The sequence below is a fragment of the Malaclemys terrapin genome, chromosome 6, assembly GCF_027887155.1.
Source record: "Malaclemys terrapin pileata isolate rMalTer1 chromosome 6, rMalTer1.hap1, whole genome shotgun sequence".
NCBI classification, from domain to species: Eukaryota; Metazoa; Chordata; order Testudines; family Emydidae; genus Malaclemys; species Malaclemys terrapin.
In genome coordinates this window covers 20,072,700-20,361,057 of record NC_071510.1, presented here as the reverse complement: position 1 = coordinate 20,361,057, position 288,358 = coordinate 20,072,700, and the positions used below count along the sequence as shown (strand labels likewise).

At 42.0% G+C, this 288,358-nt stretch overlaps 5 protein-coding genes across 10 annotated transcripts; 2 read left to right on the top strand and 3 right to left on the bottom strand.

Moving 5' to 3' along the window:
* Positions 1 to 82,341: 82,341 nt before the first annotated feature.
* CAAP1 (caspase activity and apoptosis inhibitor 1) lies at positions 82,342 to 112,129 on the bottom strand. The gene is made up of 6 exons (XM_054032667.1): positions 111,858 to 112,129; positions 110,163 to 110,363; positions 107,769 to 107,853; positions 105,276 to 105,354; positions 89,419 to 89,492; positions 82,342 to 83,196 (listed from the first exon to the last, which is right to left on the bottom strand). Exons 1-6 carry the CDS (start codon positions 111,987 to 111,989, stop codon positions 82,859 to 82,861), a joined length of 909 nt encoding a protein of 302 aa, XP_053888642.1. The 5' UTR covers positions 111,990 to 112,129; the 3' UTR covers positions 82,342 to 82,858.
* A 9,001-nt stretch (positions 112,130 to 121,130) lies between these two features.
* PLAA (phospholipase A2 activating protein) lies at positions 121,131 to 149,269 on the bottom strand. Its single transcript, XM_054032590.1, has 14 exons — positions 148,995 to 149,269; positions 143,470 to 143,663; positions 140,359 to 140,459; positions 140,139 to 140,259; positions 139,632 to 139,799; positions 138,254 to 138,389; positions 137,588 to 137,757; positions 136,682 to 136,839; positions 135,523 to 135,742; positions 133,842 to 133,910; positions 132,982 to 133,056; positions 131,835 to 131,936; positions 128,098 to 128,262; positions 121,131 to 121,864 (listed from the first exon to the last, which is right to left on the bottom strand). Exons 1-14 carry the CDS (start codon positions 149,267 to 149,269, stop codon positions 121,299 to 121,301), a joined length of 2,520 nt encoding a protein of 839 aa, XP_053888565.1. The 3' UTR covers positions 121,131 to 121,298.
* A 480-nt stretch (positions 149,270 to 149,749) lies between these two features.
* Positions 149,750 to 210,059, top strand: IFT74 (intraflagellar transport 74). Of its 2 annotated transcripts, XM_054032356.1 has the most exons (20): positions 149,750 to 149,822; positions 151,689 to 151,832; positions 154,025 to 154,160; positions 156,843 to 156,891; positions 157,633 to 157,731; positions 157,924 to 157,984; positions 162,434 to 162,493; positions 163,927 to 163,988; positions 175,669 to 175,807; positions 176,719 to 176,781; positions 178,573 to 178,716; positions 179,461 to 179,501; positions 185,254 to 185,333; positions 190,399 to 190,452; positions 194,115 to 194,212; positions 196,680 to 196,806; positions 200,644 to 200,807; positions 201,843 to 201,968; positions 206,015 to 206,075; positions 209,137 to 210,059. In XM_054032356.1, exons 2-20 carry the CDS (start codon positions 151,713 to 151,715, stop codon positions 209,250 to 209,252), a joined length of 1,800 nt encoding a protein of 599 aa, XP_053888331.1. In that variant the 5' UTR covers positions 149,750 to 149,822; positions 151,689 to 151,712; the 3' UTR covers positions 209,253 to 210,059. The 2 variants fall into 2 exon arrangements, with proteins under 2 accessions (XP_053888331.1, XP_053888333.1); XM_054032358.1 differs by lacking the exons at positions 196,680 to 196,806; positions 200,644 to 200,807; positions 201,843 to 201,968; positions 206,015 to 206,075; positions 209,137 to 210,059 and adding an exon at positions 196,205 to 196,663.
* LRRC19 (leucine rich repeat containing 19) lies at positions 163,192 to 174,856 on the bottom strand. Of its 4 annotated transcripts, none has more exons than XM_054032361.1 (6): positions 174,752 to 174,823; positions 173,828 to 173,989; positions 171,440 to 171,532; positions 169,133 to 169,637; positions 168,654 to 168,869; positions 163,192 to 163,832 (listed from the first exon to the last, which is right to left on the bottom strand). In XM_054032361.1, exons 2-6 carry the CDS (start codon positions 173,846 to 173,848, stop codon positions 163,816 to 163,818), a joined length of 852 nt encoding a protein of 283 aa, XP_053888336.1. In that variant the 5' UTR covers positions 173,849 to 173,989; positions 174,752 to 174,823; the 3' UTR covers positions 163,192 to 163,815. The 4 variants fall into 4 exon arrangements, with proteins under 4 accessions (XP_053888336.1, XP_053888334.1, XP_053888337.1 ...); XM_054032359.1 differs by lacking the exon at positions 163,192 to 163,832 and adding an exon at positions 164,172 to 167,214 and having other exon boundaries at positions 174,752 to 174,811; XM_054032362.1 differs by lacking the exon at positions 163,192 to 163,832 and adding an exon at positions 164,172 to 167,214 and having other exon boundaries at positions 169,586 to 169,637; positions 174,752 to 174,808.
* A 14,321-nt stretch (positions 210,060 to 224,380) lies between the features above and the next one.
* Positions 224,381 to 287,565, top strand: TEK (TEK receptor tyrosine kinase). Of its 2 annotated transcripts, XM_054032563.1 has the most exons (23): positions 224,382 to 224,698; positions 240,286 to 240,597; positions 247,231 to 247,341; positions 249,493 to 249,630; positions 251,071 to 251,202; positions 253,823 to 253,963; positions 255,109 to 255,237; positions 256,612 to 256,766; positions 258,826 to 258,964; positions 261,485 to 261,646; positions 263,492 to 263,626; positions 265,592 to 265,891; positions 268,385 to 268,684; positions 269,287 to 269,444; positions 270,486 to 270,696; positions 275,180 to 275,290; positions 276,310 to 276,500; positions 279,296 to 279,409; positions 282,112 to 282,182; positions 283,837 to 283,877; positions 285,196 to 285,292; positions 286,296 to 286,395; positions 286,576 to 287,565. In XM_054032563.1, the coding sequence occupies exons 1-23, from the start codon at positions 224,647 to 224,649 to the stop codon at positions 286,648 to 286,650; spliced, it is 3,375 nt and encodes a 1,124-aa protein (XP_053888538.1). In that variant the 5' UTR covers positions 224,382 to 224,646; the 3' UTR covers positions 286,651 to 287,565. The 2 variants fall into 2 exon arrangements, with proteins under 2 accessions (XP_053888539.1, XP_053888538.1); XM_054032564.1 differs by lacking the exon at positions 265,592 to 265,891 and having other exon boundaries at positions 224,381 to 224,698.
* The last annotated feature ends 793 nt before the right edge of the window (positions 287,566 to 288,358 follow it).

The following is a 288,358-nucleotide window of genomic DNA, read 5'->3' as shown; positions in this document are numbered from 1 at the left end:
CCAGTCCAGTGCCCTGCCCATTAGACAATCCTTCCTTCTAATATAACCTTCTATTTGCTCCAGGTGATGATGGACATGGACATTAACCTGTCCTATGAAATATTAACAGTATCAATCTGGAAAGAAAATATGTTCTATTTCACATGTCACACTGTCTAGACCAGGGGTCTCAAACTCCCAGCCCGCGGGCCATCTGCGGCCCACAAGCCTCCACAATGTGGAATTTTGGGGCCGGGTCTCTCCCTTGGCCCCACCTGCTGCCCCTGGGCGCTCCCCCATCAGGGGCCCCAGCAGCGCAGCAGAGCTGAGCAGCATCTGCCTCCTCGCTCCAGTGGCTGAGGGTCCCGCCCTGCAGCCCAGGGGCAGGGCGGGGCTATGCCTTCGCATGCTGCCTCCGCCCCGAGTACCCCTGCAGCCAATGGGAAGCTGCGGGGGTGGTGCCTGGGGGCAGAAGCGCACGGAGGCCCCCCAGCCCACCCTGCCTTGGAGCCCCAGGTAAGTGCCACACCCCCAACCCCCTCCCAGAGCCTGCACCCCTTCCCCACATACCCCCTCCTGCCCCAATCTCTCTCCCAGAGCCTGCACATCCTTCCCACACACCCCGTCCCACCCCCAAACTCCCTCCCAGAGCCTGCACCCCATCCCCACACCCCCAGCCCCCAAACTCCCTCCCAGAGCCTGCACCCCCTCCCCACACACCCCCTCCCACCCCCAAACTCCCTCCCAGAGCCTGCACCCCTTTCCCACACACCCCCTCCCATCCCCAAATTCCCTCCCAGAGCCTGCACCCCATCCCCACACACCCTCAGCCTCCAAACTCCCTCCCAGAGCCTGCACCCCCTCCCCACATGCCCCCAGCCCCCAAACTCCATCCCAGAGCCTGCACTCCAGACCCCCTCCCCCACCCAAACTCCCTCCCAGAGCCTGCACCGCAATCCCCTACCCCAGACCTCCTTCCCCACCCAAACACTGTCCCAGAGCCTTAGGCAGGTGAGGGTGGAGTTTTTTGGGGGACGGAGTTTTGGGGGGCGGGTTCTGGGCGGCATGAGTGACATTGGCCCGCTGGGAGGATTTGAGGACTGGCACTGGCCCTAAGGTAAATTAAGTTTGAGACCCCTGGTCTGGACTATGAAGATGGGGAATGTTTATTGTGCCCCCTAGTTCTGATGTTATGAGAAGGAGTAAATAACACTTCCTTGTTTACTTTCTCCACACCAGTCATGATTTTATAGATCTCAATCATATCCCCACCACCACCCCAAGTCATCTCTTTTCCAAGTTGAAAAGTCCCAGTCTTATTAATCTCTCCTCATACGGAAGCCATTCCATACCCCTAATCATTTTTGTTGCCATTTTCTGAACCTTATCGAATTCCAATATATCTTTTTTGAGATGGGGTGACCACATATGCACACAGTATTCAAGATGTGGACACACCATGGGTTTATATAGAGGCAATGATATTTTCTGTCTTCTTATCTATTCTTTTCTTAATGATTCCCAACATTCCATTCTCTTTTTTGATTGCCATGGCACCCTGAGTGGATGTTTTTAAAGAACTATCCACAATGACTCCAAGATCTTTTTCTTGAGTGGTAATAGCTAATTTAGACTACATCATTTTATATGTATAGTTGGGATTATATTTTCCAATGTGCATTACTTTGCATTTATCAACACTGAATTTCATCTGCCATTTTGTTGTCCGGTCACCCAGTTTTGAGAGATCCTTTTGTAGCTCTTCGCAGGCTGCCTGGGACTTAACTATCTTGAGTAGTTTTGTATCATCTGCAAATTTTGCCACCTCACTGTTTACCCTTTTTTCCAGATCATTTATGAATATGTTGAATAGGACTGGGCCCACTACAGATCCCTGGGAGACATCCCTATTTACCTCTCTCCATTCTGAAAACTGACCATTTATTCCTACCCTTTGTTTCCTCTCTTTTAACCAGTTACCAATCCATGAGGGGACCTTCCCTCTTATCCCATGATAGTTTACTTTGCTTAAGAGCCTTTGGTGAGGAAATTTGTCAAAGGCTTTCTGATAATCTAAATACACTATATCCACTGGATCCCCCTTGTCCGCATGCTTGTTGACCCCCTCAAAGAATTCTAGTAGATTGGTGAGGCATGATTTCCCTTTTCAAAAACCCATGTTGACTCTTCCAACAAATTATGTTCATCTGTGTGTCTGACAATTTTGTTCTTTACTATAGTTTCAACCAGTTTGCCCGGTACTGGACTTCAGCCGGTAATAACCGGGGTCACCTCTGGAACCCTTTTTAAAAATTGGCATCACATTAGCTATCCTCCAGTCATTTGGTACAGAAACTGATTTAAATGATAGGTTACAGACTACAATTAGTAGTTTTGCAATTTCACATTTGAGTTCCTTCAGAACTCTTGGGTGAATACCATCTGGTCCTGGTGACTTATTACTGTTTAGTTTATCAATTTGTTCAAAAACCGCCTCTAATGACACCTCAATCTGGGACAGTTCCTCAGATCTGTCACCTAAAAAAATGCCTCAGGTTTGGGAATCTCCCTCACATTCTCAGCTGTGAAGACTAATGCAAAGAATTCATTTAGTTTCTCCGCAATAGCCTTATTGTCTTTGAGTGCTCCAGTTAGGGCTAAATAAAGAATTGCCTCTCCTCTTGTGGGTTCTAGGACTAGCTGCTCCAAGAAGCTGGGTTTTTCTATTACAGGAACCTAACAAGTTTTGAGAAACAAATGAACAAAACCCAAAGTGATAAATTGTTCAGTGTACACTTAGACCACCATGTTTGTCCATGAGTGGAGTGCAAAGTGGTTGTGCAGAACAATAGCACAAAGAGCACCAAGACACTTGGCTTTGAATTTCTGCACCCAGGAGCTCATCAGTGTATGTCTCACCAAGTGAGTAAACCAGCTGGGATAAAATAAGATGCTCTTTCTTAGTGGGGAAATCATAAAATGAAGTAAATACAGATACAGGACTGCTGCCTGATTATTTTTCCCCCACAGGTGCACCCTTTTCAGAGCCAACAAATACACAAGTGTTTGGGTGTGTGAGAATGGGTGAGTGTATTTTTTATTAATTTAATCTAACTAAACTTTGAAGGGTGCTCAGCTCTGATGAGGTAGCAATCACTAAATCCAAGTGTAAGTCTTGCATCACAGCAAAACATCCTCCTGCAAGTGCCTAATGAGTAAATGAATTAGACAAAAATAATCTGCAGAACACTGTCTTAGACTCACCACTCTTCCCACCCATATGCCCCTGCAATGCACTTGAAGCTGGTGACACTGGTTCTGCTCCACACCCATTAAAGCCAATGTAAAGATTCCCATAGACTTCAATGGGTTTTTCAACCAGACCTTTTGTCCTTACTCTCTATTCCTTTCCCATCTAAACTGGATGAGGGAAGAGACGTCCTTTGTCATAGAACTCCCCTACTGAGGATGTCCCAGCACAAGTCTTCTGTGGCTATCTTTAAGCTTTGGTGCAAGGATTTTTGCTTCAAGTCCCCTTTCATCACATTCACCTTTTATTCCCCCCTTCTCCTTTTTGTCCCCCTACAGTAATTTTGTTTCTCTTCTAATTCCTCTAAGCATTGAGCTCATTTTTAAAAAAACATTGTTTTATCACAGTATGGATAGCATCCTGGATGTTGAGAGGAGTATTTTACAAATGAATAAATAAAAAATAAATCTATTATGTTTAAGTGAAAGATAAATTAATCTAAATATGGATGCTCAGCACTTACTGGTAATCAGCCCCCTTCAAGGTGTCCCAAGTTGGCACCCAAAACTTACTAGTCACTTTTGAAAATTTTGGCCAACTATTCCTCCACTGTATCTACTTATCTAGCCTAACAATTATAAAGGCAATTACTGTTTTAAATTTTTACATGTAATAAGGATCAAGACAGGAACATTCCTCGTGTGCCTAAAAAACTCTCATTGGCATCAATGAAGTTATTCTGGATTTCCCCTGGGTACCAGAGCTAAATGTGTCCCCTACACCTTGAATTTCTCTAATTATTCTTTTCTTACCTTTGTTTAGCACTCCTCACCATTTTTGTGCACACAGTACAATTACATCCCCTCTACATCCTTCCATAGTATGATTGGTCTTATTACAACCAATCAGCCAGCACTAAATCAGAGTCAGGACAGCTCCCTGCTTGGAAAGTAAGATGGGAACCTCTTCCCTTTCAACCATTGTTATTTAGGGTCAAAGATGAAGTTTAGCTGCCTTGTTTATTTACTTGGAATAAACAATTGAAGCCAACCCCAACCATCATCTGAAGTGGGACGCAGATTTGGAGAAAGAGCAGTCATGGGTAGGTATGTACTTTACTCTGCCTTTTGGACTTAAACCATTCACTGACAATCCTGTTAGCAATGGTGGAAAGAAAAGTGATCTGGGGTTCAGTTTGGCAGAGCTCCTTTTGAGATAGCACCTCAAGAGATGGTAAAAAAAATTTACTTTTCTACTGGAAAATATTAGCGAAAACAAAGTGTGAGAGAAATTGTTAAGGTTGTTGGTTTTAAAAAAAAATGAGACAGACTTCTGAACATATTTTGGTTCTTGGTTGTTGAAAACTGACAGATTTCGGATTTTCAATGCGTATGTGAAAATTTTTCAATTAAAACAGACACTTTCGTTTCGTCAGAAGTTTTGGACAGAAGCTTTTGAACTGCTCATCTATGGTTGTCAAGAGACACTGATTCTGGCCCAGTGGATTTTCTTCATCTGTTTTTTTTACATCTTGCTTTCCTCTCTTGTTTTTCCCCAACCTGTTCTCTGATATCTTTGACTTCCTCTTCTCTTCCCAATGTTTGTCTGCTCATTCTCCCCTTTTGTCTGCACCCTCTCTCTGCTTGTCCTCTCCTGTTGATGCACACATCTGGTTTGCTAAAGCAACTTGGTTAAGCCAATGTGTCTTGCATTGCAGGAGCAAGCACTGCATCTGAACCTAACGGTGCACTTCCTCTCCCCAGGTAGCAGAAGGTGCTGGATCCAGCAGTCACTTCAGAAAGTGGAACATTTGATAACTGAAGAGTGTTTCCAGGTAGCATTAGCCGCCTGAATGCTTGCATGTTCTAGTGCCTGTTTCTAGTCTCTAATCTACTCTGAACCTAGATCTCTCCATTTTAGCTACATCACTATTTACCCCAACCCTAGCAATCCCTTCTGATTTTTTCCCTGTCTTCTTTCCTTTCCTACAATATGGTCTCTATATAGCTCAGCAGCTAACTTTCTCCCATTTTAGTCCTTGTTCCTCATCCACAGGAGTTTCACCAGGTTGTTCCCATGCACCCTGATTTTTCCAAAATGCCAGTTATGGCCCAAAATCTGTTGTGTCAACTGCTGAACAATGCCATGGCACCCAGTATAAAAGACAAGAGGGTGTGTCTGGGAGCTGGAGGTATCTGACTGCAGGAATCCGGTAAGGTAGGAGGCCAGAGTATTGCTCTGTACATTAAGCAGAAGAGTAATCCATCTCAGCTTCAGCACAATCACACTTTTTGCAGTGCACCCAAGTTCAATCACAACAACTCTCTCCATTCCCAATGTCCCTATCCCTTTTTCACCCACCACATTGACATTCTAAACACAATACATCCCAGCTTTGGCCCCAGTCTAACTCTTCAGTTCTATTCCTTCCCTGCCTCTGATCTCCCCCTGGAGTCAATACTTCCATCATCCAGATTAACACACCCTTCAGACTGGCACCACACAGAATGTTTTGCACATAAGAAATGCTGTTATTGGGCATAGTACTCTTTCAAGCTCTCCAACTGCATTCCACGTGTACAAGCTATACTCTGGGCTTGTTTGTCCAAGTGAGTTTCTAGTGTGAAAATTCTAATCAGCTGTTCACAAATGTTACTGCATCACATTTATAAGCATGAACAAAAAAACACACACATCTCCAGAGGACAGGATCTGACAATCACTTCTTTGGGTTCTAAATTTATTCTCCATAAAAACATCTCATATTTCACCCACACAAGCACTCATCTAGGTCACTAGATCTGAAAAACAAGGCATTCATACACCTGCGTAAGACTGGCATCAGGTATGTTGGTGATGGATGCCAATACAGAAAACTGAATAATTAGACAGCTTTAACTGCCACTAGAAGTTGCTTATGATCAATGATCAAACACAAAATAAGGCCCTATTGTGCAACTCTTACTTTCACTGGTGAGCAGTTACTTATGCATGTAGTACTAATGACCTCCACAGGATAACTCACATGAGTAAGTACTTTCCAATACGATTACCAGGTGCCCAATCAGGCCTCATATGTATTATGGGAATTATTCCCAGAAGTTCCTGGGACTTTAGGAGTAACTATTACAGTATAAAAAAAAATCACTTTGGCATTCCTGAGCACCTTGCAATATAAAACTAAATTTGCCTTATCAATTTTTGCCCACTATACTTGATCCTTGGGATAATTTGTGAGTCACTATATCAGCCTCATTTATATTGTCCTCCTTTATCATATGGATGTGAGATATATTTCTTGCTGTCAAATTTAATCAAAGCATCTAAAAGAAAGCACAGCAACCTTATTTACTTCCAGAAAGATCAAAGAAAGACTTAAAAAAAACAAAGTGGGATATTTTTATGTTGTACAGCAAGACACTTAAATTAAGTCGAATACATCTTCATTTCAAATGTCTAACTCATCGGGCTGAAATGTTTGTTTAAAAATGAATTCATATCAAAAGCGGACGATAAATGGGTGCTATATTATTAACAATTTAAATCAAAATGTAATGCTTTCTGCTTTGAAACAACTGTGTAAAACCCCAATGTCATAGCCAGGCTTGGCAAATGGACTGTACATACATAATATATATTATACATATATAAATTCCATGACTACTAATGGAAAGAGGAGAGGGGAGGGGTAATACCAGCAAGGCTGGTAAATACAGTGACTATCGATACGAGTTTTTATTGAATCTTCAAGGGGAAGGGGGAAAAAAGAATGTTTAATTTTAATGTCCCCAACAGTTGACTTTGCCTGTAACATTTATAAAATATTGAAAGAAGAGGGAAAAAGTGGTATGGATGTGAATTCTGCAGCTGGTTTTAGTTGCCCTTGAAAGCAGATGCCATAAATCTTGGATGAAGCCAAATAAGGCTGATGATTTTGATCTTCAATTCATTCTTTTCTATCCTTCAAAAGGTAAATGATCCTGATGGAATTAGAACTAAGCAGAATGGCTTTCTTCTGTGATCTGCATATCCAATGATCCACACATCTATCATCAGCAAAGTTAAGCCATTTTTTCTCCTATGTTGGTATGTGTGTGTATTCATGCTTGAACAAAAAGTTTAGAGTTAGAAAGACAGTTGAAAATCAAGCTCAAATAAAAATATATATTAATAAGAATTCCTCTTTAGGTTTAATCCTCTCTTCTTTATAAGCTGTGCTGGAAACTGACTCAATGAGGGGACATAAAAGGGCATTACAGCTATTCCTAAATGGATACTTATCCATAATCTTCTTCATAAAAGTGACACGAAGATTTGAAGTTCCAGCTTGAACAAGTACCTGGGATGGGAGCAGGAAGGGAAATGACTGCCTCAGAGCACTGTGAAATTTCCCACCCAGCAAGACTATACTAAGGGCTAGTCTACACTACCCGCCCGGATCAGCGGGTAGAAATCGATCTCTCGGGGATCGATTTATCGCGTCTCATCTAGACGGATAAATCGATCCCCGAATCGACGTGCTTACTCCCACCTCGTCAGGAGGAGTAAGTGCCGTCAACGGGGGAGCTGCGGCGGTCAATTTGCCGCCGTCCGCACAGCGGGGTAAGTTGAATAGGATACGCCGAATTCAGCTACGCTATTCGCGTAGCTGAATTTGCGTATCTTAAATCGACACACCTCCCCTTAGTGTAGACCTAGCCTAAGGGCATGTCTTCACTACCCACTGGATCGGCGGGTAGCAATCGATCTATTGGGGATCGACTTATCGCGTCTAGTGAAAACGCGATAAAATTCATCCCTGATGGCTCTGCCGGCAACTCCAGAAATCCACCGCGGCAAGAGGCGGAAGCGGAGTCGACGGCGGCGCGGCAGCGGTTGACTCGCCACCATCCTCACAGCCAGGTAAGTCAACCTAAAATACGCAACTTCAGCTACGCTATTCACGTAGCTGAAGTTGCGTATCTTAGGTCGACCCCCTTCCCGCCCCCATAGTGTAGACCTAGCCTAAGAGTCTATGGCTTAAGCTGCCTGTACAGAAATACACAATGTCCCTTTTCTGAATCTCAGTGTAATCACCACTAAGTTATACATCAGACATATCCTGTCATTGGGGAACGGCAGTAAGTGTTGTCTTGTGAATGTGCAACATTGCCTCATATACACAAGTCAAACCCAGTGAAAACCACCACAAAGAGAATAATCAGTCTTCATAAAGTTAGTTGCAAAGAAGAATTCATCATGTTCACTGCCTTAAAAAATAGGAATCAACCTTATAATAAAAGGATCTTGATCTGACTCTTGTGTGTTTGGAGGGTGTTTACCTTATGCTCAGCATTATGCATTCCCCAAGCATAGTCTACTCATTAACAGAGCACAGTAAATAAAGCCAGTGGTTGGGGGACACCTTATCAGGTAAGTGACATCCCAAGAGCTTTTAAGATGCGGGAACTGCAAAGCTGAATGATTTTGGCACCTAAAACATGAACAAAATAGTCTTATCTGATAAGATGTCCTCCAAACCATATGTACATTAATGTATTATAAACTGTGGCAGAGGCCTGCCAGGAGAGGGAGGGGGAACAGGAAGGAGGGCAATGGCAAGAACAGAGTTATTTAAATGGATGGCACACTCATTTGTTTTATTTGGACGGAATTATTGCCCTTCTTCTGTGAAGAAGCTTCCAAATGAATTGTCTCAGAATGGGCGGTTGGGGCTATTCTCTGGGCCAGGAAAACAAATTGATAGCAAATGTTAGAAGCCAAGAAGACGGGTAGAGATTTTCAAAGCTGAACAACCCCGGCTTGCACTGCAGCAGTTTTGCAGTGTGTTTTTTATATAGTCCATTTATTAGATTCTTTGTGGGGTGGTTTTTTTAACCCCCGTTACCTCTTTGTCCTTTACTAGGTGCAATGTCATCATCAGCTGTTGATACTGGAAAATCTGGCATTTATATTACTTCAATTTTGTTGTGCGTCTTTAACTGTATTTGTTTTCTGGGGCAAGGCATTCTCTGGGTCCCTTTTTGAGTCCTGAGGATTTCCCTGCTGAATCCCCATTTTACTATCTTCCCCCTCCAGTTATAAAACACTAGCTGCAGGTCCCACATCAGAATTTTCCCTTGCATCAGCCCAGCACCTAGATAACTCAGCAATAGGCACTGAAAGTGAAGACCTAGGAAAAGTCACTGAACATGTGAGGTTCAGTTTTGTCAGAGATGCTGGATGGCCAGCTGAGGCAGGAGCAGATGCAGGCTGGAGCAGGGACTGGCTACACTGGAAACAGGCATGGGATGGAGCACGAACAGTCTTTGGAAACTACTAGCAAAGAGAGTGCACAGCCAAGCAGTGATGTTGAGCAGACTGGAGAGACTGCTTCCCTTAGGAACCTATAGATAGCTGCCTCTGGATACCCTGGGTGGGTCCTTGCCTATAGATTAGCTGAACCCTGGTTGAATGGTGTCGGGCCTGTCACAAGACCTACAGGTAATTGCCTCTGATGTCTGATCTGGCTTAGACAGGCTCAGAGATATCACAGGTTTAGCGTGAACAAGCACTCAAAGCTCAGTCATGTATCTCTGAAGCTTCTCCAAGCCAAATAGAGCCTTCTCTGGGGAACCTCCTTATTCACAAGCCTCTCTGCAGATACCTGGCGGTGTTGTATGAAGACTTCTCTCTGTCCCCTGGCACAGCAGCATTCTTCACCTTCTGCTCACCCTCACTCTCCCCTTCCCATGTAGCAGTGAGTGAGGGTATTGGGCCCTGTGGTGCCCATCTCATTCATGGGCCACCTTTCAGATAGGTGTGCCAGAGTACACAGTGCACCTGGACAATCTCAAACTACATGAGATTTAGGGATTGCCAGGAGCATTATGCTCAAGGGACGTCACTAACAAGGAAGCGCCAGAGTACAATAGTGGAGCAGATACCACCATCGTGAGGAGAGAGATGGATACTTAGCCTCAGAAGCAGTTTTGGTTCTGTGGTAAAGTCTTCAATTCAGTGGAGGTCTGGGATGATTCCTATTTTCACCAAAGCAGTTTGCCTAGCTCTCATCACTGAAGAACAAAGGAAGGTGTCCTTCCCCATCCCCGAGACTACTACTTCTGGAACACTTCTGCCAGTGCTGTCGTGAGACAAAGGGGTCTCCTGTGGGAGAAGTGTCTGTATTTTTGGAAGAGAAATCATGAACATAAAACTGGGCAAAAAGGAGGAATGGATTTATGAATAAAAATTCTGAAATGTTTTTCCATTTGACCACGTTTGGGACCCTCCCCCGCCCTTTCTTTTTAATTGTGTCACTGCATTCTTATTTGCACAGAAGTTGGAGAATTTCTGTTCTTCTTGCAAATACCCTTATGCAGGCATGAAGAAGGTTATTTACCATTCATGACAAAAGTGCTGGTTCCTTGTTTGTAAGGTTTCAATCATCCAATCAAGAAGCATATGACGTAGGTGACCAGTCACATACAAAACAACAACAAACAGTCTACTGTGTCTTGGAAGCGACTAGTACATAAATAATGCATATGCTGCAATATATTCACATGAACCGCTGAGCAATTATGAACAAGTAGGTGAAACACAAAAACTGTAGCTGGATAATTCACCAACAGGAAAAGGAGCTAAATTGACTGGAGAAATTGTTTTGCTGCAAATGGTTCACCCAGCTCTGGCCCTGTGTTCTAAATCTGCCAAGACTCTTGTGCAACCAGAGTATATGAAAGAGATGAACACTGAAGTGCTATGATGAAGTAGGGTCATTACACTACTGACAAGAAGATTGTGCTGCTATAGACATTTTTCTATTTAAGGGATGCAAAATTCTAAACTTTTTATTTTGAAAGACTAAATCCCTTGCCAAAATCTCTCCCATCTCTCAATACCATTAGGACACTATAATCTAGTGCAAATTGAAACTTGCTTTGGACACTCTAAATGTTAAAGTTAGCCCTTATCCTAACCTCCCAAAGGACACCCTAATTCATGTCTGACATGGGTAATGATATCAAATTGCATGGTTTCATTTTAACCCTGGATGATTTGAAAGCAAAATGTATAGGTTAAGATGAAACCTGAGTGTTTATGAGCAAACAGTTTATATTGACCCATTTATTTGAAGAACATAGCATGTTTCCTCGATTTAGGGTGACCAGATGTCCTGATTTTATAGGGACAGTCCCGATTTTGGGGGCTTTTTCTTATATAGGCACCGATTACTCCAACCCCCTGTCCTGATTTTTTACACTTGCTATCTGGTCACCCTACCTCGATTTCAAGTTATTTGTGAACAGCAGGGCTGGTCAAAAAAATGGAGGGAAACGGTTTTCCATTGGAAAATGGTGTTTTGTTGAAATCTAAATATTTCATGGGAATGTGTCGATTTTGACAATTTTCAATGGAAAAATACAAAATGATTTGAAATGAAGTATTTCATTTCTACATACTCATTTCATTTGGATCCAAATTTCTCATTTTGACTAATATATGTATGCATGTATATTATTTTTAATATTTTATATTACATTTTAATGTTTCAACATTATTAACATTAAACATTTCAATATTTTGGGATAATTTTCTGTTCCATCAAAAAAAATTGAAATTTGGACTTTCCATCCCAGATTTCAAAATGTCAGAATTTCCCACAGGATGGAAATTCCATTTTCTGACCAGCTCAAGTGAAAAATTGTTTTGTAAATGTGTTCATTATTCAAATGTATTCACTGAATATGTCTGGAAATCATTTGTGATCTATAGATTGCTCATGAGAAGTTTATTGCGTATATCTGACATCTGAAATTCAAAATTCAAGCTGTTCATTTTAATTGGATACTATAGTCAAATAGCATTTTTCTGCTTCCTGACTGGATTAATCTGACTTTTAAAATTGGGTTTCCAGTGCATATATTATATTACAAGTTCAAAATTCACTTTCCACAAATATTCCCTAATGTTTTCCTCACTGTCAGCATTCTGGCCATTAACTTCTTAGCTAAATTTTCATAGAAAGTGAATATTATATGCTTGAAAACATAGATCAAGTTTTTAAAATTTCAAGAAAATATTCATGAACTTTAAAAAAAAAAAGTCTCCCTCATATTATAGTTCATACTCTAGTGTTTTTAAATCTCAAACTCCTTTTATTTAACTTTGAGAAACATGCATTAGAACAGAATATTAGGAAATGGTGAGAAAGGTATTTTGTTGTTGAGGAGAGGGGTTGTTTTTAAAAAATTCCAACTTTCCCACAGTTACTGCTGGTCAGATATTGCCTCTAATGTTCTTTGTAAATGATCACTTTGGCAGAGAGAAAACGTAGGAAATAATTTCTCCCAAATCACCCAACACTTCTCCTGTCTTCAGTTACAGGTCTGAGCATCTTCGGATTGATCTCAATCTGTATATACTATCCTAGGTCAGTTGAAATCAATGGAGTGATGACAATTTAAACTAACTGAAGATCTGGCCCTGTGATTTTAATAAATGAGTCACTAATGATCCAATGCACTCTTGAATTTGAACCTCAAAGAATGCCAACACTCAGTTACCTTATCACAAGGAGTTAGTTACTATAGCTGAAAAATTAAAATCTTTCCGGACATTCAGTAATGCTAATGTAGTGCCCAAATTCTCCAAGCACACAGCATAAATACTGGCAGCAAAATATCTACCAAACAAAAGCCAGATTTCACAAGCCCATCCTCTTCACAGACTCTTGTAACACAACTAGTGTTAATGCTATGAATTTCAAAGATCAACCTTTCCCTCTTGCATTCACTCCCAGAAAAACAGTAGCCTAAGAACATGCCAGATCTCTGCATGCTCATATAATTGACAACATCAGCATTTCAGTTTAAAAGCTGAAGTATACAATACCTCCTGAGGCCTTAAAACTCCATCTGTCCAGCCAGAGATATCCTGCACTGCAGGATGCGTTCCACTGAACGACAATGAGTTCCTGTAAAGAATAGATTCCCTTCCGACAAGACAGGTGGAACTTTAAGGCTCCAGTGCAACAAATTGTCCCTAAATCCTTCTCTATTAGTCTCACAATTATAAACGCTAATACAATGGCATTTTTAAAAGCAGTTTAATTGAAGACCTCTTTTGTTCTTTTTCTTGGGTTCCTACATACCTCTACAGAATAAGATAATGTGCTTAACTCCCATGCCACCAAATCTAGCAGTTTATAGATCTCTATATATGTTGGCTGCAAGATCTATCTATCTTATATCTATTCCTTGGGTTTGTTTACCATTAAACATGTGTTAAAGTTTTCATAAGCTTCACTGAAAAGTGATTGATTTGATTCTAGGTGCTTAATTTCAGCCCAGCATAAGTCCTCTTTCTCCCACAACCTCCTTTTTTCAAGTCTTGCTGAGAAGAAAAAGGAAGTGCTTTAATCCCTCACTGATCTTTAAATAAAATGTTCAGAGATCTGGGGGAAACAATAAGTCATAAAGCAGGCACAGTAATTCAAACAGCAATCTACGGACATATAGATCATCTTGCAATGGTACATTAATCATTACACTTAAAGACAGCACAAGCGTGATGAAGTTTTTTCAATTGTGTCTATTGCAACTCAGCTACATTCGAGTGTTTTTAATCTGTACCTTTACATCAAAAGGTAATAACTGTATTTTAATCTAGACATCTTTTCTAAACCCACCCCCATCAGGATTGGAGAAGAGCTACAAGTAAAGAGGTGACTTTGGAATTAAGCACACACCTGCACACACACACACACACACACACACACACATTTAGATACAGAATGTGAAAGAAACGTCACGTTTAGAAGAGGAATTCATTCAATCCATTGAAGATAAAACCTTTTTAAAAAAGTAAAGAATCTATGTTTTCGGGTTACTTGCAGCTCTGAAATTTATTACATGTAGCTGGTGTCACTAGACTTCAAGTGGTTTCAATACACTTCAGTCAGAAAAGGTCAGAGGAAGAAGGAAATATCAGAAGGGAGAGAGCTCTAGTGTTAGTTAGGGGGAGAGATGTTGGAACAGAACAGGATAGGAGCTGGCTTGATAAAACACCTTTCATAGTCAAAGTATGCCGAAATAATTTCAAAAGCAACTAGATACTATTACTGCGAACAAATGTAAAAACAAACACACCAGCACTTGCCCGTGCACTGACATCTCACACACCGCCTTGGGTGGTAGGACCAGTATTAATGAGAAAGGGAAAGCTATCACTTTAAGAGTAAAGGGGTTTCCTGATCTACCCAGAATAAGGCATTATCCCCCAAATCTTTTCAAAAAGTCAAAACAGTAGTTACTGTACCAGAGACAGGGAGAGGGGAAGCTTGGTTTAACATTTCATCTGACAGATATCTGATGTCTCTCCCCACTACTGCAGTGCAGTGTTAGCTCTGGATATGAGCCCATGTGTGGGTGCTGAACATGAGTCATGACCTTCTGCTCAAAGGGAGACAGACAATACAGCATTGCGTCTGAAACACTGAAGTGAGGGGAGTTGTTTTTAAAATGTGTTTTGCAATGCCTTTCAGACACGGGGCACTGGGTGCGCAGAGCAATGATGTATCTGAACAAACATCAGGCCCATCTCAACTGCCCTCACTTGTGAAATTAAAATTTGGGTGCCCTGGACAAGGCAGAAAGGAACGTGGCATTTAACATGGTCAGGGATCTGCACAGCCATTGACTGATCAATCATTGCGACACTCATAAGAGATAATACTTTACCTATCCCCCATTTTACAGATGGGGAATGAGACACAGAAGTAACTTCTACACAAAGCACAAAAGTGGGCCAGAGAGAGAGATTATTTTTGTCCAGTCAGCCCTGAGGAAGCCAGTCTCCCATTGTGCAGATTCTCTTAAAAAGGCAGGGGATAGATAAGGTTTGTGATTAAAAAAGAACACAAAAACAAACAAACAAACATACAAAAAAACACATAAAAGCATTTGATGTGGCCATTTGTAATAAAGAGACAGAGCCATCTGGGTGTAGTAGTGAAAGGAAAGGGGGGTGTCACTTGAAACAAAACTCAAGCATTACAAGTCACAGGTATTCCCTACACCAGGAAATCACTCATTATTGGCCACAGGTATCAACAGATTATCCCTCCCCTCAGTTCTTTCTCCCCCTGGTTTGTTAGTACTGGACCAGATTTTTTTTTTTTTAAATAGGATTCTAAAGTTAATCTAAATCCCTATTTGGGCACCTAAATAAGTGGGCCTGGGTTTCAAAGTATGATTGAATAGGGGTGTTTAGCACATTTCCTGTACCTTTCACTATATTTGTACTATCAATAATGACAAATATTAACCTTTTGGAGATGGTAGACACATTTCTGCGTTCTCCTATACATTCTTTTCAGTAGCAGGCTAGAAAGTGCTAGCACTCTAAAGGTTTACATGATCCAATGTGACTAATAAAAAATAATATATGGAGATATACCTATCTCATAGAACTGGAAGGGGCCTTGAAAGATCATTGAGTCCAGTCCCCTGCCTTCACTAGCAGGACCAAGTACTGTCCCTGACAGTTTGTTGTTGTTACCCCAGATCCCTAACTGGCCCCCTCAAGGATTGAACTCACAACCCTGCGTTTTTCAGGCCAATGCTCAAACCACTGAGCTATCCCTTCCCCACATTTTCTGTACTGTACTGATGCAAACTCGGCAGTCCCTGAATAAATCGTGATATTTTAAAACCCACAGTACTAATTGCCAATGGATAAAAGGGCTGACCTATCTGAATTAAACGCATGCTACTGACACCAATTTACATCAGCTGGGTTTCTGGCCCACTGTTGGTCAAACATCAAGGAATTTAGCTAGCATCTTTCCCTCTCCAAATCAGTGGGTAGAGGTAGGTACTATTCTTTCCAGTTTACCACATCTTGCATCCAAGCTGGGTTGTTTTCCTGATCAGAAGAGCTGGAATGCAAAGCTGCAGATGATATACTGCTGTGGGGATGGCTCTTATCGATGGCATTTATAGTACACAGTAGATGTTTGTAGAGGGCAATAACAGCAATCTACTTTAATACCCACTCTCTTTGCAGGAGGGATTAAGCTATTTTGACTGGTCAAGACAAAATGTAGCTAGATAATTATCCACATCAATATTCCAGCTTTAGGACAGTTTTTTTTCTCCAATATATACATTATATTCCTATCTTGCCAATACCTTGCAATTTTCCATTTGGGTTACTGGAATAGCCTCACCAAAGCAGGGGAAGGAATCTGTGCAAGACAGATTTGCCTCCACGTAACCCATTCCTCCTTTTGTTGTTCAGTCAGCCTAGTGCTCCTGCAAACCGATGTTCTTTGCCTTTTGTATTATATATGTGTCTCCCATCAGAAAAGATGTTCCTTTGAAAGAAACTATGCTGCTGGTTGCTTCTATCATTGATTCAGCCATTTCTTCTTCAGGACAGCATGGAGCAGATCCTCAGGTGGTATTAGTCCTCCCAGCTCCATTAACTTTTATTGAGCTATGCTGATTTACACCATTTTAGGATGTATTCCAAATTCAGTCTGATATAAGTGGGTACAGCTCCAATGGAAGTCTCTGGACCAAATTCAGCTGTGACAAAAGACAGTGTAAGATCCCTGTCAGGTGTAAATCGGTGAGAAAATGCAAAAGAGTGTAATTTGCAATATAATGTAGTCTGTGGGTGTGCAAACTGAGTAGAACTGTTTGAACAACATGGGCAGATTGCAGGGCTGTAGTTGGAAAAGCAACTAACAAGACAGCCTAAGATAAAGTGACACACATACTACTTCAACACTTGCACCATCAGCAGCACTCCCGGGATCAATATCAGCTGTAGCATGAGCCAGGGCCAACAAAAGTTGCATCCATTTTACACCAGACTGAATTCTGTTCCCACAGAATACCTAATTTATGGAAGTTACCTTTGTTGTGTTCACGTACTGAATGTCAAATGGGTGCAAGTGACAGTAGTACAGTACCAGTTCACTGATCTTCTTACACCTAATCTGTAACTCACACCAGCATTACTTCAGAACTGAATGTGGCTCTCTGTGAGCATTTATTCTTGAAAATAAAATAAAAAAAAGATAAGATAAAGTGACCTGAGCTATCCAATCTCACACCAAGCCTCAGGACATCTTTTAAAATGTCAAAGCTAAAATATACCAATGTTTGAGCTTGTTTTCCCTTTTCATTTTTTTCTTTTCAGTTGCTCAACAGAATGATCAACACTTCTACTAAAAATAAAAATCTACTACGGTAGTTTAAATGATGTGATCTAGGGAGGACCAGACATGTACTGTAATTCTAATTGTACAGGTTACCAGGGTACACCAGGCAATTATACGCAGTGTCCATTTTATAGGCAAGAGCCATTGATCTTTAAACATATACTTTCTAGCAAATAATAAACCATGGGGAGAGAGTGGATTTTACTTGTCCTAAACAGAGCAGAACTAATTAGTTGCATTTGCAGATTAACAAGTTAAAACCAGCACGGCTGACTGGAGGGTAAGTGCTGACCACTCTCACTGAATGCAAATAATGGTACTTATGGGGGAGGGAAATCCTCTCTGAAATCAAGCGATTTCAGTTCATTTTCATTTCAATACCCCTGATACTATGACATATTGTAACAAGAGAGGCCATTCTGCAAGACAAGCAATATTATATGGAACTGAAATTTAGATAAATCCCAGATCTATAAAGAGGGAGAAAGATTTAAAAAAGCAAAAGAGAAAGTAAGCATGGCAGAAAAGGAGAAACATGCTACACAGGGAAAGCAACTGGGCCCCTCAAACCCATCTCCTTATATTTAATCTCAGTCCACCCCCTACTTTGTCACAGCATCCATCAGCTCCCAGGTATGTCTCAAACTCACATAAGCTATTTATTTATTATTTGTACAACCATTAACAAGAGTATTCATCCACTGATCTGGATGCCCTTGATGAACTTTATTTAAAAATGCACTACATGAATAAACAAACACCAATTCCTCCATAGTGAATTGAACATAACAACATAGATAGCATACAAATGAATCTATTCCCCTGCATACAATCCGCAGGGTCCCACAGAGCCACCAGCCCTACCCACCACCCATCTCCTCAAAGACAAGAGGAGAAGATATGTCTTGCAGCTTCCCGGAAGACTCAGGTACTCAGTCAGTAAAGGGCCTGGGAAGAAAGAAAGTTCCAAAAGTCAATGACCCTGACAGAGGACACTCTACCAGTTGCCCCCCCCCACTCCCTATCTTATATCAAAAGTAATTCCACTAACCACAAGTATGGCAGTGTGTCACAGAAAGAGAGGCAGTCTCTTAGACAGGTAGGTCCCAGGCCATTTGTAGAGCACAGGTGTATTATATTCATGAAAGAGCCTCCAATTAACAAGCCAGCCAAATTCTGCACCAGTTGTGATTTCTGAAGAGATTTAAACTGCAGCTCCATGTAGAGCCTAATGCTGTAGACTCATCTCCAAATGACAACAGAATGAATGGCAATTGTAAGGTCTGCATCTGTTTGGATGCCTTCACTTGCCACTCCAGTGAAGGAAACAATTACATTTGAATTCTGTGCTTACTATAACTTCCTACATTCTTGATTATGTCCCCAAGTGTTCGGAACCCCCTCTTGCTCAAGATGAATTAGTTGAATCTTGTTCCAATCTTTTCTAATCCCTCAGTTTCCAGGCACTTTTGAAGCTACCTCAAAAGTCTTCCCTTGTCCAGCGGAAATAAAATCATCCTTTTTAACCTCTCCTCTGAGCAAAGAATCTTAAAACCTGGAATTATCCTCATGCGTTTACTTCACATTCTCTTCAAGCTAAAACTATCTGTCCTAGGAAAAGGTAACCAGAATTCTATGTGGTGCATTGAATTAGGTCTAGCTGATCAGGAGATGTATGAATGGAACATTAATAGCTTGAAATATCTTGTTATCTGAAGACATTTGAAAACATTCACAACAAAACTAGAAACCTCAAAAAACTCACCAGGTTGTTACAAACTCTTAGCTCAGCCCCGATTCCTCAAAAGACTCGCTAAGGTTCAAAAACTTTCTGAGCAAACCCAAGCTTAATTTTGATTCAATGGAAAGCTGTAAATTGTTCAAACTGTGTGAAATTCATGGTATAATTTCTTTATAACAAAACCAGGTGAAATACTGCGGGTTTGACTGAACGTTACTTTGAGTTCCAAAATTCCATGTATCACTCAGGCAGCACGAGTCAAAGAGAAAATTCACAGACTCCCCCTGGGAAGCAAAATGCTGAGTCTGGCTTGGTTCCACTGGAATGCTCCAAGAGACACCCAGCTGTTTTGATTTCTCCTCATTTCTCCACCTAAATGTCTTTGCTGTGTCAGCACAGGAGCTGGTCAAAACATTTTTCATTAATAATAGTGAAGAATCAAGCCCTATGTCTAGTACACTACTCCATGCCTTGTGTGTGACCACTTGAAAGCATCTGCAATGTTTCCAAGTGTCCTGCAGGTGGTGATCAACCATTTCTTAAACCTGCTTCCGGCAACTGATTCCTGTTGGATCTCTGGGGTGGTTGTTGTATGTATACTCTTTAAATATCTCCTGCACAAAATAAACTTTGCTTTCTCAGCCCTTCTTTACTTTTCCCCCGTTGCTATTGAATACATTACACGGGGATCTCGGGACTTCCTCCTTATCTCTCTCTCTTTGTAACTAATCTAATATACAGGCAATTGCCACTTCTTTTTCCTGTTATGTTATCCCGCTTAACCACACAGCAAATTTTTAAAAGACCAGTGCAAATAGATATTTGACATTAATTTGCACGTACACCTTTTATATTCAGATACAGGACCCCAAATCCTTCTAAATTAGAATAGGGCAGATCCTTATCAGTTGTCATAGTTCCATTTGCTTCAATGGAGATAGAACAACTGTCACCAGCTGAGGACCTGCCTTGAAATGTATAAACCATGAAGAGATGCATGAAAAAATAAAATAATTCAGTATAAGAGCCACAGATCTTCAGCTGGTGGAAATAAAAGTGGCTTCAGTGAAGTCAACTGGAGCTACCCTAAATTTTTCCAACACACAGAACACCCACACAGCTCCCCCTGTTATTACTTACACAAATTACTTTGACACATTCTCCCTGAAAGGGGAATATGCGTAACTGCTTAACAGGGCCATCCAGATTAAGGTGGAGCCATTCATTCTACAGTTTGACTTCTGCCAATGAAATATAAGCAGGATATGTACCACAATGCAAAAATGTTTCATCTCATGTTTTCACATAAGGAAAATCAAGTCAGATAAAAAATAATTTGGATTTCCTGGCATAGCTGTTCCATTTACTGGGCCTGCGTGTTTTTTATTTCACAAATTACATCTCTGTGGTAAAACTCCTGTTAGAGGAAAGCTGTAGTGATCGATCATCCCCTGCAATAACATCCTTAATCCTGCTCTTATACTTTTATAATTTTCTACCTCCTGTGAATTATTGGCTGACAAGTTTTTAAGTATTATGCATTGTGAGGTTTAAATAAAGAAATTATTTACACAGGAATATACAAAGTATATTGCCAATTATATAGTCCCTTGAACACTTAATCATGCAGCCAAGTGGAAACTCTTCACAAAAATCTGCCCTCTACCATTTTACCATAATGAAGGGTTCCTCAGGAAATAAGCATTTAATCTCTACAACCTCATTTCGAGCACCTAATCTCACTTTGCAGTGCACTCTGCTACTTCCTGTCATCCAAACAAAATACAGGTAAATGATAGTGAAGCTTAGCCTATATCCTTTAAATATTTACTCACTGGTTTGCTCTTAGCAGTACATGCTGTAGTGCTAAACTCAATTTCATCCTCCAGTGGCTGGCAGACAATTTGGACAGGCTTACTGAGGACTGCTGGATCTTTCCGCACATTCCCTTTGAGCAGAAGCCATTCTCTTATCTTAAGTGCATTAAGCCAGAGAACTTTTCCACCTAGTCTGACATATCAGCAAGTCACGCCAGGCTTATATACTGACAGCTCACTTAATACAGCACAGTTTGCTAACAGAGGAAGGAAGCAACCGGGAAGAGGAAGAAGGATGTTGTTGTTATAGTCCAGTAGCATTTGCTTCCCCATTGGACTCTTCTAAAATACAGATTGAAGAGCTGTCTGGAACGTGGGGAAAAACGGCAAAATTTTCCCCACTTTCTTAAACCAAAATTTCATTTGGACAGAAAGTGTTCCAACCATCGTTCTGGATCATTCTAATCACTGCATTTTACCCTGTGGTGATGACTGAGATTTGCTGCAGAGGGCCACTCCAAACTCAAATAATGGGCCAAATTAATCACCGATGTAAGTGGGCACAGCTCCCTTGAGGGTGAACTCAGTGACTTGCATCAACAGAATGGAGCCTGTCTAGGCTAGCAATTAATCTAGAGAGAAAGGCTTCATATTTGCTTAAACCTGGAGAAGAGATGGAGTTGGAAAAGGACAGCAGGCTCCAGTGAAACATGAATGAGTGAATATGTAAGAACTCCCTTAATACAATGTTGCCAACTCTCAATTTTGTCACTACTATTAATCCCTCTCCCAAATGTGCAAAAGCCAGCCAGCCCTCTGGGGCCAGAGAAACTCTCAAGAGGACATGAGCAGTAGTTGCAGCAGGGACTGTTGGACACTAATGACATCATCAGACTATGCTAGTGAAGGGACAGGAGAGGGTTGGAGCTAGCAGCCACCTCACCTCAGGCTTGCTCCACCTATCCTCCATGCTCTCCTTCCTCTTTCCCTTTCCGGTTCCTACTGCCTTATCCCCATTACCTATGTCCCCCTTTTCCCTTCCTTTGTCACTTCCTAACAAAACCCCACTGAAAGAATTTAAATAAAAAAATGAGTCAGGAACTAACATGAAACTTACAAATCATCACCCTCCTCACTCTGATTGAATGTGAGACCCCATTTCTCACCCTTTGTCTGTCTTGTCAATTTAGATTGCAAGGTCTTTGGGGCAGAGACTGTCTATGACTCTAGGTACGGTGCCTAGCACAATGGGGCCCCATTCTCAGTTGGTCCTTGGGCACTAGCATGATACAAGTAAGTACAACTACTAATATTAAAACTTATTTGCACGCATGAACACAAGCAAAGTGGTGTTCTGTGTTTAGTGAAGGTCATGGTTAAGTATGGTGCCTGACTTGTCTTGTGGAATGAAGTTCTCTGTATATACAGAGCATGGGTTCCAGACAGGCAGTGGTACCAGAAGATCCCCTACACCACTTCATCCAGGAGCCTCACCCCAAACCAGGAGTGGCCACTGCTTGGAGTAAGAAGGTGCCCTCATGGCGGTTGCTCTTCTGAGGTCCACTAGGAAGTGGAGTGATTTCAAATAAGGTACCAAACAGCCAGTCACCTTTGGTAATTGCTACCAATCTGGGACAAATTCAAATTAGTGTCTTAAGGAGCAAAATCTTGGCCCCACTGAAGTCAAATGGGAGTACTGCCATTGACTTCAATGGGGCCAGGATTTCACCCAAGAAGTGCAAGGCTCAGTATCAGAATACCTATCTACTAAGCTACTCAGTCTCCTAGCGTACACCTTCTGCCATATAACAGAAACAAACAAACCTAATGAAGTTATTGCTTTGGCATAAAGTTGCCATTCTTAGAGTATAACCAAAGGAGTGGGGGGTACCTGTCACTACAATGCCCATGCCGAGCAGAAGTACACGTTCCATTTAGTGGGGAATGACATTATACCATGTTGCAATTTTAAGCAAGCATCAAGTCTAGTCAATGCAACAACAGCAAGAAGCAGAGCACAGAGAAGGGGGAAATAAGGAAGAAGAAAGCTTGGAGACAAATAGAATGAAGACGGCAGGAATAACTTCACAGTTAAACAGTTTACTTTTCAAAGGCAATGCAAGGGCAAAATGCTTTGTGCAAAGAGAAAATTAGTTTCCAAAGTGTATGCTTTCTACAAAGAGCCAAGTTAATTATTCAAAGCAGAGGCCCATGAATTCCCACAATTTAGTCATTCTATTCTGACACATTCGGGCCCAGTGAGCTGCTTCTTATCACTAAGACTTTGATAATTGGCTTAGACATATCAAATAAACTTTCTGGAGAATTCACTAGTAAGCAGGTATGACATCCTAATAGGGGTTTTATTAGGCATTTCTCTGCGCAGTAAGTATTAGCAATCACTGTGACATTTTCTGCTCTGAGGGGTTTTGGCCTTGCTCATTTTTTACACTTGCTGGGAAATAAATTTATTCACAGCAGAGATCTAATCCAATACACTACTCTGTTTACCCTGGTTTCTAAAGTAGCAGGCCTCTCAGAATTAATGAAAAGTGACATATACATCATAGAAGAAAATGCAGCGTCTTCAGCCAGGCATAACTGAGTAGCAACGATCCCTTCTGATTCTACGAATAGTGGGAATTCAGACCTAGCTGCCCGGCTCCCACATCAAGACTGACAGTAGTACAATAGAGTGAAAGAGAATCTGCTACCTCCTTCCCAAGCTTTAAAAAAAAATGGTGCTACTGAAAACAAGCCAATAGCATTCTTACATTAGGCTCCTCAACCTTAGAAGTAGTTTACAGTTAGTTCAATACATCCTAGAAAGTGTTCAACACCATCTAACAGGTGTTCCATCTTAGTGCTTCTTCTCCCTTCCAGATATGATCTCTTACAGTATATGCTTCCTCTTGATTAGAAATGGGCTCAGACTGCAAAATCTGCATCTAGTTTTAAGCTCCCGACAGTTTGGAGTTATTCCAGCCCAGGATTTTAGTTTAGACCCATATCTATATCGATATTTCTGCTAACAGGGACTGTAACGTGCTCTGAAAGAAGAGTGGACTAAATCACGGAGTATCTCTTTTCCATCTGTAGCTGTTATGATCCTGTTATTTTTGTAGGTAAATTTCTAATTTGGCTAGAGTTCTCAAGAAAACTATTAGATCTTTTCATTTATTATAGAATAGGTCTGCATCAGGAAGTAAAGCTGTGGCTGACTAAACAGAATAATAATGGACTGTGGAGTTTTTGGCTGATAGGTCGCTGGTTGGAACCAGGGGCGTAGCCACGGGTGGGCCATGTCCCACCCACTTAGCATACATGCCCATCCCCCAGCCCTGGCCCCAGCGCTTGCCCTGCTCTGCCCACCTGCCCGGCGCTCCAGCTGGGGCACAGGGTTGAGGTGTGGGGGCTTGCTCCATTCCGCCTGCCTGGCACTCCTGCCAGGGCCGGGCAGGTGGAGCGGGGCAAGTCCCATGCCCCAAGCCCACTCCCAGGCTGGAGCAATGGAGGGGTGGGGCTAGTCCCTGTGCTCCCACCCTGTTTCCCGGCAGGAGCACCAGGTGGAGTGGATGGGGTTCTAGGAGCACCCATTTTTCCGGGGCCCCGAGTTGATCCAGTGGCTAATCCGCCACTGGGAGGAGGGCAAGCGAGCGGGCAGCCGGAAGTGGTAGAGGAGATCTTCAAAAAACGTAGGCCTGCCGCCTGGGGGAGCCAGGCCTGGCCTGGGGCGGTGGGACTTGGAAGGCAGCTGGGTGCATGCCCGGCCCCCCTCCCCTCCCCCCGCCAGAGGATCCATCCATTGTCCTGAGCAAGGTCAGCTGCAGGGGTTGGGGGGAGGTGGGCCCCCCATCCCTCCTGCCCTCCCATCCTCCCCCCCATAATTGCCCACCCACCCGAAGTCGGGGCCCAACCAAATATCCCATGCTGACTATGCCACTGGTCGGAACACTGTCCCAGTCAGCAGGAGCTTAGTCTTTTTGCCATCCGATGGTTGTTCATTGTGGTCTGTGTGAAATGACTTCAGTTCCGTTCCTAGGCCCACATCCAGCTAAGCTCTGGAGCATGTGCTTATGGGACTCTGTATGCACTTCAAGTTACACATGCGCTTAACCACTTTAGTGAATTAGGTGCCGAGTGTCCATGTTAAAAAAGAAAAAAAGACAGACCACTGCGGTCAATTGTGCTGAGCTGGTCTCAGCAGGAGGTTAAAGACCAAATAGGCCCACACACCCCTACAAGCAATTCCAAGGTTAGGAATTTAGGCACAGGATAGGAGCAGTTTGATTTGCCTGTTCATTTTCCAGCGTGGTCAATCTGGCACCTTCCCCAGCACAAAATTCTCTTTAAAGCTGAAGAAAGACCCAAGAAACAAACACACTTGTCGTAATTCTTTCAGCTCTGCGAAATTAGTTCTTGACAATGAAGATGAAATTTCAAACCCTTATTCATGAAGAGGCCAGGTATAAGTACAGAGTAGTGTAACCTAGAATCTGAAATTCCTCCTACAGTCAATTATACGTTGATTTGGATTGATTCCACTATCACACATTTTGCAGGTGTGACACGCAATTCAGTTTCCACACGGACAATGAAGATGACAGTAATAAGGCTAAGTGCTGACACAGAGCTGGACTGAGAGGCTTTTGTAAGAGAGGACATTTTAGGACTTAGATCCGTTCACCTATTTTAATAATAAATCCTTCACTTAAGGCTTTAGATTAGTCTGCTGGGTTCCTACCAGGTTCAGGGATGATCAGACCCCTAAACACTGAAGTGCCTGTACATAGCCTACCAAAATATATTGTAATCATTTTGATATGCAGTGCAATAATATTTTTACTCTATTTACAACCCAAATGGGATCTCTCGTTCAACGGTTACATTAACCTTGCAAAACTCTCCAGCCTAGATACAAAGTCTGTCCACCTTTTACCACGAAGATGAAAAAATAAATCTGATTTTACTTCCCTGTCTAGAAATATTAATCACTCTGGATGAACAGAATTTTACACGGCTATTTTGCATCAAAGCTTGGGTGGTATCTGCCAGGTCATTCTGGGAGCTGACAGCTTCCTGTCCTCCAACTCATTGCTGAGTTCATGCCTAGCTTCTTCTCTGACTGCTACCACTAATGTGGAGTTTCCCCTTCTAGTTTAGAGAGCAAGTTGTGTGCTCTATCCAGAGATTGCTCCAAACGGTGTTCTGGCCATTGAGAGCGGGTGGGTGAGGTAATATCTTTTATGGGACCAACTTCTGTTGCTAAAGAGAGACAAGCTTTCAAGCTCCACAGAGCTATTCTTCAGCATTGACTAATAAGGGATGTTTGCAGAACATGCTGCATGTGAAACCTTCACCATGAGAAGACTTCACAATAGGCTTTCATCTCTACATTGGCTTGTGAAGGGGGAGAAACAAAACATGGCTGTCCCTCACATTGGCTTTGCACCACACAGAACCAGTTGAAAACATTTTTGCAACCACTTCAGTTCTGTGGCAAATATGAAACCAAAATAACACACTCACTACTTGCATTAACAAAGTCCTAGTAAAACACCCCTTATCTGTGTTAAAAGAGCCATTTATGTGTCAAGTAGGGTGACCAGGTGTCCAGTTTTCAACCAGAACACCTGGTCGAAAAGGGACCCTGGCAGCTCCGATCAGCACCGCCGACCGAGCCGTTAAAAGTCCAGTCGGGGTGCTGCAGGTCTAAGGCAGGCTAGTCCCTACCTGTCCTGGCTCCATGCTGTGCCCCGGAAATGGCCAGCAGGTCCGGATCCTAGGCAGAAGTGCCACACGGCTCCGCGTGCTGCCCCCGCCCCTAGCACCAGCTCTGCATTCCCATTGGCCATGAACCGCGGCCAATGGGAGCTGGGAGGGTGGAGCCTTCGGGCAAGAGCAGCATGTGGAGCCTCCTGGCCCCCCCACCTAGGAGCTGGACCTGCTGGCTGCTTCCAGGGCACACATGGAGCCAGGGCAGGGAGGGAGCCTGCCTTAGCCCCACTGCGCCACTGACCGGGAGCCATCCGAGGTAAGCCCATGCCCCAACCCTCTCCTGCAGCCCTGAGCCCCCCCAAACCCAGAGCACCTTCCCGCACCCCAAACCTCTCATCCCTGGCCCCACCCTAGAGCCAGGACCCCCAGCCCAGAGCCCTCACCCCCACCCACACCCCAACTCCCTGCCCCAGCCCAGAGCCCCCTCCCACACCCTAAACCCCACATTTCTGGACCCACCCTGGATCCTGCACCCCCAGTTAGAGCCCTCACCCCCTCCCGCACTCCACCCCCCTGCCCCAGCCTAATGAAAGTGAGTGAGGGTGGGAAAGAGCGAGCCACCGATGGAGGGGGGGTGTAGTGAGTGGGGGGTGGGGCCTCAGGGAAGGGTGTTCAGTTTTGTGCAACTAGAAAGTTGGCAACCCTAGTGTCAGAATGCACTGAAATTTCCTTAGATTTATTAAAACAGGTAAAACTTCGGAAGAGCAGGGCACCTATCAGAAACATTTATTGGTCAAGCCTAACCAATATGCTAAGAAACCATTGTGACTTGCTGTGACCTTACCCGCGAAATCCGTTTTGCAAGTTGGAGTATAGTGGAACATTTAAATTTTTACATTTTACTTGAAAATGGGCCCAAACCAAAATGCCAGCTCCAAGTACACTTGAACTATGGGGAACTTAGAATACCCATGTGGTTCTAGGTCCAAGGTTTGTAGCTCAGAACCATCGGTAAGCTTAATGTAATAAACATAGAGGCCTGAGAGACAGAGTGTATATTCACCCAGTGCCTTGTATGGCATACAGTTAAGGTAAGTACAACCCTACCTGTCAAAAAGCCAGTTGTTACCACATTGGGGTATCTAAGATAGGACCTTATCCAAAACCCATTAAAGTCAATGAAATGACTCCCATTGACTTCAGTAGGATATGGATCAGACCCATACTGCAATATTTCCCTACATGCAGAGCAGGAAATAACTAGTGTCTCATATGCTGTTGCATGGGAACTGCTGGTAAAAGCTAATTTTAATGGTGACCATTATAGCAGCAGCTGAATTGTATTCACTTATTGATAGCATGGGTCCTTCTACTTTTTGGATTCAAACACACATAACTCAGGGCCAGCTTATGTCACAATTACTCATGCTGAGTAATAGCCCTATAGGAATACTTTTGGAATAGGGTATCTGAGTACAAATGGTTCAGTCTGAACCTTAGGTGTCAGAGTCACCTGACTGCTTGGAGGAAACAAGTTGAACATTATGGGAAGCAGAAAGCTTGCACTGAAAATAAACAATCCTATATTGTATGTGTGCAGGAGGTGAAAGCAGAAGCTACAGTCTTGAGTCCACATCTGAAAAGTGACTAATAGTCTGTGTTGCATACTAATTTGTTTTAATGTCCATGCTGCTGATTACAGACATGGTTTTGTTTAGCACCGAAGCTTAGGAGGAGAAATAAACTTCAGTTGCTACATATCCAGCTGTTTTGCACACAGAGATAAAAGATAATCTCTGTCTAAATAATGCTGCTCAAGATAGAAATCAACTTTCAAGTGTGTGTGCTGAATGGGAGCATCTAGGTTTGTTCAGAAAGTTTAATTTCCAGTGATTAGGACTGAGTAATATTTATTAGTCGAACTTGTGCCCTGTGTTGAAATTGGCAGGAGTGGTGCTTTATGGCACAGTGTGATGCTAATATCTGTAATTAAGAAGAGCTTAAGGAGCATCTATTCAAAGTGAGTACTTAGTTTGACAAATCTCACCACAACTAAATGCACTGGGCTTGACTATTTCTTTCCATTCAAAGGCTTGTTAGAGAGGAAAAATTTGGAGTATTTTCCCGTTTGCAATTTAACGCATTACAACCCCTCAAATTCTAACGTCTCTATCACCCAGGCAGCATCAAAAAACCCTCCAACTTTTCCTCCACTTCAGGCATTTAGGAAGGTGGTGAGTTGAGGGTTGAGGCGACTGCGATCCATTCTGCTCCCATTGAAGCCAATTGAACTTTCAGCTCTCATTTCAATGGTGGCTGGATCAGGCCCATAAAAAGCACGGGTCCAAAGTTGTTAGGATCGTGGTTGCTTGCTTTACTGTGCAGGCAGCTTGGTAAATATGTTTGCAATCTTCAGTGTTGTGTAAATAGTATTGATGTTAGAAGCACCTGTGATTCTAGACAGATGCTTTACAAACTAAATAGCCCAAGCCTTGTCAAATGAAAAGGAACAAAACTTTGTCAGCCAGCCTGAGCTGAAGCAAATCTCCGTCTCTTCCCACCCTCTCCCAAAATTAGTGTTTTGTTAGCAAAATACACAGGGAACAAGAAAAGTGCATCTTACATTTAAAAGTAAACCTCAAAGCTATACTAATGCCCATTTATTTATTGTTTGTCCAAAGAGCAATCTACAGTGTTCATGGAATCTAGAGATGGAACATACCATTTATTACCATACGTCATCCAGCCCAGCTCCCTGCCAATCACCAATGTTCCCTATTATACATGAGTAATAATGTGTTGTTCAGTCTAATTTTTAAAATGTGCCAAATGACCAGGCTTTTACCATTTCCCTTGTGAGAATCTCACTGTAGAAGCTAACAGATCTTAATGTAAGCAAGTTTCCGCCCCCCTCCCCCCCCCCCCCCCCGATACTCAGTGTACATCAGGAGTTGAGGGAGAAGTTGACAATGTTTAATAGGGTTTTTTTTGGGGGGGGGGGTGCATTCTTTTTAATCTTTTCACATACATTTTTTGGCACTTGTGCTGCACTGGCAGCCCCACAGACCACAGAACAGGTCTGGCACAGGCAGCAGCTGCATTAGCATTCCCCTAGTTCCTCTCCAGTAGGCCTCAAGTCACTCCTGGAAAAACCATTCTGCTCTTGGCCTCTGGGCTGATACTTCTGACAACACTAAATGCCAAACATCTTTGTACATCACATTTATAAAACAATCTCCATTTCTAAATAGTACGGTGTCCAGTGAGAGTATGATTTTTGTTGTTGCAGACATCAGTCCATTAGGAATAGGACTGAAACTACCAAACTCATTTCACAAAGAGAAGATGGGTGAGGTAATATCTTTTACTGTAGGTAGGAGACACAAGCTTTCAAGCTACACATAGCTCACCCTGAGATCTGGGAAAGGTACTTAGAGTGTCACAGCTAAGTACGTTCCCCAGACCTGAGGAAGAGCTCTGTATAGTATGAAAGCTTGTAAAACTCACCAACAGAAGCTGATCCAATAAAAGATATTATCTCACCCACCTTGTGTGTCTAATATTTCAGGACCAACACGGCTACACCACCACTGCATTCAAACTCATTTCATGTAAGTCACTACACAGCAATCATTTAGGGCAGAGGTTCTCAAACTGTAGTCCGAGCTCCATTCAGGGGGTCCGTGGATAGTTCCCTCTAAGGTGCACGCCTGGGCAGCTGCACACGAGAGAATGAAGGGCCACTCACCTAATTAGTGGAGCCGTGCAGGTGTGGCTCCACTGATTAGGTGCCTGGACCCTGGAGAAGATGCACATGTAAGGTGAGGTGGTGGCCTTGGGGGGAATAGGGGTACGTGGGAGGTGGCAGTGGGGTGAGAAGAGGGGGTAGGGGGGCATTTGGGACATGCAGGGCTGCGGCGGCCAGAGAAAGAGGCGACTTTCCCCAGCTCCAGGGCGGCAGCTGCCGGGGAGAGACCCCCCTCCTTCCCAGCCCCAGCTCAGGGGCTGCCGTGGCAGCGGAGAGAAGGCACATCCATCACATTAGAAAGGTAAGACTGCTGATATTAAAATATGAGTTGTGCGCTTTTATTTGTAGAACAAAACAACATTAATTATTAAGGGTTTTTTTATATAGCGCTTTTATCCAAAGCGCTTTAACAATAATTAGCTAACGGTACAAACAACATTTGGAAAGATCGTTAAGTGGTCCACCGAGACCCTCAGCAATTTTCAAGTGGTCCGTGAAAAAAAAGTTTGAGAACCACTGATTTCGGGTACCTGTGTGGCCCCCATTAAAAAAAAAAAAAAAGAAGATATCTGAGCACTTCATAATATTCAATGTATTTTGAAGAGAACACACCTGTCTGAGGTAGAGAAGTATTATTCTCACTTTACAGATGGAAGAATTGAGGCCTAGAGACACTAACTGACTTGTCCAAGGTCATATTGGAAGTCTGTGGCAGAGCAGGAACTGAAACTAGGTTTCCCCACTACCTAACAAGTACCACAACCCCCGCACCATCTTTCCTCCACCACCAGATGTAAGACACTACTGACATGGACTAGGTTCAAACAAATCACCAAGAAGTGAAAGGTTCTTCATCTCATTACCTATTCAGTATCTGTAAAGTATTTAGGAAGAGTCCTTTAGCAGGGGATATTATCATACAACAAAAACCTTCTCATCTGCACCTTGCAAATCACTATGGCAAATCACAGATTTTACTATGGCCAGGAACTTGGTATGGAGATGTCTCTCTGAACCAATATATTTTCTGTTAGAGACTATACAAGGACACCCCTACTCATAGTGTTTCTTCTTCTGTCACTGTAGCTTTTGGCTTTCTCTCTAAAAACACCTCATATGTTTGGGAGATCCTAAACATGCAGCATAAGTCTCAAATTCTAACAGTTAAAAGAAAAATAATACAGAAAAGCAGGAAAATTCCTATTTGAGCATTTACAATTCAGAGCAAATTACATTGACTTATTCATAGCACAGCCAGATTGTAATATCACAGAAACACTTGACTCTAATCAAAGGCCAACAGGATTAGCAGTTGTTCCTGATAATTTTGTTTTACACTATAATAGTCATGACAAGCCTGAGATGTTTTTATTCAAAACATAATAGGTGATCTTATTACTTTCTGCTGCATATTGCAAACAGAGAATAAAAATGTATTATGGATCCTGAAAATTATAGATCAAAAAAGTTCTTTATATCACCCAGTCTCAGTCTAATGAAAAATATAGGGCCCGATCCTGCATAACTCACGCACATAAAATTCTGATTAAATCATAATTTGCTCTGAGCTAGCACTTTTCAGCAGTATTTCTCAAAGTCTGTTAAAAGGAGCACAAAGTCAGTATCATTAATCCCATTTTACAGATGGGGAAACTGAGGCACAGAGCAGTTTGAAGTGACTTGCCCAAGGTTGCCCAGCGGCAGAGCCAAGAACAGAACCTAGGTCTCCCAAGATACGCTCTAGTATTTTGTCCACTAGGACACACTAAAGCCAATCAGGTTTGGCCTGATAAGGATTGCAGGATTCAGCCCAAAGATTCTGTTTTTTAAACAGATGAGACCATCTTTTGACTGAGTAGGTATGTACTGGACACCTGGAATAGACCAGAGCACAATCTTTTCAGAGGTGCATTAACTCTCTGTGGGTGCGCGAATCTTCCCTCACATGTCCAAGCTAGCAAAATTGACATGGAACCAAAACATTCTAACAGCTACATGAAGGTTTTCTTGCAGGAGATCTATTTGCACTAGAGACTGAGAGACTTTTACTTCCATTTACACTCTTTGGAATAAAACATTACTAGTTCAAATGTTCATTGAAGATGAATGATAATGGTCATGACAATCAAATGAATTTGTGGTTTTTATTTGAACTAACGTTCATAATGCATTTTTTGCAGCATTTGTGCTGTTTTAGTTTAGATTAAGAACAGAAAATTATCCTTATGGGTTCAGCTTTTCCAACACTATTTAAGAACCAAGAAACTAAACTGGAGATCTGAAAGAGACCAATGTGTGGATAGAAAGATGGATGTGTGTTACAGAAATCACTCCAACAATGCATCAGTAACATTTTCAAAATCTTTCCGATGTTGATGCACTGAAAGCCAGGATGGTAAATACATGGTTATAAGTTAGGGGGCAGAATCTTGAAGAAAGCATTATCAGTCTAAAGGTTTGTAATAGTGTAGCAAAGCTCTGAGGAAAATAGACTAGTTTGATGGATGAAAGATTTGAAGACATTGCAGGGAGGAGGGTGGAATTAGTTAGGAAACCTGAACTTGCTTCCAAAAAGAAATAAATGGCTCTGTTTAGTTAATGACAACCAAAATTACAATATGAAGCAAATACCTTGTAGCTCACTGTGTCACAGACATTTGTCAGTGTTAAGGTCAGGGATAGAGGTTAAAACTTCCCTATATTTTGTGTTGCATTTTTGCTGCCAAATGCAAATTTTCAACTGTAAGTAAGTCATTACTCTCCTGCTGCTCTGGTCCGATTAATTCTCACAATATTAGCCAGCAATTCATTTTATCCCCCCACATCACAAGTCCAGCTGAAGGAGATAAGTGGCTGATAAAAGATCTTGGAGAACAGTTATAAATGATTCACTTTAAAAGAATAATAAAGCAGCTATGCAGAACCGAGTAAAGCATCCATACATTGCACATAACTCATCAAGTTAAAAAACTTCAGCAAATTACAGTCAATAATCTTCACTGTCACCCTGCTGTTCCCCAAACTTTTGAGCAGAAACTTAATGCTGAAATGCAAATATTTAATTAGTTTTTAATGATGAAGTTTATTTTTACTAAATCTGGTCATCTGTCTCAATTATTCTCTCCATTTTTTACAGTTAACCAGTAATTGTCATTCTCAGGAGCTTTCCTTTCCGCCCCCCCTCCCTTTCCTGATTTGCATTTCGCTTTTACAGAATGTAGCTTTGGTGGAAACTCTTACTCTCATGCAAAGGGCTTACGTTAGGAAGAGAGAACTATTCAACTCCCAAGTGAACTATAAGTGAAAGTCAAGGTTTCGATCTTCATCTTGGACTGCAACATTTCACCCTGTGCAATTGTGACTTCACACAACAGCTGCACTCAAACAGAAACAGTCAACCTCAAGCAGCCTATGAAACCACTGACCATGGGGTTTTGTGGTTTTGTCCACAGGGCATAGCTGGATTGGATAGCATGACACGAGTGCTTCCATTCTCTCCTTTCTCAGGAAGAGGAGATGTCTCAGCAATTGGTGCACAAGTCTTGATCTTGCTCCCACAATGATCAAGAACATCAGCGCCTCCAGGGCAAAATGCAAAACCCCTTTCTTCCAACTAGCCTCATTAAATACAGCCAAACAAAACATAGAATTCAAATCTCTGCTGACCGGAGGAGAGAGAGAGAGAAAGAGAGAGAGAAATAAATACAGCTTTTACATGTACATGTTATAATTTTGGGATACGCTGACAGCACAGTAATGGGCTCTGTAGATAATTATACATATATATATATTATATATAATTACATACTATTTTCATAGATCAGGCTGCCATCATTAGGCCATTGTTATCCGTCTGTTCGTTGTACATGGGTGCAACAGCCCATTTACACACAACAAATTGCCTACGATAGTCAGTTATTCTGAGAGAGGCTATCTTTTTATTTGTGTCTTGTACAGTGCTGAGCATAGCATCAACAGTTAATAATAAATGTCTGTTGTATGAAAAATCCTAATATTTGCTTTCATTGGACAAAGGACTGTGACAGATGCGAAAAGTTAACAAAACATTATTGAATGATATATATTTTTTCCCCTGCCATTTACTAGCTGAAAACATTTGAGGTAAAATAGTTTCTTTCCCATTAAATTCTGTCTAATCTCTAAAAATATTGCACCATTACCAGTGAATTGTTTTCTAACATACAGTAGTTCATCATCAGGCAGATACTGTCATGGCTTGATGTCTGAATCATTATACTTATGAGATTTAATTTTTAATGATGCAAAAATTACTCATGGAACATGGTACTTTCTCTCCGAAACCCAGAGTCTGAGATCTGATAACTATGAAGTTTTGTATAAGCTTTATCACCTTTCCTTATGCACTCAGAAGGAGTTATCACAGCTCGCCTGGTTTCTACTAGTGCTCTGCACTGCTATGAAGACAGTATTGTTGCTCCTCCAGCCAGCAGGAAGGAGGGCTCTGAATCGCTCATGGGCCTCTAGTATCAGGGGGTAGCCGTGTTAGTCTGTATCTACAAAAACAACAAAGGAGTCTGGTGGCATCTTAAAGACTAACAGATTTATTTGGGCATAAGCTTTCGTGGGTAAAAACCCTTTCTTCACATCCGAAGAAGTGAGGTTTTTACCCACGAAAGCTTATGCCCAAATAAATCTGTTAGTCTTTAAGGTGCCACCAGACTCCTTTGTTGTTTTCATGGGCCTCTGGTAACTAGTAACTTCCTTAAAGAGTCCCTTTGTGGGGGGCATCAGTTGCCAACAAAGGACCTCAAGGCCTTTATACCACACTCCCAATCTTCTAATCAATCAGGTACTTAGATACTATCAAAAAGAGCACATATAAATACGTACAAAACAGGCATTATTTGGGTGGTTTGGGAGGGGAAATTTGAGAGATCTTTAGGTCTTTATAAGTGAGACAGAGGACCCTCTTGGAAGTTTGGGTCTAGTACAATGCTCCTATATTCTCTCCAGATTTAAAATTTTTATTAGGATGATGTTTTTTAAAAAGTGAACGATACAGAGTTTAAGCATAGAAGTTTCTGGTTATCAGGGAATAACGTACAGATTATCAAGGGGTGCAAAGTTCGGTTTAAGAACGGATGGCGTAAGGAATACATAATTGGTAATATCCCCGATTCGGGGTAAGAGGTTAATGGGTCAAAGTACAGACATTGAGATATGAGGGTATGTTGTTCATATAATGGATGATATGTCCATGTGTGGAGTATAGTGAGTGGATACGATGATGAGGATGGATTGACCCTCATTTGGTGAGATTTAACGTTCAGTGAGTTTATGGTTCCAGTTCATATGGTCCAATGGAAAAAGTCTCTCGGTCCCTTTCTCGTAGTCAATGCACAATGTCACTCCGGCTCATGCCTCCTGGTACTGTCAGTGGCTAGTAATGTGTTCGGTGTAGATGTCCCTGGACCATCGGATGGTGTCTGAGATCATGAGGCACCGCATGAGCCGTGCATAGCGTCAACCAATCCCGTAGGTCCGCAGCACATGCTCGTTGCAGGGGTCCCAGGTGCCCAGGGCTCCGATGATCATCTGCACCTTGTAGCCCTTCGCTCTTAGGGTGTCGGCCGGGGGGGTGTACTTTTCCAGCTTACGAGCTCGGGCATCGCGAAACACCAGGGTCCTGTTCTCAAAGGAGACCGTGACATCAATGAGGATGATCTTTTTCTGGGCCTCGTTGGTGACGACATCAGGCCGCAGCTGGCTGTCGGTACCGAGGATGGCGCAGTTCACGGTGACCCCCCAGGCATGGTGCGATGGCTTTCACTAGGCAGTTCTGGATGGTGTTGTGGCGTAGCTGCCAGGCTCTGGAGCGGGGTTTGCAGCTGCACAGGACATGGGGCATAGTCTTGTTGGAGTAACCGCACTTCCTGCAATGCTTGTCTCGGTTCCCATGGTGTATGGCTCCATTGAGTGGGACGCAGTTGAGTCGGGCACGGTGGATGAACTGCCAATTGGCAAAATGGGTGAAGCCTCCCCCGGCGAGGAAGTGGTTGCTGGCATCGCACTTGCTGGTCAACTCGAAGGCTTTACCCTGGTCCGGTTTACACTTCGGGGTTTCCATGTACAGCGAGAGGACAGCAGCCTTCAGGGTCCTCTCCAGCAAGCCCCTGGCGCACAGGGTGACAATGGCGTTGCCGTTGGACCTGATCTGTAGCACCAGGACTCCCAGCTCCTGGCACTCCTCGCACCACTCCCATGGGCAGCCGATGTGCTTCCCCAGGTGACGCATGGCGTTGCAACCACAGGACCACAATGAGGTGATGTCGCACCCATACCATCCGAATTCACCATCCAGGGAGCCACTCAGGAAGGTGACGATGTCTTGGTTGGAGGGGGCTCTGCCAATCCGCTTCTTTGTCACGTAACACAGGGCGTTCGCCATGATGTTCCTTACCGTGGTGTCAGGACACATCAGCAGGCAGAAGACGTGGGTGATCATAGAGACGTCGCACAGGTCGCCCATGTGGGGGATGTTGGCACTGACATGTCTGTGGGCGATGTAGACCAGCTCATTGCTGGCTCTCTGGGGAAGGAACAGCCACTTCTTCACCAGCTGCCGGATTATCTTTTCTGCCTTGTTGAGGGGCACGATCCCCTTAGGACGAACGAGATGTGGGGAATCAGGAAGGTGTTCAGGGAGTTTATTTTCTGCCACGGTGCAAACAGGGAGGCGTCGATCTTGGCAGCATCCTGCAAGATCTCCTGGGTGGTGTCCTCAGGTGTCTGCTGGACACAGAAACCCATTTGTGTGCCGAGGTGCTGGTACACCTGCCTCTCTGCCAGGGGGATGATGGGTTCGCCCAGGATATGGAACCCCATCGCCTGCACCGAGTCCCTTTTGCTACCGTCAGTGTGGAGAGTTGTGCATGTCTTTGCATTGGAGTGGAGCCCCATGCAGTCGGCGGCTCGACTGGTGGTGTCTAGCATACCTTGGAGGCAATCTGGGTCGTCCACGGCCAGGACCAGGTCGTCCGCGTAAGCCAGGACGCTCACCCTCTCACCATGGAGGTTGAAGCCATCTGTGCCATTGGAGATCACTCACAGAAACGGCTCCATGGCGAGGTTAAAGATGATGGGGCTGAGGGGACAGCCCTGCTTTACTCTGCTCTGGATCGGGATCTCGGCTGTCTCCCAATCAACCAAGCAGATGGTGGTGCTGTATCCCTCGTACAGCTCTCGGATCACACGAAGGAAGTTCACTGGCATCTCAAACTCCTGGAACATGGCAAAGATGTGGTGGTGGGGCATGGACCCAAAGGCGTTAGCCAGGTCAAGCCACGCTACCACGCACTGCCTCTGCGCCCTTCTGGCTGTTTGGATGGTGGTTTGGAGGATGAAGTTGTGTTCATAGCAGCCTGCCAAGGACATGAAGCCTTTCTGGATGAGGCTGATGGTTCCCCTGCTCACCGACCGCTCTGTGATCCTCGATGCCAGGCAGCTGGCCTACAGCTTGTACATTGTGGAGCAGAGGGAGATGGGCCTCCAGTTGCTGGGGTTGTCCCGCTTGCCCTTCTTGTATACTAGCACTGTCATGGCCTTCTTCCAGGAGCTGGGAGTCCAGCAGAACTACTTGCACTGGTTGACGAGCATGGTGAGGACCAGGCAGCCGGGGTCTCGCTTTTTCAGGAGGCTGTAGGGGATGCCATCTTTCCCAGGAGCTGTGTTTTTTATTTTTGAGAGTCTGGCTATCACTTCCTTGGGCATAAAGTCAGTCTCCAGGACACCTGCGTCTTCGACATGGGGCAGAGGGCAGAGGCACTCGGGGCACTACACATTGTTCTGGGCTATGTGGTTGAATATGTAATTGAAGTAGCTGTAGAGACGGTCGGACGGGATTGTACAGTAGGATGAGGGCCCATCTAGGATCTTCCTCGTGGCCTTGGAGCAATTTTCCCGGTACAGTTTTTGGATCTTGGAAGCCGCTGCTGGATTGTAGCGGTGGCTGGCATTTCTACTTCTGGCTCCCCTGGTGGTGGTGTTGTGGTTCGGAGCAGGCGTTCTGTGGGCAGGCGCGGCGTTCTCCTGGTTCTAACTCCTCCTGGAAGCGATTTCCACAGACAGCTCTTGGGTGAGCCTGTCTACGAAGAGGGCAAAGATGTCAAAGGAAGCTGCCGCTTGTAGCTCCTCAGTCCAGGCAGTCTACCACGGCGTGGCAGCCCTCACCATCGGCCGTGGTCTTCAGGGTCCTCGACCTCATCTGGTGCAGGCTTTGAGCCTGCTGCGTGGTCAGCCTGCCGTCTCTCACGTGGGTTAGGATTCCCTTCAGTTGGGTGCTGAGGCAGGATGGTGGCGTTGCTGGTGGAGCATGAGGTCTCCCGTAAGCAGTGTCCCGCAGGATGGACTTGGGAGCCATGCTGGTCCGTCTGGCGATGAAGGCCTGGTGCTTTGGTTTGGCAGCGGGGCTGGTTCCTCCAGTGATGGCTGGAGTTTGTAGGGCGGTCTGGGGTGTGGCGCTGGCTCCTCCGGTGGCTGGAGTTGGCAGGGGAGTCTGAGGTGTGGCACTCGCTCCTTGGACAGCTGGAGCTGGCAGGGGAGTCTGAGGTGTGGCACTCGCTCCTCCAGCTGTTGGAGTTCGCAGGGTGGTCCAAGGGGTGGCGCTGGCCCTTCCAGCGACAGGATCTCAAGCAGCTATGCGCGGTGGGGCGCTGATCCTTTTGGAGACGGGGAGGTGCTGGACTGGTGGCGAGGCAGCACTGAGTCGTCTCAGCATGGAGATATGCGATATGCGAGGGTGAGACAGGCCTCCTGCTGGTGAGGCCCTGGGTGATGTTCCCCAAGGCAGCAGGTACTTTCTCGATCGCAGCATCCCATTCTGCTGGTCTGGCGACGGGGCTTCTTGATGGGCAGCTTGCAAGGTCAGCTTTCTTCATTGAGGCTCAGGAGCAGTGGGCCGGCACACAGCAGGAGGGCTGGAAGCCGGGGCAGGAGACTGTGGTGTTCCCTTGAGGTATTTCTTGCAGGCAACTTGGTGCATTTTGTAGTACATTCATATGTACTCTCTTCCCCAGAAAACATAACAAAGGGTCTGATCTTTCAGCTATTACTCATCCTTACTAATATAAGCATTACTAATGAAGTCAAGGGCAGGATCATGTCCCAACACTGGATTTTTATTATTATTAACAAAGTTCAAAATATCAAAACTATGCCCTGCACAGCAGGGCAATACATAAGGGATCCAAATCTCCAGTCAGTGAGTCCAATTTTATGCCATTGACTTCTATCACATTACCCCACCATAAAACTGATGCAAGAGTGGAGACTCATATCCAATACATACCAGGACAATTGCTACTGTCTCAATACTAACAAGTACAGCAAGTCTCCTAGCCTCAAGGCAGCAAGTGAGAAGTGTGCGTATGTACATAAGTAGGCAGCAGGTTCCTCTTTGCACTGGCTGCTCCCAAGGGGAATGACCCCCAGTGGGCAGGTTGTGTTAGAAGAAGTGTTGAACACCTGAAAACAGTCGCTAGCACTAATGACAGCAGAAGACATCTTGTCCTGTCCCCAGCAGCGACTGTTGCTATGGATGCAGCACTGGACTGACTCAGGAAAGCAAAAAAGAGTTTAGAGGAAATGAAAGGAAACCAAAAAAAAGTGTTAGGTTTGTTTTTTATTACTACAATTTGTCTCCCATTTTTGGGGAGGTTTAATAAAGTGTCAGGGTCTGATCTCTCTGTACACTACTAAAATGGATTTTAAAAGATAAACAAAGGAAACTATTAATAGGGTGACACTTCTTAATTAGTCACTAACTGTGCAGATTAGAATTGAGACACCCGCTGCTGCTGCCCATGCTGTACTTGTGCTGTGGATACATAAGGCACTTCACTCCCAAGGCTGCCACTCTTGCAATGTTAATGAGCACTACATTTGCTTTGGACAGTGTTTTTTTAAAAAAGGAACGGCTCCAGCTCAGCACTATAAGACATTTAAGACCAAATGGAGGGGGGAAGGGAATGGTGCACTACCACATTTCCATTTTTGAATGTTGCCTTTTATAAATATACAGAAGACTGTATTGTCTAGTGGCCACACTAGAGTTGCTAACTTTCTAATCACACAAAGCCGAACACTCTAGCTCTGTCCCTTCCCCAAGGCCCTGTCCCCAGCTCACTACATTCCCCCTCCCTTGGTGGCTCACTCTCCCCTACCCTGATGCACTTTCACTGGACTGGGGCGGGGGGTTGGGGTGCAGGAGGGGGTGAGGGCTCTGGCTGGGGGAGTGGGCTCTGGGGTGGGGCTGAGGGGTTAGGGGTGCAGGAGAGGGCTCCAGGCTAGGGCAGAAGGATTCAGAATGTGGGAGGGGGCTGCAGGTTGAGGCAGGGGGTTGGGGTGTGGGAGAGGGTACAGGCTCTGGACTGGGGGTGCAGGCTCTGGGGTGGGGCCAGGGATGAGGGGTTTGGGGTGCAGGAGGAAACTCCGTGTTGGGGGGGGGCAGGGCTGAGGCTTGAGGTCCAAGCTTACCTCAGGTGGCTCCCAGTCACCGGTGCTGCAGGTCTAAGGCTCCTATCTGTCCTGGCTCCATGCTGTGCCCCGGAAGTGGCCAGCAGGTCCGGCTCATAGGTGGGGGGCCAGGAGGCTCCACGCGCTGCTTTTGCCCTCTGACTCCACTCTACCCCTGCCCAGAGCTCCCATTGGCTGCAGTTCCCGGCCAATAGGAGTGCAGAGCCGCTGCTTGGGGTGGGGGCAGTGCACAGAGCCCTGTGGTCCTCCCCCCACACACCTAGGAACCACACCTGCAGGCCACTTCTAGGGTGCAGCATGGAGCCAGGACAGGCAGGGACTAGCGTGCCTTAGACCAGCAGCAATGCTGACTAGACTTTTTATGGCCTAGTCAGCAGTACTGACCGGAGCCGCCAGGGTCCCTTTTCAACCGGGTGTTCCGGACAAAAACCAGACTCCTGGCAACCCTAGGCCAGGGCGCTGAGCTGGAGATTAGGAGACCAGAGTTCTGCTCCGACCTCTGCTGCTGACATACTGTAGGCAAATCATTTCATCTCTTTGTGCTGCAGTTTCCCAACTGCACAATGGAAGTAATGATACTTACCTTCCTCTGTAAAGAAGGTTACAGTCTATTGAGGAACAGTGCTACATTAGGAGTTACTTTATTTTCTTACAGCACCTGAAGTCTTGCATACTTCGTTAGCTGAATGATGGAGTCTGATGAAGTAAAACCCAGTGGTTATTAAAGGAAGGCCATTCACTCAGGCAAAGAGTGAGCTGGTTCTGAAGTTGGACTTCGTGTTTTAAATAAAAAAAAGTGTGGGACCCTCAAGGGGAGGTGCAGGAGCTCAGTGCCTCTATGGCCAAGTTTTTCCGAAAGTGTCTAATGATTTTTGGCAACTTGTGACATCTTAAAGAGGCCTGATTTTCCTAAAATGAAGCCCCTTTAATGTGTCTCAAGTTGAGCATTCAAAATGACTGGTCTCTTTTGAAAATCTTAGTAAAAAAAGTTAACTCATTCAGTCCTAAGTGCCATGCAGTTTAGTTCAATTTTTTTCTCTCCTTTACAGATCAACTATATCATGCAGGAAAGCTGGACTTTCAAAATAATCTTCGACAACAAAGATCTGAAAGAAATGCATTGTCTGTTGTTCTCTATAGCACTATTTGGGATGCAGAATAGATATTAGTCCGTCTGCCCTTTCCATCACTTTTCTTTAAAAAAAAACAATAATAATAAACAAAGAATATTTTGTGAGGGATCCTGATATATAACATTTAATATCCCACAGACATATTATCTCAAAGCAGTTTATGGAGCAATATATTATGTTCTTGAAGTGCACTGACACGCAAGGAATCGTAGTGGCCTCATTGTGAAAACAGACAGGCTACCATGAATTTCTGTAACACTGGCATTTAAACTGCAGTAATTAACTGAGTGAAGGAATATTAGTCAGGGCACTGAGCCTACACTCCTTGCCTTTGTTGGTCTGTCTCATGGGGCCTTTTAAATCTTTTACATGAACATATCAATAGGAAAGGAGCAGAGAGATTTAATATCCTTCTCTTCCCGTCCTGCTCTCAGGTATTGTATTGTTTCTATAGAAGCAAATATCCCTTTAAAAGCAATGGGGGAAAATATGCACTTGAACCTGTGTGGTGCTACAGATCTTCAGCTCCCATTGACTACAGTAGCCAAGGAGGATACTTAGTACTAGACAGAATTGGGTTCTTAGTTTGGTTCTATAATTAGATGATACAATATAACAATAAGACACAAGCTTGTTTTAAAGCTGCTAATAGGGGGTCATGCATCAAATAGCGTGTGACCTATTATAAAGAACTGACCCTAAATGCAATCCCAGCCTGTGGTGCTCTTCAGAATTCTAAAGTAGATCTCGATCTGCATTTTTAATTTGCCCCTTTTCTTTGGCAATACACAAAATATTTTGTTGTGAAGAAGATAGGGCTCACACACATCCCACAAAAGCAAGAAAAGGGAAAAAAGTGAAGCCACTTAACCATACATTCCTTCTGTTTCTACTGCCATACAGGACAGCTCCTGTACACCACAGAGCGTGTACTGGAACTTTAACTCTGCTGTTTTCACCCTTCAGACTATTTTTTCCTCTCAACACTAGAAGTTGGTGTAGTGATTGATTTTGCAGGGTGTGAGAGAAGTTTGGTAAGGGAGTGACTGTAGAAGGGTGGTTAAAGAGGTGAGGGGATGGAAGTCTGGCACCCCTTGGGAAAGGTGTGCAAATTTAAGGTTTTAAGTTATTAACTAACCCTCTGAAGTTTCACGCTGTGGACACCTGTTGTTACAGAGAAACAGAAAATCATGCCCCATTTTAAGCCCATGTTAGGACACAACTAAGGAGTTACTACCAGACAGCACCAGAATAATGGACCAGCTCCAAATCCCAGATCCAAACAACCCTAAAACTGCATTGTGTTCAGAACTTCTGTTCCAGGCCCACTTTTGGGGCCCTGGGCCCATCTGTGTGGATGAACAGTCATCGTGGGAAGTAGAGGAGGGGGTTGTTTTTTTTCTGATGGTTTTTGGTGAGAAGCGGCCTACTGCTCTGATTATTTCCAAAGGCAATGAACAGGTTCAAAGTCTTAACTGAACTTTAATTAAGAGTCTAGTTTGCATCCTTTTTAAATGTTAATCACTGTTCAGTGAGCTGGTGAACTTTGATGGAGCACCACCTACCCACTACAGGAATAGTTAGTGGCTTTCACTAGATGTTGGCATTGTTGCTAAGAGGCAAATAGGATGGAATCTAGGCCCAGGCTGGCATACATCCTCTTTAGCATTGAAAAATCATTACAGAGGTAAAGCTATCAAAAGAGCAAATTCAGAATTTAAACCATCTTTCAGAACTGTGCCCAAGTTTCTATGCAAACTTTTTGGGTTGGGAGATATGCAGCTGTTGGTTATAATTGTGGACATTGTCTCTCCTATATACTAATAACCTATATTTTAAAAGCACACTGCGTAGATAATGTATCTACTAGTATAGGACCACATGATGATATCCTTACTCACGCTGAGCAGTCACTTATTTCATTGGTAGTCCCACTGAAGTCAAAGGGTGAATGCGTAAAATACACTCAACGTAAAGCTATCAGAATCTGGCCCACAGTCCCATTTATTAGGCGATTCCTTTAGTCCAACTTTCTCATTTTTAAAATCTAAGACAATGCTTCAAGGCAAATGTTTCCACATTTTACCACAGCCAGTTTGATGAGGAAGGACAAACACTTGAAAAGTGCAGTTCCACAAGGTGCTTGAAGACTGAAATTATTCCTTTAAAGTGTTTAATCATGCTTTTGAAACCCACTTCCTCTGGTGACCTAATCACATAAATCATAGTAAAAGGTTAAAGATGAAGTTCAATTGTGCCAAATTATGTGCAATGATTTCTCTGAAATGGATTACTTTCTATTAAAGAGTGAACTCATTCTACTAAATAACCACATTCTTCGTACAGCCACTGGACTCCTTAAAACCCTTTTTCTCCTTAAAACCCTCATTTCTTAGGAATGGGCTGCATGATCGGCTGTTGCATATGTTCTGGATGGAAGTCACTTTATAGCTTCCTCCCACTCCACACAATGATCATCAACAATCGTTCCTGTAGAAATTCCTCTTGCTCTGTAGTTGTCAACTACAAGGTAGGATACGGGCAATGTACTATAGCTTTAATAAAATAATAAATAATCATCATAATAATGCCTAGCATTAGAGCCCTCCATTTGAGAACTTCCCCAAGTGCCTCCTAAAACATTTCTCTCACAGTGCACCTGTGAGATAAGGAACTATTATTTACCCTATATTATATAAGGGGAAATGAAAAATCATGTCACCTGCCGCTGTCTAAGGTCAAGGCACAGATCTGAGACTTGGACCCACGTCTCCTTGTTCCTATTTCTGTGAACCATCTTCTAGGCCACAGTGTCTCTCAGAATGGAAGTAGATGCTGCAACCATTCCTTCCCTCTTAACTGATTTGGTGGAGTTGGAGTTTGGGTGGATAAAGTGCCAAGGCCCTAATCATTCCAAGGAATGTATAGAAGATGAACACAAAGCAACATTGGCAAGAGTGGATAGGTCCCAGTCTAACTACTCTTCCTGAAAGACAGACAATGAATTATATTCCCTGCAGCCTAATCACAGAAGAGAGTGGTGCAGTTTATCTAAGCAACAGGAAGTAAAGCCAATGGATGCAAATGAGCCACAGTGAGTGAAGGAGTCAATGACTAATTGCTCATTTGACCTTGCCTTTAAATTTCTATGTCACAAATTATTGTATCAACATCACATAGAACATCACAGCAGTTATCAAGGTGGAAGCCGAAGGTTTGGCAGTTACATAAGGTCAGGCTAGCACTTAAGAAGATGCGGAAGGTGGCTTGGAATTATGGGAGAAACATTACCTGGATGTTTCTTCTATAAAATGATTTGCAATGGATTATTTCACAATGTTGACATTTAAAAATTGTAATTACTAGCTATAGGGTTGATATTCAATTGAGAAAACTGGGCACAGTATACCTCTCTCTCAGGTTCTCTTCAGATTCAGGTAGACAATCACTGAATCAATCAATTGAAGCCAATAGTGATATGGCTCAAAGACTAATATAGTTTAACAAACAAAGTAGTTCATCACTCAGTGCTTCTTGTTGATTGTCACCAACAGAAAAACTCACAGGTTCAATTGTTTGGTTTTTTTTATGTCAGGTAACTCAGCTCAAATCAATCAATTTATTTAACATAGAAAAATCAATACAGAAACAAAGGCAAGGGTTAATATCTCACTGCTCCGGAGAACAGTTCACAGCATCTTCAAATTTGCTCCATTTAGCCGTGCAGTTGACATTGCCGAAGCCCCGGTGTGACTGGAGCCGTAGAGGATATGCTTTTGCAGATTGTCAATTACCTCCTGACAATACCTTCTTGTTGTATATATTTTAACACCTCAGATGATCTGTGTGGCTTTCCAAGATGGTTTCTACATAACGTATTTTGGCAGCCTGCAATTTCTATGTTGTCCTATCTTTGACTCTTGAGATATTGTAAGTGTCAACAGAGGTCCTCAAGTGTAAAGAAGCCTATAACTGATATGCTATGTCAGAGGAAAGGCTTCCTGAAAATGCAGCCCCTGAAGTATTATGCAAGCCACCCATCTAAACCATGTTTCCTTGGCACATATGCTTTATGGCATGGGCTTGACCTCCTTGTGAGTGGGTGACTGCCATTAAAACAGATGGTCATAAGTGCAGGTAGCCAAGAGACCATGTGCAGTATGTGCATTGTGGGATGATTCATAGATAGGAATTCTGCTCTTAATGTCCAAGCAGCTGTTTGTCCTGATCGTCAGTGCCTATAATTAATGCATGGCTCACAAATCCAGTCCTAGGAAGAATAAACTTTATGGTTTCCATGTCAGGAGTGCTTTTATCCAATTTCAGTCAGGGGAGAGTGAGTGGTATAAGCACACATGATCTAGAGAGGTATTATGACGGAATTTCCCTATTCCTTTCAGTATCTCTGCACAAACCAGCTAACACAAAACATCATGGCAGCTGGAGTTTTTGCTACATCGGTTGTCTGAATGCAGAACCATGCTCCATGGGCACAAAGGGTGAGCAGCATTTGGTCAGAAGCTCTCACTCGTTGTTTGCTATTGAAGTTAAATGTAGTCACAATATCGAGGATGATATAGGAGCTGACACTGGGAGAATTTCAAAGCCACGCAAAGCTCAGTGGTTGGTGGCAGATTCCTGACACAACTAGAGATGAGTTCCAACCAAACCCCCAAATCTGAATCTCTCAAGCTAAAACATTAGAGCCAATCAAGCCTGAGGTGAAATTCCAAACCTAACAAAGTCAATAGTAGTTTTGTAACTTACTTCAGTGGTGCCAGGATTTCACCCCTGTTCTTTGGGATTTGAAATCAGGATCTGAATCTGAACTGGGTATTCAGATCCAGTTCTTGGGTCTGTTTAGATTGCAAGTTCTTCAGGGCAGGGCCTGCCTCTCACTGTCTTTGTGCAGTGCCTTGTACAAGGGGGTGCTGGTCTCAGTTGGGGCCTGTGGGGAGACATCTACGTTGCAGCTAAGAGCGAGCCTCGCACTCTAGCTAGACAGACTTACACTAACAAGGCTAGAGCTGGTGCACTAAAAATAGCAGTGCTGATGTTATGGTTATAGCTCCGAAGCGTAGGCGGTTGGGGTGGACTCGACAGCCCAAACCGCAATAGTCACACTACTATTTTTAGCCCACTAGCTCAAGCAGCACTAATGAGAGTCCATCTTTCCGGGCTGGGAGGCTCACTCCCAGCTACAGTGTAGACATACCCTAGGTGATATTCCAATACAAATAATGATCTGGAAGGCTGTAATAATTTTTACATGGCAGAAAGCATAGGATGGTGCATGTAGCAAGAAATAGGTTTTATTCTGATGGAGCCCTTTGGAATTACAATCTTTTAAGTTTCAAAATGGAGGATGTTTCTCTGACAAAACCGTGAATTTCTCTGAGTTCTTCCATTTCTAATTCAAGAGGTGATTAGCTGATAGTTATGATACACATTTATTGTGCACTTGCTTTCAAGCAATTATGACTAAGAAAAGAGGACAAATGAATGAAACTTGAGAAAGAGGCTCCAAAGGAGAGATTAATAGTAGACTAGCAGGTATCAATAGCCTGTGCTAGATTATGCTAGGTCTTTGTTTCATAGTTACAGTATAGATTTTTGTTTGTTTGCTAGATGTAGCCCAAGCAGGAGCTGAATGAAGAGGAAAGTTATTCTTTTAGATCCTGATCCTGCAACCACTATACTCATGAGTCATCCTCTCTCATACAACTAGTCACATTAATGTGACTACTTGTGTGAATAATAATTCCTCACCTCTGGATATCTGAGCCACATCTCTTGGATTGCTACGGTCCAAATGTAGGACGCAAGGAAAAAAATTCCAAATGAGGAACATAGAAAAACAAAAATAATCACTCACACAGGATGAGCATATGCAGCTGTGGGATTGATCCCTGTGTGTAAATAACTCCTTCTATACAGGAGTCCGTGTTTATGATCTAAAACATTTTCAACAATTCTTTCACTTAGGAGACACCAAATTCATCTAGAACATAGGTAACCTTGTCACTAAAATGAATGATATCCCTCTCAAGAAGATACACATTGAGAGGTAGATCCTGAGTTCAAGCCTTTGAGAGTGAGCTAGAACATAATTCCTAGTTGGAGGAGACCCCCACATCAAAAAACCCATGACACATTCCTGAACAAAAGCTGGCAACAGCTTATCCCAGAACTGGGATAAGTTTCTGGCCCATCAGCAAAGAGGAGAGTTTTGTGGAAGTACCTTACAGAGCTCCTACCTGTACTCACTTTCATGAACATGTCTGCTGGCAGTCCAATTCATGCCAAGCCTCGAAACAAAACACTTCCGGCTCTTTGAAAACCTGGCTGTAAGTGTCACAATGGGAGCAGCTGCAAACTGAGCTCTTTTTAATAGACTCGGACTTTAAAGCCAGAAGGGACCATCATGATCATCTAGTCTGACCTCCTGCACATTGCAGGTCACAGAACCTCACCCACCCAGTCCTGTAACAGACCCATAACCTCTGGGTGAGTTACTGAAGTCCTCAAATCATGATTTAAAGACTTCAAGTTACAGAGACTCCACCATTTACACTAGATTAAACTTGCAAGTGATCTATAACATTTGTCCCTCGGTCTCCAGTACTAGAATGTCCAAGCACCACACAGGTATTAATTAATTTATCCTCATTAATGAATTCCTGTGAGGTAGGGAAGCAATAGACACCCTACCCCCCTTTTTTTTTAAACAAACAAACAACCCTGACATTAAGTCATGATCCTGCAATACTGAGCACCCTCAACTCTAGTTGGTTTTAATGGGGTTGAGAGTGTTCAGCACATTGCAGGACTGGGCCCTAAAGTTTTGATCCTGATATAGAGAAGCCAGTGGGAGTTCATGTCATTGACTTCAATGGGAGCTGGATCAGGCCCTCGGAGATTTGCTCAAGACACACACAAAATCTGTGGTAGAGCCGGGAATTGAACCCAGTTCTCCCAAGTCCCAGTCTAGTGCCTTAACCAAAATGAAAAAAAAAAATCAAGTAAAAAGCTTCATTGACTTAGAGGCCAATGAAAAGAATCCAAGATAACTGAAATGAACTGAAATTGCAAGGAAATAAACCAGATCAGAATTTAACCTACAGAGCTTAGCTCACCTCAGTATTATCCAAAAGAATCCAAGCTAAGCAATTGCATCCTGGAAATAAATGTTTGCCAATAGCTAAGGGTTTGTAACATTAAGTCGCAATCATTTTAAAAGTCTTGTTTGTGCTGCTTCCACAGTTACCCGCTATTCAATACCAGCTTTATATACAGGAAGGCTGTGCTTTTCTCATTCGAAAATGTTACATTCTATTGTATTTTTATATATATGGGTGGTAAAATAGAACCCTATAGGTATACCCCAGTCACAAAAGAACAGTGCCATGCCAATTCATTATTCCCAGTGTTATTAGGTTAGAAGATCATTATAGGTGCAAGACTTACACCTAGAAGCTATCACATTAAGGCAGAGCTCATTAATTATATACAAGATCTGATTATATTCACTTCTGGTGTTAGTTTAATAACCTGTGTCATTTCTGTAGCTAAAATAATAATAATAATTCCGGCCTTTTCTAGTAAAGGAAAATATATTATGGGTCAGATCCATAACAGGTGTAAAGCAGGTGATTCCATTGTTGTCCAACAATGCTACGCCTATCTACACCAGCTGAGGATCTGGCCCAAAATGACAAGGGGTCTAGTTAAATCACTAAGTGTTACACAAAGGAAATGTGTTTGTTAAATTTTAAAATTACAGCTGACGTTGCTAAAGAAAAATAATAAATTCCCAACTTGTAAATATTGGAAATACCTTTAAAACAAACAAACGAACGAACAAACACAGAAGGAATTTAGCTCCTCTAAACTTTACTGCCAAATTAAGCACCATTTGCAGACACCTTTTAAATTATATCAGTGGGCACTGTGTCCTACGTAGCTTCCAACTCTAAGAAGTTCCAACAGTTTGTACGACGCAATTGTATTCTGAGGTGACAAAGAGTCAATTTTATATTTAATTTAGCTTCATGAAAATGCATTAAACAAGGATCGGAAGGATTCCATTCTTATTTACACTGAAGTAAATTGAGAGTAACTTCAACTAAAATCAATGGCGATTTCTGGATTTACACCAGAATAAATGGGATCAGTATCTGGCCCAAAGAATTTTTATTGCTACTGTTATAAGTAAGGCTAAGTGCAAATAAGGCTAGTGTAAAAGTCGCATCAATTAACCAGTTTCAATCAATGCTTATTATTTGTATTAAGTAGTGATCATCTTGAACCAAATCCAACCCTCCTCCTGAATTTTAGAGATGGTTAGATTCAGATTTAGCACTTACCTCCTCTCTGGTTTTAAAGGCAGACTTTGACAGCCTCCAGTTCTATGAGATGGCACGTTCAGAATTAAATCTGCATCGCCCAGAGCTCATCACCTGCTTACTCAATATTACCACAGCACGCTGCTCCCTAGCTGCTCCTCCACTAATAGGCAAGCTAGGTAGGACAGATATTAGGCAGATATAATTGATATTGCAATGAGATGCATAAATTAAAAAGAATATTACCTTTCACTGATTTGGCTGGGAGATGATTCACAACCAAAACAGAGGCTGCTTTTCCCCCTCTTTCAGTCCCATGATGGGTCTACCCAAGTGTAGGTTTTCATTTCCTAGTATTTCACTCATGGTGTCATCATCATATCACCCTATTAAATCCTGTTTAAATGTATTTGTTTTGCCATTCCAAGAGGACCCTTTGAACATTTGCAGTACCCTACAAAATCCAATGGCATGGCTGATTAACACAATCCTATTATTTTGCATACCAATATCATCCATATCAGTGGGGTATATATATATTTCATTAAACATTTCTATTTTTGCATCTAACAACTGGGAATTGTCAGCATTTAACAGTTTAATGCATCTTGCAGTCACTCATGTAAAGAAATTAACGTAAATGAAAATAAATTGGGTATTATACCCAGTAGGAAATGCACCCCAAATTATCTCTCTCATCTAATTCACTACTCCAGTTAAAGCGCAGCATTCTAATGCAATTCAATTTGCTCTATGGTGCAAAATACATTTTCCATTAATGGTCAATTTGAAAGATGTTTTGCAGAGGGAATATCAGCATTTCCCACTGCTCACTAGTGACCTCTACATGTTTTTTGGGTAGGACATTCATAGCAAAGACGGTTTCAAAAGAAAATGTTTTAGGAACCTTAATATAACTTCACAATGATCAGGACAGTCAAGTGTTCCCCACCTGCTCCACAACACACTCTACAATGATCACTGGGCCTCCCATGGTGATACACAGCTTTGCTCTTTTTTCTTAAAATTGATATTTGTATTACAGGAATACCAACAACCTCAAACAAAGAGCAGTGCCCCGTTGTGCCAAGCACCGTGTAGACATGAAGAACCAAGCAGTTCCTGCCCCAAAAAGCTTACAAACTTTCACATTCCTGTTGCTGTCCTCCTTTAGTGCTTGGGAATTAGAATCACCCCCCTGTGACCTCCTGCATCTCACGAGGCAGCAGACCTAGGACATGGCAACGTCTTGACAAGGTCAGAAGTCCCCACTGAAGCCAGGATATCTGGTTATTTTGATAGCAGGGAAAGGACTAGGGCTCCTTACAGATGGAAGCTTCTAACACTGTGGTGCTTTTATTCATTTGGCTTACCTATGGACTGGAACACGTGCTTCAGATTCAGCATTGAGCCAAAGCGCTAGCATGGAGCGAGCACGCACTGGAATATGGGAGGAGCCGCCTTGGGGCACTACACCCTGGCCAGAATCACTCTGCCTGCATGTTCACCTAGGCTTGCCAGGCGTCGAGTTTTCAACCAGAACGTCCAGTCGAAAAGGGACCCTGGTGGCTCCAGTCAGCACCACTGGCCAGGCCGTTACAAGTCCAGTTGGCAGTGCAGTGGGGCTAAGGCAGGCTCCCTGTATGCCCTGGCTCCGCATGGCTCCTGGAAGCGGCTGGCATGTCCCTGCAGCTCGTAGGCGCAGGTGCGATCAGGGAAGCTCCACATGCTGACTCTGCCCTGAGCACTGGCTCCGCAGATCCCATTGGCCGGGAACCACGGCCAGTGGGAGCTGCCGGGATGGTGCCGGCAGGCGTAGGCAGCACACACAGCCGCCTGGCCGTGCCTCAGCCTCGGAGCCGCTTCTGAGAGCTGTGCATAGCCAGGGAGACTGCCTTAGCCCTGCTGTGCAGTCGACCAGGAGCCACCTGTGGTAAGCATTGCCTGGCTGGAGCCCGAACCCCCACTCGCACACCAACCCCCAGCCCCAGGTCAGAACCCCCTCCTGTATCTCAACCCCCTGCCCTGAGCCCACTCCCACACTCCAAACCCCTTGGCCCCAGCCTGGGCCACCACCCCTGCACCCTTCATCCCCAGTCCCAACCCAGAGCCCGCACTCCGAGCTGGAAACCTCACCCCCTCCCGCACCCCAACCCCAGCCCAGTGAAAGTAAGTGAGGATGGGCGAGCATGAGGGGGCGGGGCCTCAGAGAAGGGGCAGAGCCTTGGGAAGGGTCAGGGAAGGAGGTGGGGTAAGGGTTTTTGGTTTTGTGCAATTAGAAAGTTTGCAACCCTATGTTCACCCAACACATCAGCTGTAAGACTGGTGCTGAACAGTGGTGCTGCCATCACAGAGGCATCCAACAGAAGCACCTCAAGCCTTAAAGCTACTGTTGATTGCTGATGTGACTGTGCTCATGTGGTGCATCTCCTTCTCCTCCCCACCCCCACAACAAAACACTGGTGGTCTGGTGCTTAGACTAACCATAACCCCTCCCCTGAACATTCACTTTATCAGCCATTGCACTAACAATGAAGAATGTTTCTGTCCCTCCATATTTGATCCATTGCAGGGGCAGGATGAGCACTGGGGCCAGGATGCCAACTAACCATGCACCAGTAGTTCAGGCACATTTTCTGAAACCTATAGCACTTACTCTTCTCTGAGATTGGATCAGACCCAAAACTACTCAAAGTCCATTGAATTCACTGGAGTGTTTCCATGAATTTCAATAAGTTTTGAATCAGGTCCTTCACACATACACACCTACCTACACACTTCTGTTACGTGCAGGCTTTTAATAAATCGAAGTAACAGAGGGAAACAAACTGTAATGCAGGTTCAGGGCAATCACCTTGAAATATATATATAAAGGGGGAGGGGGGAGAGTGAAGGAAAAAAGGTTATGTCCATTTCAACTGCAGTTTATATATATGTAGAGCCAATGGAGCTCTCCTATCTGAAGGGGAATTGCGCTTGTCCTTTCAATTCAGCCCTGCTACCATGGCCCTGAGCAGAACCTATAAATCCACCTATAATTTATTAAGGTGGTTCACTGTTCTTCACACAACCAGCTCACATGGCATGTCATTTAAAAAATGATTCTGTCACCTAGAATGAAAAGATACAAATAATGGCCAAAACAGAATCAGAGCGACTGCATTTAACAACTAAACTCCCAAGGAAAGTTTTATAGCAGGCAGTATGAGTACCATCATGTTTCACCATGGTTTATATAAAAGACGGACTCAAGGGACTGCTGATCAACTTTATTTGATCCAAAGAGCTTCTAGAAACAACGGACCAGCACCTCAGCTAGTGTAAAAGGCATAACGTCATTTAAGTCAATACAGCTATGCCAATTTACACCAACTGAGGTGGTCCATCTATGTAAAAGCAAGGCAAAATCAAGTCATCCCAGACAACCATCTAATGCTATATCACATCTTTATTATTAATCGCCTTCATTCCCCACCCCCACACTAATATTTCACCTCACAAGTGGTCCCATTGATTGTAATGGGAGTAAAGTACTATTCTGTGTGAGTGAAGGCTAAAGAAACTGGCCTATGGTTTATATTCAGACTTCGTAAATATTGGGTAAAACTAAGACTTCAGTATTTAGCCCCTTGGGCAAGGAATAACAATTATATCAACTTGGGAAAATGCACAACACAACTATGGAAAAATAATCCAACACAGATATTCTTTCAGGGCCAAATTTCCCACTCCCCACCCCCTACTTATTAGTACTTCACTGTATGAACAACCCTATTTAAAGCAATAGGGCTACTCATGAAGTGTGGTATTGTTCACCTGCAGAATCTAGCTAATAATGAATGGAAGGGATAGATCTGGAACAAACATCAAAGTAGAAACCAATTAGTAGGGTGATTTGTTACAAAAAATGCTGGGCTGGAGATACAGGGATCAAGAAACAGGGAGATGATGGACACCTCCCTGGGCGAGTTTGTTAACTCCTACTTACAATGGTCAGCAGCTAGTAGGGTTGCCAGTTTTGGTTGGACATATTCCTGGAGGTTTCATCACATGACAATTTTAAATTAAAGATTAATCTTTAATTCCTGGAGACTCCAGAACAATCCTGGAGGGCTGGCAACCCTAGCAGCTAGTCACATGACTACTTCCAACTTCAGTGGGACCACTCGTGGAGTTCTTCTCCTCTCCTATGTGTCACAGGTTGCCATCTAGATGGATGCAGCAATTAGATGGCTGAACATCAAGGGGAGTAAGGTGTTGCAGTCCATCCTCCAGTCTAATTGTGCACTCCTCCCCTACAGTTTAGGTCTGTATTGCAGCTCCACAGTCACTCTGAAGATTGGGCTAAGCCAAATTTCTCTGTTGTAGAAGCCACATTGGCTGTTCCAATCAGCAGCCTGTTAAGCCTAGTCCAGGATCTGCGTCCCAGGTTGCAAACAGGTGTGTGTAAGTTAGGGCGTCTGAAGTTCATCGACAACGTGTCTCTATCCCAGAGTTGCTGCCACTCTGTGGGGGGACATAGCTGTTGACCCTGATATGCCATTGTTCATTCAAGACTGACACTTGAAATGAATGCATGAACAGCTGCCACACCAGATGTCATAGCAAGTCAGCAGGAACTGCGGGCATATGTGTTTTCTTCTGGAGGCAGGCAGTTCTTGTGGGAAGTGTGCTGACAGTGAGATGGTTTATTAATTGTATTATGGTAGTGCCTAGAAGCCCCTGTCATGGACCAGAACTCCATTGTACTAGGCACTGTACAAACAGAACAAAAAGACAACCCGTGCCCCAGAGAGATCTGTTAGACCAGCATTTTTGAAAATGGGGGGCATGGTAAACATATACATATGTATATATAAAGGCCAAACTGCCTTTTTAACACATGGTGGAGTTGAGGGAGAGGGCTCCAATGGTTTCATTTTTCTGAAAGGAGGCTCAACTTTCATAAGTTTGGGAAGTGCTGTGTTAGACAGTAGAACAATCACCCAAAGGCAGGGGTGGAAACCACACAATTTGTAGCACTTAAAACTGCACTGAACACCGCACTAGGAAATGTGTAGCACAGAACACTCCTGCACTGGCAGATGGTTGAACTAGGTGGCCTAATAAGTTGAATTTCCAGCCTGGTCTTAGCATAGCCTTCTTTTTTGTGGGTACAATTTTGCACCTGAAAACTGAACCATTTTGTTTTTGAACTCACAATTTGCAGGTGTAATTATTAGCCTAGAGAGCTAACTACCTTTTGATTGCAAATGGATAGATAACTAATATTTAGACATACCAATATTCGCTTCTGCTTTTAACTGCAAAAAACACAGGCCGCCTCTGGCAACTGGACCCAAAAGGTCTTTCCATTTTTAAATCTCTATGATTCTAAGTCCCAATAGAAATGTTTCTATTCTCAATCCCCAGAAGAGAACTGCAAATAAAGTTACCTCCTGCACTGTAACAAAAACACAGCACTTTTAATGACAAGCTCACAAAAACTAAGCACTTTTAGCACTGTGCAAAGTAGTGCATGTAAGTAAAAGTTTCCTTGACCCTCTTGTTGTTTGGATCACTCATTAAGATTCCAGTGCCACAGAGTTTAGTGACCTTCTCCACATGCTTCTTTTAAGTAATGAAGTTGATTTTCCTCATCTTGACCTAAGGCCAGATTCTGCTCTCAGTTATACTAGCATAAAATGAGAGTAACTCCACTGCGCCAATGGGATTACTCCCCGTTTACACTGGTAACAATAGACTTTGACCTTCACCATGTGCCAACAATAGTAGGTGGAACCCATTGAGTTTTTCCCCACAAAGCAATACCATTAATAAAATCAGAGTAAACTACTAAAAGAGGAGAGTGTCACCTTTTTATTTTCTTCATTCTTTACAAGATTCAGGTTTTCACACAGGCATCTCATCACCAGAAGCCAGGTAAAGAAGAGACTATGTTAAGCTTGCTGGTAGCATTTTATGCCAATAGTTGGAGGTAAAGCTATAAAGGATGGATTGCATTGGTACTGCACCACTATAGTTACAGTTGGAGACAATTTCATCCTCAGACATGGTTTTCAGGTTCTAATCACACACCAGATGGGAGTTTCTCAGGCTAGTTCTTAGCTCATATGTGAGCTATTCTAAAAAACTGGAAAAATGCCATCAGACGATAGTTGACTTCATAGGTTCCAAGGCCAGAAGAGACCACTGTGATCATCTAATCTGACCTTCTGTATAACACAAGCCATAGAACTTCCACAAGATAATTAAAAAAAAAATCCAATGGTGATCTAATTGTTACCAGGAATGGAGAATCTACCACAACCCTTGGTAAATTGTTCCAGTGGTAAGTCACCCTCACTGAAAAAAATGCATGGCTATTTCCAGTCTGAATTTGTCTAGCTTCAACTTCCAGCCATAAAGAGACATGTCAGCATGGGGCAGAACACCACAAAAATACTAACATCTGGGTATAAATAAGGTCATACATGAAGGCCTGAGAGAGAGCAGCAAATTAGAGCAGCGAATTAGAACTTAGCTCTCTCAAGTCTCATGCTAGTACCCTAACCCTGGACTGTCCTTCCATTAGCTGTCCTAGCCCCAAAACAAAGAGGTGTTCTCACACCTTAAGAACATTTTCAGAGGCTTTCATTGCACCCAGTTAATTTTTAAAAGGAGTCAAAGATCAAGTTTGCCATAGACTCAGTGAGGGCAATTACTACTTACATGTTGGAAGGGATTTGGCAAAAAGTAACCAAGGGCACAGCTGTGACTTGCAAGGATGGCAGTATATACCAACTGGTCAACCGGGGCTCCATAAGGCTCTGCAGTTACATTCAGAAGATAACCTTTGCACCAAATAAGAACTAACCTTTTAATCTTTTTTTTTTTTTAAAGCAGTGATTGGTCTACAAAAGGAAGTGTAGGCAGGGCATGTCATGTCACCAAATTCATGCTGCATCCCAGGCCAGGGCCTGTCTCCTGTTTAAGCTGGCTACAGTCAGGATTGTGCTTTGTGAGAAAGAAAGAAATCAGCCCTTCAAAGATGAAAGACAATCCAGTTGTTCATTCCAACCCACAAATGCACACAACTTGGCTAAGTACTTAGACAGCACTGAAGGAGTCAATGGGAGTACTCATATGTAGAGTAAGGGAAGTAGTTGTTGTGGAGGACCTGGTCAGGAAATGTATGTTGTTATGGATTAGGAGGACGATGGATAGAATGATTCCAGTGAAGCTGATTCCAAGTGAGGGAACCCAATTCTTAGGACTTGATTCAAAATATAGACTTCAGTGGACTCTGGACCAGGCCCTGGGTTGAACTTCATAGCTTGTATTCATTTTTTTAAATGACAGAACTCACCACATCAGCCAACTACACAATAAGAACAGGCTGCTAATGCTAAATAATGAACACACCTTTCCTTATGGAACAACAAACCACTAGTGACAAGCCAGGCTATTTTATGTTATTCAAACAACATAGAACAAGTAGAAGTCTCCTCTTTAACCTCAGTCTCCCCCTTCAAACTCCATCAGAAACAAAAAACATCTCCCTTGCATTTGATTAATAATAGACCTTATTTGGCAACCCATTCAGGACTGTGATTTATCTGTATGCTTGCTCTATCTCCATCTATCTTGAAATTTTAAGGACAAAAATGCACCTCTCTTGTTTTTTTCTTCAGTTAAGAGATTACATATTAGGTCCAAAATCAATTTTAATATTAAGATATTTAATTTTTTTTAGCTGTGTGGAATCTCTTAATACAAATCATTAAGATTTAGTCATGTTGTTCTTGTTATATGCAAGTAATAGATTCGTCTGTTGAATATATTTGATTCATTGTTCATATTATCCATTTTTTCCCCATTTTGCAAGAAAAACTTCTCTCCTCCCATCTATGTTTCAAACACTGCATCGGAGAGTTAAAATGGCTGGAGTTTTAAAAGGAAGAGCTTTAAAAAAAAATGTAAAAAGGGCTTGTAAAGCTGGGGCCAGATTTTTCTAGATCGCTCAGCATCCAGAAATCAGGGGCAGATTTTCAGGAGTTCTCAGCTCCCTGCAACTCCCATTAGGACACTTATGGCTAAAGTTTTGAAAGTGCCCAGTAGCCACCATCCTGAGTCCTTTAGAGAATCTGATCATTTATTTTGGTGTGTAACAGAGAGCTCTTAGGAGTGGTTGAAGGTGCCAGTTTGACACAATCGGGACCCCTTTCTTGCCTCCACTGAATTCACTGGCAAAAAACCTCTGGGCTTCATTTTCCTCTAAGGGCAAATTAGCAGTAACTCCACTGAAATCAAACTGCATTGAGAACAGGACTGGGCCTCTGCACACTAAGGGCCTGAATCTGTCTGGTTTTGGGCACCTTCATCATCTGTTAAAGTCAATGGGAGTGGAGGGTGTTCTAAACCTTTTGGCAGGAGTTTTGGGCACCCAGTTTGAAAGACCACATTTTAGGATGCCCATAACATTTTAGAATGCTCCAAAACTCTAATGATACCCCACAAGCAAAATATCTCCTTGCAACTAGGCTAACTGCTCCATTTGCATCTGCACATCTGAGTTTTGAGGCACCCAATATTAGAGATGTTAAGATTGCTTTAAAAGCGAGACCCCCAAAATACAACAGCCCAATGAAATACACTATATCTAATATCTCAGTTTTCTGAGATTCATTATATAATATATATTTTTTTCATCTGACATGTAAATGTCAATCCCAGGAAACCACTAACATAGAGGGGTTAGAAGATACACAGTATAGGTACAGCTATTGTTCATTCGTAAGGTCAATCATGACCCAGCCCATTCAAGTATGAGTGATAGCTTCTCAACAGAACTGAGTCATTCACAGTGAATAATGAATTGTGCCTCTTTTGTTCCTGAATTATCCTTCTGATTTTTTCAAATCCTTTATTATTCAAAGTTTCTGCAAAAATGTTTTGGCAAGTAAGTTTTCAACCTTTACATCCTTCACAAGCAACTAATCATGGACATTTTATATTGGAAATTCAAGCTGTGCATTAGACGTGTAGATCACATGGCATGTTTCTCTTCCCTTATTGACTACGCATAACACTCTGAATCAGGTTTTTGGCACCAATACTTGACTGATGATCTCAGAATTTGCCCTCTGCAAATATTCTCCAAAATTCACGTGAACATCTCAATTTCTATGAACATTTCTGGTTCTCTAGAGTCTTTTGCATAAGGTGAATGCAACAGTTAAAGTAAATATGTTCAAAATTAGAATGACGTTTTTGTAAATTTTTGTAGTATTTTCCATTTCAACACAGGTCTAGAATTTGGGCACAAAGATACGGAGGAGAAACTTTGAAATACACAAGGCTCCACAGATGCTGGAACTAGGGTTGCTGGCTTGAAGTTGTTTCCATCATATCCAGGGTTTACAGTTTAGTTCAATGGCTCTCAGCACCCCCACTATACAAATTGTTCCAGCACCCCTGCTGGTATCTCCCAAGGTCACAAATGTAGGAGAAGGGGAATACAGATGTATGGGAGAGATGGACCTACGCCACAAAATTGGGATCGGGATTTCAAACTCTTCCTATGCAACTGAGTTCAGGAATGTTTGGATCCAGGGCTTTGGTTCTGCGCATTTTATAGCCAGAAGCCAGACGTGAGATTTGGAAACGGATTCTTATACCTCTGAAGTTTTAGGGAGAGAATTAAGGACTAGGTCTTTGGCTTGGACCCGAACATTTTTTTTTTATATACACATCTCATTCTCCCCAGGATCACCCTCACTAAGGTTTATAAACCTGGCTACTGATTTATATTATTCTTTGCTGCATGCTTGGCTGTGCCTATCAGCCTATTAAAATATTAATAGGGTCTTAGTATCTGTCATTACTAATTTTGAACAGGAACAAGGACATGCTGAGCCATAATATTGATGTATTTGTAAAATATGTTAATGGAAGTCCTCATTATTCATCCTAGTTAGTTACTTTCCAAAGATATTTTCTATACACAAGTCATAAGAGATATTTTAAGGTTTTTTCCAACAAACTCTGAACTTCTCTGAAATGCCTGGGTTTTTCCACTACCTGAAAAATAGGTTTCATGTGGATTTTTTGCAGAGTTATTCAGCAATCCGAGATAGAGATTAATATATATTCTATAGCGCTCTCCGGGCTGTATCTCAGGGAGGTACTCCTAATGAAAACTAGTCTTCTGAGTTCAGCAGAGGTACAAACTACCCATTATCTAGCTAGCTCACTATACTGGCCCCCGTCACCATGGTATCAGATTTCTTGTAACTGATTCCGTCACATCACTGGTACAAAATATCTACAGTAACTCAGAACTAAATAGCAGAGGAGTATATTTTCCCCCACCCTCAACAAGCATGTGTAACTCCCATTAATGGTAATGGAAGGCATGCTTTTGCAGCAATAGGACTCTATACTCATTTTGCAATCCTATTGTGTCATACAGCATATGGGTGTATAGAAGGAAGCATAATATCTACTGTTATTTTATGCATTGCTTTCCTAGTTCTGTCTTTGAAAGCATAGCAGAATACTGAAAGGCCCGGCTCCATTTTAGCAATTTTTTTTTTTTTTGAGCGTGTGGAAAGATTGCTTTTGTGACATTCAGATGTCAGGTTTCCCATTCTGATATTTCATTCTTCGGCTGAAATATCTTTCAGGCTGCCTGAGATCTTATCTACCCAAATTAAAAAAAGTTCCCCTCCAAATGATGAAGAGATATGGCAGCCTTTCAAGCAATAAATCAGGAAATGTCTCCCTTATGGTGAATTGTGAGCAAGGGGGGATAACGGGGGGGACGGACTCTTGATCATTTCCACCACTTGCTCCCTCTTTAAGATGAGTGACAATCATCATATTGCCATTACTCCTTTGTCTTCTCCCCTCGAAGTGTCCCTTCCTCACCCTCCTCCCTCACTCTGGGAGCAACAATTTATCAAAGAGCTATAGATACATCTAATTTACTAGCTTCAGTCAGAAACACTTCAATTTCGCACACATGGGTGTGCATAATGTTCCAGATCTGAAACCAAAAGTGAAAAACAAAACAGTGGAAAGGACATGGGTGCAGAATCTCAAGAGAGGACAGTTTTGCTATTGAGAATCATTCCCAATAGGGAGCAAGCATCACTAATGCAGAGCGTGTGTTAAATGTAAGCACTGAGGCTGGGATTTTCAAAGAAGCCTAAGGGAAATAGGCACTCAAAGCCCATCAATTTCACCTTACTCCCTTAGTCACCTAAGAAAGTCCCAGACATATGGTGTGATTTTCAGAGGTGCCGAGCACCTACTGCTCCTATTAAATGTAGTGGGAGCTGTGGATGCTTAGCCAGTCTGAAAAAAATCAGGCCACTAACAACTGGCTGTTTTTTTGGTTCTTTTGGCTAAAGAACATAGATGGAAAATCCAAATAGACTAAATATTACAACTAATCTAGAGTTAGGCATCTTGAAAATGTTATGTGGTGTTGCTAATTTTCCTAATGCTGATACAAATATTAATAAAATAGATTGCATTTGAAATAAAAAAAAAAGATTAAAATTAACAGGTGACTCTCATACTGTTCGAGCATCTGGAAATTTAGCTGTTTTATCCATAGGTTATTGTTGTTACTTGAAGTTCCTTTCATCTGGGAAGCAGACTGGTGATCTTGTAAGACTTCCAGCGCTTCCTGGTTTCAGTTGGTGTGGGACCCTCACAAGAGCCATTTCTGTGTGTCCACTTCTGGTAAGAAAACCAGAAAATGCACAGACACATAGGGGATTTTTAAACAGGACTAAAGATCTTCTTCCCTGCTGGCATGCAAAATATTATCGCACAGGTTTTTCATGGTGTATTAAAAAAACCTTTTGTGCTGCTCTACCAGTGCATAAGGGAGACACAACTGCTTCAAACTAGCACCTGAGCAGTCCCCCCAGCATGGGGAAAGACTTGGCTGGTGTAAAACCCAGCTGCCTCCGTTCTTGGGTATAAGCAGTGCGTTGGAGGAGGAAGGGATGCAGATGCATCCCAGAGATGGGAAAGGGCAGGCCCAGAGTCGTGTATGGTCAGTGAGTCAGACTTCACCGGAGAGCTGTATGGCTTTAGGAATTGGTAATGGGATAGCAATTTTTTACCTCTAGTTCACTTATTCGAACAGCCTGACTGCCACTGACCAGAAAATCTCTGCCACCTTTCCAATGGTGGTTTGAATCCCATCACAACAAAACAGATGTCCACATTTAAAAGAAAAAAAAAAAACCCACCACACTACAGCTTGTTGGCACCTTCCTTGACCGTATCAGAAGACGCACACCACAGACTGAGCGGGCAGTGAATGTGAACGATCCCCATACACTTCCGAGTCAGGATGGAGACACAGGTATGGGGCAGAAGCTTGTGTTGCTGCTCCCTATGGTGTACCAGCTCTGTGGACCAATAAAGAGCATCAGTCTCCAACACTGTGAGGTTCATGAACCTAGGCAGACTTAAAAAAAAAAAAAATACTAAAGGCCAGACTGTATAAGGCACACAAGCACAGGTTGTGGATGCAAGGAGCCACTCCATCCCTTCATCCATCCCCACCTTCCTCCCCCCTGTCCCCAGTGTGGGCACACGTTTCTGAGTGACAATTCCTTCCTGAGGTGGTGGAGTTACCTGCCCTCTTCCCACCCTCCACTCACCGCAGTGTTTAAAGGCTTCATCTACTCTGGAGAGTTTACATTTATAAAGCATGCCAAGATCCTCAGATGTAGGCTCTCTATATATGCAAAGTATCCAAAATATTAATAATTAATGATCAGACACATACCAATTTGAACTGAAATGAGCCTTAGGGGCCTACTCTCCCCTTTGATTAGATAAGATAAGCCTTGACTTCATTCTCAGATAACCACCAATGCTGCGTCTGTTTTTAATGCTCTCTTTCCATTTCCTTTTCGGGCTGTTAGCCCTGCCCTGCTGGACAGGTGATTCTCTCTCGACTTTGTTACTTTGGAAACTCCCCCCCCCCCCCCCAAAAAAAAATAACTAGCAAGTTTCAATTTTCTGTAGCAAGATCTTTTGAAAAAAAATAAGGTCTGAAACAGATGTTGCCTTTAATCCACATTTAGAATTAAAGATGAGATCAAATGAGTTTAAAAAAAAAAAAAAAAAAAAAAAGCCACCCAGCATGGCTAATGTGCATTCTCTCCCCTCCCTGGATGCTGCATTGTTGCGTGTCTTTAGTTATATGAAGCACTTGCCTGATGCTCCACTACACACAGGGCAAATGCACACCGAGGTACTGTGATATTAAAGGAAAAAAGAACACTTGCATAACAGATTCAGTTCAAGAACGAGGATGTAGACCCTGATGTACTCAGGAGACACACTGTTTCAATTTTCAGCATGCAAAGTCGGATTGCTGGCACAGTAATTAGGAGTGAATGAACTCTCCCATCCTGAGATGTTAGGCAAGGGATATGCTTTCTGGGAGTGGTGTCACTTGGGAAGCCAAACCAAAAGGAAAGGAGATTAGAGCAACTACACATCACCGATGCTTGCATTACCCAACGTGTACATGAGGGAGCTTGCAGCAATAGTCCATTGTACATAATCAGCAGTCAAGGCTGCTTTAATTCCTAGTAGAAGTAGCATCTCGTTCAAATAAGAGGTGGAAAGACATTTTTCTAAACGAATTCTACAGTGTTCGTTCAGTGGGTGGATTAAAAACCTGAGGTTTGTTGTTGCTGCTAAAAACACAGAAATAACTAAGCTAGAGGCAATGTGCCAAATTCGCCTAGAGTGCATGCTCTTAAGTGTTGCTGTTTGATTAGTGTTATAGTAGTGCCTAGGAGACCCCAATTAAGATCAGGGCCCCATAGCGCTTAGTAGTACTTGGTATAAAAATGTCGCTGCCCCAGTGATCCAAAGCAATAAATGTGTAAGTTTCAAACACGGTGTCCATGACTAGCCCCCCATGGCAGTGAATGCAAAGAGAGAGCATGCAAAGTCTTCTACGACTGTCTACACATCAAGAGAGATTGCTAACAACTTGGCTCAGTTCACGGTAACAGTTGAGGGGAGCTGGGTTCATTTCTCCCTTACCCAGTTTGTTATTGCTTTCTGCTGCGGGAGGAAAAAAGGTAAAAAGCTGGTGTTTTTTCCACTAAAGAGAGCCAGTGCTAGAAGAGTTAAACTAAGAAACCCTGAATGTTTAATCTGCCAGAAACATATGAGAAGAGCAATCAAATCTGGGATAAGTAGCTCCGAATGAGGTATGCCTGATTGCTTTAGGCCATGCTGTTTGTCAGTCTTTTAAAATTCAAGTCATTACCAGATGCTGATCTGCTATAATATTGTGATATTTTATCTGATTACACTTATCTGATTGTGCCATATCTGCTATTTGCCTTCTCATTTTTCCATGTATATTAAATGCAGGTGGTTTTATTATTCTGAGAGCTAGAAAGTGTTGACTGCTCTGAATATAAATGGGGATATTATATCATTAACTTGCTCTGAAAGCAGAGCCATTCAGTGTGTAAATCACATGCAAGGTACCTAGTGGAGACACAATAAACCATAATGTCTTGAGAGAGAAAGCAATGAGGAAAGGATAAGGAGATAAAAATTTAAGGCATTGTTAAAGAAGGATAATCTTCATAATCCTATTTAGTTCTTTCAAACGACCGGTTGTTGATAATATAACCTTTATATTCAAAACTTTTTTTTTTAAGTTCATTAAGTATCTCTTGGAGGTACCACCCTATGGAATGTTATCAATAATGGGATTGCGTAAAAACTAGGATCTCCAGCCCACCATATACAAGTGTGAGTTAGCAGAAGGCTTCAAAAGGATGCAATGCAGAGACACACATTTAACACAGCAGCTCTAGATACCCTCCTGCCTCCCCACAAATAAGGCTCTACTTTAGATAAGAGGATTCAAGGTTTCCTGGTAAGATATGCCTTAGTGCAGGGGTGAAGCTGAAAGGCAGAGTGTGCTGTTAAGAAGTCGGGGAGATTCACCAAAAGGGGAAGCCATGACTTCGGCCAGAGCATGCCATTGGTTTGTGAGCAGAACTCCCTACCAATTTCAATGGGAAATTTTGATTCCAACCACTGAAAAGATCTGTCTCTCTGGGAGGATGCACTAAAGTCTAATTCCTCTGCTTTGCTAACCCTCTTGGGGTCATCTCCCCTACTCTGATCTGGCAGATTCAGATAAATGCCAATCCAGTTTGCAATGATGCACACCGCCCCCCCCCCCCCCTTTTAGTCTGGCTTCTGCCAGGTTACACCAGGTCATAGTGGTGATTGCAGAGAGACTGCAACACTCACCCTTATGTTTGTGAGGGAGGAGCTCCAAGAGGGTTAACAGAACCCCAAAAGCAGAGGGCAAGACCCTGTCAACCAGGAAATGCAATGTATCTGTGGTTCCTGTGGCGGCCCAGTTAGGAACTAAAGCTGCTTTCCCTAGATTAGACCCCAAAGGTGGACCACAGTGGAACCACCATCAGACTTCCTCCTCCATGGATGATTCTCTCCTGGAGCACAAGGGGCCAGACTAGCCCCAGGTTGGGCAAACTACACTTCCTAGCACCAGCTGGGGTGAATCCAGCCTGGCATTGGAAAAGTTCCGCTTCTCAGCAGCCTGGTTATCTGTATTACTGCCTGCTCGTGAATAGAACATGTGATCTCTCCACCTGGATATCTGCCCCCTCAACTAACCGAGCGAGCAGCTCTCCCTTCTAGTTCATCATTAGTTGTAGTCAAAGGTCACAAGTTCTTAGCTAAGTGCTTCAGCTACTGTGTGCTGTAAGCATATGACTGTGGTGACTGCGCATAGGCAGCCATGGACTAGTATGCCAAGAGGCTGATTATGTAAAGAACAGAAAGTACAGAGGGAGAGAAAGGCTGTGTGTGCAGAAGGCAGCTAGGGGAAATCCTAAGAGACTCTATAATTAAAGCATAGCAGACTAGAGCTTCTCTGGAAAAAAATAATGCAAAAAAATAAAAGGCAATTCAAAAACCACAAGGGGGATGCTCTGAGAGCTTGAGGTTAAAGAATATAAAGTACTGGAAATGGGGGAAGCAGCCAAATCTATTCAAGGTTAGTTTAAAGCTTGCAGGGACAGCAGAAGGGCAGCAAAACAAGCCAGGAGGAGTTAATGCTCAGTCTGTGTTTATGGTGCCAAAGGTCCCTTGTTCAAATCAGAGGGCAGCTTGCTGGTGACAGTGAAAATTATGGGATTGATTTTTTTTTTAAACTTAGATCATAAGCTCTTTGGGGCAGGGCCATCTTTTTATTGTGTTTGTACAGCACCTAGCACAATGTGGAAGCTGTTCCCTTTTGTATAATTAGTCAGTCATTGTAGCAGGGACTAGCACTCAGGTGTCCCCTCTCCTGGGTGAGTGTCTTGAGTCATTCCTCTCTCTCCACTCCCCGTGGCCCATGATTTGAGTTCTGATACAAAGTGGAACAGCTTCAACAGCAGAGATTGAGAAAGACCCACCCTGGAGTACCCTATAGCCTGGTGGTTAGGGCACTTGGCCTCCCACACTGCAGTTCAAATCCCTGCACTGAAGGGGGGGGGCTGGAATCTGAGTCTCCCAAATCTCAGATGAGTGCTTTAATCATGGGGCTATAGGAAAAGGGGCGCTGGGATACCGTCACCATTTTGTGATGGGCACCTAAGCCCTCTTGTGCATCTAGCCTAAGTAGTTTTTTGGGCTGAAGCTATTCAATTAATGTGTATCAAATTCGTAACTATAGTTTCAGACAGCCCCAAAAATCCATTTTTCGGTGAATAAACTATTTGTCCAAAAAAATTCTGCCCAGCTCTAGAGAACAGTCTCCAAGGAGAAGTGAAACTGATGCTGGGAAACCAGATACGAAGCCCACTGAAGTCAGTGGGAGTATCAGACCCTTAGTCCTGTCACTATATCGGCTTCTCCAAACATTGTGATGTGCTCTGAACAATTTATTATTTCCCCCATTGTGTAAGTACACAAGAGTCCCCCCCACCCCTTGAGTCACTGAAGTTCTACTACTGAGCACAGACAATGAGGGATCTCCCAGAACCACATGTTTTATAAACTGGCTGGAATTCACAGAAATAGGAAAATAAAACATTCCCCTGTACTCACCACAGTAACCCTTTTGGTCAGTAATTTGGGAGAATCTACCTATTTCATTTGAGGAAATTACATTAGCAACAAAATATCTTCACATTATTTTCTCTAGTGTCTGTTTATTTATATGCTAATTTTTGTAATATGTATACTATAAATACGGCCTATTTTGTTTTCATTGTTAATGTTTAAGTGGTATCTCCGTGAATAGAAATCAAAGTCACACGGTGCAGCAATGCAAGAATATATTTAAGCGATATAAGAAAGCCTACACTGTCATGGCCTTGAATCTTTTTACACAATCCCTGTTAATATTACTAAAAGTTTTCTATTGTGAATGAGTTGTACTGCAATTGATTAATGTGTGCACTACTGTCCTCTACAGGAGGGAAACAGAACTGCTTGACTGTGTCATAGGCTATATACTGCCAATTGCTTTCGCTCAAATGCATTTGGTGCAGGGTGGAAAATGGCCCCAGTCAGGGACATCCCTCTGGATCTAGAATTGTGCAGGGGAGACACAGAGACACTCTCCCCTACTCTGGGGCACTAGGACCCAGGCTGTGTCTCTCCTCCCTCCCACCATGTGGGCTGCAGACAGGAGCCAGACAGACTCCACCTAGTAGGACCAGAAGCAGCCAAAGCTGGGACAGTTAGATCTCTAGACAGTCCAGTCAAAGCTTTTCTTCACTTCAGCTTCACTCCATACCTACCCCTTCTCCACTCCTTCCATGTCTCTCTCACATCCTTCCCCTCTTTCCTCCTCCCCCACAAAATGGTGGCACTAACATGATGGTTACTGCCGTCACATTGTTTATTCCACTCATGTTCTACCTCTTCCCTCCCCCCCCATGTCTGCCTTGTCTACATAGACAATATGGTCTCATTGTTTACTTGTACTCTCCAGAAGTTGTAACCATCTGTTGGCTTATATTTAGATGGGAAGCTCTTTGGGGCAGACACAGTCTTTGTACAGCACCTAGCACAAGGTGGTCTTGTCCATGACTGGAGCTCCTAGGTGCTACCGCAATACATGTAAACAGCAATTGGTAGGGGCCTGGACTTTTGGATCTCAGTGCTAGCCCTGGGTACCCCCATGAAGTTCTGACTGTCGCATACAGCATAGTGACAATGGCGAAGCTCTTATATTTGTTAGGCAGAGGATCTGTAATAGTGCTTAATACTCTAAAACAACATAACCTGCGCTAGAATGTGCCAACCCCAGGGCATTTAGGCATTAACTCATATGACACCCCTAAGTCTGTTTGGAGGTGCTGACTCTGCCGCCACCAGTGATTTACCGGATTTTCTCCACATTTCTCTCTCCTAAATTTAGCTAAATTATACTTCTAATGAATCTAGTTCTGGTTCCTGTGAGGGACAGGCTTGAACCAAAACCCAATATCCAAATACTCCCAAACCTTGGCCAGGCTAGAACGTGTAGTTTTCAAAAGGCTTAAGTGACTTAGGAACCAGGCTCCCCGTGACTTTCAACAAGACTTAGTCACTTTTGGAAATTTTACCCTGTAACTTAGCAGCTTGATTCCTTCTCTGCCTGTTACAGTATGTACTAGGAACAGAGATAATCTCAAGAACGGCAAGAAAAATCTTCATTAAAGCCATCCCCAAATTAAGATTGTGTAAATTGCATTATTAATTTTTATTGCTGGCTTAACTCGTAAAAAAATAATAATCAGCCAATTAGGAAAAAAGCTGGTTAATAAAGCTGAAATCATCTCTGAATACCAAGGACAGAAGCCAGCATCCCCTTCAAACCCACTTATTTTGCAAAGCCTTTCTCTACCTGGACCTCCCCAACCCCTTGCACTTGGGTGCACTACATTTGTCCTGATTCAGTCCCCCTTCACACTTTCAACCTGTGCAACAATCCTATTGAAGTCCATGGGAATTTTGCAGAGAAAGCTGCCTCAGGCTTTTGGCTAAGTTATTTGGTCCTGGGCTCATGCATTTTTACATGCTCTTTAAAGAGCATGCATACACTTGCAGTTCTCTCTAGATATTACTAAGCAAATACCAATCACGTTCCCTGCTCAGAGAGTGAAATTCACCTCTATGTGGAAGGAGTCAGCAGGGCTTAGGGCCTCCCATTAGCTCTCTGCAGTGGGGTGAAATCCATCCCTAATGCACATTATAAGAATCCCATAAAGGACTTCATAAGTGGTAAGGTACCATCCTCCCTATCCCTTATTCTGTAGGGGTGGGAAGGGATGGTCACACTATTGATAGCTGCGGGGGTGGGGAAGGGGAGGCAGTACCAAAAGCAACATATTCAGTTGTATTCCTGCTGTTCCACACTGTTTCAGTTCCAGCATTAGGCCATTTTCTGCCCAATTTTAGAGTCCTCCTTTCCTTTTAAGCAAATGCAAACAGAATAAGTATCAGTATGTCCCTTGTTATATTTTTCTTCCCCCGTTAGCAACAGAACCGATATAGAGGTGTTCAGTTTGAAGCCTAAAACGAACTGTGTGCACAGATAAACAAAGTCACATTGGGAGTTCGGACAACTTGGCACCAGCCCCTTCCTTACTCTCTAAACCATGGGCTTTGTATGGGCAGAAAACAGTGATGTACAATAATAGAGAGAACTGCAAGATTAATTCCTGAAGATCCTCTCACTTAGGCAGCATAAACTGCTTAAAGCTATTGTCGTCTGAGTCACTTCAGTATGCACATTCAGGGGCAACGGGTTAGCGCAAAATGAAATCATTTAGCCAAGGAAAATTTTGACAGTCACTGATTTTATCAGAACTTGCTATGACTCATCTGGTGTTTTGTCTTTCAAAGGGTTTCCTCCCCACACCTATCCAGTCTCACATGCGGTTTCCTAATCCTAAGAAGGCTCTTCTTCATAACCACCAGCTGAAGAAATAGGCCGTGGCCTCTTCTCAGCACAGGACATAGCAGTGGGATATTTTCATTCCTCTTTGGGGGCATAAGTAGAATCAGGTTGATATCTTTATTCACCTTCAGGTACTAGGTTGGGAGTATGATGATGGGGGCCCTGCCTGGAGTACCCTCCTGCTGCAGGCCACAGCATAACAGACCCCACCTCAGTTTCCCCTTTCAGAGTCTCCAATAACTCTATATCAGGCTCTCTTGCCTCAAAAATACTCCTCCTTGGGGCTCGTTTATTATTTGGGCAAATAGTCCATTTATCAGTCACCCCAGTGCAAGTAGTCTTAAAATCCAAGGCATCTTATCTATTGCCGTAACACATACCACATTCTGGCATCTTCTGTCACACCCAGACTGTCAGTCCTCTTCTGTCCCTCTACCAGGACGAGCCAGTTTCAGGGGTGGGTGAGCGAGGTGGTCGCCCTGGGCACCATCTTCCAGGGGGTGCCAAATTGCTGTGCTGCTCAGCTTTTTTATAGGCGGTTGGGCATGGAAAGCATTTTCCACCTTAGCCAGCATGGGCCGCTCCTGGCCAGCACAGCCACCCCAGCCTTTCCAGAGGGAGTTCAAAGCTGTTCTTTTAACCAGGAACCCCCACAGCCACTCTTCTGGGAGATCTCTCTCACCAGGGAGCATCCCTCATTCCCCCTAGCCCTCTCACTGTTCCTCTGGGTCCAACCCTTCAGCACTGAGCTGTCGGTAGAGAAGCAAGGGAGGAGCTTACCTATTTTCAGCCCAGGGCTGCTTTTTGGCCCTGGCTTAGCAGCAGAGGTGGTCTCCTGCTGACATCTCTCTGGCCTTCAAGTGTCTCTAGCCCTGGCCCTCTGGCTTGGGGAGGACAGCCAGCAAACCTTTATTGCTGCTCTCCGACCTTCAGCCTTCCCCCAAGAAATACCTTCTGCTTCCTTCGGGTCCTTCCACAGTCCCCATGGTCTCCGGCAGCTCTCCCCTGCCCTTTTCCTGACTGACTCAATCTGAGCTAAGGCAAGCCGCATTCATCAGGTTTCTCTCTCTTTAAACCCAGTTGGGAGGCAGCTAATGAGGGGGCAGGTGCACTGGCCCTGCTTATCCTGTGATAGTAGAGCTGCCTCCAGGGACAAGTACAACCTTTCTAGCAAGCCAGCATCTTTGCTGCATTTCTGAGGTGGGGGCCAGATGTTATGAAAACCCCAAAACTTCACTTAACCCCCTCCCCACACGCACACCCCGCCTCAGCAGCGAGGTTTTGTTGCAGTCCAATGACCCAACTGTCCTGCTATGTTAGCGGCTGCTACATTTCTCTAAAGGGGCAGATGCACCTTCTGCTCTTTATGGGGAATGGTCTGAGTCTCTTCCCCTCCCCCTCCCCCCCAGGTGAGGCTCATTCTGTAGTCAGGTTGGTTTAGCCCCAGGCTCTCCGTCCCTCCGGGCAAGCCACCTTGTTACAATGCTCTTTACTGTCAGCTTTTAACTCAGCTTGGCCAATGAAAAGCAGGTTTTTTTGTTCATCGTTCACTTCACTTTTAGGTTCTGGGTGTTGCCCTATGTAGGTTTCGACCACAGCAAGGGAACATCTATTAGTTTAATTGCAAACGTTTTCACTGGAATTTAACCCCCCCTATAAATAGCACAATACAGAATTTGAATATTGTATATGGTTTTGGTAGACAGAGGTATAAGCTAGAATCAACCACTAACTTGTCTAATTTATAGTAGCTGCATTGCATAACATCATTCAAGTACTCCCACACTCATCTGAATTGGGTTTTATTATCTTTAGTAGAATAATTGTCTTTTTCTAGGACTATCCTTTGCCCAATCAGACTTGAAGAAGGGTACACTCTGTTTCTACTGCAGAGTAAATTTACATGTGACCAGTGCAGTCAAGTGATCATAAAATCATATGACAGAAAAGGAGCTTGAGAGGTCATCTAGTCCAGTCCCCTGCACTCATGGCAGGACTAAGTATTATCTAGACCATCTCTGACTGGTGTTTGTCTAGCCTGCTCTTAAAAATTTCCAATGATAGAGATTCCACACCCTTCCTAGGCAATTTATTCCAGTGCTTAACCACCCTGACAGTTAGGACATTTTCCCTAATATCCAACGTAAGCCGCCCTTGCTGCAATTTAAGTCCATTACTTTATGAGGTTAACTAGGTTAGGCAGGGTATCATGGGATGGAGACATGCTCTACTCCTCCCTTACTTCCTGTTTAATCAGTGGGAGTCTCTCTGTTCCCTCTCCCCTCAGGGACACAGTTATATAAATCAATAAGGCCCAGATCCACAACGATGTTTAGACATCTAACTTCCAGGGAAGATAAGAAAATAAGTACCTTCGTAGATCTGAGCTTAAGTTCCTAGCCTCCAATCCTGTGAACAGACTTATTTTTGCTGCATTGAGTAGTCCTGTTACAAAAGCCAGGGTAATTCTCAGGTGAACGAACCCTCTTTTATTTAAGTTTACAAAGGAGACAGGCTGTACTGAAAAGGATATGCAATCTTATAACCCTGTTAACATGACTTACCTTGTAACAAAGCTGCTGTTTGACTGGGTGTTCCCAAAACATCAGTGAACCTCAGATACATTCCCAAAACATTCCAGCACTCAGATACTACAGTGACTGACAGGAGCCATATAAGTATCTGGATAGACAGAACCTGCTGAGGCTTGGCACCAGTGACAAGTCACCTTCCCTTCACCTTTATAAACAGCAAGGTTTTGGTGTGCATCCAGTGGTTCCGCAATGGTGATCTGTGGACCAATGGTAGCCCAAAGAGAACTGGTTGGCTAATATTACATTCCCATATAAGACACTGCCACAGAGATGTTGGGATGGTGAATGGTTGAGGAGGAGTTCTGACAATGACAAATGGGAGAGGAAGGGATCCACCAAGTCAATCTTTAATACAATGTAGTCCCTGGTATGAAAAAGTTGGAGACAGCCTTCTAGCCCTTTTTAAATGTCCTTCATGATGGTTAATTGGGCACTAAATACATAACAAGTTGTAATAAGTTCAGCAGGGACTTTAAGTTCAGATTCCTTGAGTTCAGTTGCAGTTACTTACATAAATCAAAGTGATGTCAGTGAGAAGTGATATCAGGTCATCTCAGTATGGAGGGAAGGCTCGTGCAAAGAAATGTCTTGTATCAAGCTCTGCAACTGGTCAGGCTCGGGCTCCTTATGGTCCCTTCTGAAAATGAGTTCCACAACAGAAGGCAAGCAGCTGTCCCAGTTCGTTCTTGATGATGGGGTGGTCTTTCAACTAGCCAGGCTCTGACCCATTTAAAGTGCTTAAAAATTAGATCCAAACCCTTGAACTGGATCCAGAATCAAGTTTGAAACCAGTAGAATAGTAATGTGAAGATGAACAGATCTATCTAATATACATTCAGTGATGTGATCAGTTTTATGTTCAGCTGGAAGTCGCACTAGCATAGAAAAGTTCACCTTAGCTCTCTTCCTCCCAAGTGACGTAGTCATCCTGCTATTTGATTATATGGAAGAGGTAATTATTGATTTTTTTTTTTTTAATTAAAACCTTCCAACATTTGCCAAGCTCAGTAGCAATAATGCCCCATCTAGGATCACAGTATCTACATCTGACCATGTTCATTGCACTCAAAATGTTGCTCAGCTCTGATACTGACACTGCAAGATTTTTCTGCAGAGCCAGAAGTGGATATGGATCTACTACCAAAAAGCATTTGCAGGATCAGGACCTATCTGTATTGTTCTTAAATGTGTGCTTAGCAGGAACCTACAAAGATAAAAGACATTTTCCATTATTCAATACTATTTTGGCTTCTTCTGCAAAAGTCAGCATCCTGCATTTCACTCCTACAAACTAAGCTGAATCACTGCAGGATGCTTTCTTGGCAACTCTCTCTTTAGGGATTTCTCATCAGTCAACGAGCAACACAAGTTTTGTTTAACTGCTCTATTTTTATTTATTTATATTAATTCAATGCATTTAAGGGGCTGCCCAGGCTGGAATGGAAAGAGGATGGTTACACTATCAAATATTTCTCCTGCACGGTGACAAAAAGAAGCTGTCTCTTAACCTGATGGCAATGAAAGACAGAGAATGAATCATTGCTTGAGGAAACCAATTTATTTAGTCAGTCCATGCCACTGTTATTTATTACTTGTCAGCACATGCTGTTAGTTCAATTAAATATAAAAACCTGAAGTTCTCTCCAAGTCCTTCCCCCAACCCCATTTTTAAAAACACACAACAAACAAGAAAAATGACATGAATCTGCACCGCTAACGCAAAACCCTCTGGGTTTATTGTGCTTCTCTTGTTTTAATTAAGCATTGTTTATTAAACCTTTTGCAGCAAAGGTAAGGGGATTATTAATCTTTTTCACTAGCTGAAGATAAAAGTTTGCAGGGAAAGAGGACATTTATAAAAATACAGTTTAGAGTACCCCACTGAGATTCACTGACAGAAAAAAAATTAAAATGAGGAAGCGAGACAAAGTGTTGATTGCAACACTTTATCAATACAAATACAGAAAGCTGCAAAGACCAAACTGGTCTAGTAAAACATCTCCTCTCTTTTGTGTATAATGGCCTGGGGAATGAAAAACCCTCACTTTTATATGAGGGTGTGTGTTACATATAAAATGAGGGAGAGAGGTAAGCTTCTCTCTCTCTCTCTAGACCCAAATGAGTATGTGTTTCATTACTTCATTTATTCTTGCATATGCCACATTTGTTTAAACACAACAGCAGCAGACCTTGGAATTTATGTTCCCGATGAAGGGATTCACGGTTTGCCTTACTTGCGCAATTAACCTGAAAAATCCTTCTTCCTGCTAAATGCAAACCTTGGAGGCCTATAGAAAAGTTGGTATTTGGAGAATAGTGGTTCTCCTTCATCTCTCCCCCCCCAGTGCCATCCTTAACATAAAGGGCTTGCTATTCTAAATTGCATTTCTGATCAGGTTTACACCTCTACTGTGTCAAACACTGCCCACTGATTCTTGGGACTGATTACAGCTTTCAATGGTATGCATATATTATACCCCAAACAGCTTTATGAGGCCTGCAGTTTTTCATCCACCATAGATCTCACTTCACCAAGTTCATTCTCTTTGGCCTATTGCTATTTAATGAACAGTAGTGATATTATCTTCCTCTGCGGCAAATGGGAAGGGAGGTGGAGCTGGTGGTCAAGCAGCTCACCGCTCTCCTCCTTTATTGTTTCTGGGTTGGATTGCCATCAGAAAATAATGCTAACCTCTGGCTATAGCAAAGCGGAGGTGCATTTTCAGACTGGTGTACTGAAAAAGTATTCTAATTTATTTAATATTGAGGACTCTTATTTAATGAAATCTATATTGAACTAGCAAGGTGGTTTTCTCAAATGCACAGTGATTTTAATATTCTGGTGGTGTACACTCTGGCTAATCAGCACCAAGGACAGGATTCACCAATTTAGGGCACCAGCCCTGCAGTCTGATCCTTGCAAGTGGTCCCTGTTACCACTGCGCAGCTACAATGAATTCAGTGTCTTTCCATGTGGATCATATGGCATGAACAGCCCCAGGTTTACAAATTAGAAAGTAAGAGATGAAAAAGCGGTGGCCACGGCATCACATGTGCTTTGTTAATTTATTTTGACAATTTTATTATGGATAATATGACAGCACGTCAGTAAAATATTCTTAAAACAACAGTCTTAGAAATGAGACCTCTCTGTAATACTTATTCAACCTCTCCTAAGCAGTAGTGGGATGATGCTGTTTTTTTGAAAGAATTATCGAATTTGCAGATAAGCCGAAGTAGGAACTATTGAAGTTCTGCTGTACTTTGAAGGGAAGCAAAAAACCCACACATATTTAAGTTCCCAAGTATTAATGCTGAACATTCTAACTAGTCATTTCCAGTATTAAACAGTTCTACCATATTTCAGTTTGGTATGAAGATGAATTCCTTTAACAAATCAGCTCCTTTAGAAGGAACAATGGCTATGCTGTTATACAAGGTGGTAGGCTGAAAGTTGATCCTTGGATAGAGCTGGTTGGGTCCTTGGAACATTTAAAAAGGTTTTACAGAAATTGAAGCTGGAAAAGACTTATGCCTTAGCTGTGGCAGGATGTGTCCTCCAATTAATTTTTCCATTGCTATGTCCAGTCTAGGTTCCATGCATTTCTGCATAGATATTGCCTCAATGCATGGCAAATATATTAACAGATATTTTATCAAATGAACTTGCCTGCACTTTAGTGAAGCTGGCTGCTGTATCTCCTTAACAAAGAGGGAGATTTAGGAACTCCCATTTTAGTAACAACACAATCTAACTATACTGACACTACAAGGATCATCTTGGGGCTAAGAGCCATGGGGTCTCAAGAGACCTGGGCTCTCTTCCCAGGTCTGCCACACATTCCATGTGTGATCTTGGGCAAGTCACTTAAGCTCTCTGTGTCTCAGTTCTCTCTCTGTTAGGTGGGTATAATGCTATTTCCTGTCTCACTTTTTGTCTATCTAGATTAGAAGTTTTTTCAGGGCAGAGATAGTCTTAGGGCTTCTTTACAGTTTTTGTATTGCTTTAACTATAGTTGTTTGAAACTGGTATAGTTAAAGCAATACAGACCCCTAGTGTGGATGCAATTATACTGCTATAAAAATGCTCGTACCAGTGTACCTTATTCCTATAAATGTAAGGGAATAAGTTATGTCGATGCAAGGCATCTTTATAGTAATGTAGCTACCTCCACACTGGGAGTTGTGCCGATTTAACTATTTTGGTTTAAAAACATACCTGTAACCTAAATAGTTAAATTTGGTACAAAAACTGTAGGCCAGGTTTTACCATACCTGTATAGGGCATAGCACAATGGGCCTTGATCTCAATTGGGGCCTGCCGGTAATCTAACTGTAATACAAATAAATAAGGGACTCCGGACTCCAGTAGTTAAAGTGTTAAAACCCACAGGGGCAAATTTTGCTCTCAGCTAAAACCAGTTTAAATTCAGAGTAACTATATAAAGGTGGGTGATTTACATCACTTTAACAGAGCAGAATTTAGCCTTGTTTACTAGTCCTTTCTTCTGATAGCTCAAATTCACCCACACATCATGAATAAAATTAGGCTGCATGGAGCCACAAAACAGAGGGAACTGCAATTTTATAGAAATAGAAACTTTTACAATCTAAAATAGTTACCAAGAGCAACTCTGCAGGGTCACCAGATGCAAAAATTCAACTTTAAATTTTGACAATAGTCAAGGCAGATCCTATGGAAAGGGACAGACGCTTACCATGCATTTAAAAAAGGGATGGTCTACCATATGAACATGCATTTTTAAACAGAGATGATTACTTGTCCTCTACAGTTTAATAACCAGGCAATATTTACAGTTATGCTCTTTGGTTCTTTCCCCCTCTGACTAGAGTCAGTTTGATTAACTAGTATGCAACAAAAACCTTTTTACAGGCTTCAGATTTTTCTTCACCTTTTATGTATCCTGTTTACATATTTTAATATTAATGGCAAGAAAGGACCATAAAACATGAGACTTGACAAAAAAATTGCAGTATTTTAACATTTAAATTTGGCTGTAAATAAGGTAACCATAATAAACTTTTTTTCTCCACATATTGCAGATTGACTTAGCAATAAACATGAAGGTTTATATTACCGTGACTAAACTGCAGGGCTTCATAATCAGTTGTTAATTTGGTATCTGTGCTCCTAAACTCATGTTCATTTTCTTCACGTTTCTGCATCGATGACTTAACCAGTTCATCTCTCCTCCCCACCAAATAATCTGTTGCAAAACTCTCACCTACAATTATTTTACATTCATAAAATGGGCACAATGCTTACCTATGTCAGTGATCTTATAAAGCAAAAGCAATGCTTGTAAAGCTTAGTAGTGCTTATAAAATACTATGTTTGCTATTAGGTTCTGAGTGCAAAACCCACTATTTTTAAAAAAAGAAATGGTTTTATTTTTTAAAACCTTAAGATACTTACACCACAGGGGTAAGAATGATATATAGTTCAGCCTTTGTAGTTTGAGCTGTGCTTAGCAATAATGGGCATACATGATCTTTATAGCCTTGAATGATTTCAGACCCAATTAGCTGAGTGACGAGCTGCCCGATCACAGCAGCGAAGAACTGCAGGTTTCCCTTGCTGCTGCTGTTCATGGGAGTTGTAGTCTCTTGAACTGCAGGCAGGGCACCCACAGTCAAAGGGGCCTCCCCCTATAGAAATATTTTCCTGGTTCGCCAGTTTGGTATGATTTGGAGCACAGTGCTTAATATGGCCTTTAACAACCACCACATTATAATGGAAGCATTTTAACCAAGTTATCTATGTGGGTGACCTGCTTTGTGTGTGTGCGCTGCTTTTCTAAATCCTATGAAGTAAACTGATATTAGTCATCAAACCTTTAACACATTGTCATTAATAATAATTATTATTTTGAACAGTGAAAGAGAAAATACCTTAGCACAGATGTTTTAAAACAAATTATCCAAGACTATGGTTTCCCAGCATTTTAGGCAAAACATTTCCCTGCAAGAGCAAATACTATAATAAAAAGAAAGCTACAAACAAATCTGAATTGTTCAGTGGAAAGGCCTATAATTTTTCTCTTAAAAATGACATTCTGAAATCTAATTATTGTTCCCTCTATCAAGTCACCATAAAAAATACATTAAAGCCTCTCACCAGGAATAATTGGTACTTTTGACTCTCTGGGGAGTTGCACCTTTTTATTTATATAATACAAATACAGTCTTGCCAGCAGAGAGAAAAGAGGAACTCCTAGGGCGGCAAAGATTCATTTTAATAAACTATTTCTTTGGTCCTCAGAAAGTTGAGGCATGGTCTTTCCCTTAATACTGACCAATGTCCAAGCTTCCATCCTACTAGGCTATGATTTTTTTTTTTTTTTATCCTGAATCAGCTAAGGCCTCCAACTTGCTAATTGAAAAACAATGTAAAATTATTTTAAGAGTATTCCATAAATAATTCAGGACTGTATTTTCCAAACCAATTGCCATACCTTCTAATGTGAAATACTAAAATTATTTTTAAAGAGAAAAACACAAGGAGACATTTAAAAGTGAAATAAAATATGGTCTAGTATGCATTTAAAATACACTGAATAGTTTAATTGCACAGTGACTAAAGAGAGGATGAATCAATGCAGAAGCCTGTGTAATGCGGCTGATATATATCCCTAAACCATAGCAGCAACAGCTCAGTATCCAAAAAATGAATTAGCCCTTGAGTAATCAATCACATGTGGTCTCTTTTATAATACACAAACAATCAGACAATTATTTCTTTGTAAACATCTTTATTTAATTTTCCTGGAACCCTTCCTCCTCTTTTCCATTTCAAGTTCAATTATTTACCTTCTTTATCACATGCATAGTAAACCTTTTTCTCTGCTGTACCACATTAACAAAAGCTCAGAATATGGGATTTCTTGCTATAGACCTTGAAATAACCACCTTTGAAATTAAAATATCAATACACCATAAACTGAACCCTTAAAGGTGACCTGAAAAGCCAATATGAAAATGCAGTTGAACTCAGAAATTAGTGCTTTAATGCCTTCACTAACCAGACAATGGGAAAACTGAGTAAAGCAGTATTTTAATTTACCATTAAAAAAGGAATCATCCCTGGAACTACTCCTGGCAGTACTTCCTGGTTTGCCAATAACCCAGGATGCATCACTGATACTATGGATTGTGTGTGGAAAGTTGAACCTCATGGACTGAATGCTCTAACCAGTCAGATCATAACGGACTATCTTCAGCATGCATTTCCGAGCTTAAGTCAATTTACATTTTGGCTTTGCAGAGCTCCTCTGAGGTATGCCCTACTCAGCGAAGTTTGCTCTGTGAAATAAGCTCTCATGACTCGACGACCTGGCAGACGTATCCTGGGAGCCATGGGAGTTGCGGCCTGGAAGGAGCCACCCTTCCTGTGGTGAGGATGTTGTTGAAGAGTGCCAGCAGGTAAGGGAGGCTGTGAATCCATAAACATTTGTCAGCACACAAGCTGATGGGGTGCACCTATCAATCTCATCAACAGAATGAACGGTCATGTGATCAACACAGACCACAAGAGATTAACCACTGATATTACCATTCATTTTTCTCCAGTTTTAAGAATAAGATGTTTTATTGGTTATATTTTCTGGGCTTTGACAAGCATTGTCAATACTATGGAGAATAGCTGGAAGAGTTGGCAAATGCAAACTAGAAACGGAAGAGCAACAGGAGCAAACGCTAAGGATCAAGTTCTCCTGTCAGCTATACTGGTGTAATCTTGCAAGGTATATGCGGCTGCACTAGTATAACTTAAGAGGAGAATGTCCCTACAGGTGAGATGCTCAACTGCCATGCAAAGGGGCATACATGAGGTATTCAATGCCTTAATTATGGGAATTATACATTTACAGCAATAGGAAAACAGATTTTATAGCAAAACGACCTCACCCTCCTGTGACTTTACAGTCTAGGAATTTCCCAGGCACATCTGCTGTCCTTCTGCCATATTTCTTTTCTTCATCTGCAAAGAAATCCCAAATTGCCCCGAAAATAAGATAAAATTACAGCACTAGAGGCTGACTTGGTAAGCAGGATTCTGTGCAGTAATTAATTGGTTAGGTCCATTCTCCCTCACACATACATTCTGATGAACATCCTCCAACTGCTACATATAGTAGATAAAAGTTAGGGTCATCAATATGGTGACTAAACCAGATGCAATTCACTCAGGCCTCTTCTGCCCTTTGAAGAGTACTCACCATACGAATCCTCTCAGCTGCATTTAATAGTGTCCTTATTTTACAAGCAAATTTATGCTGCAATAGGTTGGTACTATTTTAAACAACAACAACAAAAATGCTTCATCTTTAAGACCACACAAAAAGAACCTGCTACCAAAGTCAATGCCCCCATATTTACCAACTAAAGGAAGCTCGTTCAAGTCTTGTAAGAACATCTTGGGCATTGTGCATCACTAAAACAAGGCCTGCAGATGTAAATAATGGAAAACATTTCAAATACAGCATATAGGAGTTACTAGTTTGTTTTCTTACTATTTAATAAACATCTCATTTGCTTATTTGCATAAGAAGCAAACAGAAAATCCAATATAGCAACATGTAATGAACCATTTATTTTATTTAACAATATTTAACAAGAATTAGACTCACACCTGGGATGTAACAAAAATCAAAAGTTTCTTTTAAATATACTTTCAATTATAAAAATAGCACCACTTCTAAACAATCAAAATTAATTTGTTGCAGTTACCAAATTATAGGAAAACAAGTTGTATAAAAGCAATTATTTATAAAGAAACATCCTTAAAATGAAGAATGAGTTTATGATTTTTGAATCCTTACAAAAATGCATAAAAATAAATTACACAGTCTTTCTAGAAAGCTATTTACAGGGGATCTGAAAAGATTAAATCAGTTAAATATCAAAAACTGGAGCTCAAAATCAGAAATCTTTAAACAGTTTCTGATCCGCTGCATTATCCAATCTCACAAGATGATGTGCTGAATTAACAAAATCTCACAATGAGAGAAACAAAGCATTCATTTTCCTGTTTTCAGCTGAGATGTACATGATAAAATAATTGTGGGAGGAGACGAGCCAAATAAAATGACCAGCAGTATAAAAACACCTACTAGCATAGTTTGTCACTGGAATTACTTTCTCTAACAATAATTAACTTAGATGGCTTACCGAAAAACATTCTTCTTAGCAATTTTAGCTCTCTAAAAATTAAGCATGCTGTTAATCTCCCAAAGTAAATTGTCATTCAATTTTAACTAGTTCATTTATATTCATAAAAGCTGGGGCCCAATGAGAAATAAACATCTCAAATCATATCAGAGTGTTGCAAGCAGATATGAGCACTGTCACGCCACAGAAGACCTCTTCAGAATAGTACCTTTTTAAGAAGCACATGGAAATCAAGTTACTTAAATTGCTAACGAGTTCAGGAGGAAAAAAAACCCAAATAAATTAGCAGTTTAATTGCTAACTACAGGAATTATGAAGAACCTACAGTGTTCGTTTAACCTTTATTAAAGGCACCCAGAATCCTGGCATAGATCTATGACTTCTGCACGATTCATGTCAAGTGATAACCCAGCAAAAAGAGACACTGATCTAGTGCAGTGTCAAACCAATCCATTTGTATAAGTCACAGAAGTAGCATGCCAAAGGCAATGAAAACCAACGATCAACAATTTAAGCCACAGGTCAGGATACACAAAAGGGTTTGAATGAGGAATGTCATGCCCAATCCAAATGCACTTTAGCACTGAAGAGAACAGACATCACACCCTTCAAAACAAATATAAAAAATATTAAAATGAAGCAAGCTTAGGGCTATTTTTTTACATCGCCAGCCTTCATCAGAGCCTTAATAGCCCTGGCCCTCATCTCAAGCTCCAGGAGCTCCAGCTGCTGTGCTGATGGCTGAACATCTTCTGATGGAGCAACAGCCAAGTTTGCTGCTTTAGACTCCTTTGGGCTGGATTCTGCCAACCCCAGTATCTCATTCACGCTTTTATCAATGTCCTTCTGAAGGTCATCTATCTGACCAGCTCCACTTCTGACAGCACTTTCTGGCACATCTGGACTCTCCTCTTCATTGCATGGGCCTTCTATGTCACTATCATATGCATCTGCATTTATGCTGAGGACATCACTATCTTCTCCCTTGCCTGTAACACAAATGTAACAAATAACCATGCAGTGCAGGGAGCCTAACAAAAAAATTCCCTTTCATCTTAGAAACTGCCTCTGCATAGAAATGTTTCTCTTCAGATTCAGAATATGACAAAAGCCATCTATAAATTACAGACAAGTATTTCCTCTTCTTTTCCCTCCCCCAACTTTTAAGACTGATTTAATTTAGACAAGTTTTAATGCATTTTTTATTCCAATTTAGAAAAACATGCAATATACCAAAGCAGCAGTGCCTGAAAAATTTATTCCATCATATGGAGTTACATGATCTATTTTCCTAATTAAAAATGTCATAAGGTTTTATATTACAATGAAGCTTCTGCATTACAAAATCAAAGCTGATGTGGGGAACAGTTTATTATTTTAGAAGTAAATTTAATTCTCAAAATGCAGTTTAAAAATACTTTGATTACTTTACAAATTACCATAAAGGAAAAACACCATAGCCAATGACGATGCAAAAGTCATACAATTATCTAAGCCTTTTAGTGAAGTATTTCAGATGGATTTGGGTCAGCTCAGTAAAATTATAAGAGAAATGCTGGTGATGGTTTTTATTTTTCATTAAAAGCAGAGGTTTATTAGGACGAGTTTAATTAGAAAAAGCAGTATATTAAGTAAAACTAGCAAAACCTCCATCACCAATACTCACAACTTCACCGTAAAGAGAGAGATACTATCATTCTTGACACCTTGGCTCCGCAACTACTTGGTGCTTGGGCATCATTTTTATCTTTGGATACGCTCTGATAATATTGCTTAAAATAAATATTGTTATTTATTACAACAAAATGGCAAAGTTACTGATTCCGAGGGTTTAATAGTGGCTCCAGGTAGGGTCATTATACAATAGTTAAGGCTGTTAATTCATAAATAGTCTTAAAAATGAAATTCTAGATTTAAATAAATGCATTTTAAAAATACAAATAACTTTTCACTGTGTGCTGAAGATATAAGGCAAAAGGTACATTCATACACAGTAAGGTCCTGTACTGCATAACGACAAAACAAAATGATAGTTTCAGAGCATATCAGCATTAGGATATAAACATCTAGATAGCATAACAATGCTTAGTAATTTTCCTTTTTTAAACTTCCCTTTTTAAAATTAGCCTTTTGCCAACTGCTTTAAAAATGTTTCCTTTCCGTGGATGACTTTTAAGAATTACTAGTTTTCTCCATCTGTTCTTTTAGCTCCTAAATCTCAAATCTCCAAGGCTGGGAAGCATTATTGATCTGCCAGTATTGCTCATCAACAACAAAGCCACTGATATACTAGAAACCAATGCAGTACTTCCTCTGTGAATTGCTGTTCTTGGACACCAGGCAATTTGAGTTTTACTAAAGCTCAGGTTATAAAGAATACATTGATAATGTAGTCTAATACAGCAGGGAGCCGGGGTTTGATGCCTTTAACTAATTGTCTTTGTATCTCTGGGATTTTCCTCAAGATGCTCACATTTAATATTTTATTGTTGCAAAACTCACAGAAAGGATTTTGCTAATCATTCTAAATACTAATGACAATTCCCCTGAGAGCATATGTTTTAGTCCCAACATGAACCATTCTCCCTCCCTCTTCAAATAACAGCACAGTATGCATCTCTGAAAGAAATTTTAGAAGTCTGCCTTTAGAGATGCTTGTTCATATTTTGGTGCCTTTGGTTGTATAGCATATAACCAGAATGCAGCTACATGGGTGAGAGGCATTTCTGGAAAACAGGAAGGAGAACTGAAAAACTCTCCATACCCATAATGGGCCATATTCCCCTTGAACTTTGCACAGAATTCCTTTCATTCGATGAAAATTCTGTGTGAAGATTAGCAGGTAGGATATGGACAACTGAAATTAAAATGTCTGGTTCCAAAATAAGTTTAAGCAACAAATTTTGCCAGAGATCAATTTTTACTTTTAAGTGAAGAAGAACGCATTAGAAAACTCTACCCCTTCTATTAAACTGTTAGAAGAAATGCTTTTTGGAGTGTGCGCATGTTTGCATATGAGCAGGGAAGGAAAATCTTTAGAAAAATATATTTTTCTTGGCTTTTATGACATAACTGTTGTCCTGAGGGGGTGAAAAATCAATATTGAACACCAAGAAAAATATATAATAAATGCACTTTCCTTGCTTAAAAAAAGAGGAGGAATGGCATTTCATCCAACTACCTAGTCAACAATAAGTTTCCTTAAGTTGTTTTATAAACACTAGAGGCATATTTAAGATAGTCAGTTGGGTTTTATTTACCCTAAATAAAAACTTAAACCTGCGTGCTGGTATAAAAAGAGTTCAAAAGAAACATACACATCCTCAATTCTGGAGTTTTGGTACAGATTTAAGAAAGCACACAAGTCCCTATTCAGGACTTAAGTGCTGTCCAAAATAGGGATGCTTTTCTGAATCGAGGCCTTAGCTACTCAACATGTGCAGTCCCAGATTTGTAACTTCAGTTACTGAACATGGATGTAAACGGCATACGATGTGTAAAGCATACACAGCCACACGTTTCCAAGAGCAAGATCATCATAAATTTAGTCAGGTATGGGAAAATGGTCAAATTCCTATAAACTCTTGCTTCCAGAGATTAGCATTGTTGATCACATTGATATATAGGATTTTTGGTTTGTGGCACTTATTAGGTGAATTATGACTTTTTTGGGAGCAAAAACTGGTTATATTGGTTAAAACAATTTAACTCGATGAAAAATGTGTCCTCTTCTAATCCTCAACATCACATGGAGGAGTTTGCAGTAAGCACTGATATATAAGGCCCACCAGTCCCCTACTAAAGTCTTCAACACCACAGAAGTGATGTGTTTGAGGTAGTTTGCCGTCTCTAAAATGCCTTCACGGCAACCTCAAAAACTGCGTTTTTACCTCAGATGCAAGTTTCACTCGTCCTCTCTCTGCCTACAGAAAGGGATGAGTGGACTCTGAACAAAATCTTACTAACTTTAACTTCACAGAAAGAGGAATGGGAATCATTAAGATTAAGGAATGGAAATTTTTCTGTCTTGCTACGAAGCACCAGTCCATATTTACTTAGCACGACTACATTTCCATGGGCAAGAAAACAAACTGTATTTGAGGAGCCTAGTTCAAAGTTCAGAAGTTAAACTCTGAGCATGCTTAGCCTTACTGCCAATCTTCGCTTTCGAACTGATCAGAAAGAGGGGGTGGAAAAACCTGAACGTTACTAACAAACTGGGTCATTAATTCCTGTCCCACTGTCTGTATAGAATAAGGAGCTGCCCAGCCTGCAAAGGTACAGGCTGTCCTGGGTTTTTTCGAGAATTAGGAGTCTCCATGGCAGCACAGTGCACAGTAATCACACAACCACTGGCCTACAAATGTTGTTTAATTAGCCGATGAGCTTCATTTCCCTCTTTTGCGGTTGTAATTTTACACAGTAATAAAAGTCTCAGATGGCATTTTTCTCATTATCTTTTTCATTTAGATAGCTTGTACTTATTCCTTCAGCTACAGTTGTGAAATTCATTTTAGCACACTTAATTCCTTTTTAAACCATATTTTACTCACTTCTGCTTAGCCCGCTTTGTTTTCTACCTTTTTTTTCCCTATAGCATCACAGGCTCCAGCATGGAAGAAGAATGATTACTAAGTTATATTTTACAATTTATGCCCAAATTCTCAAAAGCTCTTTAAAGCTAACATCTTGAGAAGCGCTGCTGTCATTGCCCAAAGCCATCATGATACCGTGGTTGATAAAGTCATAAAAAAGGACAATGAAGCAATCACCTGCAGCAGTCATCAATTCCCTGAGATAGCACAGAAAGAGTGGAAGAGGTCTGCAGGAAATCTGTCAATTCCGAGGTCACTCCATATAGTGCAACAAGCAATATTTAAAGTGTTTCTCACAAAGTCATGGCATGCTGCTCCTAACAATTTTGCAGCTTTTATGACATTCTTACTTCCTCCCTCCATTTAAATCCCCTCACTAGCTACTTCAAAAAAATAAACCATTTGCAAAGCTGTTGAGATAGGACTCACAATTGTGAAATAGAAGTTGCAGGAAGCAAATAATATTGGCTCCTCATAAGAGGAATACAGTTCATGAGAATCTGCAGCATTTACTGATTTGAAAGTCATTTCTGACATTACTATGTATAGTAAGTCCAAATGAAAATAAACAGGCTGAGATAGAAGCAGCTATAATTCTAGTGTCATATATAAAATAATATTGGCAGTTGTTACACAGTGTTCATGAAATAGCCGAGCTAAAAGAGGAGCTGAGGCAGGTTAAAAGCAGCTTCCAACGTACAGTAGGGAATCAAAAGTACATCACTATCTGTCTTAGTATTTTATCCAGTGCCCATCACAGCAGTACATGAATGCTTAACCCAGTGCATTTCTGTCTGTCCTAAAAAAACAAAGACACTAGAATCACCAGAATGATTCTATAATGAATGATTCCATAGTGATAATGAAAAGCTGATTTTGTACCTCTCTTTCCTGAAAGCTAAAAAAAAGAAGGCTCATCTGTCCCCACCTGATCACCAAAAGCTGCCATATCGGTGCGATCACACCAAATGCTGGCTTGTTTGTATTTCTACTCTCAAAATTTGGAACTCAAGAGTATTGCTCAGTTTGCACTTGGAGTACAGAAGCATGGTACTCCATAACTTTCTTTTAGATAAGGCCCCAAATAATCACTGCCTTTAAAGAGATATGTACAATACAGACCTTCCCTACGTACAGTTTGAACCTGCAAAGTGAGTAACACTTTCAGAAACACTGACTAAGTGAAATGAACCGAATTCAGCAGAGATAGATCTTTGGCAGCAAGTTGTAAAGGGATTATGTCGAGTGATGGAATGCCAACTATGGTCACACCAGCATCAAGAAAAAGGAATTTGAAAGAATCCAAAGGAAGGTGATCAGTATTTAGAATGATTTACATCCAAAGAGAGAGAGATGATCAAAGTTCATCTTCAGCTGGATGGCCAGAAATGAGAAGCAGGAGAGTGGGAGGGCCTGCAGTCTTGCTTCCCCTCATCTATACTCCCTTCTCCCACAGCTGAGTTATTAACTGTGCTCCTGCAGAGCTTCAGTAATGCTCCCCTAGCAACAAAGAGCTCCAGTCCTGCAGGACTCAGAGGGGCAGGAGTGGGATGGGAACCAGGATTGCAGATCCTCTGAACCAGCCACACAGCCTAGGAGAAATCAGGTGGCTGCTTATTTTGAAAGTAAAACTCTACTGCCATCCTTTCTCCTTCCGTTGGACCTGTGCTCAGGGAAGAGGCTTTAACAATATCTGCTGGGAGCAAGAAGAATGCCTATAGGAAGGCAGGACTCCGCACAGAGTGTGATACTGAGAACTGCATGGACCCCAAGCTGAGGCAGGATTTGGGTTGGTTTTTAAAGGGTTTGTTTTTTGCTTATAGCTACTTGTTTTAATTTATGGATCTGAAGATATGCTTCTGCTGAAAACTGCTTTGTCAGTTCACCCCACTAGTTAAAAATGGACCTACAGTCTACTTCAGGACAGTTACTATTATGTTATTAGGACTTGAAGTTCTGGAGGAATTAGGAAGAGCAATGAATGGCTAGTTGCTTATACAACAGATTTACCTAATCGCTTGCTGCTGCAAATGGTTATCTTACTGAACAAAGTGAAAAGATAGCATCAGCTTCATGATAAAAATACACTTCCCCAAAACCTTTCAATTTAATTTTTCCTACAGAGTCCAGGGAAGAAACAGGAGGATCTTAAGATCCTGGTCTAGTGATCCAGCACTAGTAGGGTCTAAATATACATAAACCCCACCAAACTCTCTTCTGCCACAACAGATCACTATGGGTACAGTGCAAAAATGAACAGTGGGGAGGACTTTTGAATGTCAATATTTCAGCATGAAGGCAACAAATGCCCCCATGTCATTCAAAAGAACACTCTGCTCCTATTGGAGCATCAATGGGAATTCTGATTGCTCAGCACTTCTGAAAATTAGGCCCATGTTTTGGGTTTTGTTTTTTTGTTTTGGTCTTAAAAAAGTGATTACTCATTTTTTCCATTTCTATACTGTCTAGGTGGCACAGATGTCTGGGAGCATTTGATTCCACGGAGGATGCGTCACTGTTATTATTACTCCAGTTCAAGTATCCAGGCTGACAGTCACTGGCTATTGAAATGATCACTACCAAGAACACAAGACTTTAGCTTTCTCTAATACATACCTTGTTTTGACTCCAGACCTTCCAGTTTGCTGTCTTCCCTCAGAGAAGAAGTAGAATCTACATTGTTGTCTTGTCTGGAAACAAACAAGAACACATTTTAATTTGCACATTTTATTATATAAAGTGAGGAAGACTATTTCAAAGAAACATTTCCTTTACATTAGCGTGTAGTATTTGTTGATAGCCTGAATAAGGCAGGTTCTGTATGAAAGGGGCCAACAAGAGTTTACATATACATTATAACTATTTTAAGCACTTTACAACACTATGGTATTTTTCTGCTTTCCTCAGTGACATACAAGATCAAAGTTAATTATCCTCATTGCACTGGTCCTACAAATGAATAATCATAGTTGGCAGCATCTTCCCAATATGGAGGTGCTTATTTGCAAAATGCAGCATAAATTGTCACAGGCAGGAATTTCGAAAATCTAGTTTCAGTTGCATTCAAGGGATATTTGCTGTTTACTTTTAGAATTAAGTAGCTATTTTCACCCTCACCAGAAACTAATGTTACCACTGAAGAATTGCTTTTAAAAAGCAAATTCAGCCAGACTATTGACCTGGGTTCAATATCTATTTTCCCTACCTTAAAAGATTCACCTTTTTTTAATTCTAAGATTCCTACACCCTCCCACTCTAAGGTGTCAAGCCTGGAATTACTTCATGTTGCACAGCAGCAAACAAAAAATAGCCTAAGAGCCCTGGAAACACATTTGTGGCCTGCTATCTACCTACAATTTTCAAATGACATTATTTATACAAAGCGGGGAAGTGTAAATGAGAGATTGTTAGATGCGCCTGAAAAGGGCAGACACTGCTTACAGCAAGATCCTGAAATCATAAGAGAATCCAATTGTTGAGTTTAATGAGCATTTTGGCAGTAAAATTATTTTATATTCATCTACCCAATTTCATACCTCAGCTGTTTTCTTGTCTAAAGTTTGTGTAGTATGTATTATATTAACATGTAATCAAAGCAACCAACCTGCTTGTAGGTATTAAATGGGACCATAAAAAAAAGAGATAGTATTACCATAGATCTTACCATATTCTAATTTCACAGTTTCAATACTCAAGACTTAGTTACATTTCAACTATGGCCTTATACAAGTTTTTTCTTAACAAGGTGGCTGCAGATCTGTTTTTCTATTAAATAATCACAGATGTGTTTCTGTTTAGAATGTCAGGCTAATAAAACTGGGAGGGAATCTCTTCATTTTGTACAGCATTTCTAACCAGCCCCAATTTGCTACACAGATGCAAAAAAGGGTACATCTATTTTGATGGCTACTTCCCCCACTAGTAGTAGACATTGTAATCAATTCTGATTGGCCCTCCATTTCTCCCACAAGTTTGCACAGAAAGACATGCATATAGTGATCACAACAATGCAAACAAATGCTTAGGAAGGTGACTGGGCATTTGCACACACAGATGCAATAGTTGTGCAAAAAAATGAATGTTTGTCTTGATAGCACACAGTCACTGTATCTTTTGCAAGATACTGGGTGAGGATCATGCGCTTCCTTGCTCTCTCTAGTATGTTTCCTACCTGCTGAAGCTGGGTGAGATGTTATTCCAAATCCCAAGGTTTCAATTCTGTTTGGCTCTCCATTTCCAGCAGAAGGATGGCAGAGGGGGTAGAGATAAGAAGGAAGAGAGCCCAAGTGGGGAAAGAGCTATGCTGAACAGAGAGCTTGTTTATGTGAGCTTCCCTCGTCCTAGGAACCACCCAAATGTTTCCCCACAGAAATGATTTTTGCTTTGTCTCTGGAAGGTCAGACATTTCAGGCTGTATTAGCTCTTCGATGCTATATCCAAAACCAGAAATTCTAAGAGAAAATTAATTTTGCTTTAATGTGATCTTTTAAACATGTTAAGCAGGTTCTTAGACTTTCCTTCCTTCCTGCCCCAGCCTCAGGGGGCGAGGAGGGGGAGGGTTAACACAACCCAAAAACTTGCACTCTTCCCTATTGCCAAGGAGAGTAACTGACTGGCTGTTTCCATTGCTGATGGCGACGTTGCTCCTTGGCAAGCAGCAGGGTCAGCTCTGACACAATCAAATAGTTTCCAGGGAGAAAGATGCCAAGCAGTGTCACCTCTGCAGTAATAAAGCTTCTGCTGCCCTGAGTCTTAAAGCCAAAATATCATTCAAGAATCAGAATCACCCCTTTGGCTGCAACCTCACAGCAACCCCTTATTTCTAACTATGCAGTTTGCTTTAAGTACAAGTAATAGAAATAGCTACATTTCTTTTTACCTAACAAAAAATAAAGACTTTTCTGTCAATTGGAAATTATGTAGCAAAACCTGCTGCAGAATGTGTCCCTGATATTTAGACCATATCAACTGTTTTAGAAAAAAAAAAAAAAAAGGAAAAAACAGCATCCTTGCTGTAAAGACCACCTGCTGTCAAAAAAAGGGTCCCAAAGGCAATCTTTTACAATACATTTTATTTTATCATAATAGGTTGGGTTTGACTGGATTGCTGATGAAACTTCACCAGCTGGATTTTAATAAGTAGGTGTCATGCACCATCTTGTGGCCAAGCAGTGGCAGAGCAGTCTATATTTGCTTTATTTTCTTAATATTAATAAAAAGAATTCAAATGCATAAGGACAGTGGGCTAAAGTCAGTCACTCTTAATTTACACCGGTGTAAAACAGCAGACACCCAGCAGCCAAAAGCAGATACAAAAGCGGGGCAAACTTCAGCATATCCCCCAGGTGTGGGGAGCAGGAGATATGCTGGATCTAACACTAAGGCAATGCCTTGGAGGCTGCAGGCCTCATATCCTCATTTTCCATATCAACCTTGGCTAACAAGTGGCTGCTAAAGTTTGCAGTTCCCTGTGCCTCCTGGCTGTTGGGAACGAAAAGAGTCAGAATCAGGGAGTCATGCTCTATGAGGGAGTCAGTGCTAATCTTCGAAGTCAGCCACAGCTCTCTCCTGCCCTCCTTTTTCAGCTGATTCCCTCCTCTCATCCTTCCAATTTTGGTAAATTAGCTCCTCCACTTCCATTTTTCCCTTGGGTCTCCTTGCCATTCTCCCTTGTTTTGGTGGTGTTCTATTGCATTTTATACATTTTTTTAAAAAACAGAGGTTGGAAGGACCCTCTCTACCAAAACAATAACACCTTCCCTCTTTTGCTGCTTGCTGTTGACAGCAGCTGCAAAGTGAAGCGTACCTAATTCAGTGGTTTTCAACTTGTGGTCCATGGATCCCTGAGGGTCTGCAGACTATCTAAAATTTCCAAATTCGTCCACACCTTTATTTGAATTTTTTTTAGGGGGCTGCAATGAAAAGAGGTTGAAAACCCTGGCCTAGTTCTTTTAGGCTGCTCATCTCCTTCCTTTGGAAGGACAAGGAAGGTAAATTTACAAGAGTTAGGGCTAGTCTACACGGCAGCACTTTAACGTGGCTTGTATGGACACGGCAGAGCACTGGGGGAGAGCTCTCCCAGCGCTCTAAAAAAAAAAAAAATCCACCTCCAAGAGGGGCGTAGCACCCAGTGCTGGTGCACTGTCTACGCTGGTGCTTTACAGAGCTGAAACTTGCAGCGCTCAGAGGGATTTTTTTCACATCCCTGAGTGAGAAAGTAACAGCGCTATAAATTGCCAGTGTAGACAAGCCCTGAGTTTCACTTTACAGACTTCCTTCTAAGCTAGCAAAGGACTTCCCACACCGAGCTTTCCTTGGCAAGGCTCAAACAGTTATTTCAGATTTTCTTCTCTGTTTCACATAAGAGAATCAAGTTTTACAGGACAAGAATTAATACATACACATCATCTTAGATATTCCTCTTGGAAGAAGTATCAGGGAAGGTGGTTTGTTTTTTTTCCCCCAAGAGGATGACGACAGATGAAATAAATAATAAGCACTAGTTATGTTACAGAATTGGACTCCAGACTGATCTGACTTACTAGGCCAAGGTTTCAAGACCCAAAATTCAGCCTCCAAAATATGTCAAAGGGTCGCATGGGAGGCCCAAGATGTGTGTGACAGGGGAAGGGTTCAGGGAAGCCCAGGGTGTGTGTGACTGTGTGCACGCGCGCAGAGATTACCCTGCACTCACCCCTACAGAAGCAGCTCCAACAGCTCTGGCTGAGCTCAGCTGTATGCACTGCAACCTGATTCATGGGCTCTCGGTGTCCAAAAAGAATGAGAAACACTGTAATAGATTCTCCTTGCTACACATTGAGAACAGTCAGAGCCTGATTTTGAGAAGCAGACTCATTTTGCAGGCATGATTTTGTACTTGCAATTAACTATGCCTGTAATTCAATGCCCTTCAATCACTAGTCTCTGTGATTAACAGATGGAAACAGGCTATTAGACATCTATGGATTTTTGGTGCAGTTGTGCATGTGGTTTGTGAATATAAAATCAAAGAACAGGGTGAGGCCCTTAAAAAAAAAAAAAAGACAGGGCCTAAGTTTTGAGGAACTGTATTTTCTTGCATGCAAAACTTAATTGCAGTGAACAAGTCTTTTGTATTATCACAGTGGTCTGTGAATTACTATTAAAAATCAACATATTAAACATCAGTGCTGGCAATACTTGGTATAGTCCCTACCAGCATTATGCACTATGCTCAAGATTATTTGCATGATCCGGTCCTATATTTAGATAATCAAATATTCATGAGGGCCAACTAGTATTACAAAGTTGTAATCAAAACCGATATGTCTTTAGGTTTCAAAAATTATATACAGTATTAAACACTGCAACCAAAATTTACAAATTTGTTTAAGCAAGAGAGCTATCTGTATAAAAGCCGCAATGCTCATTTTGAAAAATAGCAACACGCAACTGTTTCTGAAGCAGATTAAGGAGCAAATTTTTATAAATGTACCAAAATCCCTGTGGTTGATGTTTTCTTTGAACGGAAAGTCCAAGGTACTTTTTATTACATTTTGCATTAGAAAGGGCATAACATTAATCGGAATGACAGGATGTGCCTCAGTAAATTTGGACAAATGCAAAACAAGCTATGAGTGTCAGACTAACATAGCAAAAGCCTTGTTTTCTTGTGTTCTATATACTACAAAGTAAAAAGAAACAAAGGACATTACATTGCTTACAGCTTTTATATGTTGCCTATGTTCACAAACAAAACTGCTTCAAGTACTGTGTTTCTGAAAATTCTTGAACTGCTTACAGTATTTTCTAGTTTACAACTTGTCTTGGAATTATAAACTAATTTAATGCACTATACTAGAAAGAAACTTTTTAAAAAAAAAATAACGTATTTCATAAAGTTTGAGGGGTCAAATTCTGTGTAGAGGAGCAATTTTTTTCGTATGATCACAAAGATAGGGGGTCCTATACTAGCCTACAATAGATCCTCTTCAGATAACAATGGGAGATTTATATCAACTTCCAGGGTTGAACAAGGCCCTTAGGTAGCAACTAAATTTGTGTTAGTAAAGTTACCGTTGTACGCTGCATCACAGTGGGGGGAAAAGCAAGCACGATACTCTCCCTGATTTGTGCACACAAATGTAGAAACTATGCAAGCTAGGTGAACTATTGCACAACAACCTTATTTGAATAATTGGCTCTAAAATGCCATCATTAAACTCAACAACCCATGTTATTTCAGAAAGTCTGTGAACTGTGGAAGACAACACTGCATCACTTACACTTGATTTCCATTTGGCAAGTTTTCTTTCTTTGCAACCATAAGTACTATAATTTTTTTTAAGTGACCACTTTAGATTCTACAGAATCTGATTGGCATGAAAGCTGGTTAAATATCTTACATAGGACCAGAGATGAGTGTCTGACACCACTATGCTGAGTCTCAAAGAAAATTATAAAAGTATAGCATATCAGAGATAGTGCCTACTATCCACAATTCACTAAAGAATTGTGCTGGACGACCAGATAAGGCACTTCCACCACCCACGCTGGGAGAACAGAAAGGAAATGAACTAATAAAAGGGTCCATCTAAAGATCGGAGATTGTGTGACGTTTTCATTAAGAAGTTACAGCAATGTCCTACCAGTAACTAGAAATAGGAGTCAATTTAAACAAAAAAACAAAACAAAAGGATTATTCCCCAGCTTTCCTTCCTTAGATCAGAAGCTCAAGCCTCCTCAACATCTGATATGGTTTTTATCTGGAGGTAGTACTTACCTGATTGACAAGAGCTGCTGTATCTGGTGAGTATTTTCTTGGTCTAAATCCTTTTATTTTGTATCTCCTTTTCCCTTCCTCTGTTGTATACAACTTCCTCCTCACCTGCACATTTTTCCCCACTCCCATTTGTCCTCTTGCCACCTGCATATGCTTTTCCCTCTTCCCCAATCACTTCAAAATATTAGATGTTAGTAATTATTTGTGTCCAATGCAATAATTGTTTCTAGCATCTAAAGCCAGGCATGATACAGATGTGAAGCCAATACACTAGACTGCGTACAACTGGACTCAGACCAAGACAGAGAACAGGAACGTCATTAGTGATGTAGATGGAGATATCCTCCTGTCAACTGACGGAGGGCAGACATGCATCCTTTCTTCTGGAGCTTTGTGTACCATTTGACACAGCAGATCATGAAATGTAGTTGTCCCACATGACAGAGGTGGCAGAAACCCTGGGGAAATGTACTAAAATAGTTTGAGTCCTTCCTTCAAGGACACACCCAAAGGATAGTGATGGAAAACTGCACCTGTACCACCAGACACCCTCACTTGCCAAGTATCACAAGGATCTTTTTTTCCTCCTGTTTTATTCAATATTTACATATAACCACTAGAAGCACTGGCAAGCAGGGTGGATAAAAATCAATGATTTTAATAAATAAATAAATAAATCGGATTTTTATTTACATTGGATTTTTTTGATAAAAATGCTTTTTGAGGGAAAAAACCTATCTAAAGATAGTTTTAATTAAGATATATTAGCGCTCAAAGATATCTCATCATGGAATAGGGATTATAAATTCTAACTCTATAGTATGAGACAATATATTCATGTAATGTTTAAGAAAAGTTTTGTAAATGAGTTCCAATAGTTCATGGCTTAGGGACCCAATATTATGGGGTCCCAGGGGCTTCTGAATAGATTATTTAGGTTAATCTTTCCATCTATCCAATGGGATTCAGTGCTCAGTCTAGAAGATACCAGCAGAGATGCTTAGTTTTGCAGTTCTCAAACTTTACATTTGTGTCTCCAGAGATAACATAACATGCTTGTTAACAGCAAAAATGTTTTTAAATAAATTACAATTTCACCTTTAAAGTAGTACTGAGTGTCAGTGAATGCAATGAGCAATACTAAATGAGCAGTATGGTAATAATAATTAAATAACTGCATTGACTTATTTTGTTTAGGAGAATCCATCAGGATTCTGAAGACTATCCACCTTCAAGATCACCATCATTTTCTATAGTTTCAGAGTTATCTGCCAATGATAGTGTTTCAGTTACATCATGTATGTCACATAGCAACAGTATATCACCTGCAGCAAAAAGAAAAAAAAAAAAAATCTCCAGAATCCAGAAAAAAAAAACAGATAAGTTTGTGATAAGAACCAGCAGATTACAAAAAGAGGTAATTGTTGAAAAAATTTCCCGGTTTGTTTATTCAACAAACTCTTTCCGTATGATTGAGAACCCACACTTCATTAACATGATTCAGTCATTAAGACCAGGATACAGTCCACCCAGCAGAACAGATGTCGCAAGCAAATTGCTAGATAAGGTGTATGAAAGAGAAATTGAGCAGTGTGCAAAAAGGTCTAGAGAGCGAAACTGTTAACCTGAGTGTTGATGGGCGGAGCAATATCCACAATAATCCTGTGTGACAACAGGAGAAGGGAATGTCTTCCTTATAGAAACAACTGATACATCAAGAAATGCGCACACAGCAGAGTACGTACAAGTAGCAGCAGTAAAGGCTATAACAAACTGTGAAAAAAAGTTTAAACGTCTAGTACGCAGCTTGGTCACAGACAATGCTGCAAATGTATCCAAGATGAGAAGAAATTTAGAAGAGAGTTCCAAGCTAATAACATATGATTGCAGAGCTCATTTGATGCACCTTCTAGCCAAAGACTTCAGTGTTCCAGAAATAAAGGCTAATGTTGTTGAAATTGCAAAATACTTCTGTAACCACCACTTTGCAGCAGCTGCTCTGAAAAAAGTGGGAGGAACCAAGTTAACTCTTCCACAAGAGGTGCGATGGAACTCAGTAGTGGATGGTTTTGAGCACTACAGAACAGGCCTAATCCGATGACAGTTTGTGGACAAAATCGTGAAAAAATAGATGGCACTGTCACAGCCAAAGTTCTCAACATTGGGCTTAAGAGAAATGTTGAAAACATGCTGAGTACCCTGAAGCCTATTTCAGTAGCCTTGAACAAAATGCAGGGAAACAGCTGTTTTATTGCTCATGCTGTTGAAATCTGGAAGGAACTGAGTGAGATCTTAAAAGGAGAAATATGCAATGACAGAGTTAAATTACAAGCATTAAAAAAAACAAATGGGACAAGCACTATCCCTAGCTCATTTTCTTGCAAATATTCTCAATATTCAGAACCGGGGATTAAACCTTAACTGCTGAAAAAGAGGAGTTGGCTATGACATGGACATCCAGCAATTGTCCTTCCATAATGCCAACTATAATAAACTTCAGAGCTACGGGTGAACCATTCAAGAAATATGTTTGCTGGTGATGTTTTAAAGAAAGTCACACTAGTGAACTGGTGGAAGTCACTTAAGCACTTGGATTCAGAGACTGTTCAAGTGATAATCTCACTTTTAACAGCAGTAGCTTCTTCTGCCAGTGTAGAAAGAATATTTTCTTCCTTTGGACTAATTAGTTCCAAACTGAGAAATTGTTTGGGACCTGAAAAAGCAGGAAAGCTTGTTTTTCTTTTCCAGATTATGAACAAACAGGAAAATGAAGGTGAAGATGACTGAGTTAGCTGCAGAAGCCAATATTTTAAGTTTCTCATGTTTCCCACGGCTGACATAGTCTATTTAATTTTTGTTTTCTTAAATATTTCACTTAACATTGTTTTTAACAAAAAAAAACTGATTTTAAAAAACTTGAATGTTTAACTAAATTAAAAAATTCATATGCTTATTTTGTTAAAATATATGTTTGCTGTTGAAGAAAAAAATCCAGAATACATAACGTTGTTGTTTTAGTTAAATAAAACAATTTATATGTCTGTCTGGTGATGTTCTCTGCCTAATACAGCATGGCAAGAAAATCCTCCAAATATTAATGATTAACCTGTTGAATTGGAGATAGTTTCCCTCCCAATGACTTAATATCTGCTTCAATTACCTTTGGTAAATGAAATAACCAAGCAATCATTCATTTTCTGATACAGCTGTAAAACAAAATAAATCACTTAAAAATGTATAGTGTGTACCTTATAAAAATGAAACCTACATCTATCTCTGAGTTGTGAAGAATATGTATTAAGGTTATAACACACAACAAGAATGCACTTTTATGTAGAAATCCCTTACTGACTAGTGATTTAAATCAATTTGATTTAAATCAAATCCATCCTGTTGGCAAGACATCATTGGCTCAAATGCCAACAACATGCAGATGACATACAGATCTATCCATCCTTCACAATATAAGAAAACTGTTGACTAATATGTATACATATGCAGGCTAGCCAGCATATCAATTTATGTATTATCCGTATCATACACATACAGATAAGTATGCATTAAGCACCAATAACATTAAACCAAATACTGTAACAATGATATAGCCTAAACTGACTGATACTATAACTCTGTTCAATATTCTAAGTTCCCAAAACTCCTTGCATTTGCTGAAGTAAGCATTTGACATAAGCAGATAGGAAACCTGTCAAAATCAAGATACATTCACTCTATGTCTTAGTACAAAACAGAGAAGTAACTTCACAGACCAGTACCTGGAATGCTAGTATCCAAAACCAAGATAAGTTTAAAAACAGAACAACAAGTTAAGGAACTGGGACAAAGTGATGGATTGGATTTTAGTGACATGTAAATAAAGGTGTAATTTTGGGATCACATCTTCTCGTAATACGAATATAACATCGCAGCACGAGACGGCTTCCCAGACACTGGTATCATACAGAACTCTTTTCCTGTACTATATTATTGGCTTACAGCAATAAACCAGACTGACATTGGTTTATCTGGCCTCTTGAATAAAGTTCATAAGGAACCAAAGTGTGGGCAGTCATCTAACTATACAATTTAGCAACACATCACCACCATTGCTATCAAGTTAGGTCAGTATTGGCAGAGATCAGCTCAAGGATGAACAGCTGGTTGATCCTAAACCAAAGCAAGATGGAGGTTATGCTGACTGACAGAAGAAAACAATTCAAGATTATGTCACAGTGCAGTGAAGACACATACCCATAATTGGTCAAGTAAGTCCTGAGTTTACAAGTGCTCTTGGACTTCCCTGCAACTCTATGCTGTCACACTCCAACATCTTCAAATAATGTATTCTACCACTGAAGGCTGGCTAGAAAACTACATCCCATACTGACAGACTATCACCTGACTTCAGTGACCTGCCCACTGGCCTACAGCAATGGAATCTACCCGGACAAGGACGAAGCTATTGGTTTACGGGAAACTCCAACTTGTACAAAATATAGCAGTGCACCTCATCGGCAGGAGGGAGGGGGGAATATTAAGCAGGAAGCGGTCTGTGAAATGCTGGATTCCCCCCTACAATTACGAGGTATGCTAGGAAGCTGTTCAAGGACAATAAGTAACTTGTATCAGAAAAGGGATTTTATCTAATATAGAAGTGTAAAGACTAAGGTTGAGCCTGTGTTTGTTTTCTGCATAACTGGTACATGTTTGCTTTCCCTTCCTATTTCATCTTTGAATCTGTGTTTTTTCTATTAAATAAGCCTTTTGTTTATTTTTACCCCAAGTAAGTCTCTGTTTGCAAACTGTGTGGAGGGCCAAAGTAAGCTGGTATCTGGGGGCTGGTTTCACACTTTGGGGGTGACAAACCAGGGGGAACAGTCCAAGTGTCCGGTAGTTAAGAACTCAGTGAGGATGGATTTGGGGAGACTCAGGACAGGAAGGCCTGTTGATGTCACCCTGCAAGGAGTAAGTAGGCTAGGGGAAGTTGAGACCTTGTGCTTGTGGGTAGGTTCCTCGTGTCAGAGATCTGAGCCATAGCAGCACAGTGTTAAGGCACCTGAAGATTACAGAGCAGGTGACAACCTCTTACTGGTCTGGGTGATCCCTAAAACATCAACATAAGACAGCACATCCATAAAAAAAAAAAAAAAAGAATATAAATCCACATGAAAGGAAGAACCACATGTGAAAATCTTGGACACAATGCTTAACATACTACAGCAAGGAGCTCTGATGTCATGATGATGGGTGCAGTATAAGAACCTGAATAGAATATCAGTGAACAGATAACACATGCTAATAGTGCTGCTCATATCTGATGTGACTAGCAGTACCTGTGTCCCAAATGGTATAGTTCAACATCCTATCCTATGGGAATAAAGACCAGCTGAGGATAATATGTCTGGGTGCAGTCCTGTATCTGGAAGCAAAATATGTTAGAACAAAAATAAATCTTCAAACTGTTAAGCTTCCTAAACAAAACCAAAGGAAAACTGCATCCATGAGAGTAAGGTGACCAAAAGCCTATAAGTAGTGACTGATTAAAAGCAAACATGTTACACTGAATATTTCCACACAGCAATGAAAAAAACCACACAATTACAGTTCTCACAGCAAAGATAACTTGACTGCATTACACATAGAGAATATACATGATTATTAGTTAGCGGTATCCAGTATATTGGCCCCCCATCTACCAACACACATAGTGATCCATCAAGGAATAGTTTGAGACACCTACTCTGGGTACACTCAGAGAAGGCAATTCAGGAAGAACATTGTTTGGAAGGCCTCCAGGCTTCTACAAGATGTTGTGAGAAAACCACCTGGCTCCTCTGCAGCCCACAGATACCAAGGAAAAAAGTATTCAGCAGCAACAACTGGGCGCTGCAGGGAGGGTCTTGCTGCTTTGTGCCCCCAATCTCTGCTTTGGAGGCTGTCGTGGCAGCAAAAAAATCTGCTGGTGGCCACTTTTGAGAAACACTGCCCTAATAGATCTGTTCCGTAGCTTCAGAGCTGTGTGCAGTTTCTTAACATGCAAATGTCAGATCTTTAATATACTATTTACAACACTGTTTGCTTCTTTGCTGCTGTTTTACAATACAACACCATTAAGCCAAAGGATTTGGGACATTCCAAGGTTTTTGCTAAATGAGGTCTAGTTAATTGAGGGAGCCAGTCAACTAGTATTTGTCTACGAAGCTGGCTAGCTGTTTCTTCCCTGTACTGAGGTTGGGAAGTGAGTTCTTCAGCTACTTGTCAGTCCCCCACTTTGCTTTCCTATTTTCCTTCAGCAGGTACCGATTCCCCAGTTTAGTCTTGTAATAGGTTCTGGGGGATTGCAAGAATACTTTTTTCCTTGGCATCTGTGGGCTGCAGAGGAGCCAGGTGGTGTTCTCACAACATCTTGTAGAAGCCTGGAGGCCTTCCAAACAATGTTCTTCCTGAATTGCCTTCTCTGAGTGTACCCAGAGTAGGTGTCTCAAACTATTCCTCCAAGGGCCAAGAAATCATGTTTTTAGCCCATTTCTGATTTACATCTAATTTGTCAGGTGCTGGGCTTGAGGCTCCATGAGGCTTGCTGAAAGAACACAGTGAGTTCAATTAATGGTTACGTAGAAATCAGAACCTAGATTCTCTTGGCTCCAGTTCCTCTGCTCTTAACTGCCAGGCCAGAGCACACAGCTTTCTTTTTATTTTATCAGATCTAATCACTGTGTGTATTCTGATATCCTTTGACAACTGACAAAAATTATGCCTTCAGTAAAACCCATCTATCCACAGAAATTTTAAAAGTTTACAAAAATGTTGACTTTGAATAGATGTGATTATTTAAAAAAAAGTCAGCAGGACTGAAGATGCAATCTAATTGATCAATGGTAATTCAAAGTATGATAAATCTTTGATTACACACTGGGACTGTTCTTCACATCTACATGTCTATGAAAACAGAGAAGACAAATGGGATTTAAAAAAAAAAAACTTTAATGTAGTCTCATTAATATAATTGAGGAATATAGAAAAGGTAACAGTTTACATGAAGCAAGTCACTTCAACCCAAAAGCTGTACTGAACTGGTTTTGATCTTACACAACTTAACATTGTTTATAATCCCTGGAAAAATGTTAAATGTACTTTAACATCAGCTTTTCTGTTATTTCCTGAAGAGTGCCATATTCAAGCGGTCTACTCCCTGATATGGTGCAGTTCCGACTGAAAGACTGTTTTCTAAAAGCTCTTACTGTCTTTCAACTTCAATTTATATTCATTTGTAAATGGCTTGGAAAAATTACTTCACACAAACTGGCCCAAAGATTAAGCCTACTTAGGTGCAAGATACTGTGACCACATCCCCTGCCTGCACCTTGTTCAGGGACTTCATCCTTTGCAGGAACCTGTGGCTTGTATGCAGTTCTGATGTTTTCCAACTCCCCCAGAATTCTCTTTGACTACTAGGAGGGAGAAAAGAAACCTTTGTCTGTTCCTCTTTCTCCCCCACCCATTCTCAGGTATACTGGCTGCTGCAAGAGGTGTGAGTGTCTCCAGTATTCTACACCCCCTTGGCCTTCTACCTTCACAGAAGCCAGTAGGGATGTAAAAGGTTAACCGGTAAGCATTAGTCTGACCAGTTAACCTGCCTGAACCGTTAACCCCGCCCGGGCCTGCCAGCCCAGTTGCCCCACTGCAGCAGGCCCCACCACCCAGCCCTGGGCCCCGCTGGCCAGCGGGATCGGCCCCCACAGCTTAATCGGTTAACCATTTAAACATTTTAAATGGTATTTACATCCCTAGAAGCCAGAGGTATCTGCTACTCGACACTGCATGCCCAGCTTCTGTTTTTGACCTTCTTCCTCAGGAACTTATTACAGTGTTACTCCTGCTACTCATAGCTTTGTCTGTCAGCTGCAGAGTTGAAACTAGCAAGATTCTTGTCAGTTTCACTGCTTCCCACAAGGTTCTGCATAGCCACAGTGAAAACTGTCAAGACTCTGCTCGAATATTCTTGTGTTCTCTCTCATTGTTTTGTCAAACTACAACAGAATAAAAATTGGCCAATGTCTTCAGCCTTTGGAAGACTGCACTGTGATGATCGGATTTATATTTGGCTCCAGTCTGGAAGGTTATCTTCACAACCATAAGGGCTGAAGAATTCCTTTCTTTTAAATTTGAAGGTTAGATTCTGCGGAGATTAATAGTATTCCCCTGAGAAAGCCTCTGATCTACGAGCAAATGGATTTTGCAATCTGTTCAGATATATACTAGTTAAAAATGATAAACCCTTTTTTCCCCTTCATATTTTTATTTTTACTGTTTTATTCACTAAGTTACACCACAATTTTCTTCTTAGTTTTTTCCCCCCTAAAGTCACTAACTATTTTATTTGCACATAAATACCATTTTTATTCAATTTATTTTGCCTGGAAGTCATGACTACCTGCTTCAAACACTAGTTTTGAAACAACTAGAATTACGATCCTCAATCTTGACAGAACCTTATATTTCTGAGATAGACTGAGTTCTGTACACTTCACTATTAGCTCAAACCTTAAAAACAGGGGTACCCCCTCATCTCCCCACAGCCATTAAAATCTTATGCACTTTTTAGAAGCATAGGATAATCCCTCAGTATCCTTGGCCAACAGGATCCCCTCCTCACCCCAATGAACATTTCACTGGCTGTTAGCTAGATTTCCAGTGGTGGATGAAGGGACGAAGAGACAGCTTGACATATCTAGGACCTGATGCTACAAAGTACTTAGCTCACTGACTCCCATAAAAGTAGGAGGCATTCAGCACATCACAAAGGGTGATCAGCACCTCAGGATCAGGCTCTCAGTTTGTAAAGGGCTTCAAGATTCATATAGGATGAAAGTGATATATTTTCCTGGTTTTACTTTTGCACACATAAGTATTAATGGGTATTAATGTTAACTACAACACATGCGTAGATGAAAATATTCCCCTAAATCAGAATTCTTTATAATGGCATCTTAAATATGCAAAGCAGCACAATGCACACAAAAAAACCCACTAAGCTCTTACAACAAATACTAAGTAGTCTGATAAGGAGCTTCATACAATTTCTGCAAAAAGGATGAAAGGTATTTCTATTCTAATCTATTCTCTTTAGCTCTGATTCTACAATTAGATCAGTGCAGGTGGACTTTGATGACTGGACAGTGCCAAAGTAGGGCTGTGCATGGGTTCAAGGGTTCATCTGTGTGGATAAGATTGCAGAATCAGGGCCTAAGTGCTCGTGCAATTCCCTTGCAAGATCTCTGTAGTTAATGTCTTAGTTAATTTGCCATTACGCAGAATTTTTGCACATGATCATCATCATCCAGTAAGGTATATACTGTTTTAGTGTCACACTAAGGCTAAACTTTCTTTTTATTAAATGAGCAATACAATGGTTTGGTTTTGGTAGGACTCATTTATGGAAATTATTTAATGGAAAGTGATGGGGCTAACAATTGTGAGGGTCTGTCTAAGAGAGATTTACGATACAACTTTGTCTTCAATGCAGATAAAGTGTTAGTACAGGTTTGTAGAGTTGGACCCTAACAATACCACTCATATTGGCTTCAACTGGATTAACCATTTGAGTAAAGGTTCGAGGGGGTATTGGGGCCTTTGGTTCTACTGTGAACTGAGGTAGAGGAAAGCAAAACCGCTTTCAAGTTTTTTTTTTGTTTTTTTTTTTAAATATACTCACTGACTGATTGATTCAACTCCGGTCTTATTTCCACCACGGTCTGCATCTTCATCAGTATCAGAGTCAGCTCCAGTCTCACCTTGATGTATAAAATTTCGGCATATGAGATTATAGCCAAGTGTTGCTTCCTACCTGCTTGGAGTTATTTTCAAAACTTAATTTTACCCAAAGTCAACAGTGTAGTTTTTCCAGTTGAAGATGTTCTAAAATTACATTTACCCAAAAGAAAAAGCAATTTCTGAAATTGCTGCTGCCCACAAGCTGAGACTAGTTTGAACTATCCTTTGATTATCCATTAACGGATAAGAAAATCCAGTTGGTTGGGGCAATTCCAGCTTTGTTACTGTATTAAGGGAAAAGGGCAATGAAAGGCAGAGAATCTGCATCACGTAAGCCTCACAGTGAGCTACACAAGAGGGGTTATAGGTGGACCACCCACTCAGAGGACCTCTGCATCTCCTGCAACCAAAGGGGAGCTCAACATTGGCACAGAAAAGTTAGCAATAAACAAGCCAATATTGAAGGGAATTTGGCAGACAGACCAGAGAAGGTACCACTGGATACCATGTGAATACATGGATCTAGTAGCTGAAAGTCCCCAAGTAGGGACTGCAAAAGAGGCTGCAGACACTATTCCAGCTCATGGGTTTGAAGGCAGCCACAGAGCAGCTACACGTCAACCCCGGGGCCTGTCATGCAGCACACCCATATGAAACTCAATTACAACACACTAAACTGTGGCTTGCCTCAAGTGCTTGTACAAGAAAATATGACACCGCATTACTTCCCAGCACAGGCTACATAAGCGTGTCACAGCAGGGGACAGAACAGCCTACATGGGATTGCTACACACCTTGATGCATTGGGTGGGAGATTAGGTAGAACTATGACTCTACCCCAATGCATCAGCCAGCACAGCTGAGCTGGTACAGCAGGGGATGTAATCTGCTACTCATACATAACAGCAGCAAATTATTTCCCTCCGTAGCACGTGGGGATCCAAGGAAAGAAGTGTGGCTATTAATAGCCAACTCCCTTCCTGGTCTGTTCCTGGGGCAGCACCGTACTGCCCTTTTCTATGGGCTGAGAGAAGATTCTCATTCTAACCCTATGACTCTATACAACAACCATGAATTTTGCTTTAATAGGACAACAATCTAGAGCTGGTCAGAAAAAGGGATGTTTTCCTGCAGAAAATTTAGATGAAAATAAAAATCTGTTTTTCTTTAAAAAATTTCCATGGAAAAATTATACTTTTTGTTGAAAGTCTGATAACTGAAAACTTTAGGGTGAAGAATTGAAAAATTTCTATTGAGAAAAATCAAAATTCAATATTTTGTGTTGGATCATTTCAACTTTAAACTGTCCATACAGGAAAATCGCAGGGGCTCAGGAGATGGCAGTTTAATGTCAAATCAACACAAAAAAAGTTTAGGAGTTTTTTTGACAAAAAGCAGTTTTCCATAGAAAGACACTTTGCATGAAAAAGTTTGTTTTTGTCAAAAACCTTATTTTCCATCAAAAATAGTTTAGACAAAGTTTTTGAGCAATCCTAGGTATATCACAGCAGATGACATTAGATAAGTTAATACCTGTTGATAGAAAAATGTGGTTAAGAGCTATTGTCTTATTACATATATTTTGGTTTATGTAGAAAAATATAGTTAGCCAGATAATTTTAACTTTTTACAGTACTAGAAGTTTATTCCTTTCAAGTTATTTATTTTAAGAAATTTCTGAGGATGCAATGGTTTGATGCAGAAAAAGCCCATCTTTAAGGTAGATTCCTTTAACTGGGCACTGTTGTACAATTAAAGATCAAAATCTGCAGAATTTACCATAAGAGAAAATAAAGAGCTAGTTAGACTCATAGACTTTAAGATCAGAAGGGACCATTATGATCACCTAGTCTGACCTCCTGCATGATGCAGGCCACAAAGCCATCCCAACCCTTTCCCTTGACTCTGCTGTTGAAGTCCCCAAATCCTGTGGTTTAGAGACTTCAAGTAGCAGAGAATCCTCCAGCTAGCGATCCCTGCCCCATGCTGCGGAGGAAGGCGAAAAACCTCCAGGGCCTCTGCCAATCTACCCTGGAGGAAAATTCCTTCCCGACCCCAAATATGGCGATCAGTAGAACCCCGAGCATGTAGGCAAGATTCTCCAGCCAGACCCTCATTGGCCATTGATACTATTTACCAGCGATGGCACGCTGTTCATTTGACTAAAATCATGTTATCCCATTAAACCATTCCCCCCATAAACTTATCTAGCTTTAGCTTAATCTTAAAACCAGACAGGTCCTTCGCCCCCACCGTTTCCCTCGGAAGGCTGTTCCAATATTTCACCCCTCTGACGGTCAGAAACCTTCGTCTAATTTCAAGCCTAAACTTCCCCACGGCCAGTTTATAGCCATTCGTTCTCGTGTCCACATTAGTACTAAGCTGAAATAATTCCTCTCCCTCCCTGGTATTTATTCCTCTGGTATATTCTTACCTTCAAGAATCTTCAGGAGTTTTTTCTCAGATAGAAGTTCTAACTGATCCAGGCAAAGTCTTTTGATTTCCTCCATGGAACAATTCTAAGAAGATTGAGGCAATAAATTAAAACAAAAAAATCCACATTCATAATCCACATATCTGAGGAGAAGCATATATGCAAATCACAATCAACCCTCCACTTCTATCAAAAATTAAACAACTGTTGTCTTTAGAGTGAAAGAATCTGAAATCATTAAGAGATGCAAATGAATCAAATATGAAAAAAACAACTCTCTCTCTTCATCACACCTCAAAGGGCTTTTGAATTCTTGCTGAGACCTGATGATCTTCTCTATCCTCTCTGATCCGGACAACCACCTTTGGAAGATGAACTGCAAATACAACATGAACGTTCCAGCCATTTCAGCTCTACCTGCTGCATGTTCTCATTAACCAAACTAGCAGGGATATTATGTACATCACTCAAAGTTTCAGTTCCTCTCGTACAGTTCATACAACATCCAGCTCAGACAGCAGCTCCTTTTTTGCTGTGATGCACCTTCCTGAGATATCACAGCCATCAGATAACTACAAAGGAGCAATAAGACGTGTGTGTGTGTGTGTGTGTGTGTGTGTGTGTGTAAAGTTAAGTATTTAACAACAATAAAAAAATTAAAACTGATAAATACAAAGATACAATTTCTGAAAAACTACACAATATTAAGTGTCTGTTACCTAATTCTCCTTTAGATTCTATGGTGGTTGTGACATCTGAACAAAGTGCAAGCTAGTGAGTTATTATGTAGGAGAAGCTGGTAATATGAGCCATGAGCATAAACCATGCTTACTCCACAAGCTCTGTCCCTAACTAGTAGCTGAACCACAAAGAAGTCTAAATTAGAGCCAACAGAGCTGCACCTTCTAGCTCAGGCAGTCAAGTCTTATGTTCCGGTCCTGGGTTCAATTCCTGTTGCCAGTGACCTACCCAGGGGCATCAAGTTATGTAAGCAAGATAGGATGACAAGGATCTGAAAAGTGATTTTAAAAGAAGAGGATATAGGTAAACCGTACTTAACACTCTTCATGGGTAGTTAAATGAAGCATTTAGCCCATATTACTGAAGTGTATGGAATTTCTAGCTCTTTTGTGTTTCTGAATGCTAGCTACAATATTTCCTGGTAAGGATAAAAGTCCCTTTAGAATAATCTTTGTTATTTTCAATCACAGATTATTAGAACTTCAGGCGCAGCACAGACTTAGACACAGTTTTGTTACTGTACTTCAATCCCTGTGGCAACAAACAGCCCTGCAAGGATGACATGAGGTATGGTTTTTTGTGTTTATCTATCCTTTTGTTTTAAACTCATTACCTTAAACTTGTTCAATGCCTCAGACTGGAAAGCTGTTCCTTTAACTTTTTTAGGTCACATTACAAGATGCACACTCCCAGAATAATATTGTTGTTTTTTAAAGGAAACCTACTATCAATCACTTGGCTAATCTAACCCTAGATAACAACAGACATTTCAATTCTAGGGTTTTCTTTAGCAGAGGCTGCTAGTCTTATCAAATTGTATGTTTTTATTTTCTTTAGTTTAAACAGGAATAACATTCCTCCAGGGTGAACATTCCAAATTCATTTTCACTTGTGACCTGGAGGACTGGAGCTCAAGCAGATGACATAAACCAGGCACTCATTCTACAGAATGTTCTAATAATAAATTAGAGTCAGGTCTTATTGTAGCAGCTGTGGTATGACAAAATTATGCTCTATTACTGTTTGTTTTCCTTCCATACCATAGAAGAGTTTATCATATTACAGAGAAAGAGGAAAACATTTAAATAGTTTTAGAAATATAAAAATCAAATCTCATTGAGTCAGCTCAATATTAAGAAGTCTATACTCAAAGCAGCTCTTCAACCCAACTATGAAATGCTGTCAATTCTATATACCACAGTGATGAGCACGGTATCAATACTTAAAAAATTAAAAGTACAGCAATGTCTTAACAATGCATAGAAATACTATGCAACAGTTTAAGACATGAAGTGAATAACACATCGAATTGGAATTCTAGGAGGAATTTAGCAGAACAGAATAAAATTAGTGCATTTGACTAATTGGGGTTAACAATGCCTTCTTAAAAATATTGCCATAGGATCTTTAAATGACAAGTTTCACCATGGTTTCATGTCTCATCTTTGTGAAGACTCTGAATAAGAGTGAAAAAAATAAAAACAGAGGACTGTACCCTAGTGGAAAATTATTAAATTTAAAATTTCATATAACTGTTTCACAAAAGGTATGTAGGCTGCTGTAATACACATGTTGGAAATCCACTGGACTGACCTGAGGCAAACAGAGCTGTTCAGCCCTGCATATACTGAAGAGTTAAGTATATTTCAATACCTTCAAAACATCAGGCAGCATTTTCTGCAGTTTCTTCTCCCCTATGACACAGAAGCACTGATGAAGCATTTCTTTTTTGTCTGCAATGTAGAAACTAACTGGTTTTAGAGACACACTGAGGTCTAGTCCACCGTCTTCTATTTCGCTGTGCTCTTCAGCTAACTCCTCTTTTTCTGCAGATGGCACAGTACATTTTATTTCCTAAAATTAAAAGATATTAAAACGCTTGGAAAAATACAATTAATGGAAATTGTCTCTTTAATAAGTCAAGAAAGGAGGAAAGCTTTTACAACGGTGTCTGTCTCAACAATATGGTTCTTACTAGAAAATGTTTAAAAGGATATTACAAATGAACAACTTGTATTTCTGGAATGTTATGAATCTTTAAGTGCTTTACATTGTAAGATGGAGAAAGTTACATGAATGTTCTTCAAATGTGTAGGCCAAACATTAATATCCCTCTCAAAAAGCTGGCTATTTTGGCTCATCCTAGCAGTCTGAAAGACCATAAAGCAAAGAGCTATTTCGCCACATAATCTGAATAATATATTTGGAAAAAACAAAATAAAACTTTGCCCACTTGGCTATAACTGGGCTGCTGTATTCCCTGAAATTAATGGAAAACAAGGGGAGAGATGTTTGGCAGCACAAAAAACATGTTCCTCTGGTATGTCTGATGCAGTTAATCACAATTAGCCTTTGTAAAGCTACTGCTAATGACAAATGTCTTGCTGAAACAACAGTTTGTGCCCAGGATCTTGAGAACCAAATGGGGTAAATGTTATGACAAGAACATGTATTGGGCAGGGCGATGCGGTACAGGAAAGACTATAGAGATTCCCCAGAAATGTCTTTTCATGTAGCCCTCCTTACCATCAAACATTAAAAATTAGCTAGTAAGTGTGAAACTGTTTTCCTATAATGCAATTCTGTAGATACTAATATACAAATTTTGGTCACCTCTAAAACTTGTCCCCCATCTAATTTCCCATGGGAAAAGTTATGCAGCTCACCAATACTCAGACTAGCACCACACAGTTTCCGCACTTTATTCCTTCAGCAGCTTTCTATCGGTTTGCCTTTTCTCTACTCTGCATTTGTCTCTGTTGCTTTCTATTTTGGTGGTGTGTGTAAAACGCTTCTGAGCTTGAGGCAGGAGTTACTTTTCCTGACTCGAAGGAGTCATGTTCTTTCCGAATCCAGCACTTCACAGTGGCTTTAACAGGACACTGACTGCCGGTGCACTAAAGGGAACGGACTGAGGTAGCTGCTTCGGAGGAGCTGGCAAGGTAGGGCCACCCCACGGGGAGTGGGAGCAATGCCAGTGGGTCGGGCTTTAGCAGAGGCCGGCGGAGAGACGCTTTCACGCTGGGTGGGTTGGAGGACGGGGGCGCCTCCCTTGGCCATGTCCAGCCGGGTGGGCGCTCTGCTCTAGCCCACGCAGGAGTCAGGCGGGGCAGCCCCACCGCCCGGGCCACGCAGGGGGTCAGACTAGTCGATCTCACCGGGTCCTTCTGGCCTCGGGCTCCAGGAACCAGACCGAGCCGCCGCCTAGCCGGTACCGCGCCCCTCCCCGCCAGGCGACCCCGGCCCTCCCGGCTCAAAGCCACCCCAGCGCCCAGCGCCACAGGCCCTGCCTCCCCCGCGGGAGCACCGCCGCTTCCGCGCGCCCGGCCAGGCCCCAGCCCCCGTTACCTCCAAGAGGCTGTAGCTGGACTCGGTACTTCGCCGCTTCCCCTCGGTGCCCCCCGCGCCCGAGCCCCCGTCTAGGCCGCTGGAACGAGAGCGGCGCCGCTTCTTTTCCTTGGAGGATTTGCGGCCCGGCATCGGCCCGGCCTCGCGGCGGTTGGAGCCGCGTTCCGTCCCCCACCAACGGTCACATCCCCCGAGTCACCGACAGAACAGCCACCCGCAACCGTCGCGGGTTGATTCCATCACCATGACAACGGGCTCCCGGCGGCGCCGTGGTGACGTCAGAGCCGGGGCAAGTGGACTTCCGGCGCTTCGTGGTGGTGAGGATTTCCGCTGCAAGTACTTCCGGTGCTGGGAGGCGCGGCGGATCCGCATGCCGTGTGCTCCTCCCGTGACCCGCCTGCAGCGAGGAGCCCTGGTCAAGGCTGCCCAGCATTTCCCCCAGGCCTGCTGCAGGCGTCCTGCGAGCCGCCCACTGCCTGGCCCAGGGCAGACGGGCAGTGTGTGATCGGAGGCTGCAGGCGGCTGGGGGAGCGTGGAGGGAAGCTAGGGGAGTGGTTGGCAGCAGCAGGGATGGGGTGGGGAAGCATTCTGGGAGTCGGGGATCCGTCAAAGCTGTAGGGTGCACGCTCACATCTCCGCCTGGCTGTCCAGCTGCTAGACCGGCTTGTTTCCCAGCAGGAAGTTAGGACCGGCTGCCTCAGTGAGCATCTTTCCACCTTCTTTTAGGGAAGATGCAGTTGATTTTGTAGTCTGACAAATAGCAGATTAAGTCAAATTCTGCAACTGTACTGTTTGGTGCTTCTTTATTGTGCTCCAGGGACCGGAGTTGCCATAAAGTCGAGGGAACCACTGCAAAGGGCAGAGATGGATGGATGGGAGAATGTTCCTCAATCAGTTATATGGAAACTGGAACAATTTCAGAATCATCATCTAGGGTGCCTGATAAGGTTCTGACTTGCCTGACAAGGTTCTGACTTGCCTGAGAAAGCAGCATGTTGAGGGAGCCTGCATGGGTAGTGGTAGGAGAGGGAGGGAAACTTCACAGATGAACAACAACAATCGGATATCTGATAATTGAATGTACTATTTGCATATTTAAAATTTCTCTCTTTCTGTGGAGCATCCTTCAAAAAAAAGAAAAATCTCAGGTGGAACAAGCACATTGCCTGGATGTTTTTATAAGAAAATAGTTAATATTGGCAAGTAAATGGTTGTGATTAATGTAGGATAAATATGAAAGTAACAAATTAAATCTAGCTTACATTTGGTAAAGGAAATGTGTGTGTTGTGAAGAAAGGCCCTGACTAGCAAGAAGAAGGACAACCTTGAAAATGAGTAAAGCTAGAAGGAATGAAGTAGACAGTATGTCTGGTTCAAAGAATAACTAATGAGATAAGGGGAAGTTTCTAAAAAGAAGCCCTCTGACCGATAGGGGTGGCTGCATATGGTTTTAAACAAGACAAAAGGAGTATGTCTTAAAAGGAGCCAGTATAAACCTTCCCACCCCAAATACCAGTGTTGTCTTAAAAATAAAGTCTATGTGAACCAAGGTACAATAGAAAAATTGTTGATCAGCAAGAAGGAGGGGAGGAAAGGCCTCGGAAGAAAGGAGGTTGTAAATCATATCTACTTTAAAAGTGGAACTAAAGATGACCTGTCTCAAATTGGTTTTTAGCTGAAGTCAGGAATTGGCAGTGATATCATTTGTTTGTTAAAGGGTATACAAAATTCAGAAGCAGAGGGGTCTTTGTCAGACCTTACCTTACCACGAGCACCCAGAATGAGACTGTTTTCCCTAGGTCTGGCCTATTTGTAAGTATCTTGATCACATGCTTATGAATATTTTGTTGGGTGTAGTGACTTATTTTTAGGCTGTTAGGCAATTGTATAATTGAGCGATTGTATAAAATACCATTTGGCCTTGGGTTTAATAAAGGAATCTATGGTTAAAATAGTGTCTGGTGGTCTATATTAATTTCTAATATTAGTAAGTCCAACAATTAGGCCTTAGAGTTAACACTCAATCAAAATGAATACAGCAGTTCACACACTGTGCTATTATTTCAATGTCTGGGTCCAGATAGGGTGACCAGACAGCAAGTGTGAAAAATCGGGACAGGAGGTAGGGGGTAATAGGAGCCTATATAAGAGAAAGACCCAAAAATCAGGACTGTCCCTATAAAATCGGGACATCTGGTCACCCTAGGTCCAGATAACATTGCACTGGTACACATTTTCAAGCTTATCTTTGCAACCAGAAAAGTTAGAAACACTCCCTCTCCCCCCATGAAAGTATACATTTGATAGAATGCAAATATCAAAAATGCACAGATTCTAAATTCTGCATAACAATAGCCATGCTGGGTCAGACCAATGGTCCATCTAGTACAGTATCCTGTCTTCTGACAGTGGCCAATGCCAGATGTATCAAAGGGAATGAACAGAACAGGGCATCTATCAAGAGATCCATCCCGTCATCCAATCCCAACATCTGGCAGTCAGAGGCTTAGGGACACCCAGAGCATGTTGTTGCTTGCATCCCTGACTATCAGGGCTAATAACTAGGCCCCTACCAAATTCATGGTCAATTTAACAGTTTTAGGATTTTAAAAATAATAAATTTCATTATTTTGGTTATTTAATTCTACTATTACAACACTGAAATTTCTGGAGTTCTGATCCAAACAGGAGTTTGGGGGGGGGGGGGGTTTACAAGGCTGTTGAGTGTATGTGTGGGGCGGGTGTTGCGGTACTGCTACCCTTACTTCTGCTGGCAGCGGCGCTGCCTTCAGAGCTGGGCAGCTGGAGAGCGGTAGCTGCTGGGCAAGAAGGCAGAGCCACCGCCAGCACCAGCGCAGAAGTATGGCATGGTATGGTATTGCCACCCTTACTTCTGCACTGCTGCTGGCAGGATGCTGCCTTCAGAGCTGGGCACTGGTTAACAGCCGCTGCTCTCTGACTGCCCAGCACTAAAGGCGGCACAGAAGTAAGGGTGGCAATATCATGACCACCTTAACATAACTTTGTGACCCCCCCCTTCACAACTCCCTTTTGGGTCAGGACCTCCAATTTGAGAAATGCTGGTCTCCCCCCAATTAAATCGGTATAGTATAAGGTAAAAGGACACAAAAGGCCAGTTTTCACTGAGGGAGACCAGATTTCATGGTCCATGACATGTTTTTCATGGCCATGAAGTTGGTAGGGCCCTACCAATAACCACTGATGGACTTCCTCCATGAATTTATCTAGTTCTTTTTTAGATCCCCTGGCAACAAGTTTCACAGGTGAACTGTACTGTGTGAAGATGTACTTTTATTTGCTTTAAAGCTGCTGCCTATTAATTTCATTAGGTAACTCCTGATTCTTATGTTATATGAAGGGGTAAATAACACTTTGCTATTCACTTTATCCACACCATTCATCATTTTATAGACCTCTATCATATCTGCTGTCTGTCATCTTTTCCCAGCTGAATAGTCCCAGTCTTTGTCCACTTATGGAAGCTGTTCCATACCCTTCATTATTCTTGTTGCCCTGGAAATGTAGAACTTTGATTTCTAGCAGTCCAGCATATCATCTTGTTGCTTAGTGTTTTCTATTTGTAATGTTTAATAAGTAACCAAGTCCTTGTAGAATTAATGGGAAACTACCATTGACTTCATTTAGATTTTGGGTTAGTAGGGTTGTTAGTTTTTTTTTATTTTAGAGAGAGAACCCATAGTTAAGATCTTGTCACAGTTATTTTTAGTAAAAGTCACAGGCAACGAACAAAAATTTACAGGAGTTTGTGAGCAGTCTATGACTTTACTAAAAATACCCAGGGGCCAGGGCTAGATGGGGGGGGAGGGGAAATGACAGCTGGAATCCCATGGGAGTGGGGGAGGAATTGACAGGCCAAGCCATGGTGCAGGGGCACACAGCCCTGGCTCCACCGGCCACAGCAGGGGAGGGATGCGCAGCTGCAGGGCAGGAGCACACAGTCCTGGCTCTAATCCCAGTCACAGGTGCACAGTCCTGAGCACAGGCAAAGGAGGTGTATGGCCCTGGGAAGCTGCAAGGGGAGTGCACAGCCCCGGGGAACTACAGACCGGTCAGCCTCACATCAGTCCCCAGAAAAATCATGGAGCAGGTCCTCAAGGAATCCATTTTGAAGCACGTGGAAGAGAGGAAGGTGATCAGAAACAGGTATGCATCCGAAGAAGTGGGCTGTAGTCCACGAAAGCTTATGCTCTAATAAATTTGTTAGTCTCTAAGGTGCCACAAGTACTCCTGTTCTTTTTGCGGATACAGACTAACACGGCTGCTACTCTGAAACTAGTCAACATAGATTCACCAAGGGCAGCCACGGGGCAGGGCATGCAGCCCCAGCTGCAGGGCAGAGTGCATGGTCCCGCCACGCCACAGGGGCACGCAGCCCTGGCTCCAGGCCCAGCTGCAGGGCAGAGTGCATGGCCACGGCACACTGGCCCACAGCCCCGGCTCCAGGCCCAGCTGCAGGGCAGAGTGCATGGCCACGGCACACTGGCCCACAGCCCCGGCTCCAGGCCCAGCTGCGGGGCAGGGAGCACATTGTCCCGGCCATAACGCAAGGGCACACAGCCCCGGCTAGGCAGTGGCACAAAGTCCTGCCTCCAGCCGCTGACAGCTGAAGCCAAAGAAATCATGGAGGTCAGATAAAGTCACGAAATCTGTGACTAAATCTTATCCTTACTCATAGTATGCAGCAATATATAGGATGAAGCTGTATTGACTGAGTCGATGAGATGACACTAACAAAGAGAGAGAGGCCTGGTGACATTTAGTGAGGCTCAATGCAGTTGGAGCCAATATGCAGTAGCCTGCTCCAAATGTTTACAGCAGAGATCCTTACAGATTACCTTATCAAATTATTATGGTTTATAGAAGAGATAGCACCTGTACAATTATTCTATTATGAAAAGGGATTATATAGAATAACACTGCAAAGTTCCCATCAAGGTTTGTCTCTAAGTTTAGATTTCCCTCTCTTTCAACCTAAACAGCATGCCTGACTGGTTTATCCAGCATCTGGTTGAGATTGGCATGGATGAGAGTCAGCGGTCTCATAACAGGTTTCAGAGGGTTAGCCGTGTTAGTCTGTATCAGCAAAAACAACGAGGACTCTTTAGGGCACCTTAGAAACTAACATTTATTTGGGCATAAGCTTTCGTGGGCTATAACCTACTTCATCAGATGCATGGAGTGAAAGAAAATACAGTAGGCAGGTATAAATATACAGCACCATGGAAAGATGGGAGTTGCCTTACCACGTGGGGGGGTCAGTACTAACTAGGCCAATTCAATCAGGGTGGATGTGGCCCATTCCCAACAGTTTACAAGAAGGGGTGAATATCAACAGAGGGGAAATTAGCACCACAAAAAGTAACAGAGGAGGTTCTTGGTAAGCGGCTTTCTTTTCGGGAAGGAAGTTTTTAGGTACGGGCTCTTTGGGCGAGGAGGGTAAGGACTGCATGCATGCCTAGATGCGGAATAGCGCAGTCAAATGAAAACATACTTCATTAGTACATAAAGCAAAATATACCTTAGCCCAGGAAAGCAACATGCACTGCAAGTCAGTATACCAAACAGCCACTGCACTTAACTCCCGTGCAGAGCACCAGACATTACTGGTGGCTTTCAGCCTCAAATTGCTCCCTCAAGGCATCCCTAAGCCTTGCAGCCCCACACTGGGCCCCTCTAATAGCCCTGCTCTCTGGCTGTGCAAATTCAGCCTCCAGGTGTTGAACCTCCAAGGCCAATGCCTGAGTGAAGCTTTCACCCTTCACTTCACAAATATTATGGAGAGTACAGCACGCGGATATAACCACGGGGATGCTGTCTTCGGCCAAGTCCAGCTTCCCATAAAGAGAGCGCCAGCGGCCATTCAAACGGCCAAAAGCACACTCCACAGTCATTCGGCACCGGCTCAGGCTGTAGTTGAACTGTTCATGGCTGCTGTCCAGGCTCCGTGTGTAGGGTTTCATGAGCCACGGCATTAAAGGGTAAGCCCAGTTTCCAAGGATCACATTGGGCATTTCGACTTCCCCTACGGTAATCCTCTGGTCTGGGAAAAAAGTCCCGGCTTGCAGCTTCTTAAACAGGCCAGTGTTCTGAAAGATGTGTGCATCGTGCACCCTTCCAGGCCAGCCTGCGTTAATGTCAATGAAACGACCACGGTGATCCACAAGCGCCTGGAGAACCATGGAGAAATACCACTTCCGAGTAACGTATTCGGAGGCTAGGTGGGCTGGTGCCAGAATAGGAATATGCGTCCCATCTATCGCCCCTCCGCAGTTAGGGAAAACCATTTGTTCAAAGCCAGCCACAATGTCATGCACATTACCCAGAGTCACAGTTCTTCTGAGCAGGATGCGATTAATGGCCCTACAAACTTGCATCAAACACAATTCCAACCATCAACTTTCCCATTCCAAACTGGTTAGCGACCGATCGGTAGCTGTCTGGAGTTGCCAGCTTCCAGATTGCAATAGTCACCCGCTTCTCCATCGGCAGGGCAGCTCTCAGTCTCGCAGGGTGGGGGCAAGCTCAGCACACAGGCCCATGAAAGTGGCTTTTCTCATCCAAAAGTTCTGCAACCACTGCTCGTCATCCCAGACTTGCAGGATGATGTGATCCCACCACTCATTGCTTGTTTCCTGAGCCCAAAAGCAGCGTTCCACGGTGGAAAGCATGTCCGTGAATAAGACAAGCAATTTCGTGTTGTATGCGTTACACGACTCGATATCATCATCGGACTCCTCACTGTCACTTTGGCTCTTAAGCAGTAACTCGACTGCCAAACGAGACGGGCTGGTGAGACTTGTCAGTATGTTCCGCAGCAGTTCGGGCTCCATTCCCGCAGACCGAAAGGGAAGACAAAGCGCGCTCTACACAGAAACCATTGAAAGATGGCGCCAAATGTGGACGGAAACATAGGGATTGCTGGGATGCGAAGCGATGCATCACAGGGCATTGGGACAGGATCCAGAATGCCCCACACCCCACGCCCCCTTCCCACAAGGCACAGCGCCAGAATGGGAAGAGGTGCTCTGTGGGATAGCTACCCATAATGCACCGCTCCAAATGCCGCTTCAAGTGCTGCGAATGTGGCCATGCCAGTGCGCTTGCAGCTGTCAATGTGGATAGACTGGAGCGCTTTCCCTGGTGCGCTCTCCGAAGGCTGGTTTAACCCAAAGCGCTCTACATCTGCAAGTGTAGCCATGGCCTAAGAAAGCTGTTCTTGCTCCCAGTGTGCCTTGAGGGCAATTTCTCAAGACAATTTCTTTTCCACAATGAAACAGTGAAAGGCTAATCTGTTGTCCATAACCGTGTTCTGATGCCTAGAAAACCCCTCCCACGGCGACAGCCTCACACTGATTTTGACCCAGGACAGATGAAATACAAAGGGAAGAGCCTAGGGCAAAGATTTTCAGTAAAAGATATTGAGCCAGGCTCCTAGGTTATGGATACACTTGCAGCTGTACAGCGCTGTGAGGTAAACCTGTCTTCGTACAGCTGAGTAGGGAAAGCGCTGCAGTCTGTCCACACTGAGAGCTGACAGCGCACTGTCGTGGCCACATTTGCAGCAGCATTGGGACCGGTGCATTATGGGCAGCTATCCCAGCGTTCAAGTGGCTGCAATGTGCTTTTCAAAAGGGGGGGTGGAGTGTGACAGGGAGTGTGGGGGGAGAGAGAGTGGATTTTTGGAGTGCCCACACTGTGTCAGCACCCTGCCTTGCAAGTTCCGACCCCCCTCCCTCCTCCACCCCTCTCTCACTGAAAGCAAACAGCAGCTGTTTGTTTTTTTCCTCACAGAACACATAAGCAGCCGCCTGCCGAAACAGACGACCCCCCTCCCCCTTTAAGCAACATTAGCTGTGGGCATTCCAAAGGGAGCCCCCCTGCCTGCCTCTACTCATTCACAGCAAACAGTAGCTGTGTTTGTTTTTTTGATAAGCAGCTCCTGGAGCGTCTGGAGTTCACAACAAAACAAAGAGAGGAAGCTTCAGTTAAAAGGATTATGGGGAGTTTCCGGAGGTCAATCACTCCGTAATAAGGTTACTCCCCGTTTACACTGGAGCACCAGCATCTCAGCCACTCCGCAGCAGCTGTTAATCCTCTCGGAGAGGTGGAGTACCTGCAGCGCTGTAGCCACGGAGATACAGCGCAGTATGTGCCTTGCCAGCGTGGACGGGGAGTGAGTTACGGCGCTGGGGTAGGCTTTATTGCATTGTAACTCAAGTGTAGCCAAGGCCCTAAACTCATTTAGGAATCTGAAAAATTCAGCAGAATGTTGAGGAACCAACATCTTCGGTTCAGTACCAGGACAAGGAAACAGCATTTGAAGTGGCCAAGGAGCCTGCTTTGCAGACCTTATGAGTAGTACTTCCCAGTCCTTGGAACAGAGAACTATGCAGACAGGACAAGAAGCAGAGCCCAGTTCCCCAGCCGTTTTTATTTTTAATTGCATCACTCCACCTTAAAGTCTGGGTATATCATTTGCTATTTTATATTGCCCTCTTATAATGAATATAGCGTCTTTCATTCTGAAGGATTCCACAGAGCTTCACAAACTTAGACCCTGATCCTAGAAAAAGACACTGCTGAACTTAATGCACACGTAGTCAGTGGAGCTATTCCTGAGCACAGAATTAAGCACATGTAAGCCTTCGTAGCATCAGGGATTCAAACTGTTACACAAACATAACATGAAGGTGGTCTCTGTCTCACCAAATCACTCACAGTGAGTAAGCTCAAATGGCATTTAAAGACATTTCCTGCTCTAAAAGAGCTTCCTCCTCACCTCTCCGGGGTTAATGTGCTGCAGCTTTTAACCATGTACAGCAACACCACATTCAACAGTTTAAGGAAATGAAGAAAACTACAAGGGAAATTTAAGTAGGCAGAATGCAGGATTCTGGTCAAGTTCAGACCTCAACTCTGACGAGTACCATCGAATCTTTAACAGTCACATTTGATCAGAATCTTAGTTTTCTGTCTGTTGGCAAACAGCACCAACAACAGGCACAATGCTTCCCGGCATCATGCTGAAGTACTATTTTCAGTGCGGATTCTAAAAAGACTGACATACTGAATCAACAACGTTTCCTTGTTTTTTTCCTTCCTACGTTTTCCTTCCAAGTACTGACCTGGTTTGACCCTGTTTAGCTTGACAGATTTAATGAGCTCATCACTCAAGACAGTATAGTTCATACCAGCGTCTCATGTATCCCAGACAGTAAAACATAATTTACAATCAGTGCAAAAGTTTTTATTAGGTTGTTCCACTCATGACAAGTTAGATCTTCATCAAATTTGTAATTCTCCCACAGTATTTTTTCAGTTATATTCAGTCATGTAAAATATGAAAAAAAAAAAATTATTTCGCTACATATTCCTAGTTGCCCAAGTGCTAAAAAAAAGTTACAGCAGATTAAGGACAAACCTACAGCATTCACTTACTTTAGCTGGTTCTGATACAGAGGCATATTTTTTAATTTGAGAGTCAACTCCTAGAGACTTGCCTAATTGCACAGCATTTGTATCGTCACTGATTAGCGTCCCAAGAGCCACAAGCAGTCTAAAAATGGCTTCAAGGTCTTGAACAACTTCTATGACTGTGCTGATTACTGACAAACACTGAGCTTTTCCCTCAATGTTATTAACTTTATGTAACCAAACAGCATAGTTCAATGTCAATGTGGCCAGTGCGATGTGAATGTTCTTATTGCCGCCCAATTTCAGTTCTATTGCATGGGACATTATTGTGTCCCTCTGTGACATCATGAGCCTCTGGCCTCCCTGGCTGACAAAACAATTGCAAAGAGTTCTAAGTGCCAGTAACTGGTTTGCCTGCTTTCCGTTACGACTCAGAAATTTTAGGAGATGGCTGCTGAATCGCATGCTATCCTTTTCACTGCAGAAATTCTCATTCACGCTGGGATGCCTGATAGACAATCGAAGAATGTCTAATGCTGGAAAGACAATATCTAAGAGACAAGAAAAATATTTTAATGCATTACACAGATATTGCATTGTTTGTAAGAACTGGAGAGCTTTCCTTATATGCGCAGATCTGTACTCCTGCTTTTGAAATGAGTACTATAAAAGGAACATACAGCGAACAATTAAGATGCAGATAGACCCCAAGTGCCTAAACAACATGTACTCAAATATTCAGAAATTCATATCAAAACCAAAATTGTGTACAGAGCCTCAATTGTACAAAAAGTTTCAGATGTCTACCAGAGAAACTTTGCTGCCATGGGTATTAACTTCAGATATAGTCACAGTGCTTCCAAGACACTTGTAAACTATCATGTCCAAAGAATTCAGTCTGACAACATTGAGAAGACAGATACTTCACATGCAACACAGCTGTTTCACAGGTGTTAACTTTTTTCAATGTAGCCCACATCTAAATAGCAAACATCATGGGCAACCTCCCATTCCAGATCTCATAATGTCTTTGTGACCACTACAGCAACTGTTTACATGGAAAAGGAAAATATTTAGTGTATTTTCAGCTGCCCACACTATGATGTGTTTTTTATCCAATTTGAAAAAAAAAATGGAAAGGATGCCATGAACTTGAAACCTAGTCTGTATTTCTAAAGTAAGCTTAAAATATGAATAGTTTCAGGTACTACACCTGCCTCCTAGCTCACATACAAATATTTGTGGCTATAGAACCACTTAAACAAAAAACAAAAACAGCAATCATTGAACAAGGGAAACGGACACTACCGAAACAGGCTATATACAAATAGCAGGCAAATATACAACTTTAAAAGGAGATTCCCTCCCCTCCCCCCCCCCCCCGCCCCTTGTAGGCTGTTAGGATAATTTTGGGTGTTATTTGTAACAGTTGAGATATCAGGCAGAAATGTGATTTTTAAGTTAGCACAGTCCCTTTAATTGCACTGTGAGCTACTGATCTCCATTTTAATTTCCCCAAACCATCTATTCCGTTCCTTTTTCTCTCCTATACATGCTTTCTTGCCCCCAAATCTCCTCCTCTTCCCCAGACACTTCCCTGCACACACACACACACACACCCCTGTACAAGATATGTAAGGTGCTAAGAAGTCCAGGCAGTTAATTTCCTGGATATGCTGCCCAGTTCGATCTTCCCCTGGACATTCTTCCCTCTCTGGTGGCTGACAGCTCCTGTCCCTCTTTTCCTTTTTAGCAGCAGGACTTTTTTTTTTTTTTTTACCACCATCAGCTGCACCTGATCCTCCTCCTCACATACAGCTGTTTTTATCGGCATCCAGGCTCTTTGAAATGAAGAGACTGTACACCCGTAAAAGCACTAGAAACATGTAGGTGTCAGCACTGATCTCCCACATCTCTGTAGACTATAGTATAGTTAACTGCTATGTTTCACAACTGTTATGAATAATTTACCTAACATAAAAAAATTCATATTAAATCTCTTAAATGTGATTTAATTGTTTAAAAAAGTTAGTTTTCTATTTAAAATGTCACGTTAGCATTAGCTTGACATAAGGTTAATTTTAAATTCAGTTTCCTGAGTTCAGCATACACAGTGCACCCAACTGATTTATGCAGGCTATAAATCTTAACCTGATGCCACCGTCCGCTACGGTGAGAGCTGCATTAGAGGGGTTGTGTTGTGAGCTGGTGCAGTGAATATCTGAGTGTCTGTCTGCTGTGACCATTTGTTTGACTGGTGCTAGTTGCAGGCACTGTTTGACCATGTGGTGATTTGTTTGAAAACTGAATTGGGAGTGATTTGTTGCAGGTGGGCCTTGAGTGGTTGATTGGAGGGAAGGCTTTGAGCCGGGGCAATTGCTTCGAGCCAGCAGCCTTATAGAAAAGCAGCCAATTGGGAACTGAATGAGCTGTGAATAGAGGAGAAGCAAACCGAGGCAGTTTGCCTGGGGAGATTTCCCAGAGTTTTTGCCTTTCAGGCTTCTGTGAGCAGTAAATACAACATGTGAAGAGGCTCTTAGAAGGAAGACAAAATGGATAGTGAGCGATCAGCTGTTGTGACCTGCAGAGGATGTGCCATGTTTGTCTTTCTCCCAGAGGATAGAAACGACTTTGTCTGTACAAGTACAAGCTGGTCTCCATATAGGAAGAGAAGGTTAAATGTCTGGAGACCCAAGTATCAACCCTGCGTTGCATCAGAGAAAATGAAGATTTTTCTGTATAGAAGTCAGTGTTTGGTACTGCAGGCACAGCATGCTGAGGAATCGGAGAGGGCAGTGCAGAACAGGGAAGAAAATTGGCAGCATGTGACCTCCAGAAGAAGAAAGAGGAGAACCCATGTATCCCCAATGCAGATAGAAGAAAGAAACCGTTTTCAGGCTCTCCGCACAGGTACTATGGCAAAGAATGGTTTGGAAGAGTCATCTGAGGGAAGGGATCAGAAGGAGACCCCATCGACCAGAAAGCATGGGTTGCATTGTCCTAGGGATGGGGGGTTCCACGACCACCATTCCCAAGAGGAAGAAACAGGTGGTGGTGGCGGTCGGGGACTCCCTCCTAAGGGGGATGGAGTTATCCATCTTCCGTCCAGACCGGGAAACTTGAAGTGTGCTGCTTGCCCGGAGCTAGAATTCAGGATGTGACGGAGTGTCTGCCAAGACTGATCAAGTCCTCGGACCGCTACCCCTTCTCACTTCTCCACACGGGTGCCAATGATACTGCCAAGAATGACCTTGAGCAGGTCACTGCAGACGACTATGTAGCTCTGGGAAGAAGGATAAAGGAGTTTGAGGCACAAGTTGTGTTCTCGTTCATCCTCCCTGTTGAAGGAAAAGGCCCAGGTAGGGACCATCGTATTGTGGAAGTAAATGCATGGTTAGGCAGGTGGTGTCGGAGAGAGGGCTGTGGATTCTTTGACCATGGGATGTTGTTCCAGGAAGAAGGATTGCTAGGAAGAGATGGGATCCACCTAACAAAGAGAGGGAAGAGCATCTTCGCAGGCAGACTTGCTAATCTAGTGAGGAGGGCTTTAAATTAGGTTTGCCAAGGGATGGAGACCTAAGCCTTGAGGTAAGTGGGAAAGTGGGATACTGGGAGGAAACACAAGGAGGAGGGTACAACAGGGGAGGCCCCCTGTTTCACACTGAGAATGTAGGGCAATTGGCTAGTTATCTTAGGTGCCTGAACACGAATGCAAGAAGCCTGGGAAACAAGCAGGAAGAATTGGAAGTTCTGGCACAGTCAAGGAAATATGATGTGATTGGAATAATAGAGACTTGGTGGGGTAACTCACATGACTAGAGTACTGTCATGGATGGATATAAACTGTTCAGGAAAGACAGGCGAGGGAGAAAAGCTGGAGGAGTTGCACTGTATGTAAAAGAGCAGTATGATTGCTCAGAGCTCCAGTATGAATCTGGAGAAAAATCTGTTGAGAGTCTTTGGGTTAAGTTTAGAGGCGAGAGCAACAAGAGTGATGTCATGGTGGGTGTCTGTTATAGACCACCAGACAAGGAGGTGGAGGTAGACAAGGCTTTCTTCGGACAACTAACAGAAGTTTCCAGATCACAGGACCTGGTTCTCATGGGGGACTTCAATCACCCTGACATCTGCTGGGAAAGCAATACAGCAGTGCACAGACAATCCAGGAAGTTTTTGGAGAGTGTTGGGGACAACTTCCTGGGGCAAGTGCTGGAGGCACCAACTAGGGGCCGTGCTACTCTTGACCTACTGCTCACAAACAGGGAAGAATTGGTAGGGGAAGTAGAAGTGGGTGGCAACCTGGGCAGCAGTGACCATGAGATGGTCGACTTCATAATCCTGACAAAAGGAAGAAAGGAGAGCAGCAGAATATGGACGCTGGACTTCAGAAAAGCAGACTTGGACTCCCTCAGGGAACTGATGGGCAGGATTCCCTGGGAGGCTAATCTGAGGGGGAAAGGAGTCCAGGAGAGCTGGCTGTATTTTAAAGAAGCCTTATTAAGGGCACAGGAACAAACCATCCCGATGTGCAGAAAGAATAGCAAATATGGCGGGTGACCAGCTTGGCTTAACAGAAAAATCTTTGGTGAGCTTAAACACAAAAAGGAAGCTTATAAGAAATGGAAACTTGGGACAGATGATTAAGGGGGAGTATTAAAATATTGCTTGAGCATGCAGGTGTGTAATCAGGAAGACCAAAGCACAATTGGAGTTGCACCTAGCAAGGGATGTGAAAGGTAACAAGAAGGGTTTCTACAGGTAGGTTAGCAACAAGAAGGTGGTCAGGGAAAGTGTGGGACCTTTACTGAATGGGGGAGGCAACCTAGCGACAGATGATGTGAAAAAAGCTGAAGTACTCAATAATTTTTCTGCCTCGGTCTTCACAGACAAGATCAGCTCCCAGACTGCTGCACTGGGAAGCACAGTATGGGGAGGAGGTGAGCTGCCCTCAGTGGTGAAAGAACAGGTTAAGGACTATTTAGAAAAGCTAGATATGCACAAGTCCATGGGGCCGGATGCAATGCATCCGAGGGTGCTGAGGGAGTTGGCTGATGTGATTGCAGAGCCATTGGCCTTTATCTTTGAAAACTCGTGGCGATCAGGGGAGGTCCCGGATGATTGGAAAAAGGCAAATATAGTGCCCATCTTTTAAAAAGGGAAGAAGGAGAATCTGGGGAACTACAGACCAGACAGCCTCACCTCAGTCCCCAGAAAAATCATGAAGCAGGTCCTCAAGGAATCCATTTTGAAGCACTTGGAAGAGAGAAAGGTGATCAGAAAGAGTCAACATAGATTCACCAAGGGCAAGTCATGCCTGACCAACCTGATTGCCTTCTATGATGAGATAACTGGCTCTGTGGAGATGGGGAAAACAGTGGACGTGATATACCTTGATTTTATCAAAGCTTTTGATATAGTCTCCCACAGTATTCTTGCCAGCAAGTTAAAGTATTATGGATTGGATGAATGGACTATAAGGTGGACAGAAAACTGGCTAGATCGTTGGGCTCAACGGCAGTGATCAACGGCTCGATGTCTAGTTGGCAGCCAGTATCAAACGGTCGGTCCTGGCTCCGGTTTTGTTCAACATCTTCATTAATGATCTGGACGATGGGTGGATTGCACCCTCAGCAAGTTCGCGGATGACACTAAGCTGGGGGGAGAGGTAGATACGCTGGAGGGTAGGGATAGAGTCCAGAGTGACCTAGACAAATTGGAGGATTGGCCAAAAGAAATCTAATGAAGTTCAACACAGACAAGTGCAGAGTCCTGCACTTAGGACGGAAGAGTCCCATGCACCGCTACAGGCTGGGGACCGACTGCATTAGTAGTGCTGCATTAGTAGGAGCATTGCCAGCAGATCAAGGGAAGTGATTATTCCCCTCTATTTGGCACTGGTGAGGCCACATCTGGAGTACTACGTGCAGTTTTGGGCCCCCCATTAAAGAAAGGTTGTGGACAAATTGAAGAGAGTCCAGCGGAGGGCAACGAAAATGATTAGGGGGCTGGGGCACATGACTTATGACAAGAGGCTGAGGGAACTGGACTTATTTAGTCTGCAGAAGAGAAGAGCGAGGGGGGATTAGATAGCAGCCTTCAACTACCTGAAAGGGGGTTCCAAAGAGGATGGAGCTCGGCTGTTCTCAGTGGTGGCAGATGACAGAACAAGGAGCAATGGTCTCGGTCTAGGTTGGATATTAGGAAAAACTATTTCACTAGGTGGGTGGCGGAGCACTGGAATGGTTTACCTAGGGAGTTGGTGGAATCTCCATCCTTAGAGGTTTTTAAGGCCCGGCTTGAAAAAGCCCTGGCTGGGATGATTTAGTTGGGGATTGGTCCTGCTTTGAGCAGGGGGGTGGACTAGATGACCTCCTGAGGTCTCTTCCAACCCTAATCTTCTATGATTTCCCAGCTGTAGGCAGAATACAACTGCAATACTTCAAAACTCAAATACTGGTACACTTAATCACTTCCAGTTGGCCAGTTTCGGCTTAGTCCAATGAGATTCTGAGAAGATGCATTCAGTGCAGTTTTGGAGGTTTACAGAGTAACTTTTGAACATCTGGGTTTAAACAATGCAGAACGACATGCTTTTAAGTGAAGCAATCATGAAAAATCTAAGGCACCATAATGCAAAGTTAATTACTTCCCTTCCTCAAATAACTATGGATGAATATTTGGAGGGAACAGATATACTGTGGAGGAACAACTCAAAGGAAGGGATAGATGAAGAGGAGCTTCCCAATTATCTCCTGCCCATCCATATAATGTGTTTATTTCATACCTTCTGGCCAGTTAATTGCTTTCCACAAAGTTTGAAGTTGTTGTGCTGTTGGTGTTTCTAAAGAGGTATTACATGTTACAAAGAGTAACTTTTCTAGGACTATCAAATCATCTTCAGTTAGCTTTTGTTCTTCAGGTGCGCTTCCATTAAGTTCCTTTAGTTTACCTGTGCAACCAAAAAACCCCAAAAGGTTAGTCCGTGCCAGTAGATTTTCACCACCTGAAAAATACTTACAAAGCACTTTCCAGAGAATCTCAAAGCATTTTAGAAACATCGAGCCCCCTCTATTCTCACAACTTTTGTTCTGTAGATTTTTGCACAGAAATTGTTATTTTGCTTGACTTCACAACCTTTCAGATTCAGTTTTTCACAAGTGGCTATTTTTCACGATCGTCATTTCCAAGATCACCCAGCAAGTCAGAAGCAAAGCTCAGGTATAATTCCAAAATCTGGATCCTTGATCCCCTGCTCTAGCCACAACATTCCATGATCCACAGTATCTTTGGAAAACTCTTGACCCAGAGAAGCCTGGACTTCCTAAGCTTAAGTTATAAAAATACATCAATAATATTAGTTCATATTTTATCATTTTGCATTTCTCATTAAGAGACTTGGCATTACAGACTCAAGAATGTTCAAGAAAGAGCTGGTTACAGAAGTAAGTAACACTGTTGCAAATTTTCAAAAGTAAATAAAGTGTTTTAAAATAGGGGAGGGGGAAAAGATTTTGAATTCACATATATATGATACTGAAACATGTCAGCTGAAGGTGGTAAAGGATCATATCACCACATATTAGTTTTGAGTGTTTATAGCTGTTCTCCCCCCGCCCCCTTACCTTTTGATTATCAGGGTAGCTAAGGTATGGGAAGGCTGGGTAATTCAAAGTTTAACTGAGTCAAGACGTGCTCGGAAATGATTGAAATCATCTTAATATGCATACTTGCTTGTTAAGTGCCATGGAACATGTAATCACCCTATGATTCAAAAATCCTTTGAAACTAAAATTAGTTTAAACTATGCTAATTTAAGGACAAAATATTTATTATATATATAATATATTCCAAAATTTTAAAGTTTGCCACAAAGTTGATACACTGATGCACATACGCCTACCAAAGGTCACAAATTCCAGTTCTATAGAAAAGTACAAGCAGGAGTACCACTTCAATTACTGCTACCCTTTCTTGTCAAATTTGTAACAGATAATCAATGGGAAGTCCTGGAAGGACGGGTTGACGTTCTATCTTGAAAAAAAACCCTACATTAAATTTGTAGTTGGGGATGCTAGCCGAGTTCCATAATCTTTATCATTTGAACAATTCACTCACACAGGGCCAGTAGGAAAAACTTTCCTGGGTGAGTGACATCAATGTTTGCAGAATCTAAGCTTTCATAAAAAAAAAAAAAAAAAAAAAAAAAAAAATCCTAGCCCTTGTGGTTGCAAATTTCCGTTCTCACAGCTATTACTGGAAACCCCATGGGCAGCAATTAAACCAGTAAAAATTAGTCAATTTCATTCTCCATCCTATGGGGAAAATCTAGGAGTAATAGCAGAGGTAGGACTAGAGCTATTTACTAGAGAGAACTCCCCACAAATGAAGGCATGGGATCAGCAGAGACCACCACTATACTCAAGCAACCAGCAGCTTATAGAGTTAGAAGAAGAATGTTCTCTCTCTACCATAGGCGCGTGAAGTAGGGGTGTGGAGGGTACTGCAGCACCCCCAGGTTTTATGCAGGGCAGCTGGCCCCGCACCCCGCTCCCCAGCCACTGGTTTCATGCATAAAACTGGGGTTGTTTCCCACGCCTATGCCCTGCTCCTGGCCCTCTGCCTGCACTCCGTTCCCCAACCCCTCATCTCACCTGAGGCTCGGGTCCTGGCTGCCAGCCCCAACCCTGCTCCCAGGCCTCCATGCCTGGGGCCCCACACCCAGTTAGGGCTCTGCTCTTGGCCCCGCACATGGGGTCCCAGCTGCCAGCCCCTGCCCAGGGCTCCGTTTCAGGCCCCACACCTCAGCCCCCTTATCCCATCCCCCGCTCCCAGACAGCCCTGCTCCCAGCCTCGGGGGGGGGAGGGGGGCGAACAAGGTTAAGGGGGCTGGCTTTCAGCACCCTCACTACTAAAAATGTTCCAGCGCCACTGCTCTCTACCCTCTAGCAGTCTGGGTTTGGAGTTCACACTGATCAGATATTTTCTAGTACTGAGTATAAAATATGGAACCCCAGGAGGTGGTCAAAGGACAGCACCCTGGTAGTAATCCCAGCACTCTTCATTTTCCAAGCAGCTGGGGTAAGGTTGTGGGCATGTTAGGACCCTTCATTTTAGTTCAGTCCTCTGGCTATTGGATATTTGGTACATTTTCAAGCCCCCTAAAGTTGGGAAGATGGGGAGAGGGTGATAGTGAAATGATGAATAAATGTGGGTGGGAAGGAGAGATTTTACGTTCATAAGCTCTTTGGGGTAGCACTATGTCATCCCGTAAATGTGTATAGCACCTCTCTCATTTTGAATTACTATCATATCAAGTATAGTTTTATAGAACTCCCTAGGTACAGAAAATACAGACAAAAAAAAAAGGGTAAGAGATTTTGGGGACAGATGAGACACAGAAAATGTAGGGGAGGAAACAGAACTAAATAGCAAATGATAAGAGTAAGAAAAGTAAAGTGACAGTGAAAACAAGCACTACGATCTACTACAGCAAAGAGAGAATGGAGTCAAGGCAGAAAAGGAAAAGTCTAACAAAAGCCAGGTACATTTACATGAATTCAATGGAAAGTTTGTTCACTGTAAATTACAGTTAAATACTGTACACCAGTTGTTCTCAACCAGGGGCCCGAGGCCCACTGCGGGGCCATGTGCATGTTTCAGGGGGTTCTCCCAAGCAGGGCCAGTGTTAGACTCGCTGGGGCTCCAGGCAGAAAGCAGAAGCCTTGCCACCTGGGGCTGAAGCCAAAGCCTGAGCAACTTAGCTTTGCGGGCGCCCCTGTGGCATTGGGCCCCATTCAACTGCCCTGCTTGCTACTCCCTAACGCCGGCCCTGGCTTTTATATGCAGAAAACCAGCTGTTGTGGCACAGGTGAGCCGTGGAGTTTTTATAGCATGTTGGGGGGGCCTCAGAAAGAAAAAGGTTGAGAATCCCTGGGGCACACAACTGTTTTACTTTGTGTGTTACGCAGGATGTCAGGCTAGATGAGTATAATGTCCCTTTTGGACTTGGTCTAGGAAAGGGCAGGGGACATGACTGTGTAAAACAGCACGGAGGACATGACAACCAGGATATTGGGTACATTTTTCAAGCCCTGGCTATACATTCCAAATCAAAGGATGTCCTCCTGAAGCCAGCAAGGGCTGGGAGCACTGTGGAGTTTTATCGCAACAGGGGGAGCAAGACTTGTATCACTCAGAATCACAAATTCAGTGAGCAAAATCCCCCAAAAGAGCAAGAATAGACATGCAAGACTTGTATTACAGGGAGAACCAAGTAGATATTTTATATAAAAGAAAAATTAGTCCCTTGTGAAATTTAGTCTGGACTCCCAATCCCCCACGGTCTGGATTTTCAAATACCCTTCCATATTGTAGGTCTGGCTGGAGCTGTGACTGAAAGATATCAATTGTGCAGGACTAGAAAGTTGGAGATGTGGTAAAAATAATGTAGCTTCTTGGAGGGGTTGAGAAAGAATGGAGAATTAGTTTAATCAAAATTAGATATAGGAATAAAAAACTCACCCAATATTTGTGTGGGGTTGGCCTGGTCAAAAGTGACAGCTTCCTTCTTTGGAAAATAAATATTTTCAGCTTTAGCATCAGTTGCTTGGTAAGCACCTCTTCCTACACAAGGTAAAGATATTAGAAATTCAACAGAATAGCGTTTGATAACAAGTAGTAACTTCCTTTCAGAAAGTTAAACTCGATGGCTTTTCTATATGTGTTGCTCCTGAAATTTGTCAGTAGTTATGCCATTAGTACTTACAATAGTTACAAAACCAAAAGGCCATAATTATAAACAGAATTAATTCATAATTGTATTTTTTCCAAATGCTTTCCTGCACAATAGCAAGAGCATAACTAGGATTTCATTGTAATCCAAACAAATATCTTTCAGTTCACAATCTTTTCATTGATTCAAATATTCCAAGGTCAGAAGGGACAATTGTGAACATCTAGTCTGACTTCCTATGTAACACTAGCCACATATCTCCCCCAAAATAATACTTAGAATTGGAGAGTAGATATCATATTTGACACACAAGTATGGACAGTCCAAATTTTAATCCACAAAAACCCCTTTATCTTCACGGTGTCATTTTCACAATAAAGAGGCAAATGATTTAGGTGGTCTGCATGGGCTACACCTACATTATTTGGAATTGAAGTTTGAGAGATTTCTTTGGAAAGGCAATTTCCCCTATCTTAGCAATGAATTATCATATTTGACCTATTACCTGTGATCGATTTGCTAGAATAACATCTGAAAAGAATAAACTCAATTAGTAGAATTCACTTAGCTATTTAAAACTGAATATACCAATTTCTCTGGCTGGTACTACTGACACCATCTGTATGAGCAGAAACCTATTTAACATACTAATAAGAGTCACCCTTATATTCCTTTAAGGGCAGATTAAACATCACATACTTTGATGTTTCACTGTACGATTCCACTGGAGCACAGAATAGAGATATACAAAAGATGAAAAATTGCTTCCATTTTTCCAATCATTTCAGAGGGTGAACAGGCTTCCTTTTACTACAGCTTTGAAAACAATTGAATTTAATATAAAAATCTCATCTCAAGCAGAATCTTATAGTGTTAAGAGAGAAACTGAAGTGAAAGATTAGTAATGCTTATTTATTTGCAAGATGAAGCCCTTACCAGTAAATGGATCAACTACTCCACTTAAAGGAGCTACCACATTAGATGCCGAACCAGGGACATAGCGACCAGCACCTAAAAGATGGCAATTGAGGGATTACATTAATGTATACCACAGCAAGGAAACTATGAAGATAACTAGGTTTTTCTGCTATTGATGAAATTATATCACAGAGTCACAATATCCATATACCCCTTAAAGTAAAAATGTTATTTTTAATGAAATAAAAGTTATCCTCAGCATTTCACACAGTTTGAGGATTGTGCTACACGGTGGTATGTTAGCTATGCCCTGTTTCTTCTAGCACAAAACTAGAAATTAAAAAATACAATCCAAACTGATCTTTCTCGAGTGGCAAGTGATTGTCTTATCCCCACACCAACAGTTGTGGTCACGATCCTGCTAATTTGAAAGTGTTCTATACTATTACATTAAGACAGTTTTCACTCAGATAAAACCAGAGTAGTAAGAAGATACTAACGTGTAAAATTCTACAGAAAAAACCCAACCCCTAGTTGGCCAAGTGACTTAACAAAAGTTTAGCAAATTTGAGGGTTAAGCACCTTGTTTCCTCTGCAGCTGGAGTGGTGGTACACTGTAGAGGACAAACTGAACTGTGTGAGGTAGAAGAGGGAGCCTCATATCACTTCTCCTCACAGTGGATTATCACAGCAGAGGAGTCAGTCTGGTCAATCTGAGTCAAGAGGAGTCAATCTGATCAAGATTGTGGCCCCCAAAATGAAGGGATGGGTGGAAACTTAGTGCTCTTTGTTGGCCACTGATTGGGCCTGAACATGATAAAAACCCACCTTTTGATGCCTGCCAGAGGCATCAGAACAAAAATCAAGTTATGTAATACCTGTAAATGGATCTGGTGCAGGTACAGCATTGGACCCAGATGAAGAGCCTGGAACATAGCGACCACTGCCTGTGAAGTAGTAAGAAAAGGAAAGCCAGTTTATTTTCTTATGTTGATGATAATTTCTACTGAAACCCATTAGTCTCTGCACTGGTCACTCCTCAGATAGCAAAGTGGCTCAAAATGAGGCTGAATGCATTTTGTGCCTGGGGTGATAAAAATGTTTTGCAGGGTTTTTTTTGTTTTGTTTCTAAAGAAAGTTATACATACACACATACCATACATATACCCACACTTTCTAGTCATCTAGCCAAGCCAACCGAGCACTTGTTTTTTTTTTTTTTCCCATTTAAAAAAGGTACACATTCCTACACATTTGTTGTGACTGTCAGCCTCCTAGCAAGTTGCCAAATCAACCATCTATGTTGCAAAATTAAGGCACTCTTGGGTTAAAATCATTTCATTTAGATTGAGACTTACATTGCAAATCTGGTATCTCCAAAAGGAAGATACTATTAAAAGTCTTGCATACAAAATTATGTCTGTTCACTGAGCTTGACTACCCTCAAGAAGTCAGCTCCATGTATTTAAAAAAAAAAAAAGGACAATGTTAAAAATGTATTTTATTTTTAAAATAAAATTTAAGAAAGTTTCCTTGCTACTACCACGTTATCAATAAAGTTCACTTTCCACCATGTATGTAGTTTACTTTTTGTTCTTCAATGGGATTGGAAAATGCATATACTAGTCTATCCTATTTAGGTTCTTGCACCTTGTTCATTACCATTTGAGCACGTTCTAGACTTTCAAAAGACAAACTGGGTGAGGTAATGTCTTTTATTAGACTAACTTCTTTTGGTGAGAGACAAGCTTTAGTGCTTACAAAGAGCTTTTCTTCAGGTCTAAGTAAGCAGAAACTATCTATCAAGTGGGGTTCCTCTCCATTCTTCCCCAAGGAATTAATTGCATGTGTATGTTCTTCTTAGTAATTTCAACAGTTCATAATCAGTTGCATTTGATTTTCATAAACTAGCAAAATGCTGAAGTAACACATTGCAGGGTAATGTTTCAATCTCAACAGAACTTGTAACTGAAATATAAAAAAGTCAAAGTATTTCTATTCAGACTTTTTTTAAAGCATTAAGCAACAACAACAACAAAATTGTACTAAGATTCCGGAGAGCTTCCTAATTTAAGGTTAAAAAAAAAAAAAGTTATGCTGCTTTGAAAAGCTTTGTTCTTATTACCGATTATATAAAGAAAATTGAAGAGTAAGTGACTAACTTTTTGTTGAAGGTTCAGTTTAACAAAAAATGCAAATCCAATACAGCAGTTAAATTAGTAACAATTAAACAAAACATAGTGGAAGTCAATTTAAGTCAATCAGAAGCTAGATCAGGCAAAGCCCCACAGTAAGTCAGTGTCTTGCTAGACAAGTATTGGAAATGGAATTTGGACGCTTAGTGGGCTCATATTTGCATGGTAATATACAGAATGCTTTCCCAGCATTCTGCTAAACTGATGTCCCAAATTTGTGAACAAGCCAACTATATAAAAATATGTTGTACGCTGCAGACAGAAAAGAACACGCACCTTATAGTTTGTAGTTTTAATTCAGAAAGATATTAACATTTGAGATCTTAAAGAGTGCACCAGTGATAATTAAAATTTTTTCCTTTACCTGTAAAAGGATCTGAAAATCCAGTGTCTGTATTCCCCAGCGTTTGCCCTTTGGTGTTGTCTATAATAAACTTAACCACCTGATCCAGAAACATGGCATTTAGATCATTCTTCTGCAGGAAATTGTACGCAGTCAGCCAGGGATCATCACTGATGTTATATGGCAATTTGTAGGAAGGCCCATTTTCATTCACATCAATCGTGAAAACATAATCATATTCCTTTAAGTGGAAATAAAAATGGAAATAAGTCAAAGAGGTGTCATCACATATTTATCTACAGATACATCAAATATGGACTGTAAGAACAGTACAGGCAAATGATGCCAGACTAAGATTTCTGGTTTTGAGAACATGAATATCCTTATCAGATTTCATTAAACTGTAAAATATAGTACTCTCCTATGCTGACTGTTTTCTAAATATTTTATTTTAGAAAATACTGGACACAGTTAAAAAACAAGTGTGGGCTAGATTAGCAAGTTTTACCATGAATGGAAGTGATGGTTTCCCTTAGAGTGCAGAGATGTTCCTTTTTAAAGGGGCAAAGAATAGGAAAACTGAAATCACACTTCCGTGTGTGTGGCTTTTAGAGACAAACTAACACTAAAAATAATTAAGCAGATATATCACATCAATTCTCATGAACAAGTCTGGCCATCTACAGAGGCTGCAGAGGTTAGAATAGATCAGACACACTATAAAATGCAGTCTTGAATGTATGTATACATATGTAGCATGACAAACTAGTGACCTTTTCAGACATACAACTACAACTCACATTGAAGGCAACAGAAATTGCAGGTACTGAAAAGCAGGCCACAGGATAATTAAAATATAATGAGGCATTAGCAATAAGCAATAAACGTGTAAGAACTCAATCCCGAATAGTAAATTAAACACTGTTTAGAGTTTATACAGTTTTCCACATCAGCTAGTTGACTCCAGCAAATGTATTTCAGAAATATTGAAGTACAGAATCTAACATTTCTGCTTCTAAATAAGAGATGTTTGTTAGACCTAGGATCTATAATGAAGTAATGACAAGTACATAACTTATTTAAAAGTTTATTCCAAACAATGACTGGAGTAATGTGGGGTTTTTTGTATGACGAGTTACTAGAACATCAATACGATGATCTAAGAAAAAACTTTACATACCTTTCCTTCAAATAAAACCCTTCCAGATGTTTGCTGTGTGGCTCCAGATGAGCCAACCACTTCACCAATCTTGATCCACCTCCCTTCACTAACACTCCACTGATAGGCTTCAACTTTCCCATTATCTCTAATTAGTCGTGTCTGCCCCTCTCTTGTCCCTTGAAATAAAAATAAATAAATAAATAAAATTGCACAGCTAGAGAGAACTAAGTCAGTGAAGCAGCTTCCAATGAGAAATAAGAATGTTTCCAAGTTAAAAAAAACCTTCAAATTTGGCTCAGGTTTTTACCTCCTGACTGGGGTGGGGGTGGAGAGTGTGTGTGTTTTGTGCGCGCGCCTGTGCATACATCTTTCTGCTTAAGAACTATCCAAATCATCATTGCTTCCTTTCATTTCACTTGGCTTCATTCTTTTCTTATAGGGAGCTTCATTTTGAAGTAAGTAGATTTAAGACTAAATTTTGATGCAATTAAGACAACATCAGTTCTATTTCAACATTCATAGTTTGAAAGTATTAAGTTTGTTTTGTAACTATTTTTTCTTTTTTAGGAAAACAATGCCATATCAAGTTGTCCCTTACTGAATCACACTGCTAAACAAAAACTGCTGCACTGTTGCATAATAAAGCCATTAAAGGCGCATCATAAATGTAACCTGTTCTATTTCTATGAAGTGATATTCTTCTATCAGTTAAATCCCTCAGAAACAAAATCTTTTATTAGAGGCATATCAGAGCCTCCATAACACCAGTGAACACAGAAGAATGAAATTTTTATTGTTAAAGAACACAATTTAAGTGATCAACAAAGCCTGCTCCATCCGCAGGAGAGATGAAGCTCCTGATGCTACAAAACCAAGGTTTATTATTGTTTGTTTTTTTAATGCAATAGAAACTGAAGAATTTACCAGGTTCTTTCAGATGTTCTCTTCCAGGAAGATCATCAGCATTAATGTCTCCCAAATCACTAGTTTTGGGGTCAATAGTTGCCTGGGAAAGTTCATTTTCAAAAGCTTGAATCTCCTCAGCACTTGCTGTGCGCTCCAAAGACTCTGTAAATACTCTGATAATCCCATCACTGAATGCAGAGAAATACAACACATTTAAAAATGTAATCTCCATCATCTGATATGTCAAAGTGGTTATGTTCCTAGTATGGAATAAAGTTATTTCTAATATGAATTTAACTTTAATAGGCTAAAAACCAGTATCTGCTATATAAAAGATTCGGTTCTCATGTCATTTTATCACAAAAAAATAAGCAGACAGAGTAGAGGTGCCTTGAAGCAGAATACGCCTATCAAATGACTTTGGTACAGAATAACTGCTAGCCTATCCATGGTACTGAACTTTAAAAACCAGCCACATTTCCAAGGCACTATTTCTTCTGACGTCCTCAGAATAGTAAAAATGTTCTACTGAAACTAAGAAAATATAAAACCTCCTCCAAAATAAGAAAATTTTATCCTGGAGCAAGGCACTTCTCCCACACACAATGATGCATATAATCAGTTTGACAAAGTGTTTTGCAAATTTAGCTCACTACATATTTATACAGAGTGAGGTCTGGATACCTTGCACCAACCACGATGTCACCATTGTCTAACACACAGCAGCTCCAAACAGACTGAGCTGGAAGTCTGATTATCTGAACACATTCCCCTTGTTTCCAGATTCTAAGTGATCTGTCCTCTCCAGTGGTTACAAAATCTGAGAAGAGAGAACATATAGAAGTTTAATATAAAAACAAAGAGAAAAAGGTACAAAGTAGCTTCTTGCAGGTAAATACTTTACAATTAAATGCTTCTTGTTTCTCCTTTAAGAGGTCTACAGGGAAAGAAAGGGTAAAATAGTCATTTCTCATCCTTCTTTCTGAAAAAATGTGCTCAACTGTGTAAACTGGTGGGCTGATCCACTAGCTGGGAAGGTGAAATTATACTCCAAATAGCACAGTTCCAGTTCCCTTCTCAGGGATTTATTAACAAAGCTTAAAAAAACCAAAACAGTCTCACCATCATCAAGGCATTGTCTTCCCCGGGGTCTGCAAGGACTTCAGTCTTCACAACCCTCCCTAGTGGAGGCTTTTTGCCAGCTGGCTCCTGCAGGTGTCCCCTTTGAAGGCCTTACAGGGCAAGAAAGTCACCTCCTAGGTCCCTCCCGAACCCTGGGCCTCTCCCATGTGCCCCTCTGTCTAAGAGGCAGCAAACCTCATATGCTATTTACTGTTGAGCGCACAAACTAGGAAAAATATGTGACCTGCTACTACAGCTGCCAGTTTTAAAGGGTACAAGAACTGTAACAAGTGCACTGAGACTTGTGCATGCACTGCCCAAGGCCCCGTGCTCTGTTACAGTGCTTTTGGAGCTTTAGTTTTCAGCAAGTGTGCAAACATATTCTATAAATCATATAAAGGTCTTATGATTAACACACAAACCTGAGAATCAACTTCTTCTGTAACCTTGGGCAAATCACAGTCCTGAGCCTCTGTTGTCACATCTAACTCTCAGATATGTAGTGAAGATTACATAATTAACATTTGCAGCATGCTCTGAGATCCTTCTGCAGAAGTTGCTATAGGAATATTAAGTATTGTCTCTACAACTATTGCTATGTATAAGTATTATTTTTGCACTATGCTATGGTACTGAGAGGCAGATGGCAACCCGGGCTGAAATCCTGGCCCTGTTGAAGTCAATGGGAGTTCTGCCATTGACTTCAGCGGGGCAGGATTTCACCCAATTCCCAGGACCTTTTGGCTCATATCTATTTTCTAAGCAGTTTTGAATCCAGATGTTCAAGAACATTTCTCCTGCAGTGACATGTTCATTGTCCAAACAGAAAAATACAGAAAATAGAATGCCGATGAAAGAAATCAGATTATATAATGGTACCAGAACTGCCATTCATTTTGAAAAGCTATTTTGCTATTTTACTTTGGAAGTGAAGTCTTACCTTTACAATGAGGGAAGACAGATATGCTGTATATATAATTTGTATGTCCGTAATAAATTTGAAGACACTCGCCCGAGATCTGCCACCTTCGAATACTTGCATCATTAGCACAGGAAAGAAATTCTGTGTCACTTAAAATCGCTAAACCTCTCACACAATCTTCGTGTCCTTTATAAAGGAAAGGAAAAGGTGTTATGAACAACCAAATATTGCTTTCAGCAGCAGCAGCTTAACATATTAATATCTTATTTTGCAATCTCATTTCTTTATCCTAGAAACTGATGTTTAATAAAGACCCAGCTTTAAAAAAATTCCTTTGCTTAGCACTTTCTGAAAATCAGGCCTCTTTAACATGTCTCAAGTTGGGTACCCAAAAATCACTAGCCACTTTTGAAAAGCTTGGTCTAAATATTAAGTTACTTGAATCCATTAAATTTTCACAAACAGGTGGTTGCTTTACAAAGATGTCAGATTAGAAAATACTCTCAATTTTACCCAAATACTTACCAGTGAATGTTCTTTCGCATCTGCCTGCTTTCCATAGTTTAATAGTTTTGTCAGCTGAACCAGTCAACATTAATCCCTGCTCAGGCAGTATCTTCACTGCCCATACTGCAGCTGTGTGACCCTGTGAACAAGAACAGTGTTAGAGTAGCTAGAGAACAACTGAATTTACAAAGCTGTTCAATTATTCATTATTGGATATACTCATGAAGAACTACTATACCTGTAATGTCATCATGCATTTGTCATTCAACCAGACTTTAGCTGTGGTATCCCATGAGCCACTAAGCAATGTGCCAAATTTCCCAGATGAAAGGCTGCAAACTGGAACAAACATTCAAATCAGCATGGACACATTCCTATCCTCTGCCCCTTTCTTATTCCAGTAACATATGGAAGGAGATTTTTCTTATGTTAGTGGCATATATTCATGGAATTTAATTTTTTTTAAACTTATTTCCAGGGCAAGCTTTTGGTCCTTTCCTCTTCTACTTTGGAAAGGGAATTTAGCATATCTTCCGTCACAGTACTAACAAGAACTAAATTCTTCAGAGGACATCTCTGTGGTCCAGAGGTCCATTGGAGCCAGCTTGCAAATGGTACACCGTTCTGTAGCAGCAACTCCTAGCAGGCCTGACAAACTCACTACACTTAGCACACAGCTTTCGGGGTATGTATCCATAAATGATATAATGTAAGAGCTTAAATGAAAGCAAGCATCACGCTGATCATTAATGTCATTGTGAAATATATGTATAATGAAAATACGTTCCTAAAGTCGGAATCTAGACAGGACTCACAAACAGGTTTCTGACAAAGGTTGTATATTCACCTGTCTCGGTTCACACATAAGTTAAGCATAGTAAGCCAATACAATGGAAACCCAATTTACATATGAAGTCAACAGGGAGGCAATACACTACAGACTGAACCACAGCAGGAAGAAAACGAACACCACATTTACATTCATGAAAACGGGACCCCAACCAAACTTGGTAGGAGTCGCTGCAAAAGGACATGGGGGGGAGGGAGAGAGAGACAAAAAGGCTCTAGACAGGAGGTTAATCTCTAAGTTTAGCATGTATTGATTTGATTTTATATGTAACCCTTCTGGTTTCATTATCCTTACTCACTAAAGTAGAACTGCAGCATTACGAATACCTCAAGAATGGAGGTTGTTCATAATTATGGTTCTTTCAAAAGTTTACAACTGAAGATTGACTTAATACAGCTTTGAAACTTTACTATGCAGAAGAAAAATGGTGCTTCCCCCCCACCCACCCCCTTTTTTTTAGTAGTTTACATTTAAAACAGTACTGTATTGGGGGTGGTGGGAAGGTCTTTGCTGCTGCCTGATTGTGTACTTCCAGTTCCATGAGGTGTGTTATTAACTGGTCAGTTTGTAACTCAGTTTCTACTGTATGTCTTAAATCTTGATTTTTTATGATAAATTTATGATTGTTTTCATTATAAGTAGATCTCAGTGCTATGGTATTGTACAAGGAACTGATCCCAAGGAATCATTCAAGCTGATGTGTCTACTGATGTGTCTACTGTACTGTCCCCAAGGGTATTACCATAAGTGGATAAGGGGCTGAACACAACAGGGGAACGCTTCAAAGTCTTGGGTCTGGGGCAGGGGTGGACAAACTTTTTGGCCCGAGGGCCACATCGGGGTTGCCCAACTGTATGGAGGGCCGGGTAAGGAAGGCTGTGCCTCCCCAAACAGCCTGGCCCCCGCCCCCTATCCCCCCCTCCCACCCCCCTCAGAACCCCCAACCCATCCAACCCCCCCTGCTCCTTGTCCCCGGACCACCACCCCCCGCATCCAACCACCCTCTGCTCCACGTCCCCTGACCACCTCATCCCGGGACCCCCCACCCCTAACTGCCCCCTGGAATCCCACCCCCTTATCCAACCGCCCCTGCTCCCTGTCCCCTGACTGCCCTTCCAACCCCTATTCACAGGCCCCCCGGGACTCCCACTCCCAACTCTCCCTGTTCCCCATTCCCTGTCCGCCCCCACAGAACCTCTGCCCCAGCCATCCGCCCCCTCCTCCCTGACTGCCCCCCAGGAACCCCTGCTCCCTTACCCAACCCGCCCCCTTACCAGCAGCAGGAGCTCACAGCTGTGACACCCGGCCAGAGTCAGCTGCGCTCCCCACGCTGCCCAGCGGGAGCGTCAGGCAAGAGTGTGGCCTGCGTGGCTGTGGGGGAAGGGGGACAGCAGAGAAGGGGCCAGGCAGGACGGTCCCGTGGGCTGGATGTCCAAGACAACATAAACAACAAGGAGTCTGGTGGCACCTTAAAGACTAACAGATTTATTTGGGCATAAGCTTTCGTGAGTAAAAACCTCACTTCTTCGGATGCATAGCCCAAATAAATCTGTTAGTCTTTAAGGTGCCACCAGACTCCTTGTTGTTTTTGTAGATACAGACTAACACGGCTACCCCCTGATACAAGACAACATAAGGGTTTGTATAGCCCAGAGATTGATTGGGTAGCTAACAGACTGGAGGTGTCAGGGAGCTGACTCCCAATTAAGCACAAACAAGTCTCTCTCACACTGGAGTCAGGGAGGATAACAAGGTGTCTCTCGGTGTATGTCTACACTGCAGCAAAACATGCCTGGCTGGCACTGCGAGGGGTGGGTCCCCAAGCATCTACACTGAAATTTTATAGCCCTGCAGCCCGAACCCTTCAAGCCCAAATCAGCTGACACAGGTCAGCCACGGGCATGAGGATATATCTACACTGCAATGTAAGCCCAGGGTTTGAACATAGGCTCAAGACCAACCCCCTTCCATCTACACACAAATCGCTCTAAGCCAGGGCTTGGACCCAGAAATCAAGCCCTAATGCTTTGCAGTGTAGACGCAGCCCCATTTGGCTCGTGCTCTGGGAGTCTCAAAAGTATTCCACAATCCAAGTGCCAACTTTCTTTGTCCCTAGGACAGTCAAGTTTGGAGCAGGGCTCATGGTTTTTTAACAGCTCGTAAAGTCCCAAGTGGGGCCCTACTTCAGCATTGAGGCTCCTAGGTGATACCACAACACAAATATTATTAATCCACATAAATAATTATACATTATGATAGCTATGCCTTGCTCTGTTGAAAACATGAGAGTTACTGTGACTAGTTTACAGAGAATCTGGATTATACAAAACCTGCTGATAGCCATATTTGGAAGTAATTCATCATGGAAAAATACTAAAGAATTCTAAGTCTTAGAAAAGCCACATTTTATGAGCCATATTTTATTTTAACCAAGTTAAAGACAATTTGCATTAGTTCCAGTTTTCGCAAGGGGAATTACAAAACAAGACCTATACTTACCAGTGTTTTTGTGACCCTTAAGGACATAGAGTGGAGCTGTGTTGTCCAGTGTGAAGATGCAAATATTATGGTCATTTCCACCTGTTGCAATTAGCCCACGAGGATAGATGTCATTTGAAGGTATGATGCATACACAAGATACAAAATTGGAGTGGCCACTCATGCAATGCATTTCAGTAAACCCCCTGTTAGGACTAAACAGATATACAGATTAATAAATTTACATTTACAGAATCATAAAAGAAAACATACATTAATTTAAGCTAGAGAATGCAATTTATATTCAAAAACTTGGACTGATTTTATATATATGTATTAAATATTGCTTACTATATATCTATATTTAAGCCTGGCCATTTATTTACAAATAACCTAAAGGAGTCAAGAAGTAAAGCCACTACTTCTATAATATTACACGTAGAATAGAAGGATTTTTCTTGATAAAGATTTTTGAATGTCAAGTATTTTACTGAATCCCATTTATATTTTTAAAAAGTACTGAGAAGCGTTTGCACAAGCAGAAGATAAAATACTAAATGATTTAAATAGCTACAGAAATTGAGATTAATAAATTCAGAAATAAAGTTAACTTGATAATCATATTTTTTAAAATCTTACTGATTGCCACTTAAGACTGATAAATGTTTACAAGTTCCCTCCAAAATCAGCAGATTTTTTCTACCATTCTATTTAATACTTAAGGCCCATGCTGCAAATGGGAATTTTACTACTTTCAAATAATTTGCGTTTCCCTTCCTACACATGCAGTTAGCTTTTTAATATTCACTTTGTAATATCCCCTTAATTTTTTTTACATCAGTTTCCCTTATTATAGTCAGAGTGTGGCTTGAAATTGTTCCCATAACCCATCTGGTTATGTTTAACAATAATATAGGCTTCCTGAAACAAGCCTAAGAACAGCAAATCTTTGATGTAATAATACAATCTATCAAATAATACAATATAATATTTTAATCTAGTATCTAAGATACCTTGTAATCACAAGTCAAGATTTCTGTAATGCATCATACAACTTTTATGTTGCATCAAATAGTTCTCTTTTTTGAATTTTCAAGTCTTATTTTTTTTAAGAAAAAAGATCATTCTCTATAACTAATAAGACACCAATCAGCAAATTATTTATGCTTGTGTCATTAGAAGACTTGTGCCAGGTGGTGAAAGGCTGTCTGTTACTACTGCAGACTAAGGCCCCAATCCTGTAATTGACTGTGCATGGGCAACAAACCTCCTCCTCTTTCTTGTACTTCACATTGGGGAGGGGGGAAGGAACAAGTGGCTTCAATGGGGGACTGCCTGCACAAAGTCTTTTGCTGTATCAAGGCTTAAGTATGCACTTTTATACTCATGTTTAAGCATGATTAGGTATATACCTTTATAAACAGTGTGTATGAGCAAAGGTGAGGGCTTCAGGACTGCAAGAATTTTTAATGAATCTGTAAACTTAGGCATTGTACCGTATGATTGGAGAATTGCTAACATAGTTCTTATTTTTAAGAAAGGGAAAAAAAGTGATCCGGCTAACTACAGGCCTGTTAGTTTGACATCTGTTGTATGCAAGGTCTTAGAAAAAAATTTGAAGGAGAAAGTAGTTAAGGACATTGAGGTCAGTGGTAATTGGAACAAAATATAACATGGTTTTACAAAAGGTAGATCGTGCCAAACCAACCTGATCACCTTCTCAAAGAAGGTAACAGTTTTTTTTAGACAAAGGAAATGCAGTGGATCTAATTTACCTCGATTTCAGTAAGGCATTTGATATGGTTCCACATGGGGAATTATTAGCTAAATTAGAAAATATGGGGATCAATATGAAAATTGAAAGGTGGATAAGGAACTGGTTAAAGGGAGACTACAACGGGTCGTACTAAAAGGTGAACTATCAGGCTGGAGGCAGGTTACTAGTGGAGTTCCTCAGGGATCAGTTTTGGGACCAATCTTTTTATTACTGACCTTGGCACAAAAAGTGGGAAGTGCTAATAAAGTTTGTGGATGACACAAAGCTGGAAGATATTGCCAATACAGAGAAGATCTGTATGACCTTGTAAACTGGAGTAATAGTAATAGGATGAAATTTAATAGTGAAAAGTGCAAGGTCATGCATTTAGGGATTAATAACAAGAATGTTTGTTATAAGTTGGGGACGCATCAGTTGCAATTAATGGAGGAGGAGGAGGAGAAGAAGGACCTCAGAGCATTGGTTGATCACAGGATGACTACGAGCCGCCAATGTTATATGGCCGTGAAAAAAGTGAATGTGGTCTTGGGATGCATCAGGCGAGGTATTTCCAGTAGAGATAAGGAGGTGTTAGTACCATTATACAAGGCACTGGTGAGACCTAATCTGGAATACTGTGTGCAGTTCTGGTCTCCCATGTTTAGGAAGGATGAATTCAAACTGGAACAGGTACAGAGAAAGGCTACTAGGATAATCCGAGGAATGGAAAACCTGTCTTATGAAAGGAGACTCAAAGAGCTTGGCTTGTTTAGCCTAACCAATAGAAGGCTGAGGGGAGATACGATTGCTCTCTATAAATATATCAGAGGAATGAATACCAGGGAGAGAGAGAGGAATTATTTAAGTTCAATACCAAAGTGGACACAAGAACAAATGGATATAAACTGGCCATCAGGAAGTTCAGACTTTATCAGAAATTAGACAAAGGTTTCTAACCACCAGAGGAGTGAAGTTAGGGAACAGCCTTCCAAGGGGAGCAGTGGGGGAAAAAGACATATCTGCCTTCAAGACTAAGCTTGATAAGTTTATGGAGGGGATGGTATGATGGGATAACCTGATTTTGGCAATTAATTGATCTTTGACTATTAGCAGTAAATATGCCCAATGGCCTGTGATGAGATGTTAGATGGGGTGGGATCTGAGTTACTACAGAGAATTCTTTCCTGGGTGTCTGGCTGGTGAGTCTTGCCCGCATGGTCAGAGTTTAGCTGATCGCCATATTTGGGGTCAGGACAGATTGGCAGAGGACCTGGTGTTTTTTTGCCTTCCTCTGCAGCGTGGGGAACGGGTCACTTGCTGGAGGATTCTCTTCACCTTGAAGTCTTTAAACCACAATTTGAGGACTTCAATAGCTCAGACATAGGTTAGGGGTTTAATACAGGAGTGGGTGGGTGAGATTCTGTGGCATGTGCTGTGTAGGAGGTCAGACTAGACAATCATAATGGTCCCTTCCGGCCTTAAAGTCTATGATTCTATAACCTGAAGAGCTAAAGAACAGATTTTTGAAGTTTTGAACAATTACAGGGGACAACTGTAAGCATCTCAACCTACAAAGTGCCTGCTGTAATACTGTTTTTTCCCACATTCTGATTTGGGGTTTTTCACAGCTACATCATAATTGGACAAAAACATTTACTTGAAATATTCATATTTTAAAAGGAATGTCAACTAAAAATTCACACTTGTATCTAAAGGTATTTTGTTTTTCTTTTTTAACCTATAAAACACACCTTATATTAAAATAAATTAGAGATTAGAGGACAATAATATTTCTATTTTAGGTTTGTTTACACAATACTTGACCACTCTCTGTACACAGTTTCAAGGCTTCCTCTGAACAGTCAGTCTAGTTGAGAAAAACAGTAATTAAAAATATAAAAATCTGGCAAACTACAAATGTTGGCAGGTACTGAACCTGAAACAACTTTAAACTCAACTTTCCAGGTATTGCATGCAGCTGTCTCTCTACTTCCTTGAATGTCAGATGCACAGGAATCAGTGAAAATGTTATTTAACCCCACACTCCAAAGGCTTTCTTGTAAAAATCATGATCTTCCCCCACCCTTCATTCAACTTCTCAAATGCTACATGTAGGTGGAAGTCACAATACGCACAATAGTGGAAGTCACAATAGTCAGCTAAAACCTCTCCTCCAGCAAAAAGTAGAAGAACAAAGGGCTGCAGCAACCCTAGGTGCAGCCAAACATTTGTATATGACAGCTTACGCATTGATCCCTTTCCACTGTATCCCTATAATTTCCTGAAGTGGACATATTGCTATTACCCACATTGTGATCACTAACTAGAAAGAGCTGTTACATTCATTTGGAAGACAGGACAAATCCCTCCTTTGTGATAAAGTTGTTAGGAAATGTTAAGAGTCTATCCCTCCAGTGATACAGGCTCTCTATACTTTCCCTCACCCAAATCACAGTTTTATATGACAGCCTCCTGGCAAAATATTCAGACAAACTTGTCGCTTCTCTTTCCACTCTCTGTTAGAAAAAGTGCATACTCACTAAATCAAGGATATGGTTCATAATTTTAAACTATACACATAGCAGGAAATATGTTTTGCTGCTGCCCCAAGTATACACTACAATACTACATAGCAGTACATCTACTGATTATAACAAAAGACTGGGAATCAGCTCTCAGTTTCAATTCTTGACTTGCTCTCTTAGTTTCAATTCAATGACTCACAGTATGACCCTGGCAAGTCTACTTAGAAACAAAACTGTACAGTTGTTTGTAACACCTAAGGTTTTTATAAGTGAAAGCAGTCAACAAAAAGGTTTATCTTTATTTTTCAGTTTGTTTTGCGCATTGGACTGTACTTTGTGTACAAGTAGTGTCAGCTCATACAATATCTGTATATTCAGTTTCTAACTTGCTGAAGAGACCATTGTGAACATTAAATAAAACACAAATACCCTTTTAAAAGATCTGTGAAAATAATTTAAAAATTTTAGAACACTCTTTGACCTGTCAAAAACTTGAATGACTTTACCTTTAAAAACTAAGTTTACAGTATCACTTTCATCTCTTATTGCTTCAGTAATCCCATCTATAAACAGGATTCACACATTTATGGGAGCGATGGAAAAATGTAGCATCTGTAAAGCACTCTGAGCTATTGAGATAAAATGACCTATAAGTGCATCATTCCCTGAATTCCCCAGAAAGTAGGCACAAGGACTTCATTTTATGATCACTCACAGAGCAGCCCGCTCTCCAACTGGAACAGACCCGCACAAAAAGCCCTGATAAAGAGCAACCCCAAGTCTGTTCACTCCACAGTGTCGTTATTCAATTGAGAGAGTCACAAGGTGGTTAGAAAAAGCACAGTGCAAGCCATTAAGGCTGCAATCTATTTTTAAACAGACATATAAGTAGCAGAGCCATAGTCAGAACAGAGAGATTCTGCTCCTTTGCACTAAGAGTCTGAACGCTTATGGCCAAATTCAGCTGCGAGACACGTCCCCCCAACTCCCGAAGCGAGGCGCCAGGGAAGAGCGTGGCTCTTAGAGCCGAGGAGGAAATATCAGAGCAAGTCCCGGGGCTGGCGGAGGCACAAGTGCCCCCATTACAGGGGGAGGCTGGGTCCCGCAGGCCTGCTGTGGGCGCAGCACAGGACTGGGGGCGCGGGCCACAGGGAGCCCAAGCGGCTGCTGCTTCTGCTTCTAGGGGAAAGTGGAGCGCGGAGCACAACAGTGTGGGGCCCGGTCACCCCACATGCCCCCGAAGAGCCCGGTCCCCCAGCACTCACCCGTCGGGGGCCCACAGCCGGGCGGTTCGGTCGCGGGACACAGACACGAAGCCTCCCGGCGGGAACAGGCCCTGACTCAAGCCCCGCACGTCCAGCTCGTGCCCCACCACGGAGCAGCGGAGCCGGTAAGTGCCGCCCCCGCTCGCCATGGCCGCGGCCCTCCCTGCAGCTGGAAACCTCGCCTCAGCCCGGGAACGCCGGCGGGCAGCGGAGGTACCGTAAAGAGAGACCCTGACACAGCAACAACACTCCTTCCCTCCGCCGGAAACCGTCATCAACAAGTGCCGGGCCTCCGCCCCCAGAGCCATTGGGAACATTGAAGGAGTGGAGACTGCATATCCCAGCATGCGGAGCGCCAGATAGAGAGGAAAGACCAGGTCGGAGATGGCGCGATGTGTGCTGGGAATTGTAGTCTCAGTAGACCACGGAAGTTAGAGCTGGCGCATAGCATGCTGGGATTGGTAGGCCCTTATACAGCCAGCGCGGAAAGCTTTGCAAGTTGGGACTTGCAAATTGCAATGTCCGGATATCCTTTCCCAGCGCCTATCTGTGCTGAGGTTCCTGTGGGCCTTTCCCCTCCCCCTCTCCCTTTAGTGGGGTAAACTGTGCGTTCTCAGCGGGGGGGCACTCGTTCTCCCTCCTGGCTGTTGGAGGCGGCGGGAGTTCAGAATCTCGCGAGAGCGGAAGGAGCGCGGTCGATGATTGGCTGCTGGGGCCGGTGGGGCGGGGTTGGTCGGTTGCTGTGATACTGGCGTCGCGTGGAGACGCGGGACGGGTCGGCTAGGAAGTAAATCGGCTCCAACTGGCCCTGGAGAGCGGCCGGCTCGGGTGAGACCGCGGGGCCGGGATTCCAACCGCTGCCCGCGTTGGGGGCCCGCCTCCCAGTAGGGCGAGACCCCGCGCTCCTGCCTGGCGCTCAACCGCTCTGGGGAGAATCGGGAGCCGGATCCGACTCTTCCTCTGACCCTCCCGGGAGGGAGCCAGCGCGCAGCGCCGCCCCCTAGTGCCCGCCCCCCTCAGCGCCGCCCCCTAGTGCCCGGCGCGCCGCCCCCTAGTGCCCGGCGCACCGCCCCCTAGTGCCCGCACCCCCCAGCGCCGCCCCTAGTGCCCGGCGCGCCGCCCCCTAGTGCCCGCACCCCCCAGCGCCGCCCCTAGTGCCCGGCGCGCCGCCCCCTAGTGCCCGCCCCCCCTCAGCGCCGCCCCCTAGTGCCCGCACCCCTCAGCGCCGCCCCCTAGTGCCCGGCGCGCCGCCCCCTAGTGCCCGCACCCCCCAGCGCCGCCCCTAGTGCCCGCACCCCCCAGCGCCGCCCCTAGTGCCCGGCGCGCCGCCCCCTAGTGCCCGCACCCCCCAGCGCCGCCCCTAGTGCCCGGCGCGCCGCCCCCTAGTGCCCGCCCCCCTCAGCGCCGCCCCCTAGTGCCCGGCGCGCCGCCCCCTAGTGCCCGGCGCACCGCCCCCTAGTGCCCGCACCCCCCAGCGCCGCCCCTAGTGCCCGGCGCGCCGCCCCCTAGTGCCCGCACCCCCCAGCGCCGCCCCTAGTGCCCGGCGCGCCGCCCCCTAGTGCCCGCCCCCCCTCAGCGCCGCCCCCTAGTGCCCGCACCCCTCAGCGCCGCCCCCTAGTGCCCGCCCCCCCTCAGCGCCGCCCCCTAGTGCCCGCACCCCTCAGCGCCGCCCCCTAGTGCCCGGCGCGCCGCCCCCTAGTGCCCGCACCCCCCAGCGCCGCCCCTAGTGCCCGGCGCGCCGCCCCCTAGTGCCCGCACCCCCCAGCGCCGCCCCTAGTGCCCGGCGCGCCGCCCCCTAGTGCCCGCCCCCCCCCAGCGCCGCCCCCTAGTGCCCGGTGCGCCGCCCCCTAGTGCCCGCCCCCCCCAGCACCGCCCCTAGTGCCCAGTGCGCCGCCCCCAGTGCGGGTCTGTTCCCATAGCCCAGGGATCGGCAACCTTTGGCACCCAGCCCACCAGGGGGAGCACCCTGGCGGGCTGGGCCGGTTTGTTTACCTGCTGCATCCGCAGGTTTGGACGATCACGGCTCCCATTGGCCGCAGTTCGCCACTTCAGGCCAATGTGGGTGGCAGGAGGCGGTGGCCTGCACATCCCTCAGCCCGCGCTGCTTCCCGCAGCCCCCAATGGCCTGCGTCGGCGAACTGTGGCAAGTGGGAGCTGCAATCGGCCGAACCTGCAGACACGGCAGGTAAAGAAACCCTGGCAGGCCTCATGCCAAAGGTTGCTAATCCCTGCCATAGCCCATCCCATTGCCCCACAGCCCCCAGTGCTACTCTGTATTCCCCGACATACCGCAGTGCCACCTGTAAATCCCCCCACAACACTAGCACCCAATACCCCCATCCTCCCTGTGCCACCCTGGCTACCTATCCATCCTCCTAATAGCCGCACAACCTAGTGCCACCGCTTATACTTCCTTCTGCTCCCTGTACTCCCCCCACATTCCCTGTACTGCACCTTATACTCCCCATCCACTCAAGTAATTCTAGTATTCCCTCAGTACTCCCTATATACCCAGTACTCCCCCCAGCATCACCCATTATTTATACTCCCTATATACTCTAGTACCACCTTACACGTTCCTCACACCCCTCAACTGTTCAACACACAACAGGCTCCCTTAGTAATGTAAAGGATCAGTACTAATAAAGGATCAGTTCTAATTAAAGGACATGAGCATCATATGTTTCTTTCCAGAGAGAAGTTTAAAATAAATAGAAAATGGCAAGCAATCACAAGCCACCTACAGCTCGTCCTGCTTCAAGAGGAGGAATTGGGCTCACAGCCAGGCCTTCTTCATCCTTGTTACGGACTCCATCAGCAGCCAGAATGGGAACAGGGGTGTGTTAAAGTGATTTAATATGTTTGTTTTGAATGTTTAGATTTTATCTTGATTTTTCTCTCTTGAAGAATTGGGTGCCAGCAGTAATTGTAATTGAAGATAGCAGTTTGTATTCTCTTTTGGTATTTCATATTTCTTTCTTTATTCCTAGAAGATTTGTCTATTGTATGTTAAAAGGTGGGTTGGAAACTGTTATTGCCATATATTGGATGAAATATATCTTTTAGAGTCACAAGTAGAAAAAGCAAAAAGATCTGGTTTGTTAGAGCGGTGTCAAGTCACCCTTCGTCAGTTGCCTTCCCCTATGATTTTGTTCATGTCATGGAAGTAATTTACACTGGGTCTTCAGATTGCCTCTGGTCCTTTTATTCTGGTATGGCATGCAAAGGCCAAGTAAAGGTCAAATCCACAGTACTTAAAAGATTACTGGGTCTACAAGCTTAGTGCATCCCACACCTGGTATCCTCAAAGGAGCAAAATGCATTTTGCAGAAGTCCTAAGGCATCTGCTGCCGCACTTTGGGACTAGAATAAACGGGGTTCGACTTTTGCTTTCACAGTACAATCCATGGTTAGAAAGACTTGGCTCTTCCCTAACAGTCTGTCCTCTCCAACCAAACTAGAGACATTTGTTTGGAAGAGCAACAAATTGTTCTTCCTTAATTTATGCACTTTTCAGTAGCCAGTAGGCTAGTTTTAGCCTACACCTCTGTTGAAGTAGGAGATTTTAATAAAGAGTTCAATAAAGAGAAGCATTATATGTGAGGCCTGAGCATGAGACTTGTATGTTTTTCTCCACACATAAGTAGAAACCTGAGCTTTATGGAGATTTTGGACAGGAAAATCAATCTTGCTATACAGTAACTCCTCACTTAAAGTCGTCCCAGTTAACGTTGTTTCATTGTTATGTTGCTGATCAATTAGGGAACATGCTCGTTTAAAGTTGTGTAATGCTCCCGTCTAATGTCGTTTGACAGCTGCCTGCTTTGTCTACTGCTTGCAGGAAGAGCAGCCCCTTGCAGCTAGCTGGTGGGGGCTTGGAACCAGGATGGACCGGCAGCCCCCTATCAGCTCCCCGCTCCCCTTAGTTCCCTGTGCAGCAGCTGTCTGCAGTTCAACTGTGTCCCTCCCCCCACTGCCATGTGCTGCTCCTGCCCTCTGCCTTGGAGCTGCTCCCTGAGACTTCTGCTTGCTGTGCTGGGGGGAGGGAAGGAAGAGGGGGATAATGTCAGGGCGTCCCCCTCCCCTCTGCTTCTGCACCCCGCTTACCCCATCTTCCATAGAACAGGGGGGACACACCAGGGCTGCGGTCTCAGCAAGCTGATCTGATTAACAAGGCAGTGTACTTAAGGGAAATGTGCATCTCTCCCCTCCATTCCTGCTGCCTTGCAGAGTGAGAGGGTTAACCCTTGAGGGCTCAGCCAATTGCTAGTTCATCATTTAGCAGTAAGGGAAATATCCCACTCTCTGACTCCTCCACCTCAATCAAGCTTCACAATCATCATCACTGTATACCAGTATTAAATTGTTTGTTTAAAACTTATACTGTGTGTGTGTGTGTATAGTCTTTTGTCTGGTGAAAAAAATTTCCCTGGAACCTAACCCCCTCATTTACATTAATTCTTATGGGGAAATTGAATTCGCTTAACATCATTTCGCTTAAAGTCGCATTTTTCAGGAACATAACTACAACGTTAAGTGAGGAGTTACTGTACCTGACAATTAAAATAATAGTTTCACTGAATGGATTTTTAAAATCTAATGCAGGGGTGGGGGGATGAGGGGGAGCAGGGAGAGGTGTTATTGGAACTAACTGCTAAAAGATAACCACACAACATGATTAACAGAACAGTGGGAATTCAGTTTACACTACCATTTGGGCAGAGGTCAAACCTGAGGGAGAAAAAGAACATCAAGCATGCAAATAAAATAGCCTTGAGTCTCAAAAACAAATATAAAGAGATGTCTGTACTAGAGGTTTTGATTTGATAGTATAGTATTTAGATTTACTTCTAAAATGTTTGGTATAAATTATCATCTGCAAGATAAATACTGCTAAAGATCTAATGTACTAAGTAAAATACATATGTTAGTTTCTAATTTTTAGAACAATCCAGACAAGCTTTTAAATGTTCCTCTTAACAACTACATAAATATAACAACTGGTTTATTATTCTGTTGCCTTTGTCTAGATGCCCCCTGGTACATCAAGGCCTGGTACTCGTGGTGGTCTCCTAGGTACTGGAGGGGTGTTGTCATCTCAAATTAAAGTCGCAGACCGTCCAGTGACACAACAAGGGTTAAGTGGAATGAAAACTGGAGTGAAAGGTATATTAATATATGAAGAATTCTCATCTTAATACAGGAAAGTGTTTTTAACACTGTCAATGAATCAATACAATTAGGGGAAACTGGATGGCAGAGGATCTTTTATGGCTCTAGTGCCTCTAGTTTGGGACAAAAACTTGAAATTTGACACGGAGATAGTCACTAGGTCAGACATGTGCCTTTTAGAGGTCCTTGGGCAGATTTGGCAGAATGTATAGGGATTAAAAAATATGGCTTGCACATATTAGAATAACGGCCTTACTATATTCTGTTCATATCATTCAAACATAAGTGAATTAGTTGAATATAATTTTCTGTCAGGGTGAGGGTGTATGGAATCTTAGCCTTGTCTCCTTCCATAGAAAGTTTGATGTTCATGTGGAATTTGGAGCTTTGCCTTATCTATGTGATGTACTAATGTGCGTATTGAATGAGGCAAGGGGGCAAATGAACCAGCCTCCTGAGTACACATCTTGTGCAAGACAGAGGGTCTTACAAATGTCTAGAAAATAGTTCCATGATATTGAATGTCTGTGTTTTATCAGTTTTTCTCTTAGCATAGTTTCCGTGTGGAATATCTGTAAGTTTTTAGAAAGAAAATTAAGGTTGCAAAGTGAAGTACTTAAAAGTCTGCTTCTTGTGCTAGTGCTTTATGATATGCTCTAATTATGCAAACGTGTATTTTGTGTATTGAATGAGGCAGGGTTACATAGTGAATGAATGGGTCATCATGTGATTCCATCTCTCTTTTTAGGAGAAATTCTTTTTTCAGTTACCACAGTGAAAATTCAGAGTGATTCATTAAGTGGTCATACTCTAAATTTACATTGCTGTAATTGAGAACAAATTTTGGCCCTCAGGGTACAGGATAAATGGCATATAGTGATTATGGCCCTGGACTGAGGACTTAGAAAATATATTGTATCTTGAGTTTGATTATATTTCCTTATTTACAACCAGAGAAAGATTTAGTTGATAAAGATCCTAACACCTTTAACTCCAAAGAAAAAATTCTGATTGCAAAGTCAAAAGTTTCTTATCTGTGTATAAGTAGATTTTACAAGTTCAGAGAAAATACGTATCTTTAAAACAATCTTTAAGATCTCTTTTATACCTTCAGGTTATTCTTATGACTCTTTATGAATCATAACAATAAGAGTTCCCCAAATTTGTGAAGTGTCATAATAAGGGACACAGGGTAACAATTTAAATGGGAATTCTAAAGCATTTCAAAACATACAGAAGTGAGTCAAATGTCTAACCCAAATATTTGTGTAAGACTAACGCAAATTCATTAAATGATTTGGCGTCTTCAATGTTTTCTGTTAGTTTTAGACTATGGTTTGATATCAGAAATACAGCTCCAGGCTCAGGGGACTTCAGATGTCCTCCTTTGAGGTAGTGGGTTACAACTAGAACTGTTGCTTTTAATTCCAGGGTGTTCAGTTTAGGTCCTAAAATTCCTATCACGACTGTCCTCTCACAGACTCCGATTTAGCTATGCCCACTAAGCATTGGGACCAGTTGAGGGACAAGATGGGGATGAATAGGAACTATTTGCAACTCATCATACCTATGGCTGGTTCTATACCAGCCCAGACCCCAGCATTGTTTAGAGGTCCTTTATACTATGTTGTGTGGCTATGGCTCCAAGGAGGTTGGCACATCAACCAATGATTTCTGGGGCACAGCAGTGCTCTGACTATGTTACCAAAACATCCCCTATGTTGTAGGTGGCTTAGAGTTGGTGAAAGCCCCATTGGCTGGATCAGCTGTCTTTACAGTCTATTTGCTGTTGGAATGGCACAAGGGGCCATATTGTAGAAGAGAATCTATCCTAGAATCACCACTGAGCAGGTGAAAAAGAAAGGGCAGGTAAATAGCAGCTAGACTTACAGTAGACTATTACCCAGAGAGAGCCCGCTGATTCATATGTCACCTCTTTATGCTGTGCGGAGAATCTGTTTCTTTATGTGCTGTGATGTTTAGCCTGTAGAACTGGGAGAGAGCATGTGATGCACCTCAAGCTGATTTCAGCTTTATACAAAGAGTGAAAAGAGATACAGCTCAGGGCAGGGAGAACCTGTGTTTTTAAAGGACTCATTCAGCCTGATGGCATGGCTGGGCCGGTACAAACTACAAGAAAAGTCAGTCAGAGCTTGGGAGGCCGGAGCAGCATAGAGGAACCAAATCTAAAGGATAGAGGAGACCAGAACAGCATTGGAGCTGAACGTGAAATTCTAAGCTTAGCTGAGGTGGAGAGTGTAAGAAATCAAAGTGGGGTTGAAACTCTATCCCTGAATTAAGTGTTCCTATGATGCTTTTTAACTTGTATGTCTTTATTTTTAATATGTGCTTGTTTTTTTGTAGAGAACACACATATTAGGGCAAGTTATAGCAAGTTTTCCTTAAATCCTCCATATTTTTTTAGGATGAAGTCACCCTCATGCAAGGTTCATCTCAGAAATTTTCAGTTGCTTAAGTAATCTAAATCCTCACCAAAGCCTAACATGCATCTCTGATTTCATCTAGTATTGATTGAATAAAGGCTGTATTAGGACATTCTGAAGGTGCTGGTTCTCTGTTTGGAGTATAACTTCAATTCGTCCTTTGTGAACTTAATTTGTGTCTCATTAAAACTCATTCTTTTCTAATAAAATGTTTCTTGTTCTCCTTTGTTAGGTCCGCAGAGACAGATTATGGATAAATCCTATTATCTTGGACTGCTTAGGTATGTTAGTGACAACACTTTCAAGCTGTAGCATAGTTAATGTCTTCTCCCTCCCCCTACCCATATCAAGGAATAAAATACAGCAGCATAAATGGATTAGGCTGGCTGTTCACTTATGATGAAATTCTCCCCGTTATAAGGCTTTCCGGGATGAGGAGGGCCTTTGTAGATCCTCTATATTGGGGTACTTTTCACCTTTAATTCCAAGAATAAATTTGCTAAATTAACATAATTTTTCATTATTGCCCTAAGTATCTTATAAAACACTTTGTCATGTTCAGTCAAATTTCTGTGTTGGATGGGCACTCCTAAATCCTATCCTCTTACATAGAGAGGGTACCCATGATGTGAAACTGTTGTGGGATAGGGTGACCAGATGTCCCGATTTTATAGGGAGAGTCCCGATTTTGGGGTATTTTTTTTATATAGGCTCTTATTACCCCCTACCCCCGTCCCAATTTTTCACATTTGCTGTCTGGTCACCCTATGTGGGATTGTTCTACTGGAACAACTGAACAATTCTATTTTACAGTTACACCAAAGGGGAGAAAATACTCTTAATTTAAATAAAATGAACTTTTTATGCTATCCTTGTGCTTTATAACGGTTTAAGAGTTTATCGAAGATAGAACCCCCTTTTTATTTCTTTAGCTGATCCTAGTATAGTATTAGTTTTATCCTACAGTATTTTAGTTGTACATTTTAAACATACAAGTAACTTTTTGTATTTCTTTTCTATAGAAGCAAAATAAGTGAACTCACAACAGAAATAAATAAGCTTCAGAAAGAAATAGAAATGTATAACCAGGAGAATTCTGTCTATCTGTCATATGAAAAGAGGTGAGTCATGTTGCAGTTAATGCAACATTAGCATAGCCAAATGCCTTGTCAGTACCTTGTCTTTTGTTATATCAGACTTGAATATCTATACTGTGCAGCCTACAGAACTATAAAAATGGATACTTGTTCTGATTTGGTTTTGTTGTATAAAACACTTAATCTCATAAACTTGAATTTTTGTTCTTTATCTAGGGCAGAGACTTTAGCTGGTGAAATCAAAGAATTTCAAGGTCAACTAGCGGACTACAATATGGTATGCTGTGGTTAGCTGTTTCACACTGGATTTCCCCCCCATTGCTTTTGCATGGTGAACATACTGGTTTTAACCTTCAGTATTTTTTTTGTATGACATTTCTCCATTAGAAAGATTTACTGTTTAAAACTGCTTTAATTCACTTATTAAAAAGGAAACAAATGCTTGCCTAGTTGTCTCATAAGGATATTTACGCCCACACCTACATTTTAGTGTTTTTATGGTTAGACGCAACTTCCTCTTATAATATCAGGATTTGATGGTTATTACAGTATGTCATTGGAAAAAATAATTTCCCTTCTCTTTTCAAGGAAGTCTCTGATTACTTGATCAATGACCTCAATGATAATTTGGGAGTTGTTAATATATCATCATAAGTACAGCCATACTGAATCAGACCAATTATCCATCTAGCCCAGTATCCTGTCTTCAGACAGTGGCCAGTGCCAGATGCTTCAGAAGGAATGAGCAGAACAGGGCAATTCTGAGTGATCCATTCCCTGTCATCTAGTCCCAGGTTCTGGCATTTGGAGATTTATGGACACCTGGAACATGGGGTTCTTTCCATCACTATCTTGGCTAATAGCCATTGATGGACCTATCCTCCATTATCTATTCTTTTTGAAACCAGAAGTCTTCACAATATCTCCTGGCAACAAGTTTCACAGGTCGACTGTGTTGTTTGAAGAAATACTTCCTTTTGTTTGTTTTAAACCTGCTGCCTATTAATTGTATCGGGTGACCCCTAGTTCTTGTGTAATGTGAAGGGGTAAATAACACTTCCCTATTCACTTTATCCACACTATTCATGATTTTATAGATCTCTCTCATATCTTCCCCCTTAGTCATCTCTTTTCTAAGTTTAATAGTCCTGGTCTTTTTAATCTCTCCTCATATGGAAGCTGTTCTATACCTCTCATAATTTTTGTTGACCTTCTGTGTCCTTTTCAAATTTTAATATCTTTTTTTATGAGATGGAGTGACCAGAACTACACACAATATTTAATGTGCAGGAGTACCATGGATTTATATAATGTCATTATGATATTTTCTGTTTTATTATCTATCCCTTTCCTAATGGTTCCTAACATTCTATTAGCTTTTTTTGACTGCTGCTTCACATTAAGCACATTTTTTCAGAGAACTGTTCATGATGACCCAAGATCTCTTTCTTGAGCGGTAACAGCTACTTTAGATCCCCTAATTTTGTATGTATAGTTGGGATTATGTTTTCCAATGTCCATTACTTTGCATTTATCAACATTGAATTTGATCTGCCATTTTGTTGCCCAGTCATTCAGTTTTGTAAGATCCCTTTGTAAATCTTCACAGTCTGATTTGGATTTAACTATCTTGAGTAATTTTGTATCGTCTGTATATTATGCCATCTCATTGTTCACCTCCTTTTCCAGATTATTTATGAATATGTTGAACAGCACTGATCCTGATACAGATCATTAGAGGACCCCGCTGTTTACCTCTTTCCATTGTGATAACTAACCATTTATTTGACCCGTTGTTTCCTGACTTTTAATTAGTTACTGATCCACGAGAAGACCTTTCTTATCCTATGCTTGCTTATTTTGCTTAAGAGCCTTTGGTGAGGAACCTTGTTAAAGACTTTCGGAAAGTCCTATTACACCCTTGTCCACATTCTTGTTGACACCCTTAAGAGTTCTATTAGATTTGTGAGACATGATTTCCCTTTCCAAAAGCCATGTTGGTTCTTCCCCAACATATCATGCTGCTTTTTCATCTGATAATTCTGAACTTTCATGTAGTTTCAACCAATTTGCCTGGTGCTGCAGTTAGGTTTACTGGTCTGTAATTGTCAGGATCACCTCTGGAGCCTTTTTAAAAAATTGGCATTACGTTAGCTATTCTCCAGTCATCTGATTCAGAGACTGATTTAAGTGATAGGTTACATACCACAGTTAGTAGTTCTACAGTTATATATTTGAGTTTCTTAGGAATTCTTGGATGAATTCCATCTGAGTCTGGTGACTTATTACTGTTTAATTTATCAGTTTGTTCCAAAACTTTCTCTGTTGACACCTCAGTCTGGGACAGTTCCTCATATTTGTCACTTGAAAGGAATAGCTCAGTTGTGGGACTCTCCCTCACATCCTCTGCAGTGAAGACTGATGCAAAGAATTCATTTACCATCTCTTCAATGGCTGTGTTTTCCTTGAGTGCTCCTTCAGCACTTCAGTTGTCCAGTGGCCCCACTGGTTGTTTGAAGCTTCCTGCTTCTGATGTTTTGTTTTGTTTTTTTAATTGCTGGGTTTTTTTTGTCTTTAGCTAGTGTCTCTTCAAATTCTTTCTTGGCCTGGCTTATACTTTTACACTTGACTTGCCAGAATTTATGCTCCTTTCTATTTTCCTCACTAGGATTTGACTTCCAATTTTTAAATGATGCCTTTTTGCCTCTAAATTCCCCTTTTATTCTGCTGTTTAACCATGGTGGCATTTTTTTGGTCCTCTGACAGTTTTTTTTATTTGGAGTATATATTTAGTTCAAGCCTTTATTATGGTGTTTTTAAATAGTCTCTGCAGTTTGCAGGCATTTCACTCTTGTGACTGTTCCTTTTAATTTCCCTCATTTTTGTTTAGTTTCCTTTTATTAAGTTACATGCTACTGTAGTGCGTTTCTTTGTCTTTTTTGCCCAACAAGGATGTTAAATTTCATTACATTATGGTCATATTACCAAGCAGTTCAGCTATATTCCCCTGTTGCACCAGATCCTGTACACTGCTTAAGACTAAATCACGAATTGCCTCCCCTTGTGGGATCCAGGACAAGTTGCTCCAAGAAGCAGTAATTTATGGTGTCTAGAAATTTTCTCTCTGCATCCCTTCCTAAGACGACATGTACCCAGTGAATATGGGCTAGTTCCCCAACTACCTGTTTTGTCATTCCTATACATTTTGTACCCTGATTTTTAGGGTCTCATAGATTTTCTTCATTCCACCAAGTTCTTGTGATGCCTATTATATTAATAGCCTCATTTAATGCCAGGCACTCTAGTTCACCCATCTTAGTATTTAGACTTCTCACATTTGTATATAAGCACTTGTACATTTTGTCAATATTCAGTTGCTTGCTTTTATGTGTTATATTTAAATGGGGTCTCTTATGCTTTACTGTTCCTGACTAGCTTCTACCTGTACTTTACCAACTTCTTTTCTATCCTCTTTACTTGGATGGGGAGTTCCCCCTTTAATAAATTCATCCCTAAGGGATGTCTCTACCCAAACTATGTTCCTCTGCATCTGTCAGCTTTCCTCCAGCCCTTATTTAAAAACAAAATGTTAAACCTGTCGAATTTTATATGTCAACGGTCTGGTTCCTTACATCTGATCACCTCTACACTGATACCTCCACTACTAAATGTTACAGTGTTATCTCTTTCAGTACCTTTATATATCTACACAAAAAAACAGGAGTACTAACAAATTTATTTGAGCATAAGCGTTCATGGGCTACAGCCTACTTCATCAGATGCATCTTATGCTCAAATAAATTTGTTAGTCTCTAAGGTGCCACAAGTACTCCTGTTCTTTTTGCGGATACAGACTAACACGGCTGCTACTCTGAAACCTTTATATATCTAGACATTTTTAGCGATAGTCTACAACTTTATTGTACATGTGCATCACAATATTGTGACTTTGAAAGGATTCTGTCAAGTTGCCTAGACCTGAAATGTTAGTTACTTTAAAATCATTCCAATGTGATGTAGAATGCCTTCTATATTCTAAGACTGCAGTCCTTAAAGCTGATCTGTGTGGGGAAAGAGGATGTGTTTTGAGGAATTTTATACTGTTTAATGCTCCAGTTTACTGTTTTAAAAAATCCCAAAGAATAACCTATGGTTTCATAGAATCATAAAAACAGTGTTTTCTATTGGTTGTGCAGTAGTAGTTGTCTAACTAACAAGCACTATTTTGAAGTGTGTTCATAGCCATAGTTATGTTTTTAAGAGATCTAAGCTAATTGGACAGATACATTTTGTTTCAAATTTGAAGTAGAGTTGAAAATTAGCCTTTCTTTCTCTATGTCCATAGGAAAGGACAAAATCAGTAGAGAGAAAAAATATTTTGAGGCTTGTAAGAAGGAGAGGAAAACCAAGGAGAGTATTTAAAAAAAAAAAAAGAAAATGTACTGATATTATAAGTAATCAACTTTGCTTTGGATGTGAGAAATCAATACCGCTTCTGTAATATTAATGTTATTTTGTACAGTTATACAGAACTTGTAAGAATTATGAAATATGAAGCTTACATGTAGTATATTAAAATTTCTAATTTCAGATTTTTGTTTGCAATACCATATCAGTCATCTCTTTTGTAACATTTTCAAAGAGTGATTTAAGAGTTGTTGTATGTTTCTTAAATGTGATTAAAAAGAACAGAGCATTAACTGTTTGAGCTTCTTTCTTGTTTCAGTTAGTGGATAAACTTAACACCAATACAGATATGGAAGAAGTGATGAGCGATTATAATATGGTAAGAGTTTGAGGATTTGCCATGTTAATATAGCATTTACAATAAATATATATATATACATGACAACTTCAGTACTTCAAATGTTTGTGCATATGCATGGTTTTGTTGACCTAAACAGTCTAAACAGACTGTAATGTGATTATTCAGGTGAGTAATACTAGGCAAATATGTACGAGTTTGCAGGGTTGAGACCCACATCACTTCAGTGGAGCTGCCTGTGTGTGTTGTGTTAAGCACATGTGTAAGTGTTTGGAGGACTGAGGCCTTAGTTATAGGATTGTGACAGCATAAAACTCTCTTTTGTCTCAAAGTTTAGCAAATACTTTATAATTGTTTTCCAGAAACAGGATTGATAGTTTTAAAAAAATTAAATAGATGAAAAGTTTCTGTTATAAAAAACTCATTGAGATACTACTTATATGTTTTCAGTGAATCCAGTTCTTTTTCTTGCTTCCCAAGGAAGTCCATGTCTAAAATTTAGATCTTGAATATACCCTGAAAACACTGCATGGGATGTTAAATGTAGTATCCTGGCATCCCAGATTCATTGTGTTAAAATACTATGGTTGACATCCTAAATCAACATCTGTAGAGCTACAGTTATTGAAAGACTGACTAAACCTTTTCATCCAGCTATTTTGACCCAAATGCTGGGGTATCTGTGTTGGTCAGTGACACAGTTACTCTTAAAATCATCCTCAAAGCCCATGATATTTCTTTATTTAAGATAAGAGTGGTATGTCTCCCAACCCAATGTACCAATATTTATATATATATCACATTATTTGGGTGGAAGGCGCAGAAAACTAATCAGCTGAGAGGCTGACCACATTCACCAGTCTTCCTTGTAAAATTCCCCAGGCTCTTGAGTTTTTCTTCACTCTCTTCCACGCTCTGCCCTTCAAGTGACTCCAAAGCAATAGTGCATTAATGGGCCTATGGTGTGTTCAAAGCAAATACATATCAGCTGTGTTTTCCCTTGAAGTTTTCTTAATTTCATAAGTTTGCTGGAGGGTGCCTCTAGGCACCAAGACTGCACCAGTGCTCACTGTGTTCATAGTCAGAAGGAACTTTGCTTTGAAAAGAGGCTTCCAGCAGCCTGAGAAGCCAGTGAAGCTATTTTTACCCCAAGTGATCCAACCTGATTATTAATAAAAACACTGATAGGCAGTTTCTGTGATTACAGCTCCCATTCAAATGCAGGCTTCCAATGGGAATTACAGTTACAGAATCCATCTCTGCAGCATCAGATAGGTTTTTGGGTAGGAAGCCACTGCTATTCCTTCCCGTCTCCATTCTGGTCTTCCATTCCTCTCGTTCATTCAAATGTGTGTATAACCTTGGATGAATGGATAGTGTTTATATTTTCATTAGTGGCAAGTATCTTTTCATGCAAAAAACTGTTACTGATTATAGATTTTTTTTTTTAACAGCTAAAAACTCAAAATGACCGGGAAGCTCAGAGTATTGATATAATTTTTACAGAGAGACAAGCGTAAGTACCACAAATATCAGAAAATTGAATTTTAGCATAAAGTAGCTTATTAAAAGGGGTAAGACTGAAGAAGTGATGTGATTGATCGGGGGATTTTTAACTCAGAAAAATATTGCCTGAGAGTTGAATGTATGCTCTACAAGCGTTACTGAATAAAGTTTGTAAGAAATAAAACTTCAGTCATTCAGTCAACTTTTTAAAGTACAGCATAGTCCTAAAGTACATTTAAAATATTGTTTCAATGCATTTTAATAAAGAAGTTGATTTTTAATTAGATGAAACACATAAGAACATAAGAAAGGCCGTACCGGGTCAGACCAAAGGTCCATCTAAACCAGTATCCTATCTACCGACTGTGGCCAATGCCAGGTGCCCCAGAGGGAGTGAACCTAACAGGCAATGATCAAGTGATCTCTCTCCTGCCATACATCTCCATCCTCTGTCAGACAGAGGCTAGGGACACCATTCCTTACCCGTCCTGGCTAATAGCCATTAATGGACTTAACCACCATGAATTTATCCAGTTCTCTTTTAAACTCTGTTATAGTCCTAGCCTTCACACCCTTCTCAGGTAAGGAGTTCCACAAGTTGACTGTGCGCTGCGTGAAGAAGAACTTCCTTTTATTTGTTTTAAACCTGCTGCCTATTAATTTCATTTGATGACCCCTAGTTCTTGTATTATGGGAATAAGTAAATAACTTTTTCTTATCCACTTTCTCCACATCACTCATGATTTTTATATACCTCTATCATATCCCCCCTTAGTCTCCTCTTTTCCAAGCTGAAGAGTCCTAGCCTCTTTAATCTCTCCTCATATGGGACCCGTTCCAAACCCTTAATCATTTTAGTTGCCCTTTTCTGAACCTTTTCTAGTGCCAGTATATCTTTTTTGAGATGAGGAGACCACATCTGTACGCAGTATTTGAGATGAGGGCGTACCATCGATTTATATAAGGGCAATAATATATTCTCAGTCTTATTCTCTATCGCCTTTCTAATGATTCCTAACATCCTGTTTGCTTTTTTGACCGCCTCTGCACATTGCGTGGACATTTTCAGAGAACTATCCACGATGACTCCAAGATCTTTTTCCTGACTTGTAGCTAAATTAGCCCCCATCATATTGTATGTATAGTTGGGGTTATTTTTTCCAATGTGCATTACTTTACATTTATCCACATTAAATTTCATTTGCCATTTTGTTGCCCTATCACTTAGTTTTGTGAGATCTTTTTGAAGTTCTTCACAGTCTGCTTTGGACTTAACTATCTTTAGCAGTTTAGTATCATCTGCAAACTTTGCCACCTCACTGTTTACCCCTTTCTCCAGATCATTTATGAATAAGTTGAATAGGATCGGTCCGAGGACTGACCTTTGGGGAACACCACTAGTTACCCCTCTCCATTCTGAGAATTTACCATTTATTCCTACCCTTTGTTCCCTGTCTTTTAACCAGTTCTCAATCCATGAAAGGACCTTCCCTTTTATCCCATGGCAGCTTAATTTACATAAGAGCCTTTGGTGAGGGACCTTGTCAAAGGCTTTCTGGAAATCTAAATATACTATGTCTACTGGATCCCCCTTGTCCACATGTTTGTTGACCCCTTCAAAGAATTCTAATAGATTAGTAAGACACGATTTCCCTTTACAGAAACCATGTTGACTATTGCTCCACAGTTTGTTTTTCTATGTGTCTGACAATTTTATTCTTAACTATTGTTTCGACTAATTTGCCCGGTACAGACGTTAGACTTACCAGTCTGTAATTGCCGGGATCACCTCTAGAGCCCTTTTTAAATATTGGCGTTTATTCCAGTGGGTCTATTTGAGGATAGATTTGGGCCATTAATGTTTCAAATCTTGTTTTTTATACAATGTAAAGATCTTGTGACTTTAAAAGTTTAATCAAAAATGATGAAAAATGTGGAGCATTTTGCTATCCACTGTATTTTATAAACACTTTTGTGAAATAATGCAAAATACATTTTTCTTCTAATATTAAAAACAAATGTCTATTTTCTCATTTACCATAAATTATTCCTTAAATAAAATGTTTTCCTATATCTCAACAACATATTTGAAAATCTTGAAGAGATTCATCTACCTGCAATTTAAACATTACCTGTCTCAGTGCTTTCTTTAAGTTATGAAAAATATGTACTGCATTGGCAGTTTTCAAATATTCATAACATGTTAACAAAAAAGACATCAGGCAACAGTGGCAGAAGATAAAAAGGTGGCTGGTATATAATAATGATAGTTTGTCCTTGGATGCATTCAAGTGGTGGAGGTGAGACAGCATTTTTATTTTGCTTACTCAAACAAATACTTTTTGTTTATGAATAAAGAAAACTGAGTTTGGCTTAGCTGGAAAATCCCAAGTGCTCTAATCAATGTTTTTAGTTTTGCCTAGTGGATAGAGCGTTGAATTGAGACTCAGGAGACCTGGGTTCGATTCCCACTTCTGCCAGTGGCCTCCTGGGTGACATTGGCATGTCACTTCCCCACTCTGTTCCTCAGTTCCTGGCTGTAAAACAGAGGTAACGATGCTACCTTTGTAAAGTGTTTTGAGATCTACTGATGAAAATACTATATAAGAAGTAGGTGTTATTTCCCCCCATTATAATCAAACAGTGAGATTTTAGTGTCAGACATACGGAGTATATGCTTATGTACTTTGAAATATTTGTTACTGTGGTAATACATGCACATCACCAGATTTCTTACTTCTACAGTTAATACAACATGTGCCACACATTTGTCCAAAAGAGAGAGATTGAGGGCTTTGAGTTCTATCTGTGATATATACTAGAAATATTTATATACAAGATTTTGAATGGATTGATCCTATATAATCAGCTATTGAAAAGCCAAATTATCATCCATTATATAAGAATTTAGACCTCTTCAGTTAATCCAGGGTCGTCTATATATTTGTCCTCAATAAATCCATCCTCGTCAAGTACAAATGTATGAGTTTGTTCAAATACTACAATGGAATCTTGCTCATTGGTATTTGATATTGATGGAGAAGTGCTCAGATCAGTTGTGAACTCCTTATCAAACATTTCTGGTTCATATTCTTTCAGACGACGGTGATTGTAGCTGATCAAGTAGAGGTACCACAGTGGGAATTTTATGGCAATAAAAATCAGTAGTGAAGAGCTTAGGACAAACACCAGAACACCAAGCAGAAAGACCCAACTTTTGCCAAGAGGTGGAGAACCTTAAGGAATACAAAAGAAAGTAAAATCACATTAAATTAAATATCTTAAACCAAAATAACCAGCTCCTTGCATAATACCCAAAAAAACTGATATTAATTGCTTCATGGCCCAATAAGGGATTAATGGAAACAAAGTGATAGGGAGAAGAATTCTTGAGACTCTTTGTACAACATTAATAGAATACTAATGTTTGGGCAACCAAAATCTCTGCACGGAGAACAAACTTTTTACATGCGGGTATCTAAGTCCATATTTTCACTCTCTAGATACTCAGAATGTGCTGTGTGGCCAAGTTTAAATAAGTAACTTCTTTTCAGGGCTGAAGGTCTGTTGAAATGTTCTGGGCACATTCCTCGAATCATTATTCAGCTTTTAAGTGAACTTTAGATTCATCCCTGGAATAGGACAATAGAACGTGTAATTGACTTTCATTTTCAAGCTTCAAGCTGACATGATTGCCCTCTAGAACATCTACATCCAGATAGTCACTTTTTAATTTTCTTTCATTTTGCACCTCTCCAGATATATTCCTTTATTATGAAAATCCCAACAGATCATAGCTGCCAAGAATCTTTATTTGGAAATCTACCCTGTGTGTTCACAGTGCTGGCTAGTGTCCAGGGAATTATGGCAGCTGCTGCATCCTAAGGGATTTTGTGGCTGTGCTGGCCTCCTAGGTATAAAACAATCCAGAGATTGCCATCCCTTTCTCCCACTTCAGTCACTCATCGGTCCTATTGGTCTCTTTGTGCAGAGGAGAGAGAGTCTCAGGAGCAGGAAGTGGAGTTGCTACTCTGAGTGGGAAAAGGCAGGGGACCAGAATCATTTGGCTGGAGGATGAAATAGAGAATAAATTGTGGGTCAAAAGGGAGAGAAAGGGTATCAAGTTGGGGGGTGGAGGTGGTTCAAAATGGGACACCAGTGGTGGAGAAAGTGGTGTAAGTGCTCCTTCGTGTTTCCAATAGGGGTAGTGTGGGAACAGTCATGGTGCCCTCCCACTGAATACACCAGAGGTTAGGGATAAGGATATGGGTAAGTAAATCAGTAGACCTTGTTTACATACCAAGAAGAAAACTAAAAATAGGAAGGAGCCTATTTCAGGCATAGAAGATTGTGGGCGGTTTAACTGGGTGGCTTGATTGTAGTTCATTTAAAATACAAACACATGGAACGTTATTTGAACCTCAAATCTGCTTCTCACATCATTAGTTTATAGATATTATTTTACAATATTCCATAATGGAGTTCTAATTCAGGTCAGTTTTGAGCTCCTGATAAAGTTAAACATAACATAAATTCCACATAATGTGAACACAATATTTCTGTGCCTAGGAGCACAGCAATCCCCATATCCCTAACTTATTTGGAGAAATGTCCCATAGCACTAGTATTGGACAGTGCTATTATGAAGTATTAAAATAAAACATCAATACATCACCTGGATATGATGCATTGCTCCTAATATTGTTGTTTGAAGAATTGAGAGAGGATGTTAAAATGGAAATGATTTTAGGACTGATGGCAGATGTGGAAGGTGTAGTGATTGCTATAGAACCTCTTCTCGAGTCACAATCAGATTTTTGGATAGGTGCTGTCTTGATAGACGATTTGTTCCAGACATCTGGATATGCACACAGAGTATCATTTTCATGTTCTGAAAGTATGAATAATAAAAAGGTAATGAAAGATTATATTTATAGGGTCTGTGCTGCAGTGTAAGTGAGATATTGTGATATATAAGTGAGGTTCATTATTAATTAACAGTATTAAATCATATTTTATACATGAGGGCAAGCTGGATGAGGCGCAACCAGGTAAGACCAAGATAATGCTGGTTGATTGGAGAGAAACAAACACTGCAGAGGGATACTTTTGTAAATATTGTAATGTCCTGAATGCTGCTGTTGTCAAACTTACCCATTGTCACATTTGAGGTATTCAACCATTTCTGTAAACTGAGCAGGCCACAGGAACAATTCCATGGATTTCCATTTAAGGTAAAAAGTTTAAATGATGCTTTTACATCTAAGTACTTCAACAAATTGTCCTGTAGACTCAAAATCATCAGGTTTTTTAGCGATGCAGTTGTGTCAGAATCCAACTGGGATATTTTGTTATGATTTAGATACAATATGGATAGTTGATTTAAGCCTTTAAATGCAGCCTGTTCAATTGTACTGATATAATTACTACTAATATCTAGAACTGTGAGTTTTGACAGATTGCAGAAGGTATTATTATGTAGCACAGTAATGGCATTTTCATTCAGATAGAGTTCAGTCAAGTTAATAAATAGCTGCAGAACCTTTTTGTCGGTATCATTTAAAGTAATGTTGTTATTGCTAAGATACAGTTTAGTAACATTTTTACTTAGGGAGGTAGGGATAGAAGAGTAATTCTTTGCAGATTCCTCACAAGTGACCTGTTGAAGGGAGAGAGAAAAACAATATAAACATAGAAAACTACAAATTATTTTCTAGTAGGGAGGGTTGATGGTGAAGGAGAGAGAAACAGTGACAAGCACCTGCAGTGCAAAAAACCCTTGTAACCAAGTGTACCAACTCTTTGAGGTCCAAAAGGAAAGCCGTCCTGGGCCTGTACTATCCTATTCCTGATTTTCTTAAAAATATACTTGTGGGATATACTGAGGTGGTGGAAATCATCTCAGGCCTCATCTACACTACAGGGAAAAGTTGATCTAAGCTATGCAACTTGAGTTACGTGAATAGCATAACTCAAGTCGACGTAGCTTAGATCTACTTACTGTGGGGTCCACACTACGTGATGTCGACGGGAGACACTCTCCCGTCGGCTCCCCTTACTCTTCTCGATCCGATGGAGTACAGGAGTCGACAGGAGAGCGATCTGCGGTCGATTTAGCGGCTCTTCACTAGACCCGCTAAATCGACCGACGATGCATTGATCACCACGCATCAATCCTGTAAGTGTAGGTAAGCCCTTAGTGAAGCAGTTTTGGAGTGTGGAATTCCAAGACAGAGAGGTGAAACTCCCCTCTGTGGTGAGGGGGTAAAGCTGGGAATTAATGACCAAGAGCAATTAGGAATGTAATGTGAAGTTTTGGCCAGGCCTGATGGGAAGGGGGCTGAGTATAAAAAGAACTGCCTTCCTACATAACCAGAAGATCCCTGAAGAAAGGTGTAGTGACTGAATGACAGGAAGGGGGCAAGAGTTTGAGAATGAACTCATTTTTTGTTTTCTCTTTATTTTTTGTTCCCTCTGTAAAGATATTTATTTTAATAAGATTTTCAGGTAGACCTTTTGGAGAAGGATTGAGTTCACTAAAGATTAAATCTTTATTGCAACCAAGACACTAATTTGATTTTCTGGGTTGAAACTAACCTACCTGCAGTCATCTCAGATCTGAGAGCTTACTGTACTGATTTTATTCTGCCTACCAATGAGTACACTGAGACCTGTTTTATTTTTACAAGATGGTGGATTTCTCGTGTGTGTGTGTGTATGTGTAATTTCCTCTCCCACAGGTTAGTGCAAAAGATAAATAGCAAAGTTAGTTCTAGACATGTAGGCAGTGAGTCACTTCCTTAATGTAAGCAGAGTAATCAATATAACAGCAGTTTAATCACCTGACTGTCCATCATGACACCCAAAATATAAGTACAAGAAGGAGGATGTGATTCAATTAAAATTCTCTTTGGAAAGAGTGAGGTTAAAAATTAAATTCCATTCTCTTATTACTAGTATTGTTTTCAAAAGCTGTGGGGCTGAACTCCGTCAGCACTCTTGGCTGAGGGTGCCCAGCAGCTTACAGTTTTTTGAGCTTGCTCCAAAACTGAATGAAGTCAGGGAAAAGACCGTTGACGTCAGTGGGTTTTGGATCAAGATCTGAAAACATAAATATATCAAACACGTTTGCAATTCAATAAATTACCAAGTGCAGCCTTGTCATAATGATTTGCATTGGTTTATTGTGCAATTAAAAGAAAGCCATGTTGTTTGTTCCATTTCTACATGCTTCCACCATCAGGTTGTTGAATATATATATCTCTCCCTCCCTCCCTCCAACTATAGCTTTATATAGGCTTTGTATATATACACACCATAAGGTATTGAGGTGGTTGTAGATGGGACTATTGTTAAAATACATAATGTCTTTGATCTACAAATTCTCCTGTAATTTCGATGGAACGTCTACAAAAATGAGCAAAAATTAAACAGATTAGTTTATATGGTTATAAAACTTACAGAAAGAGAAGTAATATTGCAGTCAGTCTTGACTGGATTGGAAAATAGTGCTCCAATCCAGATCATTAGCCAAGGGATTTTCATGTTCAAAATCTAGAAGAGAAAATATTTTTGCATGTTAGGGCCAAAATGTAAGTTGCTGTATTAGTAGTTTAAAGGCATGCTCCTGGTGAAGATGGTTTTAGTAATGTAAACAGAAGTGTTCATTTATAGTTGTAACAAATGATTCATCATAACTTACTGTGTTTTTGTCTTACGTAAATATTGCCAAGAGCCTAAATAAGACTCTAATTGGAGAGAGAGATGTGTTTTAGCCAAAATAACTGCAGCCTTTATTGAACTGAGCCAAATATGAAACCAACCAGGCAGCTTTTGTGCAATCGATCAGTATATGTGGTGACGAGCACAGTCAATGGAACTCATAAGCTGTCTATTATTCGTGTCATAGGATAGCCCCCTATGCACCGACCTATTCATCTATGCTTTGGAGCTAGGTAACCATGGCGCTCAAAATGCTGTGTTGGGGTCTTTGAACAGGGATACACCCTATCTATTGGAAATCATGAGTGCTTTCCTTACAGAGGCTATTCATTTTAAGATTAACCTACCTCAGAAATTGTGCAAATGATACCTGGTCCATCTGCTCCTTTGAATCAGGGTTTATTGGCAAGATAAACCCATCAAGTAATAAAGTAAAAGTGAATGCAAACCATGTAAGCTGTATTAAAGGATACATGCATGCAGCATCTTTGGATTTTCAAGAAAAGCAAAAATCCTGTGAGGCAAAATCACCAGAGATGGAGAAATAGGATTTGGCAGGAAAACCAGAGTTTGGAAAAATTTACTTTATCACCCCTTAAGGAAGTTGAATCTAGGCTCCTTCAGACATATGCAGTGCAAATTTAGGGACTGTATTCTAAATAGGCACTAGGATTGATCATGTTAATAGCAGACCAGTAAACCTTACATCTCTACCTGGCAAACTGATTGAAACAATAATTAAAAATAGAATAATAAAACATCTGGAATATCATGATATAATGGGGTGTAACCAGCATGGTTTCTGCAAAAGGAAAATGTGTCTCACTAACTATTCACAGTCTTCAAACTTGTTAGTAAAGTTGTGGATAAAGGAGAATGATATGAGATAATTTATTTAGACTTTCAAAAGGTCTTTGACATGGTCCCACACAAGAGGCTGATAAAAAACCCTAAGTAATCATGGGTCAAAAGCTAGCTAGGAGACAGAAAACAAAGAGCAGGATTAAATGGCCAGTATCCATCATGGTTAAAGATTCACAGCAGGTCCTCTGTTTAATATATTTATAAATGGGCTGGAAAAGGGGAGTGAGAGGCAAGGTAGCAAAGTCTGCAGATGACACAAAGTTATTTAGGTTAATCAAGACCAAAGATGACTGTATGAGTACCTTCAGAGAGACTTAACCAAGCTAGGTGAATGGGCAACACAATTGCACCTGAATTTTAATGTTGGTAAGTGTAAGGTAATGCACAGTGGAGGAGAAAAAGTTAAAAACTCAGACATCTTACAGGGTTCTTCCATGTTAACTGTATAAACCCTGAAAAAGGACCTAGACTCAACTGTGGATGGCTCAGTGAAGACGTCTGGTCAATGTGCAGCTGCGATCAAAAAAGCAAACGAAATATTAGGATGAATAAAGAGACTTTCCAGCATCAAAATTATTTCTTAAAAGCTAGGTCTCAATTCATCTCAAAGCTAGTTAAAGGAAGCCTTTGCCAATCTCGTACCATGATAGCAGGCCTAGCCATTGGCAAACTTGTTTGCTGGGCACATTGGCTTATAGCTCTTTTCTCAAATAGTACTTATGATCTCTTTTACAGGTGTGGGCTGCTGACCCAACCTAGCTAGTTGCTAGTCTGCCCCCTTAGGAAGATGGGGATTGCTCTAGCCAGTTGTGTATCTCCACTGTTGTTGGAAATGTACATCTGCTAGATTCACTCCACAGGCTCTGTAGAAAGGGTTCTCAACCATTTTCTTTCTGAGGCTGCCCCAACATGCTAGAAAAACTCCACGTCCCAACTATGCCACAACTGTTTTTCTGCATGTAAAAGCCAGGGCCGGCGTTAGGGGGTAGCAAGCAGGGCAGTTGCCTGGGGCCGCACACAACAGGGAGCCCCCGCAAAGCTAAGTTGCTTAGGCTTCAGCCCCAGGTGGCAGGGCTCGGGGCCCTGGGCTACATCTTGTGCAGCAGGGCTTTGGCTTTCTGCCCTAATGAGTCTAATGTTGGTCATACTTGGTGGATCCCCTAAAACCTGCTCACAACCCTGCAGGAGGCCTTGGACTTCCTGGTTGAGAACCACTGCTGTACAGAAACTTTCAGTTATCATAAGAATATAAGAACGGCATACTAGGTCATACGCAAGGTCCATCTAGCCCAGTATCCTGTCTTCCGACAGTGGTCAATGCCAGGTGCTTCAGAGGGTCTGAACAGAACAGGTAATCATCAGGTGATCCATCCCCTGTCGCCCATCACTGCAGCATACCTGAGATTTGTGGGTTTCTCTGCACACCTAGGGAGGGCAGGCTATTAAAGCAATCCTGACTCAGAATATTATTGCAATTTGAAAAGGGGAAACAAATCTTTACAAGTTGCTAAATGGTGAAAATGATCAGAGTTGTTCAGTACATCTGAATTAAAGGGACACTGTAAACTCAATAAATCCATTTTGTCTAAAAAATTTTCCTTTTATAGTCGGTCAGTTTCTTTTGCAATGAAAAGACCCATATAAGCATCAACGTAAGAGCAGAAAGATAAAGGATTATAAAAAATTCAACATATACTATTTGAAGGATGATCTATTGGAAAATAGATTTTTTTTTAAATTAGTCATTTTGCAAAAAACTCAGGCTGGCAGCACATCATTAATATCTTGACATTCTCCTATGATCTGAGCCCATAGGTGCTTTCTTTGAAAATGTTTCATAAATGGCTTTTTAGGATTTTTCATTTCACAGGGATGTGTTCCTTTACACTTCCTATATTAGTTAAAAACAATAAAATATGCAGTTTTCAAGAATAAATTGGGAAGAAATGTAGTTTGTAAAATCAGAAAATCTTTCCTTTCCAAAAGACTACGGTTGTTTTCTAATCTTCTAACAAAGCATAACGCAGTAGCTTGGCTTGTGAAGGTTCATATTGATCGAGGAACCCAAAGCGTCTTTAATGTATGATCTATTTCCAATTTGACAGCCAAATTATATAAACAAAGTATTTTCCCACACACTTAAGATATTAAGTTGGTTTCGTACAAAAATTTTATAAAGTATCTTACCTTTCTATTTTTTCTGAGAGAGCATATGTATAGTTGTGTGTTTCCTGGGCATTAAAAAGAAGTGATGTGTTGCAACAGCACTTTACTTTGTTTTCAACCTTTGTACTCTGTGAATGGGCAGGTAGCTAAAAATAAAAAAATAAGACTAGAACTTCCTTAGTAAAAGATTGACTAGGTTGCGCAATTTCTTATAGTCACTTAGATTTATTTGGATGTACAGCCAATAAGGAAGTCTGGTAATGATATGTTTAGGCCTCATAATTTCTGATCACATAGTAGAAATCAAGTTAAAATATTGCAGGAGTTTACACAAAGGATGAGTTGTGGTCAATTAAAGATACTTCTAAGAGAAAAGGTTTATTTTGTAAGTGGAATCTAGTCACCAGATAAGTAAAATCTTCAGATCTTTACAGATGTGCACATTTTTAAATGAAAATTCATGGTTTGCAAGCCTCATCTTTTTAGTTTGCTAATTTGTATATAATGGTGATGTAATTGAAGCAACTATCTCTAGTAGTAGCTTAAATCTGTCACATAATCCCTCTTTATTTAGGGGGAACATTGCCTGGTATGTCAACATTCAAAATATTACTTTATGATAGGTTTGACCCTAAAGTTGTTTTGTGTTCAAAATTCACATTGATTTCAGTGAGTTAAACTTGTGTAAGGACAGAAGAATCAAGTCCAGTGTTATACAATGTGTATCATATATATTTCAAGCAAAAAATCTATGGTGATGGTGCACTTATTTTATCAGCTGGAATATATTTATTTTATTCTGGGGAAAGAAGTTAGTTGTATATTTTTTGTGTGAAATTAGATTGTTTCAAGGGGTACAAAGCATGGAATAAATAAAAAGTATAAGTAGTACCTAGTACAAATTACAAAAGTACTCTTACTTTCCTCTGTTATTACAGCAAAGAAAAGTTAATTCAAGCAGTGGAAGAAGATATTGAGCGTGAAAAACAAGTAGCTGATGACATAATAAAAAATATGTCTCAGGAAAATCAAGCTAAATACATGGAGATGAAGGCTACAAATGAAAAACTGTTGCAGGTGGGTTTTGTCATATTGTTTGTCTAAGATGTATGTGAAATTAGCTCGATGATTTCCACTGTATAGTTTGGAATACTGAAGAATTTAAGATCTGATTAATTTAAAAGGAAACTTTCAGGTAGCATTATCACCAACATTTCAACTTTGTGCTAATCCATGAAAATCAGAAAATGAAATTGACTAGAAACAAAATAATACTTAGGACTTTCCACCTGTAGATATCAACGTGGTGTACAAAGGATAAATCATCCTCTTTCTCCTCCATCATTATTCCCATTTTACAGATGGGGGAAATAAAGGTGTAGAGGTTAAGGCCCTGATCCTGCAAACAGTTAGATGCTTAACTTTAAACACATGAGTAAAATCAAGAACAATTATAAACTATGCAGGATCCAGACTTAAAGGACCTACCCAAGGTCACATTGCAAGTCAGTGATAGAGCTGGGAGCAAAACCCAAGATTTCTAATTCCTTATCCACTACAGTAACTGCCTGACATTCACATAAATGAAAATGACTGCAAAAATTAAACTTAGATTTTTAAAATTCTTTCAGTTTCAGTTATCTAAAGTTTAACAAAAGAGATGAGGATATTTTTAAAATATATAATATTTTTTCAACAGACACTTTCCCTTCAAAAAAATTGATGAAAGGGGACAATGGTTCATAATTATAGCCAAAATACAAGTAACAATGATATGAATCTTATTCACAAAGACTCCAGTACTGCAAAGTCAGTGAAGCTCTGCCTGGAGCTGTTTAGAGGAAGGGGTCTTAACCTATTCACATATATACCTAACAAATCAACTAAATGTTCTACAGTATTTGCAAGTATAAAATGTGTAGAATAGGGAAGTAAATCCTCCTCCAGTGGTAATAGTTACCTAAACTATTCATGCTTGTTTTCTTTAGGAATTAGATGCTCAACAGCAGGAGTTGGATGGACTAAATATAAAGGAAGACACTCTAGGAGCTGTATGTATGAAGATAAATAACTGATCTATTTATGTTAGTAAATGCAAAAAAAAAAAAAATTCTTACGTCAACAAAGTAATCACAGTATATTTTTGTCTGTAACTCTTTAACGGCTTAATTCTGCACCCATTGAAGATAAGGGCAAAGCTCGCCTCTATTTTAGTGGTGTGGACTCAGCCCATTAATTTGTATAATTTTATTTTTATCAGATAGGGCCAAAACCCCACCAATTACAATTTATAACTTATTTTTGCTAGGTGTCAGATAATCAGATAACTGTATTTCACAGCTAGTATATCATACATCTGAACTATAGCTCAGTGATTACATCATAGATGTAAACTAGCACTTTTGAAAGTATTAAGAAAATCATTCTTTTTTTATGCTAATAGAGTAATTGTTTTTTTGTGTGGATCTAAACAAATGTCCGGGAGAATAGAATTCCATCAACAAGCAAGATCAGGGCTGTAACACTGTCCTTCTGTGGCCACTTTTCTAGCCTATGTGCTGGAACACCAGATGCAGTCCTTCCAAACCCCAACATAGGGGCTCCTTGTTATTGTACATATATGTATGAGCCCAAATCAGTGGTCCCCTCCACAGTCACTTATTTTGATCTAGTATCGGTGCTCCACTGAAGGTCATCTTGCATGGTAATTTCTCCCACTCCCATCCTTGCAGAAGCAACATAGTGCTTAAGTAGCATGCAGGGGCTTGCTTGTACTCCCTAGCCTGAGCTAAATTTTGCCCATGGTGAATATATACTGTGCTGTCACTTAAGTGTGTAGTAGGCCTGTGGCTTTCCTCCATATTTTCCACTGCCTTGGATTTGCTCCTCAGAAAGAAAATAGAACATATTTTACCACTAGACACTCTAGCATTCAGGATAGCAAACTCATATAGCTATGGTGAAGTTTCCTTTCTAAACTCTATTTTTCGGTTACCCTTAACAGTGTCAGATGTATTCTTTTGTGACATTAGAAATCAGAGAATTACTTTTAATTTTTCTCTGAATATATACATCAGATCACTCACAAACTCTTCTCCCCGGACAGTTGAGAGGTTTGCAATTTCTCCGTACGACTCAGTCTTCTTTAATATGTGCATGAGTGACTTCATCTCCCACTTTGAAAGAACTGGCCTAAATTCCATAGCAGGGGTTGTGCTACACACATACAAACCAATAGGTTTAATCCACTGAAGTTGAAGATTGCCTGCAATGGTCTCACAGAGGAACATGCGCCCAAAAGTGAGGATAAGATGTAGTGTATATCCTCAGAAAACAACAGTTACAGTGAAGTAATTTCCTCTTCTCTGACTTTCACAGGTCAGTGGCATAGATATTTTGACAACCCCTTCAAATATTAGATCTTTTGATGTGTGCATGTGCCTTGATATCATAGGCCTTGCATGGCCAAGACATTTTCACTTTCTGCCCCTTCCCCCATAAAAGTTCCTTAACAGAGATTATCTTCCAGCAAAGAAGGAGCAGAAATGTACTTGGTAAATTTGGAGCTCCGTTAGGGTAGACCCTCATAGCAAGACATAGCCTAATAAAGCACCCAGATAGCACTGAGATGCTCAGAAACTGTGCTTAAGAGCAAGATCCTAGACAGCCAGATTATATAGGTGGTCCTTTGTACAGACTTCACTGTACAGTTGCCAAATAAACTTGTTTTATTAAATATGTGAACTTTGCTAAATAAAAATACAAGCACTGCAACAATTCCTTACCTACTAGAAATGCGTCTAACCAGTAAGTGTGTGTGTTTGTTTGTTTGTTATATTCAGGAAATAGCACATTCCCAGGTAAAACAAGAGGCAGTGCAGCTGTATGAAAAACTTCATGGGCTCGAGGAACATCGGGATCAAATGATTGCTGAGGACAGGAGTATGGGATCTCCACAGGAAGAAAGAGAGAGATTACTGAAACAGGCAGGAAAACAAAATGATGATTACATCTTTTGTTTACAAGGCTTTTTTAATTCAGTGTTTTTTAAAGAATGAAAATGTTAAAATACTGGGCTGGATTCTCTGCCATGATTCTGGCCCTTTTTGCTCTTTGAGCAACACAAAGGGGCTGGAACCTGGATTAAGAATTATCTGGTGGGGTGGAGCTCTCACCTAATGTAAAACTGTCAGAGGCAGCTCCTGTTCCAGTCACTTTCACACCAGGTTTTCAGGATGGAAAGAGAGCACTTGGGTGGGAAAATTAGATTCATTTTCTTTAACATCTTTCTAACTCAAGACTAAAAAGTTTGGGAAAGATGAGCTGTCTTATTCATTAAGGACCTGGTCTTGCAACCTTTTCTGGTGTGAGTAATTCCTACTAAACATAAGTAGTCTGATTAATTTAAATGAAGCTGTTTGCATGCGTAAGAAGTATTCATGTGAGTAAGTGTTGCAGAGCATTAAAGTTTAAAATAGGTATTGGGAAAGAAGAGAAGCACGGGGAGATAGCTGAAATGATGACACCACTAAATGATAATATTGCATCTTTTATTCAGCAAAGCAACCATTGTAGGAAAATGATTTCCAAGCAGATCTTTGGCAGGCTGAGCCTTCAATTCCTAGCATAACTGAGTTAATCATTTGGTTTTGTGCATCTTTTAGATTGTCTCTCTTTTTGTCTTTGAATTTATTCCCCATATTGAAACATTTGTTGTTCATTTTTTATAGGTTAAAGAAGATAATCAGGAAATAGCAAGTATGGAAAGACAGTGAGTACTTATGTTATATTGCTCTTATAAGCCCCGCTCCTGCCAGTGGGTCCGCACATTATAAGAGAAGTGTCTGAGCACAGGATTGGGAGCCAAGCATTACTTTTTGTTCTCACACAAACTTCCTCTGTGAAGTTGAGCAAGTCATTTATCCTGTTTGTTATCCTGCTGTGAGAATTAGTTAATATTTATAAAGTAATAGATAAGTGTTGCTTGTAGCTGTTGTTATTAATAATCTACAGTAAATTTTAATTAAATTAAGTTACTAAAGCATTCTATACGTATTATGCTTATACTCACTAAAACTACTGTATTTGAGGATCTCTTGGTGTTTACTTTAGAAACTCAGCTGTTTTTAAAAAAAGTCTGAGTTTAAATTTAGCTAGCAATCTCAACCTGGAGACCGTTTAAAAATTGTTTAAAATTATTTTTAAAAAGTTTTCCCAAAGTTTAAGACATTTGACTGGCTTGCTGCTGTGTTGATATGTGCTGTATAAATCAAATGTCCATGAGACTAAAAAAATAATTTATATGCTTGCTTCCATAATTTAAAACTGATATCATAACTTGTTTGAATACAAATATTTATTGATACAATTAAGCCCTACAACACAAGTTAAATATTGTCTAATCCATATTTATGCAGTAGGTAAAATGTTTAAAGTAGGGCTGTCAAGAGATTAAAAAAAATAATCACGATTAATAGGCACTGGGCAGCATTATCGCCTGCAAATGTAGACACACTTGTCTGTCTTAGCGATTGGCTGAACAAGAAGTCAGGACCACTGACTTGTAGGCTCCTCTGCTTTGGTACCACAGAAGATGGCACCATGTCTGCTGGCACCAACAACATCTTGCTGTCACATCAGTCACAACTGACTCTTGCAGTATCAGCGATACTGGCACCAACAAGGTCAGGAGGTCCCTGGCAACCGCAAACGTGCATAGGAGCTCCTGATAGCAGTCCTCTGGGCTCCCACAGGAGGTCTAACAGATTGTGCAGGAACTTCCCTTTGAAGGATCCTTGCTCTTTTAGGAGCAGACACACTAAGCCCGTGGGTAAAAAGACTTGAAGGCAACATTAAAGTCCCTGAGGTTGTACACCCTAGCCCTTTTCAGGAAGCACTTCATGCCTCAGCAGCCTCTCCAATATTCTGCTTCAGCTGTCCAACAGGACCTGCAGAGACTGAAGACTAAAGGCTATAGGTGTAGACCACCTCCTCTTTCTACCTCCGCTTCAATGCCAGTCCCAGCTAGACATCCAGGGAGTTGTAAGCAGGCATTTTGATGGGAAGCTCGAAGACATCGTACCAGTTCCCAGGATGCCAGACACAATTTTTCATTTGTTTGCAAACTGCATTGCCCATTTCATCAGCTCTTGGTCTCATAGCACTATGACCTGTGGGTGCTGAGCACTGTAGAGGTGGGATATATCTTCCAATGTATTTCCTTCCCACCTTCACTCTCCATCCCTCTGCAGGGACTCCTCTCACAAAGAACTTCTGGTCCAGGAGGTTCAATCTCTTCTTCAGGTAGGAGCCATAAAGAAAGTTCCACAGAATTTAAGAAGGAAAGATTTCTACTCCCATTATTTTCTAATCCTGAAAGCCAGGGGAAATCTCAGGCCTATTTTAGGCCTGCATCAGCTCAATAACTATCTCAAGAAGATTACGTTTTGCATGGTCACCCTGGCATCTATAATTCCCTCTCTGGATCCAAGAAACTGATATGCTACCCTCGATTTAAGAGATGCCTACTTTCATGTGTCGATATACCAAGGGCACAGAAAGTTTCTCAGACTCGTAATGGAGTACTCATATTACCAGTTCATGGTGCTTCTATCTGCAGCTACTTGGGTGTCTGGCTGTGGTAGCAGCGTTCCTCAGAAGATTAGGAGTACAGGTCTACCCTTACCTGGATGACTGGCTAATCAAGGGCCAGTCCCAAGCTTAGGTGATATCCAGTGGTGCAAGTAAAATCCATGTCTTACCAGTGTGGGGGGCCCCCACTAGCTAAGGGGGGCATGTGACCCTCCATGTGACCCTCAATGTGAATCCTCACCACCCCTGGGGTCCCCATGCTCTCCGCGTCCCCTCCCCACATCTGTCCCATGTTTCCCGGGGCAGGGGGGGTGGGCGGTTCTATCCTCCTCCTGATGCGCCGGAGACAGGGCTGGCAGGGGCAAGGCTGGGAGCTGGCGGTACAGCCGCCGGAGGAGCTGCCGGCATTCTGCTTCTTTCCCTGCTGCTGCGTCTCCCAGCAAGGAAAGGAGCAGAACTCCCAGCCCCACCCCCTGCCCTTCCAGGCATGGAGCTGTGTCTCCATCCTTCCTTGTACTACAGCAACAGCCCTGCCAGAGACTGGGCTGGGGGGCAGGGTTAGGGGTGGTACAGCCGCCGGTGGAGCTGTCAGCAGTCTGCTCCTTTCCCTGCTGCCTCTCCCAGTGGGGAAAGGAGCAGAACCCCCAGCCCTCCTGCTTCTGTGTCTTTCCGGTACGCTGTACCAGCTATAAATAGCTTGCTAGTATGGCATACCGGAGCATACCAGCCAACTTGTACTGCTGGTTATATCCAGTGTTCATCTTATTCAGTCAGCCTTCAAGGCCTTAGGACTACTGATCAATGCAGATGAATCTATCCTTTGTCCATTGCAGAGGATGGGGTTTATAGGGGCTTTGTTGGCCTCTACCCAGGCCAGAGCTGTCCTCCCAGAGTCGAGAATCCAATCTATTTGATCTCTCGTGACAGTACTCAAGATTCATCCAATCACAACAGTCCAAAACTGTATGAGACTCCTAGAGCACATGGCCTAATGCACATATGTAGTAAAACATGCCAGGCTGCACTTCAAATCCCTTCAAACATGGCTGGCCCCAGTGTACTTGCCAAACCATCTGCATTTGGACACTGCGCTCATGGTACCTTCACAGGTCCTAATTTTGCTGAATTGGTGGTTGAATCCTATCAACATTTGCGTGGGTGCTTCCTGCGCCCTCAACTATCAATGACTCTGGTCTCCGGATCTAGGATGGCTCTAGGATGGGGAGCTCACCTGGAGCTCTGAACTCAGGGTCTTTGGTCCTTGACAGAGCTCGCTCTTCATACAAATGTCAGCGTGATCAGGGCAATTCGTCTTGCCTGTCAGGCTTTCCTACCTCATATCAGGGGAAGAAACCTGCTTGTCCTTCTGGACAACATTGCAGCAATGTTTTACCTGAACAGATAGGGAGGTGATCATTCGTCCCTCCTATGTCAGGAAGCAGTTTACCTATGGATATTTTGCATAGCCCATCCAATCAACTTCAAGGCCACCTGTCTTCCAGTGATGTAGAATAAGCTAAAAGATCTCCTGAGCAAGTCTTTCTCCAGTCACCATGAATGGTCTCTTCACTCGACGTAGCCAGAGGCATTTTCCAGTAGTAGGGGACTCCCCAAATTGACCTATTTGCAAACAACAGAAAATGTCACCAGTTCTGCACTCTACAAAGCCACAGTCCAGGTTCCATCACAGACCCCTTCCTGCTACCCTGGATGGGAAAGCTTTCTTATGCTTTTCTCCCAGTCCCACTCCTACGCAGAGTGCCACTAAAGAGCAAGCAGAGTCACACCTGGGTTATATTAATAGCCCCAGCATGGCCCCACCAACCCTGGTTCTCCACTCTACTGGACCTTTCAGCGGCAACTCCAATCTCGCTCCCATTACACCCAGTTGGCTGTTTCTCCCAAACCTGTGAAGCCTGAAAGCTCCATGGTTAAATCCCAAAGAGCAGGCTTGCTTGCAGCAAGTTCGCCAGGTAGCAGAAAGCTCTCCACCAGAGCCACTTGTCTGTCAAAATGGATGTTTCTCTATCTGGGCTTGTCAAACCAGAGTTTCACCGATTCATTCATCCATCCATCCATCCAATACTTGCCTATCTCCTGCACCTGAAACAGCAAGGCTTAGCGATTTCCTGTGTTCACCTGGCAGCAGTATCCGCTTTCCACCCTCACATGGATAACTGTTCTGTTTTTTTCTAATGACATGACAATTAGATTCCTTAAAGGCTTGGAAAGATTGTACTCTCAACTAAGGGAGCCAATTTCCCCTTGGGAAGTGAACTTAGTTTTGGCTAAATTCATGAGACCGCCATTGAGCCTCTTCCTAGAGGTTATATGTGCTGCTTATACTACTTGGAATACACCTTTCCTGGAAGGTGATCTTCCGAATTGCTATCGCTTCTGCCAGAGGGGTCTCCAAACTACGCACCCTCACATCCAAACCACCATAGTTTCAAATTTTCATATCAGTCAATTTATTTGCCTACATTTTACTGCGAACCACATGCAAATAGGGATGAGCAATGGCTACACACATTGGACATTAGACAAGCACTGGCATTCTACATAGGACCAAACCATTCTGGCAATCCACCTAACTGTTCGTGGCCATAGCGGACAGAATGAAAGGTCTTTCGATCTCCGTTCAGAGAATTTCATCTTGCATAACTTCTTGTATCTGCACATGTTATGATCTGGCAGGCATCTCTCCTCCAGACAAGCTGACTGCCCACTCTACAAGATCGCAAATATCCTCAACAGCATTCCTGTTGCAGATGCCTATCCTGGACATTTGCATAGCACCAATCTGGTCATTGGTACACACTTTCTTCTCCCCTTCTCTACCATCACTCAGTATTCAAAAGATGATGCCAGATTTGGTCGCTTTGTATTGTCTGTGCATACATAAACTCTGATCCGTCTTCCTATTTAACTGCTTGGGAATCACCAAGAGCAGAATGCACATGTGCAGTCACTTGAAGAAGAAATGGTTACTAACTTTTCATAGCTATTGTTCTTCAAGATGTGTTGCACTTGTCCTTTCCACGACCCACCCTTCTACCACTCTGCATTGGAGTTTCTGGAAGGAAGGAACTGAGGGGCTCAAGGTCAGCTGGGCCCATCAGCAGAGGGTGCTCAAGCCATTCCGGCAGGTACCACTGAGGGAACAAGTTTCTGGCGACTCTGCGTGGTGTACGCACACACCAAGAGTGGAAAGGACATGTGCAACACATCTCAAAGAACAACAGTTAGAGAGGTTAGTAACCTTTTTTTCTTTAAATCTCCTAGAAACTATGGTGTACAATTTTATTTAAATATTCACAGTCACAGGCATTTTGTGGATTTCTTTTTAAACCGGGTAACCAACATTTGATTGGCTAGTAAGTTGCTTAAACAGAATTCTTGGTAACTAAGAAAAATTATAATTGATAAAGAATTATAGCTGAAGATTTACAGAAGAATTTCTAAATGTAATGTAATTATTTAATCCATTTGATTATAGTCCACAGTGTTTTACATTTCTTAATTAATATTGTTATACAGAGAATTTTATTTAAATAAAAATCACTATTTCCTGCTGCGTTATGCCATTTGTTGTCTCTCTGTAAAGCTGTGTAACAACCAACAGAGGGACCCATATAGTAACACAAACTGAATAAGAACTGAATAATTGTAGTGATTCTGTTTGTTTCACAAAGACAAAAGGTTTTTAGTCCAAAATGAGGCAGAAACAATGTGTTTAGTACATTGAGAGACCATGGTGAGGGGTGCCATACAAATGCTTGTTATAATGACAATGACCTTACTATTCTATTATTTGTATTAGTAGTAATACAGTCTGTTTACTATTTGTATTCTGATCCTTCATAGTGCCTCTTAAAAGCTAACCATTTAATAGCACAGTTTTAGCTACAAATTGTATTATTTATTATTAGGCTGACAGAAATAAAAGAAAAAATCAACCATTTTAATGATGTCATTCGACGACTTGACATGGATCTGGAGGAGCATCAAGGTAATAGCACCAAATTCAAAATAGAATCTAAAGAGCCAAATTTACAAAAGTTGCCTTTAAGTTTGCATGTGGTTTGCAATTTGGGGTGCCCTAAAACTCTGATTTGCATCTGCATTTGTGTAGCCTGATCTGGAAGGGCACAAACTCCAGTTTGTAGATATCCAAAATGGTGAGTTCCTTAAATTGGCTTGAGGCCGGAAGTGTGGTTCTGGTCAGTAAAATAACTGTATAAAAATTGCACTTAGTGTACCTGTCTGTTTCTTCTGTGTTGCCCCAATCATATCTGCATGGCTTCTTGAGAAAAAACAAGCCTTTATTACTGGCACCACTGTAAAAGTAGTATATCACCAGAAAAACAAAATGCTGTATTTTTTTGTTGTCTTTGATCTCCGAAATATTGTCAGTTAATTTGGATTTTGGAATGTTTATTGCTTGTAATGAACAATGTGTAATGTGAAACATGAAAATGGAGCTGAATTCTTCCTTTGAAGCGTCAGATGTTTTAGCCCCGGCCAAGTAGCAGAATAACAACTTGATTGACCAATGCTTTGATCAAGTATGTCAGATCATACATTTTCTGTCCCTGACAGTCTACACAGTAGCTCATTCCCTGTTCCATAGCAACTGGAGGCAGTTTGACTTTGAGCTAACAGTGGTCCATCTTTGAGTGATTGCTTATTGACTGGAGCTTAGTGGTAGTGGGCTTAATGAGTTACTAAGCTCACCCCAGCTTAAAAAGGGTCTTTCTAGCCTGATTTAGAAAGAGTCGTACTCCAGCGTTGGAAGACTTAGTGTAGGACTGAAATTGTCTTGAGAGCCTGGCTTGGGCAGAGGCCTGTTCCAATTATGAGAGATTCAGTTTAGCCTAGGAGTCTAATCAAGGCTTGTGTAGTTTAGTCCAGCTGGGGAAGCTTAGTTTAGGCAGATGCCCATACCAGCCCTGACAAAATTCTGTTCACCCTGGAAACTCCGCCCAGGGAAAGCCTTGTTCTAATTCTGGTGGCTCTTACTTTGACTGGGAGCTGCATTATTACGATGCTGCTGCAGGAGTCTCTGTAACAGAAGTTGTTTTGTTTCCTATGAGACCTTTAAATTAAAATGTGTGTGTAAATAAATATAATATTTTTAACTCTCCTGAGTATTTTTTCCTCTTGAGAGGAGGCTCAGCACACAATCTGACCTCTACTTTCTTCGAAACGACAATAATTATACTGTGATTAAGCTTAGCTTAAACAATTGCATAATACTTGTTGTTTCTCTTTTCGATCTCTTGTATGACATTTCATTTCCTATTACTGAAATGTAGCATTTTCATTGTTTCCCAGAGAAATAGCTTGTTATTGAAAACATTTATTTATTATTAATTTCCCTTTTCCAGATAGCAGTAAGAGCTTTGCTATTTTGCTTTTATTTTTCTTTTCATTTGGTTTCCAACACTGTTATCTTTGTATCCTTGGATGAGTATAGAAGGTAAGGAGTGAATTGCTTCTTAGTTTATAGTTTAGCAACAACTGCATAGCAACCAGTCCTTTAGTTGCTGGTCCTCCATTGCACTTGCTCTGCTGCCATCATTTGTCTTCTAAAGGCCTTTGTTTAAAAGAAGTGTATGAAGTACATTTAGTAGAACTGCTGACACCCTGATACCTGGAATGGTCAGTAGAAGATAAGTATTACATGCTGAATGAGACTACCTTATATATTTATCTGATAGCCAATAATGTTTCCTATAATCTATATTGCATAGGAATGTATTGGGCACTGACCTTGTTCGTGCACTGTGGGGACAGAGCCCACCTGGTCTAAATTGTCATAGCTCCATGGACAGACAACAGTTTACACCAGCTGAGAATCTGCCCCATGAAATTTATTTACCATATTTTTCCCTCATCAGCTTTTTATCTGTTTAAAACATCACTGCATGACTACTGTATTTTTGACTGGGAAAGTAATGATTACATAACTTGTCCTCACAAACTGTGCTTAACCTGGTCCTTGTCCGTAAGTTGTACTCATTTGAAACTTTTGTCACCCACACTTTTACAAGGTAGTCTAGAGGCTTATAGCACTTGAAGTTAAGCACATGCATATGTGCTTTGCTGAATACGCATGAATTTACGCATGTGCTTAAATTCTTTGGTGAATCAGTGCCAACTTTCTAATTATTGTTAACAGGAACAGCAGCTGGATAGCACAAAAAGAAATTTCCGAAACAGTAGCTGAAATAGTCATTCTCTCTCATTGTGCTCTTGACTGCTGCTGATTTCTTCTGCCCATTTCTTGTGTGAATGTCGAGAGCCAAGGTGCTTCTTGCAAAAGCCTCTGATTAGAGGTTTTTAGTGGGACCTACAACGGATTTGAAAAGTAAAGCAGTGCTGTCCAGAGGTGGTCAAGTTTATGGGAGAATTGCTCAGTAGTGAATTAGAGCACTTGGCAAACTGATTCAAACACAATAGGAAGAAATTAGAGCCAATAATATTATTAATGGTTAGGATGTAATTTTTTCAATGTACTTCTGTTATTGGCGCTCAGTACACAAACTATCAGTGCAACTGGGACTATGTTAACTTATATTTGACCCCAAATTTAAATTTTATATAAATAAGCTTTTTATAATGCCTCACTTCAATAGCAACATTTCATAAAATGAAAATGTCAAGTGAAAACAGTTGATTTTATACATCTAAAAATTCCTTTGCAGCATTTGAAATCCAAATATTTCACGGCTAAAAACATGAAAGTAAAAGTGACTGTTATAAACAAAAGTAAAACTGACTTCATTGATTTTTATTGTCCAAGCAGAAAAGCAAGTAATTAGGATTTTTAAAATTTTTACTTTTAATCATCTAAAATAATATAGGTTTAAAAAAAAAAAAAAAAGTCCACTTACAATATGTGACTTGTAAGTTGGCAATGACATTTAAGTGACCAGTCACAAGCTCCTAATAAATCAGACTTCTGGAATGTAGTCTGCAACTGAAGTTTAAAGTATGTTATTGGTAAAATAATTCAAACTTTTGAGCTAAACTTATTTATACACTATGGATATTTTAAAACTAGTGCTATAATTCTTTAAACTCTTTTAGATTGTTTACAGTGAGCCTTAACATGCTAACCATGTAGAGTGATGCACAGTCTTCTTGCAAGTGGAATGGACTTCATGTTGCTAATTTACCCCGTATCATGAAAGGGAGAGTCAGCAAGAAACAAGGCCACAGCTGCAAGGAAACTCAAGCAAAATCACTGTCCCTCAGAGGCCACTGGTTATGCGTATTGTTTATATGCACTAGATAAAAAGGAAAGCAGAGAGGATGTAGATGTAAAAGACTTGGGGGGAAATGTGCTTGCTCAGTTAAATCTATATCCAGCTTTTCCTTTCCTTCTGTGCTTTTTAAATGCTCCGACATATGTTGAAATTAGTGATAAGACTGAATTTCAAACCAGGCACTTATTAAGTTAAGGCTGCCACAACATGATGAACTTGCCCCATCTTCTTGAAATTTTGCAGCATACATAGTAAGAGTCTGCCCCCGTTCTGAGACTCCTTAATTGAAGACTTCTTGTAACCCAGTATTTAGGTACAAAGGTGGCTTGAGATAAGGCCATCATGGTATATGTACTGATACTGTCACTGTTAAAAACATTCTAACGGTCTTACCTTAGCATTATTTTAAACACTTTTTTTTTCATTTTGTTCCCATGCTGAAGTGAATTGTGGTACCTAAACCCTGTTCACGTTGGACTAAATTATGGCTTGCCACAAGCCCTGAATGAAGGGAAGCGCATAGCTGAACTACTTTAAGAGCAGACTAGTAACTAGACTGTGATTCAGAATCACAATCTGATCTCCAATTTCCCCTTCCTCCAGCAGGGTGAGTAATCTGCACCAGCCCTAAACGCTGCTGTTATTATTATTATTTATTTGAATTATTGCCAGCACAGCTATTGTGGCTGGCACATTGAGTGTGGAGCCAAAGCTCCCCACTAATTGCTTGTTTACTCAGCCTACTTGAGCAAGAGAAGTCAGCCCCGTAAAAGCTGCTTTTCCCCCCCGTGTGGCTACTTGCTATATGAGTAGTGAATGCAAAGAGTGCTTTCTTGCACCCCGGCACAGGTTAACAGTGAAAGTTACAATCTGATCCAAATGGTTTAAATAAGAGGTGTACACAATGAATTTGACCCTCTGAATAAACATTTATATAGTCTAGAGCGTGTTAAAAATATTAAAAAAAAATAAAATTTAATTAATGTACACAAATTAATGTACAACCACCACCAGTAAATTGCTACACTGTAGAAAGCTAAATGTATATATTATGCTTTCTACTGGATATTCATTTTCTTCCCTGTGACCAACGCAGTTGAAATCCAAATTAGGGATGAAGCAGAACCATGAGTTCGTTATTTAAGACCATCGTAATGCGTGACAATATAGATGATGTGGGCTTTTTTGTTTTATCTTATTTAATTTAAGATTGCTACCTTATTAATATCCAGAAAGCACATCACAAAGTAATCTTGACTGCTGAAAGCCAGAGAAACTGGCATCACTTCCCAAATCTTAAAAAGAATTGCAGAATGACTTAGTTTGCCAGTCGACATGGCCCAATTGCACAAATGTGATTTTCCAACTCTAGAAAGTGAAACAGACTAATATTCTAAAATGTACTTGCCCTTAATTTAAAAAAAAATCTGTCAACTAATACAATTTAAAAAAAATATTTGGGGCACTGTCAAATTCTGAGGCACGTGACCACTATCCCACTATGTATATTTAAAAAAAACCCTGAAGATTACACTGATGACATATTGTTATGCTGATTCCCTTTTTTTGAAATGTGTATAATTTGCTGTTGATTGACAATGATTATAGTGAGACATGTAAATAACATACAGTCCAATCCTTTTGTGCTTAAGTATGCCGAATTCTCGTTTTAGATCACTGAAGTTTTGCCTACCTAAGCCTGCTACAGGACTGAGTTAATAAAAAAAAGACATATAAAAAACACAATGTAGAGTTCGGAGCAGTTGATGTTTTGGAGTTAAATCAATGTTACGTCTCTTGTAGGGGAGAAAAATCTGAAATACAAGGAGCTGAAGAAGAGAGAGGAAAGCATGGACAGTAAGTTGTTTAATACAGATTAGACTCCTGGACTGCCAAAGCACAAGGCTTTTTGGATTGTCAAAGCACAATTTATTTGAACCCCAAAACTGTTGACCTGCTGACCACTTGTCTTAAGACCCTGTTACCTGATTCAGAGATGCCTCAGCACAAGTTAACTGATACTTCACATTTACAGATGATTGGAGCACTTTTCCTGGCTCATCATCTCGCGTTTAAGATTTCAGGAACATGTTTTTACGAGGTAAAAGCTAGAATAAAAAAGAATTTTTAAAAATATGCTAAAATGAAAGTTAAATAAAAATGTCATTGAGTGCCCACTGGTGTTCTGAATAAGAGCAAAACTTTGAAGTTGCTCTGAGAATCAGAAACTACAACTTTAGTACATTTTTACTTATTTTTCTAAGATGAGTACTACTAAAGCTTTCTGACTTTCCAATGAGGTCTCATGACATAGAAGCCTCAGCAGAGGCGGAGTGAGGGTGCAAAACATTTAGAGCAAAAATATATTTTAAAAGGTTTCCTATTGTTAGAATGTTTATAGAGCATTATAAATATATACGGCTCTTTACAAAGCCAAACCAGGAACTTCCAAGAGCTTACCAGCAGATTTAGACATGTGCTATGTAGAAAAGCAGTTTGCATGAAAGAAGGCACTGTTGGTGAGATCAGTATATATAGACCCAGGGGTAGGCAACCTATGGCACGAGTGCCGAAGGCGGCACGCAAGCTGATTTTCAGTGGCACTCACAGTGCCTGGGTCCTGGCCAGCGGTCCGGGGAGCTCTGCATTTTAATTTAATTTAAAATGAAGCTTCTTAAACATTTTATAAACCTTATTTACTTTACATACAACAATAGATTCGTTATATATTATAGACTTATAGAAAGAGACCTTCTAAAAACGTTAAAATGTATGACTGGCACGCGAAACCTTAAATTAGAGTGAATAAATGAAGACTCGGCACACCACTCCTGAAAGGTTGCCAACCCCTGATATAGACTTTGCCAAAAGAAAAAAATTGTTTAGGGAGCGTTTAGAATGAGAAGAGTGAGGGTCCGTGGCACACAGGAAGAGTAGAATAGATTTTTTTAACTTTTAGGAGAAAGCACTGTCTGTTAGGTTGAAAAAGCGGTCATCTTGTGCATCACTGTTAGGTTTTGGGTAATAATTCTCTAAATCCACAACTTGAGTCAAAATATTTTAAAATATTTATATCATACATATATGGACATCCATTGATGCCTTGGATTTTGTTCCTTTATAGAATTAGTACGGAAAAGCTTTACTGTATACATCTTTGTGTTGTAATGACCTCTAGGAACCCATTTAAAATGTTTATTTCTAAAGGTAAGTTTATTTCATAAGTCCAATTTTTCCATTCACTCTGCTTTGAACCAACTCAATATTTTGTAAGTTTCAACTCTCTTTCCAAAATTGTGGAGAGAAAATATTTATGAGGATTTTGTGGGGCAGAAGAGATTCCTGTCTGATATCCTGAATGACATTTACACATCTTCTTTGCAAACAAATTTGTGGCTCCAAATCTAGCAAGTAATACTTCAGCCTTCTTTTCTCTGATATGTAACATGCCTGGACACACATGCTTATAAGCTTTCCTGAGTCTGAGCAGAGTCCAGGCACTGTCTCTGGGTTTCTACGCACACTTGCAGGTTTCAGATTCCCTTTCTAACACCCCCTTCTGACGGTTGAGGCCCCCCGGTCCAGCTGCCTAGGCCATGAAACTATCAGCTATCACTTTCCCGGAGCTCCAAACTTGCAGATACTCTGGGCTACGTTTTACCTCTTCAGGGATCAGTGATAGTTCAAGCAAACGGACACAGGCTTTGCAAAGGGATCCAAAATAATTACTCTTTACTTTAGACAGCACAAAAATCAATCAAACAGCTATACATCATTCCCTGCCTCAGTTTCCTCACCTCTCTTGAGCATTCTTTGGGATTTTTTCAGAGTCCTCTAGGGTGTCAAGGGTTCCCCTCCTGCAATTTATGGCTTCTCCTTCAAAACATGAAGGCTGTCTAGCTGACCCCTGCAGTCACTATCCTTTAGCTCCAAATCCTGGCTGGATCACAGTGGAAAAAGATTCCTTCTACTACAAAAGCATGCCTCTTTGTTCCTCTCTTCTGCCTCAAGCTTCCTTTGTCTACCTGACCGACTCAGTCTCTGTATTAAATTAAATTTGATGGGAAAGGCATAAGAGAGGCACAGACGGGGCTTGAGGAGGGGCACAACGTGGTCTAAGCAGTGGGCAAGGAAGAATTTTGCTCCTGTGTTCTGAAATATCTGTAGGGGAGTTAAATGGCAATTGAGGAGACTTAGAGTATTAAAAGCCTTTTCTCTTTGCATCTCCTTAAGGATTTTCTAGTGAGCTTTCACTGCATTGTCTAAGTGCTAGACTTGTAATATGTTGACTATAAAGCTAATGAGTTTGCTTTGCAGAAATAGTTTTAGATGGATGGTAAATAGTAAAATGGAGACTCTCTAAAGTTATTTGTGTTGTCTCAGTCTCCACCCGTCTGTTGTCATCCTTATGTTGTTCCTCTTTAATTTTATAGACTGTTAGCCAGAAGCATACATCTTGAGTGAACAATTGTATAAGTACCAAAAATGCCAAAAACATGCATTGATATGGCATCATTCTAAAAAAATGGAACTGGAAAACTGGGGGGGAAATCTCTTCCACTTAACTCAGCAAATAGGGAGGGAGAGGAATTATTCCAGTTTAGTACTAATGTGGACACGAGAACGAATGGATACAAACTGGCCGGGGGGAAGTTTAGGCTTGAAATTAGACGAAGGTTTCTGACCATCAGAGGGGTGAAATATTGGAACGGCCTTCCGAGGGAAACGGTGGGGGCGACGGACCTGTCTGGTTTTAAGATTAAGTTGGATAAGTTTATGGAGGGAATGGTTTAATGATAAAACATAGTAGCCAAGGAAAACCAAGCAATGGTACATGAACAGCATAATGGCCAACAAGGGTCAGGCTAGAGACTCTTGCCTATATGCTCGGGGTATTACTGATCGCCATATTTGGGGTCGGGAAGGAATTTTCCTCCAGGGTAGATTGGCTGAGCCTCTGGAGGTTTTTCGCCTTCCTCCGCAGCATGGGGCAGGGATCACTAGCAGGAGGGTCTCAGCCGATTGAAGTCACTAAAACACAGGATTGGGGACTTCAACGGTAGAGTCCAGGGAAGGGTCTTGCGGCCTGCAGCATGCAGGGGGTCAGACCAGATGATCATAATGGTCCCTTCTGACCTTAATGTCTATGAGTCTATGAGCAAAGAAATGTCTTAAATAAGCAAGCTGTAATTGATTTTATTTTAAAAATTTGATTATTTCTCACTTGTTCCCATCTTTAAAATTTTAACAAAATGGTAAATAGTAAAATACAGATTAAAAAAATAAAACTGCAAAGCTTCTCAGACCCCAGCATTTATTAAGCATGAAATTACTTGATAGAGTATTTTATTTAAATTGAAGTATATTTAAATCTTAGGTGTTATAAGATACAATTTTGTAAAACTACAGTGAGGTATTTTTATATTTGCTGTTGAATTCAGAGTAAGTACAGTCATAATGGAGAACCCAAAATGTTAATGTAAACAGCAGCCTCCCTTATCTTGTTTTTTGATCCGTAGACTTTCTTGAGACTTTTGAAGAGTTGAAGACCCAGGAACTGGAACGGAAGGCACAGATAGAGGCCAACATTGTTGCACTGTTAGAGCACTCTAGTAGGGTAAGTGCCTTTCTCTGTCTCTGATAAATTAGGCAGTCATAAATGGGAGCCTCATAAAAGACATTGAGGAGATTAAATAGAACAATGGTGATTAAATACTATTCAGCCCAATTAGTATAATTATCTTCCAAACAATAAACTGATACCATGTTATTGTAAAAAAGTAAAATGTATTTCATTACCTGTTTCAGAGTAACAGCTGTGTTAGTCTGTATCCGCAAAAAGAACAGAAGTACTTGTGGCACCTTAGAGACTAACAAATTTATTAGAGCATAAGCTTTCGTGGACTACAGCCCACTTCTTCGGATGCATATAGAGTGGAACATATATTGAGGATATATATATATATATATATACACATACAGAGAGCATGAACAGGTGGGAGTTGTCTTACCAACTCTGAGAGGCCAATTCAGTAAGAGAAAAAAAAAATTTCCTTTTGCGGAGGCGTGGCCAGATGGCTCTGCACGCTGCCCTGTCCACAGTCGCCCTCCCCCACAGTTCCTGGCCAATGGGAACTGCGGGGGCAGCGTGCAGAACCCCCTGGCTGCCCCTACCTGTAGGAGCCGGAGGGGGGACATGCCGCTGCTTCCGGGAGCCGTGCGGAGCAGGGCAAGCCCCTGACCCCACTCCCTGGCTGTAGCGTCGGAGCGGGGCAAGCCCCAGACCCCACTCCCCGGCGGGAGCTTGGGAGCCGGATTAAAACATCTGCAGGGCCGGATGCAGCCCTCGGGCCGTAGTTTGCCCACCCCTGATCCAGACCAAGTCTGAACATCATAAATGAAAGGGAGGATTCAGTCATCTCCCTTAGATTATTTTCCATATTCCAATTTATGTTATTTTTAGGAAATTTCTTCTACCTAACCTATTAAAAGTGTTTCTGGAGTTCCCTTCTGTATAGTTTCTAAATTATATATGCTCCTGGTGTCCAGCTAGAATTTTCCCACTATCAATATCATACTATATTTTTTTCCAGTTCTCCGCAAAACAACTCTTCCATTTCTTTGATTTTGATTCCTTTGAACTATTTCTGGAGGATTGTCATAGGCATCTTTTAGCCAAGTATTATTTTGAATAAATAGTGTTTTACCAGCTCCTTGATACTGTTCTTCAACATGATGCCCCATGACTTCAAATTATTTTACTAGGAAGGTTGCTTAAGAGTTGATGTGCTGCAAGACCCATGGCACAGGGGAATTAAATTTTCCTTGTAGTTGTTGTGGAAAATTGACCACACGGTTGATTTTGGATCAGACAGCCTGAGGCTCCTTTATTGATCAATCAAACATGCATGCATGGGGGAGTCAGCGAAGGCAGCCGAACCCTCCCGACAGATAAAATGCGAGAGCTTATATAGGATAAAACCACAAAAATTACATACGCTTCCTTAAAAGTTTACATCCATATAAGGAATAAAGCAAAGCAAGCCTTTTCTGTTTTACCTTACTTTTGCCTTTTGCGGTTTCTTGCTCTGTCACCTGGCAGCTATTAATCATAAGTTATTACAAATGGTTAGTTCTGCTTTTATAGTTTCTACAGTTAGTTCTGCTTTTATGATTTCTCTTTTCCCTTCTTTTTCTATGCCCCCCCCCCACCTTTTCTGCGTTCAGGCCATACTATACAGACTGCTTAACCAAAGTTTAGGCCCTGACCATTCCCCCCTCCCCCCCCCCCATAGTTAAGACCCTACTTGAATCATGGGATGATCGTCAAATAATTGTGGCTGGAAAATAGCAGAAAAGTAATAATTGACCTTTATTAATAGCCGTAATTTGGAAAAGCAGAGTAAAGGTATTTGTTTAAGAAAAATTTGCTGGAACAATATTATGTTATGCCTGCTAATTTTTTTGATAACCAGACATTTTGCTGCAACTATATTACATTCCCTTAAAAAAAAGTGACCGGTACAATATAAAATTCAGAATGCTAAAAGTCCTAACACAACTGCTGTAGAAATCGAGTTAAGTCATTTTAGCCTTTTACATTTTACAGGCATTGAATGTGAGTGCGGTACTAATTGCATATTCAGAATGGATGTAAAACTGTGGACTGCTAATTAAAGTAAGCTAATTAAAATCAAAATTGTGGGGGAAGCCTAGTATTGCGTGATCCACAATTTCTGCAATATCACAAATGAAGTAGGGCTTTACTTTATAGTACAATGACTCTACCACAAGTGAAATATCTAAGGCAATGTCATTTAAACATCCCTACTTCATCCTCAATGGGTATATCACTACATCAGTTATAAAAGGGACACAGTTCAGGCTGGCAGACCTGAAATAGAAAATCATTATATTTAAATGGTCTCAAACTATTTAAAAATATTTTGTCCAAGAGTGTTGTAAAAGAGTTAAGTCATAAGTGATTTATTAGCAGAGCTTTTTTCTTGCTTTCCGGTGAACACTCATAGCTGCAAAGATATCAAATGTTCTAATTTACTGTTCTTATTTCTGTAAATGAACAGAATGTCAATCGTATGAAACAAATCTCCTCTGTTACCAATCAAGAGCTGAAGATCATGCAGGAAGACCTCACTTTCAAATCAAATGAAATGCAAAAATCACAGAGCACTGCTAAAAATTTGAGTACAGGTGAGGCATATAATATATGAATTTGCAAATTCCTTCCTTTTTAAAAATAAAATAACATGAGAGTCATAGAATACATGACAGAGTACAGGGTTGGTGATCAGGGGTGGGCAAACTACGGCCCATCAGGGCTTTGGGTCTGGCCCATGGGATTGCCACCCCTGTGGCGCCACGGGCCCTGCGCCGCTGCTGGAAGCGGTCAGCACCAAGTCCCTGCGGCCCCTGGAGGAGGAGGGATAGAGGGCTGCCCTCACCTGCGGATACCTCCCCCTGCAGCTCCCATTGGCTGGGAGCAGGGAACCACGGCCAATGGAAGCTTCAGAGGAGGTATCCGCAGAGGATTGCAGCGCATGGAGCCCTCTGCCCCCCATCCCCCAGAGGCTGCAGGGACGTGGTGTCAGAGCAGCGCGGGGCTAGGGCAGGCAGGGAGCCTGCCCTGGTGCGCGCCGCTGCCACCCTGGAGCTGCTCCAGGGAAGCGGCACCAGGCCAGAGCCCACACCCCGAACCCCTCATGGCCCTCGGGCTAACACCAATGATTTATAATTCATCATAAGAAGACTATTTCTCTGACTATTAGCAATAACTGATTTTCTTGCTTACTTGGTTTAGGACATATTAAGAGTGCATTTTAATATCGTGTATTGCACTTCCCATTTCATGAGTAGGCGTTTGCTTTATTTATTTATTTTGATTTATTAGCAACTGACTCAAACTCTAGGCTCTTCATAAATTTTAAAATAACATTTAATAGAAAGTAGTAGAGAGCCGTGCAGTGAAATAACCATGTATCAGTTTGAAAATGGACCCCATAATGTTGCTTATACTTACGTTTTGTTAGTGCTTTTCTAAGGGTATGTCTATGCAGCAAAGAAAAACCTGCGGCTGGCCTGTGCTAGCCGACTCGGGCTCATGGGGATGTTTCATTGCTGTGTAGACTTCAGGCTTGGGCTGGAACCTGAGCTCTGGGACCCTCATACCCTGCAAGGTCCTAGAGCCCAGGCTGCCGCCCAAGCACAAAAGTCTACACAGCAATGAAGCAGCCCCATGGACTCGCGGGGCTCAGGCTCTAGCTCAGGGATGGGCAACCTCTGGCCCACGGCCCGCCAGGGTAAGCACCCTGGCAGGCCAGGCCGGTTTGTTTACCTGCCACATCCGCAGGTTCGGCCGATCGTGGCTCCCATTGGCTGCGGTTCACCGTCCCAAGCCAATGGGGACGGCGGGACGTGGCGCAGGCCGAGGGATGTGCTGGCTGCCGCTCCCTCCACCCCCATTGGCCTGGAGCAGAGAATCGGCTGAAGCTGCAGGTAAACAAACCAGTCCAGCCCGCCAGGGGGCTTACCCTGGCGGGCTGCAGGCCAAAGGCTGCCGATCCCTGCTCTAGCTGCTGTGTAGACATATCCCAAAGAGGATTCCTGGCAGCTATAATGTGGATGGCCCAACCTTGCCTTGTAAATCATCAAGATCAAATTCTCAGGCATGGACATTCTTAACTTAAAACACAAAAATATTCCTGTTGACATCAGTGGGACTACTCATATGCATAAAGTTAAGACTGCATTCACATTAGATATGTGAGTAAAAGTTTGGGAATCAGGCCTATATTTTCTAAAAGCAGAGATTTTTTTTTCTTGTGGTTTAGTGATAGAGATCTCTATTTAATTCTTTATTTGTGCTGTTTATGATGTTATTGTCATAATCTAAACCTTTGCCAGTATCATTACTGATTGAGCAAAGTTTTCCTTGTTTGCTTACTGAAAGGAAGCTGCAATAATCATAAATCATTTTGTTTGGTGACTACCACAGCCTGTACTTGCTACCAGTTTTCAAAATAGTCTTCTGTGTTGTGACTGCAAAATATGTATCTGCAAAGAAGTAATTGCTGTGCACAAAATATGATGTTAATTGCCTGTTTTCCATGTGCCTCTGGATATTTTGTAACAAATTTATTTGCAAATACAGATTTTGTAGTCACAACATAGGTGTCTATTTTGAAAAATTAACCCTTGCACTATAGGGCAAGATATGAAATCTATTTTTCTTATGAGCATTTTAACTAAGCATATTTATTATTTTTATTTTACATTACAGTAATCCCCTAACAGTGCTAGATGTTGTAGGGACATTGTATGAAAACAAAGTTTCTTTCTTGAAAAAGTTTAGAGTCTACAATTTAATCAGATAATTTAAACCATTTATAAAGAAAATTCCTGGAACTGGAAACGACAATAAAGGTTCCATAATAAACAAAATAGGGGCTCTTTTAAAGTAAAATGATTGTACAATTCCCTCCCAGTTGGAGTGCTTCCCAAACCTTGAATTATAGTACACTAATCTGCAAAATTCTTCCATTGGGATTAAAACGTGGATTTCCAGATTTTCTTGCCACCTCAAAGATATAAAAGGCCATCAGCAGAGTCCTTTTTTTAAAAACAAAAAAGGAAACTACAGAGAGTAAACAAATGTGCTGATGGCATAGTTTCCCAGAAACATTTTCCTGGGTCAAAGCAGTTTGGTCTCAGACTTTGCTACTGTGTACACACTGCCTGCTAAACTCTGCAACTTAATGGCATATCAGAAGGAACTGGGCTGCATCCTCTTCCTGTCTTTTCCCCTAGAGAAGTTTTTAGTTTCTTTTATATATATTTTATATATATATGAGCATAAATTTTACCTTCTCCAAACAGCTTCTTCCTTTTTCTCTAGAAAGTGTGCTTGGATAGGAATATTCCTTAGCTGTCTACTCCAGCATTATCAGCATACTGATATTGCATTACTGGAATCTTTTTCTAACATTTTTAGGATTTTTTGATTACTTTTATCCACCAAAAATGAATTTTAGTTGGTCCTGTATCTGTTTTATTTTTAATTAAAAGCAAAAATCTGACATATGCATTTCAATTTTGAGAAAATGCAAAACTACTTCTACAGATATTTTCATCTAATTATTGTAAGCAGTTCACATTTTAAAGGTTTTTTATCATCATTTATATCATTTAGTGCTAAGTACGTGATTAGGCAAGTTCCCAATCTACCTTCTCTACACCATTCATTATTTTGTATACCATTGTCATGTCCTCTCTTATTCATCTCCTCTCTAAAGTAAACAGTCTCTTACATCTCTCTTCATTTAAGACTTTTTCCATGGCTTTGATCCTTCTGATCATCCATATTTGAATCCCCTCTAATTCTGTTTTATCGTTTTTGAGGTGTGGTGATCAGAATTGAACACAGTATTCCAGTGAATTATGATCTTTTCAGTTGGGACATATACCAATTCTCATTAATCTAAGGCTTTGGAATGGTTCCTCATTTATAAAGCCAGTGTCCAGGGCAAATTTGACCCTAAATTTAGTAGTATAAAAACAAGACTCTTTTAAAAATGAAAACAGAAATATTTATATGATTTAAAAAATTGAATGGAAACAGTTTAAAAATAAGCAGATAGGCACCTGTATAGTTTGCAACCAACATTTTGTACTAATGTGCTGGTACAGTAAAACCTGAAATGGACAAGGAAGTAAATATTAACAATAGCAGAATGGTATTACCGCCCTGTAGTATCTCAGATCACCACTGCTTTTCCTTAGACTTAGACTCTCTAGTCTTCAGTATCTGTAATAATTGTATAATATCTTTTGACAAATGGCACTGTACTTTGGGCCAATCCTGCTTACGTTATTCTCATGAATAGTCCCATTGTTGTCAATGTGAATAAGGCAAGCAGGATTTGGCTGGTGCATTGTGTAGTGGAAAATTGGGAGTTAAATCTTTGTGCATTGGCTAATACTATCATGAAGAAAAGTTACTGTTGCTTATAACATTTGTTCCCTGTGTTCCAGATAGTCAAAGACTGCGAATGGACCTGCAGAAAATGGAATTGTTGGAGGGTAAGATGGTCGATGAACAGGCTTCTCTCAAAGAAAAAATTGAACAGATGACAAAGGACTTGGAGATGTACAATAATTTGCCAGCTCTGAAAGCATCAGGAGAAGAGAAGAAAAAGGTAATAACAGCAGTATCTGTTAGCACTACCTAGATAGGAACAGTACTTGGTCCTGCTGTGAAGGCAGGGGACTGGACTTGATGACCTTTCAAGGCCCCTTCCAGTTCTATGAGATAGGTATATCTCCATATAATACTTACATTGTAAGTTCTTTGGGCAGAGAACACCTTTCTGTTCCGTGTTTGTACAGCACCTAGCACAATGGGACCCTACGTCATGCCTGAGGCTCAATACAATACAAATAACAACAACATTGCCTGTGAGCTCAGCCATTAATATTTGAGACTGATATTTGTCATGCTATGTTCAGACAGAGTCTGGTTTATATCTTTGTTTTCAAAACAATGTTGGGAAGTAATTTGTTTGAAGGCTTGAAGCAAATGACACCAAATTCACCTCCATTATATTTGACATAGTAATAACAATAACAACAACTAGCTTTTACGTAGCTCTTTTCATCAATAGATCTCAAATTGCTTTACCAAAGAGGTTAGTATCGTTATCCCCAATTTACAGATGGGGAAATTGTGGCACAGAGAGTTGAAGTGACTAGTCCAAACTCACTTAACAGGCCATTGGCAGAATCAAGAATAGAGCCCAGGTCTCCTGAGCTTCAGTGCTCTGTCCAGTATAACTGCATGCTGTCATGACATGAAAGAGACTGTGGACATTTGTGCCTCATTTCACATCACCAAGTGTGCATTTTAACAGCTACATTTTGTTCACAGGTACTAAATGCAACTTCTCACGCTAAGTATTGGTGTAGTTTTTGTGATATTTGTAGAACAAGTTCTGAATTCTTTCTGTATACCTTCTTGTTTAAAAAGAAAGTAGCTCCTGGAAAGTTAAATTGAAAACAATCGAACAGTTGGGACCACCAGTCCATAGTAAATTTGAATGAATTCCTGTGGGAGAGTAGGAGATCACTATGGTGACAAGTATATTAGAAATTCTTAGATTCAAAGGAATTGGCAAGTTTAATGGAAGCGCAGTACCTAAAGGCCAGTTTGATCCATTTTGCTTTTCTTCCTCTAGAAACTCCATGAGGAGAAAGAAAGGTTGATAAAACATAGAGATGCCTTCAAGAAAATAATGGAACAACTGAACGCAGAGTATGAAACACTAAAGACACAACTTGAGGAAAATGAGACACATTCCCAGGTATAGTTCAAAATAGGTGTTTCTTCAGTTGTTCATTCCAGGTCTTGTGTTTCTCAAATACATGACACTATATTTGAATGAATCAGTTAGGGTTTTTTAGAGGAATGCATAGACTCTGGAGTAAGTTTTCAAAGCTGTGTTTCGGAATTCCATGCCCAAATCCTCTAGTTTGTTCAACTGAATGTACAAACTACATTCCATACCCCCCCTTCCCTGATCAATGTATTGAAAGCCAACGATTTCAAGCTTGTTGAGACCAGTCTTATGTCAAAAATTTGCAAGTCCTTTGCTAAATACTCATTTTAGTTTTGTTCAAAGTCCTCATTTTTTCCTCTCCAGCCGTGCTGGTGCTGCTGCAGGAGCTCGGGATCAGACTTGGCTTTTCTCAGGGCTGACTGGCAGGTGCAAAGAGGCCACGGCAATATGTTTTCTCCAGCCTATAAAATACTGAGCAATTTGGAGAGAGGCGATAAAAGTTCTTATAAGGGGCATCGTCCCCTCGTCCCCTATTTAACTTATAGAAAATAACCAACCTTTTGGAACAATTTATTGCACTCCAAAGGCAAAAACACTAAATCACACTTAAGAAATGTTTTTAGGATCCTAGGATAAACACAGTAATTATTTAGCAGTACCAAGGATGAACCCCATCAGACATCATGGGACATGCTGTTTCTGAGAGCAAGTATCCTAGGAGCATTCAAGCCTAGGGAGAGGGCAAAGGCTCAGTTTTATGTAGTATCTTTTAGTTAATAAAAATAGACTCCAGGAAGGATGAATTTTTGATTTTGTAATGAGTACGTAGCTTGTGTTTGGACCTGAATTGAAACTCCACCAGTTTATGCCTTTCTTTAGTAAAATCCCTCTTACAACTAACTACTCCTGTGTAGTCTTTCATTGATAAACCACCAGAGAAAGAAGCATGTACTTCATACTATAAAACAACTGTACTTTGGACAGTCTAGACCGTCATCCGGTCATCTTTTGCATTTATGTATTTGTACTGTGTGGGCTGCCTAATTAGAATGTAAGCTCTTGGGGCAGAGAACATGTTTTCTATGTGTTGTATGTTGGCAACATTTAAAATGTGCTGATAATCAGAAACATAATTATGTAAAAAAAAAAAAGCACCGTTTTTACTCAAAAGATGTTCTCCACACCTGTAGTCAGACTCACAGTTTGTTATTACTTTTTTCTTCTGTTAGCATTGTAGAGCCAACACAGATATGGCAGAATGATCTAGATTCCTCTCCACCTGCATTCCAAAGAGAAATCTTTATTTGGCACAAATATTGGGTCAAATCCTATGGTTCTTACTCAGATTATAGTCTTGCCCGAGTAAAGATTTTAGGATTAAAAATATTGTAATTAAAACCAAATTTGAACCCAGGATTATAAACACAAAAAGGTAGTGCATTAAAATTTTCCCATCTTTTTCTTTTTGGAGTGTGTTCTTGTATTATTTGGCTTGACCTGCTTTTTCAGAGGAATCTGAAGAATAGAGACATACAATGTTAATTTATTTAAAGTCCTGTGATTCTTCTGACCTGTATTTCAGTGCAATATTGTATCTGTAGCTATCTAGTTGATTTAAAGCCTAATAAACACAGGCATAACATTATCACTAGAGGGTCGTTCCCATTTAATAGCTGTATCCTAGGCTGAATGAGCTCAAATGTTGAGAATAGAATAAGGTGATTACTATGTTCAGAAGGACCTTTAAAACAATCATCAGCATAACCATTCAGAATTTTTTTATGAAACATTGTTTTTTAAATGAAAGTGGAGAAACTACAGAAACCAAACTGGCAAAAGGTAATTTTTTGCTTTTAAATGCAGTTTATAAGCCCTTCCTTCCCCTCCTCCCCTAACATTTTTCTTTCTCTTTTTGCTTTTCATTCCCCTTCCTACAGGCCAGCAAGGCTTCTTTCCCCCACATTAACTTTCATATACATTTTTATTTACACTGTGTTTCAAAAGTGAATCAGGAGGGAAGAGGCTTTTAAACTCTCCACCAGCTTGGAGTCTTCCAATATACTTATTATATACAAATAGATTACTATCATTTTGGCAACAAGCGCTTTACTGCCTGTAGAGATGGGAGGAAGGAGGAAAACAGATTGGCTTTAAGAAAAAGAGAGAAAGACAGAGAGAGGATGGGAACTGATTTCTCTTCCAACCACATTCTTATTGTGTTTTGGGGTTGTTGGTTTTTTGTTTTTTTTCCACTTTCATGTACATTTTGGATTTTTTTCTACTTCAGCTTCAGGGAGTAAGAAGCTGACGTGTCATCTTTATTGTTGGGAAACAATTTAAATTCTGAATACATGAACTAATCAGAACAGAGATGGTTGAATATATAAAGTAGAAAGAACCAGTGATTATGCAAATCTACAAACTCTGAGTAGTGTCTGCCAACTAGTCAGAGCACTGAGCAGTATTCAAACTGAGCCACTTTAATAGGACTACTCCTGGGTGCTGTTGAGCAAAGCTATCAGATCTTGTCCATATTGATTATGTAATTTGCCCACTGACAGCCAGTCAGGGTTCAGACAGCTGTTTAACTGGGATAAAAATGTGCAGCCATCAGTAACTGTACAGCATCCCTTCACTTTGATTAGTTGCAACTCTTCTGTTTCAGCACTGTATATAAGAATGCTTATGTTCTCTTCCATAAATAAGAATTTCTCCTTCAACGTAATTATCATATTCTAAAAAGAACTTCGCTTGAAGGAAAGTAAGATCCCAAGATGACTGATTAGCCATTTTGCCAGTCTGCATAGCTATTGATGTACAGCGTACATCCTTTTTATATATCAATCATACGGAAATGTAGACAGGCTTTATAGGATTTGAGAGTTTACCCTTGATAAGATTGAAAACAGTGGCCTTAAAAGTATTTTACTGTGTAGAGTGCATCATACAAGAAGCTATATAAAAAAGTGCTGATCATTTTCTTCAATCTCTATTATAATTATATTATATACAATATTTCAAATTCAGTTGCCTTTACTATGTTTATTGCATTTGGCAGCACCCGTAGTGGATGTAGTATGTAATTGATCACAAATATCTTGTTTTATAACTTACACAAACAGCAGAATTCATGTTTGCTTTGAACTAGGGATAAAAAAAGGATGGGGGTATATGGACAGATTTTTCATTATAAAGATAATTTTGGTACAGGGTAGGGAAAGCTGTAACACAGCATCTATTCTCAACCATTCAACTTAAGAACTGATTTTCATCCTCAAACGTATCAATATTGGTGGCTTTCCTTTAACATTTGGTTTTAGAATGATGATTTTCAACCTTTATTTTTAAAAATACCTTTAAAGAGGTCTACATACCTCGAAATAAAAAACCTTGAATAGTAGCATCAGAAAAAGAATTTAATATTATAAAATGTATTGTGAGAAATATAATATAATATCCACATTAGCTTCCTGTTGATGCTGAAAGAATTGAAGAAGTGCCAACATATAACCCACAGTCTTACAATCTTCTCACTACAGCTCTGCTCTTATCACAGTTTCTGGCATCAGACAGGAAATTCAGCTATGGAAATAAGGAAGTTTTTTCTGTACTGCTGTTGGGTCCAAGACAGTGTCAGGATATATTGTATCAGTAGTGATTTTGCAAACAGATCATCTTTCAGTGATATGAAAAGATAAGAATTTATATCTTCCTCCCATGTTCATCTTTTCTGTGATGCTGTTATGATTGTTCAGAGATGACAGAAATCTCAAATAATCATCCAGTTTTTCATGTTCCATACTGGTTATATTCAGTATTTTCATTTTTGTGCAAACAGCAGAGCAGTAGCTATGTGAGGGCTACATTTACATACATACATATTATGGGATATTTTAAAAATCCTTCCCAATTGTTTATCTTCTCGTTTTCTTGTGTTGTAACCATGGTCTTACAGTTCTGATAGAATGTGAGGTATCAATAAGACAAGTTGGGGGGCTTTTTTCTTATAAATGGTTGTGCGTCTGTTTTCATTTGTGGCGGTTCTTAACATTTTCTTTTTGTGTTTTCAGCTTACAAATTTGGAAAGGAAGTGGCAGCACCACGAGCAAAATAACTTTGTGATGAAAGAATGTATCCTTTTTTAAAAAAAATGCTGACAATTAATACAGTATAGTAATTGACTGAGAAAGCCTTTTCCTCCCAAAAGCAAAGTCAATCAGGACAGTTTTACAGCAGGGTGAAGAAGGGGGATAATGGGTCTTGCAAATGTTTGTTTGATGGATAGACCTTTATATACAATGAAACCTGAAACTCATTAGGCAACCTCCAGCATTAAATGACTCCTTATAGTATTCCAAGCTTCCAGTATTTTTCTTTGATCACTAAAAGACCAGCTGTACACTGCATATGCTTTCTCCTGTGCTCTTGCGTTTATCACCCATTGGTTTTCTTCAGTGATTATTCTTACGCTAGCCGATTCTTATACTTAGCTTTCCAGCAAAGGCAATGATTTTTTTAAATGTACATAGCTCCATAACTATGCATGACATTTTACAGTATGTAAAATACAGCAAACAAAACCCACAAAGGGCCAAATACTGCTTTCAGGTGTTTTTTCTCATGAAATGCAAGTTGCTTATGTGACAGCAGAATTAGACCCACACATATTGAGCTAAAACTTTCCAAAAGCTAGTGGTAATGACACTTTCAAAGAACATTCATTGCAAAGGACTGCCATAAAATAGTTTTAAATGGGTTTTTAAACTAACAAAAGCATAGCCATTCTAAATGAGAGCGGACATTTTGTCCTTAGCTTGCATTACTGTCCCTAGTTATTGCAGAGATATGAATAGTGCATAATCGTATATTAATTGTATTATCCAAGGACTAAAAAGTTACTAAAGTAAACTCCCTTCTTACAAAATGACCTAAAAACAGTAGCACTGAAGAATTAGAGACACAGTGAGATCACTGTTATACCATTACAGCTCAAAATATTGTAGGTACATAGAAATTTCAATACCCGATCAGACCAGTGGTCTAGTCCATTGTCCTGTCTCAGACGGTGGACAATACTAGATGTTTCAGAAGAAAGTACAAGAAAACCTGTAATGGACAATTATGTAATAACCTGCCCACAGGAGAAATTCCTCCCTAACCCATGTCAGTTAGGACATGTCTACACTAGAAATGCTACAGCTGAGGCTGCGCTGCTGTAGCACTGTACTGTAGACACTTAATACTACAGCGATGGAAGGGGGTTTTCCATTGTTGTAGTAAATTCACCTCTCTAAGAGGTGGTAGTAGCTCCACAAAGAATTCTTCTGTCGACCTAATGGTGTCTACACTTAGGCTGGCTTAATTACATTGCAGATAGGCATGAAATTTTTCACAGTCCTGAACAACATAGTTAATTTAAGTCAACCTAACTTTGTAGAGTAGACCAGTCCTTTGTAGTTGACTTATGCCCCATTTCATGAACGTTTATATTCCATTTAAAAAAAAAATTATCCTATCTATTGTAATAGTTCTCTTTAGTCAGCTAAGTGTCTAGTCCTTTTATTTAAATCCTCCTCCTTGATCACAATTATACTTGGGGGCAATGAATTCCACAAACTGATTGTCGTGTTTTATTTTTTTAAAAGTCCTTGCTATCAGTTTCAAATTATTGTGCGGAGAAAAATTGTGATTACCATTAAACTCAATTATTTTTTTAAAACCTGACATGCAGTAAAATATGATACCTCAGTGAACCATGTGCTTGCTTTCTGTGCTTGAATACAATCGATGAAGGATTAGTTTAAAATAAAATCTGATTCTCTTTCATATACAAGATCTATTACCTCTGCAGATGCCTACTGTGAGATTCAGTACCCTACCACGTGGCAATGGGTCCTATTTTTGTTTGCCCCTGTGCTTCCTGTTATTCTTAGGAGTAGAATCAGGTATAACCAAGAAACCCCCAAACTCATAGAGGAGTGTCTGCTCTGCTCCTGGGCAAAGGATCTTATGACCTCCTGTACTGACAGGTGAGAGAACTTCTGCTGGTGGGCTTAGACCCACAAGAGCCTCCCAGCACCACATGACTGCTCATTCCCTGATCAGATCCTGGGACTTCTTTGGTTAAGATCCAGAAGAGCCTCCTGGCATTACATGATAGGGTTTGGGATCCTTTCCTCCACAGGGATATTTTGTCAAGACAAGAAATCTTAGACCCTGACATCTTTAACCATCTGCCATGGAAGAAAGAAGCTAACTATCAGGAAAAGTCCAAACACAAAATTAAAAAAACCACACCCAAATCTCTAACTATAACCTTTCGCTAGAAACTACTTCTAAGTCAGACAATATACCAAGTGTCCAAGCACAGATCCCAAAACAAAGAGGGGTTGAGTTTCACGTCTGCTTGGCCTGGCAGAAAGAGAAGGAACAGTTGTCAGGATAGGGGCTTTTATATCCTTGGTTCTAGACTGCTGGAACGCGGGGACATGCACACCCTCCCACAACAGGTAACTCCTTTGAAACGGATTCATTCACCATGTAGCAGTGAGTACGGTCTCCCAACGTGGACCTGCAGAAGCAATACATATAGAGAACAAAAGATACATCAGTAACTTTTCCAGCACATTTCGGATTTGTCTAAACAGTGCTCAAAAAGCCGTGTAGATGTTCAGGATGGAGGGAGATGGGCTTCAGAGCCTGAGCTTCAACCTGAGCTGCAATATCTACACAGCTGTTTTTAGCACCATAGCATGAGCCCAAGTCTGTTGGCCTGGCCTCTGAGACTTGCTGCCGCTCACCGTGTAGATGCACCCTAAGTGGGTTGTTTGGACCACGCTGGCATACACTGAAAGTTCCCTAGTGCGCATTAATGAAGTACTGTTTGGAACACTAGAGCCTAGAGGCTGCTGCTCACTGTGTAATGTACCCTTAATGCTCAATACACTAGTGGGCACTAGAATTTATACTCCTCTGGCGTGGGCCAACACACTTCATAGACAAGCCCTTAGTGTAATACAATGGCTAACCTGTTAAAGTGGTGTAGTTCTTTAGATACAATTAGTGCTTTTCCATTATCTGCAAGCCTTGACAATTTTTCTAGAAGGAGACTTCTTGTAGTATAATTCCCTTATGATCTCTAATTAGGTTAGTATTTTTCTTGCCAGTTACTGTCCTTAACTCTTTTAATCAGTCATAGCAACAAAAAGTCAGGAGAGTGACTACCAGCCAGTAATGAAGAATGTGAGTAAGCAGATTGCAGAGTATAACAAAACTCTCATAGAGGCTTTACAGAACACCAGGAACTGAACCCAGGCGCTTCCTTCCTGCTCCAGTGGACCAACAATAGGAGATGTCCACAAGCACTGTAGGACTCTGAACTGCTGAGCTGAAAACTCAACAGCAGCACAGTAGGTGCATTCAAAAAATGCCTTCAAGTTCCTGAGAGATTCGCGGTTTCAGCAGTTTTCTTCATTTTAAATATAGCGACTATCTCTGAAAGCTTTAAAGCCAGAGAAGACATTTAAAGTGAGCCCACTGGATACACACTCTGGATATGAAAATATAGTTTGCTCTACATAGTTAACTATTTGGGGCCCAACCCTGCAATCCTTACTCAAGCAAAACCATTGGGGATCAGTACTGTAATCCTTACTCAAGCAAACCACACATAGAAGAGAATGGGAACTTTGCCTCAGGCAGGACTCAACATCTGGCCCTTTGTTGTTGGTAAACAATTGTCTTAAACCTTATTAAGATAGCAAACCAGGTCCTCAGCTGGTGTGAATCAGCGTAGCTCTCTCATACCAGCAGAGGATACAGCCCCGTCTCCCTTCTGATCAGAAGCTCTTTGTTTCCCTCTGTGAACGTTTATATAAAGTGTAGGACTAATGCATTTTAAGGCTCTTTCATTGTATTTTCATTTCTGTAAAGGACAATATAATAATTACTGGAGCATCTCATTATTAAATGTGATATTTGGTAAGGTTATTATATAAGGAGAAATGTACAGTGGAGATTCTAATAAAAACTTAGCTAAGGAAAGTTTTTTTTTTTCTCCATGCTGACTTTGTGTAGTTTTATGTTTTTCACCAATAAAGAAATTAAAAAAAGTAATTCATAATTCTTCTTTTTTTGAAGATATCGTCTTGTAGGATTCTCTGTCTCAGGTTTATGCCCCCGTGTCATGTCACAGCAACAAGCAGCTCCAATGTGATCAGAAGAATGTGTGAAATAGAGAATTCTACGTGGCTAGATCTGTCAGTACTTTCTGAATCCTGTTTTTACTGTTAAATTATTTATTCTGTATGGTTGGGACCAAAGGCATTCCAGGATCCCTTAAAATAACAGCTAAATTGCTGCTGTTACTTCCCCTTAGTCATTTTCTTCCTTTCCTACCTACAGTGTAATTATGTACTTCCTATTACCTTTCCTCCACCTGGGAGGTCAAGTTAGTAATGCCGTTTCCTGGCCAGCCAAAAGCAGGTACTGTAGCCTGCAGACAGCTAAATGTAGACAGGGCTCCCAGCCAGACTCGGCTGATATTTTATCAAAAACAGCAGAGGCGGGGTTGGTAGTTATTCTACTATCACAAAATAGTCTTACAAAGGAAGAGATAAAGACCCTGTCACTTGCACCTTATAAAACTAGCCTGGATAGAGAATTAGGAAATATGCCAGGGGCATGGCATGACCTAATTAGGTCTTTTCCATTTCTTAATGTCTCTGAATCTGTGACTAAGCATGTCATCTAGCACGAAGGAAAGTTGCATGAAAAGATTCTTGGAAGGACCATGGTTTCCAAACTCAGCTCAGTAAATCCTCCCACTCTCTGTATTTATTATATATAATATTTAGACAACATGACGGAACAGGATTTCTATAAACCAAAATCTGTTATCTAGGGGAAATTTCCACTAATGTCTCTTCCTTCCTCTCAGAGTTTCAGCTATTCCAGTGAGAGTCCATTATTTGCTGAGATAAAGTTGGAGTCAAATATCCTCCCAGGTCAGATCTTCCTTAGCCAGTCACATTGCCTGCTGAATTCCTCTCAGGCTACAACACATTTTAATTAACAATGGAAAGAAGCCACAAACGGAATAAACATACGCCCTGACATTCCCTTTCGCTCTGTGCCCGGGGATCCTTGTTATACCCTGGCACTTATTTTGTTAAATAGGGTGGGAAAGTTCCCAGGCCTTTGTTTTGTCCTTCACATGACTTCTATCAAAAACAAACGCTGGCTCTAGCACTATATTCTTACTTTGTTTTCCATGAAGCTCTTCTGATTAATTGTCATCTCCTGAGGACCGCCCCTTCATGCCTTCTTTTAACACTTTATCCTCAAGGCCCTGGCCTCCTTATTTTTGGCATATTGCTTCCATAACTAACCCCTGATGACTGAAGAAGAAAAGAATTGAACCTGTTGGCTCCCGCATGCAGGGGCAGAGCACTAACCATTAGGTCACGACTTCTCAATTCTTTTTATTTTTCCCAAGTGAGATTTTTAGATAAAGTATCAAATGCAGAAGCAGTGAGCAAACAGCACACCAAAACAATCCCGTTTAAACCATCAACATGTAATTTCAGCAGGACAGGGCTCTCACTGGGCCTGTCCGGAAAGGTCTGGTACTAAATTCAAATCTACCTTCATGCATGGCTTTCACAGTGAGAGCACATTAGGAAGCAGCAGATAACCAGGCAATGGAACTGACATTTTAAACCTTTTCTGCTTTTCCAAAAGACAGGCCATTACATTCTGGAGAAGTATGGGTATCTCAGATGTAAAAATACTGGCTGCTTAAAGGCAACATGGGCTTTGAAGACTTCACCACTGCTGTGGTACTAGAGCTGTGATTCTGGCCTGTTCCCCTCCTGATTGACGCTGCTTAGCAGTGAAGCTGATAGTCCTCCCTTTGACAACTATTCTGTGCCTGTACCATGCATAGAGATGGGTCCAGAAGGTCTTGCCCCGTTCATTCCTCAGTATCTGTCCAATGCTGCATGCCCCTTGGTCTTGGGCTGTAATATTGTCTCCAGGGAAGCAATATTTCTGCTGCTGGAGTAAGGTCTTATTGGCCTGCTCCCCCTCGCTGCTGCTCATGGTAAGCACATGGTTTTGTTTTAAATCAGCTACTTTCTCTCCTGGCTCCCCCAAGCTCAGGAAGACAATACATGTTGGCCTGATGAGCACTACCAACATAAACATGTCATCTTGGGAGACCAAGTACATCTGCACAAAACGAGTTCCTTTCTGAACGTTCCTGCAAACAAAAACTGCTCATACAAATGTTTGCAGAGCAGTGAACAAAAAAGGGTGCAAACAGGGCTGAATCAAAATGCATGCTAAAAGTTGCACATTGTTCAGGAATATATTTTCCTCCCTACTTACCCAATCTGTCTGGGTTTGGACAAGTGGCAAAAACATAAAAGGCCTCATACTGTTACCCATCTGCCCCAACAGGATGCTATCTTTGTGTGAGTCTTTTGTTTAGTTCTAGTCACGTGTAACAATCATTCTGGTCAGAATACGGATTCCTTCTCATTTCTCCCTATTCTACCTGCCAGTGATTATTAAATAATCTAATAGCTTCTCAACTCATGGTTTTTAATGTTGGCATGCTTTGTTTTAAGGTCAATGAGATGGCTAATTTCTAGGGTAAAATCCCTTTTAATAAACTTCTGTGGTAAGATGCCTAAGAATAAAAAGTCCAAGTAATTAGATCTTAATTTTAAGAGAGAGGTCTAGATGAGGGAGATGGAGAAAGAAAAATAATCTCTTAGGGTACGTCTATACTTACCTCCGGGTTCGGCGGTAAGCAGTCGATCTTCTGGGATCGATTTATCGCGTCGTGTCTAGACGCGATAAATCGATCCCGGAAGTGCTCACCATCGACACCGGTACTCCTGCTCCGCAAGAGGAGTATGCGGAGTCGATGGGGGAACCTGCCTGCCGCGTGTGGACCCGCGGTAAGTACCTTGTAGTTCGAACTAAGATACTTCGACTTCAGCTACGTTATTCACGTAGCTGAAGTTGTGTATCTTAGTTCAAACTGGGGGGTTAGTGTGGACCAGCCCTTAGAAGTTCGTGTGGGGAGGACATCAAGGTGGCCACTTTAAAACAACAAACTAGCAACAACAACAACAAAGCCACACACACATAATTGGAAATCCCTTTATAAGAATCTGCTGTGAGTGGATTCCTTGGAAATATGTCTGCTTCTCGCTGATAAGCTATCAGTAGGAAGGTGGATGTTGCAATGGGTAGAAAAAGTTGGATTCAGAAATCAACAAATCAGAATGGACTTAATACAATACAGTCTAAAGACGATACTAGCCTTCTGCAGGCACTTCTCCCTAGATACAGAGATGTACGTTCTCTGAAATAGCTTCCTTTCTCTTTCTTTCCCCATTTAGGTTTGTATGTGGATTTGGGACTTATGAAAGGACTGTCCTGGAGACAAGTGCTGTGTTATCCAGAGAACAGGTGCAGTGACAGGTCTACAAGGTACTCAGCACAGTGCCAGATCAGGCCTTCAATGAGTAGTGTTATGTCAACACCTGTTCATATGAGGGTTGTATTAACACACGTCATGAAAGATTAAGTTGTTCACTGATTTTAAACTAATTTTACAGCCTCACTTTACACACACATGTATGGTGCTTGCTGGTTAATAAATTAGACACAAATTACATGTAAATCAATAGCAATCCCCAGTAGAGCCCGGTTTACAATTTTCATGTTTAGAAATTTTGTCAATATTTTGAAATTAAAAATTTCAAAGGAATTGTGGGGTAAAATGTGATCCCTCCCTCCCAATCCCTTTTATCAGCCAGACCTAATGATCTGTTTAACACATGGTATGTCGTTAGTACAGAGTTAACTTGCTCTCTTACCCCAATCCCCTCCTTCTGTCCACACACAAAAGCTGCTCACCCAAGTTTGGTAGTGCTTGCTACCCAAGCTAGCTAGCCTGAATGGGGGTTATAGGTTAATATGTAGGTGCCACTTTCATTCGGGCTGGTAACCTGCCCACTTTGAAATCAGGACACAGGTCAAATAACTCTAGTGCTGATAGTCCTCCAGCGCCTTCCCACAATTCTCCCATGTGCCCAGAAGGACAGACAAGTTCTACCAAAATACAATAGAAAAGAGTCATAGAGCAGCTCACCTTACTGCAGCACAAAGGGCCATGGGACATAGCCCCAGAAGTCCTATTGACTCACATGGAGAAGTGCGGCAACAACAGTGAGGACTTGGCAGTTCAGATAAGTCTTTGCAGTTTGGTTGCCCACGCTCAGGCTAAACTAACTCGGGTGCCAGTAACTCAACTGTAGTGAAGAAATACCTATTTATCATGTAAGGTGAGACGGTGCTATCGAAGATAAAATAATCTTGCACGAGTAACAGAGTTATTTTACTTTATTTCATTCTCTCTTGATCTTAACAGGACCTGAGACCAACTGAAATCTATCAGCATGTGCAACAGCTATAGCATAGATCAGTGCACTATTCAGTTTGGCTCTGTTCCCTCCAAGTCCACCAGTTTGCACACTCAACAACAGATTCACTGAAACATTCTTGCTGCTTTGTGCCACTCTAGTGACACACAGCATCTGTAAGTCAGTTCAACTTCCTCGCTAGATAGGTTTATGGCTTCTCTGCATCACTAGAACATATCACTGACTCTAGATGTTAGAGTTTATACAGGAAAGTGATGTCTGGAACTTTTTTTAAAAGTAAGAGAAAATACCAAATAAAAAAATGCCCCAAATCAAAACAGCAATTTCAGGTTTGAATCTGAGTTCAAAGCTCATACTTCTGTCCTTCAAAACATCCCTCCAAAAACACAAGGGCACAAAAGTTAGTCAGACATTTGTTAAATACACAGGTTTTAGAAGGTGGGGAAGGATTCTGAATCCTAGATATTCCTCTGTCATAAAAACATATGCAGGAGAAAAAATAATACAAAAATGTGATTCAGACACATTCTTCCCCTGATCTGCTGGACTACTGGGGTGGAGGAGCAGAAGGATGGTCCAAGAAAAGTAACAGAAGGCCTGGAGAAACCAAAAGTCCTAATCTCCTGGAGCTCAGCCAACAGCATAGATGGACCTCTCTTCTCTGCTCTGTTTGCAATACATAGCAGCTTGGCCATGGACTGAGGAGGCTGCTAGTTGGGGAAATGTCATGTACCATTCTCAGTGTTGCCAAATTTCAGGATTTTATCATGAGTCTTACAATATTTGTGGTGTTTTCTTAAAGTCACAACTCTTGGAATCTTGTCAGTAAATGTGAATCTTAGTATGTGGGGGTAGGGGGGTGGGGGTTTAAAATAAGTTTCTAGCCCTTGTCTGTGCAAGGGGCAGGGTGAAGCTTCTGTAAGATTTTCTGTCTGATGATGTGCTGGGGCTGGAGAATTTTTTACTGGCAAAATCAGAGATCTGCCACTATATGAATATGCCTGTCCTTACCCATTGCAAAGGGCAGTATAGGGGTCGCTGTTCCAGCCATTGCCCAGCTATGTGGAGAAAAGATTAAAAACGTGACCCCTAAAGGCTGGAAAATCATTAGGCAAATTGAAAGAACCCTACATTTATTAGTTTAAAAATCTCACTATTTTTAAATTCATCTCGTATTTTTTCAGGCCTGACTCCTGACTCTTGAACATGTGGGCTCGGCAATATGTTTTTCCCATAGTCTTTGTTCCCTTCTGCACTGTGCAGGATTGTGTTTATCTAGGTTCAAAATACAGTACAGAGTCCTTCTGGCTGTGAACCAGGTGATTGCCATAGATGTCTAAATTACTTAGATTCAATTAACTGTGGATGCAAAACTGGAAGTTTGGTTAAAGCTAGGTGAAAAATTGTCCCTAACTTGACACCCTTTTCTAAGGTTCACTAACCAAAACAAAAGGACTCCAAATTAGAGAGGGGCCGATTTTGGGGCTTACGTGTGTCTTACATAATTCAACCATTTCAAGGGCAAATGCACTATTTATGTAGTTGGTGTTACACGAGTGCTCCATGTAAATACGTAAATACTTAATAGCTAAAGTGCCAGTAGATGGTACTAAAGAATATGTTCCTGGGTTGCAGAGGGCCAATAAAACGGGTGCAGTGCAAATGACTTCCTCTGGTTGCTCTTTACATCAGTTCTTAACCGTTGGGTTTTCGTTCTCTTGTTAACAAACATATCACATCTGTACATTGAGGAATGGGGCTCTAATTTCAAGGCAATAGACACCATTCATGGATCAATTAGAGAAGCAGAATTCTTCTTTTACTGAGGTGGCAGTTTTACCTGTGAAATGTTTGGGAGCAGACAGACAATTTGGGGCAGAAGAAAGCTTTGTAAAGTCTCAAAACAAGTAAGCAGTTGGTTGTAACCCCATTTTAAAAGAAAGTGTTCCCTCCTCAGGCTGAGGAGTAGGGCAGAATCTTCTCCCTACTCCCCAGCATAAGTGCCGACTTCCTCTCTACCCAGGGGGTGCTCGACCCTGCCCTCCATGCCAGGCCCCACACCCACTCCACCCAAGCCACCATCCCGACCCCACCTCTTCCTGCCCCTTCCTCCCACACCTCCTGCATAATAATAATAATAATAACAACAACAACATAATATATGGAGATATACCTATCTCATAGAACTGGAAGGGACCCTGAAAGGTCATCAAGTCCAGCCCCCTGCCTTCACTAGCAGAACCAAGTACTGATTTTGCCCCAGATCCCTCAGTGGCCCCCTCAAGAATTGAACTCACAACCCTGGGTTTAGTAGGCCAATGCTCAAACCACTGAGCTATCGCTCCCCCCCTTGCAGTAGAACAGCTGATTGCAGCACGCGGGAGGTGCTGGGAGGGAGGGCGAGTTGCAGGGCCGGCACTTCCACTAGGCGACCCGAGGCAGTCGCCTAGGGCAGCAGGATTTGAGGGGGGGCGGCATTTTGCCGTCCACGGCGGCAATTCAGCGGCGGGGATCCTTCCACTCTGCATCTTCGGGGCGCTTCGGCGGCGAGTCCTTCACTCGCTCCGGGACCCGCTGCTGAAGTGCCCCGAACATGCGGAGCAGAAGGACTCCCCGGCGCCAAATGCTCTGAGGAGGAGCGCTGCCGCCTAGGGCGGCAAAACCCCTGGTGCCGCTCCTGGCGAGTTGATCAGCGGGGTCACCGGTGAGCAAGAGGTGCTGGGGGGAGAGGAGGGAGCTTGGCTGCTGATGGATACTAAACACCAGCTAATTTTTTTCGTCAGTGTTCCAGCCCTGGCAGCATAGCTGGGCAATGGCTACTACCGCAGCCCAATGGCCCCTAAGCTGCCCTTTGCAATGGGTAAGTGTGACGGGTTGGAGCACAGAAACCCCCTTGGGAAGTGCTAACTGATGTGCCAAGACGACTTCTGCTCCTGCTTTCCCTGCCAGCTTGAGACTCCAGCACCCCGTCTTGTTGAGCCAGACACGCCAGTCTGCTCCAACACAGACCCCGGGTCTGAACCACGTGCCCCAAAGCTGCAGACTTAGCTGAGAGCAACTTACAGAAGTGTTCCTGTCTTTAACACTCTGATGCCCAACTCCCAATGGGGTCCAAACCCCAAATAAATCTGTTTTACCCTGTATAAAGCTTATACAGGATAAACTCATAAATTGTTCGCTCTCTATAACATTGATAGAGAGATATGCACAGCAGTTTGCCCCCCCACCCCCAGGTATTAATACATACTCTCGGTTAATTAATAAATAAATAAGTAAAATAATAAGTAATAAGTAAATACAGAAAGTAGGATTTAAGTGGTTCCAAGTAACAACAGACAGAACAAAGTGAATTACCAAGTAAAATAAAATAGAACACGCCAGTCTATGTCTAAGAAAACTGAAAACAGATAAAACCTCACCATTTCCAATAAGCTTCCTTTTACAGACTAGTCTCCTTCTAGTCTGGGTCCAGTAATCACTCACACCCCCTGTAGTTACTGTCCTTTGTTCCAGTTTCTTTCAGGTATCCTTGGGGGTGGAGAGGCTATCTCCTGAGCCAGCTGAAGACAAAATGGAGGGGTCTCCCATAGGCTTAGATAGTCTTTCTCTTGTGGGTGGAGACCCCCTCCTCTCTCCTATGCAAAGTCCAACTCCAAGATGGAGTTTTGGAGCCACATGGGCAAGTCACATGTCCATGCATGACTCAGTTTTTACAGGCAGCAGCCATGGCTTACCTGCTACCTTGAACATCCTCATGTAGACGTCTTATGTTGATTGGAGCCTCCCAAGATCCATTGTTCCTTAAGTGCTTCTTGACTGGGCACTTAATTTGCACATTCCTTTCTCAAGAAGCTGACCAAATGCTTTACAAAGGCTACTTAAAAATCAAGCCAGTGCCCAGCCAATATTCATAATGTCGAATACAAAAATGATACATGCACACAAATAGGATTAATAGATTCAGTAGATCATAACCTTTACAGAGATATGTTACATGGCATATGTAGCATAAAACATATTCCAGTTATATCATATATACATTCATAAGCATATTCCCATGAAGCCTTATGGAGTACACCGTCACAGTAAGGACAAGCATATTCATATAGTGGCAGATCTCCGATCTTGTCAGTAAACAATGTCCACCCCCAGCACATCAGCAGACAGAGAATCCTATAGAAACTTCACCCCCACACACACCCTGCTGCCCCTGCACAGACAAGCCACACTGATTCTGCTGCAAGATAGCTTGTCACACCACAGAAGAGAGAGAAGGATTTTACTCCATCTGGACTGGGAAACAATCCATAGGCCATATAAGCCAGATCTTGAAGCCAACAGAACTACCTTGACTTGCACCAGCTCAGGATCTGACCCTATATGTTATGCTGGTATAAGGGGGAAAGTACCGACTAGCACCAAAGCAATTTCTTTTAGGTTTTAGGTGGAAGACTGCTTAGTGAAAACAGCTTTCAACTGGAAGGACATAGTCATCCCACTCAGACTGAGATCTTTGTTACATCAGTTAAAAACGAGGGATGAGGTAACCTACTTTTACCTATGTAGACATTTTTGAAAGCTAATGTGAGTAATAAATGAAATTTGGGGATAAAAAAACATGCAAAAGTTATTTTGATGCATCCATGGCGATAAACAATGGGGCGACATGTATAATGCAATGTCGTTAATGCCCTGATTCAGCAAACCACTTAAGCACTTGCTTAACTTTGATTTCAGTGGAACTTAAGCACATCAACAGACAGGATGTTTAAGTGCTTCTCTGAATAGGGATGGACTTAAACATGAACTCAAGCACGTGCATAAGTACTCTGCTGAATCAGGACTGACATCTGCAATTATTTCAAAGAATAACTGTTCTTGTATTTAAAAAACTTAAACTGAAATATACCAGATTTACAGCTCAGAATGTTAGCACCAGTATGTTGGTTTGATTCTAACTTGGCTAGTTACATTCTTTCCTGGCAGTTTCTGTTGGATGCAATATTCTTCACTTGCTGTTTTAAACTACCGCATAGTGTTGCTGTAGGCTGTTAAGTAATTGACATGCTTCACCCCAGAGATAGTTACATTTCAGTGACAGAATGATCAGTGGGCATTACCTAATGCTTCAGAGGAAAGTGAATTACCCTCATAATGGACCTATCCAATTATGCATGCTGTATTATAATCATGATCATCATACTTAGCCCTTATGTAGTACTTTATATCTACTAAGTGCCTTACAAATGGGGAGAGGATGGAATTCCCTCCTGATCTCTCCAGTGATCAGTTTATGCCCTGAAGAATGAGATTTGGTTATCTTACCTTGAAATAAGCTACAGACCAATGGTAACTTGAGTCAGGACCCGGGATAAATGGGTTAAAATACTGAGCAAATTGATGAGCATTGGCCTACTAAACCCAGGGTTGTGAGTTCAAACCTTGAGGGGGCCACTTAGGGATCTGGGGCAAAATCAGTACTTGGTCCTGCTAGTGAAGGCAGGGGGCTGGACTCAATGACTTTTCAGGGTCCCTTCCAGCTCTATGAGATAGGTAAATCTCCATATATTATTATTTTTATATCATTACCATATTACCATATCTCCTTGTAGCCATAGTTATGGACCATGACTCTGCCGTGCTAGATGCTGTACATACAAAGAACAAAACATGGTCCATGCCCCAAAGAGTTTACAATGTAAGTATGAGCCAACAGATAACAGATGACAGACAGGGGAATACAAGGAAACAGTGAGACAATAAATTAGGCAGAGTTCCTGCTAGTGATGAGTTCAATGCACAACATTTTGACTTGCAGCCAGACTTCAAAAACCCTAGAGTTTGAGGGTGTTTAGAGTTGGGATTTTGGTTCAGCTTATTATAAACAGAAAGGCCTTTCGTAAATAGTGGATCTGGATTCGGACTTCAGACATTCACAGAGTTTGGTAGGTTTGGGTTTTGGTGCGAGCCCATCTTTGATTTTTTCCTCTTTAATAAGGAACTTTATGCTGAGAGAGCAGAATGAATTTTAATGCAGCGTGAGCCAAACATAATCAGCTGTATAAGGGATTTGGGGACTGAGGTATAGGCCAGTGTAAGGGGCTGTTAGTATTAGCTTACGAACTACCGGTCGGTGAAGGAAGTGAGCTGATTCTATTGCATTTTGTAATGTTAAATAATCGGCAGGTGCTCAGAGCCTGGCCTGTGCACTTTTTATTATTCTAAATCAAAAGAAAATAAATAATTAAACAAATAACTTCCTTATACTGAGGATATTGAAACCAGGAATTCAAAGATTGGGGAGTGTTTGCTGGCTACTTGGTACTTCCGCAAAGTCTGACAAACAATTGGAGTCTGTGTGTGAACAAAAGGGATGCGCTTCAGGTTTGAGAGTAAAGGGAATGATGCAATGTACCTCTGTGCCCATGCAGCACTGAAGGACCCTCAAAGATGGACTTTCATGGCACACAAGCCTTGTTCTGGGTCGCTGCACACAGGGAGTTGCACCTAGGTCTGTATTTATTGTTTTGATGGGGGAACGTAAATGATTCTAGGGGAACAACTGCTGAGCCAGCCCGCTGCAAGCTAAACCTGTGACGTGTGCAAATTCTGCCTACATTGCTAAACATCTGGGAACCTTTTGCAGAGCACATCCTGGGACCCAATCCTTCTCCCATTGAAATAAATGGGAATTTTCCTAATGTCTTCAGATGGAAGCAGAATCAGCCCCATAACTAACTTCCCAGAGGAGACTGAGAACTGATTTCTCTGTTCTCCTTGAAGTGTCATTCTGGGTGTTGGCATCTTGGCAAGACTACAGTGTGCGAGTGCATTGGATTGTCACAGACAGCCTATCAGGCTCGGAGAAGTGGGGGCTCTGGGTGCAGCTCGCACTCACCCAACTGAGCTAGTGGCGTCTGATGGGGGGCCGGTTAGCACGGAGCTGATACGATTAATTAAATGTATTGCGTATGAGGTTGTTTCCACAGCACTAGAGGCTGTACAACGCGGAACAGGTCATGCAGATCTCAGGTAATTTCAGGAGCAACAGTAGACGCACGGGGCAGGGATCACCATCCACGAACCCAGACAAATTCTGTTCATGGTAGGGAACCTTGGCGTAGTCAGTGTGGTCCAGAGATCAGTGGCACCACACATGTGGCACAGCTATGAGAAAAGTTTTCACGAATTCATACAAGTTCAGGAGCAGGAAGGCCAGTCGGCAATGTGGCCCATTACAGAGGAACAGGTGCTGCAGTAAATGCTGTCATTGGCAACCCATCAACTGGCGTCCTCCACAATCTCCAATCACCTTTCGGCCATTACATTTGTCAGTAGGCTCAATGGCTGCCCAGATCCGTGCGGAGGTTTCTTAGTTGGAAGTTTTTTGGTGGGATGGTCACGTAGCGCTGGACCCAGGGAGGATTCCCGTCGTCCCATTAGGGTTTCCGCGCTTCGGGACCTCCTTCACATCCTCGGTGTCATGTGTCATAGCGCACAGGAGGTGTCCCTATTCAGGGCAGGATTCTTGACAGCATTTTTTGGTGCTTTCAGGATCAGTGAGCTAGTGCCTGGTCCATCAGGGATTCTTCGGGAAAGGCTTTGGAATTTCATAAGCTGCCACAAGCATGCAGTGATATTACACTTGCGAAGGTCAAAGACTGATCAAGTCGGCCAGGGTGCATTCATTACCCTATGGGAGGGTGGCAAGCCTGGGGGCTGCCTCGTTTGGGCGTTGAGGGCCTGGTGGAAGGGAGAAGCCCCCCTTTTTGTACATGGAGACTGGAGGCCCCTCACGGCATATCAATTGATTACCATGTTGAGATGGGGGCTAACGAGGTTGAGCTGCCAGCCCATGAATTTGGTTCCCGCTCATTCAGAATAGGAGCGGTTATGGCAGCAGTGCAGATAGGTATGGAAGCAGAGGCTATTCAGGCAATCGGGCGCTGGCAGTCTAATGCAGACCGAACCTATGTGAGACCACAGGTGGAAAATCAACATTAATTGGTTGTGTTCTCATTTCAGATATGGGACAGCCGGCTACGCACACGAGGGTGTGGATCTGTGGGCCCAGTATTGTGTTTTGGGTGCATAGGCACGCATCCAGGTTGCCCGAGAGCTCCCAGCTGGGATTCGGTGGCAAAGCATTACTCAGTTGGCACGCACGGAGGGGCATGTTACGGGATCAACTGATACCGCTGTTGTATGCTGTGCGGGCCCGTCAGCAGCCACCCGATATATTGGTGATACACCTGGAAGAAAATGATCTGGGAACACTTAAAGGGGTGGAGTTAATGCTTCGAACTAGGAGGGACCTGATGGAGATCCTGGCAATTTTTCTGGGCGTTAACATTGTGTGGTCGGATATGCTTCAGGCAGGGTCTGGCGGGGAGCCATGAACCCGGCTAGGGTGGACAAAACCAGGAAGTATGTGAACAGGGAAATTGCCAATTTCTTGTTGCCCTTGGGGAGGACAGTAATTTCACATCCTAGCATATTCTATGGGACACCGGAGTTATTTCAGGAGGATGGCATGCACCTGTCAGACTCAGGTGCTGCCATATTTTTGGCTGATATAAAAGAGGGCATTGGGAGATGTTTGAGAACCCGGCTGGGTGTGGGGAGGAGGCAGCCAAGCTAATGGCTGGTGCCTCCTTGTGGCGGATGTTCCGTGCAGGTACTCCATAAATTAAGGCACAAAAGAATGAAAAAATGGCTTGGAAAAGGAATTAAGGAGAGGTGCTTGGTAACTGAGCGAGCTGGGGGCAGTTGGGGACTCCTATGATTGGTACAGCAAGGAGCCAACCCCCCCCGCCCATCATTATAGTCCACTTTAACCTCTCCTACCAGGGGGCGTGGTCAGTAAGTTCCCAGCCAGGTAATTGCCGGAGGGACCTGGATAAACAGGGGGGGGAGCAGCTGTGGAAGCCCACCCTCCCCCCCCAAAAATTGGCTGGAATTGGAGGGTCCCGACAGTGGATCTGCTGGAGGGACATAAATTTTGCATCTGCACTGCACATTTTATCCGCCAGGTTAGTCCCAGACATCTATCTAATAATAAAGTTGTGGTCTGATTAAACTTAATGTCTCCTGTCATTCTTTCACCACAGCCAGACAGTCAGCCACATAACTCAGTTTCCAGAGGAGACTGAGAACTGATTTCTCTGTTCTCCTTGAAGTGTCATTCTGGGTATTGGCATCTTAGCAAGACTACAGTGTCTTCTAATACAATAGTCTGGGTTTATTTTTAGTCAAGAGGTTGTAAATAGGATTGCCCTTTATTTGCAATTATATTGATTTGTCTGAGTGCTACCTCTCCACTTGTATGATTAATTTTCCTCTATTCATGTGGTTTTACTTTCTAGGTTTTTATCTTGTTTATTTTTGTGCTGTTAACTTTGCTCCCAGGCCCCTCGAGTGCTGTGGCATTTAGGTTCCACTGAAGTCAAAACAAATCTTGTTGTGATTTATTATTACATCAAATTTCTGAGCCTGTTTCCAGTCTTGGAATGAAAAAATAATAATTTCCAGTAAAATACATGAAGTGGTTTGCTGGAGAGCTCTAGGCTTTGGTCTTTATCGGATTTGACATGTTGTTTTGTTAGGGTTCTCCTTAATGTTTGTATTGTAGATGCCTTGCAGTAAGCACCTTCTGAGTGGATTAAATAAATAAATGAAAAGATTATTGCCTCCTGAAAGCCCTTCACTGAAGTGCTGAAGCGTAAAGTGACCACTGGAGCAATTAGCAGACCTGTAGTTTGAGCAGAGGATGGGATGACAATTTCCACATGCTGTACATAGATGGAGAGCTTGTTATTTGCACTATTCCGCCTATTGGAGGATGCCACTATTGTTCCTGACATTGCTGACCATGACCTGTTGCCAGTTCTCTGAGAGCAATCCCCTGCCTCTCCAACAGCCCCAGATAAGTGTTATGATGTATTGCTAGATGAACAGGGTTTGCAGTGCCTCATGGTCCTGTTGATACAAAATGCCTTTAAGATCCTGCCTTTCCCATCCTAATCTACAAAGGAAACAGGAAAAAGGAACTTAAACTCCCTGTACTCAGACAGCAATGAGACTGTTATAGCCCACTCCAGCACTGAAATTTCTTGCCTCTGACTTGTAAACAAGAGTCCTCGTACCATGCAAGGGAAGAGTAACCAAGGTCTACCCCATTGAAAGGATAATCCTAACCCCATGAGCTGCTGTGGAAACTGGATGGAGGTATTTTGGAAAGCATGGACTCTTTAGCACATTTAATTCTCTGTGGATTCAGCCTGATGATTTCAGGTAAGACTTTGCGTTAGTTACTGAGCTAGCATTGTCGAGGTGCCGTGGCTTTACTGTTTCTCATGCAGTGTACAGATAAAAGGGTCTGATCCTAAAATCCAAACTCCGCTGAGGTATCCCTACTAGCATAATTCTCACATTGACTTCAGTGGGATTATTTGCATAAATAAGGATCTCTCCCGTTGGGTGATTCTTTGTCAGAGGCTTGCTGAATGTATTTGGGATCTGTAGCTAAATCCTTTTTAATCTAGCTGCTGTTTGTTCACACTTACAAACGCTACAGTGTGGATTTCTCTGCTGAGCCAGTTAACTTTTTCTCTGAGCCAGTCGTTCGGAAATGATCACCACATGTTTTTTTGTAAAATGTGTTGTGAATGTTGACTCTTACTGTCCACTTCACAAAGACAGAGGTGAAACACAAGCTAACCAATAAAAATCTGATATGTGTTCTATCTAGTATTTATTTTTAGCTAGTCTCTTTCAGCTGCTGAGTCTAGACACTAATTATTGGACATTGAAGCTTGAATAATATGCATTAAATACAATGGATTGGTTCATTGCAAATACTGTTTAAAAACAAGTCTGAATCAGCAATATTATTACCAGACATCATTTGCTTGTCTAAATAGTACTAATTCTAAGGTACGGATTTCCCATAACTGGCAAATGTATATTTATGATTTTATTCATGCAAAGTTTATTTCGTAGCATTAAGAGCCTTAAGGGTCAGAGATGCTTTACTCAAATACTCATTGTTCTGAGTATTATCTTCTTTCCATGTGGTTCTCTCTCAGCATTGACGTATATGCTCACACCACGAGTGTCTCCATCTGACCTGTTTCTAGGCAATCTCCTCAGTGTAAAATACAAAGCATAAACCTGATAAACCTAGAGATGGGCCTCCAACCAGCACCCCAGATTTTTATTCATCCCTGAAAGTGTAGCTTCAGATCTAATTTTTCTGGCTCCAGGCCATCTCTAGATAAAATGTAATCTGCTACATAGCTGCAGACTGTACAGTAAGAGACAGACGGTAGTAACAAAAGAAAACAGAATTTTTCACTGCAGTATAACTTGTTCTACAATCTCTTGATCTTTATGGGTCACAAAAATGTTAAGAAGTACGATGAATGGTCAACCAAAAGGTTTGGGGGTTTGAGGGTTTTTTTAGTATCTGGAAAGGTCTGTGGCTATATGCAGGCCAAAAAGTTTACATAAAATGTGGTGAGTGTGTGTGTATTGTTATATAATTATTGCTGCATTAGGTTGTATAGTGTGTATTCCTCTTTTGTGGTGTGGGTTGCTTACTTGTTGTAGATGTATAGCAATGCATCCTATTTAACTCTCAGATCAGTCCTGACTTTTCACTTTAGAGGCAGATAGGCTATGCACTGAGTGTTACATTCAGAAGATAAAAAAGAGAGCTTTGTTAACTTGAACTGAATGGGACAACACTACACCCCTTTCTCAGAGTCAAATCTCCCCTGGGTCTCGCTTCCTTAAAGCCAGCTCATCATGTATACCTGATTGCTACAGGAAGCAAGTAAAATCCATGAAGTCATTTGAATGTGTGAGAAACAAAAGCAAGCTTCACAGATTAGCAATAAACATAGACAGTGTGCTCGTTTGAGTTCGGCATTGAAGAACTGCCAGTCACAGCCCTTTCCACAGGACTTGACCAGTTAGGTGTGTATTGTAGTCACACCCATCTCAATAGATCTGTCAGCTTTCCCGCTTTTGTTCAAGTGTGATATCATGTTTCCTGGGGCGAGCGGTGGAAGACAATGCTAACCCCCTTTCCTCTAGATATAACAGGCGGAGTTCAGGAAAGCAGTATTGACATTCCCTGAGCAGGGGAGACATTAAAGTCAATGCAATTGGCAGACTGTGAACTGACTTAACCTTGTCCCAGATAGTTTTGGGCTTTTGAGGGCGTGCTGCTGGGTAGGCAAAAATGTACTCCACCCTTGTTCCAAGGTGGGGACCATCCCTCTGGGCTTGACTCCTGGTTGCATTAAATGCCCTGTAATTTCCTTTACTTCATCATCATCTACAGCCAAAAGACTTGATTCCCAAAGATGCTGTTGAAGTGAGATATAATATAATTAAGGCCTCTCTCCAACAGTACACAATCCAAAGTACATCTCCATTGTACTGACAAAAGGGACAGGTTTAATGCTAGTGATAAACCTGAAACAAAACCAGGAATGTGAACACTCTTACCTTCTGTGGAGGTTCTGTTCTACACTGTGCATGTGGCCCTTAGCATCAGGATGGGCTGAACCAAAGCCCTGGATTCCGCCCGCCCCCCCCCCCCCCTCATTCCCCGACATTTATGGAAGTTTGGATTCAATTCCCAACTTCATGGCTTGAGCCCCTCTCCGTTTCATTCAGAATGGAAACAGTTTTCAGTGCTCTCATATTCACTTTAAAGGCCCAAGCAGGGATGTTATTAGGAATAAACATTATAACTTGTCCTTGGCCTGTTAGCAGGATTCTGAACCAGACTGGGAACCAATTTATAGTCTCTCACATTGGGCTTCAGCAATGTTAGTGTCTGCGCCTCATTTTAACAGCCGTGAGCCTGGAAAAGTCAACAGCAATTAAAAACATGTTCTAATACATTTTGCCAACTATTGCAGGTGGGAAGCTTATGAATTTTCAGACTACTAGGATGAGCAACATTGGTGAAGTTTTGCTTCCTACCAAGCATGAGACAATCCAGAGGGTTCCTAAAACTTAGGGATGGGAGAACCCAGTGGGTTCCTAGAACTACTAGAGTTATTTTTTCTTATTTTATTTCAATCCATATATGGTGAAAGTTGACCTTCAAAGGCTTGCAGCAAAAGCATCTTTACAGCATAACTATGATTCAGTGTGTGTGTGTGTGTGTGTGTGTGTGTGTGTGTGTGTGTGTGTGTGTGTGTAAAGCTAAACAACTATAATCAAAACATCAAAACTATATTACAAACCATACTGTACCAGAGGTTCTTCAGAATGAGGCATAATGAAATTAAAGACAAATGAGTACTCTTTCTCATCACATTTTTTTAGTTGCACCTCTAAATTTTGAAAAAAGTTCTAACCTGGAATATCTGCTAAAGGAGAAACAGGGCCAGGGTTTCTGGTCCCTCCTCCCCGGGAGTGGGTGAGTTATGGTGTCTAACAATTCTTTCTGTCTGCAGCACTTGGATTAGTTACAGCAGGTGGTGGCACAGTGTCCTGGTATTTTTCTAGTGGCTCCAGCAGTTTCTGCAAAATTTAAACTCTTTTCAAAGCTAATCCAGAAGTTATGGGCTTGATGAAGAAGTCATGGGGTGAAATGCTCTGACCACCTGGAAAGCAGTAATTTTATATAGCAGGTCAATCTAGATGATCATAATGGTCTCTTCTGGCTGTAAAATCTATGGGTTTGGGTTTTTTATTAACTTTCTAGGTATATGTGTGCAAAGAAAACCTTGCAAATGTGATGTAATGCACAACCTAAGGGGTTGCAAAGGTGGCTCTGTGTCACCTTGGTAGCTATACAGTGCTGCTATGTGTCTGCGGTTGGCGTAAGTTAGAGTAGGGCTATTCTAATAAGAGGAGTTCCAGCAGCTGGGAATAGCTAGAGCATGGAGGCCTTGGGCCAGGCCTGAACCCATCAAATTCATAAGAGTGAAGTGAAATCCCACGATAATCCGAATGAGATAGACATATTGTGTCATGAGTAGAGCTAGTCAGAACACTGTCACTGAAATTACATTTTGGTAAAAAAAATACTGATTCATCAAAGCTGAAACGTTCTGCAGGGATGTATTAGTTGCCATGAAACTTTCATCAGGAAAGTTTTGGGCCAAAGAAAGAGAGAGAGAGACTGACTATAGCTTCCTGGTTAGGGCCTGGGACTGGGATGTGGAATACTCAAGTTCCTCCTCTGATTCATAGTGATGAAAAACTCTGCTCTGAATCAAGTAGAACAGGGACTTGAATTTGGGTCTCCCAGGCCAGTGCCCTAACCACACACAAAAGAATTTCATTGTGATTACAGTGAAGCTCACTCGAAAGTGACAGGCTGGAGTGCAGGATCTGTGATGAAGCAGTTAAAACACATGTAACTTTTAAAATATACATGTATGATATCCATCCTCCAGTTAAGTCTGATAAATCTGTCCCAAACTCAGCAAATACATTAACATTTGCAAGATAAGGGTCAAATACAGAGAAAAGAGCCAGCTCACCGCAAAGGGCTGTATAATTCACCAACGTATTTGCAAATCTGTTTTTTCATTATCCAGTCAGCTCTAGTTAATGACAAAACCGTACATTTTTAAAACTGAAATAATTTCAAGCATGGGTTTTCCTTTTCACCATTTATGCTGTTTGTTTACTTTTTGCATTTTATTCAGCCTGGAGGGTGAAATTACACTGGGTCAATTTCACTTTCAGTTTCCAGCAAGTGTCTCTCTCTGGTTCTCATGTGCCCGCACAATGCTATTGTGTTTGCCTTTCTGACAATGCAAAACAGTGTTTGCATCTGAAACAACTGTTTTCCTAGGCTTTTCTCTTTTCGTATTGTGAATTTGTATTCTCTCTAGGTTTTGTACTCCCACCCTTTATTTTTAGAAAACTGAAATGTGGGACCTGAATCTCAATTTATACCAGTGTTTCTTTGAAAATCAATTTAGATTAGCTTTTCCATCAGTTTAAGAGATTACACAGATGACCAATAAAATAGACTAAAGTATATAGGAAGCCAAGGGATTGATTCTCCTCTTATGTCAGTTTTATACCACGATAATAACTGGATTAGCTTTATGGGAGCTACTCCTGAATTACACCAGAGCAAATGAGATGAGAATCAGACCCACTATGAACAAGTGATACATCATTCACCTTAACTTGCTTCATCACTGGTTTCAAAATGAGACTGTCAGCAACGGCAAAGTGCTGATCCACTTTTCACCACAAAGCAAATACTGTTTAATGGTTCAGGCTCCCACCCAAATCCCTCCCTTACTACCGGTATTGGTAGAAGAACTCATCTTCTGCTAGGGTATTTTTATCATCACCACCATGTTAGCTTATAAAACCCAACAGAGGATAACATCAAGCTCCTCCTGTTTTAAGAAGAAGTCTTCAGTGTTGTGTGAGATATACTCAGTCCCACAGAATCTGGGCATCAGCAGTATATGAGATCCATTCTTTACACAGAGCAGGCACATAATTGTCTTGGGGTCAGTGAATGCATAAGAAGAAAGCAGAACAGGGGAATCAATTGATGTCTATATTTTAAATGGTAAGTTCTTAAATCAATGGGACTCTTTCCACTGACTATAATCAGAGGCTTCAAGTTTTGTTCCTTACTGCTATTTATCAGTGATAGCGTTAATTTTATTATTTCTGGCGGTTAAGTGGCAGAGACAGGCTTGAACAATAATAATGTATTTACAATGATGTATCAGCTTTGTCTTTCTGCTGAGGCTGAGCTTTCAAGGGGGTAGGTAGCTTGGTAGGAGGCAGTTTGGTCTTCTGGCTACTGCACTGGCTAGGGACTCTGAAGACCTGGGTTCTCAGCCTGGCTCTATCAATGGCTGGCTGGATGACCAGTCACTTTGCCTTTGTTTCCCCCTCTCTGCAATAGAGATGATGACATTTATTTACCTTTGGGAAGTGCTTTGAGATCATCTGATCAAAAGAGCTAGGCACTATTGCCTAGAGGTAGGACAAGAAGTAATGGGCTTAATCTGTAGCAAGGGAGATTTAGGTTAGATAGTAGGAAAAACTTTCTAACTATAAGGGTAGTTAAGCATGGGAATAGTTTTCTAAGGGAGGTTGTGAAATCCCCATCATTGGAGGCTTTTAAGAAAAAGGTTGGACAAACACCTGCCAGGGATGGCCTACATTTGCTTGGTCCTGCCTCAGCACAGGGGGCTGGATTTGATAATTTCTCGAGGTCCCTTCCAGCCCTACATTTCTATGATTATTATGAACGGAACTCAGATGCAAGAATCTGACTACGTTTGAGAAAGTACCTGGTCATTGTTATCTTTTAGTCACCAAAAACGTTTGGCATTTTTCATGGCATCGGTGGACTTTGGATTCCATAAGATGGACTCTGGACACCAGAGCCCATAATATTCAGCAAATACTTTAAATTAAAGATAAAAAAGAAGGGAGAACTGATTATCATGAACCTGTGCTTATGGCCCAATTCTGCAATCCTTATTCATGTCAGAAGTTCTTACAGTTCACTTCAACCACTCCCACTAGTTAAGGAGATCTGAAATTTTGAAACTGAAAATTTTGACAAAACTTTTAGTCAACATTTCAAATTTCATCAAGCATAGAATCATAGAAATGTAGGGCTGGAAGGGACCTTGAGAAGTCATCAAGTCCAGCCCCATGTGCTGAGGCAGGAACAAGTAAAGCAGACCATCCCTGACAGGCATTTGTGTAACCTATCAATAACTCTCCTCTCCCTCCCAAAAATAACAGGATGGTGCCCCTTACCTCTGTTTGCCAGAAGCTGGGAATGAGCGACAGGGAATGGATCACTTAATGATTACCTGTTCTGGTCCTTCCCTCTGGGGCATCTGGCATTGGCCACTGCTGGAAGACAAGCTACTGGGCTAGATGGACCTTTGGTCTTACCCAGTATGGCCATTCTTATGTTCTTATATTATGTTCTTACGAATTTTTTGTGAAAATTTGTATCCATTTTTCAACCAGCTCTATTAGGAAAGATTGTTCTATTCTTATAAGTAAGTGTGGCAGGATTAGGTCCATAATTGGTTCATTTCTTTGTGAGGCCTAACAAAATTATAACTGTAAATTTCAGTATTGGTTAATTTAGTACTGCACTTATAATAATAAATAAAATACTGCATTTCATTTTAAAGATTTGTTAGAGGAGCTGTCAGGTTTGATTACTTTCTTTAACAATATTGCCAAAATGATATATTCTGGGTTTCTAAATAGATTTAGTCGTACTACTACTAATATGAATGTGTTTAGAGCCACCAAAGTGCCAATATACTCTTTTCTGTACAATACACAAAAATAAAGACAGTCCAAAGAGCTTTCAATCTAAAACATAGACACCCTGAGAAATCCAGAGGTGCAGGAGACTTAGTGGTTGGGGTTTATTTTAGATGATAAAGTCACTTTTGTGGGCTTTATGGAAGAAATGTTTTTTTAAAGGGGCTTGAGAGACGTGAGGTTGATGCCTGGGCCAACTGGGCTGTCTGTTTTCAGTATACTCTAAATTAGTCTTAAACCCCATAGTTGCATAATGTCATATAACAAATACACAGCAGAAGGTCCTACATTGAACTGCTAATGTGCCATGCTCTCTATGCTGAGGATGAAGGCCAAGTACAGACTCTAGCCATCCTGTTGCTAGGGTGTCCATTTGGCTTATATTCATATCCCCAGGTGGGTCACTAGAAAAGCTAATTTAATTTCCCAACAATAGCAAAGGCCTGTATAAATCCAGCCTAAACTTTTTAGTCTCCATTTAAGGACACTGTTTCTACCCATGATGATAAAAGGGTTTGATGCGTGTATTGAAGTGATTCCTTGGATAAGTTTCCACCTCCCCAAAGGTTACAGAAGGGTTCTCCACTACAAGGCAGGTGGGTGGTAATTGGAACAATCAAATTACCATTATAATAATACTTGGCATTTCTGCAAGTTCCACTCCAGGATCTTAACTTAGTTTATATACAAATGAAGTCAATCTCACCACACCCCACTCTCATCTCATTTTACAGATGGGGAAACTGAGTCACAGAAAGGTTAAGTGACTTGCCCAGGAAGCTTGTGGCAAAGCAAGGAATCTAAGCCAGCTCTCTCTACACTTCCATGTCTGTGTTTTAATCATGAGATCTGTTCCAAGCTGCTATCTTATGTGCAAGAATCTAAACTTTCATTTAAGAAAAATAATAAGTTTCTAGTCTGCACTGAGAGTGGCATCTCAAGAGGGTAGAACTTATTTTGTGGGTTTATTTTTTCCTGTTCACTCCCTGATTCAGACTGGAGGCCAGATCCTGGATAGTGTTCAATGCTCTCAACTCCCATTGAAGTTCAGTGGCAACTGAGGGTGTTGAGCATCTCACTGGAGCAGCTCGGCACTTCAGGAGGGGCTTCTTTCTATCTGTCCAGTGCAGGAGGAAATGCAGGTTCGTGTAGGCCCCAAGTACACACAGACATTGCCCACGTCCTTAAGGATATTTCAAGGATATTTCAAAAGTTTCATGTTATTAGTTAGTGCCAGCTGTTTTTTTAAAAATGGTTGTTGACAGCTATAAGCCTAAGACTGAGATCCTGGCCGCAATGGAGGCACTGGGAGTTTTGCCCCTGATTTCAGTGGGGCAGGATTTTGTACTGGGCACTACAGTCATGTTACCTGAATCCATTGGAAAATTCTTTGGGGAGATGGCCAATTTCCTCTGCCAGTGCTTCCTGAGCAGCTACTTCCTGCCTCCGATTTCTCCTTGGAGGAAAGGAATTAATTGTATTTGAAGTGTGGAGAAATCCAGCCTACTTGGTCCCCATGTGCTGAGCACAGCTCTCCAAGGCAACTCTCCCTATAAAAACAACAAAGATCTCCACCTCAACAGAGTACAAGGGCCAAAAGAAACAAGCAGATCCACTTAATACCAGGGAAAAAGAATGAAAAAACAGGGCACGTGTGAGTCATAGGGTCAAAACAAAGCATCCAGAAAGTGATACAGAGCAGGGAACACTGGACAATGCCTACTGCTCCATGAAGGGATTGAAGGAATCAGTGAATGCTTCCTGGAAGAAATCTGCCTGGATATGGGATCAAAATAGGCCGCACAGTAACAAAGTAACCCAGAGCACCAGGGAGGTCGCTGGGCCTTGTTTCCCAGTGCACTCCTCTATGAGATGGACCCTGCATGGTATTCACATACCACCTCTCTCTTGGTGTTGCTCTTGTTATTTCCCTGCTATGCTCAGAATTCCAAGGGGATCTGTTTTTGATGCTGAGCATTCCCAACTCCTAATTACACCATGTTGTTAATAATGAAGCCTAAAATTCAGACTCCTACCCTAACAAGCTCTTTTCCTTCCACCCTTCCGCTGCTGCCTTCCTTCCCCGTTTCTCGTATTGCTTCATCATAATGCTAATGAATAAATAGTTGATGCACTTATATAGCACTTTACATGTTCAAAACACTGTACAAACATTAACCAATTCTCAGATAGGTGGTTGGGTTTTTTGTTTCCTCAGAACTCTCTGTTGGTCTGGCTGGCACAGCTACTCTGAGTGACTGCTCTTATGAAGGAAAGCTAGGGACGCCACACTTGAAGGTTATCAGGCAATGTTTCAAAGTGCTCTCACATCCCCACGCATACTCACATTGTCTCGAAAACCGCCATGCCTTATCAGGGCCCAGGGGGCTTAGGGGTGCAAATTTTGGATTATTGAGTCAAGGGGTTCCATTCTAGAGGTCCATTGCCAAGAAATAAAAGACTTGTCATTACATTTATCCCATTCTTATGATATTTTTTGCACATACTTGTGGCTCAAACTATGGCACTGATCTCCCCAAACAGATTACCAGATCAACTTTAGCCTCAGCTAGTGTCTGGGGCGGCAATATTAAAAAAATTATTAGAGAGGCTTTCTAGGTCTGCAAATTGGCATGCATCTGGGATGAGTGCCAGAGAATTCCTCTGAGCCATCTCTTCCAGTTACTCCTGACTGAGCACTAACTGGAGCAATAGCATGGCACAGAGGACTGGCGGGATACATGGCAGTGTGTGAATGCCATTGCAAAGGAGGAGTTTTGGTGGACACTTAGAATATGTAAAGGGTTGTGAGAAGAGTGCAAAGTACTCTTATATTCCCATGGGCGGCACGTGACTCCCGCATTTGGGGAGGCTGGGCGTGAGCACTGGAAGTTTCCTAGAAGTGTGTGGGGGGGCCCACCGGCACCTGGACTATGGCCCCTCCCTCACCCCTGCTCGGCATTCTCCCCCGAGGCCCCACTCATTCGCCACCCCCATTTCAGCCCAGGCCGTGCTCTGCCCCTTCTCCGAGGCTCCCCCCTACCTTTTCCCCCCCTTCCCTAAGGCCCTCCGCCTGCTGCCTTTTTCCCCCTCCCCCCAGACCCTCCCTTCTTTTCCCTCATCCCATGAAGCGCCCCCCTCCCCCCCCCCGCCCAGAAAGGGCAGAGAGGCATGAGCAGTGGGCAGGGGGGACCTCGGGGGGAAGAGGCAGAGTGGGGATGGAAAGAGGAGCAGCGTGGGCACGAGGGAAGAGAACAAGCGGGAGTGGGGCCTCGGGGCTGAGCCCGGGTTGGGCTATGGCCCGGGCACCCTTTCGGCCTCCAGAGGATGGTGCGCTGCATCCTGTTTGGGGCGGCTTAGCCTCCCCTGGCCTCTTAGACCCACCACCCATTTTCTCCTTGGCATCCCTCGTGGACTATCAGTCACTGGAAGTGACGGTGAGCGCTGTGCTAACCACTTACAGTATTCCCTGGATCCGTCCTGCTAGACATAGTCTAGTGAGGGATAGTGCAACCCTTGGATTAGTTGTGCTCAAGTGGAGTTGTGCTGAGCAGCATGAGTATCTACATGGGCAATTGCTGTCTCCACAGAGGTAAAGTGTGTGTGTGTGTGTGGGGGGTGCAGTGGAACAGACATTACTTTAACTCTGTATTTCCTGGTTAGCGGAGGATTAAGTTTAGCCACACTTCCTGTTCTGGAAGGGCACAAGGCAGCGCTGGGCAGCCATAACTCTGTGTCAATAGGCTTTTGGCAGTGAATTCACTGTAAGTTACACCTCCCATTTCCAGTGTTCGCCGTCTGCGGGTGCCTCCTTTCCCCAAACCCCCTTTGCATACACAGCAAATCGCCTTCCTGCAGAGGTCAGTCCTACAAGGAGAAGGGCAGGAGTCAAAGGATTTTTTCAAGGAAGCACAGGGGATCTTCACTGATACAGAGAAAGGCTGTTTCCTGTCTGTGTTTATTGCGTTCTCAGAGAGCTAAATCCTTCAGTCACAGGTTGGGCAAAACTCCCATTGACTTCAAGGGTTAGTTTTGCGTGAGTTTTGCCACACTAAGGAGCGGGAGTTCCTCTTGAATAAGAATAGCAGGATTTAGCCATGAGAGGCGGCTAAGCAGGGATGCTGTAGGCAGTTGGCTTGCAGCAGAAATCTACTTTATCAACACTTTCTCCTAGGGGCTTGTCTGGATGGTCAATTAGAACACAGCAAGCTGGGATGTAAATCTACCTTGCACTAGCCTGCTGCGCTTTAACGCAGTGGCTCTCAACCTTTCCAGACTACTGTATCCCTTTTAGGAGTCTGACTTGTCTTGCATACCCCAAGTTACACCTCACTTAAAAACTACTTGCTTATGAAATCAGACATAAAAATACAAAAGTGCCACAGCCACACTATTACTGAAAAATTGCCGACTTTCTCATTTTTACCATATCATTATAAAATACATCAATTGGAATATAAATATTGTACTTACATTTCAGTGTATGGTATATAGAGAAGTATAAACAAGTAATTGTCTGTATGCCATTTTAGTTTGTACTGACTTCGCTAGTTCTTTGTAAAAGTAGGCAAATGTCCAGATGAGCTGATGTACCCCCTGGAAGACCTCTGCGTACCACCAGGGTACACGTACCCCTGGTTGAGACCCACTGTTCTAATGGACTGTGTGGATTCTGCTGCTGGGCACGAAAAGTTCCCTAGTGCATTGGGACTTACTCCAGTTTCAAAGCGCACTATGGAACATTTTGTGGGGTGGGGAAATGGGCGGGGTCAGGGCCCGTGGAGGGTCCTCTTTTTTTATTTATGAGATATGGTAACCCTAGTGGAAGAGGTTTTTCCTTTGATATAGTTAATCCATCTAGCTCAGGGGCGGAAGCTAGATTGACAGAAGTCATCTTCCATCAACCTAGCTAAGGGATTAGGTTGACCTACCTTTGGTGTTCAGGAGGTGAGCAATCCTCACAGCCCTGAGCAATGTAGTTAGATGATTTAATTTTTAAGTGTAGGCCAGGCCTTAGATAAACTATGGGCCTGAGTCTTTATTGTTCTGTGCCTTGTGTTTAGTCATTTCACCTCTGCAAAGAGAGGGCAAATTGGGTGTAAAGTGCTTCCATTCTGATTTGACACTCACTATACCCACTTTGCACCGGGATCAATGCCTACTCACTATACCCACTTTGCACCGGGATCAATGCCTACTCACTATACCCACTTTGCACCGGGATCAATGCCTACTCACTATACCCACTTTGCACCGGGATCAATGCCTACTCATTATACCCACTTTGCACCGGGATCAATGCCTACTCACTATACCCACTTTGCAACGGGATCAATGCCTACTCATTATACCCACTTTGCACCGGGATCAATGCCTACACAAAACTTAGGCTCCAGACTAAGATTCTGCTGCTTTTGAGGGGTATTAAAATTCTCCTGCAATGCAGGAGAAAGATGTTCTCTTTATTTTTATATTTTGGACTTGAAATCTATGTTCGTGTAAGCAAATTACCTGACTGCACATTAAAGGAGGTGTGTGTGGGGGGGGGAGTTGTCTGACTTGTCAAAAAGGTATGTGCCCCTTTAAGGGCTAGAGATCTGGAGAATGACTTGTTGTGGCAGCTTCAGACCAAGTCAGCATGGGGATGCTGACCCATTCCACCACCACAGGTGACCAGGGTTGGGGGGGATATTTGTGTCCACGTAGGTGCTATGGAAGCCCTTCCCTCTCGGCTACATCAATGCATTTTCATTTGCAACCTTGCCTCAAGCTCCACCACTCCAGGGGAACATGTTACATGTAACAATCCCCCCGAGTCATGGAGTTGGGATCCAGATTTGAATCTGAACTTCTCCAGAGTTTGGGGAAATTAGGATCCAGTGTTGGTTCAGGCCCAAGTTTAGTTATGAATTTCCAGAATATGGGATGGCTCCTCAGCTGCTCTAGCTCCCTTGACTTCTATAGAGGTATGTGTCTTTCCAGTAAGCGCTCAATACTCTGTAGGAAACATACATAGACAACTGTTGTAGAACCTTCATCCTTAAATATTGACTTCAGTGGAATGGCTTCTGATTTACCCTGGTTAAAAGCAAGAGGAGACTTGGCCCCAGAGTGAGCAAGGAAGAACTGCTCATGTGAGTAGAGATTGCATGCTTAGACCCTATATATGCAGTAAATAAAAAATGAATAAAATGCACACACCCAACTGGCCATGATTGCTTTGTACAGCTACTTAACTTTAGCTGTATTCAAACGAGTTATTTCTGTAATGTGCTACAGGATGACTTGACTTCTTTGACCCTTGGCTTTATACAACATTTGTTTTAATGGCTGCTACATTCTTTCCAGAAGGTTTTATTTCTCTGTTATGTAACATAAGTTATCTGGATTGGCACATGAAAGGGTGGTAACTGCAGCACTCTGGCTGGGAGGGATGGGTGTCTGTGTGTCTTAAGATACTAATTCCCCCTGAGAAGCTGCTGGCATTGCATGCCGTGAGGTACCTCCTCCCTTGGACTAAAGCACAAAATACACACCCACATATTCAGAATCTGCAGTAAGCACTGCTCCCCTTTGACCTCTTTATCTAGGGCTATACTCCTTGTTTCAAAACTGAAAGCTGTTTGCAAACGGAATGGCACAAAATACTGACTGCAGAGAGCCTGCTGGTATACACACAAAATACAGCTGAATCTAAAGCTGGAAAATAAAGGCGATGCTTAACAGAAATCAATTATTGTTTGCATTTTAGCTGAAAAATGACAGCATTCCCCTACTCCTTACCCTTATTTCCAAAACCGAAAGCACTGATCATAAGGGGTTCTGTATCTCACTCCCTCAACAACTAAGACTTAAAACACTTTCCAAGAGAAAACATTGTAATTAGCCTTCTCTCTTTCTCTCTCTGTATCTATCTGCCATTTTTAAACAGTACCTATCACCATAGTATTTCAAGTCAGTTACATTTATTAAAGGGAGCCTTATCTATTGGCAAACTCACAAGATTAGGAGTTAGAAAGTCTGGTTTCTATTTAGCTCTCTGCCACAGACTTCTTATGTCCTCTGGAATGTCACTTAACCTATTTTTTGCCTCAGTTTTCCAGTCTGTAAAATGGAGATAATAAATACTTACATCTTGGCCATGTTGTGAGTCTTCATTGGTTAAATGGTTGAAAAACACTTTCAGATCTATGGGAGACACCTCAGATGTCCAAAATATTTGTTGTTATTATTATTATTATTATTTATTAGTTCCTATGGCTATGTGACATGTCCAGACTATCAAAATGTAAGTAATACGTACTTGTTGGAAAGCCAGTAAGCATGTGCTGGAACTTAAGTGCTTTCTTAAATTGCACGTCGTTAACTGTTGGAAACACTGATCACTGAAAACTGTAAGGAACCCCTGTAACTCTGTTGTTTGTTGTTCTCATTTGGGTTTTAAAGCGATAACCATACTAGACTGTAGATCAGTGAGGGAAGGGGGTAATGGGAGAGAGTTTAAGTTCTTAGTTTTAAAGTAATTTTAGATTCTGTAGAGCACGAAACAGCCAACATATAATTAGCAATGTTAGGGTAAGAAAAAGGGGATTTTCTTTGATGCAAACAGGGATCTGATTCTCCACTGTCCTGCACTTTGCCTAGCCATTGGCACCTTGGCAAAGTGGGCATAAAGAGGGCATTTTGATTTGCTAATGTTTTCCATTCAGATGTGCATGGGTCACAAGGTACAAAGCAGTGGAGAAACTAGCTCAGAAATTTGAAATATGGGAGTATGATTGGCTCGTAGAGGCATATTTTTAGATACTGGTCTCAATTTTTCCTGGTACAAATTCTTCCCATAAAAATGAAGGCCCAAATAAGGAAGCTCATGAACGATAAAATAGATGCTATTATTTGTATACATCAGTCGACGGCTACTTGGAGCAAGTGCATGGCCACTGATCCATGCATGCAATTATATCCGCAGTGATGACACAACAGTCTCCCTACTTCTTAGTGCTGATCTTAAAGCATGTTCAATAGGTTTGAATGTCGGATCCTTTGCATCACTCCTCACCATGAAGAGGTGTGAGGAAAGGGTCTGTGTTGCCAGAGAGGTGGCTCACTTCCCATTCTGCACAAACTGGGGAAAGCCATGAGTGGAGGGTCCTCTCCTTCCACACATTCCTAAGGCACCATCTGGGCTCAGGGTTTGTTCCCAAAGTAACTAGAACAGAATATTTACATGCAGCCATTTTATTTTAGTTCAGTGTTCAGTAAGCACTGGGGAAGCACTGAGTGTGGTGCAGGGATAGCTCAGTGGTTTGAGCATTGGCCTGCTAAACGCAGGGTTGTGAGTTCAGCCCTTGAGGGGGCCACTTAGGGATCTGGGGCAAAATCAGTATTTGGTCCTGCTAGTAAAGGCAGGGGTCTGGTCTGGATGACCTTTCAGGGTCACTTCCAGTTCTATGAGATAGGTATATCTCCATATATTATTACTTCAAAAGCCCCTATGTGAACAATCAGAACTAAAAGCAATACTCAGACTCTGCAGAAAAATCCCTTCACCTGTTGTTTGTTTGTAGGTAAAGTGGAGGCAGCGCTGGACCTGGTGTTGATCAATTCACTCCCTCTAGTGAGCAACTCAGAGACATCGCTTATCTGCATTGCAGCCAGATGGAGTTCCCGTGAGTCTGTCACAATAGGGCGAGACTATGAGGCCTTGATGAGCCAACACCAGGACCCTCTGGAAGTTACTGAAGACGAGAAGAGAGGAACAGCCAAAAAAGTGGTGTGGAAAAGGGAACAAGCTGGTGAAACTATCGGAGCTTACTACTGTGAAGGGAAAGTCAAAGATGAGGTGACAAGGATACGTACAATGAAGATGCCACTAGGAGGTACTGTATGCTGGTCAGACCAGAGATGTGCGAGCCCCACTAGGGGACATCTGCTTGCAGTTTGGCTGCTACCCTTAAATAACAGGAGCAGGTATAGTAGTGGATCCAGAGTGAGCAAAGTGGCCTGGATTCACTAAGAACTTATCTGGCCCAAATCCAAACCAATCTTTTCTGAGGCTCAGAAACATTTGGTTAATGTTCTGAGTTAGTATTTTTCTCTTATACCCAGCAGCACAAAATGAAAGCAATAAAATATGGCAAGAAAAACCATTGTGGCCTCATTGAACCCACAAAGCAATAACTACAGTAACTCTTACATTGGGCCTTTCATCTTCAAAGCACTTTAAAAACGTGACCCCTACCCCAAGTAATTTCCATAAGCTGAGAAAAACCAGAGGGTTTGTCTACACAGTACAGCAAACCTCACTCTAACTTGTTACACTCTAACTGCCCTGTGTAGACCCTGCTGGTGTGCTTTAAAAGGTATCAGGAACTAGGTACCTTTTAGAGTGCACCAGCAGGGTCTATACAGAGCAGTTAGAGTACAGCACAGAGGGCTTTATAAACTGGGCTCCTCTAGTGCACTTTGTCATGCTGCGTAGACAAGGCAAGAGACTCCACACAGTCCACCAAGAATTTCACTATTGCCAATCTCTTTTATGCGGAAAGTGCTCTGATATCAATGTGGTGGGCAACAGTATTAGATAGATAGATAGATAGATAGATAGATAGATAGATAGATAGATAGATGGGGTGGATGGGGATAGATAGATAGATAGATAGAGTGGGTGGATGGGGATACATAGATGGGTGGATGGGGATAGATAGATGGATGGGGATAGATAGATAGATAGATAGATAGATAGATAGATTAGATAGATGGGGTGGATGGGGATAGAAAGATAGATAGATCTCATGGGACTTCCAGGCTGAGTTCTAAAGCAAAGAGCTTGGCATAAGCTCCAGAGAAACATAAGAACTTTTAGATAATTTTCTGCACTTCATCAAATATTCAAACCTTTTGAAGTTCACCCATCACTAATATTTAGCACAATATGTTGTGGTACCAACAGTTCAAACACCCCCACTCAGCCTGCAAATCCGTTATTGTGTACAAATACTGTCAAGATGATGGGAATTGTAGAGTGAACATATAACAACACTTTCTCTTGCTCTCTCTCCCCAGTGAGCAGGGCTGAAGTTTCTTTGTTGTAATGTGGTGTGAGTAGGCCAGGTGGATTTTGCATTTTACTCTGAAGGTGATAAGGTTTGTGGTTGTTCTGGCCTCTGCTGAGAGTGTACTCCTGATTCTCAGGCCTGTCACCCAGAAAGCTCTGTCCCTTGTACTCACATACATCTCACTCTTGAGGTTGCCAGTTCCATTGTTCTGTTCAATGCGGGAGGAGGAGGGAAGGAGGGGGTTCATGACCAAGCAGGTGAGGCAGACCCTCAGGTAACAATCTACGAAAGGCTTTGAAGATGAGGGCCAAAATCTTGAATTTGGCCTTGTATCTAACAGGAAGCCAGTGTAGATAGCAGGTTATTGGGGTGATGTTCTCTTGACTTCTTGTGTTCCTCAGCAGATGAGATGATGGGTGCTGAGCCCATTGTAGCTCTTTAAGGTCAAGGGCTACGTGCCTGGGAAGAGAGACTTGACTTTGAGAGCCCGACATGTGGATCACCCAGGCTAAATCTGTTATATCCAGAGGAGATATACTCTTCTTACCAGCTGTACATGAATTTAGACGGGGCATTTTGGGGGTCTTGATTATTGCATTTCTACTTTTCAGATGATCTTTGCTAAAAGCTTTGGCTGATATGGATCTCATCAGAGAGCCTGTTATGTGCATTGACTAGTAAGCTTCTGGATGGGTTAGAAAGAGACATGGTAGAAATTCTTAAAGCTATTAAAGGCCACAGGGAGAGGAAAGGGAGGTCAGGGAAGGGCTGCGGGGTTTGGCAAAACTACTGTAGCTGGCAAATAGGCTTTTTTCCTCTCCACAGTTATTGTCTGAATAATTTTAAAGGCTTCTGAATACACTAAGGGTTTCTTCTCATCAGATGAGTTGAAAGGTGCACCATGTGTCCAACTGAAGACAACGGGAGCTATTGAATGACTGGCAATTTTGAAAATCTAGCAGTTGCTTTGGGCCCCTCTCCACCACACCACTTAAGCATGTGCTTAACTTTAAGTATATGAATAGTCCCATTGACTTTAATGGGATTGCTCACATGCTTAAGTACATGCTTATATGCTTTATTGGGGCCTATGTGCCTAGATATGGACGTAAGAGCCTAACTTAAGCTATTCATTTTTGACATTCTTGGCCTTTATAATGTGAAAATGTAAAGGAAGAACATTTTCTGCATGAGTCTACATATAACATTTTCAAAGTAGAGGGCCAGTTCTCCTATATCCTGTATACTCTAGACTTGCCTGGCATATAGTATGTATAGTAGAGAATCTATTCCTAGTGACTGAAGGGGAAAAAATTGTAACACAACTGAATCTCTCTACAGAGGAAGGGATGGTTATGGATTTATAGACATGTAAGCCAAAGAGAGCTGGGGCACTTCTATACCTCAGTTCATTGTGTCTCTTTAAGGAGTGGGCTCATATTGTAAAATAATTAATTAAATGCAGACCATAAGCTAAAAATACATTGGAACGGAGCCCACCAAGGAATGTGGGTTCCTTTCCATTACAACAATGCTGTGAAGAAAAGGTCCCATGGATAAACTAAACAACTCACACAAAGAAAATAGAAAGGAAAAATAAAAGCTGAACTGTAAAGCGAATTTCTCATGAAAAACAACAATTAATACTAGCTGTCTACATTTAAAACAAAAAGCCACCGAACCGAACACCCCAATACTTGGAGATAGGGTGCAGTTCCCAGCTAGCACAGACATACTCGGGCTAGCTCTCAGTGAGCTAGTTGCACTCAAAAAGTAGTGTAGCCATGGTAACATAGGTAGTGGCAGGAGCTATCAGCCCTGACTACAAGCCATACTTAGGGTAGCGAGCCCATACCGCTGCTTGCTGCTTCCAATGTTGCCATGCCTACATCGCTCTTCTTAGCTCGCTAGTTCAATGAGAGCTGGTGCAAGTATGTCTACGTGTGCTGGGAATCACACCCCCAGCTCCGACTGTGGATGTAGTCTTGGGATCAAACACTTTAGTAGAGCTGGTTGAATCATTGTTGCAAGAAACTTATTTTTTAAAATTTTACTTTATTTTCTGCTCACACATAGATTGCAGTTTTGCTCCTTGACCCCTGACTTCCCCCTCCTGGGACCCCTGCCCCTAACTGTCCTCCAGAACCCCACCCCTACCTAAGCCTCCCTGTTCCTTGTCCCCTGACTGCCCCCTCCTGAGACCCCCCCCACCCTAACTGCCCCCCTAGGACTCTACCCCCTGACTGCCCCAACCCTTATCCACACCCCCGCCCCCAGACAGACCCCCGGGACTCCCACGCCCCATCCAACCACTCCCCGCCCCCTGAGAGACCCTCCCAGAACTCCCGATCCTTCCAACCCTCCCCCTGCTCCCTGCCTGCCCCCCCCAGGACTCCCCTTACCATGCCCACGCCGGTCAGACGCTGCCTCCACGTGGAGGCAAAACAGACTGCGGGCTGCCGCGGGAACAGCCCCTCCCCCGCAGAGTGCTGAGGCAGTGGGAGTGGGAGAGCTCTGGGAGGGGCGGCGGCGATGGCTCACATTTCCAGGAGCCGCAGAACCCAAGTGCAGTGAGGGAGGATCCAGGGGGGCGCCTGCCCAGGCTGCGGCCCAATGCCCCCCCCCAGGGTGGCTCCTGCAGCGGATGTATGTGGGTGGCGGTCCCTGTGCGCCCTCCAGCTGCCCCCTCGCCGCGCTCGGGCTCTGTGGCTTCCGGGAGTGTGAGCCGCTACCACTGCCCCTCCCGGAGCAGGCTCAGGGCCCCGCGCCCCGGCAGCTCACACTTCCGGGAGCCGCAGAACCAGAGCGCGGTGAGGGCAGAGCCGGGGGGCACGCCTGCGGCCGGTCTGGGGTCCCGGCTGCCGGCCCCGCTCAGCCTCCTGCCGGCCTGGGGTTCCATTCACTCAGCCGGCAGTGGGCTGAGCAGGGCCGGCAGCCGGGACCCCAGATGGCAGCGGCGTGCCAGGCAAAATCAGCTTGCGTGCCACCTTTGGCACACATGCCGTAGGTTGCCAACCCCTGGCCTAGATAATACTGTGCAAGGCCGCAAACCTGCAAACACTTATGCGTGTGCTTAATTTTACGCACATGAGTAATTTCATTGAAGTGAGTAGAACTACTTGCATAGTTGGGCCAACTTGTGTTGGTGAGAGAGACAAGGAGTGACACTCTGAGTTAGTTTCCTAGACCTGAAGACCTAGACCTCTGTGTGGCCCAAAAGCTTGTCTTCCTCATCAACAGAAATTGGTCCAATAAAAGATATTACTTCACCCACGTTTTCTCTCTAATATCCTGGGACCAACATGGCTAAAACAACACTGCATATAATATAATACAGCATTTAAAGTGTCTTTATATGTCATTTCAAAATGGAAATAAGTCATTTCAAAATGAAAACTCAAAACTTCTCATTCTGAAAATGTCGAAATGGAATGGTTTAACATTGTGAGGGCTTTTTTGTAGGTTTTCTCCTAAACACATTTTTGGGAAAATTAATATGATTTCTCAAAGCATTTTTACTTCAATGGAAATTCATTTTCTGATGGGAAATGATTCCATCTAAGTTTCTCCAGCCAATGTACTAAATACCTAATACAGATAGATGGTGACAGAAGCCACATGTTATTCTTTGTTGTTGTTTTTGTTCTTTGGCTTTTGTTTCTGACCTAGCATTTATAAACTACTTCCACTTCCATCTAAAATGAATTTAATTACTTCAGTAAACAAATTTCAGCTACAGGCCCAAAATTTGCTTTCCACAATCTTTGGTACAAACCAAAATGTGCTTGCTTGAATGTTCGCACAAAGGGTGGGGGCAAGTAGTGTGAGCATAACTGAATGGAAAAGTGTCTGAAAAATGTACACCATAATTCATACTGGTCTGTAGCCCGCACATCCTTTACCCTAAATAAAATATCCTATAAATGGGACGGCAGTAGAATAGGACCCAGAGCATAAGAACTTATTCCAGTGGAGACTCAGATTGTCTTTAGCAGATTCTGGAGGAGGTAAAATTCAGCCCTTTTAGCCATGAGGAGGGTGACTGCACTGCAAGACCTTGGAAGGTGGAAGGAAGCAAACCATGGTATGGAAGGGACCTACCCAAAGAAAAGCTAGAAATCCTTGGGAAAAAATAAGAAGACACAGAAGGGAGCAGTAAAACACAGTGTCCCATCCCTCTGAGAGTGTACTCATTGTCCTCCGTAAAAATGGGCCTAAAGTGTGAGGTTTAGATCCAGACTGAGATCTGAATATCCCCAAAGGTCAGTTTGAAAAATCAGAATTTTCTAATTAAGAAGGATAGCTTTTATAATGTCCGCCCCTACCTCTTCCCCCCCCCCCCTCCCCAATATTATCACAAGAAGAGTTTGGCCTGGAATCTCAGATTTAGGTCAGAAAATTTTTCCCTCAAAAAAATCCCAAGTTTTCCACAGGAATTTTCAAAATGAAATTAAATCAAACTTGATTTAATTTCGTATCAAAATCTTTTGCAACTGAAGTTTTGTGTAATTTTGACTTAAAATGTCATTTTTTTTTTTTTTTTTTCCCATTATTGGTTTCTGGATTTTCAGGTTTCTCACTCCCCTACTCCCTTTCCTCCACTGGTAAATAGACAAAAAAGGTGTGAAAATGAATGAAACTCACTTTTCACACTTATTTACTGTTTTCCAGCTGGAAAAGATTGGAAAACAGCAGGAAAGTGTGTGAAAATAGGTTTGTGTTTTGTGCATTTTTTTTTTTTTTTGAATTTTCCAGTTCAAGAATTTTTAAAAAATGCATTGAACTGCATATTTTCCCATGCAACGTTTAGATTTTGATGAAAAGATATATTCAGATAGAAAAAAATTTGATTGAAAAATGTTGCCCAACCCTTCTCAGAATACATTTATTCTGTTGTCCTCAGTAAGGAATGGTGTCTTTCAGTACTTGTGGAAAGTGTGGTGAGCTAATTTTGAGCACTACACTATGCTATTTCTGTCTTCCAGTAGGCCTTATATGACACTGATGTCCTGACATTGTTGCATTTCACTACATCATGGAAACTTTCTTTGCCAGTGAAAGATCTTTTCCTAGTAAATTTACCCAGTACCTTACCCAATCTATTTATAAAAATTGTCCCTAGGGCTAAAAAGACTTGGGAAATTATTCTACAACTGGTTAGTTCTCTTGGTTAGGAATTGTTTCCAGTTATCCAGCCAGTATTAACATTATTATTAATTTCCTCTCCTTGCTTCTAGTTACACCACCTTATTGTTCAAGCACCTATATGCCCACCCACCCATGCCACTGCTGAAACACAGAGCAGGGGCTGCTGATGGCAAAGGAAATCTAAACATATAAATCACCAGTGATGATTCTGCTGTAGATTATCCTCCAGCTTTCAGTTTAGGGGAATCACAGTCATTGATAATATTTATAGTCATTGATCCCATGTTTTGACCATTTTTATTTTAGCTTCCTTCCTCCCAGTGGCCTTAACTATGACAGTGAACAAGGGAGAACATGTGAACATTTCCTTCATCAGAAAGATTGCAATGGAGGAAGATGCAGTGATCTACAAAAACGGTAACGACTCTCTCTCTCTATTTTCCCCTCACCCATCACTGTGATATCCTAGCACCTGTGCCACTACATTAAAATAATTAAGGGGATGCTCTTGCTGTGCAATTAAAGGAAGCATCATTTCTTGTGCATTTAGTGCAGAGAAGGAGCCAGAATGCCAACCCTAGAAACAGCGTTGATCAAATTATTTGCTTCCCCTCCACAATCCCTTGTGCTCTCCAGTTCCCCAGTTGTTGTGCCTTTGCTTTTAATCTTATAACTCCCCGCCCTTGTATCTCTGCCTTGCATCCCTCAATATCTCCTGTGCTATGCTGCTCTAAGTGCTTCTGCCCCACTTCCTCTTTTTCAATTTACTCTCTGCTCCATGATTTAGGTTCCCATTGCTACATAGCTTACCCCCTGCCCGAGCTTAAGGAATGGAGAGACCAACAGGATTCCACAAGGGAGTAAGGGTCTGTGTTTGTGAATCACTTTACATAGGGTTACCATTTTTTAAAATAACAAAAAGAGGACACTCCAAGGGGCCCCGCCCCCACCCCAACTCCGCCCCTTTCCCAAAGTCCCCGCCCCAACTCTGCCCCTCCCCTGAATGCTCCGCCCCCTGCTCCTCCCCCTCCCCCTCCCCTGCTTCCCGCGAATCAAATGTTTGCGGGAAGCCTGAAACAGGGAGGCAGGCAGCAGGTAAGTTGGGGTCGGGGGGGCACGAGCAGGTGCGGCCCAGTCCGGCCCCCTGGCCGAGCGGCTCAGGCCCGGCTCGGCTTGGGCCCTGGGGCACCAGCCCCAGTTCCAGCCGAGCGCGCCAGCCCCGGCGATTCCAGCTTGGTTCAGGCCCCGGGGCACTGGCCCTGGCCGAGGGGCTCCGGCCCCGGCGGCTCCGGCCTGACTCGGCTCGGGTCCTGGGGTGCTGGTCCCGGTTCTGGCAGAGCGCGCCAGCCCCGGCCCGACCCGGCCTCGGCGGTTGCAGCTCGGCTTGGGCCCCGGGGCACTGGTCCCGGCCGAGCGGCTCTGGCCCCAGCGGCTCCGGCCCGCCCCGGCCCCGGCAGCTCCAGCTTGGCTTGGGCCCTGGGACACGGGCCCCGGGACACGGGCACCGGCTCCAGCCCCGGTGGCTCCGGCCCGGCTCGGCTCAGGCCCCGGGGCACAGGCCCTGGTTCCGGCAGAGCGCGCCCGCCCTAGCCCCGGCGGCTCCAGCTTGGCTCGGGCCCCGGGACACGGGCACCAGCACTGGGACACGGCACCGGCTCCAGCCCCGGTGGCTCTGGCCCGGCTCGGCTCGGGCCCCGGGGCACCGGCCCTGGTTCCGGCCAAGTGCGCTGGCCCCAGCTGAGCGGCTCCGGCCCGCCCCGGCCCCGGCGGCTCCAGCTCGGCTCGGGCCCCGGGGCACGGGCACCGGCCCCAGCCGAGCGGTTCCGGCCCCGGAGACTCCAGCTCGGATCGGGCCCCAGTGGCACCGGCCCGTCCGCCACCGGCCCCAGCCACAGCACCGCCGCCGGCCAGCGGCCAAGCACCGCCGGCCCCAGCAGCTGCGGCTCCGGCCCCAGCGCAGATCAAAGCCCCACAACCCCTCCCTATTTTCCCGGACATGTCCGGCTTTTTGGAATTTCCCCCCGGACGGGGATTTGATGACCAAAAAGCCGGACATGTCCGGGAAAATCCGGACGTATGGTAATCCTACTTTACATGATCAGGGCCTAACTAATGGTCAACACTTATATATGTATGAAAGTGTGAAACCATAGAGAAGAGGCCATCCAAAGTGACCTTATTCATCAAAGGAAATATTTGCAAATATACATACACATGTACCACACCATACAAATAAGCTGGCATCTGACTAGCTGAAGCACAAGGTGAGCTGATCCTCTAAAACAAGCAGAATTCTGCAGTTCACTGATGGCACAGTGGGTATCCCTGCAGCTACATTCTTCAGACATTAATTATCGGGTTGTTCAACTCCTATGCAGTGGCAGCTGGAGGAGAGGCAAAGAAGAGGTTTTATGCCCCAACCGTGTAATGGTCAACAGATTTGTTTTGCGTGGTAGACAGCTTGCTTCATCTGAGATGTCTTCCCTCACTGGCTGACCTGAGCTCCTCTTGTGAAGGGTTAAATGGATGTTCTGCTCTATTATGATGTTTTTTATGCCCTTCTCTCAGGTTCTTTCATTCACTCTGTGCCCAGGCATGAAGTGCCAAATGTGCTAGAAGTGACCTGCTCTGAAGCAGGGGTCTACTCTGCCAGATACATAGGAGGAAACACCTTCACCACTGCTTATACAAGGCTGATAGTAAGACGTAAGTTTCCCTCTTTTGTGTGTTGATCAGTCTTTGTTTTTGTGTTTTGAAGTGGTCTTACAATAAAATGGAGAGCCAACCTTTGTAAAAGCAAAACAGGGGCCAAATTCTCAGTTGGTGCAAACTGAGACCGTTTGACTCGAAGCAGGGATTTTGGCCCTATCTGCCTACTGTGTGCATGCTGATGCTGCTTTTGAAAAGGTGGGAGCCCAGCTTTCAAAAATGCTGTCTTGGGCAGCTCCATCAACATGACTCTGACCCAGAGTTTGGTCTTTGGGGTTTTACCATAGGATTTCCTAGTAGGTGCCAGCCAGTGAAAATTCTGTTTAGATGTCTAGAGGACTTGGGGCCTCTTTTGACATCCAAATGCCACGTTGACACATTAAATGCAAGCTTAAATCTGAAAATTCCAGCCCAGGTCTGGATTTCTCTAGTCATGTTTCTCTGTTATTGGAGCTGCCTCAAGAATTTTCCATCATCACCTTCACAATCATGGCTTTGCATTAGATGATCATAGGAAGTATACTTACTGAGAGAGGGTCACATACTGAACACTGCTGAGCCCTGGGGGCTCCCTGCAGTTCCTCCAGCATCTTGCAGGAACAGGTCTAGCATGATGTTTGTGCTTGTAATGGAGTTTAGAGCCCGGTCTTTGCCCCTCTTGAAGACAATGACAAAATTTCTATTGGTTTCCAGAGTTCAGGAACCGGCCCTTAGTAGCTTATCAGCCTAGGAAATGGTAAACAATGATCAAGACAGGAGTTTGTGTTTACACTTCTATTGATTGTTTTTAAACAGTTTATAGAGATAACAGTGTGCCGTACTGATCCCTGGTATAACTCCAGCATAGATAGTGGGTGAATTAACCCTAATATGTTTTTGTCTCCTTGAAAGAAGAATACTGTGACAGAAATTTTCTCAGATTGCCAACCACAGGCACAAAGCCAGAAATGTTGAGCTTAAACCTGCTGGCATGTTATAAGCACCACATCTTTCAGATCAGATGTAACTGAGCTCCTGAGTATTTGTAGTCATAGTCCTGGGCATTTATCAGAGCAGAAATGTTAAACATAACATCCTTGCCCAGACAGTGCAACTCTGCTGAATACCAGAGAGTGTAATTCCTGCATTAAATCCTCCCTTCAGTTTCAAATAGCAAAATTCTACTTTGCTTCCTTTCTTAAAAGCGTGGTGTAGAGTTACAGTGTGCTGATAAACAGCTGCTCTGTTCCATTGAGAGGTGACTGTATTTCTGTAGCAAACAAAGTGACACTTAATATAGTGTGTATAGTTTTTAAAGCCCTTTAGGGTCCCTATGAATCAGAGGCGCTATATACAAAGCCAGTGTTATCGCTTTGATCAGACAGATCGTCGTGGTTTGTATTGTTTGTGAGTGTGTGAGAAAGGAAACAATTTACTATTATCCTTTTTGCATAAAAGGCTGTGCAGCTCAGAAGTGGGGCCCAAGGTGCAGCTCCATCTGCCCGGTGTGCATGAACAATGGCATATGTCATGAAGATACTGGAGAATGCATTTGCCCTCCAGGCTTTATGGGGAAAACATGTGAGAAGGGTAAGTACACACTCTCTCTTCAGATGTATCATTTATTTCTACACAGCAATGTTGGCAAAAGTTACAACTGGACCTCAGCCCCAACCACTGTGGCTTTAAGGGCCTGTTTGTCACAGGAGAGGAGAGTTCATGGTTCAGTCAACATGCCTGATGCTGCCTACTCTAACATGTGGGATTCATGATAGAATGTTCAGGCTTTAATATTCTGATTGTAGTGCGGTGCTGCAGACATCAGAACTGAACTACAGTAAGATCTGACATCTGAGCTGTGGTACTATAGAACAGATACATTCAGTCCTGTAATCTCAGGATAGTAAAATCCATTAAGGCCCTCATCTTGCAAACATTTACACATGTACCTAACTTTAAACTACTCACCTGCTTGAAATTAAGTATATATATATATATATATATATATATATTAGGGCTGTCGATTAATTGCAGTTAACTCATGCAATTAAACTCAAAAAAATTAATCATGATTAAAAAAATTAATCGTGATTAATCACAGTTTTAATCACACTGTTAAACAATAAAATACCAATTGAAATTTATTACATATTTTGGATGTTTTTCTACATTTCATATATATTGTATTCTGTGTTGTAATTGAAATCAAAGTGTATATTATTTTTTATTATAAATATTTGCACTGTAAAATGATAAACAAAATAAATAGCATTTTTCAATTTACCTCATACAAGTACTGTACTGCAATATCTTTGTCGTGAAAGTGCAACTTACAAATGTAGATTTTTTTTGTTACATACTGCACTCAAAAACAAAACAATGAAAAACTTCAGAGCTTACAAGTCCACTCAGTCCTACTTCTTGTTCAGCCAATTGCTAAGACAAACAAGTTTGTTTACATTTACAGGAGATAATGCAGCCCTCTTCTTATTTACAACGTCACCAGAAAGTCAGAACAGGCATTTGCATGGTACTTTTGTAGCTGGCATTGCAAGGTATTTACGTGCCAGATATGCTAAACATTCATATGCCCCTTTATGCTTCAGCCACCATTCCAGAGGACATGCTTGTTAAAAAAATAATGTGTTAATTAAATTTGTGACTGAACTCCTCAGGGGAGAAGTGTATGTCCCCTGCTCTGTTTTACCCACATTCTGCATATATTTCATGTTATAGCAGTCTCGGATGATGACTCAGCACATGATGTTCATTTTAAGAACACTTTCACTGCAGATTTCACAAAACGCAAAGAAGGTACCAATGTGAGATTTCTAAAGATAGCTACATCACTCAACCCAAGGTTTAAGAATCTGAAGTGCCTTCCAAAATCTGAGAGGGACGAAGTGTGGAGCATGCTTTCAGAAGTCTTAAAAAAGCAACACTCTGATGTGGAAATTACAGAACCCAAACCACTAAAAAAGAAAATCAACCTTTTGCTGGTAGCATCTGACTCAGATAATGAATATGAGCGCCGGTCTGCACTGCTTTGGATTGTTATCAAGCAGAACCCATTATCAGCATGGACTCATGTCCCCTGGAATGGTGGTTGAAGCATGAAGGGACATATGAATCTTTAGTGCATCTGGCACGTAAATATCTTGCGACATCGGCTACAACAGTGCCATGTGAACGCCTGTTCTCACTTTCAGGTGACATTGTAAACAAGAAGCGGGCATTATTATCTCCTGCAAATGTAAAAAAACTTGTTTGTCTGAGCGATTGACCGCTCACCTTCTCTCCCTGACCAGGGCACTAGCAGAGCCATCAACACCCAAGAATAGGGGGAAGGGGCAGCACCCTGACCCACCACAGCAAGGAAAAGCGTGGGACCCACCACAATAGCGTCAGCCATTTGCCACTATATATATAAATACACTCCTTATTTATTATGTTATCCCTGGTAGAACAGTGTTGGAAGAGACCATTGACCATTCAATACTGTATTTGTTTGTTTAATTATAACTTCCATGGCTATAATGTCACTCATGGATATAACATGGCTGGTTACTCTAAAGCTTATGTGTCACACATGTGATGTGGTATTCAGCATTTTGTTATACTCTGAATTACAATGGCAGATCTGGAGGTTTTTCTTGACCCTTTGCTGTGAACAACACCCTCAAAGAAAGAAAACTTACCTCTCCTTGGAAACATGAGGTTAAATCCTGGCCCTCATTCTGGCAAAACTACCATTGATTTCAGTGAGCCCAAGATTTCATATTAGGTTGGAAACGTCCAAGATTTCAACCATAATCAAGTCCTGAGGAAAGTTCTAGATCAGGTCCTCAGCTGGTGTAAGCCAGCATAGCTCCATCAAATTCAAAGGGGTTACAGTGATTTGCACCAGGTGAAGATCTCACCCTGAATATCCAAAGCACTGGATGTTCTTCTATTTCCTCCCCTTAAAGAAAATCCAAGGTTGTTTTCATTGCTTAAAGTTATCTTCACTGCAGCAGCAGCATAGGTCATGCCTGAATCTTGCCTGATGATTGACATAGTTATGGATTTTAATGGACCCAATTTTGGGGGGTAAAAATATTTATTTTCCATTTTTTCTATTTCTTTAATGTTGCCTAATGATGTATCACTGGAAGAACTAGCACTTTCATGGCCTTGACGCTGTTGGGCCATTTTTTCCCCCCTTCTATAGCTTGCGGAGACAACACATTTGGCAGAACCTGTAAAGAAAGCTGTAAAGAGAACTCAGGCTGCAAATATTATATGTTCTGTCTACCAGATCCATATGGCTGCTCTTGTGCTACAGGATGGAAGGGCCTGGCATGTGATGAAGGTACAGTCACAAACATGGTGCATTGAAAGTTTGCTGCTGCTTAGTGTGTAAAACACAAAAAGAAAAGGAATGGCAGTGGGACAGAGCCAGGCTGTTTATGCCCAGCCCACGTACCATCAATTTCCCAGTCTATGAAATAGAGATAATAATCAGATCTATCCCAGAGGAGCATATGAGATTTGCAGATGAAAGGTGCTGTATAAGTGCAAAATATTGCCAGTATCCCATAAATTAACTGATTCTGTAACTGAAATTTAAAACATTCTATAACCTTGGGTACATAGGTGCTGGAACTGGGGACGGGGGGGGGTGCTGCCACACCTCCTGGCTTGAAGTGGTTTCCATTATATACGGGGTTTATAATTTGGTTAAATGGCTCTCAGCATTCCCCCCTTCCCGCCCCATAAAAATTGACCCCTGCCTTGAGGATCCTGTCATATTTCTAAGGATAAAAGTGGGTTACGTCAGTACCCATTCCTGCAAATTGCCAAGCATCTTCAGCTTCCATTGACTACATATTCGACTGTAATCTCTTGAGGACAGGGACCAAGTTTTCCTATCTGTCTTTGCAGCATCTAGCACAATGGTGCCATAATCCCGATAGGAGCCTTTGGGTACTAGCAGAACTCAAATAATAATGGCTTCACTGGGAGTTGAAGATGCTTGCAACTTCGCAGGATGACAAGTACACAAACAGCTTTGCTCTGTTTTGTTGTCGTCATGATCCTCGAGACCCTGTATTGATGCTTTAAGCACAAAAGCCTTCGCAAACTCAGTCGAACTGGATCAGTGGTGGGCAACCTGTGGCCTGCGGGCCGCACGTGGCCCATCAGGGTAATCCGCTGGTGGGACGCCAGACTGTTTGGATGCTGGACGACACTTCCCGCAGCTCCCATTGGCCGGGAATGGCGAACCACGGCCACTGGGAGCTGCGGGCAGCCGTGCAAATGTAAACAAATGGTCTGGTGGCCCGCCAGCGGATTATGCTGATGGGCCGCACCCACCGTTGAACTGAATGGATTGAACTCAGCCTAAGAGTTTGTTGCGTAAGATTCTGAAGTAATGGAAGATTTGTAGCATGCAAAGCAAGTTGCTTTTATTCATTCCATGCTGTTAACACTTACCCTGAACACCTGTGCTTGCAGAGTGCCAATCTGGTTTTTATGGGCCGGACTGTAAACTCAAGTGTAATTGCAACAATCGGGGGAAATGCGACAGATTTAAGGGCTGCCTCTGTCAGTTTGGCTGGCGCGGTCTACAATGTGAAAAAGAAGGTAAAGCAAGGTAACACTGTAGTCAATGGCGTCTTCCAGTGTGATTGAAACAAATCTTCATGCTGGCGTAACATTTCCACCTATGGTTGATAGCCCATGGCAGCTGCCCCGTTTCATTCTGGAGGGCACAGGACCCGGTTCCAATCCTTTTCTCTAGTGCAATGGCTGCCAGCCTCTGTTCAGCCCACCATGTCTGGTGCCTCAGGTTTATGAGTACTAGTCTAGGATACCTCTCCCTACATTCGAGCTAGATTATCCAACCCTTCCTCACACAGGCTTTGACTCTGACATGAACTTCAGTGGAATACTTGTGTAAGTACTTACTGACATGAATAAGGGTTGCACATCTAGTCCTTACTGCTGACTCTCAGGGCTGACTCATGGGGTACTGCCACTTCCTTTGTCCCATTCAACTGGGCATGTTCTTGCACCAAGTGTCTCTTGGTGTTCTCTAAACCCCAAGCTTATCATCAAACTGGAATTTGAAGCAACACTAGCTCCACGGGGAGTTAGGCCTTGCACAGCTGAATGGGAGACAGTAGGCACCGGCTGACACAGGAGAGTCAGGAGGCTAAGCTCTGTGCTGATTCACACTCTGTGCAACCCCATTGAATTCAGTGGAGTTGTCCAGGGTATAAATCAGCATGGAATTTGGCTTTTACCTGGTAAACTGATAGAATAGCCCCAAAAGATTGGGATCTATGTTTTAGACTAGGGTGCCCAGACGTTCCGATATTATCGGGACCATCCCAATATTAGGGGCTTTGTCTGATACATGGAACTATTCCCCCTGCTCCCCCCCTCCCACCAAAAAAAGTGTCCCGATTTTTCACACTTCCTATCTGGTCACCCAATTGTAGTCCCACAGTAGCCTTCAAATTCTCAGGAGATAGGCGACAGGAAGGAACATGCATATATTGTTCCTGGCTCACAAGGTCTTTCAAGCTCAAGAAGTGTGGGGAGGGTTGAGATAATGATCAGATTGCAGCACTACCCAGATGTCACTGCTGTCTTCTTATGGGCCTGGGCAATGATGAGGTGCAGGGGTGTTGCACATTAACTCAGAGAATGCAATGTGTGATTTTCCAAAAGCTAGATTGTTTGTGCTTGGTATGTTTTGGGTCTGAATCTTTTCTGACTTAGTTTTACACTGGTGTAACACCCCGGACTTTGGTGGAATTATTTCTGATTTAATCCTGTGTAAGTGAGAGGAGAATCATGCCCACTATACCTAAGGTCTACAATTTGTTCAACATATGCACTGGATTTGAATTGTAGCTGCTTTTTTTAACCTCTTAGCTTGCTCAGTTTTATCTCTGAGGGGGAAAAGCAATCAGCAGATGTCATGTTGTGAATATTGGGTTCCTTACACAGGTTCAGCTGATGTGTCACCTCAGATAAAGCACTTGCCAGACCATGTGGAACTCAATTCTGGCGCAGAGTTTAAGCCTATTTGTATAGCCACTGGCAAGCCACTTCCTGTTACTGAAGAATTTAAACTGTTGAAACAAGATGGGACTGTCTTCAAGGTAAGTCCCCGGTTGGTTTCTACACTGTTTCTTATTTTTATTATTATTGTTATGTTTATTTGTTAGTTATTGCACACTAAAGACATTTTGACCAAGTACACTTCCTTGGTGGTATGAAAATGCCCCGAGATCTTCAGGGCCAAATTTTCAACCAGCTTCTATGAACTTGCCTAGACTCATAGAGGTGCCAATTCAGGAAACTATCCCTATTCCGCAAAAGCATTTAGCACATGGTTATCTGTCTAGGGACAGACTTAAGCATGTGCTTCAGTGCTTTTCTGAATCAGATCCAGAACTTGCTGTGTAATGGTGAAAAAGTGTGTGAGCATTTGTTCAAACTCCCCTTGGTTGGTAAGTTCATCCATGTTTGCGCCGCTTTTTATTCACTGTTTATGGCAATTTGTGCGAACAGGCTTCTGTTTGCACTATTGTTTGGGGGAATGTCTGTCCTTCATACAAATTCCCCTACTTTGCGTACAAACCCTGATATTTGTCTGTGAAAAAGAGTGTTTGCTGTTCTGTTTGTCATTCTTCATTTGTTTGTTTTTTCCCTGTTTAAATAAAACCTCTACCCCGATATAACGCAGTCCTCGGAAGCCAAAAAATCTTACCGCATTATAGTGAAACCGCGTTATATCGGGTAGGAAAGGCTTGCCTCCCCAAACAGCCTGGCCCCACCCCCTATCTGACCCACACCTACTTCCCACCCCCTGACTGACCCCTCAAAACCCCAGACCCATCCAACCTCCCCACCCCGCTTCTTGTCCCCTGACCGCCCCCAGAGACCCTCTGCCCCTTATCCAACCCCTCGGCCCCGGCCCGGCACCCTTAACACGCCGATCAGAGCAGCATGTCAGAGCCGTCCCTAGAGGGGTGTGGGGCCCGGGACAAATCAGCCTCCCCGCTAGTCTCCTCACCATCCGCCCAGCACTCCCACCCGCCTGGCTGCCGCTCGCCTCCTCACCCCACCTACCCATTCGCCTGCCCGCCGCTCGCCTCCCCTCTAGTCTCCTCACCGTCTGTCCAGCGCGCCTCCCCGCATCCGCCTGCCTGCCTTCTCACCCCTCTCCTGCCTGCCGCTCACCTCCCAATTCACCTCCTCACCCCGCTTGCCCACCCGCCTCCCACCCTTAACACGCCGCTCAAAGCATGTCGGAACCAGACATGCTGACCTGCAGGAGCACGCAGCCACGCCCCCCCAGAGCGCTGCTTTACCGTGTTGTATGCGAACCTGTGTTATTTTGGGTCGCGTTATATCGGGGTAGAGGTGTCGTTTAAGAGGTAGTAGAAAAATATCATGTGACTTGGATGACTAGCCAAACACAGTGAATAATAAATAGCAAATGACTGAAATTAACTGTTCGTGAACAATACATAGGCTCAGAATTCACCACCCAAACTATTCAGCAAAGACTGAATAATTAATGCTCTTGCAAAACTCAAAACAGAAAAAGGGCTGAGTTCTTTGGATGATTTACTGGTAGTTGCTAATTCAACCAGTTGTAGCAGCAAAACTGAGTAAATAACACTGATGTGCAATGGCTGTAAAATTTCCTTCAGAGTTAGATACATTTTATAGATAGGTGAAGAGGGCTCATACATGCAGAGCAGGAAATCAATGGAAGTTTTGTCACTGAGGCCAATAGAAGCGGGACTTTCTCTGAAGTACTTTGGGATTTTTTGGGAGGACCGATATTATAAATGGAAGCTATATTTATTATTGTTCCATGTTAAAAGCTACATTAAAGGAAAGTGAAGGTGGCAGAATAAAACACGCAGTAGTCAGGAAATAACATAGCTACAGTAAGATCAAAATCAGAAGTTACCAGGGCTATTTTGTCTGCTCTAGAAAACTCCTGACTGAGGTGTAATATACTACATGTAATGACTACATGCAGTATACTAAGGGCCTGATCCAAAGCCCATTGAGGTTAATAGGAGACTTGCCATTGGCATTAATGGATTTTGGATGAGACCCTAAATTAGGAGGAGGCGTGACTTGGAGGAGGTTTTTCATTGTTCAGGTTTGTCAGACCCTTCTTATGATTTGTCATTTCAGCCCGTCTCATTTGTTAGCAATCGGTCAGAGGCAAAGTTTCATATCAATAGAATCCAGCCCCCTGACTCAGGAATATGGGTTTGCAGTGTTGAGACAGTAGCAGGGATGGCAGAAGAGCCTTTCCATGTTACAGTTAAAGGTAAGGGTCTCTGACTCATGCGCTTTTAGATGTCCTTGCATCCCTCTTTTAACCCGGGCAAGCTTACACCGTTAAATGTCCATAACATTCGTGAGATGCTATCTATCTTCTAGCAGTTTCTGTTCAGAGATCTGATAATGCATTGAGTTGAGTCATGAGCCCATTTCTTTATGTCATGTTTATTCAAATACTTAACCCTTTCCATGTATATTATCCTGCTCCATCATTTATGCTCCAGCTATGCTCAAAGGGCCTGAACCAAAGCCTACATTATTAAACTCAATGGAAGTCCTTCCATTGACTGGAAAGAGCTGTGAATCAGGCCCAGAGCTTGCTGCTCTGCTGATATTTAATGTAGTATGGAAAATCTTCTTTAGTGACTAGGACAAGTATTTTCAAACATAGATGTGTAAATTAGGCACTGCCATCCATATTCACTCATCTTAATAAAAGAAGCCCAATTGTCATGTGTACTGAGCACCTAGAAAACCAGAGACTTCAGAGATACAGGCGCTCAGAGTGGTGCTTTGGGGTTCAAGCCAGACCAGTAAGAGGTTGTGTCGCCGCCTGTCCTGCAACTTTGGATGCCATCAGTGCTATGCCGCTATGGCTCACAGCCCGAACACCAACAGCCAGCCTACAAGCAGGCAGGTCACACCCTGGCTTCCACAACCCAGTTACTTTTTGCAGAGCGACCCCCAATACTCTCACTCCCGAATTTCCCCCAAACTGTCTGCCAGTGTGACAATGTGCTGAGGTTCCCAGAATTGAGAGTTACTGCGTTACCCCTCTCTGCCTCAGCAAGTGAGAGTTTTGCTACTGCTAAGCTCTGTCACAACTCCCTGACACACCAGCTTGTCTGCCTTGCCAGCAAACTCCTCAGGACTCTGCCAGTCCAAACCTTGCCCTGCAGGTAACAAACAGTGACCCCCAACTTCCAAGTTCCCCAGAGACGTCTCCCGGCAGAGTCCTCTCCTGGAAGGCTCAAGAAGTTATTCATTCATTGCTCCTTTAAAGAGACAATACACTCCAATTCATTAATTTAACTTGGGTTTGACAAACACTTTTACTTCAATCACTGCACAGAATTGGTGTATCGTAAAAGAAAAATATGTTTGTTAAGCAAAATGTCAAAGGTCTATAAAGGAGTAAAGGTAGAAAGGGTTACAAGCAAACAAAAGTAAAAATACTCTTCTAAGACTAAAACTTAATTTGAGCAAGTTACAGTCTTTGCCTAAGCAGGTTTCTCACCTATATATAGTTCCCAGAAACTTCAGCCCCCTGGGCTGAAGGCTCCAATGTCCTGTGATTTGAAGGGCTCTGGTCCCGTGAATTTTATGGGGCTCTCTCCCCTTTCTTTGTATAGTCCAGTACACTTTTGAAATGTAGTCTTTGAAAAGTAAGCCAGCCCAAGCTTCTCTCTCCTGCTGGGATGTAGACATCATGCTGTTTTCCCAAAGTTCATTTACCCTGTTAAAGATGCAGGAAGGCTTCCTGTTGCTTTTCCATCCCTGTGCTGATCTGGATGTAAACCAGGCTTACATTGCTTTGATAATGCTTAATTTACCCTGGAGACAGTAGATAGCTACCTTCTCTGCTGTCTCTCTTTGTACACACCCATCCATACTTCATGCAAGAATATTAATGATCAGTGAGTTATCAGTTTTCCAGTGATACATTACACGCTACCTTTTGGGTCTATATCATGACAACAGTGTATTAGGTGTAGTGAGTATGTCAGGCTTGACAAGAGTTGCTAACACAGAGAAGTGAACCACCAATGGGCCTCTGTGTCTCCCTCAGCAGCTCTAAAAATCAGGGTATGTAAGTAAGTGCTACTCAAAGTGAATAAGAGTTATAGAAATAGGACCCTTACAGTAGGGAGCATATTGACCATAAGGGGACACTATCTAGATTAAAACCCATATTTTAACAGTCTTCCTTCCTCTTGATAGTCCTACCTGGGATTATTAAAGCTGAAAGAATTTTAAAATCTGATGTATTTTTATTGTGGATAACATTTGTTTACTTTCTTGGCATTTCATTCAGCCTGGACAGTGTTTCCAATCAGTTTCACTTTCTGGTTCTCATGGACTGGCACAAGATTGGAATGGTTTTTATTGACAACACTACAGGGAAATGTTTAAATAAACATCTGCATTCAAAATATTAAAACAGTTCTACCTTGAACAACCACCTCCTGCATTGTAATTTTTATGAATTGGCAAATGAATGGGACGGTAAAGATTGAAAAAAAAAATCCAAGCATTTGGAAAGGGATCTAAACCCTCATTTTTTAGGATATAATCCCACCTCTAACTAATGGGAGTTAAGAAGAAACTTTCCCTACCACAGAGAAATGTTGTTGAAGCAGCTGTCAGAAACAGGGTACTGGAGTAGACGGACCATGCTCTGATACAGTCTGGCAATACCTGTATTCCTATGAATCCAGGTAGATGCCACAGTTTTATTAATACAGACAAATAAAAGATCTGATCTAATAGTCACATTCTTGCTCAGTTCCTCCCGTGCCTCAGTATGCGCCGAGGATGATAGACAGTGGACATAATTTTCTCATCATCGCTATCAATGCTGACTCCCATACTGGCGATGGACCGATTGTGTTAACCAAGCTCCTGTATAAGCCTGCTAAAGGTTATCAGCCCTGGATGTCAGTGGAAGGTAAGGGTCAGTCCTTTCATCCCATCAATCATACAGAAACCTCATCTACAATCAAGCTGAAGCAAAATTAGAATGTGGTGTTTGCTCTAAAGTAAAATTCTGTTCTGAAAAATGACTTTTACTTATGCAGGGCTCAAAAGAACCTACGGCGGGCCCTGACGAGCAATTCTTATGTAGTTTTTAAGCTAAAAAGATATTAAAGCAGCAGCAGAAGCAAATGGTCTCAGGTTTTTATAAGATATAAAACCTGAGATTGTGTGTTATACTGGTGGTGGTCCATTGTGTTGAAGTTAAGTATATGGCCACAGCAGTTGTTGTAGTGATGTCCAGGAACTTCCAGTTCCCACAGGGGCAGCATCTGCAGGTCTTTGGAGAGACAGACCTGTGAGGCTCCTATCACCGTGGTACCCAAGTACTGGCTTCTAGGACTTCTAAAGACCAAGGGCAAAGTTCAGATTTGAGTCAAGTGAATTTAAGTAGCCTAGAGGAGAGGATAAATCGGTGTAGCTTAACCACTTCATCCAGTCCCCTCAATGTACATTAAAGCCATGTAGACTTTTTCTAGATTCACGTAGGCTTACATGGGCTCACTTACATGTTGGTGAGTATGTGAATAACTTACAGACACACACCTTATACATCACTCTAAATTTGACCTATTGAGTGCAAGGGAATGTAAACAAATGTATTTCAGACTCTGACAGGCCAGAAGCGAGGAGCGTAGCTAAAAAAATCCAATAAACTGCAGGATGTAAGAAGGTATAATCTAAAGCAGCCCCCATCCTCTTTAACTGACACCTTCTGATTCCTCAATGTGTAATTTACTCCAGCTTGGTTTCCCTTACATCTCAATAACTGGATGCAGGTAGCTATAAGGGAGTATGCCTGATTGTATGGCAGTCTAACCTATATCCCTTTACACATCGTCTTCAGTAGACACCAAGTCTCTTTGCTGGGATCTCTTGATGAAACACAGATACATCAACACTGAGGATTCTTGAGCCTTTAACCAACACGTTCACGGGTATTCAGGATTCCAATTTGTTCTTTCCAAGCTTATATGTTATGTCCATCATTGTGGTATCTGAACTCCTAATAGCTAGACCAGGGGTAGGCAACCTATGGCACGCATGCCAAAGGCAAGTTGATTTTCAGTGGCACTCACATTGCCCGGGTCCTGGCCACTGGTCTGGGGGGCTCTGCATTTTAATTTAATTGTAAATGAAGCTTCTTAAAGATTTTAAAAACCTTATTTACTTTGCATGCAACCATAGTTTAGTTATATATTATAGACTTACAGAAAGAGACCTTCTAAAAATGTTAAAATGTATGACTGGCACCCGAAACCTTAAATTAGAATAAATAAATGAAGACTCGGCGCACCACTTCTGAAAGGTTGCCGACCCCTGAGCTAGACCAATGACATCATTAAGGCTCCAAAAGAGCGAAGAGGTCTGCCTGCCCATATCTGACTACAGGATCAGATTGTTAGATCTTTGGATCGGGGCCAGCTCACTTGGGGCCAGATTTTCAGAAGTGCTCATCACCCAGCAGCTCCCACTGGGGACTCTGAGCACGTCAGTACTTTGGAAAAGTTGCCCTTTTGTATCTCAAGCAAGGCTGGGCACATTGCTGGTGCTTTAACCCGTCATAAGCAATACTGTCATAATGGTAATTAACGTGTACGTCTAAACAGCTCACCCTAGAGTAATGGGGGTAAAGCGGAGCCCATAACCTTGACCTCTCTCAAGAGTAGACCTAGCTGTGATGCAGGATTCAGAAAATCCCTTATTATTTTTCAGAATGGAATGGAGGGTTGACCTTTTTTTCTCCTTTCGTTCCCAGTGAATGGAAAGAGCAAGAAATTAGATAATCTAGAACCCAAAACAGAATATCAGTTCTGTGTTCAGCTAAGCCGGCAAGGGGATGGTGGAGAAGGGCATCCTGGACCACAGGCAAGCTTCACAACGGCTGCACTTGGTATGTAGGACTTTTGGCCTTTCACATGGGGAGCTTTCAATCAGCCTTCTTCGTTTTCTTTGCAATGTGCACAGCCGCATTCAACTGCATGCATGCCAAAGCCCACTGAAGTCAATGGAAGCCTTTCCATTGATTTCAGTGGGTTTTGGACCAAGCCGTAAAACAATATTTCTCAAACGGTGAGGCCAGGGGAGGCTCAGATCCTTTCAGAGGAGTCTCAAGCAAAGCAAAGGAAAATGGGGGAAGAATTGCAAAAGTGGCTAAATATAATTCTCCCCATTTTACAGGTGGGAAAACTGAGGCACAATGAGGTTAGTGCCGCACAGAGAGTACTCAGCTATGTTGGGGATAGAACCCCTTCTTCTGGTTACTAGTGATGGCTCTAACCATTAGACTATGTTGACTTCTTTAAGGTAAAGACTATTTAAAAATCAGAATCTCATACTGAGTCAAGGAACAGGAAGAAATCAAATACTCAAGCACTAAATAAATGACCTCTTGTTTACTGAACCCTTAAAATGGAAATGACCCAGCAATAAAAAGAGAGGGGCCTGGCCCTTTCCTCATGTTTAAAAACTTCCACTTTGCATCAGTAATCTCTCAACCCTCCTCCATCCCAGTGAAGGACACGAGGTCAGCAGTTCTTTATATGGAGCTTGTGCACACCCGCAACCAACCAGGGATCTACTAGCTGGGGAGTATTAGCTTTCTTCCCTCCACCCCATCTCCTTCAATGTCATTTGAATTCCCAAGTCTATTATCTCTATCCTCACATTGTCCCATAGCTCTGTTGTTTTACTTAACCACACAGAATATAGTAATACAGGCCCCCTCATTCTCCTTCGAAGAACTGTAGGTAGTGAGAGGGGCATTTACTTTTGCTATTCTGCTCTAGCGAATGTGACTGTGGACAGGAACTAAGTGACAGGGTCTGATTCTCCATTGCCTTGTCCCATGTGTAATCATTTACACCTATGAAAGTGAATGTAGGATGCTGCCAAATTGACATATTAGCCCAGGGATCAGCAACGTTTGGCACACGGCCCGCCAAGGTAAGCACTCTGGCAGGCCGGGCCAGTTTGTTTACCTGCCGCATCCGCAGGTTCGGCCGATTGCGGCTCCCACTGGCTGTGGTTTGCTGCTCCAGGCCAATGGGGGCTGTGGGAAGATGTGGCCAGCACCTCCCTTGTCCGGCGCCGCTTCCCGCAGCCCCCATTGGCCTGGAGCAGCGAACCATGGCCAGTGGGAGCCGCAATTGGCCGAACCTGCGGACGCGGCAAGTAAACAAACCGGCCCGGCCCGCCATGGGGGCTTACCTTGGCGGGCCACGGGCCAAACATTGCTGATCCCTGTATTAGCCTTTTACGTGCACTTTCTAGCACTATAAATGATTATACACAGTGCAGGGCAGTGGAGAATCAGTCATCAGGTAAACAATCTTTCACAAAAACAGAGCAAATGAAGCCACATGAATCCTTCAGTCCAGGAGGGAATGTGGCTGGAGGAGGTGGCTAGAGAAATTCCAGATTTTCTGAGAAGCAAATGGCATTGCAGAGAAACTGAAGATCTGAAATCCACCGCCCTGCCACTTGTGGCAGGCCCAGCGGCATCAGAGATTGACAGTACTTTCCAGTGGCACCATCAGGGCACTGCAAAATGCTAAAGTCATTTAAAAATGTCAGTATTGTGATCCATGCAAGGATGCCATGTCCCTGAGAAGCAACCCAAAACACACCAGGCTTGGGCTGAGCATTTGACCTCAACAGCAATTCTAGCCTCTGCTAGGTATGAAGGACAACATTTGAACTCTGGATGCCCTCAGGCCTCACTTGGCGATGCAGAGCACTAACCGCTAACCCAGAAGGCCAGTTCCAGATTATTGTTTTAATACCAGCCTTTGTGTGCAAGTATCCAGAAGACATAAAATCAAGTTTTTTCTCTCTCTCTCTCTGTGGATTCTCTAAGGTCTTCCTCCACCAGAAGGTCTCACCCTCCTTCCTAAAAGCAGGACATCTCTGATTTTGTCATGGCAGCCAATAGCACAGAAACCAGAAGATGACCTTCTTGTGGAAGTGGAAAGGACAAGTGTGAATGACAACAGTGGTGATGAGGACAGACCTGATATCACCCATGTTCCAGGAAATATATCCACTCTGGTTATTGATGATTTAGAACCCAGACAGCAGTATAGGTGCAGGGTACGTGTGAATACCAGGTCTGAAGGAGAGTGGAGTGACTATTTGTATGCATGGACCTACAGTGACAGTAAGTGACTGGATTCACTTTACTTTATTTATTCCTTTCTCTTCCTCTTCCTCCCTCCCCGCTCCCAGCAGGATTCTGATGTTGCTAGAGGTCTCTGTAAAATGTAATTGTTTGACAGGTTTGGTCACAGAGACCCACTTGGGATTGTCACCTGATTTGCTGAAACTACCTTTGAGCCCGTCTTCCCTGCCAGCTTGGGACTCCAGAACCCTGTCTTGTTGAGCCAGACACGCAAACCTTCTGCAACACAGACCCAGGGTCTGAACCACGCTCCCAAAGCTGCAGACTTAACTGAAAACAGCTCAGCAAGTGCTCCTGTCTCCAGCACTCAGACGCCCAGTTCCCAATGGGATCCAAACCCCAAATAAATCCATTTTACTCTGTATAAAGCTTATATAGGGTAAACTCTTAAATTGTCCACCCTCTATAACACTGATAGAGAGATATGCACAGCTGTTTGCTCCCCCAGGTATTAATCACTTACTCTGGGTTAATTAATAAACAAAAGTGATTTTTATTAAGTATAAAAAGTAGAATTTAAGTGGTTTCAAGAAATAACAGACAGAACAAAGTAAGTTACCAAGCAAAATAAAACAAAATACGCAAGTCTAAGCCTAATACATTTAAGAAACTGAATACAGATAAATCTCACCCTCAGAGATGTTCCAATAAGCTTCTTTCACAGACTAGACTCCTTCTTAGGCTGGGCCCAATCCTTTCCCCAGTACAGCTCTAGTTAGTTCCAGCTCAGGTGGTAACTAGGGGTTTTCTCATGACTGCAGCCTCCTTTGTTCTATTCCACCCCCTTTTATAGATTTGGCACAAGGCAGGAACCTTCTGTCTGTCTGGGTCCCCACCCCTCCTTCTAAATGGAAAAGCACCAGGTTTAAGATGGATTCCAGTACCAGGTGACGTGATCACATTCTCCATTCTTTCAGGGCTGGCCTGCACGTACCCAGGAAGGTTTGCGAGTAAACAGAGCCATTCACAACCAATTGTCCTAGTTAATGGGAGCCATCAAGATTCCAAGCCACCGTCAATGGCCCACCCTTTGCATAGTTACAATAGGACTTCAGAGTAATACTTCATATTTCTAGCTTCAGATACAAGAATGATACATTCATACAAATAGGATGACCACACTCAGTAGATTATAAGCTTTGTAATGATACCTTATGAGAGACCTTTTGCATAAAGCATATTCCAGTTACATTATATTTACACTTATAAACATATTTCCATAAAGTATATGGAGTGCAACGTCACACCAATCCTCTGCAATGATAGCATAGTGCTTCTGAATGCGCATTTACAGCTGCTTTTAGCTATTGTTAAGAGGGATAGCTGAGGGTCAGCACTTATTCTTATCCCCCAGTCAGAGACTAAGGATGTGAGTTTCAAAAGTTCCTAAGTGACTCAGGAGCACAGGTCTCAGTGACTTTCAATGGGACATGTGCTCCTAAATCACTTAGGTGCTTTTGAAAATCCCATCCTGAGGGCCTGATTCTCAGAAGTGCTGGCACCCACAGCTCCATCCAAGACAACAGGATCTCCATTGATTCGGAAAATCTGGCTGAGTTGTACCAAGCACTGAACAGTCAGGAGAAGGTGCAATGTTTGTGCACTATACTGAGTGCAGAGAGTAGGTGAGTCTGTTGTAATGTTGGTGCTAGAATCCTCAAAGGAGGTAGGAAGGGATGAGAATGTGGTAAGGCCATAGACTCACCTGCCCCCCAGAGTACTGTCACCGCAGCCACACTCCCTGGGGGCTTATGAAGTCATTGTGCTTGCCTGAGGCACAGTGCTTCTAGTACGCTCCTCTGGAAGGACACATCTCTGCACTGCTCACGCCTGCAACCTCAGTGCTAATCCCATTCGCATAGATGCTTACCCACACTGGTAAAGGTTGCACAGCTGGGCCCTGCATGTATTACAAACATGACAGTGGTGACCGGCTTCTGGAAATATCACGATAGGTATATTATTCTGAGGAGAACTTGTCTTGCCAGCTGTGGTTGCAGCCACCAGCTAGGGGCTCAATCCTGCTCCCATTGAAATCTTTGGGAGTTTTGCTGTTGACTTCTACCCTTCCTAACGGCTGTTAGATGGACAAGGAAAACAGGCCTTAAAGCAATGAAAAGTGAGGGATACTGGAGCCACAGGGGGATGCTGATCCAGTCGGGAGGTAAAATTATGCTGCCCTAATTCAAGAGGAATCCCTTTGTCTAGGATAGTACCTGGAGCAGTGTCTTCTTTTTCCTAGCAAGGATAGGGAATACCACGAGGAATCTGCTGGAAGTGTTCAGCACTGCAATAGTTGGTGCCAGCATGAAATGCACCATGTCAAGTTTATAGAAACATAGTCAAGTTTCATTTGCTGTCACCCTGATCCTGGTTCTGTTTAAGCCAGTGGGAGTATTGGGGAAAGGATTGGCACTAAAAGAAGGAGCAAGGATGGATGTAAACTGGAACGTGTTCTTTTTTTGTTCATAGGAATCCCACCGTCACCTGACAACATCAAGTTTTTCAACATCACGGACACCTCTGCCATCATCTCTTGGTCAACTGCTGCAGGACAGTCCATCTCCTCCATCATCATCAGCTACAAGATTTATGGCAAGGCTGAGTACAACCACATTGACATCACAATAAAAAACACAACCATCACGCAGTATCATCTCAAGGGCCTCGAGCCGAATACTGTGTATCTGGTTCAGATGAGTGCACAGAACAATATTGGACTGAGCAACCCAAACCCTTCTCTTGAACTGAAGACTCTCTCGGAAACAAAAGGTTGGTTACTCCAGCGTACTGAACTCAATCCAAACCATGTCTGGATGGTCTGGGAGGCCATGTGGGTTAGCAAGCTGAGAACAGAGCTGGGGACTATGAACACCTGAGATTTTATTTATTTGTTACTCTGAATGTTGTTGTATTTTAACATAAATATACACAATGCACATCCAGACAAAGGCCTTAGAATTTGAATCCCAGCTCTGTTATTGGCTCAATGTGTGGCCTGGGGCAAGTCACACAATTTCCAAAAGTGGCCGCTGACTTTCAGTGCCCCAGTTATTGAGGGCCCAACGTTTCATAGATGCTTAAAGTTTAAAGCCAGAAGGGACCATTAGCTCATCAAATCTGACCTCCTGCATAACACAGGCCATGGAATGTCACCAGCCTGGCCACCCACAGACTGATTTTCAGAGATGCTGAGCACCCCCAGCCCAGCTGAAATCAGTGGAGCCACAGCTCCTCAGCCCTACTGAAGATGAGGCCCAAGTTCTCTGTGCTTCCATTTGTGTATCTGTAGAATGAGAACGCTAATATTTACTTCCCTCAGAGGATTGTCAATGTTAACCAGATGCTGTTACGTACCATTTTCCCCTCAACAGCTCCGTATGAATCGAAGGGAGGGAAAATGCTGCTGATTGCTATCCTTGGCTCAGCAGGGATGACCTGCCTGACAATCCTGCTGGCCTTTCTCATCATGCTGCAGCTAAAGCGAGCCAACTTCCAGCGCAGAATGGCTCAAGCCTTCCAAAACGTGGTGGTGAGTTTCCAGTTTTGCTTTGTCGGTGCAGTTCATCTCAGCCTCCTCTGTTGTCTTTTCCTGATGGTTCCCTCCTCCTCCTCTTCTGACTTTCAAAATAAAGCTGCCCCGTAATGCATGTGTTAGCATTAATAGTATCAAGCTTTCCTACCACTGACCCGGAGGTGAGCAGGGGGTCACAATTGTGGGATATGAAGTAGAGGGTCCACCTAGAGGGGGAAGGCAGCTATGTACTATGTCTCCCCTTCTGCTTTGCTGCTTCTGTCTCCTTTGCAGAACCAGTTTGTGATCTGATGTGTGTGAGGACAGGAGGCATGCGCTGCCAGACCAGAGAAAGACTTGTGAACACACTACTCTGTGTGGCGTGGTCTCCACTTAAGCTGCACCGTGGGTTGTAAAATGCAGTGCAAGTTGCTGCTACTCTGAGCCCCAGTAACTGCTCCTCCACAGTTTTTAGAGATGGACACAGCAGGCCAGGAGCCAGCCAATGGCAGCACCACACCTTTACCAGCTTCTTTCATACAGTGGACAGTATGGGCCTTGATCACCAGTTGTTAGGTCCCACGGAAACTCTCCCTACACGCTTTTCTTCCACAGAAGCAAATCCTATGGGGATGCATTAATTAAAGTGAGGATGACCCTTCAAACACAGCAGACTATTTGCTGCACCACAGCCTGATTAGGCAAGGGAGAGAGTGGAGACGATTTAGTTGCTAGATGTAATAGTTTGCTCAGATGTTTCACTTTCTCTTCTTTCTTCCCCGACACGGCAGTAGAACCTCCTCAATATGAAGAGGGAAGCTTATCCAACCCTGTAGCCTACTTTCTGTCAGCCTCCACTACACTATTATAAAAGTAGTCAGCAAGTGTCTGACACTCCTCTCATTTAGACAGAATAAACCAGGAATGACTCTGCAGAAGACAATAAGCAAGAGAAGGCTCAGTTCCCATATGCTTATATTGAGTGGACAATAAGTTCTGTGGTATTACTCCAGATGTTACAAACAACAACTACTAACACCTGGTTATTTTTTTTCACAGAGAGAAGAGCCAGCTGTCCAGTTTAACTCAGGAACTCTCACTCTGAGCAGGAAAGCCAAGAACAGCTCAGACCACACTATCTATCCAGTCCTCGAGTGGAATGACATCAAATTTCAAGATGTGATCGGGGAGGGCAACTTTGGACAAGTCCTTAAAGCACGAATTAAGAAGGATGGCTTGCGAATGGATGCTGCCATCAAAAGGATGAAAGGTCAGCAGTTTTCATTAAAGAATGTAGAGTCTTTGAGGCCAGGACCCTATGTTTATCTGGGTTTGCGGATACAGACTAACACGGCTGCTACTCTGAAACCTATGTTTATCTGGGTTTGTACAGGGCCTGGCACAAGGGGACCTTGATTCTGACTGGGGCCTCTGGCTGCTACTGTAATATAAATACTAAATAATGAGCTTCTGCTTTTGCCTGGCCAATGTTTGCATCCTGGTGTTGGCTTTTTTTTCCTCTCTGTGTGTTTTTTATAGTTTGACCAGGTATCATTGAGTGCTGACTCTTATATGTGAGTTTCAGTCTGTTTGATGGGTCACATGAAAAGCTCATCATTTGCTACTCCACAGTGATAATGGCACAGAGCCTTTAAAACTTGCCAAGGTTGCCTTAAATAAATAGATAAGGTGGCAGTATATTTGCAGGGTCATTTAAATTTCCCTCTACTTATTGTCAGGCATCACTTCTCTATCTAAGGTACTTTTAAGATACTTATCAGCATGGTATCTAAGTTCCAAAAATACTAGAATACTGCCACTATCGTCCCTGGAATATTGCAGATACTGAGATGTTGTTATGCAGCTCTCTAAGTCATTATCCAAGGAAATTGGCAGTTGTTTAAGGGTGGCCATTGCATCATCCATTCTAAGAACATGAAGACAAAGCATGGTTGCTGCTGGTGCGTGGAATGGTGAATGCTGAGTTTTTAATGATACCCAGTGTGACCAGAATATGAAGGGAACCAACTGAGGTCATGCAATTAGGATGAACTGCAAAGAACTGGGCAGACAATCCGCAAAGCTGGTGGATATTCCAATACTTAGATTTACCAAGCCAGCACAAAGCCTTCTATAATACCTTGCTGGTTACCCAGAAGCCAACAACACAGTTGCCTTAAAGTAACCCAGCCTCAGGCCTTCACCCAGACACCCAAGTTAAATATGATGAGAACTAATGAAAATCTTATTCCTCATATAAAAAGGTTCTACCAATCCCAAAGGATCAGACACATTACCACCCAGGTTAATGAATATTCCAGATCTCACCCAAATACACGCTACAGCCAATTCTTATTAATTAAAGTAAAATGTATTAAAAAAGAAAAGGGAGAGAAGATTGGTTAGAAGATCAGTATACACACAGACATGAGTGCAGTGCTTGAGATTCAAATTCATAGCAGAGATGGTGAGTTTTGTAGAGGCAAAGAGTTCTTTCAGAAATAGTTCATAGGTTATAGTCCAGTGTTTGTATTCAGGGCAGGCCAGTCAGCGCTGGGATCTCAGTCCTTGTGGCTTAGGCTACCGCTGCATGAAGCCGCAAGCAGATCTGAGATGACAGGATCAGGACCCAAGCCCTTTTTTATACAGTCTCAGGCTCTCTTGTGACAGCTCGGAGGCCCTCTGAGAACAATAGTCACTCATTTCCTAGTATCAGAGGGGTAGCCGTGTTAGTCTGAATCTGTAAAAAGCAACAGAGGGTCCTGTGGCACCTTTAAGACTAACAGAAGTATTGGGAGCATAAGCTTTCGTGGGTAAGAACCTCACTTCTTCAGATGTCTCGCATCCACACAGATCCACATAAGGCAATTGCCTGTTTTTCCACATTTGCAGATGATTTGCTGTACATTTCGAAGAGAGATGGATACAGTGATATCCTAGGTTTACAGTTCATTTAATTGTTAAGAATTTCTTTTGATCTCTGAAATAACAGAATACAGCATAGACGGACTGTTTGATTACATTGTTGATCACTACCCATATATATGTAAATACACAAAAACGCAAACATTAGCTACCCATATGTTTTTAAGGGTTGAATTTGTATCATTTGCCCTGCAGGATGCTTAACCCTTTCTTCCTTCGTTTGGGTTTTTAATTTGATCATCAACTTTAATCTGCTCTAGGGAAACATTTTCAATGACCAATGAGTTCTTTCTGTGCTTTATCTAATTCCAGATTCACTTCTGAGATATTAGACAGACATTCAGAAACTTCATTCACATATCAACTGCTTTTCTGCACAGACACACAGCTATTTCCACAGACAAACATTTGGAGAATTCCTCAATAGGCAATTCCTAATAGACACAGGTTTAGGATTATTTCTTTCCTGGGACTGGTTTATGTTAGCCTGACTGACATAATATCAAGCTTTAATATCATGCTCAATCAAAAGATTCTTAGGCAATAACTTCCTTACACCAGCTATAACTTCATGGTTAATGCCATTCCATTCAAGGTGGATACTGGCTAACGGCACATTTACAGTAAACTCATAGAGGATTACAATATTCACACTTTCACCCAGTAAGTAATCTTCCTCTTTGACAAGATCCTCTTTAACAAGAGTGATGTTAGAACCTGTAATTTGCCCTAAACAGCTTTTACCATTGATTTTTACATTCTCTGCCCAAGTTATGGGGTTACCTTCACCTGAGCTCACAGGAAAAGTATTTACATAAAAGGTGGCAGAGTTGGGGTATATTTTGGTTACACACAGAAAACTGCTTACAGTCAAACAACATACCAACGTTGTTACAAACTGGATAGATTCTATCCTCATCTTTGCTGCTGGGAGGAGCTGGCTTTTCGGGATGATACAGTCAGTTCCTTCATTCTCTTGAGTTGGAGCTTAAAGTCTGTCCATTTTTGCCTTAGCTTCTAATTCCTGCAATCAAATATATGCGATGCTTTGTTCATGTTCAAAACATAGGCATTCTCTTTCAGCAGCGTCTCTTTCCATATCAGCTTTTCCTGCAATCGAAGATCTATTCGCTTTTGTTCAAGTTGCTGCTGGTTTCTCACTGAAAGCATTTTCGCTGAGGCCTTAGCTACACTGGCGTGGTACAGCGCTGCAACTTGCTGTGCTCAGGGGTGTGAAAACGCCCCCCCCCCCCACGAGGGCAGCGAGTGCAGCGCTGTAAAGCGCCAGTGTAATCAGAGCCTGCAGCGCTGCACGTTCGCTCGCAGGGCTGCAAGCTACTCCCCTCGGAGAGGTGGAGTACATACAGCGCTGCGAGAGCTCTCTCGCAGCACTGGTGGCGTGACTACACTCGCGCTTCACAGCTCTGCCGCGGCCGCTGTGAATTCCCGAGTGTAGCCAAGGCCTGAGTCTGCTTCCTGATTACTGGCCATTAACAGATTTTTCAGTTCTTGCTCTGGGGCCTTTTATTAAAAGACAATCCCCCTCTGTGAGTACAATTCTTCCAGGCTTTTTCTGTCAGGATTTTCGGAGGATCTGGGTCACTCACTGTAACTGATTTGTAACCCTTAAACTCTCCAATATCACAATTAATTTTTGACAAGTATGTGGTTTTGATCCAAAAACCCAATTAACCTGTGGTAATGTGTATCCAAGCACGACTACGCCACTGTGACCGGACTCCCAGGGGAGCCGACTGAGGTCACTCAATTAAGATGAACTGCAAAGAATGGGGCAGGCAATCCCCAAAGCTGGTGGATATTCCAATACTTAGATTTACCAAGCCAGCACAAAACCTTCTATAATACTTCACTGGTCATTCATCACACCCAGTGTGCATCTTTTATGGATGAAAAACTGGTCTAAGTGTGGATAGGCCAGAAGGGCAATACCACTCTGGCTATGCCAGCATGCCAGCTACACTAGATAAGTACAAACAGGGACAAGAAAAACTTGTATATGGTAAATCAAAATATAAGTTTAGGGGCAACGCTCCAGCCAAGCTCCCAATATTTATAATGTATCTTTTAATCAGAGAGATCCAAGCTTTGTTGATTTTGCTCTTTAGGGATTATTATGCTCAATCCACCTCCCAGTAGGGTCTTTTGATTGACTTCAGGTGGGGTTAGATTGGACCCTTAATTAAAGACAAGATGAATCATAGCTGTAGACAAGGTTTATATATAAAACCAGGCATATTCCACAACTGTTTCAGATCATATCGTCATTTTTAGATGTTAAAAGATCTTTTCATCATAGGTAAGCAGCAGATGGGTTCAGTTGGTTTACTACACCAGACTTCACAGAAGTCTTATTTTGTGCTGCATTGTGAGTGTGCTAGGCGAAAAATATTTCAGGTGTACGATCACGTTAGCCTATCGATGGATTTTGGAATAAGCTCACTTGGCTACTTTTATTACCCTTGAATTGGATGCTTTAAGGCATTTGGTATTTGGGGACTTCAATATCAAGATCTACTCACTCTCTTTTTTTAGGCTGATGGATTTCTATAACCTGCTAAGGCATATTGTGTCTCAATACCATAAGAGGAGTGACATATTGGGTGTGACTGTTGAAGACATTATGAGGCCTCTAGGTTTTTGATTGAAGAATGATGTTATTATTTAGGTAAAGACTGGAATACCATGGAGTTTATCCCTTTTCGACATCAACCAGTAGTCCAAGTTCTTGTCTTAATGAACAGTAGCAACAGTGTGGTTTTAACTGCAGTTTAGATGAGTACCTAAATAAATGTTTCTTTGATTTCCAGAGTATGCCTCAAAGGATGATCACAGAGACTTTGCTGGAGAATTGGAAGTTCTTTGTAAACTTGGACATCATCATAATATCATAAATCTTTTGGGAGCATGTGAACATCGGGGTAGGATATTTTGTTTACCTGGCTTTAAAAATTATACAATAAAATAAAATAAAATATAAAACTACATATTTGTCCAGGCCAGAAATTCTCCTTATATTAAAGTAATTATTGTACTCAAAAAAGGGAAAGATGGCACCCTGTTCATAACATAAAGTATAAGCAGATTTTACATAAAATATTTAGATGCATAGTAAACAGAAAACACGACATAGCTAAACAGTGGTCTGTGGACCACTAGTGATCAGCAGTGCTCTTTTTGGTGGTTTGCAGAATTAATCTGCTTGAAAACCAAGCAATGGGGTAGTTGGACAGGAGGTTTGTTCATAAGCCAACGTTTACCTGGGAGGATCACTGATGTGAATAGATCCACACCAGTTAATGATCTGGCCACGTACTACAGTAGAACTTTAGAGTTATGAACACCAGAGTTATGAACTGACCAGTCAACCACAGACTTCATTTGGAACTGGAAGTATGCAATCAGGCAGCAGCAGATACAAAAAAAAAAAAAAAAAAAAAAGCAAGTAGAGTCCTGTGTTAAATGTAAACTACTAAAAAAATAAAGGAAAAGTTTAAAAAAAAGATTTGACAAGGTAAAGAAACTATTTCTATGCTTGGTTAATTTAAATAAAGATGGTTAAAAGCAGCATTTTTCTTCTGCACAGTAAAGTTTCAAAGTTCAGTTGTAAACTTTTGAAAGAACAGTCATAGTTGTTCAGAGTTACAAACAACCTCCCTTCCTGAAGTATTTGTTCTACTGTATTCCACATTGTGAACTGCTGGGCTGCAACCTTTCTGTTATGAACTCTTTTTGAACTATAAAATCACAAGAATCCTTCTGAAATGGCCATCATTGCCATCTTCTTCTGCACCTGAGAGATATAAGGTTTGTTTGTTTGTTTGCATCTTGTATGCATTATACTGTAGTAGTGGGACCCTATCGGGGGAAATGCATAATCACTGACACGGGCTCCATGTTTAGCTTGTTATGTAACACGGCTCTCTCTGTTTTACATTAGGGTATCTTTACCTGGCTATTGAATATGCTCCCCATGGAAATTTACTCGATTTCCTGAGGAAGAGCAGAGTGCTGGAGACAGACCCAGCATTTGCTATTGCCAACAGCACTGCCTCCACTCTGTCCTCTCAGCAGCTTCTGCATTTTGCAGCAGATGTGGCCAGAGGGATGGACTACTTAAGCCAAAAACAGGTCAGCTCTGAGCTCCTTGCCTTTTAAAAACACAGCACTTTATTTTTTAGGGCTTGATCTAATTTTTGTCACCCCTATTCAGTATGTATGGGTAGTGCTATACCAGAAATGATATTTTATACATTTCTTCGGTGAGTTATTTGTTCCTCCAACTCAGATTTCTTTCTTCTAGAACGTGGATCTATCTATCTATCACTCACTCACTCACCTATTTATATGGCTCTAGTCACCATATTATCTGAGCACACATGCAACACTTAAAAATAAATCTGAATGAAACTCAAGATTATCACCAAAGAAGGCATTTTAGCTTAAGTACTTCGTGATAGAATTGGTTTCTTTTCTTTTCTTCTGAGTGCCTTGTAGGTTGTATCATCTCATAGCTTAGAATATGAAAGAGTAATCTAATGGAAGGGCGACCTCACCACAATACATGTACTGTTTCACGGCTGCTTTGCCTACTTTCAAGTTGTTTCATGCACAGGGGATATCACCTTTTAAAATAGTGACATGCCGGTGGAACATGGCTGGTTAAAGCTACACTTAAGCAAGCAGCAGAGATCAGCAGTGAAATTGTTAAGCAATCCACTCCTTTGGTGATTAGACACTATGCTAATGAGCGCAGTATAAACACTAGAACGGGTCAACGTTTTTCATTCAAAATATTTTTTCAACAAAAATGCTCTTTTTCAAAACTTAAAACTTCTGCTAAAAGCGTTCAGATTTTTCAAAATTTCCACTTTTTTGTAGAAAGCAAAAATGTTTTAAAAAAACTTCATTCTGCCCCCTTTTCCCTGCTATTGCATGAATGATGAGTCAGGTAGGGGTTTTTGTCTCTTTAAAATTTTTCTTTTTTTTTCATTTTTCCTTTTGCCACACTGTAACTTTTCCAAAATTGAGGAAGGTTTGAAAAGTTAAAGTCTGGCAAAAATTAAAATGAATTTTTTTTAAAAAAAGTGAAAAAACCCTGGACATCAGAGGCTAGAAAGCAGGCAGAGAGAATCCAAAATTCAAATTTTTGAAAGTTCAAATTTTAACATTGAACTTTTAGGGGGAATGTATGACAAAAATTTTGAACAAATTAAAAAAATGGTTCAGTTTCAAACTCTATGAAGTGGAAATAATTTCAAAAATTGTCATTAATTTGTTTTCCCATTTTTCCACTCCCTCTAATAAATACCTTGGTAGACAGTGACAGATAGATGCCACGCCACCCAGTGTCAGCTGTAAGTGAGTGAGAAGACCACCTTATAAACGTGCTCTCTCGCCTAAAAAAGTGTGTGACTTTCTTGTTATTTTAAATTGTGGCCCTTGAAATTGACAGAAAATTACTAGCGCAAGTTAAAAAAAGGGCTGAATGTTGGTGTCATCCTTAAATCTGTCCAGAGGGGGAGCAGTGGGGTGGAAATTCCCTGGCTTGCTTCTGTGTCCCCTTGCAACTCCCGGACATGCCATTCTCCAGACCCCTCTAGCCATGGCTAGAGTGACAGAGGGGTATTCCAGAGGGGGATGGAGAGAGGATTAGGTGGCATTCCAACCCAGGCACATTACTGTAGCCACTGGCAAAAGTACACTGGCACTAGGTGGCAGGGATGTGACTATGTATAGGGATGTGTGCAGTCCAGTGCTTAATTTGTGCTAGGGCTTGCCAGGGCTGAGCCGTCGCACTTCTGGGCTTGGCACTTCATAGCCCTGGCACCTCTGGGCTTGTTGAATGTAAAAAATTGCTTCAGCCCTGGCACTTCTTTCATTACAAATTAAGTACTGAAGCAGTTAGCCTTTGACCTCCATGTTAAGGCTGCTCTTACAGCCTTTCCAGGTGCTCAGATGGAGGCCAGATTTGTTGGGTTTATGTGGCTTCATGAGATATTTTGACATGGATGGTAATTTATGGGGGTTTAGGCATTTGCAGTTAATACTCTCGCTGTTTTCTTCCTTTTCCTTTTTCTCTGTTCTATCAGAAGCTTTAATCACTATTTTCAATATACTGTCAATTTATTGTTTCTTTTGCCATGTTTTCTGCATTTGGCAGTTTTAAATGTAGCACACAGTATAATGCAAACCCCAAGGGTCATGGGTGTAGTAGGAAGAGAGCCTGAGACATAAGCCCTTGTATCAGAGGCCTGGTATAAGGCAGGACCTGCTCACAGAATCTGCCAGGAACAGGGCTGATAGTGAAGAAATACACATTCCTAAGAAGTGCTAAGCACAAAATACTCACGCAAACACGTCCCAATATCAAGTGGTACCAGAACACCCCGATATCAAGGCTGGTACAAAAACATTCCCCAAGGGTAACAGGACCACACTGACCCCTCCTAAAAGATAAGGCCAGGATGACAGTACATACTAGAGATGTTTTGATTGAACCACCATGAACAAGGTGATAACTAGCCACGTCAGGGGGCAGTGATTAACTATGTCAAAGGGGAGGTACTAACTTGTTTGTATCAGGATATAAAGATGTATCTCAGAGGGAATATCTTTGTCCAGCCGAGGAGGGAATAGAAAGTCCTGCCATTCACTGAGCTGCATCCATTGTCTCAGGCATATATGTCTTAGTATTCTTGTAGAGTCTACCAGGTGCTATTACCGTGCTTTGTTGACAATAAACCTGGCCTGGCACCTTCATACCTTAACAGATCTTGTGGTCATTGGGCGGTTCGCTCGAGGTTTTCTATGCCAGCTGTCTGTGCAGAGCTGGGGCAGCACACAGGGAGAACACACACACACACACACAGCTGAACATCTAACCACACTGGGTTACCCGAGAATTTCTGTTTTCTTTATTGTAGTTTATTCATCGCGATTTGGCCGCAAGAAACATCTTGGTTGGAGAAAACTATGTTGCAAAAATAGCAGATTTTGGATTGTCTAGAGGTCAAGAAGTTTATGTTAAAAAGACCATGGTAAGGATTGAAACAAACGTGTTCAGCATGATCATTCTTTGAGATAATCACACCTCATCAGGGGTTATCACTATGTCTTTTCTTAGAGATGGGGCCAAGAGACAAAGTTTGGTTTTTAACCTTCCTAAAGTCCAAGGAGCCAGTTGCAAAAATCACATGCGAAGTTCAGGGATATTTGGATGTAGCCTTTTGGCTGAGGCCCATCACTAGCCTTTAAAAAAAAAAAAACCTTTCGACTATAATCTGTATTCAGATGGCTTAATTCTATTGACGTAGATGGAGCTATGTCAGCTTACGTTCCCATTGTGCAAAACAGATGTGTTAAAGCAATGGCAATAATGTTCTATACAGATATCTGGATCAGAGTAAATGGCACATATGACATTACTACTAAGTAAGATTTCAGTGGTTTTAATAATAGCATGTCACACATAGGACAAATACAACAATTAGTCTTATTGTCACAATTAAGAGTACTAAAAATGTAAATTAAAAAAAAAGAAGAAAAAAAACAAAATAATTATTCACAGGCAGCTTTGTCTCACAACTGAAATAGTGAACTACTTAAAAAGGGTGTCACAACCACAAGCAACGGTCCAGATGTGCAGAAGGAGTTCTGGGATATAACATTAAGGAGTCTGGTGGCACCTTAAAGACTAACAGATTTATTTGGGCATAAGCTTTCGTGAGTAAAAACCTCACTTCTTCGGATGCATAGAGTGAAAGTTACAGATGCAGGCATTATAGACTGACACATGGAGAGCAGGGAGTTACTTCACAAGTGGAGAACCAGTGTTGACAGGGCCAATTCAATCAGGGTGGATGTAGTCCACTCCCAATAATAGATGAGGAGGTGTCAATACCAGGAGAGGAAAAGCTGCTTCTGTAGTGAGCCAGCCACTCCCAGTCCCTATTCAAGCCCAGATTAATGGTGTTGAATTTACAAATGAATTTTAGTTCTGCTGTTTCTCTTTGAAGTCTGTTTCTGAAGTTTTTTTGTTCAATGATAGTGACTTTTAAATCTGTAATAGAATGACCAGGGAGATTGAAGTGTTCACTTACTGGCTTATGTATGTTACCATTCCTGATGTCCGATTTGTGTCCATTTATTCTTTTGCGGAGGGACTGTCCGGTTTGGCCAATGTACATGGCAGAGGGGCATTGCTGGCACAGGATGGCATATATGACATTAGTGGATGTGCAGGTGAATGAGCCCCTGATGGTGTGGCTGATGTGGTTGGGTCCTCTGATGCTGTTGCCAGAGTAGATATGGGGACAGAGTAGGCAACGAGGTTTGCTACAGGGATAGGTTCCTGGGTTGGTGTTTCTGTGGTGTGGTGTGTAGTTGCTGGTGAGTATTTGCTTCAGGTTGGGGGGTTGTCTGTAAGCGAGGACTGGCCTGCCTCCCAAGGTCTGTGAGAGTGAGGGATCATTTTCCAGGATAGGTTGTAGATTGTGGATAATGCGCTGGAGAGGTTTTAGCTGGGGGCTGTATGTGATGGCCAGTGGTGTTCTGTTATTGTCCTTGTTGGGCCTGTCCTGCAGTAGGTGATTTCTGGGTACCCGTCTTGCTCTGTCAATCTGTTTCCTCACTTCCCCAGCTGGGTATTGTAGTTTTACGAATGCTTGATAAAGATCTTGTAGGTGTTTGTCTCTGTCTGAGGGGTTGGAGCAAATTCGGTTGTATCTTAGGGCTTGGCTGTAGACAATGGATCGTGTGATGTGTCTTGGATGGAAGCTGGAGGCATGTAGGTACGTATAGCGGTCAGTAGGTTTCCGGTATAGGGTGGTGTTTATATTATGGGATATAACATTGTCATGCAATGGATGGGAATAACTCTAGCTAGAATTGTCTGATTATTGTTAATGAAAGGCAGACTTATTTAGAAGCAAATCATTTGCACAAACTGAAAGTTTGTACTCCAACCCTGGCCTTTGTATTTATTTCATGAATGTAATGAGGAAAAATGAAATAGCAATGTAAAGACACATAACTGATTCTTATTTTCCACTTTGATATTTACAAAGTTCATATATGAAAGTGAATCCCTCCATGATCTGCACTGGTGTAAAGCCAGTGACCTAAGGTTACGATCAGGGCCTGAGAAAGTAGTGAAATTGAATGTTGATGAATCATCGGCTCAAAATATCTTGCAAGTTCCCCTAGAGGCTCCATTGAAAAGTGGGTGGAGTGGGTGGGAGTGATGAGATGGAATCCTACGAGCAAGGATCCTCAGGGAGGAAGACCAGTTCCCAGGCACTAAACCCTTGGAATCACTTAAAGAGGAAGAAGTGAACTGTCTAATGCATCTCTTCATCCAATTCCCATGATTCTGCAGCTGAGTCAATAACACCTTATGGTCAATGGGAAAGGAATGGTGCACAGGATGTGAGCTATCATGCTGCATCATACAAGCAGAATTGTTTCCATTTCATACTGGAACCGCACTCATTTGGAAAGAACTTCTCTTTGCTTTATTGGGAGCTGTACAGCTGGGATCTGACTGTACAACCAGTGCTCAAGTTGGGGAGCATGTACATCAGTAGGCCTATTGACTTGATGGGGCTACCTGTGTAAGTGCTCACTAATGTAAGTAATGGTTGTTTGTGGTGCAGGTTTCAATAAGATTGTTTTGAAACAGCTATGAACACTACCATTAATGTAATAGCCTGTAATGCAATTCTAATGGCATCACTTCCAGGGAAGGCTCCCAGTGCGATGGATGGCAATTGAATCTCTAAATTACAGTGTGTACACCACAAACAGCGACGTGTAAGTACAGTTCTTTAATGTGTTTTTAATAAGACTTTCTTTAATAACATCAAAGCTTCATAGGGAAAAGTTTTTTTTGCCTGCGTTTTTAATCGTGCAGCTGTTAATTCATGGAACTCAGAAAACACAGGTATATGTGTCACCATGTGGGCAGACAGCATGAACAGACTACAAGGAATAGTCTGAAAAAACTGAACCAAGCTAAATTTGGGTCTGAGTCCAGATCTGAGTTTCTACAAAGTACATGTGATGTTTGGCCATGGGGTTAGTTCAGGGGCATCTCTAGTTTGAAACTCAAACTCAAATGCACCTTTGGAAGGCCCATACGAACACCAGTTCCTGCCAGCAAAGTGCAGCAAGTATCCAGGAAAACAGCAAAAGATCAGATCTGTGATAGCAGTACTTGCCAGGAAACCAGATAGAACTGGCCAAGCTCTATGGGCTTGATCTTGCAAAGCACTTAAGCATGTGCATAACTGTAAGTACTCGAGCTGGCTCATTAAAGCTTGGGGGGCTTAAGTGCCTTGCTGAAATTTTCTGTATAGACTATAGTGTTGGTTCATTTCTATGCGACGTCTGTGACATTTGGTCATTTTCTATGGAACTTAGTCTCTGTAAATCTTTAAGTGAAGAGACAAAAAGAAGGTACATCATAATTCTCCTTTGCATGACAGTCTCTTCTGGAATCACATAAATAAACTAGCAGAATATAATCGTAGTTAAAAAAGAAACCTCATAAGGAGGTTTGGCAGAAGCTGGGAATGGGCGACAAGGGATGGATCATTTGATGATTACCTGTTCTGGTCATTCCTTCTGAAGCTCCTGGCATTGGCCACTGTTGGAAGACAGGACACTGGACTAGTTGGACCTTTGGTCTGACCCAGTATGGCTATTCTTATGTTCTTGATGACCCCTTTAAGAGCCACTTTCTGCCCACTTGACTAGTGCTATTGAAGTCAGTGGGCTAAATTCTGCCCTGGGGTATACTGCTGTAAACCGGGAGTACTTCCTCAAAGTCAGTAGAATTACTCTGGATTTATGCCACTTAACAGAGCAGAATTTGGTCCCACGGGCCTACTTGCATGAACACAATAAGCAAGATTTGCCAAGAACTTTCACAGGAAAGAAAAAATTTCCTTCTCCCCTGGAATGAGGAAATTTCTGCTTGTGTCCTGGGCAAACAGAGCATCTTGGAGAGAAAGGACCACACACAAAACAATTTAGAATTAGAATGGAGGGCGATGGGGGAAAGAAGTGATCCCCTGGGACATGCAAGTGGAGCTAGGTTTTTTTGGGTATGAATTCCACCAGTGTAAATCCAGCATAATTTCATTAACTGAGAAGAGTTTTTGGCACTTTGAGTAATAAATGAGACAGAGACAGTGAGGAAACGGGCCAGACCCTCAGCTGGCATAAATCAGTGTCGCTCCATCAAAGTCAATGGTACAATGCTCATTTACACCTGCTGAGGATCTGCCTTTATATGGTTTAAAGCCTGGATCTTTACTACCAAACAGAAAATTGATCAGAAATAGTGAATTGAAACTTATGTTCTCTGTATATTAGCAAATTATCTTGTTCAATAACACACCTGCTCACTTTTAATCATTGTTCCTGTTAAGGTATGAGTGCTTTTTCTTTGTCCCTGTTGCAGGTGGTCATATGGTGTCCTATTATGGGAAATAGTTAGTTTAGGTAAGTATCCATTTTTATTGGTACACAAATAAACCAGCATGGGATATTCTAGTACAGTACCCTACTGGGCATTCTGGGCTCTCAGCCCTGCACTCAGCCCACTAACCCATTCCTCGCTTTCAAACATCGTCTGCTGTTTTCTTTTGATTTATTAACTACATCCTGCACTGGTCACAATACCCTTAAAAAAATGGTCACAATTCCAACTCAGGCCAGATTAAGTACCACATTACCTGAGAAAGGTAGAGAGAGAGCCTCTTTTCATTATCCCATGACAAGGCATTTATAGCGGGTATTTACTTTTTAAATATTGAATATTCCAAGGGCTAGATTCATAAAAGGACCAAGGCACTTAACTGCCAGTTTAGGCACTGACATCCCAGGCCGCACTGGGATTCACAAAACCGCTGCTCAGCTGCCCCGGAACCCTGTAGGCACCTATGTTTCTGCCTCTGAGCATGCTTACTGCAGCCACGCTAGGTGTCTGGATGCCTAAGCCCCAGAGCCATACACAAATGAAGAGAAGATAGGCGTTCTTTCATCTAAGTCACCTTGGGGCCCAATCTGGTAAGCATGCTCAGAGCATGCCTATTGGATTGGGCCCCTAGAAGTGAGTTTATGCAAAACAGCTGGCAGAGGAGGAGCCTACACCACCCTCAGCTTAGCAGCTCCCATCGGCTAGCTTAGGCAAGGATCCACCTAGCCTGCTGGCTTTTTGTGAATCCCATTCTGAGGTGCTGATTTCTCCGCATTCATTGTATAGAGAGCCCAGGCGCTAAACTCAGGCTTTGTGAATCCCAGTGATTTTCTAGGCCTCGCTAGTCAAGGTCACCAGGCCTAAGTTTCTTTGTGTACCTAGCCCTAAAATTATTCTCCAGCTATAACTTCGCTCCTGATCCTGCAAACACTTACTACCACTGGTCTCATGGAGCCTAAGTCTGCTCCTACACTGCCTTCAGTAGTGTTATTCCTGCTTTACACTATGTAAGTGAGATCATAATCGGGCCACTGACTGTAAGAATTTTGGGAAGACACACTAGCAATGGAACTACGCCAGTTTACACCAGCTGAGGCTCTGTCCCGTTTGCCTTTTACGTTATAAAAACACTGTGCATGGTTTTAGCAGAGCATAAATAATGAATAAAATTATTAATAGTAAATTCAGTTACTCAGTACAAGCTTCCTTCATCTTTACCTGCCTTCATCAAATATTTTGTTGCTGAGCCAGCCTGTAGCTCTTGTGCTGAGCGCGGTTAGCCTTACTTGTGATAGCACCAGAAAAATTTGCTTAAGCCAATGTCAAACTCTTGTGTTTTAGGTGGGACACCATACTGTGGAATGACATGTGCAGAACTCTATGAGAAATTGCCACAAGGGTACAGACTGGAAAAGCCTCTCAATTGTGACGATGAGGTGTAAGCAAACAAGTGCATTAATTATTATTTTATTTTCATTGTTTACTGCGAAACTAGCAGTTTTCGGGGACGCCATGACTCAGCAAATGTGTGATTTTTTTTTTGATATTCAATAATATAGCTGTATGAAGCCTGAATGCACTGTTACTTGCAGTATGGCACGTCACCTCCAAAGGTGCTATACTTCGTACAGGCTGGGTGGCTGTCCTTTTGAAAACCACCACAACGTTCTACACAAAAAAAATCATCTTCAAGGAGGCCAATCATGGGAAATTTAAGCTCAAATATGGCTGTTGGAAGGGGAAAACAAAGCATGGTTGAATTAAAATTGGTTTGCTACCTTAATAGACCTGGGCAATACCAGTCTAATTACCACTACGCTGGTGGAAGCCATGGAAGAGATCATAAACGTGGATATGTGCCACTCAGTAAAGCCAATTCCTATGAGGGAGTCTGGGAATGCCTAATCAGGGACGGCTCCAGGCACCAGCTTACCAAGCAGGTGCTTGGGGCGGCCACTTCGGAGAGGGGCGCCACGTCCAGCTGTTCTGCGGCAATTCGGCAGACGGTCCCTCACTCCTGCTCGGAGCGAAAGACCTCCCACTGAAAATTGCCGCTGCAGATCGCGGCTTTTTTGTTTTGTTTTGGTTTTGGTTTTGGTTTTTTTGTTTGGCTGCTTGGGGAGGCCAAAACCCTGGAGCCGGCCTTGTGCCTAATGAGCTTCTCAGGTGGTGAAGCACTGCTATAACAGCTCCTGTGGCTCCCGCTTCCCCACCTCTGGTGCAGTGGCTGTGGTCTGGGAGGACTGGAGGCGGGGAAGGGAGTGTGGCCATTCAAGTCTCAGCGTGGCTGTCAGGGCTGATTGGTGCATCTCTTAGAGGGCTGTCTGAAAAATTCCAGCCTTAAACTGGGGCTGCTTATCATGGTTTTAAGATGGAATCTACACGCCTTGTGTTCAGTGACATGCATCCAAGTCATCATGGGTTGTGTCTCATTTTTAAAGGTATGACCTGATGAGACAGTGTTGGCGGGAGAAACCGTATGAAAGGCCATCATTTGCCCAGATCCTGGTGTCACTGAACAGGATGTTAGAGGAACGAAAGGTAAGGCTGAATAGCTGTGCTAGCTTGAAGTCCAAAGGCTAAATCTTTCCATGGCATATGTGTGTGAAGTCCCTGAGACACAATTAGTGAAGTCTATAGCCCGCTCAATAATTAGAGCACAGCTTGGTGCACATGAGAAAAAAAATGCATCACCTACTTCAACCTCTCTTCTTTTTTCAGACATATGTGAATACCACGCTGTATGAGAAGTTTACCTATGCAGGCATCGACTGCTCTGCTGAAGAAGCTGCTTAAGACAGAAAAAAATCTTCATATATTGAGTAACCATTAAACAAACCAAAAACTCAGTCTTCTGGGGGACAGAATGGGATGTGCTGTGTAGAACTCTGTATAGCTTTTTGTATAATATTGTTGAACTACAGATAGCATTGTGTATGTCTTACAGTAAGCTCCGCCTCCATAGACTGTAGGAGTGTATATACTGTTTTGAGTAGGAATGGGCTGTCATAAATTCTGAGATACATTCCACACACAATAGAATCTTTTTTCGGGAAATGCGGTGATACTTACTTTAAGTAGCCCATGCAGAAACACTTCTTGAAATGCAGTGTGCATTGCTACCCTAGGTATTTTCCAAGAGTTAATGATAACATAGAATATCTCATTAGCTAAATTTTATGGTGATTCTAACACAACACATTTTTGTGTACGTGCCAAAACAGTGCTATGTCTCCAGAGAACAGACAATACTGTAGCAGTACCAGACAACACCGCTTTAGGAAATCAGCAGTAAAAGCGAGCCCTGAAAATAATTTGTTTCTAGAGCTTTTGAACTAGCTGACATCTATGCGATACAAGCAACTGCTGTTTAATAGCCAATTTCTTGTATTAAATATCAATGTTTAACTTGATAATATAAATATTAGAGAGTGGTGTTATTTTAGAAAGTCACATGGTGTTTATCACGAAGAATGGGCATTCATAAATGTATTACATATTGTAAAACACATTTCTAAACAGTCAGTTTGGCTACAAGTACAGCTTTTTCATTTTGTATTTGAGTCTAATAATGCACTGACTAGATCATTAGTTAATTATAATCAGGCAAGGTTCACTTACTTGCTTGTGACCACACTATTCCTTGTGTGCCTGCATGTAGTTTACTGTGTGGCCTTTAACAAATAATGTACTAAAAGCCTTTGAAATATTTTCCTTCAGTGGCATTATTAAAAGGTTCTGCACATCATTCAGCTAATGTACATGCTCTTCAAGAGGGCAGGAATATTTTTACATTTCAGTATAATGGCTTTCGCATTAGTGTGTTTGACAACTGAATCCGGACGCTTGCGGTCAGATGAAGATTTTTAATTTGCTCTCAGCCCCTGGGTGACAGATATAATAGGACACCTGGGCCGTGGTGGCCCCTCCCTGCTGCTGCTACCTAGTGAATCTTCCTCCATTTCACGCCCACCCCCACTTCCCCCCAGGTCCCCGTCCCCACCTCTCGCCATGTCCCCTCTTCACCATCCTTCCCCCACAGAGGCAGGACAGTGAAGAGGGACAGGGTGAGCTATACTGAGGCTAATCCTTTAGTAGCTAAAAATCTAAAGGTTTATTTATAAACAGAAAGAAAGGTGAGCTTTAAAATTGGTTAAAGGCCTCAACTATATACAGTAATTGCAAAGTTCTTGGCTCAGGACTGTAGCAGTTTGGAATAAACTGCTGGCTTAAGTCAAGATTCTGGAATATAGCCACAGCTTGGAGGGGTCATTCAGTCCTTTGTTCAGAGCTTCAGTGTGTAGCAAAGTTCCTCCAGAAGTAAGAAGCAGAATTGACGACAAAATGGAGATGTTTCCGGGGCCTTTTATAGCTTTTGCCATTTGGAGGGAATCCCGTTGTTCTTACTGTGGAAAACTACAGCAACAAGATGGAGTTTGGAGTCACATGTCCATGCATTTTGCCTAGTCACAGCAGGAAATTCCATTAAGTGTAGATGGGCGTC

Bases quoted from the DNA above. Each gene is read 5' to 3' on its own strand.
- TEK (XM_054032563.1), top strand. From the start codon at position 224,647: ATGGACTCTTTAGCACATTTAATTCTCTGTGGATTCAGCCTGATGATT. The intron at 251,203-253,822 runs GTAAGTACACAC...CCCCTTCTATAG, and splicing joins GGGGAAAACATGTGAGAAGG to CTTGCGGAGACAACACATTT. The intron at 286,396-286,575 runs GTAAGGCTGAAT...TTCTTTTTTCAG, and splicing joins GGATGTTAGAGGAACGAAAG to ACATATGTGAATACCACGCT.
- CAAP1 (XM_054032667.1), bottom strand. From the start codon at position 111,989: ATGCCGGGCCGCAAATCCTCCAAGGAAAAGAAGCGGCGCCGCTCTCGT. The intron at 110,364-111,857 runs GTAACGGGGGCT...TTTTAATTTTAG, and splicing joins CCAGCTACAGCCTCTTGGAG to GAAATAAAATGTACTGTGCC. The intron at 105,355-107,768 runs GTAAGAATATAC...TTATACATCAAG, and splicing joins ACTCCTGAAGATTCTTGAAG to GTGAGACTGGAGCTGACTCT.
- LRRC19 (XM_054032359.1), bottom strand. From the start codon at position 173,848: ATGGACCTTGCGTATGACCTA. The intron at 171,533-173,827 runs GTATGCCGTTCT...TTTCTCTTCTAG, and splicing joins TGGACCTTGCGTATGACCTA to ATTTTGAACATGAAAATCCC. The intron at 168,870-169,132 runs GTAAGTTTGACA...TCATACTTTCAG, and splicing joins TACCTCAAATGTGACAATGG to AACATGAAAATGATACTCTG.
- IFT74 (XM_054032356.1), top strand. From the start codon at position 151,713: ATGGCAAGCAATCACAAGCCACCTACAGCTCGTCCTGCTTCAAGAGGA. The intron at 163,989-175,668 runs GTAAGTACCACA...CTGTTATTACAG, and splicing joins ATTTTTACAGAGAGACAAGC to CAAAGAAAAGTTAATTCAAG. The intron at 185,334-190,398 runs GTAATAGCACCA...CGTCTCTTGTAG, and splicing joins GGATCTGGAGGAGCATCAAG to GGGAGAAAAATCTGAAATAC.
- PLAA (XM_054032590.1), bottom strand. From the start codon at position 149,269: ATGACGGTTTCCGGCGGAGGGAAGGAGTGTTGTTGCTGTGTCAGGGTC. The intron at 143,664-148,994 runs GTGAGTGCTGGG...ATATCTGTTTAG, and splicing joins CGGCTGTGGGCCCCCGACGG to TCCTAACAGGGGGTTTACTG. The intron at 137,758-138,253 runs GTATCCAGACCT...CTCTGCATTCAG, and splicing joins GACATCGTGGTTGGTGCAAG to TGATGGGATTATCAGAGTAT.